The 288358-nt window shown below is 43.9% G+C and overlaps 1 pseudogene; it reads left to right on the top strand.

Moving 5' to 3' along the window:
* The first annotated feature begins 133958 nt into the window (after positions 1–133958).
* LOC147677684 (inhibitory synaptic factor 2A pseudogene) lies at positions 133959–138865 on the top strand (annotated as a pseudogene).
* The last annotated feature ends 149493 nt before the right edge of the window (positions 138866–288358 follow it).

Raw genomic sequence — 288358 nt, 5'->3', positions numbered from 1 at the left:
ATATAGGCTCCGCCCACTTCCCCTCGCGCGTTGTCTAAAGCCCTGTGGCAGAGGGCAGAGGGCTTCGCGCTGAGCGCTGGAAATTCACTTTCTGTTTTTAAAAACTTGCCTAACCTACTCTGCTGATCGCTAGCAGCTTCTTAGCTCATGCCTTCACCGTCCCACTGAGTACGAGCGGCGAACGGCAATCTTCTTTTTTAAATCACCATCCCTATCCCGCCCTCCTGACTCCTCCCACCACCGCGTCACAGCCTATATAGGCTCCGCCCACTTCCCCTCGCGCGTTGTCTAAAGCCCTGTGGCAGAGGGCAGAGGGCTTCGCGCTGAGCGCTGGAAATTCACTTTCTGTTTTTAAAAACTTGCCTAACCTACTCTGCTGATCGCTAGCAGCTTCTTAGCTCATGCCTTCACCGTCCCGCTGAGTACGAGCGGCGAACGGCAATCTTCTTTTTTAAATCACCATCCCTATCCCGCCCTCCTGACTCCTCCCACCACCGCGTCACAGCCTATATAGACGTCCCTCATGCGTCAGCGCAGCGGACGAGCGCAGCGGGCGCGACGTAGGCGCGCCAGAGTTAAGCCCGTCTGCGCCCGTCCGCGGCAGACCGGGGCTAGGGGCCATCACCCCTGGTCCTCTTACCCAATATTCTTCCGCTGACTTGACACTACTCCAAGGCCATTGGCCCCTTGATCCTCGTACTATTCATAGGATTACCCTTTTGGGCTGCAACTCTCCCTGTCATGCCTGCCCATCCGGTTGCCCTCCTCCTCTCACGTCTCCGTCGGCCCCCGTCTCATCTACCATTTCTGATTCTTATCCTCCCCCCTTATCTATCATTTTACTTAATACTAGGTCCGCCATTAAACACCACCAGGAACTTTTTATCCTTTTAGACACTGATAAACCCGATCTCCTGTTGCTGACGGAAACGTGGTTTTCGGAAGCCTCCCTTCCATCTCTATTGGCTGCCCTCCCCTCGTCTTACTACGCTATCCGTGCCGACCGTCCGGGCGGGAAAACGGGTGGAGGTGTTGCTCTCATTGCTCGTTCTGATCTCCAGTTCCAAGTCCTCCCCTCACCTTCCCTGGAAGGAATTGACTATTTGGTGGCTCGCTCTACCTCCCTTTCCCCTCACTTAGCCATTGTGCTTGTCTACCGCCCTCCCCAACCTACCCCATCTTTCCTCCCGGCCTTTCAAGATCTACTTGGCACCCTGGCGGTCAACTATGCCTCGGCTCTAGTCCTCGGGGACTTTAACTATTGGCCCTCGGACCCCAAGGAATGTGCCTCATCAAAGGAATTTTCAGAAACCCTTCTCTCTCTTAATTTTACCTCTCTTGTTCACACCCCTACCCACACTCATGGCCACACTCTAGATCAGGTCTGGTCTCTAAACTGCTCCCTGTCTGCACTGTCTGTTGTCCCTTGCACATGGTCTGATCACTTTTTAATTTCGTTTTCCCTTAGCCGCTGTCTGACTAATACCCCTATCCACACTAAAAACTCATGGGCCCGTAATTGGGGCAAGGTCAATCTGGCTGACCTCTCTGCCTCGCTCCTGGCCTCCTCTCCCCCTATATCGGGATTGGATTCCGCAGCCCAAGCCAAAGCCATTGACTCATGGCTCAAGGAAGGAAGCGATTGCTTGGCTCCTCTCCGACGTACCTCGATCAGACGCCCTAAAGACGCCAATCGGTGGTTCAACAACGAGCTGAAAGAACTGAAGCTTACGGTTCGCTGGGCAGAACGTAAATGGAGACTGGACTACTCCCCCGACTCCAGGACTCGCTACGTCCACCTTCTAGGGACCTATAAGCAAAACATCACTGAGGTCAAGAAAGCTTACTTCTCGGCCAAAATTTTGGCGGCCGAGAACCAACCTAAGGAGATCTTTGCCATTACTCACGATCTGGCTTTCTCCGATCGGACCTCAATTAAACCCCCTCCCTCACAGAAACTCTGTGATTCGCTGAATCTTTACTTTGTCGAAAAAATTTCGACAATCAAATCCAACATCCCCCCCCCTTCCTCTTTTTTTGTTGACCCCCTGCCTCCCCCCGCCCCAGCCTATTTCAATTCCTTTCCCCCCCTCTCTGAAGAACTTTTCCTGTCCCTCCTCCCCAAAATTAAATCCGGTTCCCCTGCTGATATATGCCCGGCACACATCTTACGGCAGATTTATACTGTCTGCCCTCTGCCTCCTCTGGGTTTCCTTAACGACTCACTGGTTCGAGGGGTTGTCACTCCATCGCTAAAAGCCGCTTCCATTGTCCCTATTTTGAAAAAGCCAGGAGCCGACCCCTCTGTGATGGCCAACTATCGCCCCATCTCCCTTCTCCCGTTTCTGGCGAAGGTGCTTGAGCGACATGTTACATCTGCGCTCAGCTCCTTTGCCGAGGAGAATGGGAGGCTGGCTCCGTGCCAGGCTGGGTTTCGGCCCAAGCACTCGACAGAGTCAGTGGTGGTGTCAGTACTAGACACCCTCAGAGAGGGTATGGACATGGGCAGATCTCAGGCGCTGGTCCTCCTTGACTTGTCCGCCGCTTTTGACACGGTGGATCATTCCATCTTGCTTTCCCGTGTCAAGGCGGCGGGCATAGGAGGCTCAGCCCTCATCTGGCTTTCATCCTTTTTGAGGGACCGGACCCAGGCGGTTCACCTTGGGGAGTTTTCAGCTACCCCCTGCCAGGTCCAGTGCGGTGTTCCTCAAGGCTCTTCTCTCTCTCCTTTACTATTTAATCTTTATATCGCCCCTCTCATCTTTGCCTTACAGCAGCTGGAGGTCACGGTATATAATTATGCCGACGACCTCCAGCTCATCTTCAATCTGTCTTCTACCCCTGACTCTATCTCTAACTTCCAATCTATCCTATCTTTCATCAGGGACTGGATGAATTTCAACCACCTGAAACTCAATCCCGATAAAACGGAACTTGTGGTGACGGGTGGTTGCTCCAGTCCCTGGAATTCTCTCTTTTGGCCCCCCTCCTTTGGTTCTCCTCCTACCCCTGTTCCCTCCGTTAAGACTCTTGGCATCAAGCTAAACGATAAACTCACTATGCACTCCCAGATTGGTTCGGTGGTTTCTTCTTGCTTCCTTACTCTCCGTACTATCCGCTCTATTTCTCGTTTCTTTTCTTTCTCTGCACTTAAACTAATTATGTCCGCACTGGTCCTGTCCCGCCTGGACTACGGGAACATCTTGTTCAATGGCATCCCTCAGTACAGCCTGCGTAAACTGCAACTAGTGCAGAACCAGGCTGCTCGCCTTGCCTTCGGTCTTCCCAAATTCCACCATACCTCCCCCCTCTTGAAAACCCTCCACTGGCTCCCTGTGCGGGAACGCGCCTTGTTCAAATTAGGCTGCATGGCGTTTCAGGCCAGGACTGGCCTGGCCCCCCTTTTTATATCCTCTGCCATCAAGGCCTATGTCCCTGGCAGAGACCTCCGCTCCTCGGCACATCTTCTTTTATCAGTCCCTCGCTACCGGAAAAAAAAACAGGGTGGCTCGAAATTTTCCACTCTTGCCCCCATGTTCTGGAACTCTCTCCCCTTCCATCTTAGGTCCCTCACCCAGTATTCTAGTTTCCGCAAAGCTCTGAAGACCTTTTTATTTTCTCAGGCTTTTCCACCGTAAGCCCTGCTTGCCTTTCCAGTCGACGCCTTAGCAACTGCTCTTGCCCAGCTGGCTGCCTGCTACTTTAGCGCCAAGAAACCGCCCAGGTGTACGTTGCGCTTAACAAATATTTTAAACTTAAACTTATGAGCCACTTATTTCTAAGTTTGTTTTCATTGTTTATATAGTAGTTTTTGTGGGAACCTGTATGAAGCAGCTGTTTTTTAAACACCAATGGATCAAGATCTCCATCATTTAAACCTCTGATCTTGTTCAGTGAACGCAGTCATACACCCCTGACACATGAGTTCACAAAACCCTTCCATCCCCCGATTCTATGCCATATAAAGTACAAATCCTCACCCTTAATGTTAAGGGTCTGAACAACCTAGTTAAACGCCAAACCATCTTGTCCTACTTAGAGAACTGTAATGCAAATATCTTCCTCCTCCAGGAAACACATCTAGTCACTAATGATTAGCATAGGATGCATTTGCGGGCATTTCTGCAAAAGTTCTCATGTAACCCGTCTAAGACAGCGGGAGTAGCGACTTTGTAGTCCCATACTTTTCTGGGCAAGATTGGTCCCAAGCAGGCTGAAATCAGGGAACGATTGCAAGCTTACTCTGCAACTTTGGGGGATTACACATTTATTCTGGGGACTTATATACTGTTAAAGAGAGACAGGCACATTTTTTGCAACGCATTGTGGCTGAGGTGACATTCACGAGGACCGTTTCATTCTTGTGGGAGGGGTTATGAATCTAGTATTTCACAATGATCTACATAGATCTGCTAAATGCCAGGGCCGAACATGCACCCTCTCTCATGAAGGAATACTTTGGCTGCGCGAGATGGGCCTGATGGATATTTGGCGCATGTTCCACCCACACATGAGTGACTATACCTTTTATTCACATGCTCATAAAACTTACGCCTGCATGGACCATTTCTTGGGCACGAAAGTTCTCCAACACCTGGTCACGCCCTAAGAGATAGAATCTCGATCCCTATCTGTCCATGCAGTGGTTTCCCTTACATTAACTCTACCACCACTACCACCCGAATCAAAAACCTGGCGTATGCGTGAAACCCTCCTACATAGACCTGCGGATATACAGCAACTTAATAAACTTTCTTAGCAATCAACAACACAACAAACCTTTCCATCTCCACACTCTGGGAAACAGTGAAGGTCCTGATTAGATGGAAATTAAGAGCCATATCAGCGTCAGCCATAGACAATAAGTTCCGTAGCGACAAGAGGGAACAATTGACTCAGCAGGTACAGGAACTCAAACTCATTCATGAACTCACTGGTGCCCCATGAATTTGGTGCCAATTGGAGACTGCTCTATCTCAGTTAGTGGGCATTCACCTTGACAGGGCTGAGTACACTGCTCTTGGACTCTGCCACTCTTTCTATGTTGGGGGAGATAAATGTGGGCGCCTTCTCACCAATAGATTGAGGGGGCAAAAACAAGCACCAGGTGTCCATACTATTCTAAAGGATGATGGTACTGAACTAATGGACGATATTGCAATCGCTTCCACCTTTCGAGACTTCTATAGAGATTTCTATGCAGAGCAAACTCTACGAGCAGAGAACCCAGACCGCTCCCTTCAAAATGCCTATACACCGAGATTGATGCCAGAACAGGCTTCTGAGTTAGATCACCCGATTCAGATAGAGGAGGTTATTTCATACATTGACCATCAGAAACTTATGAAGTCGCTGTGTCCAGATGGCTTCCCGGCATTCTTTTACAAAACATTCAGTACAATACTTGTTCAGTTTCTTCAAGGGCCCAGATTCAATTCCATCCTCCATGCTAAGAACCTCCATTGTGGTGAGCCCCAAGTCCGGCAAGGATAGGCGGCAATGTGTCTCTTATCTCAATTTCCCTCCTCAATGCGGATATAAAGCTCTTCACTGTTATACTAGCGGCATGTTGAAGCCCTCTCTTACCAGGACTCATTAGCCCAGACCAAGCAGGGTTTACACAGAATCATCAAAGTAGTAATAATACAAAACACATTCTACAATTAATGGGTTCTCAACACCTATGGCAACCCCACTGCGACCATTTGCGTAAATTGCACCATTCCCCAGCTGTAGAGGCACACGTCAGGGGTGTCCTCTATCACACCTTATATATGTACTCTATATGGAGCCCTATGCCTAGTGGTTCAGAGATAACCTTGATATAAAGGGGATCCTATTTGGTGAGCAGGGGAACAATCTTTATACAGACGATGTCTTGGCAGTCTTGGAGGAGCCATGCACATCACTGCTGGCTCTTCTTTGGGAACTCTAGGCCTTCGGACAAGCAGCGGGGTTCCAAGTAAATGTCTGCAAAGCATTGGTACTGAATCTCTCCCTCTCGTCTACCATGGAGACAAACCTTATGCATAGCTTTCCTATACAATGGATGTCTGCCTCCATCCCTACCTGGGTATTCAACTGGCCCATACAGAAAAAGCAACTGCTTCCCTTACCTATAAGGCCCTGCGTTAGCAGATTAAGGCTGATCTATCTAGGTGGACACCATACCACCTTTCTTGGCTCGGTTGAGTCGCTGCTCTGAAAATGTCAATATTGCCTAATATTCTGTTTCTGTTTCAGGTTGTACCTGTTAAACCATCTACTGGAACTATCCAAGCTTTGCAACAAGATATACACCAATGTGTATGGGCTGACAGTTGTTCCTGAATATGGAAGCAGCAGAGCTATAGATCCCCAAGCATCATGCAGTATTATGAAGCGGCACAGCTCCGATTCATGCTGGAACGGTCACAGGAGGAGTCTGATAAGCACTGGCTTTTCATGGACAGAGCGATTGCTGGACAAAACTTGTGGAGAATACCCTTCTTGCACAAACAGGCCCGACCAAGAATCATTCATTTATGTCTGCTCACTAAATCTACCCTAGAAGTATGGGACTGAGTAACTGTAGGGAAAGGCTTGACATCATTCCCATCCACATTGACACCAATTTTGGGTAATGTAGATTTGACCCATGGGCTAAACCAGATAGAGTTCCATTACTGGTAACGAGAAGGCTGACGATCTTTAGGCCACTTTTTCGATGAAGAAGGTCCATTGCCCTTTGCCCAGCTCCATATAGACTTAGCGCCCCTTGAATCTGATTGCTTATAGTACCTCTAAATTTGCCATTGGTTGATGGAGCCTTCGGTTCGTTCCAGTGTGCAGAGGCCACTTGCCTGGTGACCAAGGTGTCAGATAAGGGCCTAATCACTTAGTTACATGGCCTTTTATGCACTCCCCCCTTTGATTAAATCGACTGGCCAGACATGTTGGGTAGTGGAGCTGGGTCATTCACTGACTCGAAAGGAATGGGCCGAAATATACTACCAGGCACAACACACCACCCGCAACATGGCAAGTATAGAAATGGCCACTAAAATAACTACATACTGGTACCTCATGCCTGTACGCCTACATAGTAGCAATCCCGGGCACTCAGCAGATTGCTGGCACAATTGTGGATCCCCTGGGACCTTGCCCCATCTACTTTGGGAATGCCCATCACCTTCTGGCTATTAAACACAACTGCTAGACAACATAGACAAACATCTCCAACCCCAGCTACACTGATTTTACGGCCTACACAGTTCTGGGTCTGCCTAATGAGCTGACTTTACCCTTAAATGACACAGATGGCAGCAGATCGCATGCCTTTTGGGGTGGCTTTGCAGAATATACAGTCACATTGGGGACCAGCCCAGTTCCCTACACACTTAGGCTGTCTTCACAGCCTATAGTCTATATTGGGGATAGAGAGATTGACTCCAACTCTTACAGCACAAGGTTCCTCTTATGCCAAACTCTGGCAGCCCTTCATCACCTTACTTTGCATCAAATTCCTTGCAATAACCTGTCCCAAATATCTTTGCCTCCTTCGCTTAACAAACATTGAAACAAACACCAAGCATCCTCACAATAGCACTCCCTAGAAAGTAGAGTCTTGGTATAATAGGCTTTTACAACGATATAGTTCTATAATACTGCAGTTCAAGGGGTTGGGGAGGGGGGAGTTAAGGGATAATTGTGTGTTTGTATGCCTTTGCCAAGATGATTGAGCTGTCAAAGCTCCCAAAAATACCTTGTTTCTTTTTTATGTTTTTTTTTCTTTTTGAAACTTAATAAAGAAATTGAAACCATAAAGCCTGGATGTTATCAGTCTGCACCGAACAACATGATTGTGTCCCAGAGGTATCTGGGACATGACTGTTTTGGGAGAATGCCCCTTGCACTACAGTTAAATGTAGCAGACAGGAATAAATGTTCTCTTCCAAAATGGAAATCTCCTTGTTTAGTGCCCCCATAGCGCCAGTAATATAGTATAAAATTGAAGAATGGGTATTACTGGGAGACTTTCCCTTTCTCGTTGCTGGCTAGAGTTTCCTCTTCCCCATTCTTAGGAACAGTCAGTCATGGTGACTCAAATAATATGACTAAGAGGATTTGTCCAGCCCAGCCTCCTCCAGTCTCTGACGGGGTGGGACGACCGCACTTGGCCCTGGCTTTGAGGGCAAGTGAGCACAGCTGGGGATTGCAAAGGGATGCCTCTTTGTGTGACAGCCCGCAGGGCTACGCAGTCTGCTCCTCAAGCAGTGTTGCCATTTCCCACATGGTGGGACCCCCAGACCCGCTCTATTATGCTTGACATATGAGCACAGCTGGGGATCGCAAAGCTCTGCCTCAAGGCCCACTGGGCTATGTAGTCAGCTTCTCAAAAAGTGTTGCCACTTCTTCACAGCAGTCCATCTTCCTGCTAGAGTATCCACAGGTCCAGAAGTGTACTGAAGAGTTGGTGTCTGAGTTCCTTCTTTTATACCCAGTTGTCCTAGTTCTGTAAGGTGGGAGAAGCTTATAGACGTGGCTTTGAAGTGCATGCAATTTCTTGCCCCCCCCTGCCCTGTCTGCAAGATGGCTAACGTGACAATGCAGGGTCGTTAGGCCATTTGTGTGAAAGCAGAGCACAGGCTATTCAGGGGCATGTGGGGTTGTATTCAGATCTAGCCCCCTCCATCATGCCAGCAGATATCCTACTTAGGCTCACCTAATGCCACCATTGTGTGACTGTCTGGGAGGAACTTACAAAGTCTAACTATCAGTGACACCCAGTCATGTGATCTGAAAAAGTTAAGTCTCCTTGATCTACATGTAGGGGGTCATTATAATAGCGGATTTTCCGCATCCTCGGGCCGGCGGAAGCCACCGCCGGCCCCGAGGATGCGGAAAATCCGCAGCGGACTGACCAAAGACCCACCGCCAGATTAGGATGGCTGGTGGGTCATGGTTAGGTCCGCAGCTTTTCCGCCGTGGTCGGATTACAACCGCGGCGGAAAAGCTCTAATATGGTGACGGTGTCTTCCAGATTAGGATGTGCAGTAAAGTATGCTTTTCCGCGGCGGGTTTTCCGCCGCGGAAAAGCATACGGAACTTCACTGCGGGTGCCCGTTGCGGGCCCCCTAGGTGAAGGGGGGTAAGGGGTGCACATGGGGGGTACCTATGGTACCCCCCTGCATTTGCATGCAGAAAGCGGCAGGCACCGCGCGGTGCCTGCCTCTTTCTGCATGCAAATGCAATGCGTGCCTTTTTAAAATTGCAATGTTAAAAATAGAGGATGTGACCGCCAGGGTGGCGGTCACATCCTAATTGCACAGGAGGGAACTCCGCATGCCATGCGGAGGTTGCCTCCTGCTCTGGGGTCGCGGACGGACGCAAGTCCGTCCGCGATCGTAATCGACCCCTTATTCTAAAACCGTATGATCATCAATCATACAAATACAACTAAATATGTAAAAAGAACATCAGATTTATTCCATACATAATGAAAATATACAATCATTTAAAATACAATGATAAACACAGTACATAAAATCAATAGGAATCACTTTAAAAAATTCAACAGAATAATGCTATTCAAATACAGTTCAAAACCAGACGTTAACGATTATGACCCGCATAATCACATGGAAGGACAGAAACAAAGTAAGACATTAACAATTGTGCAGTACAGTTGGTTCACTCAGTGTCCTAGTGACACCCTAAATATCGCACACTGTAAAATTTGTGCTACTATTAGGGTACTGGCGTTTTGAGTTGTACGTAGAGGATGCGTCGACCCAGTCAAACTACAGTCACATACCGCTGAGGATAGGAAAATGGCAACCTCCTAAAAGTGGCATTTTCAAATTTGTAATAGGAAACCAACTTTATCATTAAATAGGGTTTATTGTTACAATTTCATAGAAACCAAACATGATATAGTCACCAGCCATCAATTGGGAATTACAGCTTATTGAATGTAACAAGGAATTTACAATGTGTTCCTAGGCTCACAGTCTTGAAAATCAAATTCAGGAGTTTTTCACCACTAGGACATGTAAAACTTAAAAGTACATGTCCAACCTTTTAATTACACAGCACCCTGCCCTTTGAGCTACTCAGGTCCTACCTCAGGGGTGACTTATATGCAATAAAAGGGGAGTTTAAGACTTGGCAAGGGGGTTCAAATACCAAGTCGACATGGCAGTTTAAAACTAGTTTCAGGCTCCAATGGCAGACCTGGGACATGTTTTACAGTGCTACTAAGTGGGTGGCACAATAGGTGCTGCAGACCAAAGGTATTCTTTAATTTACAGGTCCTGGGTAGATGGTATACCACACTACAAGGGATTTATAAGTAGATTAAATATGCCAATTAGGTATAAGCCAATGTAATTATGTTTTAGGGGTGGGAGCCAAAGCACTTCAGCCCTGGTTTAGCAGTGGTAAAATACCCAGAGTCCTAAGGCCAACAAAAATAGTTCAGCAACATGGAGGAGGAGAGGCAAAAAGTTTGGTTAAAGACCACTCTAAGGCTGACAGGTCAAACAAAGATGAATCTGGTGGTATGGTAATAACAGGTCTAGGGGTGATAAGGAACTGGCATATGACACATTGAATAACGTTTTCACCAAATTAGAAAGTGGAAATCAGTTCACCACTACCTCCCTATTCATCTCTGCCAAGTTTGCACACAATCTAATCTGTACGCTGGTGTTATGTGCCTCGGCCACTGGGTCAAGCCACTCAGTTGCCGAAACTGATACTATGCTGGCTCCTCACACAACCTTGAAAGATATTTTTTCTACAGCATCCTGAACCTTACATGGCATTCCCCTTACTCTGGCAACTGCAGATGTGGCACCTCCCTCAACTTGATTTTGTGAGCATAATTGCAAAGGCATCCTAATCTAGGGCTAAAAACCATGACATCCACTCTTGGAAAATCATCACAACCTTCAACCACCTGATTTACACATGCCTGTGAGTAGGCTTTGGGATCAAGATAAACCCCCAATATTCTGTAATGTGGCCAGTAAAAAATGTTATCCCACTTCATGGCCACATAAAGTTTGCCTTCAGAAAAGCTCCATTGGTACTCTATCAGAGCATGGATGTAACTGATCATTTTTATCTGTTGGCCTCCATAACTCCAAGAGGAATATCTTTTCTCTTCAATTTTATATTTCTCTGAAAGAACGTGTTATGAATCAGAGAAGATATAATAGTACATTTTAAATACACAGATCAAACATTAGGACTAAATTTGTGTTCTCACTTTTGGGATTGACTAATGGAATATCCTCTGAACTCTCTCTGATTTGAAACACAGGCTTTTCACTCGCTTCTCTAATGCCTTTCTGCTTTGCTCCAACAGTGCAACATTTCACAAAATGTCCACACTTCCCATACTTATTTTGAAAATCTTTCAAAAAGGACAATCTTCAATAGTGTCCATGTAATCCACAATATTTACAATATTTACAATTACATTTAATGGATTGTCTTCACGCGCCCACAACATTCACCTCTCCTTTTGCAATATTTAGTGAGTCAAATACCAATACATGTCAATCACCAACTTCTCAAGGAGAAAAATAATGCTAAAAGCAAAAATCTTTAAAGACTTAGTAAAATCTTTAGACATTGGTACCTGAAAAGTGTGGAAAAGGAAACCGGTACAAGGACATACCACACATATTTATATTTACCTAGAATGGTGCGAGGACCAACCCCTGGCCAAGGGCTGGAAAGAAAGGGCTCCCGACTAATCAGGAGCCAGCAGTTTAGGACAGGTGCAGGACAGGGCAGGTAACCTCTTCTATGTGCAAAGCCAGTGTTACACCCCTCTCTGGCTACTCTTTTTCTCCTTCTAGATGGATCAATTCTTCTTCATCAGCAGTCTCCCGATTCTTCTTTCAATGTGCTCGACCAGCACTCTGAGCTCTGTGGCATTTGCTGTCTTCTTCCTCAGTGTTGGGCCAGTGACAGGTCTATGACAAGTCGGACAATCTAACTTACTGAGCCTACCTTAGTTATACTATTCTTGGTGTATGTACCACCCCCTATGTTTCAAAATGTGTGTATTCCCTTCATTCGATTGGTCAATGGGATGGGGAGAAGTAATCACACCATACTAATGTGAAGTCATTTTCTTTGGTTTAATTGTTCTTTGGTCCCGCCCTTAATTTTATTTTCCCATGCTTTATTCCTCCCAGCAACATTCACATTACTTCATGTACAATGTATATAATATTGTCCAATTCTTCAACCCTGTACAAGTTAAGAGGTGAACTTCCCAGGCTCATCACTTGTTGTGAGACAGTCCTTGGCTGTGGTTCAATGTCATTGACACAGGAGTTTCATGATTCCAGTGCGCATGTGTAGAGTTCAGACAAGATGGAGAATTCAGTCACCCTTCAGGCCCAAATACGAACTAATCATAAAGTCAAAGAAGAACACATTAGAATAGAAAAATAAATGAATGCACTGCATACCACTTATTCCTACTCCAATCCCTTTAATATATTTTAACTATTGCATTAGCAGTTTAGCAGGATATAGGAAGTTTAGTTTGAGCATAGCCTTGTGCATTACCATGTGAGATTCAAAGCAGCCATTTAAATACTACTGCACAGCTGCAAAAAATTCCCTCAAAAAGTATAGGACGCCATAATACATAGATGCAGTAGATGAATGCGCAAAAGAGTTACCGCATTTTCTGCACCCATTTTTACGTCACCCGGGTTACTTGTTGTTAACGCACATTGGAAAGCTTCCCCTAGATGAAGAAAATGTTGTGTGGTGCACTTATTAGTATTCACAAAACATGTTTGTCAACTTATTACATGTTATTTCGAGAGGATTGAATCCGAGCACGTTTCTTTATGTATGAAACCTTGCTCCATCAATCCTCTCATTGAAGGTATTCTATGCCATCACTAATTTCTGAACCAGATGCCAACTTTAGCAACTTCCCATTTCTATTTCTTCAATCACTTTGGAATGTTCCTTTCCCTTTCTCTTGTGAAAAAAACCCTTCCTCCTTTCGTAAATGTCTCCTTTTATTTCTTCAAGCTTATTCATTTACTCCATACCATTTTCTTTTTCTTCAGCATTTGCACCAAATCATTATTGTTAAGACTAATAGGGTTATCCCCGTTATTGTCCTCAGTATTCGACCTATAATACTTCTTCCAACATTAGAAAACAAACTACCTAGAGAAGATATACTTTCAGCTAATTTCTTCCATGCACTGTCAACTTCCAGTGGGGTCAATTTGTCTTCCAAATTCGTGATATTTTTGACATATCTCTCAATTGCTATACTTTTGTCAGGTATGTAGGTGCAACAATGTTTCACCTTCAACATTTTAAAGACTCCGCCCTCTTTTGCCAATAATATGTCATGCGCAAGTCGATTTTGCAAAACCATAGATCTTACCGCAACCAATTTGGTATTGATCAATAAAAATCCTCCAGCAGTATCAGTTGATAAGCGATCAACCACTGTTGAAAATTTGCAAATTCTTTGGGTATTCAGAATTACTCCCACTGAAGGTATCAATGCACTGAATATGTCTCCTACGATTTCTGAGAAACTAGCTCTTTTCTTTCGTGTTAGTCCATTATTTTTTTCAATGCTTCCAGTGATTAATTTTGCATAATATACTTTTGGGAACACTATTCCAAAATAGCAACTCCCATACCAGTGATCAGTCAGCTTAAAGTAAGCTTTGTTTCCACAAACATAATAAACTCCAGAAAATACTGGATCAGTTCCCCCTTTTAGTCCCAACCCCCAAATATCAGAAAATTGTGTTCACATTCACTGGAACCAATGAATATATTATTATACTCTGTTTTTAACCTATGGAGACATATTTTCCCTTTCTTTTCAAGATCCAGGGACATAGCAGCATGAGTCTTGCCAGTTACAATAAAATCTTCTCTCTCAGCCCACTTAGGTATCGGAGGTTTCGGTTCAGTAGCCCTTCTATAGAAATCCTGTCTCCTTTTCCCTACTAAATTCAAAAATATATTTTCTTCTTCGTGTAACTTGCATGTTAGATTATCTTTATGTGCTTCAGCTAATGTTTTCATTGTTAGAAAATATTCACCCATGAATTGTGAATCTCTACTGCTAAGGACGAGGTTCATATTTTTACGCAGGGGAACTTCGGAAAAAAATACTTCTATGTTAGAATAATAATATTGTAACTTTCCAGTTTGATAAAATACATTAGCTAAAATACTACATGAAATACCATATGCCAATGGTAAATGATGATATGTTACTTCTCCTGCTACTGATGTTGGTAATTTAATACATACATTACAATCAATACCCTCATTCGTTTCTACATAGTGTACTAATAGATTAGCAAACATGCTTACATCTGTATTATTTTTATACACACTGTGATGTAATTCTGTCTCATCTGGTGCTTCTAATTCTACTCTGTCTTGCCTAATGTTAGCTACCTTTCCATGTACATTAGTGTCATTCTGTTTATTTGCAGTCATTAGATAGAGAATGGCTATTATCAATCTTACCCATACTATGAGCACTAAAAATAGGCTACATATTCATTTTCTACCGCATCTCTCTATACAATTTCGTTTTGGTTTTCCAGCAGCTCTATTGCCAGCCATTTTAGACTATGGAGATTTTCTCCCCTCCTTGTAACTTTTATACAGAATACAACCTGTGGATTTAATTTTTTTCAAGTTGGTCTCACTTATTCGTCAATTTGATCAGTATTCAATTCTTCATCACTGTCTTAACTTATTTCCAGATTCTCAAAATCCTCAAGAATCACATATGTCCATTCAGGACCCTTGAATTTAATATTCAGTCTTTTCAAACGTGGACTTCTCCTTTTTGGCTTTTCTGTTGACGGTCCAGATTGACTTGTTACTTCATCTACTTGTTCCAGTTCTTCATTTTTTGTCATAAGTCGATATTTCAGTCGTTTGATAATACTAGGCAAAGTATCACCTTTTCTGAGCCTTTTAACTGGCACTGTGCTTTCAGGTTCTTCAAGTGCTCACTTGTTTTCAATAATTTGTGGCACAACTTGTTTATTTCCGCCTTCTGAATTCCCATCTATCTGACCTTGTCCAGGGCTTATTCCCTTAGCCGTTTCTGCCTGGATGTGTTCTTCTATTCTATTCTGACTCTTTTCAGAAGTTTGTTTGATTTGACTTTGTTCCCCTTCTTCTTCCTGAACTTGTTTTTCTTCACCTAACTGGCCCTCCTCAGGTCTTAACATTTCTTGATTGTCTTCTGCCTGGGCATTTTCTCTAATACCTGTCTGTCCCTCCTCAGATGTTGTTTCTGCTGAGTATATTGCTCTTTTCTTATCTGGTCCTCCTCAAATTCTGTATTATCTTTGTCTGCTGCGATCTGAGTACGTTCTTCTATTAATGTCTCATCCTCACTCTCATCCTGGCTTTCTAATCAAGTTTGACTTCTTGTTCTCACAATTATTTCAGGTATGTCTACTATTGGGATCCATTCATCCTGATTAGTGCTAGGTTGTTCTTGTTCAGCTCCTTCAAGATCTGTTATCGGTGATCCTTCAGCTGTACAACCTTCTGCCTCTTCCACTATTTGAACTCGTTGTGGATCTACCTCGTCAGGTACTGGCACTTTTTTCGTATGGCTTGCATGAATCCAATTGGGCAAGCCTGCACACTTTACAGCTGTTGTGGTGACCAATATAACCTGATCTGGCTTTCCCCACCTGGGTACTAGGCACCGGGGTGCTAAGCACGATTCTTGAGTGTGATCTTTCGCTACCACCAAGTCACCGGGATTGTGATCATGCACTTGAGTCGACTGCCTGGCAACAGCGTCTTCCACAACCTGGTTAGAGATAGAACACACTTGGTCAGCCAACTCTTTGCAATACTCCAGTACGAAATCATCAGATATATTTAACAGCTTGTGTCCTGGAATACATGACTGCCTCATTGCCCTTCACAAGAGTATTTCATGGGGACTCATCCCTGTTATTTTGTCAGGAATACTTCTGAGTGCCATTAGGACAAGAGGTAAAGCAACAGGCCACTCCAGTGGGGTGGATGCAAACACTTCTCCCAGCCCAGTCTTGACTTGATTGTGCCATTCAATTGCTATACCACTCCAGAAGCCTTTGGGCGGTGTGCATAGTGCAGCTTTTGCTCAATTTTGAATGCTTCACAAATTAATCAAATTATTTCATTATTAAAATGAGACCCTCGGTCTGATTTAATAGTTACTGGAAAACCGAACCGAGGTATGAGTTCCCTTAATAGGAGTTTTGCCACAGTTAAACTGTCATTTTTTCTGGTCCGGTATGCTTCCACCCACTTTGAAAACAAACAAACAATGACAAGTACATATTTTAATCCTCGACAAGCAGGTACCTGAATGAAATCAATCTGGAGTCTTATAAATGGACCTTCAGCTTTCCCAATCTTCCCTGGGCAAACTACAGTTTTTCTGCCTGGGTTCATTTGTTGACAAATTAAGCATATCTGGCAAAGACTCTCTGCGACATTCCTGAACCTTGCATTGAACCAATCTTGTCGAAAAAGCCCAATCATTGCATTTTTCCCTATGTGTGCGTCTCCATGATACATCCTAGGCATTGGTGCAAGCAGACAGTCTGGCAACACTGGTCTTCCATCCAGGTAAACCCACACACCATCTTCAGCCCTTCTTTGACAACCCATTTTCTCCCATTCCTCCCTCTCCTTTGCCTCTACTTCGCCTTGTAGATCTTTTACTTCTTTCCATGTTCCTAAGCCCCCAAGTGCCATAATTTGGCAGCTGAGTCCACATGCATCAATTTTCTTGTTTACTGCTATTTTGTATTTAGCACAATGTTGGGCAACCTGGTCAGAATAACGATTACCAGCTGTCACTTTATCCTTTCCTGATTGGTGAGCAGCACATTTGACCACGGCCACTTCTTTTGGTAATTGAATTGCTTCAATTAATTCTTTTACAAAATGTCAATTTTTAATAGGGATTCCGGAAGAAGTCATGAAATCCCTTTGCATCCAGAGTTGGCCAAAGTCATGCACAACCCCGTAACCTTACTGACTATCAGTGTATATGGTCACTTTCCAATTTTTCCAGCTTTAATTAAAGCTACCAATTTGGCTACTTGTGCAGACGTGACTCCTTGTAAATAGGATGCATCAACTATTCCAGCCAATGTGCACACAGCGTAAGCAGCTCTTAATCCTCCTTCCTTGTGGCGCATACATGAGCCACCTACAAACAATTCATGTTCTGCATTTTCTAGAGGTTCTTCTTTTATGTCTGGACGAGGTTTGGTACTTAATTCAGTAACGTCAAGACATTCATGTTGCTGGATTTAAGACAGTACATCTGACTATCGTTACATTCTCAGCCCCTAATATGACTCGCTCATATTTTGTCAGCCGACTAGGAGTGAGGTACTGAGTTTGTGTTCTTGTTAGTAAAATCACTACTGCATGTGGGACATGTACCTTTACAGGGTGTCCCATTACAATGTATTCACTTTGTTCGAGTCTCATGAATGTTGCAGCTACAGCTTTTAAACATCCTGGTAATGCAGGTGCCACTGGGTCCTATGTAGCAGAAAAATATGCCACAGGACGCCGCATTAGGCCATATCTCTGGGTTAGGACTGAAAGTGCACAGCTATCTCCCTCATCACAGAATAATGCAAATTCCGTTGAATAGTTCGGCATACCCAGAGCAGGAGCTTTATATGGTTTCTTAATTTTTCAAAAGCTGTCATGCGTTCATCATCCCACTCTACTGGATCTTTTGCCTGTTTCTTGGTCATTTGTATCAAAGGTTTGGCCAGTACTGCAAATCCCAAAATCCACTGCCTGCAATAACCTACTATTCCAAGAAACATTCTTATTTCTTTTTGGGTTTGCGGTAACTGCATATGTCTATTATCTTTATTCTTTCTGAGGTCACTCTTCTGACTCCTCTTTCTATTTGGTGTCCCAAATATTTAACTGAAATTGTGCAAAATTGAATTTCTCTGGTGACACTTTATGTACCTTCAGCCAGGTGATTTAACAATGCAATTGAATCAGTAACACAATCACTTCGCGTTTTTGATGCGACTAATAAGTCATCAATGTATTGCACCAAGACTGATTGTCTGGGCAACACCAGAGATTCAAGATTTTTTTTTTAAATGTGGTTAAAAATGGAAGGACTTTCAGCGTACCCTTGTGGTACACGAGTCCAAACGTAAACATGCTCATCAAATTTGAACGAATATAAAAATTGGCTATCGGGATGCAATGGGATAGAGAAAAAGACATGGCATAAATTAATTACAGTAAACTATCCTGCATTCCACGGTAACTGATATAAAATTACTGCTGGATTTGGCACTATTGGACAACATGGTACAACAATTTTAATAATTTTCCTTAAATCTTGGACCACCCTATATTTTCCGTTAGGTTTCTTTATACCAATTATAGGCAAATTACAAGGGCTACTCATTATTTCTTTTAGAATGCCTTGCTCAACCAGCCGTCTAATTTCTACCTCAACACCTGCCTTTATTTCCGGTCTCATCATGTATTCCCGGGTATTTGGATAAACTGCACCTTCCTTTATAGTTACTTTTATCGGGTCTACATTTGCCATTAATCTTACTTCTTTTCCAGTAAAATCCCACACATTAGGATTTACTGTGGTTTGGACCTCTTCTGGTAACTCGTCTGGAGTCATCACAGTGAACATGTCAGTCACCTCTGTTCCCTGTTTAGCTAATATGATCTTGTATACTCCATCCTCATCAGGAGTCCGAATTGCAACACCATCCGGTGTACAACATTTTGTGCAGTTCATTTTGCACAACAAGTCCCTTCCTAATAAGTTCACAGGGCTCGAGTCACACGCCACAAACATGTGCATTTCTTTAAAATTGCCAATACATACCTCCATTGGTTTGGTAATTGGGGTCATAATTTGTTTATTAGAAACGCCCACTACTTGGATTGCTTCTCTTGAGAGGGGTAGGTTTGGTATGTCTGCTGTTCTCACAGTAGAACGGGTAGCGCTAGTATCCAACAAGAAGGTGATGTAATTTCCCTCAACCTTACCATCTATATATGGACCTGACTGATCTACCGGCAAGGATGCGCCAAGTACACACTCCTTTTCCTCCCCTCTCAGGCACCGTCATTGTAAGTCTTCATCAAAAAATGAATACTGCAAAAATAACTGGTGTTACAGAATTTGTCTTACCACTTCCCTCCTGGAATTCGGTGTCCACACTGTACTTGTCTTGACTCACAAAATTTGGCATAGGGGCTGCGATTGCCTCAATAACACCTCATTCTGCGTTTGTGGATTTAAATTTTGATTTTGAACATTATTATTATGTATAAGTTTACACTTGTTTTTCCAATGCCCGCAATTTAATGCACACGTGACAGGGAAACTTTTTCTTTGATTCTTCTCTGCTCATTCGTCCTCTTGGTTTACCACCACTTTTCTCTGCCTTGCCCTTTTCCTTGCTTATCTTCCTGATTACTTAGTTGAAGTTCTTGTTGCTCTGCTTATTTATCTTGAGCCCACATTACCTTTTCTTCTAATTTCTTTAAGCTATTGTCAATCTCATCCCCAGAGTACTTTGCATACTTAAGGATTTCATCTATGGGCTTTGCTTGCCAACACAACTTGTGTTCTTTAATCATTTGTGATATCTCTGTCCTTAGTCCTGTCACAAAATGATATACAAAATGTGTCATATCTTTATTCTCAATATTTTCAAATCCACTGTACTGCTTAAATACCTGTAAAAGACGCTCATAATATACATGTACTGACTCATCCTTTTCTTGGGTTGTCCTGTATATTTTTATTCAATCAGTTTCTTTTGGGGGAATTTTTCCCTTCATGTAAGTGATTACGTGATGATATGTTTTCATTACCTCATCTGACGGGGCTCCTGTCTTTGAATCTCTTGGGTACTTATCACTAGGCCAATCTATTGTAAATTTACATTCTGCCCATAAATCAGCAGGAACAACTATGTAAAAAAAAACATGTAAATCCTTCAATAAAACTTTCGAAACTTTCACAAACCTTTCAACTTGCCTGTACTAGTCTAGTGGTTTTTATCTAAGCTTTGGAAAATCATTTGTAAATGATCAAATATCCTGTCGGGCCATGGGACATGTACATAACCTCCTCCTGGAACTTCTCTCATTGAGCACAACCTGTCAACCTTTTCTGTTTCCTTCATTAAATACTCAGATGTCCTTCGATTTGCCTGTGCTTCTTCCTTTTTCTTTGTCCATCTAGTATTCCCCCTACCCAGATCTCCCCATTTTTGAAATAAAGTCAACAACTCTTTTATCTGTAATTTTCATCCTGACACATTCATGTTCTCTAGATCTTTGTCAGAAAATTCTGCTCTATATGGTTTCTGCAATATTTTAGATTTACCTATGTCAATTCCCATTTCTGAAGCCAAATTCATTAGTTTTTCATGAAATATTTTTGTATTTTGAGTGATGCTTCTGCATATAAATAATAGTTCTTCTTCGCTGAAAGTATTTAACCTCTATTCCTACATTTCCAGCCATCTTTTCTTCCAATTCTACTCTTAATTTAAAAATATCCAATACCTTTGGCTGTGATTTTGGCTTTTCTATTTCTCGTGTCCACCTTTCTATTTATTCTTCTACAGTGGCACTTTACATCCCTGTGGATATTTAAATCTGTATCTCTTTTGAGCATCCAGCTGTGACCTTTCTGAATGAAGCGCTTATTGGCTCTCTCATTGACAAATCCATTAAAGAAATTATCGACTCACACGCACTTGCCTGGTCATCAACTATTATATTTTCTTTGCTAGGTAGCATGTTTGGAGTAGTTAAAACTGGAGTTTTAGGACATGCTTGCTTATCCCCGTATAAGAGAACAACATGGTCTATGGTCACTGGTATCATTAGTGCTAAAGGACTGGCATTTAATTGGGTTATTTTCTGGATTAACTAACTTCTATTTTTATTTATTGCTTCTTTTTCCTTTTCTTGAAGGCCCCTTTCCAGTGTAGTCTCTGCAGAACAAGGGGGACTAGGGGTAATTCTATTTATTTCTTCCTGATAAGGTGGAGGATTTTTCATTAACAAATCTTCAAAATAACCATCTTCAGAATCCCCACTACCAGTCAGTAAATGTTTTGTTTTCTCTGTTCATTTACTTCCTGTTGGTTCTTCTGTGATCAATACAGGATATAATCCTTCCACTACCATAGCCTGTCTCCATTGCTTCATCTGTTTATCTCAAGTTTCTCAGGGAAATTTAAGATAAAATGTACTGAAGTTCCTGTCACATCGGGGTCTGTCTCATTCAAAAGCCTCAGTCTTCCATTCTTCTAATGCTTCATACTGAGTTAATCTAGGCCTTGGTTCTAACTCATTAAGGCAAGTTCTCAAATTATGTAGTATTCTCCCTATAAAAATCCCATGTTCAGAAAATGCTAATACTCCATCATCTTTTGTATATTCTATCCAGTTTTCTATTCAGACACAAGTATGGTAACCTCTCTCTATCATCATGTATGATGCAGGTGTTTGCGGGGGAGGAATAATGATGCCTTCTCTAGTCTTATTGGGTTTATCCTTTTTAAAATAATTTTTAATCTTCTGCATAAATGACATTTTCCTTTTTTCTCCAAACATGGTTCTTTATTTCCCTCTAATATACTGCTCATGGGCAAACCCTATAAATCTTCTATCTGGATGGGACCCTATTATAGTTGGATCAGGGTTCCACAAATAATTTCCACTGTCTAGTAATACTGAAAATTCTATTTATGCAATCTATCAATTGTTTACTCTACTTAATGCTTCTCAAGTACCAGGGCATCTTTTCTTCTAATAACCAATCAACATTTGGTTTACTGAACTACTTTAACCAATGCTTGCACAGCTTTCCTGTGGCATCAGTTTCGCTCTCTGTACTCACCCCTCCTTTACAAATTTACCTTGACTACACACCTGCTTCCTCAACCAATCCCAGCGCAGTTCTCAGCGACATCAGTGCAGCACCCACAACTGATCCCTTCTTTGCAAGGTTATACGAAACTTAATTTCTTTCAATTTTATTTACACATTTAATTAACTGACAACGTAGAAACATTCGCTACTGTGCCTGATGTACTAAATTCCAAGAAAAGTTATTTTCTCCTACTGCGAATAAAACGTTTCCGTTTACCCCTCACACACTACGAGTAAAACCTCTTCCGTTTACTCTTCCCTCAAGCATCAAAGAAGCTGCTACTCCCTCGGAATTACCCTTTCTAGGTGATATAAGACCAAAGTTTCACCAGCAAACTCCTTTGCTACCAGCCCCTCAAACTTTTATCCAAGAAGATACTCCCTAACTAGTGCTTCAAGTTTTACCTAATTTTCCACACTTACTTCATCAAGGCCAGTAACCTCACTACAGTGTGGCTTCCACTTACCACCCCCTTTTCAATATCCCCGGGGAATTCTGGACAACGTAAAACAACACAAACGGGTTTTTGGGTTAATACTTAAATCAATATTCCAATGCACAACTAACTACCTATCTTTAACTAAACCTAACCATGGCTCTTCTACCAAGAAATACTGATGGAGCGAGATTACCTGCTTGGGTTATTTCTAAAACATCATACTCACCTGGGCCCATAAAATTTTATACAATAAGCTGGCAACTCACTCCGCTGAAGTTCCGGACTTAGACCACCTTGAAATATATATTTACCTGTACACCTTTCTTACCAAACTTTAATACCTTAGTGCTTAATTTCCTCTGCTCGATAGATCAGATTGTTAGCATAATAGGTATAAATAACATTTACTCTTTTCTCTGAATGACCACAGACACAGGAGGGTTTTAGAATCTTTATCTAGGCAATATTTAGTGAGTCAAATACCAATACATGTCAATCACCAACTTCTCAAGGAGAAAAATAATGATAAAAGCAAAAATCTTTAAAGACTTGGTAAAATCGCTAGACATTGGTACCTTGGAAGGGTGGAAAAGGAAACCGGTACAAGGACATACCACACAGATTTATATTTACCTAGAATGGAGCGAGGACCAACCCCTGGCCAAGGGCTGGAAAGAAAGGGCTCCCGACTAATCAGGAGCCAGCAGTTCCGGACAGGTGCAGGACAGGACAGGTAACCTCTTCTAAGTGCATCGCCAGCGTTACACCTCTCCCTGGTGCTACTCTTTTTCCCCTTCTAGATGGATCGATTCTTCTTCATCTGCAATCTCCTGATTCTTCTTTCAGAGTTCTGAACCAGCCCTCTGAGCTCTGTGCATCTGCTATCTTCTTCCACAGTGTTGGGTCAGTGACAGGTCTATGACAAGTCAGACAATCTAACTGACTGAGTCTACCTTAATTATACTATTCTCGGTGTATGTACCACCCCCAATGTTTCAAAATGTGCGTATTCCCTTAATTCGATTGGTCAATGGGATGGGGAGAGGTCATCACACCATACTAATGCAAAGTCATCTTCTTTGGTTTAATTGTTCAGGGTTCCTGCCCTTAACTTTATTTTCCCATGCTTTATTCCTCCCAGCAACATTCACATTACTTCCTATACAATGTACATAATATTGTCCAATTCTTCTTCCCCTCTCCGGGTTAAGAGGTGAAGTTCCCAGGCACATCACTTGTGAGACAGTGCTTGGCTGTGATTCAATGTCATTGACACAGGAGTTTCATGATTCCAGAGGGCATGTGTAGAGCTCAGACAAGATGGAGAAATCAGTCACCCTTCAGGCCCAAATACAAAAAAATAATAAAGTCACAAGAACACATTAGAATACGAAAATAAATGAATGCACTGCATACCACTTATTCCTACTCTAATCCCTTTAATATAATGTAACTATTGTATTAGTAATTTAGCAGGACATAGGAAGTTTAGTTTGAGCATAGCCATGTGTATTACCATGTGAGATTCAAAGTGGCCATTTTAAAACTACTGCGCAGCTGCAAAGAATTCCCACCAAAGGCATAGAACGTCATACTATGTAAATGCAGTAGACGCATGCGCAAAAGAGTTACTGTGTTTTCGGCAGCCATTTTTACGTCACCTGGGTTTCTTGTTAGTAAAGCAAATCGGAGCGCTTCCCCTAGATGAAGAAAATGTTGTGTGGTGCATTTATAAGTATTCACAAAACATGTTGGTTAATTTTTTACATGTTATTTCGAGAGGATTGAATCCGAGCAAGTTTCTTTACGTATGAAACCTTGCTCCATCCCCTCCATACAGCTTAACATGTGCATCAAACTAGCTGATGCTCTACATCAAAAAAAGAGATTCACCCTTTATTGATAGCTAATCTCTGACCTTATCTGACTTGCAGTATAGAACAACTCATTACATTTCATTATACTATCACCTTTAACCCCGTAAGCGCTGCCGTTGGCCAACGGCCGACGGCAACGCTACCTCCCCAGTGCTGCCGTCGGCCATTGGCCTACGGCATTCCACCCGCGCACGAAAACGCCCGCACCGCGGCGGAATTACCGCCGCAGTTTAACAGGTTAAGAACACTAAGGGCCAGATGTATCAAGATACCGTTTTGCGAATCCTAAATAGAGAGTTTTTGTGATTCGCTATTTAGAATTTGCAAAACGGTATGTATGTACAAAATCGCTATTTTTTAGCGATTCCTTATTATTCTTTATCTGCGGTTTCGCCATTTGCGAATTCGCAAATAAAGAATATTTTCCAATGCATTCCTATGGGCCAGGAGGCCCATAGGAATGATAGTGCAATAATTCTCAAATTGCGAATTCGCAATTTGCTAATCACAATTTGAGAATTATTTCAAGGGTGCAGGGGTGTCTCAAAGACACCCTGCTGCACCCCTGAAATCTACATGTGTATGCATGTGGCACACATACATGCCCTATGGGCATGTATGTGTGTCACATGCCACCCTCTCAAATGCCAAATAGGGCATTTTTAGGAGAAATCGCAAATTACCACCAACTACAAGTTGGTGGTAAATTGCCATTTCTTAACACAATTTCGCAATTCAAAAATGTATCATACATATTTAAGGAATCGCAAAATTTGCGATTCCTCAAATGCTATGGCAAAATAAGGAATCGCAAATTATTGCGCTTCCTTAACCCCTTCGATGCTGGTGACAAAGCCAGCTCGTCATGGGCGTTACCTGCGCTGCCCGCATGACGAGCTGGCTTTGTCACGTAACGCGGGTTTTTTCACATTTCAGCGCGCAGCGGGAAAACCCGCTAGCGCGCATGCGGTTAAATTGCGATTTTTTTGATACATAGAAAAAAATGCAAAAAGGCCGTTTGCGAGTCGCAAAGGCCGAAATTCTGCGAATTCCGGCCTTTGCGAGTCTCAAAAGCCTTGATACATCTGGCCATAAATTTGCAAGTAGTAGAGTATCCTAAGCATGGTGTTATTCTCCTCTGCTGATGTCTCCTCATGTTTCTACTCTTCTCCTAAAAGAGCTACTTCAAATTCATTCAACCTTTGGCTTTCTTCTTGGTTTATATCCAGGAGATTTTCTCACACTATTTACCCTTCTGTCCATAAGTAGTGCTTAAGAAGGTCAGCTTCATTTCTGCTCCTAAATTTGCCCAACAAACATGTGCATAGGTCAGGACATTTTTTTCTACTTGCCCCAGCAATGCATCACAACAGTGGAGGGTCATATTCTGTATGTCGTCTTCCAGCCTGCCAAAGTCATAACCCTTGAAAAATGTAAATGATCTCCTTCTAGCCACATAATCGTGAGTCGCAGTCTATAGCCAGTGAGGTACTCCTCAATATGTAGAATTGTTATTCCCAAAAAATGAAGTGTTGACAACTTGTGAGCAAGAGAGACATTAGACAAGACAACACTTATATGAGGTGGTGATGTATGCTTTTTTGCTGGTTGTTTTACAAAATACACTTTCTGCAGTCTCTGGTAACTATACTGCAACAATCGTAGAGCTCTGAAATGGCCGATAGTATTAGGGAACGAAATGACTGTAAAAAAAATCTACGAGACATATGTAGTTAGTCTCTCCATATGTCAATCTCTCAGTAAAAGACATTCATATTATGCGGATTCATGATAATATGTTACAGGGACTTGTACAAATACTGACTAAAATCCCAAAGCCCTCAAAAAATGGACAATCAGAGTTACCACTTAAAGGTGACCCATGGATCAACAAGGAATGCCGCAATGCCAAAAAGGAACTTATAGAGGCAGCTAAAGGTAATGATGTTTTAGTGTTAAGGGAGAAAAGGAGGTGCTACAAGGGCGCAGTATTTAAGGCAAAGAAATGTTGGGATGAGCACATTTGGTCTGGGTTACTTCATACATGTAAAATAAATGACCAGGCCATGTTTTGGCGCTTGATCGCAAAGGGCAATAGAAGCGGAACTTGCAGAAGGGACCTGTATCCGATGCAAATACTTGGGTATCCCACTTCTCAGATTTATATGCTCCCATTAATAGTGAGGCTACCCTTGGTAATGGTGTTCTAATTTCCAACTTAAGTGAGACACCTTTGACTTTTAGCATGTTGGAAACCATGGAAGACATTAATGATATAAAACCAGGGAAGGCCCCTGGGCCGGACCGGATGCCTGGGGACTTATGGAAGCATGAGAATATGATATGGGCCCCGTACATTAATTGCCTGTCTAATGCCATCGCAAAGGGTGCTCCTATCCCTGATTCATGGTGGGGCGCAGAGATTGTAGCCATTTTTAGGAAGGGCGACCGTATGAATCTGGCCCATTATAGACCAATTAGTTTAATTGATGTCCTACAAAAGGTATTTGCGAGGCAAATTCTAATTAAATTGAGTTCATGGATTGGAGAAAACAGAGTTTTAATCAAGTACCAGGCAGGTTTTAGAGAAAAAATTAGCACAATCGACCAGGTGTTTAGGTTTCTTTGCATTATCAGGAAGTACATTAAAATAAAAAGGGCACACTTTTACATTGCATTTGTTGACCTCAGGGCAGCCTTCAATCTGGTCCCCAGGGGCGCACTTTGGACAAGATTAAGGGACCAGGGCGTCCCTGGGGAACTTCTGGCACAGATCGTTAGGCTCCACGAGGCCAACTATGCTTGGGTGAGATGGGGTCCAAATTGAGAATTGACAGACCGCATTAATGTGAACAGGGGTGTAAGGCAAGGATGCGTGTTGGCCCTAACATTGTGAACGATATACCAGACACCCTCATGGGCTGCGAACATGATTCTCCCAAGATGGGAGGGGCCCACGTACCTGCACTCCTGTTCACAGACGATACTATCTTAATATCACAGACACCCAAAGGCCTACAAAATTTACTTGATACTTTCAGATTTTATTGCAATACTAAAGGTCTGGAGATTAACTTGTCTAAAACCAAATATATGGCGGTCAATCCTCACAGAACTTTAAAAAAACCTTGACTGTGAACATGGAAAGGATTGAATATTTGCACAATTTTAATTATTTAGGCATTACTTTAGACACTAAATTAGATTGGAAATCGCAGCTAGATAAATGTAAAACTACCCTTTCTCAGGACTTAGTCCCAATAGCAAGGCGGCATAAGAGTAGCCAATCCAAGGCTGTGTCCCCAGCTTTAGAGTTATATAAATTTAAGGCACAATCTGCCTCTCTTTATGGGGCAGAACTATGGGGCTACGCGGTGAAAGATACTTTTAGGCTACAAGAGAATATCTTTTACAGGAAATTATTAGGTATTCCACGGCGTACACCTTTACTTCCCCTCATAATGGATCTAGATATTCATCGTACTGATGACCAAGCGGTCCTGAGGCCCCTACTGTACTGGGTTTGCGTGTGGTCAACAGACGAATTAGCCGACTACAGAGAAGCACTAAAAGAAATCTTGAAAATAAAAAATAACACAAGGTTGGCATGGCTGACCCACATTAAGGACTGGTTCATCAAGTTGGGGTTCAAACACTATTGGGAAGACCCTGAAAGTCTAACTTTGAGTTGTAAAAAGGTGTTAAAACTAAGTTACTGGGCGTTTGTTTTAAATTCCCACTCAAATAACCCCAAACTAGGCAATTTATCATTGAGGTATCTTTCGATTAAAACAGACAGTAGATTTGAGCCCTTTATGGATGAAATTTTACCAGGCCTCTCTAAATCCCTGTACCTAAACTTTCGTTATGGCATTTTGCAGATCAAAGTAAATACTACTAATTGGATGTGTAACGCAGGAAAGGACAACGTGGTTAGTTGCGAATTTTGTAACACTGGTGCAAAAGAGGATGAAGCCCACTTATTATTCTTTTGCCCTGCTTATATCCATCCTAGAAGAAAATGGATAAAACCTATCTGTCGTCTTCTGGGATTTAGACGTTTTAGTGAGGCGGAAAGAATATATAAAACTGAAACTACTCAAACGATTGTCTTTAGCATAAGCAGATACCTCTTCTCCATGGATTTAGTAAGGAGGAGAAGGGGCTCGAAGTTATAGGGACTTGCAGTATAATCCGTAGATGAGTTAATAAAAGTATTTAAAGGTATGATATGGACCTATGAATATAATGTCAGTAATGCAAAAACATGTTTTTATCTTTCTAAACAAAATGAAATACCATGATGTAATTATAGCTGGCTTAAATAATTGATAATACTGTAAGGTTATGACCATGATATTTCTGGATGTTTTATGATTTTAGATTCTAAAATTTTATTTATTCTTTTAAATACTTGCAATAACCTTTATTGGGCCCTCAATTAGTATACTAAAATCTCTGTTGGAAGAGATGGGCGCAGATTTTGAAACTTGACTGTTTTTATTGTATGTACATCTTTTATGGTTTTTAATAACCGAAATAAAGATTATTGAATTGAACTATCACAACTCAAAACATAAGAATATAATTATTACACATCCAAATCTTCATCATCACTGCAAGAGTTAATTAAAACTAATTCCACCCTGAATAAAATAGCTACTGTAGATGCCTGTAACATCCTACTTAAGGTTAAATGGAAATATCATGGAGACAAAACAAAGCGGGGAAAATGCTAGCAAATTATTTTAAAATCAAATCAGAACGTAAGGTAATTGGCCCTATCCATGCAGAAATAAATAACACACTCCTCTCTTCTGATTCAGATATCATCAGTACATTTCAATCATATTATAATCTTTTATACAAAGAAACTACTAAGCCTTCTGAAGAAGACTTTACCTCCTTTTTTCAAGATATACCTAAACCTAAGGTTCTCCCAGACATTTTCACACCACTTGAGGAGGATATTTCTCTTCAAGAATTATCTGATGTTTTAAAATCCTTGAAAAAATTGAAGGCTCCGTGCCCTGATGGATTTTCAGTTGAGTTATTTTTAGCCTTCTCATCAATTTTTGCTCCTAAATTATTAGAACATTTCAATTCCTTTATATCCAACTCTAAGGCCTGGGGCTCTTTTTTAGAAGCCCTTTTTATTGTTATCCCTAAGCCAGACAAAGACCCCTCCTATTGCAAAACTTTTCGTCCTATGTCACTAATCAATTATGATTGTACATTTTTTGCAAAGATCTTAGCTTCTCGTCTCGAAAAAGTTATCCGTTCTCTTATTAACCCTGACCAAGCTGGCTTCGTTAAAGGACGTTTAGCCTCTGACAATACCAGAATGTTTTCCAATATTCTTTCTCTGAGTAAGAAATATCCCTCTCCTTTAGCCACATTATCTTTGGATGCAGAAAAAGCCTTTGACCGAATTAATTGGGATTTCATGATACATACTTTACAATGGTTCGGTTTTGGCCCAAAGTTCATTTCATATGTTAAACTATTATATACAAATCCAAGAGCATGTGTTTTTGTTAATTATTTTCCCCTCCATATTTCTCTCTCCAAGGAGGTACTCATCAGGGTTTCCCACTCTCCCCACTTCTTTTCTTACTATGTATGGAACCCTTTCTTGAACGCATTAGAAACAACCCCCTTAAATACCGTTTTTTCTCTAAAATCTCACCAAATTAAACTTTCTGCATATGCAGATGATGTTCTTATTTGGATGTCAAATCCTACCTCTTCTTACCCCCAATTTTACAAGATATTATATTATTCTCTACCATCTCAGGTTATAAATTACATTTCTCCAAGACTGAGATTTTGCCCTTAAACCCCTCATGTTATAGACATATGTTTGATTCTACCAATTTTACATGGTGTCCTCAAAAAATTAAATATCTAGGCACATGGTTCTCTTCTAACATACGTGACACACTATCTCATAACTTTACTGCTTTAAAACTCAAAATTTCCAATTTGTTGAATTCTTTGTCTCCTTTATTTTTATCATGGTGGGGCAGATTAGATACAATTAAAATGATGATTGTTCCCCAAGTTTTGTTCACACTGTCAAATCCCCAAATATTATTTTACACAGGTTAATTCTTTATGTATTAAGTTTCTTTGGAATAATAAGCATGCACGTATTGCCTTGTCCAAATTACTTTGTTCCAAGACTGAGGGAGGTGTACGATTTCCTGATTTTAAATTGTATCACAGTGCTTTCCTGATCAGTCAATTTTATGCTTTGGCTAAAGATTATCAAGATTTCCCTAATCCTTCTTGGGTCAATGTTGAACGTTCATTGCTGAATGATTTCTCCATTAAGGATATTGTATAAATGGCTAATTGTACTTTTATCTCCGAATATCCAATTTTGAAATACTCTCATTATCTGCTTCACACACTTTTCTTTAAAAATGTTGATAAGGATCGTTTTTTCCTTGTCTCCTCAATATGGTTTAACAAACACATCAAATTCCGTCACAAATCATTTTATTACAAACACTGAATAGAAAAGGGTATTTTTATGTTAATCAAATGATTGTTATTAATGTGCTTTTATCTTTTTCGTCAACTGCAAGAGACCTTTAACCTTCCTGATTCATTTATTCAACAGTATAACATTTTAATACCAGTTCTTCAGGATTGTTTAAAGAATTTCAATTCTCATCCGGTTCCTACTTCCCTCATTCCTGATACTCTCTTCTACCAAATTTCATCGGACACTATTCCCAGTGCCTCCTTTGTTTATAAAACTTTATCTACTCCTAGCTGCATATAGGTTAAATCGAATATAGAACTAGAATGGGAAGAGGATCTTTCTCAAACACTATCTGTATCTCAGTGGGACAAATTTTGGCAAAAACTCTACAAAACATCCAAAGCTGCAAACATTACACAATCCCTATATTTTATTTATAATAGAGTTGTTATTACTCTCCTTCTTTTACATAAGTTTAACCAATAAATCTCTTCATCTTGTTGGTCATGTCTTACTGCTGAAGGTTCTTTAATGCATTTATTGTTCTATTGTCCTAAAGTGCATGAATTCTGGAAAGCTGTTTGGTCAAAATGTGTATCGATTTGTTCCTATAAAATTCAGTTTAACATTCACAATATATTTTTAGGTACTTTGTCCCCTGACTTTGATCAAATTATCTCTAAATCAATTTTATTTGATCTATTTATTGCTATAGCTTTTAAGGTTATATTAACATGCTGGAAAGACAACTCTAAATTATCATTTTTATTTTGGTGGAATCTAATATGTGATGAACATAGGATTGCATCGGTGCCCTATGCTTCAATTCATTTACAAATTAAATCTGATTTACTGTGGCTACCATTCACTACTTTTCTATCATCGGATTCACCTTCTTTATAGTTTTCTTTTTTATAATATTTTTTGCCTTCTTTTTCTCTCTCCTTCTATCTTATTTTCTTTCTATCTCCCTTTTCTCTCTTTTCTCTTCCCTTCTAGCCTTTTCTATATAAAAATGTGTCTTTTTATTTATTTTTTCTTGAATACTGTTTACCTTCTCTTATTTCACACAGGTTCTTAACTTACCATTACAGTTGTTTTATGCCCTTGTTCTATTCTTTTTATGGATTTTGCTTCATAGTCTTATGTTCAAGACTAACAGTATAGGAATTATATCATCTGTTATATAGCATTTATTCTACTGATGCTCTACTTGTATACCTGTATACGTTTTACTTCATAGGAACCAACTGATTTTATTTGTATTTCTGTGTTATTTATCCTCAATAAAAATATTTAACAAAACAAAAAAGGGCCCGTAGTCCTGTATTGATGTGTCGTAAGCAGTCATGGCGAGATTGTTGTTCTAAAAGGACAAGAAAGGCATGGCATGGTCAGGGAGGGTATCGTCCTCCAGTTCGTGTATAGAGGACTGGCTTGCGGTCCCGTGACAGTTAAATAGAGTGGAAAAAAGCCGGAATAGGTGAGAAAGCCAGGCAAGAGAGGGGAAATCATGTATTATAAGGAGATCAGTGAGAAAGACACAGTTAAGACAGACTGGAGGGGGTTGGACAAGAGTCAGCCACAGGTGAGAAAGACGTGACAGTTAATAGAAAAGTAAGACAGATCACAAACAGCTAAGGGGAGGATGACAGCATGCCAAATGTCACATGACATCACTTCCTGTGATGTCATTGGGGTAAAAAAATGTGATGTGCTTCTGCTACCCTAGGCATTTTGGTGAATTGACGCTCATATCACCACCCATCATTCGAACAGTGAAAAACCTTGGTGGATGGGTCTGTTGTAATGGGCAGGAATAGACCATAGGAAGTAAATGTGCTGTAAATGTGCTTTCCTCATTGTCAATTATGTTAGCTTATTCCTTTACCATGCAAGAGGCCCACACACACAAGTGAGGTACCATTTTTATCAGGACATTAGTAGAAAAGTTAAATGATGGGGCTTTAGTTATTTGCCATAAGTTCTTTGGAGTTCTGTTACAGGAAAGTGAAGACAATGTGATATTTTTTCCTATGCTTTGACATTTGCAGGGAATTCAGGACAATGATATGTGCTGGGGTTCATGTAAGCCCCATCACTTATGTAAGACCAATCACCCTACGTTCCAGTGGTTTTCTACTTTTTAGAAATGTCTGGGACTGGTGTCCGCTGACCCGGCACCCAAATACTGCAGTCATCCTGTCTAAAATATTTCTTATCAAAAGCATTCCCTGATGTCCAGTGTGTGGATCCCTCCTCAAACTCATTGCAAATACATGCAAGTCTGATCTCTTCACACTCAGGAGTTCGAAGGGAACACAGATTTAGGCCAAGCCATCACAGGGTTATATTTCTGCATGAGATAGAATGAAGGGACATTTCCCGTTTTAGAAAAAAAATTAAAATCTGACAAATGTCATGTCCATCACCTACTCCAGTGAATCAGGATGAAGATGGTCTGGCACACAATGATAGAAACCTTAGTGTGAATAGATGTAAAACTTATATGGTTGTGCTATGTTTTTAAAGAGCAATTGGGTAATAAATGACAAGTACTCAAACCAGCATTTTGCTCTCATTTCATTTCCAATTATCTCAGATGGACTACGTCAATTGTATTGCATTTGGCACCCTCAACCCCTAGAAAACCCATATGTCTGATACCTTGAAACAATTGAAAAAAAAAATCATAAATTGAGATAAAGCCTGAGCAAGGATATCCTCCTGCATGAGGGAGATCAAAGGAAATAACCATGTTTTGGAAAGATAACTAACCCTCTGATAAGGTTTGTGTTCAGCATATTTACTGGCTAACCAATCAATGTGGGGGAACTCTAGAAGATTTCTCACAAAGGAAGGGTTGAGGGTCAAAAACTAAACTCCACCACCCCGAACCCCCTAATGAACACATGTAAACACATAGAGGGGTGGAGAGGACTAAACCCCATACAAAATGAAGAAACAAGCTGTGGTGCAAATGTGTATTTTGAAAAACTGCCCTCACTCACACACAAATGTGTGTGACATGCTTCATCATCGGGTCTGCTTACAAAACGCCCCTGCGTAGCCACGCATGGGCGGAGCATGGGGGGGGGAAAACAAAACACGTAAACAAGGACAAACACAAATGTGACTAACAGTGATCACAACAAAAGTGTTACCCTTAAGACTGGGTATAGTGATAGACAAAAGTGCAGTTAGGTCGTGCTCATTAAAACTGGCTCATTGATACCTGTTAACACTTTATTCGTAGGTTCCAAGGTCAGGATTAAAATATGTGACAGATGGAAAGTGTTCAGGCAGGAAATCAGGTCCCTAAAACACTCCTCCTTAAACTGCGGTGGTCAACATGTTTTGACCGTATTAAGGTGCCCTCAGTTTAGTAGGTCACCATGGTCTTCGTCAGGACATCTATCTGTCCCAGTCTTACTTCCCCTCTTACCTCAATTTGGCAATATAGAGGATAACCACGTGGAGGGCAATTCCACCAACATGGAAAAACCATTACTGTAAAGCAAAAGAAAGAAGAAGGACCATTCTAGCAATATAGTGTGATATATCATATTGTTTGGATACTACTTCCCCACTCATACATTTCTTGATGTTCTTAGAACTTCTTACTCCCATAGTTTCAAACATACAAAATTCGTATTATAGGGCACTCCCTGAAACCATTTGTTTTTGTGTTAATGCCCCCCTGTCAAATTTTGACTTCTCCTATTAAAACCAGATACGTGTCGAAAGAATATCAAATGTGTAAAAGGTCATTAAAAATGCTGCCATATCCTACATGTTTAATAACACATGATTCCCTAAAGAGCATGTCAAAGTCATCATCCCGTGATGAGCGTTCCACCCTCACGTGTTTTTTCTAGTGCACGGGTAGCTTACCGAGTTCATTGTTTGATTAAGCTCGAACTAGCGTCAGGCGGGGGGAGCTCCCAGGAACACAGCCTGTGTTCAAAAAATGACATACTCAGCATAAATATTATATCCTATACCAAAAAATGGCCCTTCGCCATTCAGAAGCTTGCCTCTGTTCCAAGTGCTTAACCGGCATATGAAAAAGAGTCACTATTGGCGTCTCGCCTTCCACAGCCCCCCACCAGGGCCTTCCATCGAGGATAGCGTTAACTTGCATCAATCAGCCTGAGAGTAAATACCCCAAGGGTCCCCAATTCCCCTCTTACTGCTCCGAAGGTGTCTCCAGTACTACTCGTGCCCGTTTTCTGAACCGCCGTGAAGGTGCCGGCGTGAGGTTTCTTGCGCAGTTGAAGTATCTTGTTTGTTGTTCCCGGCCGGCTACCCGTCATTTGTGCACCCTTGTGACTATGTCAGTACGTGCCCGGGGCCGCCGGGATTTGCAGTTCCTCCCCTGGTGATTACCTAATACATATTGTAAGGAGGTAAACTGCCCCATATTGTCCTCTGCTTTAAAAGTTCCCCACACAGGTGTAGAGAAGTGTGGCTCAATGATTAGAGCGGCAGTCCCTGATGCAGAGGTCTAGCCCGGGACCAGGGTTCAATTCCCTGCGTCGGCGGGTCTTGAGCTGAAAAATTCCACGGAACTGATAATTCTCGCCTCGATGCCTATGCCAATCATGGAGTCCCACTCTGCAACTCTGGGCAATAGCTTGCTTAATCTCCACAAAGGCCCCCGCAACGCTAAGGATGCCTGGCCTCCACCTTGGGGGTGCCCAGGAGTGGACGCCTCACAGGGAAAGCCAGGATGGGTTCCACAGTGGTATTCGTACAAGCGCCTTGAGACCCTTGCGGGTGAGTAGTGCGCTATACAAGTATCAATTTACAATTCACTATTGCATAATGCGCGCCACACTATCGACTGCCACAATCACCCCCACGGGGCGTGCAAGTGCTGTCTCACTAGTCCCGATTACAATGTATCACGGCATGCGTACAGCACAGCAGCAGAGCTGCACAAATTGCTGGTACGGTCCTGCACTGAGTCCCCAGCTGGGTTGTCCTGTGTGGGTCCATTAAATTATATTCAACACTAGGGACATCTGTGACAGTGTCGGTAGACAATGTGTTATTTATTTATTAGAAACATTGACACGTCCTACAGGACTTGTTAGGAAAGACAAATTTATAAAATTGGGTGACTCTCGATGTTCTATGGTTAAAACAAAAATTTCTAATGATTGGAGACGCTTCCTTATTGGTTAATATGCTGGTTGCATAAGGCATTTAGGTTTTGACTATACACTGGCAAGGTGTACTAGGGAGACAAGGTATCTGTTCCATGAATGGACTGGTACGTACACTTGATTATTGTCCAAATAGAAGTGTGTATAAGCTAACCCATTCAAACTTATTCTCACTTGACTCAAACCAGGGTTTATATTGGTAGTTGTTTTATATTTCTCACTGGTTACGAATTGCTATACTTTGTTTAGATGTTCTATTTAGCAAAGGACACCATGAGCACCTGGATGAGGAGAATTCTAGAACCCAGCAACAAAACCCTTGTGTGTGTCAATGATGAAAATATATGGCAGTGTTATACTTCCAAACAACCCAAATGGTGATACCTGTGACCAAAAGATATGTACCGTAAGACTGTATTTCACTTTCAGTTGTGTTAAAATATCTTAATTGCACTGCACCCAGTATATTGCCTGTGGACACCCAGGGCCCCAAAAAACTCATACGATTGGTACATCCACACTCAGGAGGCCCAGAAAAACTACATACAGGGCCACGCCTTGCAGACATCTCTTAAGCATCATAGTCAATCTATTTTCTCAGCCTCTTGGCTAATCATTGCACTGTAAGTCTGGTACTGAGTGATAGAAACCTTAGGATGAGAAAATATTGGAAGCATATGGTTGTTGTATGTTTCCATTCTGCCCAAGGGTATTCCCCGTGGCCAAAATGCAGATACCTTAAGCAATTTTTCTGCTTTCAGTTGATTTCCAATTTTCCTATAGGCACCTCACCCCAGTTTACAGCCTGTGGATTCCCCGAACTCATAGAAAACCCATACATCTGGTACAGGAGACAGAAAGAAAATAGACTGGAGTCAAGCCTTGTCATTGAAAAGTGTCTTCATAATGGAGAATAAAGAAAACTTCCATGTTTTGTAAAATATGCTAATACCTGACAAATGCCATGTTCAACATCCTTTTCTGGCCAGACAGTCAGGGCAAAGGAGGCCTGACACTAAGTGATGGAATTATGAAAATGTATTTTTGTTGTATGTTTCTATACAATCCATGGGTGAATCCTCTGACCAACAGACAGGTACCCTACCCCAGCATTATAGTTCCTAAATGCACTGCCCTCAGTACCGCTGTACACCCAGAAACCGTAGAAAATACATTATGTGATACCTGCACAAAATTGGGTTACTAGTTGGGGGGTGAAACCCAACTTAAGGACAACCACAATCCTTGCCAGGGTATAATAACAAGCAAAACCCCAAAATAAACCTCACTGCTCTGCCCTTAGTAGACTTACACAGAGCAGTCAGGCTTAACTTTGAGGCAAGTTGTAAAGTATTTGTGCTCCAGTTTAAAAAGTACTAAAGTCAAAAACACAATACAAGAAAAATCCCACACCAGATCTGAAATATAAAGTACATTTCAATAAATAAAACTAGACCGAAGTAACAAAATTCTAATTAGAAGCCCTGGAGATATGCTGTTTTAAAGATTTCAGTGAATATAGTGCCAAAAAGCACAAAGCGCCAACTATGGTTATCTGGTCGCCCCTGACTGGAACAAAGCCACAAGTTCAGGCCAACAATGAAGGAGTGTAGACCAGTTACAGGGACCCACTAAGGCTTAAATACTGGTTGCCAAGATACAGCATTAAGGATGTATCACGCAGCGGAGGATATGCTCGGTACAGGACAGAGATGCTTTGTGCAGCATAGGTTCCAGGGAGTTTCAATGCAAAGACCTGCATCATCATCAAGGAGACCATTGACGAGGGGGGCTTGCAATGTGGAGTCCTGTGTTGAGGATGCACCGCCCACCAGCTGGTTCTGAAGAAGCTGTAGGGCTTTCAATGCTAAGTACTGTGTCATGCAGCAGCAGTTCCAATGAGGCTGCGAGCTGCGAAGCGATACAGAGTCCTTGCGCTGGAAGAGTCCACACAAAGGAGATGCTTCCGTTCTGCTTGCGGTTGTACTGCGTACCAGAGTAGGTGTTTCCATTCTGCTGAATCCACAGATGGGCTGGCAAAGCACCTTTTGGCATACTTCCAAGAGTCCAGGACTGGGGTGGCATCACTTGGAAGGGTAGGACTCACAGGTGAACCTCCAGGTGGCTCACCCAGACATTACACCTTGCTTCCACCCTTAAATAGGTGCATTAGTCTTTCTAAAATCCCCACCCCACAAAGGGTGTATATGTAGTATGTTTACCTAAAATCTTCTTCCAGGGACAGAAAGGACACTAGAAACCAGAGGACAAATATTCCCCAAAATGAAAAGAGGGGGTGGGGCAGTGCACCCAGGCACCATGCAGTGCTCTAACCCCAGAATCAGTGCATTAGTCTTTCTGAAATGCACCCCCCAATCTGGGTGTCGATTGATGATGTTTACTCAAAATCTGCCCCTGGAGTACAAAAAGGCCCCTAGACACCAGTGGAAAAATATTCCATAAAATATAAAAGGGGGGTGGGCAGCTCACCAGGCATTGTGCCATGATCCAACCCCAAACAGCTGCATCACTCTTTCTTCCCCCTGGGGGTGGATTGAAGGTGTTTACCCAAAGGGATACTGTTCCTGGTGTAGGGTGCGGTATGTCACCCAATCTGAAAGAGGAGGTAAAGACTAGAATAGAGGAGATGTAGAGAAAAGGGGGTGAAAAAGGGAGAGAGGCAGAGGTTCATCCCCAGTATCAAGGATCCAATCCTGAAGGGGAGGGCCAGGTCTTGCCTCTTAGTTGCCCTCACACACCCCGAAGGATGTCACGCTTCATCATCGGGCTTTTTTGCTTCTCGTCAGGCCGGCGCTGCAATGCCCGACGGGTCTCTTTTATGGAGATCTGTTAAAGAGAAAAGCCATTTTGTGAGTGTGGGTATGTGGGGGGGGACTAGTGAGAAGTGGTGGTGAGGTGCGTGCGGAGGTGGATAAAATTACCTAGGGGTTACCCCTAGAGGGTTATTTATTTTTGTGGTACCCCTAGTAGGTTAAAAAACCAAAGGGTTAGTTAGTCAGATCAGATCAGAACAGAAAATGTTAAATACTATATAAAACCATAAAAGCAACAAATACCATAAACAATTCATATATAAATGTTATCCTTTTTACAAAAAAATAGATTACATAGTACAGCTGCCCCCATAAATCACGGATTATAACAATTATTAAGACAAAAATGTATACTTCTCCTTTTTCGTAATATACATTTTAAAAACTGGTCATAATCCCTCTCTGTTTTATTTAAAGTAGGCTTTAAAGCAGAATATGCCTTGGTACAAGTTGTATCAAACCAGCCGTTCTTATTAATAGGTGACACCTTGTGGGGACACAAGGTGTACAATCTGCGAGTAAGCAGTCAGGATGTCCTTATACGCAAACCTTTCGCGTAAACACTCTAAAATGTGATCTTTTGCTTTGGACATAATCTTTAGATTCAGAACCTCTGCATTTTTTCTACCCCATCTCAGTGAATGTTCTTGTGTCCATGCCAAGCTCTCAACCACTGAACTGGTACTTTTATAAGGAAGAATAATCTTAATACTCAGCGGAAGGTGATTGCTTAACCTGTTGGGGTGAATAATAAAATTGTTGATCCAGGTTGCATACTGGTTTGAAATTATGATGAAATCTATTGTAGAGCTAAGGCCTCTGCCAATAAATGTGGGACCAAACTCTATTGGTGGGGAGCAAAGCTTATTAGCAAAACCGAAGTTGTGAGCGGCCATAACCTCGTTATAACTTTTGCCCCTATCGGAATGAACAAAGTGGGGTATATAGATGTTCTGACCATAACCCACAATGCACCTGTGAACAAATTCCAATATTAAAGTCCCCTCCCCAGATTGTAATAAAATCCTTCCCTGAAGGTGCAGATAAATTACTCATGTCCTCGTTGAGATTTTTTAGAACACTACTAAAGTTTCCCTTGTCTATATTGTTATAAAAATTAATAACCACTATCACGTTTGTTTAGAAAAATGAATATTAGTTATTTGGTAATAGGTAGATGACTTATAAATTTTAATCTTCATGACCCTTAGCATGTTTGAAATGTAGACACAAATCCCCCCTTTATTCCTACCATGAGCTGATCGCAGTGCTGATATGTGGAAGGTCTTAAAACCATCTATATGCAGTTTGGTCAACAGCCAAGTTTCCTGAAGGCAAAGAATATCGAAGTTCCTTATAAAATCAACCCATACCTGGTTGGTAACCTTTGATAGAAGCCCAGAAATATTCCAGGAAATTACTCTCACCATCCCTTGAGCTGATTCTCTTGGGAATTCTAGTGCCTGTTCCTGCTCTGTCTGTCTTGAGCTTGTCCATAGCTGTGTATCTACCACAGGGGAACCTACGAAAGTTACAGCCAAAGGTTCAACAATGGGTAATGCATCTCTTGACACAACATTAGGAACTTCATTTTCAGTTTCGGCTAGGGAGAGTAGTTCTGTTCTACCTGAATCCTTGCAGACATCATAATTTACATGTTTACAAAGTGTGAGGACAGAGCCACAATTTCCCTCCCCCCACATGTATCAATGTAATCATTCACAGCTGATTTTTCCAGTAATACCAAAGAGTTTCCTGTCCCATAAATTATGAAAGCCTTGTCAGCTATGTAGACTTGATTTCCATCACCATCAAGGAGTCAATCGACCTCCTCTGGAAAGTGTAGAGGCCCATACCTATTTGTTACTTCCAAGTTGTAGCTCCAGTTGGTATTCGGTTGTGAGCTACTATAACAACCAGAGTTTCTCCGTAGCGTATCCGGCCAGTAAAAATACCCCAGGGGAAGAACTTTTATACCCTCAGCCGTAGATTCATTTACACCTGATCGGGTTAATATTTCTAGAACTAGTACAGGTGATCCTAATGATAAAACAGGATAGTCCCCTTTGTATATTTTTCAGTGGGGGCCCACCCACGATGCGCGTCTCATCATTTTAAATGCTGCAAACACCTCCCTTGTTGACCCAGTTTTTACACCTAAGTAGTGAATTGTTCTGTTTCTCAAGGTGACCCAGGATTCATTATCGTCTCCATGGGACAATGGAACGTTTGTCAAAACTATGGTGTAAGGAACTGCAGCAGGTGGAAGATTTAGATTTGTGCAGTTGGACAAGCGTTCTTGGGCGTGAGCCACGTTGTTTCTTAACTTAGGGTCGTTATCAGCTGGAGGTGGAGGTAACCCACCCTTCTTCATATCACTAGCCACCTTATCTCCCCCATTCCTCTGAATGCCCTTATGGGAGGCTGTAGTAGGAGCAGTTTAATTGGTTGACATGAGATCTTGTAATGAGCTACCTCTCTCCCTATTAGTGGACTGCACTCTACGTGTGGTAGTATCAGTGCATGTTTTCTTTCTGCAAATGTCACCTAAACCTTCTATAAGGGACTTCGAGATTAATGCCACGTCTAACTCAATTTTATCTAATCTCGAAACCAGGGTACCAATGGACTCTTAGACCAAGGTAGTTAACTGGGTAAGCATATTTGTTATCGCTAGCACACTATTAAAGTTTTGACCTTTACTGCTCGAGCACCTGCATTTTATCTATTAGTGCTTCCTGTTGAAGCTAACTTAGTAACTATTTTAGAATGGTGCTGGCAGCTTGCTGGCGCCGTTCTAAAATAGTTACAAGCTTGAAGCTTGAACTTTTGCCCCCCGGATCCGTTCCGCTCGCGGATTTTTGGCAATTTCGCAGGAGTTCGCGGATCGCAAATTTGCCGACAATCCGCAAAATCCACGAGCGGAATGGATTTTGCGCCCATGCTTAACCACTAGGGAACCCCTTTTCTTTCTGACGTGAACTTTCACTTTCCTTTTTAGCGTGAAACATGTCGACCTTGTGTTTAGTTACACTGGCACATTATGCCTTATTGTGACTCACTAACCCTTTGGTTTTTTAACCTATCAAGGGTACCACACAAATTATTAACCCACTAGTGGAAACCCCTAGGTAGTTTTATCCACCTACGCATGCACCCCCTTTTCTCCACCTCTCCCGTATTCTAGTCTTTACCTCCTTTTTCAGATTGGGTGACATACCGCACCCTACACCAAGAGCAGCGTCCTTTATGATCTAACTAACATTAGAGGAGCACAGACACTGGATCATAACAAGCTCCTGGTCCCCCCCTTCCTTTTGTTGACTCTGTGTTTACCCAAAAACCTGGCCCTGTCAGACAGAAAGGCCACTAGACACCAGGGGAAAAATATTCCTAAAAATAAAAAAAGGGAAGAGACAGCACATTCAGGCATTGTGCTGTGCTCCCACCCCAGAACTGGTGCATCAGTATTTCTGCCCTCTGGGGATAGATTGAGAAGTTAACACCAAATCTGCCCCAGGAGGACAGAAAGTTCACTAGACGTCAATGCTTTCAATATGGCACCAAAGCAAATAAAAGGCTAGGGTGACCTACTCTGGCATCAAGCCAATATTTATAACACCGAATGGCCAATAAAGTCTTTCAGCCTCGCCAGGCACTAAAGCATACACATCTTCATGCCAAGAAGGGAATATTTTTTTTATTTTTTTACATATGAGTAACAGAGTTTGGCTAAGTACCAATATTGTCCTACTAGTATGAGAATGGCTGCACTTTTCTGGCTTGGGCCAGCTGCCACCTAGGGAAACCTACCAAAGCCAGGCATTTCTGAAAACTAAATGCCTGGGACGGGCCGACATGGTGTGCCTTGTGTGGATCCCATTGACACGTTCTTACACTCAATGCCCTGCATTGCCCTGCCTTCCACGCATACCATATGTCTTAAAATGATGGAATCATATTAGGTGAGTTTCTACGCCAGAGCTGACAACAAGAAAGCTGGCCTCTTTTTAAATGTCTTTTCATTTTTCCTGCTAGAGCTTTGTTTTTTGTTCACATGTAAAGGCTGATGATGGTCATGGAAAAGATTTTCTAAAAAAAATAAAACTAATAAGTTATATATATATATGGGGATGGGAACTGAGCAGGCTTTAATCGCCCTTCTTTGGCGGATGCTTTGGGACACTGTGGTTAGGATTAGATATGGGGCTGCAGGCAAACTTTCACCCACTATCAAATCCTTATCAGGGGTCTGCCAAGGTTGTGCAATGGCTCTCTTACTTTTTCCCACATATATGAATGGATTAGAAATCTTTGTGCAATATAGGAGAATACCTGCCTCAACTGAAATCATGCATGATACCAGTTTTACTTTACACAAATGACATTGTTTTAATCTCCAGTACACCAATTGGCCTACAACTCCTTCTTGATGCTTTCCATACTTTCATGGAGGAGTTGGACCTTGAAACTAATCTTGTTACATTTTTTCCATGATAATGTGCCCACTAAAACCCAGACATTTCATTTAGATGGGGTGGTAATTTCCAAAGTGACTTTTACATATTTGGGTTTTCCACTTGACTCAAATTTAACTTGGAATAGTTTGAATAAAACCATTGTAATACTGTGCTGGAGAGCCATTGAGTCAGCTTTTAGCTTTGAACACAGATTGGATCGCAAACCTGTGAAAGAGTTAGTGGATATTTACAAAAGTAAGAGGGTTAAATTCGCAATCTACGAAGCAGGAATCTGGGGGTATAATGGTGCTAAGCAGTTACAGTTCGCTGAAAACAAATTTTTGCGTAGACTTCTCTCTGTTCCTCTAATCTGAGGTGGGCCTGTATCCCATGGTGGATAGGATGAAAATGGGCCCTTTACTTCTTTTGCTAAGGATCTGGTGAATTCAGCAGCCGGCTTCACAAGGGAACTGTTGGCAAATTGTTTTCCTTTAGACAATGCTATGGCAATCCCCTGGATATACTATGTTAATAGTTGGTTTGTAGATTTGGGTGTGTAGGAGTTTCTCCTTAATTCAGAGAATATATAGGATCAAAGAAGCAGGTGAAGTACCTGTTTCTGGAGCGGCAAGCTAGGTTCCATTGGGTGGACTTTGAGAACTTACACCCTAGTATTAATTACCAGTAGTGGCTGCCACATACAAAAGGAAGTTGGGCGGGGGAAGGGAGGGGGTGCATGGGAGGGGGAGTGCAGAAGTGGCAAAAATATTTTTTTTAAAACTTACCTTAAGTTGATGGCTGCATACTGCGTCGCGCTGGGTGCTTCCTCTTCCGTGTCCCAGCAGGCATGGGACTGCATCATATCCCCTGTCCAATGCCTGTGCTGCCCTCCAGCGCGGGATTGGCCTGTGTGAACTAAAAAGAAGCTCCTCTCAGGTCAGAAAGTCTGTGGGGTTTCTCCAGCCTGGCTGCTTAATGCAGGCAGGCTGGAGAAACCTAATTGCCCATGTGTGTTTTGGTCGGCCTGAGATGGCCTGCCAAACACACATGAACATTTAGGGAGTGCACAAAGCACTCCTCCTCTCTCCTCCAATGCCTCGGGTCCGCCACTCCCTGCAAATGCTGGCTCAGCCAGCGGCTTATAAATAAAACAATAATCAAATATAGTTTTAATTTTTAGATGCTGGCTCTGTCAGTGGGGCGACACTTCTCCTCCATTGCTGAAGAGCTGCCCCCTTAATTACTGTCTGATCAAACCATCCCTGGGATGTGAGTTTTATTTGGAAGTGTTCTTAATATTGAGCATAGGTTTCATCTCACTAGATTCAGTTTTGATACTGTTCATCTTTCAGTGGCATTTCCAAAACAGGTTGTCTGGAAATTTCTGCTTCCAAATTATCCCTGTGACAATCCCAGTGGATGCTAGTACACAATAAACAAGCATTCGCATAGCCAATAGGTCTCGCCTTTGGGACCTTATAAGTATTTAGTTATGCAGCACAATATCCTTGGTGCAACAACATCAACTGTTGCATGGCTAAACACGTAGAAGGTCCCAAAGGCGGTAGAGAGGTAGAGAGAGGTAGAGAGAGAGCGGTGGAGAGTGAGGTAGAGAGGTAGAGATGGAGAGTGAGGTAGAGAGAGAGAGGTAAAGAGAGAGGTAGAGGTAGAGAGTTAGAGAGAGAGAGTTAGAGAGAGAGAGGGGGGCAGAGAGAGAGGGTTAGAGAGGTAGAGAAAGAGAGGTAGGGAGGTAGAAAGAGGTAGAGAGAGGTAGAGAGGTGGGTAGAGAGAGAGTTTTGAAAGGTAGAGAGAGAGGTAGAGAGAGATAGAGAGAGAGGTAGAGAGAGAGGTAGAGAGAGAGAGGTAGAGAGAGAGGTAGAGAGAGAGGTAGAGAGGTAGAAAGATAGAGAGAGAGGTAGAGAGGTAGAGAGAGAGGTAGAAAGAGAGAGGTAGAGAGAGAGAGAGGTAGGGAGAGAGGTAGAGACAGAGAGGTAGAGAGAGAGAGGTAGAGAGGTAGAGATAGAGAGGTAGAGAGAGGTATAGAGGTAGAGAGAGAGGTAGAGATAGATCAGTTGAGAGAAAGATAGAGAGGTAGCGAGAGAGGTAGAGAGGTAGAAAGATAGAGAGAGAGGTAGAGAGGTAGAGAGAGAGGTAGAAAGAGAGAGGTAGAGAGAGAGAGAGGTAGGGAGAGAGGTAGAGACAGAGAGGTAGAGAGAGAGAGGTAGAGAGGTAGAGATAGAGAGGTGGAGAGAGGTATAGAGGTAGAGAGAGAGGTAGAAATAGATCAGTCGAGAGAGAGGTAGAGAGGTAGAGAGAGAGAGGTAGAGAGAGAGGTAGAGAGGTAGAAAGATAGAGAGAGAGATAGAGAGGTAGAGAGAGAGGTAGAAAGAGAGAGGTAGAGAGAGGGAAGTAGGGAGAGAGGTAGAGACAGAGAGGTAGAGAGAGAGAGGTAGAGAGGTAGAGATAGAGAGGTATAGAGGTAGAGAGAGAGGTAGAGATAGATCAGTCGAGAGAGAGGTAGAGAGGTAGCGAGAGAGAGGTCGAGAGAGAGAGGTAGAGAGAGAGAGGTAAAGAGGTAGAGAGAGAGAGGTAGAGAGAGAGGGAGAGGTAGAGAGATAGAGGTAGAGAGAGAGAGGTAGAAACATGTTTATGTTCAAACAATCCTATCTGCAGCTCTTTTGTTCCTTGTCAGTCGAAATTAAAGCTCTGTTAAGCTTTCGTTTGAGGTAGTGCCCCGAGTTTCAAGCACCCCTTGTGACTTTGGTGCTATATAAGCAGGGTAGTAAGATATGAGCCTTTTAGCATGCATACTCACTCACAAACATTGCTGAAACCAGCACATACAGCAGTTGGCATCCTTACCATGCATTTATTCCAGCGCTGACGATCACAGGCTCGTAGTTGTTAACAATGAGTATATTGTCAGCAAAAAATTTGTTGGCAAAAAGCATTGTTCTGAAGGACCTCCAAACGGGAAGTAACCAGCTTGGCAAGACCCAGGGTGAGCTCCCAGGCAATTCCGCGCCACAGGGGGTGCCAGCAACCAAACAGATTCTTATTGTTTGGTTCATGAATGAAGTCATTAGCAGTGCGACTGTAAACGTAACACGGAATAGAGAAGGGTTTACTGATCAAAATTGGATCTGACGATCAGCAGATAGATTGATCTTCTGTAAAGAGGTTGGGGCAGTACCTAGCTTTGCAGATTTTTCACATTCATTCTTGTTTGCATCACTAAAAACTGTTTCTAAAGTGTATTTTGCTGACACCTTCAGTGTTGCCGCTCATCCCTCTATTTACTTAATAAATCAAATGCTGCCCCTCAGAGGCAGCTCTGCAAAACTCTTTTTGAGCGTGTAGGCCTGCGCTAGGGACATCCAGCCTGGGACACCTTCAGCTTCTGTCTGTCCGTGGAAACGTCCATTTGTCGTGCGTGCGAGACAAAATGATATTCGTGACTCACAACGGCATTTTTAAACCGTGTCTTTTTGTCCCACAGCACAGACATCGAAAGAGTAGAAACATGTTTAGAGACCAAACTGCACATCTCTTTGCCCCAGTGGGATCTGATCTGCATCATAGAGGCAACTCTCGTAACCTGTTTTGGGGGCAAAGGTCTCTCAGGAAGTTTCTTCAGTCTCGTGCAGGCCTGTCATAGAAACAAATATCCTGCTTTGTTATGAACTATGGACTCGGTTTATGAAGGTGGGTTGCAAATCTCCTTTAATGTTTTTGGCACAGGGACTGGTTTGTGGCCCCCACCTTAATTTCGCGATGCAACTAGTGCTCTAATGAGTTCCTTTGCAAAATGCACATTCAAGAGGCATTGCAAGAATGTTGCAAGAACGCATGCCTCATGAATGCGTATGTGGCACGTGCCATTGTACGACTCGGAGGCCGGCAAGTGACAACAGAACACATCTCTGAGGATGGTGCCTTTGAGGCCCTTGAAAACGACTTCCAAGATGTCCTCAATGAACTCGCTGGCAATAAAAGTTTGGAGAAGTTTAAAGCGGAATATGAAATGTTCCACCGAGTCTTGAAGAAGTCATTTGAGAATGAAAAGCGCCTTATGTTGAATTGCAGGGAGCTGAATGCCGAGATTGTGACAAATTCTACCAAAGTGGCCACTGCACTGAAGTTGTCTCAGGAAGCTCAAACAACAATCTGTTCACTGAAAAAGGTACGTGCTTTAGTTTCTCAATTAATGTCACTGGCATTTTCTGAAAAAATCTTCAGTTCTTTCTTTGTTCGTAATTTTATGTGTTCTATAGCGTTCACAGGTATTGTTCACCGCTCGGTTTTCCTTAGCATTTTAAGTTCTGAGTTAATGTATTACACAGTATGCACACGGAGGCGTTCTGTATGTGCAGGTAGTGAACGCCGGCTCCTATGTCTGTAAACTTGTTTCTCATCACTAAACTTTGACCCAATGAAAAGCAGAAAAGGAAGACAATACGAAGGCAAAGATAGAAAATGGTGCTGAAAAAAGACAAAAATATACAATGAATGTGGCCGCGAGACTTAACATTAAACGCGGCCGCAATTAAACATCAAATGCGGCCGCGAGTATACATCATAAGCAGCAGCAAATATGCTTCAAACGCGGCCACGAAACAAAAGCAAAAGATGCGGCAGCGAGTCAGCTGACGGCAAACAATACAAAAACAAACAAACAACAAACATTGACTAAAATAAAAAAAAGACGCAAGTGGTCCACAGGCGCGTGTCACCCCAGGTGCAACCTTGCCGGCCACCAGCTTGCTATTACGCGCATGCGTGCGTGCTCTTGTGCACGTTCTAGCAAGCTGATCGCCAGCAAAGTAGCATTTCTCAGAGCCCCAAAATGTCTCGGCCGAGAGCACCGCATGCGCTGGATCAGGCCGCGACCTAAAAATGACTATGAGCCAAAGCTCGTTTGACAACTCGCTGCTGTATTTTAGAAAACCAACTAACACTATGGGGACTATTTGGATGGCCTCCGACCAATCCGACCGCTGATAATGATGCAGCCGGTCGGAATTGAAACCGGCCGGTCATTCCGACTGGCTTCTGATGGGCTCAAGAAGACCCTCAGAACCGGCTCATAATCCCAATGGAGGGGCCTTTACACCTTTGGAATTATGATGTACGGTCAAGCTATCCTGGCTGAAGACGGCTGATAGCCAGAAACCTGCCCTAGGATGCTTGATTCCGGTCCAGGAAAGACATGGCTTTGCAGTTCGGGCTGGACTGTTCCCATGAGGCACAGGGTCAAGGCTGATTTGCTTTTGGCCATGTCTGAACTGGGGTGGTGTGGAGTGCAAAAAAACGATGGATTGAGGACCAGATCTCTGTACTGGGGTGAATGTGTGACATTGTTCTGCATTCTGTCCATCAATTGTTGTTTTTGCATTTGACATGGAAAAAATGTCAGAAAGCGTGTTTGGGGGGCCCCCAGAAGGGCCCTCTTGTGTGTGCAGCCTCCAATTGGAGGCCGAGGGGGATCCTGTGGGGCCCCTCGGTTGATCTCTGCACCCTGCTGCAGGCACCTTGAGGTGCTGATACAGGGTGCAGGGATGAACCAGAAATTAAATTTCCCTGTGGGAACATGTATTACTGCCAGTTTACAGCCGTAATGCATGCTCCCGATGGAATGTGACCGAACAGTGATCAGTCACATCCAAATGAGGTGGGCGGGACCGCCGACTGGGTGTCGGTCGGTTCTATTTATGGGTCAGTGTCAGGCAAAAGCAGTTCTGCCCAACATTGAAATCAGACCCTTTTTATATTTCTGAACCAGAAAAGTTTGATGGGGTAACTGCATATTAATTTACAAGATCAGCCTTTAGTGCAAAACCCTTCGGACGAAAACATTGTCATCTATTTTTCTTCTCTCCTACTTACTTTGACTTTTTTTTAGTTCATTGCTTAGCTTCTTTGGGAAAACTGTAGGCAATCTACAAAAATGACCACCCTCTGAATTCAGAATATTGTCTAGTTTTCAAAAATGTATAGCATTTCTGTTCTGGCTCACTCATTGATGTGTCACTCCCCCCCCCCCCCCCCCCAAAAAAAAAAAAAACAGCAGGTAGGTAGAAACAACAATATAGGAAATCATGCTCATTGCTTTGAAAACTGCAAAAACTGTATTGAAACAAACACTGCTTTCATATTCTTTCTCTTTTGAAAAGCTGGTACTATGATTGTCTTCACAAATAAAATCTTTGTTGGGGCAACTTTAAGGAAAACACACAACACAACATTTGTTCGCTTTTTTACAATAAAAATGCCACTTTTTGTCTAATTGCCTGGATGCTTTAAGGGAAACAACAAACCCTGTGACCCTTTACATTCTCCAGTATGTCAGAAATAAGTATGCAAATTTAACATGAACGTCTTTAGTGATAAGAGCTGTGGAAGATTAAGCGTGAGCTGTCCGAAATATCAATTACAGTCTCTTAAAATCGAGGAAAATATCAAACCACCGTTGCTCCCTGACAGAGTAGCCGAATGGTACAAAATAACTGCTTCACATCAGACCATTCACACATCGGTGCTCGTAAGCCAACATTTGATGCATGACTGTGGGCTGTGTCAAAATCAGGGAAACACTTAGGGGTCTATTGGCATGGTGAGCGGATTGCCACCGCCCGCCATTTCCGTCCGGAGGCGGATGGAAAAACCATCTGCCAGTTTTCCACCAGTAGGCAATCCGCCCGATTGCCTACCATGCCGAAAAGACATGCAATATGGTGACGATGCCAGGCACCGCCATCCATATTATGATGATGGCGGTCCCATGCCTTTCCATGGCGGAGACTCTGCCATGGAAAGGTATGCAGAGAATGCCTTTGGGGGCCCGTTGTGGGCCCTCAGGGTGTTAGGGAGTGGGTGGCTGCACTTGGGGGGGGGGGGGACCCATGGTACACCCCCGACATTTGCATGCGCAAGGTGGCAGGCACCATGTGGTGCCTGTCACGTTGTGCATGCAAATGCACAGCATGCCCTTTTAACATTGTGGCGGATGATGAATACAGCACCGCCCACCACAATGTTAAATATACAAGATGCGACTGCCATGGTGGCGGCCGCATCCTAATTGGTGGTGCGGGACCTCCGCTCCACTGGCAACCGGTCCAAGCACCTCTAGGGTGTCTGTCGGGCGGACTGGAGTCCGCCCGCCATCCTAATAGACCCCTTAGTAGTTATGTTTTATACCCAAATGGCCGCTCTTATTCTGCTACCATCCGAATGAAACAGAACAGAAAAAATCATAACTTTTGCAATACAGAGTGTAATTTGCTTATGTACATTCAGTTGTTCAATCTCCTTATATCATTACTCTGAAAGGAGTAGGAAGTTAATTAAACTAAAGATTTATTGATTAATGAATAAATTAATGCTATATTGATGAATGATCTACCATTCTAATTAAATTTTTTACGTATAAATATATGCTCAGCATAACAAATTCAAATATTACGCAGAAGCGCTAGATTCACATTGCGATTGATTTTAGTAATAAGAAAGTTCAACATACATGAGACAACATTTATTTCAATACATATTCAATAAATAATACACCAGGTTCTAAGTCATTTTCGATCCATCCTATATAAATACCTCTGTGTATTAATAAATAATTATAACAATATATACTAACATCATAGAATTGTGACACATCAATTGCATCTAATCACATTATTTAGGGCCTGGTGTACTAACATTAGGAATAGCGATTTATTAATTGCGATTATCTCTGAAACGCAATTAAGACATCGCTATTCCTAATCTATGAAACTTCTAATTTTATATTAGCAATTCCTAGTGGGGCGCAACTCGACTTACCTCATGAATATAAATGAGGTAGGACGTTGTTTGCGAATCTCTATGTATGATAGCTATCAAAGGGAAGGTGGCCTGTTGGGGTCAGCAGACCACCATATCTGTGATTGCTTTTAAATAAAGCAATCTTTTATTTTTTTAAATGCAGCCCATTTTCCTTAAAGTTAATGGGATGTGTTTCAAAAGAAAACATTTTAAGTTCCTTTTTTTAAGAGTAGGCAGTGGAACTTTTTTTAACATTCTCAAAGGGGAAGGGGTCCTATTCAAATTTTGCAGTGACATCACCTTTTGGCACCAAAAGAATATTTTGTGCAAAAGGTTGATCAATACTGCTATTTGGCCACTTAGCGCTGCATGACGGCCCCCACCAAAAGGTAATGAATATTGGCTCGCTTTGATTGAGACAGAAGCTGAATGGCTAGTAAAGAAAAAACTACAATTGAACCAAAAATCATCTAATCTTCCAAAATAGCTCTACCATTTCAGAGATATTTCATGGTTTTACGTTTGTTTTACCGGTGTAATGCAGTGGGTATCTACTCATTGCAAAAGCTCTGTGCAACTGTATGTGTTTGAAGGTGTTTCAGTGGCTTGTACAGTGTATAAGCAAAAGTAACAAGAGGAACAGAAAAAAAAAACATGGCCATTTTTCAACTGCTAAATCCTCGAATCTGCAAAATTTTAAATGTGGCTACCTACCTGACAAGAGTAGGAAGTTCACTGATAGCAGGAAGGCAGCAACTTCTTTGTCAGGCAGCAGCTCCCCCATTGCTTAGTCTCCTCTAAAGAAACAGCAAGAAAACAGCAAGCTAAGAAACAAAGGTTGCAGAAGGTCGTCAAGACTCATTTGGAGAGACTCTTGAAACCACAATCAGAGAGACGTGGCCAGCGAAGGTGCAAAACAGTTGCACAGAGCTGCTGACACTGGAGCCCAGCGGTGCTAATCAATTTTTCGCTATGGGGGTGCTGGTTAGGGGCATCAGTCACCAAAGATATGAGCGTGACTCATACAAATATGAGGATTCTAAACTAAATCCTTTTAATTCTTCTGTTTGCAGCAAAGGGCCAAAAGGTTTTAAATTGAGAGTCCAAGAACATTTTCAAAAAAATGTTCAATGGTGCATTATAATGCAATATGCTTGAATATATGATTGTATTGTAAATGTTTACTCCTAAAAGCTATTATTTAAAATATATGTAATCATTCAGTGCGCTTTAGCTTGTACACATGAATAAAGTACATGTGTATTGATATTTCTCACTGTTTTTCCAAACTTGCCTGTCACCACATTCCAGGGTAAAAGCCTCAAATGAAAATGAACCTAATTTTAAATGTTTGTAAACTTTAAAAGAATAAGCTATTTTAATAGTGATGCCTTTACTGTGCCTCATCCATGCATTCTACTTAAGCTTTACTCACAAAATTAATAAAAGTTAGCTCTCAAATGCCATTTCTTTGAAACCACATGGTGTAACCACAGATATATACATGCCAAACAAATGTGCAGTGGTTTGTTGTACAGTTTTTCTATGTGCTCTTTTTAATTACCATTGACTTTTCACTGCATCGGAGCAAACATTGAATGCTGCATGAAATAAAAACTGGCTGAAATGCCTCAATGTTTTCCATTATCTTTCTGATCTGCCTGCAGGTCTGAGGTTGCTACAGCACCTGCCACGTCCTAATTCCAGTGATCCGACTCGAGTCTCCAGCAAGCTCCAACCTCCACAGGGTGTGCTGTCTTTGTTTCCTGGCCAGGCACGAATTTTCTTCTCCTAAGCTTCCCACACTTCTCCTCAGGTGCACCTGGCATCCATTACCTTCTGGTAGCCAGGGTTGTCATAATGGAACACACTTCGGCCAGGTTTCCCTCTAACAAAATCCATTTGTATTGTGCTCATTTGTTTTAGGTAGTGCATTCTGTACAGAATTTGTGAACGGAAGGCTGGGGAAGCAATTAACAGTCATTGGTGTATCAAATCAAAAAAACACCACAACCGTATGCTGGCTTGTCCGTCTGGTTTGGTCTTGAGTATACAGCTAAACCTTATCACTCATTACACAAAGGCCCTAAAAGACGGTTAACCCAATAACAGAAGTACCGGCCCCATCAGTATTACCAGTTTTTGGTTTTCACACAGAGGTTTTGTCTGCTTTTGATCTCCATTCAACACGGAAACATAACAGGAGTTTTAGCTAGCTACTCGGAATGAGGGCCCATGTAATAGTTTCTTCTTTGAAAACTTCTGTAAGAGGCCCCCTCTATTTCCAACCCAATGTCTACTTCTTTTTGCAGAAAGACAATGTGCAACCAGGATATTACATTTCTATGATCTGATGACAACAAGCTACATGCCTAGAGTTCCTTGAATTTTGACTGGCGTGTTGGAAGTTATGGTGTTGAATACAATTGTTTAAATTTCACCTCTTTTATCCGACTTTTAGTCTGTCCTCGTGGAATTCATAGATGTTTCTGCTGCAAAGCAAAACCCTGAGAATAAATGTTCCGAGCCCAATCTGTAACTGCATCACTTGACAGGGTTTCAGTAATTACTTTTGTGTAGAGCTGGTCCTTGATTAGGCGTCAGAAAGAAGCACAGATGGAAACCTGGGCGTTCTTGCGGAGATAGGGAACGGGTGATGAGGTTGGCCAAGAGATACATTTATATTTGCTCCCTAAAATATTGATTTCTAAAGAAAATGTATCTGATTGTACCACAGAGTGTGTCAGCAGCAATAGCTTGCTGCTGGATAAGTTGCATTCTTTCTTCATTAAAGCCAATGCATTGATGTCATTTAGAGGTTTCCAGGGGTCGCAATTGTCTGCTATACATTCCCTATTCTGTATGCCTACGGTGTATGTATGTGTTCTGCCAGGAATACCCCATTGGATGATCCAACCCATTACCTGAAGGGAAAGAATGTAGGTCCCCGTCTTGGTCACGAGTTGGACATCCCTCACAGAGGGATCAGCAAGCAGGTTTCATGGTGTATCGACCTCGCAAAAGGCAGCATGTGCTTCTCTGCCTCAACCCATAAATGTTTGTTTATTTATAACCAAAAGTGTATTTGCTCTCGAGCCAAGACCTTAGTCAGGCCAACACTGTTATATCTATTGAGACCTCTGTCGCATTATGGAAGAAAACAAATAATGACATTTGCCCATTGGTTTCGAGGACTTTTACGTCGTGTTCAAGGTGTCGTGATAATGTTCATGCTAAGTGGAATCTGTAAGCAATGTAGTTTCAGAGAAACCAATCCTACATTGTCTCACACATAAATGTGTGTCAAAAGTAATTGTGTGAAAGAAAGGGCAACTTAGTAAATGTGTATATGGGAAAAAATGGCACAGTTCCTCCCCGGTCCTAACTAAGATACATGACATCCACTCCTAAGACATAAGTCGGCAAAGGAGATATCTAAAAAATCTAAAAGCCATAATAACTAGTCTTTCTGTATATGTATATTGAACTGATTCTAAAATGTATTCTTAAAAGGCAATTTAAAAAGGCAATCATACTGTATGAAAAAGCCAAAGCGTGCAGAAAGCCATTATCAAAATCTAAAAGTATAACAGCTAATAAAAACCAAATTTAAAATCAATTGAAGATGTTAAAAACAAGCGAATTATAAGTTGTCACTAAAGGGAATAGCCAATTTTGTATGTACTGCGAGTGGTAGAGAAAATATTTCTGTTCCCACCAAACATGGATGATGTTCCCAGAGGCACACCTCGTAGCATGTTTATGGAGCATATGTGTTCCCATCCAGCCCCCACAGCAGCCGCTGAGGGATTTACCACGGCCAGTAGAGGATCCACCTAACCAGGATCAAGATCCAATTCACTAGGAGCAGACACATCCCAGGAGGGCTCGTAAAATGCTGTCAGAGGTAATGGAATTCATGGTGGACAGTGATACAAATGGGCTGTTAAGGGATCCACTAGTATATTTTAATGCCTCAAAGTTAAACCAATTGTGTTCCTAGGCACAAGTCCAAGGTACCTTCAAAATAGCACAGCAGATAGCGGAATATGGGCTACTTGCAGAGTAGCCAACAGGCCGGAATGATGAGAACCAATGCCCATTCAGTTCCTGAAGCAAAGGGGCATTAAAGCATTGCACCATGCGTTCATGGCACAGCAGCACCTGTGGTAGTGCCTGTTCTATTTGTTCTTGAAATAGGACATCCATTGTGAAGCAGAAAAATTAAAAATCAGTCTCGGCAATCAGTAGCAGGACACACAGAAGAACTCCAAAAATGATTCAGAGCACGGAGTGTGTAAAAGATGGGATGACTCCGAAAACTGTCTAGGAGGTGCTAACCAACCCAGAGCCAATGTGTTTAAAAAAACTTTTGCTGGGAAGTATGTGTGGAGTAGCAACTGTTTCTCTAAAGAAGACCTTGCAACCTGAAGATCAAACATGCCTTTTGCAGATGTTATGGCCACATCTTTTTTAAACAAAAAGGCTTTCAATTTGCTCATGTCATCAAAGTGCATGTTTGAAAGATTAATTGAAGGCCAAAGCGTTGCCTCCCTAACTGTATAGGCAGGTGGAAACAGTAATTTGGTACATCAAATCCCTATGGAAGAAGCCGTTACCAGATAGGCGATTCCTGGTTTTATTCCACAGCAACCTTGATTGTTAAGGATAAAAATAACTCCCATTAAAGAGTAATCTGAAAGCCAGATGACAGCCGCTGGGGATCCTTTCAAGTAGCAAGAAAGATTTGTCACAGAAGTGCTACAAGCCCCGTAAAGCAAAACATCCTTGCACACTAAGGATCCACTTAAAGTATTCTCGCAGTTCCAACTGCAGAGAAAAACCTCAGTCTCCCTATTTCGACACCGAAATATGAAAGGGAGTTCCCAATACTTGAGTACAAACCCTTCCTGTAATGCTTCATGTCTGCCCACTTGGTGGTATTGTAGACAGTGTTTCAAAATTTGAGAGAGACCCCCTTACAACCAGGGGAATAGGGTACTTTTCAGTAAGGACAAAAGTTATTTCCCTTGGTGAACCAATTCTTACTCGGACAACCTGAAGTAGGTGTCTTAGCCGGCCTAGCTGTCAGATACCACTAAAGAATTTTCTAAACTAATACACTTAACCAGTAATGTAGTTCATTATTTATTAAAAAAACTTTTGTGTTCATACATATACATATGCAATTAAATCGTTAAAACCGCTCACGAGGAGCCAAGAATAAAAGTAAGCTAAAAAGCATTCAATACACATGAATTACACAAACAATATGAATTTTTAACAATTACAGTACTCAAAAAATATGAGAAAGAAAAAAGAGAGACATATACAAGACATGAAAATTGTCAATTGGTGTTGCACGTTTGGCGGGATTTCGATAGAGCACAAGCCTGTCAATATATGATTATTGGTCTACAGGCTAGGTCTTTTCCCTTGATCGTGCTGTGGGGCGTCGACGCGTTTCGATGGTCTTACTGATAGTTTACCATCTTTGTCAAGACTACAATGATAAGTCTCTCCCTCTTAAGTTGCACTGGTTGGTTGCCCGTAGTATAGAACTCCTTTTACATGTTATTCAATTGCATCGTTTTTCAGCTACAATGGTCAGATCCTCATCTCTTTTTTTTATATATGTATACCTTGTCGCTTCGTTCTTTATCCGCCTTCTAATCAGTTCGATTCGATCTCCTTTTTACACACATTGATAAAATGGACCCTATATGTCCGGTATTCTTGATACCGGAGGGTGCAGGGAGTAACCAGATACAAGTACCCGCCCCAAAGGAAAATAGAAGACTCAACATCTCTAACGTAGGGAGATTCAATATAACAGTTGAGTGGAAATAGAGACGACTAACTCGCAAGATAAACAGGGAAACGGACCATCTATTATCAATACCTTAAAACTAAGGACATATAGGGTCCATTTTATCAATGTGTGTAAAAAGGAGATCGAATCGAACTGATTAGAAGGCGGATAAAGAACAAAGCGACAAGGTATACATATATAAAAAAAAGAGATGAGGATCTGACCATTGTAGCTGAAAAACAATGCAATTGAATAACATGTAAAAGGAGTTCTATACTACGGGCAACCAACCAGTGCCACTTAAGAGGGAGAGACTTATCATTGTAGTCTTGACAAAGATGGTAAACTATCAGTAAGACCATCGAAACGCGTCGACGCCCCACAGCACGATCAAGGGAAAAGACCTAGCCTGTAGACCAATAATCATATATTGACAGGATTGTGTTCTATCGAAATCCCGCCAAACGTGCAACACCAATTGACAATTTTCATGTCTTGTATATGTCTCTCTTTTTTCTTTCTCATATTTTTTGAGTACTGTAATTGTTAAAAATTCATATTGTTTGTGTAATTCATGTGTATTGAATGTTTTTTAGCATACTTTTATTCTTGGCTCCTCGTGAGCGGTTTTAACGATTTAATTGCATATGTATATGTATGAACACAAAAGTTTTTTTAATAAATAATGAACTACATTACTGGTTAAGTGTATTAGTTTAGAAAATTCTTTAGTGGTATCTGACAGCTAGGCCGGCTAAGACACCTACTTCAGGTTGTCCGAGTAAGAATTGGTTCACCAAGGGAAATAACTTTTGTCCTTACCGGTATTGTAGACAGTACTGGAAATGGATTGTTGAAATTAGCAGAGTAACATACCCATGGATTGTCCAATCCATGGACAGAGTTTCTGCAATGGTGAAAGGCAACTTCTCTAGCATTTCTATGTGTAACATAGTGTACCTTGCATCTTTACGTGCCATGAGTATTTTCTGTTTTGTACGGTGGTAAGGGGATAACAGACTTGTGGCATTATTATATCACCACAGCACGTGGCCAGATTGTAGTGTTTGAAGTGTCCAGCCATCTCAACAGCAGACTAGACCTAAGCTATCACTGCATATGTTGCAATGCGGACATATCTTGTTGTATAATGTCTATTGCCAATGACACTAGATGCCCCCTAAGAGTATACTCTAGAGGTTAAGGAGGTCATACTGTTGGCAACTACTGCTAGAGCTTTTCTAAATTGGCCCTTTCAATTTCAAGCAGTCGTTCAGTAGCTTCCTGCTGAGAAACTCATTGTATTCTGTATAAAAGAAGCGTTTTTGACGTGGTCTTCGAGGACCTAATAAAAAGTCCCTGAGTTTCAGGTCATCAGATAAACGGGACAATTGTTGTTTCACCTGAGACAGTGTTGAGGTTTCTAGCCAATCAAGAATGAACTTCCTAACACTGTAAGTTGTCACCACCCCTGAGTGTGCAGACTGTACGTAATGCAGGTCAGGTCTACTGATCTTGAAACCCATGCTTTTGCCTAGGAATCGTGCCTGACATATTTTAGTGTCTAATGGCTAAACTAACCATCCCTTCCAAGTGAGGTCTGATGAAGGGTGGGAACCATTTCACCTTATGACGTCTAATGTTTCCTCTTTTTATGTCGTAAACCATTGCAACTTTTCAAAATGTGCGAATGTGGGAATGCATGAGAATTCAAATCTTTTATCTCTGCCATTTCAAGATATGATGTCTGTTGAACAGTTTTATTCAAGGAAAATCATTTGTTGTGGTATCAGGCATTCTCTAAGCAATGCAGAAGTTCCCTGAACCTGACAGTCTTTTGTTCCCCTACTTGATTTTACATCTATAGTATCCCTCCAGAAGTCGAAGCCCTGTACGGACAGGTGGGAAGGAAAAGAAGCAGAATATTTCACCTTCGTGTCTGTTAGCATATTTCTCTTTGCAGGGTATGGTGCAAGCCTATAATAATAAGAGGCTGGGTCAGATGTATTGTAACCAGAAAAATAAGCAAACTTCTGTACAAATATCTTTTAACTACCCAGTGGTGGTGCATTACAATGCTCCTATTGTGCAAAATTGAAAACAGCATGTGGTGTGCTTGCTTTATGCAAAAATGATGACCGTAATGTGGAAAAGAAACATTTAATCATAATTAGATGTGCCATCATACAATTCTTAAGATAAAAACACAGTAGAATTCTATTCTATAGATCACTTATACTAATTGAACGGACTGCAGACCACCTGCGACCCACCAGACCCTTTCATGTGGCCCTCCTGGTTAACAGCTGCATTTGGCTCAGAGATTAATGTGCACTGCTGTTTTACCCGAGGCCACGTTTCCATTGGAGCTGCAGCAGAATAGGTGAGTGTCAGATGAGCTTGAGTAATGTAGTGAGTGAAGGGCAAGCTAGCTGCCACTGGACAGTCCCTCAGTGATTTCCCTTCACTAGGAATGTAGGAAACTGCCTTTAAAAGTCAGCCGCTACACTGTGTGCATCTTAATTTCTACATCTCAATGGTTCCTGAGCTCATCTGGCCCTAGCTGTGCATGGTCCAAGTCAGCTTTACTTTCTTTCAGAAATGGAATCAGAGAAGTCTGCAGGCAAGGGTACCTAGGTACCTGATTTGATGGGTCTTGTGCTTGTTTTAAATTTGAACAGTTGTGTTGTGTATTGCTGTAACTGTACCATTTATACTTAAGTTCAAGCCACATGACTTTCTTTCTCACAATTTTCTCTATAGTCAGTTCGGTTTGTTTGATGAGCAGGGCTGGTCCAGATCAAACAGCAAGCTGCAATTGCGATAATTGGGATTCTCCTATTAACATGACCAGAGAATCTGGATTTCATTAAAGACACGGAGACTAACATTATGCATTATCCTTTTAATGCAGTCATAAGCAGCCGCACTACAACATAAATAAAACAATTCTAAAATGGAATTAACCTAAGCTATGAAAGGCATGTGCAACAAACAGACTGCCTCTTTTAAATGCTGAAGAATAAGCAAAGTTCCAAAAAAGTTTCCCAAGTTCGGGATAAAAAAGATGATGAGAAAAAATCCATAACGAAAAACACTGAAGTTGTTCTTGAGTGAAGAATCCCAAAGGGTCCGAAATGGAGCAGTCCATTAAGACGAATTATCTAAAAGGAATGGAGAAAGGGAGTGAAAAGAATGAAATAATATCAAATAAAACAAAGCATAGTAGAATAAATAACAATCAGAATGATAAAATCACAATCAATACTATGCAAAAAATAGTCCGTCCAAGGGAGGGACGGGAGGGATAATGTTAGCCTCTGTGTCTTTAATGAAATCCAGATTCTCTGGTCATGTTAATAGGAGAATTGCAATTTCATTACAAGATTGGTCGCTACATTATGCATGTTGGTAGCCATGAAGGACAACATCAGACATGTGCTCGATAGGTTTGCAATAATGTCGAGCAGATGTGAATGCGTTGGACCAATCTGCAGCTTTGAGGATATTGTCCAATTTAGCGCCAGACCAGAAGGATTTACTGGCCATAGCGCCTCTAATAGAGTGTGCTTGAAATTTTGATAAGGCAACACCAGCCAGGTTCATAGCACACTTAACTCATCTTGCAATAGAAGAAGAAGAAATGGGCTTGAAAGGTTTAACAAAAGAAATAAGCAGTTGATTAGCAACAGGAGGGCGAAGGTCTTTCATTCTATTATCGTATTCCAACATACAGTTCAAAACACAGAGCTTTTTACACATATCAAAGCAAGGATAGAAAATAAAATCTGACATAGTCTTGGTTCTTCTAACAATTTTGAATTTAACACCAAACACATCATAAGACCTATAAGAAATAGCAAGACATTTGATATCAGAGACTCTACGGCTAGAAATAAGGCATAAGAGAGATGCTAATTTAATAGAAAGACATTTCCTATTAGGAAGGGAATTATCCGGGCAAGAGATAAAAAGATCAAGAATAGTTTTAACATCCCACATGGACTAGGTGGTCTCTTTAGTCTAATGCTTTACATGACTCTACAAATAATAAAATTCTTACCTACCGTCTTACCGTTGACAAGGGAGTGACCAGCAGGAGTAGCTGATCTATAACAATTAATAGGTCTGTAAGAAAGGCCATTATCAAATTGTTCAGCGAGAAAATTAACTATATGTATGACAGGAGCCTACACAGGATCCAAGTTCCTCTCCACACAGCAACAAACCCATTTTGTCCAAATGTTGTTGTACCTATAATGTGTTCCTGGAGCCCATGATTCTCCGAGAAGAGTTGCAGCTGATGACGAAAGACCGGACAATTCATTGGATCTCCGGACACTTTCCAAGCAAGAAGGTTCAAATTCCCCGAAAGAATTAGATGGTGATCTTCCCCGTCTGCGTTTGTAACCAGACCTTGGACCGCATGAATTAAGAAAGGGATTTGGCAGGCCAGTTCCAGAGCTGTTGGGAACCAGACATGGGAAGGCCAAAATGGAGTTATCAGAAACAGGGAGCATTGGTCTTGTCTGACCTTCTGAAGAACTCTCTGGATCATTGCGAAGGGGGGAAAGGCATAACCCCGAAGGTCTGACCAGGATTGGAGAAAATCGTTCACTGCAAGAGTGCCCGGATCCAGCATCCAACTGAAGTATTTTTCTAAGTGGAAGGTTAATCTGCTCGCAAAAGATCCACATATAGAGGACCCCAAAGGAAATTTAGGGTGTTGAAAACACAAGGATTGAGTTTCCAATTGCTGTAATCGAAAAAAGAACCTTGACTTCCAATCTGCAGAAATATTGAAGATACTCCGCTTTCAGGGAGATCTTGTGTTCCAGCCAAAACATCCAAAGTTTTCTGGCTAAGTTGGAGAGGTCTGCTGATTTTGTTCCGCCAAGCCGATTGATGTAAGAGACGGCAGAGATGTTGTCCATCTTCAGGATAACAGATCTCCCTTGAAGAGAGTGTCTGAAGCTCATTACAGCATAGAGGCCTGCTGTGAGTTCTAAATAGTTTATATGATACAAGGTCTCTGAGAGAGACCACACGCCACCAGTGTTCTGGTTGAGAAAGCTGGTGCCCCAACCATGAAGGCTCGCATCTAATTCCAGAACAACCTCTGGAGTAGAGCCCAAAATTACTCTCCCATTCCAAGGGTCCAAATTATCCAGCCACCTGGATAGTTTCGACCTCGCTTCGTGATCCAATGTTACGAAATCTCCGTGCCAAAGGCCAGATCTGAGAGCTTTCCCTTTTATCCTCTGAAGAACTCTGTAATTGAGAGGAGCAGGGAAGATGGCTTGAATGGAGGAAGAGAGTAGGCCTAGGACTCAGGCTAACTCTCTCTGGGAAAGAGAATCTTGTTTTAAGACAAATCTTATCTCCTTCCGAATTTTCGCTATTTTCCTTGGGGGAAATAGAAGAAGACATTTTGAGGTATCTAAGGTAAAACCAAGGAATTCCATGGATCTGGAGGGGGTAAGGATAGAATTCTCCTGATTTATAATAAAACCTAGGCTCTCTATGAGGTCCATTGAGGTTTTCAGATGTAGCAAGATCTGTGAATGGTGTTGGGAAATAATGAGGATGTCCTCGAGATATACGATTAAGCGAATACCTCTTTCTCTCAGAAGAGAGGCGATAGTTCTCATAACCTTGGTGAAGCGCCAAGGGGCAGAGGAAAGTCCAAAAAGGAAGGGCTTGAAATTGAAAAAGACGTTTGTTCCAAGTGAACTGAGGAAAAGGTTGATGTTTCTTGGCCTTCGGAATGGTGAAGTAGGCGTCTTTCAGATCCAGTTTCACCAACCAGTCTCCTTCTAGAACAAGGTCTCTCAGGACTTGAATTCCCGCCATTCTGAAATGTCTGTAGACCAGGTATTTGTTTAATTCTCGTAGATTTATGACTGGTCTCCAACCTTTTTCCTTTTTTTGAACAAGAAAGAGTGTGCGTACAAACCTTCTTAAACTCCAGGGGACTTCTAAGATTGTACCTTTCTGGAGCATGGAGGAAATCTCTTCCTCTACAATTTTTTGTTGATCTTCTGAATGAGGTAGAGCTTTTGGAAGGGAAGTTTGTGTTGGAACATTGATAAAATCTATCTTGAAACCACGAACGGTTTCCAAAACCCAAGGATCTTGAGTTAGAGTTTCCGATACGTGATAAAAGAACTGTAGTATGCCCCCTACCTTTGGAGGGGAAGAAGAATAAGGGAGAGGAGTACTTACTTTCAGTATTGGTGGTGGTGTTGTTTGAGAATCCGCAGGATCTGGAACCTCTATAGCGTTAGCCTCTTCCTCTTTGAGGGTAAAGTTGGTTGGATGTGTAGAAGCCTCTTCCAGAGCCTCTGTATCTTAAAAAGGGCCTCTGATTGCTTGGCCGGAAGAAAGGCCCCTTCTTCCGGCCCGTCCAAAAAGTTTTGGGTTGAAAACTCGCTTCATAATAGATTGTGCCTTATCAAGGGCAGTGAAGGTAGAAACATATTTGCCAATACATTTTATCATGTCTTCACCGAAAGGTAGGCCTTTAGGGTTAATGGATGGTTCTCTCTCGGCCATGTCGCCCAATTTTGGAATAACTTTCATAAGGAGGGCCCTACCTCTTTCAATATTGAGGCTAGAATTAGCATTACCTAGGAGTACTGAGGCTCTTTGACTCCAGCCTCTGATAAGGTCAACATCAAGGGGAGTGTCATTGACATTCTTCGGACAAATCTAAGATTCTGCTTAAGGGACCCAGAACGTCCAGAAGGCAAACCTGGCAGCCCTTAAAAGCCCTCTTCAAACCTTTTCTCAGGTCTTTACCCAACTTAAACAGGAACTTGATCAAATCAGGGTCTAAGTTGGGGGTTTGACAGACTTTTTCTTGAATTGCCGGTCTAGGGCACTAGGACCTAAGGATACTATGAGTCTCTTTTTCCAGAGAATTTCTGAGCCATCTCTGAATAAACTTGGCCACATGTTCCTGTGGAAAACAATTTTGAGCTTCTGGGGTGGGAGATATTGAGGGGGGTAAACATCTCTTCACCCAGGGGGTTGAAAATAACATCTTTGGAGGAGCAAGCAGATTGTTCATCAGGTTGGCTATCAAAGTCTAGATCCTCATCGTCCAGGTCAAGGACAAACTCATCATTAGGGTTAGAAAAGTTCCCTTCATCTTCAGAATCGGTCTCTGGAGTATTATGAGCACTTTTAAAAATTGTGCCGCTAGGGACACCTGTCTTTTTTGCTCCGCGAAGGGCAGCCTTAATATTTGTGCCATGTGAGACACCAGAATAGATTGTGCCGCTAGGGACACCAATAGAAATTGAGGTGCGAGGACCTCCTTGAACACTTGAGGTGCTAATACCTCCCAATGCATTTGAGGTGCTAAGACCTCCAATAGTGCTCCTCAAAGGCTCAGAGTGATTAGATTTTTAGCTCTTTTCCCGTGAGAAATATTATGGGAAGTGAGCTTTTCACTGAGGTCGCCCTGATCAAGGGAGAGCAGTATTTTGGGGACATAACCTCTTTAAGTTTATCCATCATAACGGACCTCCATTCCTTCTGATTAAAATTGTTAAAAGATTCTTTACTGATATTGGGGGAGCTTTGAGCTGTGTCATCAGAGTCAAAATCTGACATGATTGCTCTGAAAATATGGTAATTAGTGGTGATAGCCAGAAAAAATAGTAATTAGTGGTGAAGGACAGACATTATGGAAATTAGGCTGGTCAAAACAGCAAACTTGCCAGGCCTAAAGTATCAGTATCAGGGTAGATATGACATAAATATGTTAGAGAATTTCTCCCCTCTTGTTTTTTGGGCAGTATTAAAATAAGCCACAATATAAATAAATTAGATTATCTCCCCGTTTTTTTTTTTGAGGCACTCGAAAGTATTAAATTAAATAAACCGGCAAAAGAGAAGAGAACAGTGAATACACAGCTTTAGTCAGCGCGGAGAAACTGACAAGAGTGCTCGAGTAGCTGATGCTGTGTTGAGTTAGAGGAATGCACCTTGGAAATGTGAGTGCGTGGCGTTGTCGTTGCCAAGGAACATTCCTCTGCTTCTGTGAGAGGTGACGAGGTCCGACGCTCGAGGTGGGAGCGATGCGGACATAAAGGCAATATAAGGTGTCCTCAGTCAGAAAAGAGAAAACGCAAACAGCGACTACGAAGCACTTTCAAATCCGGTTGAAGAGTGCTTGAATCTCACATTAAAGAGGATGGGAGGTGTGGGGATGCCGGCCCGCCTGAGATTTTGCAGATAAGGGTAAACCCCCGGGGGGGGGGGGGGGGGTTGGTGAGGCTGATGACCAAAGATTGGAAATCAGAGTGAGGGAGGGGGGAAGGGGGAGGTAAAACAATCCCCATAACAAGAAAACAAATAAAAGTACTAGATAGAGCCAACAGTCTGTAAGAAAACAAGTAATAAGGAAGTGGGCATCTCCACATAAAAAGCAGAGATATAAAACATTACATTTTGCCAAAATAACAGTGATTGTAAGAAAAGTAAGGAGAACTTATCTACTTGTGAGCTGCATTTAAATGAGGCAGTCTGTTTGTTGCACATGCCTTTCAAAGCTTATGTTCATTCCATTTTAGAATAGTTTTATTTATGATGTAGTGCGGCTGTTTGTGACTGCATTAAAAGGATAATGCATAATGTAGCCTCCGGTCTTGTAATGAAATTACTGTAGAAAAAAGCATATATCTATTAAAACACTGTGTCACTTAAACCTCATAAAGTGAAAACGTTAGAGTCGCAGCAATACGAAAACACACAATTTACATTTAAATAAATACAAGACTTCTTGCACAAGTTGTCTGCGCATCCCTACAGTTCAATCTTATCTTGTCTTACTTATCTGCTCACAAACACCTCCTCGCTTATACTGTGGTCATCTTTCTTTGAAAAACTGGTGAGGAAATGTAGCCCAATGAGCAGAACTGCCAGCTTTAGTACAGGGGAACTAGCTTGGCTTCGAGTTTAAGTGTCAGCCCAACATCCTGTGATTCTGGGCAAATCCCTTATTTTCCCCACAACACAGCACTAACATGAATTGTCACATAAGTTGAACTGCTTTGTATATTCTAAGAGTGATCACATTGTGTACTGCTCATTGTGTTTAAATACTTTTCCTGCTTTGATTTTCATAGCACTAGAAATATGTGCTAGGTATTCAAATGAATCAGTAGTGCAGTAATTGTTCCTGTGAGGAATTTAGCTTAATTATTTGGAAGATTTCCACTTTTTCCCACCTGTAAAGTCAGGTAGAAAAAGCACATTGGTTCTGCTTCACAAATCAAGCTTCAGCAAACTGAATACGTGCATGTCAAATGGCATCTATTTCATTTGACACTAAAGTAAAAATTAAGTTCACCACCTTAGTTATTTATCACACATACGTTCCTAAACAGCCTAAACAGAAACTGCACTTTTAGACATTTTAAAAATGAACACAGCATATCCATCTTGGATCACTGAACCTTCTATCAATGTGATGGGTGATTTGTATTTCAAATTGCACTATTTTCCACAAAATAATTAGGAAATATTATCGTGGATGTCCCGAACACCACCACATGCAGCTGTACTTTAAGCATATTCACATATTTCTTTCTTTCAAAATGCCACATTTTATTGTCCCTTTTTAAAAAGATTCTTGAAAGAAGCATGCACTGATGACTCCGATTTTGCATAGCAAAGGACACACACTGGCTGATGAGGGTTATGAACCCGTAACCTGTCCCAGGATGCTTGTTTCCGGTCCAGGGAAGACATGGCTTGGCAGTTCGGGCTGGACTGTTCCCATGAGGCACAGGGTCAGACTGATTTGCATATGGCCTTGTCTGAACTGGGGTGGTGGAGTGAGCTAAAGAATGATGATGGATTAAACCCAGATCAGTTGACTGGGGGTGAGTGTTTGATTTGCTCAAGCGCTCCGTCTATCATCCCCTTTGGTATCCTATTTTGAATAGTCTGAAGCCAGTCTTTGTGTTTTTATTCCATTGTATCCCTGACTTTTGGAAATGACCCCAAGCTCCTAGCCTGACCATCAGTGCCCCCCTTAGTCATACCTCAGACTGTACGTTTGGCCTCTGAAAAAATGCTTGTGAGTACCCCTGCTCTAGATCTTCTAGCATTTCATGCACTCTATCAATATACCCATCGTCAGAAACAGTACTGGGGATAATTTAAACAAATAAGGAATTTGTAAAAGTGTCCTGTCCCAAACAATCACATCAGGAACTGGAACAGCTGAATGTTCCCCAGGGAAAGGTCTCTTCATTCATTCACAGTTTGATGACGCATGGAACCAAGTTCACCAGTTGTACTGCTGAGCGTTCTGGGAGATAGTGTCCATTTAAAAGCAAGATAAAGACTGCCACCAACTAATTCAGAGGAATTGGAAAAGTAATTCAATTATTGTCCAAAGATGTAATGGAGAAACAAAGTATGTCTTTTTCAGCCAAAGATAGAAAAAACACAATTTCAGCCTGAATGGTAGAGGCAGCAGTGGTGGAGTATCCGAAGCATCAGAAGAGAAATCATCAAAGTAGATGAAGTAGGCAGAGGTTGTTCGGTCTATTTTTGCAGCTCAGCAGGTTTTGTAAAAATGAAAGATGACTTGATCTGAGAAGCATTTACATAGACTCTGTTTCTTCCTCTCCACAACTGAATTTCCCTGATTATGGTATGGGGAAGAGGAATGCAGGGTCACACACTAACTTCCATGGCCTCTCTGTAAGCTCTAGAGCTAAACGCCAGACCCTGGTCAGAATGCAATATGCCTACAGCATATGTCCCGATGAAGACTCACAGGTCCTTTATAATAGTTTGGGAGCCAGCTGACCACTATGGCCGTACCCATAGAAATTGAGAGAAGGAGTTCAGTGCTACCAAGATGTACTTGTAGGCCCCATCTGATGACAGAGGGCTGCAGTGGTCCAGGTAAACACAAGCCAGAGCCTTGTTTGAGATCAGTAGAAGTGTCTGCGGTATACGCACCACGTTGGACCCCTTCTTCTGCTGGCAGATGTTGCATTTAAGGTGAAAGTCCTTGGCCTGCTTGTAAAGACGGGCCACCAGTAATGTTGCTGCAATAACTAAATTGCAGCAGCCACCCCTGCATATGCAGATGTCAGACCTTCATGTGCAGTTAGTATTAAACCCATCCTGCGACCGGTGTTTAGTATTACTCTATTCCCCACTCCAGGAATGGTAGCATATGAAAAGTTCTGTGCATCTAACCTGTAGGAGTACTTGAATTGAAAGCCTTCCAGTAAATGGATGTCATTGCAAGCAGCATTGAGGCTACTATTATGTCTCTGTCTATCCTAATACTTGAATGAGTGATTGCAGCAACCACAGCAATGTGAACTGTTGCTTTTACGGCTTCATCAGCCGTTGAATTCTCTGCAATATGTATGGCAGGGTGTTGATGGCTCAATGTCTCTATTACATGAGTCCTTGACAAGCAATTTTTCAGCTCTGCCACCTGTTCCCAAAGCATCTTGTGGTTGGTTGTGCAGCCCTTTGTGTATCTGAATCCATTATGGATCCAATAATGTAGGTATTCATTTTAAGACTAGACTACGTTCGACCAGCTGTGCAGTGCAGTTACCAAGTGAATGAGTGTAGGTTTTCTCAGGGTGGAATTCTCCACCTTGCATGCACCCTTTTACAATAGCACTCGCTGCTAAGTATTGATGCTTTGTCCCTACATCAGGCAGGGCGGAACCCTCAGTATACCTGATGTAATCATAGCATTCTAGAGACATTATTACATTAGGCAGAGAATATTCTTGTTTGTTCTGCAGAAAGGCTTGTGATTGTAGTGTAAAATAAAAATGTAGACTACATCTGTTGTAGTGAGTGAGTTAGTCCATTGTATCCATCGTGGATGTAATGCTTTAGCAGTTGGAATGCTTGCTCTGGTGACTGCCTCTAAGGTTCGCACTGGAGTAACGACAATAATGTGTTTTTCCCGGTTTAGGGCCCACTCTTTCATCACAGCAGTTTGTTCCAGCTGGCAGTATTTTTACAGTAGGTGCAAACCCCATTTCAGCATTGCTGTATAAATTCAATTTATGTGTAATTTGTACTGTGTAACCTTAATTTAATGTTACATTCATGTACCCGGATGTTCCTGCAATGACACAGATCACCATGTTTATTTTGTTTACACCTGTGTGTACGTGTTTTGAAGCTATCATTTCAGCTTTTACGGAACATAAGATATTTGTTTGCTCCTGAGTCCAATGTGTACTGGAAAAGTCTTGATGTATTAGGTTGTAAAATGGTTTAACCCGCTCTGCGTAATATGGAATGTAAATTTTGCCAACATTTAGAAATCCCAATATGAATTGTAATCTTTTCAACATATTTGGAGGTTGAAGTAGCACACCCTCCTCTAAGAAGTGTGTCACAAGGCTTTGGCCTTCACTTGATAGCTTGTATCTCAGAAAAAGGACATTGAGATGGGGATTGTTGTATTTTTTTAAAATACATTTGTAGCTCATTTGAGCAAATCCCAAAATGATGCCGTCGATTCTCGTCAAGTGTTTTAGTGTTTCATAAGTTCATCATCCATCAAGTAGATGTCAGCACATAGGACAATACCTGGTCATCAATACTTTTATAGTAGCTCTGTTACTCTGGCTGAAAGAACAGCCTGGGGCTATTCTTATACCCTTGAGGTATTTGACAGAACTGCCTCTGAGAGTCAAGCACACTGAATGTGGCCAGATATCTGCTTCCAGGCGCTATATTTTGCCGAGATATCAAATGTGGGGGCATATTATCAAGGGGATTTATCTCCGCTTTTTTGGCTTTAAAAGCCAAGAAAGCGGAGATAAAATTATCTCCCTATTACCTAGCTGTCGCTAACACCAGTTAGCGACAGCTAGTAGGAGATAGCGACCATCTTGGGCCCCACTTTGCATGTCAGAGAAATTTATCACTAATGACATGCAAAGTGGGCGTGTCAAGATGTTAGCGACTGGAAACAGTCGCTAACATCGCTATCTCCTATTACCAACTTTTGGAGATATTCACGCTAAGCGCGAATATCTCCAAAAGCTAACACCTGCCCTGAGCAGTTCTTAGCCATGTTATCCAATGGGAGGTGGATAACATGGCTAAGAGCATTAGCTCGGTAATGCATGAATATCGCTGACTTTTCAGCGATATTCATGCATTGCGGCCGATTTTTATCGCATTTGCGATAAACCTTGGTAATACCAAGGTTTATCTGCGATAAAAATCGCCGCAGGTCGGCGATACACTTTTGTCTCTAACCAAGCAATAGCGATAATTATCGCTATTGCTTGTTAATATGCCCCCTGGTTTTGTATTTCTTCCATACTATGTTGTTCATTAGTTCAGCACTGTGTTTATTTTGTAATGCAAATGTGTGAGTAGCTGTATTCAGGTGTCTGTAGTCTAATACTAGACAATATGAATGATCAGGTTTCATTACAGGAAACAAGGGATTATTCATTGATGAGGTGCAACTTTCCATTACACCTTGGCAAATCATTGGAGTATTTCCCTAACTTGCTTCTTGCTACAAGCCTAAGTGGATATTTTATTTGAGGTTGTTCGGTTGTCCTCAGCAAAAATTCATAAGAGGAACCTTCATCCTAACCCACATGGTTGTGGTATGATCCAGGAGGTGGTTCTAGCACCCACTACTTGGAGTATGAGTGTTTTACTGATTCTAGAACAAGATTAGAGAAAGTAGGTAACATTTCTGTTTCCCTGTTTGAGCACTCCATTACAAAATCAGATGGTCAATCCTTTTCAGCCAAAAGAATATCATAACCTTGGGTTAAGTCCTTCAAAAAGAGAACATTGATATTTCTGGATATGTCCGCCTCCAACTGGAGTTGTATTTCATACATATGATGTGGAAAACTTACCCTGGTATCAGGTTTCCACACTGATATACTCACTCAGAGCTACTCCCACCAGACAATCCATCAGGTTCTGGTGAACTATTATGATGTCTGCTATGCTGTACAGCATTGACACCACCCATGTCCCACTCAGATGCAAAGTCCTCAATATCTGGGGCATGTCTAACCTTAAGTCCAGCTACCTTCTTCTTTTTGGATTGAGGCTTGGAAGGCTTCGGTTTATCTTATTTATTTATTTATTTATTTATTTATTTATTTATTTATTGAGTTTGTAAAGCGCGACAGCTACCCAAAAGGGTTTCCCGGCGCTAACTGACCAAAACAACCTGACCCAAGACAAGAAAACTACTGATCAAAGAGCCAGGTCTTCACTGCCCTACGAAAGCAAGCATGGCTATCCTCCATACGAATAGCCAAAGGGAGGGAGTTCCAAAGTTTGGGTCCTAGAGTATAAAAGGCACTACAACCCATTCTGGACAGCCTGAACTTGGGCACACAGAATAGGTGTTGAGAAAAGGAGCGAAGGGAGCGAGAAGGAATGTAGGGCTTAACAAGAGACTAAAGGTAAAGGTGAGCTACACCCGCCTTAATCTTGTGCATGTAGCTGAGAGCTTTAAACTTTACACGAATTTCTATGCGGAACCAATGGAGTTCCCTCAGATGCTCTGTGATATGGTCCGTTTTTCGACAACCACAAAGGAGCCGAGTAGCGGCATTCTGGAGCAGTTGGAGGCGGTGAGTAACCGCCTTGGTAGACCCCAGAGAGCACGTTGCCATAGTCCAATCTGGAAGTCACTAAGGCGTCCACCACCGATCTACGGGTGTCCGAGGGGAGTAGCCAGAAGATTTTTCTAAGCCACCGCAAGATGGTAAAGCAGGTGGCTGCAACCTTGTTGGCTTGGTCTTTCATGGCTAACCCCTTATCGATGGTCACTCCAAGGTTATGCACACGTTCAGACGGAACCGGCAGGGCACCCATGGCAGAGGGCCAATGCCTCGGACTCCAAAGATCTGGTTTGTTACCCAATACCAGGACCTCAGTTTTCCCGCCATTTAATTTCAGCAGGGTGCTGTTCATCCAGCAGGCTATGTCGCTGAGTTCTGTTTGCAGCTGCGATGGCGAAGTAGGGTCAGCGTGGGATAGGGAAAAAACAATTTGAGAATCGTCGGCATAGGTAAATAAATTCAGACCAGACCTTTGAGCAATATAAGCCAGAGGGGTAACATAAAGATTAAACAAAAGAGGACTCAGGATGGAACCCTGGGGTACACCATGTGAGAAAGAATATGTTTTAGAAGTGGATGAGTGAGAAAAAATTTGAAAAGTCTGATCCTTCAAAAAGGATGAGAGCCAATCCAAGGCTATACCCCCAATACTAATGTTCGCAAGAGCTCTGATGAGGATGTTGTGGGATACGGTATCAAATGCCGCACTGAGATTGAGCAATATCAGTGCGGCTGTTTCCCCTCGATCCAGAAGCAAGCGTAGATTTTCAGTCACGCCCAAGAGAGTAGTCTCGGTGGAAAATCTCGGGCGAGAACCGGACTGAGAGGGGTGTAATAAGTTGTTGAGCTCAACGTACTGAGACAGGTGTACGTGAATATGCCTCTCTAGGACTTTAGAAAAAATAGGCAATAAAGAAATGGGACGATAATTGGAAGAGACATTGGGATCGGCAGTGGATTGTTTCAAAAGTGGGGTGACCATAGCATGCTTCCAGCAACTGGGGACAGTAGCCAAATTTAAGGAGTGATTAAGCAACGTGCAGATGGTAGAAAGCTGGGGGGGTCCAAAGGAGCGGAGTATGGAGACAGGTACCGGATCCAAAGGCGAGCCAGACTTAACCTTGCTCAGGGTCTCCAAGGGGGTTGAAGGAAGAAGAATAGGCCAAGACAGGAGTGGAACCGATGATTGTATTCGGGAGACAGCGTTCCCACCAACGACATAAAGCCGGTTGACTGGACTATTACTAATATTACTAGCTCTATGAGCGGCAATGTCCTGATGTATGTTTTCTATCTTTGAGATAAAGTACTGTGCGAGCTCGTCGCATTTATTATTAGATAGGGAGGGAGGGCTGGCTGTAGTCCTGGAGCCAGCAAGTTCCTTGACCACGCTAAACAAAGTATTATGCATTCAGATGAGCATTGTGAGTCCTTCTTTGGTTTCACATGCTCTTCTGATCTACGCTATGACTGTCCACCTCTCTTTCCACATTTTTCAGATGAATCCTGAAAGAAACAAGACTAACGGTTATCAGTATCCTGAAATATGTTTGGGGGTCTAATATAATCACTGATTTGCAGATGATAGCATTTTTTTCCTACCCACCCCGTGACTTAGTCTTTTCTTTGTTTTCTTATTCTCCCTCTTCTTCTTTGTTGAGGAGCCGGGTGGTTGCTTAGGATTATTTTTTTCAGAATTACTCGTTAATTGTGGTTTTCCAGGTCTGGATCCCAAATTATCTCTACCCAGCATACCTTAGGTTTCTTTGATAATTTCAAGTAATATGCGATCCTGCTGTGCATGAGCCAACATTCTGTATATGCTGGCATTTAGCCAGCTCTGCTGCTTCCCCCTTTATGTTACTTACCATAATGGTGGATACTGAGGTAGAATTGGCCATCAGTTTCATTTTCAAGGCAAGGGCAGGTACTAACCCATACTCGCTCTGGATCTGTTTCAGCAATTCAGGCAAAACAGCCAATGAAGGGGTACCGAGTATTCTGGTATATACAGTGACAAACTCTGTCCCCCAAATTGTGCATAAGCCTGGGTGGAGTTCACGCACCTGTGGTATGCAGAACCCCACAAAGAGGTTAAAAATCTTTGCCACGCTACGTGGTGTTCCGCGAGTGGGGAGATTTTGCTTGTCCCACCCGTTTGTGTGACTTTTCCACTGCACGTCAATGCGGGTTGCTTGTTCTGGCAGAAATATTGCACAAACTGCGCAATGCAGTCATGCACGGCCGCGGCCATCATATTTCTTACTCTGTTTATGGTGCTGGGGCCTAAATTTTTAATCCTCCCTAAATCATTTAAATCTAAGCATGGGTGAATTTTGCGAATCTGGCGTTCGCGAATTTGCGTATTTGCGAACTCGCAATCCGCAAAATCCGCACATTCTCGCGAATTTGCGTATTTTTTTTTGTGTTTGCAAGGGTTTCTGCCAGTTCGCTAGGGTTTTGTACCAGTTCGCAATTGCGAACTTACTTGTCGGCTCGCAACAGTCGCGACTATGTTGTTTCTACGTCTGGTTCATCATCACAGGTTCCCAGCACCCTCTGTTTAACCACTGCCACCCTCTGTTTCACCCATTCCACCCTCTGGTACATCAATGCCACCCTCTGGTTCATCATCACTGTAGATTATGGGGGGAAAAGCAAGCACACCTGCCCTGCTTCAACTGACATGAATTAATTTGGGGTTGATTTATTAATGTGTCACTGTTTTAAAATTCCAGTCTGGCACCTGCTTCCTTATCTGTAATTTGCTTTCTGTTGCAGTGCAATTTTTTTTCCAGGACCTTTGTGGCCTACTTGTAGCTATTCTATGAGCCTGCTGTGAGGGTAAGAGCAGGGTCATACAATTGTTGCAACTAGCAACTGAACTCTGGAGGGGCCCCGGTCAGGAAGCACTACAGGGAATGGTTACTAATGATGAGTTTGAACTTTTGCACCTGCTGAGTGCTTTCAGTTTTGCAAAACTCGTTTTTCTGCAATTTTGCGGAATTCGCGGGGCGCGAACGTGCGCGAGATCGAATTCGGAAGCCGCGAATTCGTGCGAATATGTGATTTGTTTTTTTGCGGCTTGTTAGTTCGCAAGGTTTCGTGTGTTTTAGCGAGCCGCTTGTAGCGCAACGGCGCGAAGTTACCCTCACGGTCGTTCACGGGCGCGGCCATCTTGTTTGCATGACGTATTTCCGTTTCAGGGCGCGATGTGTAATCTCGCAAATTGTGCGGCTCGCTAGTACAATTTCGCGTGTGTTTGCGGGGAAAATCTCGCGCAAATTTACCCACGCGGTCGTGAACGGGCGCGGCCATCTTATTTCTCATTCATTGCTATGGTTCTGGGCATGCTTTTTGTATCCTCTCTGAATCTCTGCCATCCTTTGCTTGTTTGAAATTTTTTTTGATCTATTTTACTTATTATCTATCCCTCTATTTTTCTAGCTCTATATTTTTGTGTTTTCTGCTACTTTTGGTTAATTTGAAGCTACTTTTTTAAACTCTTTTCTTTTCTTTTTCCCTATTCTATTTTCTTTATTATTTAGCTTCCTTTCTGCCCAGACCATGGTAAAGGGAGCCGGGAAGCATCCCGAGAAGGGGAAGGGTCCCGCTCCCCGTGCCCGGCTCCCGTGCAGGCGTTTGAGGGGGGAGCAGGTCGCACCCCAGGAGATCTTCAGCCCGGAGGAGGTGGCCGCATTAGTTTATTATGTTCAGCGCCGCCTCCCCAGGACCATCATGGCAGGCGGCAAGATCGCTCGCGGGTACGGGATCCAGGAGCGCCGGAAGCGGTGGGATAAGGTGTGCCGGGCCATGTACCAACACTCTCGGGTCCGGCGCACCTACAACCAGGCCACCCACCGTTGGACGGATCTCCTGGACCGGGAACGCGATCTGCTCGACCTGCTCGGCCTTGAGATCCCCTGGCTTGGTGAGTAGTAGTAGCTATTTCTTTACTACTCTGTTTTCTCCTGCTGTGTGTGTTATTATATTGCAAATTTTTGTTTTTTACCAAGAGCATTAATGCTGCTGATTACATTGTAGGTAAATTATATTTCAAAATGTTCTGTGCATTTCAGGTGCACTGCTCTCCTTCTCAGTAGCGTTGCTACTATGCTTATTTGTTTTCGATTTTGTGTTCATTTCATTGGCCTGTGAAATTATGTATGAGTGTAGTTTAAAGAACTGCGTAATGCTAGACACTAAGGGTCCGATTTTTAATTACCGGCGCATCCCTGCAAAGTAGCAGGGATGCGCCAGTAATTGTGCGCCACGCCACCACCACCCATGGTGCGCCGTATTTACAATGCGGCGCACCATGGGCCCAAACCGTCACCAAAGCGTTACGCATCTGTGCCGTAAAGGCGGCGCATTGCTGGAGTTGCATCGCAACGATGGCGCAGCTCCAGCAATGCTCTAGGGTACCCTATCTCCCCAATGCTGCGTCAAGCCGTATGTCTGCTTCAAGCAGGCGCAGGGTTTGAGTAACGCATCATTGTCCTCAAAGTGACTGATTGAAATCTTGTAGATTTCCCTAAGCCACTTTAAGGATGCGTTCCTGCGCAGGAACGCCCTCCCTTGCGCCGGAACGCCCCCTGATGGTGCAGGGCTTTACAACGTGATGCATCTCCGATATGCGTCACGTTGTTATTATACGCCGCACCATGGCGCCTCTTTTGTTCTGCCGCTGCGTCACAAAAGTCACGCAACAATGGAGCAAAAGAGCCGCAAGGGGATTCTAAATCAGCCCCTACAGACTCAAGCCCAGTCCTTCCTTTGTACACATGGCGATAAGAAGAAATAGTGGTGGTGGATTGATAGTTTGAGTATTTTAATGACTGGTTAATGTAGTAGGAAACTTTTTTGTGTTGTCGCTGATCTGCAATCACGATGGACTTTGTCTGTCACTTCGCGCGCTGCGGACTGCTGCCTGCCAGTCCTAGGCGAACCTTTTTAGTATTTTGTCTAGTGAGTTACATAAGAACTTTCCAAGTCGACGGTCCACAAATCAAGCAATACTAATAACGTAGTAGACCACATGAGATCGGTCAATATATCCCGTGGAATAGTTGTCTATTTGCTATTTCACCAAAATATTTTGTTATTGTTCTTTTGAAATGTTTGATTTGGTTGACAAATATCGTCCATGTTTTCTGGTCTTTCTTTCTTTCATGTTGTACATCAGCTCCCCCCAGGGGCAAGAGGACACAGGAGGAGGAGGCTGCTGTTCAACAGGATGCAGGCCAGGATCGGGCAGGCGAGGGCTCCTTTGCTGGCCCCGGTAAGTTTTAATTTTAATATAGAGTACCTATTTTTTCCTAGCGTTCCTCATTCGATTTTTTCTAAATCGTCTTTGATCTTCTTGTAGACTGTATCTAAATTCTTATCCTGCCTCGACTATGACTCCCTGTGGTATTACTAGATTATTCTTATTAGTCTGTCTGTGTAGCTAACTAAAATTGCACATATGGCAATTCCATTGGACTCCCATTCTAGTCAGCAATAGCTCTATGCACTGAGTGCAGTCCTCTGGGATTGTCCATAATGTCTTTTCGAGCCTTCTAAATGTTTATGCTTTGACAATTGCCAACAATAAAAAGGTGAATGACCATCAAGAAAGAATAGGATACTACTTTACTTTTGGTTTGGATAGGAGGACAACCCATTCTACTAGGACAAATCTGCACAAACAGAACTATGGACACTAAATAATGCATTGCTTAGCTTATCAATTATAATAGGCGCTGTTAGACTTTCCACATACCTCAGTGATAACAGACTTTGTAGTTGAACCCCCAATCTCCTTACTGACTAGATAGTGTGGCAGAGTCATTTAGCTCCCAAAGTCACCGAAGATTGATCCCCAGTGATGATTATCCAACGCAGGACAAGAGTACGGAGTCAGAGTCAAGACGTGTCAGAGGCACGGACTCATGCTTGCAAAAATTGCAAAACCTTTAGCGCAGCCACTCTATTCTGGAGGACCAAAAACCACAGAGTCTATTTAAGTTTAAAAGCTTTAATAAAAGTAAACACATTTATTAAAATCAAGTTTGTCATAAAACTAAACGTTTAACTGAAAATGGAAAAGTGCTTAGTGCTGACGATTAATTGAACACATTTCTTGTGGTCGAGCCGAGCTCTCACCTGGTTTGAACTTGATCTTGCTCATGTTCTTAGAAGTCAAGCTTCTGTCTGTTAGGAGAAAAAGTGGTGCGCGTTAAAAATAAAAAGCAATCATTCATCAGTTGTGCCAAAAAGTGCAGCAACACAACAGCCTTCCCTGGAAAAGGGGACATTTTTACTTTAGAGTAGACAGTCACAAATTATTACATTGTTTTCTGTTTTTTTCACATTTCTTTATTCCTAAACCAAATATTATATAGTAGTGAGTGGTGTATTCTAATATTCTTAAATGTACTTTGTAGGTGGAACATCTGGTGGCGGGGCCAGCGCGGAGGTGGTGATGCTGGATGAGGGGAACACTTCTGGGGAGGATGCGGTGCAAGTGCCGGACGACACCAATGTGCCTGTGAGGGTTCACACGGTGGTGGCGGGCAGAGGTAAGCTATATATTCCTTACTTTTTGTTTGATTGAAGACTGCAGAGTGTGCTATCTGGGGCTCTGGGAGGGGAGGGGGAGGGGGCGCACCAGCAAGTGCAAGGAGCCTGCGCCCGCTATCTGCACGGGTGTATTATAAATCAACCAGGTAGTAGCCTCCTCTAAATGTACTTCGACTTAGCTGTGAAGTTTTTGGCGAGAAGAATCCCAATCAGATCTGAGATGAACTTGATGGATGGGATGAACGAAAAGCGAAAGAAGGGTGTAAGTAAGTGTGGAAGGACGAGAAATTTAATGATGACTGGCAAAGAAGAATGAGATGTGTTTGCTTGGCCCCCGAGGTGGCTGGGAAGGAAAGAATATGGTATGGTGCATGGCTGGGTGAATGATGAAGCAAGATTGGGTGGAAGGAGAACAGCCTGGGTGGGTGAAACAGAAACTGTATGTGTGCATATACTTTGAATGGATGGATGCCTGGATCATGGTACTATCTGACTCTTAGATAGCATATGTGTATCTAGAGAGAGTAGATGGTCACTGGATGAACTAAGTGATACTTTGAAGAGCATGTAACACCGCACCCGCACGTCCGTTCCAGTGTAGGAAAGGCAAGGAAAGAAGTTGTAATTTTGTCCAAATACTACCATGAATAGTAGCAACTGCAAGCACAGCATATATCCGGTTATTACGGTGGACACTCCCTACCTCTCTTAATAAGTTTAGTTTAGTAGTAGTACGTCATTCATGTGTGGGTGTATCACTGTTCACTCTATAAAAAGCAAAGCACCTAAAGTCATCCCATATGTAATCAAATACATCCTATGTGAAGTGATAGATAATCATATTATTTAGCTTCTTCATTTTCCTTTTCTAGTACTCATTTGCACTGTAGGGTGAAAGTTAAATTAATTAAGCAATAGCCAGTTTAACAGAGTATTCTCAGTGCCACCCGTAATAGAAAAGTAAGAGCTTCACCACCTGCATGTATTGGACCGGTACAGTAACGCAAGTCTGTCTCACTCATCATGGTGTGCGTCTGTTTTTCTCGGGTGCAAGTTCACTGCGCTGGCTTTATGCCGGCTTGCATAAGATAACGTACCAATTTTCCTAAACAAGAGAGAAGAAGAAGAATAAGACTGGTGTACTGTCATAGTCGACTGTAATGGAAGTCAATAGTGCTCGTAGAATTTGTTCCTTAAACTCCCACTAATGTTAGAGCAAGGATAAAGAAGTGGGAGGTTAGATAGATACTGGCCTCAATAGTTATGTACTGTGCTTTCAAGTTGCTAGTTGTACTGTGACACAACTTTCTGCTCAATCATTTTGTGTTAATCTTAAGGAGCATTGGTTACAGACTATGTCTTTCTTTCTTCATATAGTTGCTCCTTCCAAATCAACAACACCAACAAGGAAGGAGCGGGCTCGAATGGCCCGGCAACGGAGGCTGGATGCCACTGTCGCCGAATATCGGCGGCTGGTGGCCCTGGAGGCGGAGGACACGCAGTCTACTGGTACAGCATCCACTGGGACAGCTGCATCCTCCTCCGGGCCCCCACGGGCTGCCAGCCAGCGCAGTGCTCCAGCGGTACGGAGCCGGGCTACCAAAGCCAACCGCCACCGCCGAGCAGCAAAGACAGCAGCTGCCCCCCATAGGAGTTGCAAGGCACGCCAGCACCGCTTATGCCTCAGAGTGTCCTACCTGGAGCAGGAGGTCCTAACTTATAAGACCTTGGTGGAGGGCCTCCGCTCCGACCATGCCACCCTCCACAAGGAGTATGATGCCCTGGCCGCTAAAGTGAACAGCAGCCTGCCGTAGTGTCCCTTGCCCCTTTTTTAGAGACTTTTGGGGGGTGGGAATTGGGAGTTGGGTTGTTTTGGGGACTTTTGAAGGAAAATTGTTGGGGTTAGGGAGGATCTTGTGGGAGATTATTTTGTTAGGGCTACACAAATATACTTTTTGAAACTTTATCTGAGCATACCTGTTTTTTACTGCTTTTGAGTCTGGTGGGTGGGGGTTTAACAGTAAGTTTGTTTTCCTGAAACTTAAGTCTGTGTCATTTTCTTCCTTTAAGTGTAAATGGCTAAATGTTTTCAACACTAAGTGCCTCTCACAGAGTAAGTGAATTCAAGAGTCCTAGGACTTTAGTAGTACTACCGTCAATCTCTCGTCTCTCCTAATACTCCATTATACTACCTCCCACCAAACGCTTATCTTACCTGTAATTTGTGTTTGAAAGTAGGGCTAGGCCCAGGGCTGGCTCCACGGGAAATGGCGATTAAGGTTGGCAATCCTGGGCGGATGAAATGTCCTCATTGCGGTGGTACTAGTGGTGTGACACAGTGGCAGTTGCATGCCTATGGAAAAAAAGAAAATGAAACCTGGTTTGTTTCTTTACTGGAGCATTACAACGGTATGATAGAGAATGTAGCAGGTGACAGTACACTAGAACAGTTCCACAATGTAGCCTAACAAATGGTAAAGTATTGAAAGTATAACTAGTACTTGCGTTGAATTTCTTTGACATTGGCTACTACTACAAGAAATAGTACTGAAGCTGAGTAAGTCTAGAATATATCCTCGGATTCCTTCACCAGCCTGTTGCTATGACCTTATCCTCCCCAGCAAGTGTGTGGAATTATTGATGTCATTTAGTCACACATCAATCAAAACCACACAGCCCGGGGGAAGAGGGTTAGGGTTTGGAAAATGGATGGGAATGGGGGTTTCTTTTTGGGTAGGTTTTGTTGAGAGAAGAAAAAAAAAGCACAGCATGGACAAACAATAATTGAAGATAAAGAAATCTTTGGGTACAAAGCTAACCATAAATCTTTTAAGTGACATAAAGGAAGTGCATGCACTACTGCATGCATTGTTACTGAAAAGTAAGTAGTACTTTCGACAACCGTGAATGACGGAATGCGACAGTACAGGGCTGCAACGTTTTCACTTGCCTATCTCTGCACTCAGAGAAACACTTCTTACATTAAATTAGGTTTAAAAAATAGCTGAAGTAAAACCTATAGAATGGCTGTAGGGATCAATTTAGAAGCAGAGAGAGATCCAAGAAATGCAGAGTCACACTCATAGAAGTTCACAGCAATAACATTACTTAAAAAAACATTACAAAAGAATGGATACTGTATCTGTATGTTGTTGTAGTTGTCCTGTTGAATTTGGTAAGTAAGTTGCACGCATCAAACCATTCCTCTTATTAGCGGCACTCCTCCATTCCAGCTGAAGCTTCGTCCATCAATGATGGTGACCAGAACACACCCTGTCCACTGCCTGCCTGGCGGATGCTGAATTGCGGCTCGCTAATGTGAAGCCTGACTTCATCCTTTTTTTCCCATTGCACAGACTGAAACCCGGCCTGTAATTATTGATGGAAAAACAGGAAGTGATATTAGAACACCACTGACAAATAAATATAAGGTATGTACGCTGTATAGTGCAAAAAGTCACACTTTGAGTTTTTTAATAGACAGTACAATATTTTTGAAAGTGCTTACTCTGTCTGAGTCTCCTTTTGAAGGATAAATAAGTATGGGCAAATTAATTTAGCGGATCTTTCCCCTCAAGCTAGGTGTACTGTAAACTGTGTTTTAGAACAAAATTAGACCTTCCCAGCAGTGCTCCCACACAGACCCTTACTAAAGCCAGTCGCGGAAATGTAGAAGACCCCCAATCAGATCTCAATGAACGAAGCCTAGTAGAAAACTGGTGAGAAAACGTACTTTGAAAGTAAAAGTAGGCCCAAATACCCCCTTACCCACCGTGGATTGTATTCAAACCACTTGCAAGCAAGCAAAAGTATCCATACCCAGCATCGCTCCAAGACTCGCAAACCCCCCCACAAACAGCCCCCCACCCAAACACATGCAATGCAAATACTGCTAACCCTAACGAGCCCTAAGTTAAGAATAGTGGAAAACGCTTTCTTTAACTATGCCAAATCCCCCCTTTCCCACCATGGATTTTCTTCAAATCACTTGCAACCAAAATTACACATTCCCACGAGTGCTCTAAGAAGACCCCAGAACTCAGTTGCAAAAATCTAGAACACCCCAAAACACATGCAATCCTGCTGCTAGGGCTAAGCCCAACGAACCCTAAGTTACAAAAAGTGCCAAAAGGCTTTTCGGCATGGATTTTGTCCAAACCACTTCTATCCGGTATTAGACCTTCCCAGCAATGCCCCAAGACCCGCCAACCCACCCGCAAAAAAGCACAACACCCCCAAACAGCCAAAAAGGGACATCTCATACTTACAATATTTATCGGCCTTCGGTCCAAACGCGCTGTGCAGCTAGGTCATAACTCCTGTTTTCCACAACGGATTTCCTGAAAAGCAAATGCAATCAAAATTAGACTGTCCCAGCAGTGCTCCCAGACCCCAAAACTCACCCACAAACACCCGGAACCCCCCCCAAAGAGCACCTCAAAGAAAAGCAAGTCAGCAAAAACGCAAAAAAAATTTCGCCTCCGATTTGGTCCAAACCACTGTTATCCAGTATTAGAGCTTCCCAGCAATGGCCCCAGAGCCGTCAACCCAGGCGAAAACTAGTAGAAGACCCCCAAACAGCCAAAAAGCAAAAGTACAAAAATGGGGACTTAGTCATTTTCATGGCAATTTCCAAAATCACTCAGCGCGCGCTCTGCAGCTAGGCCCTAACTCCCCTCTGCCACCATGGATTTGCTTCAAGCCTCTTGCAATCAAAAGTATCTATAGCCAGCAGTGCTCCCAGACCCCGAAACCCACCCACAAACACCAGGAAGCCCCCCAAACAGGCCCCCGAAAATGATACATTGAGCGAAATGTCAGAAACAGCAAAAACTTTTCCCTCATGGATTTTGTCCAAACCACTTCTATCCGGTATTAGACCTTCCCAGCAATGCCCCAAGACCGGCCAAACCACCCGCAAAAAAGCACAACATCCCCCAGCAGCCAAAAAGGAAAATCTCATACTTACAATATTTATCGGCCTTCTGTCCAAACGCGCTGTGCAGCTAGGTCATAACTCTCGTTTTCCACCACAGATTTCCTGAAAAGCGAATGCAATCAAAATTAGACTGTCCCAGCAGTGCTCCCAGACCCCAAAACTCGACCACAAACATCCGGAACCCCCCCAAAGAGCACCTCAAAGGCAAGCAAGTCAACAAAAACGCAAAAACATTTTCGCCTCCGATTTGGTCCAAACCACTTTTATCCAGTATTAGAGCTTCCCAGCAATGGCCCCAGAGCCGTCAACCCAGGCAAAAACTAGTAGAAGACCCCCAAACAGCCAAAAAGCAAAAGTACAAAAATGGGGACTTAGTCATTTTCATGGCAATTTCCAAAATCACTCCGCGCGCGCTCTGCAGCTAGGCCCTAACTCCCCTCTGCCACCATGGATTTGCTTCAAACCTCTTGCAATCAAAAGTATCTATAGCCAGCAGTGCTCCCAGACCCCGAAACCCACCCACAAACACCAGGTAGCCCCCCAAACAGGCCCCCGAAAATGCTACATTGAGCGAAATGTCAGAAACAGCAGAAACGTTTCCCTCATGGATTTTGTCCAAACCACTTCTATCCGGTATTAGACCTTCCCAGTAATGCCCCAAGACCCGCCAACCCACCCGCAAAAAAGCACAACACCCCCAAACAGCCAAAAAGGAAAATCTCATACTTACAATATTTATTGGCCTTCGGTCCAAACGCGCTGTGCAGCTAGGCCATAACTCCCGTTTTCCACCACGGATTTCCTGAAAAGCAAATGCAATCAAAATGAGACTGTCCCAGCAGTGCTCCCAGACCCCAAAACTCACACACAAACACCCCGAACCCCCCCAAAGAGCACCTCAAAGGCAAGCAAGTCAGCAAAAACGCAAAAAAAATGTCGCCTCAGATTTGGTCCAAACCACTATTATCCGGTATTAGAGCTTCCCAGCAATGGCCCCAGAGCCGTCAACCCAGGCGAAAAGAAGTAGAACACCCCCACAAGTGCAGAGACTTTCTTCATTGGGCGTAATCCAGCCCTCTGCTTTGAGGGAAATAGGAGTCTGGAGGAGGAGGATAGAGGAGCATGTTCTTGTAAACTTGTGAACCTGAGGAATGCAGACTGCGGCACCTTCAAATCAATAAGCAAGCAAGTGAAGACAGTTCTGCTGATGGGCTTGTTTTTGTGATTAGGTGATTAAAGTTTTAATTATAATAACTGTGCAAAACAAAGAAAGACAGACACACAGGAATAAAAGTGAAAAAGGACGAAAAAGAAAGTTATTGATTCATTAGCTTATTTTCAGGGCTCGGTGTCAGGGAATAAGAATAAGAATTTGTCCTCATACTCTGCGAATTTAGGCAGGAGTAGGCCAGTGTCACCTAACAGAGAACAAATTCCCTCATCTAAGTTGCTGTCCTCCTCGTCTTCATCCGGCGTTTGTTCTCGTACGTTGTAATCTGGTGGTATGAGGTGCTGATTCATCTTGATCATTGTTAACCTCTCCACATTTTTGGGCGAGAGGCGGGCCCGTTTGGAAGTTACAATGCCACCAGAAGCACTGAAAACACGTTCAGAAGAAACTCTTGCGAGTGGGCAAGACAAGTAGTTTATTGCCAGGTTTGAGATCTGTGCCCACAATTCTTTTTTCCCATGCCAATACGCCAATGGGTCAGCATTAACATAGACCTCTGTTGAGTCATTCAGATAATCCTGCACCATCGACTCAAGGTCCTCCAAGGTTCCTCCACTTTGCTTACTTTTTGCTGTGACCTTTTGAGAACCAAACCCAAGCCGAGTTAGCCAATCCTCTTCTGCATCCAATGTTACTGTTGTGTCTGGTGCAGATGATCCGGTTGCCGGTGTCTTTAACGGCTGAGAGGTCACTTGTGCCACAGTCACAGGTGCAGAAGTGGATTCTTTTGACTGGGGATGGCCTGCTGATGCTGATTTACTGCCTTTTGCTTCAATTTGCTGCCGTTCTCTTTCAAACCTCTTGGCTGACAAGGCTAGCCAACTTTTGTACTTTGTAACATCTTCATCACCAAAAGGAAAGAATGCTCTGCCTGCCAGCGCCTTTTTGTAGCGTGGATCCAGAATAGTAGCACAAATGTAATGCTGTTCTGAGTGGATCATTTTAAGACGTTCATCACCAAGTAGGCGCTCTAATAATTTCTCAGCCAAAACAAAAGCGTCTTGCTTTTTTTCATCTTTTTGAAACATAGAAGACACCGCCTTCAGTTGGTGCTCCAGCATGCGCAACAATGGGATAGCTTTTCCCAAATTACAGTCCTCCTTGCTGACTGCACGCGTGAAGACCTCAAAAGGACGAAGCATGTCTGTCAGGCTTTTAACTAGGTTCCATTGTGCGGCATCTAGCCTCAGGTCCTTCTGAGCTGTACCCAGTGTTAAGAAATAGTGATCGAGTACCGTATACTGCTCATACAGATGCTCAAGCATGTAGAAGGTTGAGTTCCAACGTGTTGCCACCTCCTGGATGAGTGCTTTCACTGGCATTCGACGTTCATGTAGCAGGCTCCTCAGATGCTTCTGGGCCTTAAAAGAATGGCTGAAATGGTTGCACATTCTTCGGCAGGTGGCCACTAACTCGCACGCTGGACTGTCTTCATCACTCAAGAATTTTTAACAACCAGGTTTATACAGTGCGCCAAACACGGCACTCTGAAATATTGACCCAGCTCCATGGCCTTAACTACATTGGCGCCATTATCCGTGGAAACATAACCAATCTGGCGTTTTTTGGGGGGACAGCCAGTGAAAGACCTTTGTGTTAAACTCATTCAAAATGTTTTCTGCTGTGCGACGTTTCTCCAAGCCAAACATGGCTAGTGTTGCATGTTTCCGATGAGCTTTAAAAACTTGGTCCGGGTCAACACCTGCGTTTAGCTTTGCTTTAACCCCTGAAAAAGAGACCCAGTGTGCAGTGATGCACATGTAATCAGCGCCTGCGCCACTGGTCCACATGTCTGTTGTCAAATGTATAGTGTGAACTGCACTCTTCTGCAAAGCTGCCCCAATCACCTCCAGCACATCTTCATGTAGTGCTGGAACCGCAACTCTGGTAAAATAGAACCGGCTAGGAACCTTCCATTTAGGGCAGAGCGCTGCCACTAATTCTAGAAAACCAACCCCTTCTACAAAAGAAAAAGGGAGACGGTCCAGAGCTAGCATTTTAGCCAGCTTAGTGTTATACAGACGCGTCAGTGGGTGGTTGCGATCATATGGCGCTGTTGAAAACAACATGGTTCTAATGTTGCCCTGGACCATGCTTTTACAGGATGATGATGATGATGACTTCTTCGACCCAGTTACGCTCGCTGATGAACTTTTTCGCATTGGTGTCTCACTCTCTCCCACACTCTTAGTATGGCTCACATGGGGTGTGCTGCTGACAGGGGTACTGGGTGTAAGTGAAGTGTTTGACACTATTTCCTCCTCGTCATCATCAGATGAAACATCAACGTTTTCTTGACTTGCAATTCGGGCTTCCTTGATCTACTTTAGGTGCGCAAACCATTGGACAGCGTGCTGTCTCTCAAGATGACCTCTCTGGCCTCCGGTACCATAGTTGGTACCAAACTTACCACGAATAACTGCATGCTTACAAATGCTACAAATGGCGAAGTTTTCCTTTTTTGGGCAAACACTAAAGAAGTCCCAAACTGCGGACTTGAAATGTCTGTGGGGGCCGGAGGAGGCGGCGATACTGGTGGTGGTGGTCATGCTGCTAATGCCAGATGAAGTGGAGGATGCGGATTGCCGAACTTTAGTACGTTGTACACTTTCACCACCACTAATTGAGGTCGAGGTGGATGGAGGTCCCTTCTGGCGAGGAAGAAATATGGAAGTGGTACGTGTTGGTGTACTAGTTAACTCCAATGATTGTGGTGTTTCCATTGCCTCCTCGTCGACAACATCATCACGCTCAGCAGCTTCTCGGGCTAGGGTCAAAATGTCTGTTTGCTGCATGCCCGCTGGGGCTGCAGTGACCTTTATGATGACTGGGTCGTCGTCGTGAGAGTCTTCATCAGCAGCAGTATCCGCCACTTCTTGTTGAGCCTCATCACACTCCATAACTATGAGACTTTGGACGAGCTTCATTTTACGCTTAACTACCTTTGTCAGATCATGGTGTGCCTCACTGTCAGACGGCAGTGGTGCTGGTTCCCAATTTTTATCCGTATCATCAGAAGGAGGTGTGCTTGAAGAAGATGTAGACACCACCCTTGATCTCTTCCTTGCTAGGGATGTGGAAGACAATGAATGATCATCAGGAGGAGTGTCTTCCTCAAATGATACCTCGGCTTGATTGTCGATTTCCTGATGTGCCCCTACTTCTGGAGGAACAACAATTGGGGGCACTTGTGACCCTCCATGCACCTCTGCTTGCGCATCTCCTTGCGCTGCCTCTACTTCCACAAGTACTTGGGCTTGTACTTGCACATGTGGTTGTTGTTGCGGCTGTGGTTGTTCAACACTCGTCAGAAGAGTTACAACAACCTGTGTTGATTGAGGGACATTGCTGCTACTTTCTTGCGATGAGCCAACATCACTGGTCGATGGTGATTGAACAACTAGACTAAGTGCCTCTGCAGCACTCAAGGGCTTGGACTTAAGTTGGCGTGGTGGTGGTGGTGGCAGTGAGCCCAATGGAGCGGGGGTGCTGCTCCCAGCTTGGTCCCCAGCAGATCCCGCTGCTGCTGCAGGCGTACTTTTTTTTTTTACTCCCAAAAAATGTGGCGGGCGGCACACCAGTCTCCTTGGTAACTTGCTTCTTCTGCTCCTTACTGGCAACTTTCTTGCTAGAGGAGCTACAGGGAACTTTTTTTGGGGCCATCTTCTTCAGAGGTCAGCACAGCAGGCCGCAGTTGCACGAGTTGCAGAGTTGTCTGTGGCCAGACGTGACGTCGCGTGACGTTATGCTGCACACACACACCGCTGCAGGACTTCTTCCTGGCACTGGTGGTTCTCTTGAGTCTTGTGCACCTACAAGCAATGGAAGACAGAGGAACATCAGTTCAGTTATACACCCCAAAAAATCGAAAAACACAGAAAAATCAGCACAATCCCATGCCATCCATGCCCTCCATGATGTTTAAATTCAAGACACCCCACAGAAAGACTAGGCCCATGCACCACTCACTACCCCTGGTGAAAAGGCCACAACAACAGCCCAAAAAAACAAAAAACACAGAAAAATCTGCACAATCCCATGCCATCCATGATGTTTAAATTCAAGACACCCCACAGAAAGACCAGGGCCATGCACCACTCACTACCCCTGGCCATAATGGTTGAAACCTAGGCAAAATGGTTGCAGACCTAAGAACACTGCCTGCATTCAAAATGGCCCCCTGCCTCCCAGCACATGGCCTGCCTGTACCAGCACTCAAAATGGCCCCCAACCACATGGCCTGTCCCCATGAACACCCCGAAAAAATCGAACAACACAGAAAAATCAGCACAATCCCATGCCATCCATGCCCTCCATGATGTTTGAATTCAAGACACCCCACAGAAAGACTAGGCCCATGCACCACTCACTACCCCTGGTGAAAAGGCTACAACAACAGCCCAAAAAAACGAAAAACACAGAAAAATCAGCACAATCCCATGCCATCCATGATGTTTAAATTCAAGACACCCCACAAAAAGACTAGGGCCATGCACCACTCACTACCCCTGGCCATAATGGTTGAAACCTAGGCAAAATGGTTGCAGACCTAAGAACACTGCCTGCATTCAAAATGGCCCCCTGCCTCCCAGCACATGGCCTGCCTGTACCAGCACTCAAAATGGCCCCCACCCACATGGCCTGTCCCCATGAACACCCCAAAAAATCGAAAAACACAGAAAAATCAGCACAATCCCATGCCATCTATGCCCTCCATGATGTTTAAATTCAAGACACCCCACAGAAAGACTAGGCCCATGCACCACTCACTACCCCTGGTGAAAAGGCTACAACAATAGCCCAAAAAAACCAAAAAACACAGAAAAATCAGCACAATCCCATGCCATCCTTGATGTTTAAATTCAAGACACCCCACAGAAAGACTAGGGCCATGCACCACTCACTACCCCTGGCCATAATGGTTGAAACCTAGGCAAAATGGTTGCAGACCTAAGAACACTGCCTGCATTCAAAATGGCCCCCTGCCTCCCAGCACATGGCCTGCCTGTACAAGTAAACAAAATTGTCCCCACCCACATGGCCTGTCCCCATGAACACCCTAAAAAATCGAAAAACACAAAAAAATCAGCACAATTCCATGCCATCCATGCCCTCCATGATGTTTAAATTCAAGACACCCCACAGAAAGACTAGGCCCATGCACCACTCACTACCCCTGGTGAAAAGGCCACAACAACAGCCTAAAAAAACGAAAAACACAGAAAAATCAGCACAGTCCCATGCCATCCATGATGTTTAAATTCAAGACACCCCACAGAAAGACTAGGGCCATGCACCACTCACTACCCCTGGCCATAATGGTTGAAACCTAGGTAAAATGGTTGCAGACCTAAGAACACTGCCTGCATTCAAAATGGCCCCCTGCCTCCCAGCACATGGCCTGCCTGTACCAGCACTCAAAATGCCCCCCACCCACATGGCCTGTCCCCATGATCACCCCAAAAAATCGAAAAACACAGAAAAATCAGCACAATCCCATGCCATCCATGCCTTTCATGGTGTTTAAATTCAAGACACCCCACAGAAAGACTAGGCCCATGCACCACTCACTACCCCTGGTGAAAAGGCCACAACAACAGCCCAAAAAAACGAAAAACACAGAAAAATCAGCACAATCCCATGCCGTCCATGATGTTTAAATTCAAGACACCCCACAGAAAGACTAGGCCCATGCACCATTCACTACCCCTGGTGAAAAGGCCACAACAACAGCCCAAAAAAACGAAAAACACAGAAAAATCAGCACAATCCCATGCCATCCATGATGTTTAAATTCAAGACACCCCACAGAAACACTAGGCCCATGCACCACTCACTACCCCTGGTCAAAAGGCCACAACAACAGCCCAAAAATCGATAATTCCAAAATTGTAGTTGCAGCAACTGTAATGCCCCAAAAAAACTTACTTGTGAAATTTATAATCCAAAAGTGATCCAAAGAAAGTCAAAAAGGCCTCAAATCCAAATATCCAGCAGCATCCACAAAAAGTATCCTTCCAGGTCAAGAATCCGAATGAAAGTGACCAGCACATGAAGAAAGCACTGGGAGGAGCCTGCTGGACAGGAACAGGAAGTTGGAGACTGTGGGGCTTTTCCATCCTCCCACCGCCCCCCCCAAAACAAATTGACTCCTTGCAAAAAAAAGTGCAGGCAAATGTCAACCTGAGGAGTTATTCTGATAAAAATCATAATTTTCAGAAGGTTTATGCTGCTTGCTGGTGGATTTCTTGTGCAGAATTTTAAATTGTGTAATTTCGCGCGTGCAAGATTGTTGCTGCTCACCGTATCGACGTGTTCGCAATTGCGAACTCTCGCGATGCGTGCTGTGCAAGGTGGCAAGCCGCGATTACGTAATCGCGGTCGCTAAACTCCCGCGGGATCCCGCAGCAAGATCCAAAATGGCGCAGCACTTGCAAAATATCGAGAAAACAACTCGGCAAACGCTGAATGACAGTAAGTGAACGCCGCACGCCGCAAAATTGTATCACCAAGAAAAAAAAATCCGCTGCGTGCGAATTTGCGGATTTTCGGTAAATTTACCAAAAATCCGCAAAATCCGCGAGCGGAACAGATTTTCCGCCCATGCTTATTTAAATCATTCTTCCAAAAACTTTTTCCTGATCTTTTTTATTTATTAACTTACCCTATGTCTTTCGAAGTGAGTGTTTTGCGTTTTTTTTCTATTTGTTTGTGTGTTTTTACATTAGTTTTGCACTTTTTACTTTTTTAGCTATACTACTTCCTTATTACCCTCCTTCCTTCTTTTTTCCAGTTTTTTTCTCTCTTCCCCCAGCACCATGGCAGATAAGGGTGCACCAAGGCGCACAAGTAGCAGCCGCCTTCCTTGTTGAAAGCGGTGCTAGGCAGGGGTGCGGCCCGTGCCTTGTTTTCAGAGGTGGAGGTGGCAGCGCTGTTTTTTTTATATCCAGCGGCCACCTACCCTCTACCCTGGCAGCAGGTGGCAGAACTGGGTCCAGGTATGGGATGCAGGAGTGCCAGCAGCGCTGGGCGAGGGTGCGCCAGGCAGTATACCGCTGCTCTCAGGTCTGGTGCACCCATTATCAGTTGACTCATCACTGGTCCGACATCCTGGACCGAGAGCAGGACATGCTGGACCTGCTAGGGGTTGAGGTTGTGGGAGGTTGTGGGACTTTGTGAGTATATCGTTATTAAAATTCTTAATTTTTATTATTGCTGGTGTGTTCTATGCTATTGCTAATATTCTTTTCCCAAATACAAAGCATGCTGCTAACATGCAGGTAAGTTACGTTTTTAAATATTATGTTATCTTTATTCTAGACAGGTGCTTACTTGCCACTACCTAACCTAGTTATAGTGCTTGTTGACTCTCGCTTGGACTGATGATTAGTGATGATTATTTAAGAAGTTCTGTAATTAGTTATTTGTAATTGTAACCGTGGTGCATGGTGCATGGCATTTGGATGGTGCAGGGGTGTATTACACCCGCAGCACAAGCTTCTATTGACAAATGGAGGTGTGCGGCTGCTCTATGGTCTATGGGCGATTGCATCATAATAGTGCAGTCAGGTGGTTCCAGAACCGCAATAGTGTCCACCCGACATCATCGTAATAATAAGGCCCTTAGTGAATTGGCCCGTCAAAGGGGGTTGAGAGATTGAGAATGAGATTCGAGAAGAATCAAACATAATTTGCTGCAATTTATTATTAGTAATTCCAAAATTTAGTTTACTGAATTTGGAATAGGGCTAAGTAGGTAATTTTTGCAAATTTGGAATAGGATAGGACGGCCTTCGATATACTACTACTAGTCAATCTGATGTAGAAAAGTTCATTGTTATTGTGATTGCCATTTCCTGTCCAAAAGAATTTTCGGAGATTATTTATTTACCACTAATCTTTTTTTGTCTTTATGTCTTACATCAGCATCCAGGAGCAAGAAGAAGGCTGAGGTGAGTGAGGGAGCTGAAGGTGCCTCCCAGAGTTGCCAATGGCTCTGCTGGCCCCAGTCCTCCTGGTGTTAACATTAAGATATTTATTCCCCTAACTTTTACCACTTCTTTTTGAATTATGTCTACCCATTTTATATATTTTTTTTCTAAATCCCCTTCAATCTATCCATTTCTAAATTCTTGTTATCCCTGCATTATCCTTTTTACTCATTTTCTAAATTTCAAGTTTCTGTACTTTACTTCGAATTGTCCCTAGTCTGTAATTTCTAGCCTGTCTGTAGATTCCTTTCTTCTGCTTGGTCAGTCAGCTTTCCCTCTCCCGTTATATGTTGTGGATTGCCAGGTGGTGGTACTTTAAGACTCAGAGAACCCATTGTTCACATACTACCACTACTACCCTGCCTTGCGGATTGTATGCCCATTGCCCAAGCAAGGTATTCTATGCATGTTTGTTGAGATGAGAAGGCTCAGTCACTAAAACAAGAGAGTGGCCATGGCCATGTTGCACACCCCAAAGTTGTGTCTTCTTAGCTAAGCCTGGTATTATTAGCAGCAGTTGGCAAACTGATGACTGTGCACCATGGCTGGGAGGAAGTATGTGGAGGACAGCCCCATTGCATTTGCCAACCAAGACCATGTGATATATTTTCTCAAAACATCAGGTTTATCAATAGCTCCAGCCACTCCTTAACAGTTTGTCTTGAAGCTTCTTTAAAATTTCTACCAACAAAATGCCCAACCCGATTTGTTTGCTAGAAGAGACTGTCTGTAATGTATCCAAATTGTAGTGACTGATGTGTGTGGTGTATTTTGCTATAAAAAAAAATAATAGGGGGAGATATACATGGCATCTAAGAAATGTGTAATCTTTTTTCTAGCTGCACCGACAACCAGTGCTGGGGCCAGCAGTGATGGCGCCAGCCAGTCTGCAGATGCGGCAGCGGAAGGGGGTGAGCCGGTGGCAGTGACGGGCAGTGGTAGTAAATCATATTGCTTGTTTATTGACAAATAATTATATACTCACTGTAAGGGTGTAGTGTTGACTTGTTAACAACAGGTGTACACAGCAAGAGTTGAGCTGAGTAACTAATGGCCGCTCATATCTTTAACTCAGCAGAGAAAGTTTCATGAACCAGAAGACCTTTAACTAAGGGGTTGATGGAAAAGGGAAAGAAGGATCGAAGGAGAAAGGATGGGTGATATGTAATATATGACTCAAAGAGAAGGATGTATGTGTGAAAGCTGATGCATATACTATAGGTGGCTGATAGCTAGGATACATGGGTGGATCAAGAATGGATGAAAGGTATATGTTATGTTATAGCCATTTATAAAGCGTACAGCTACTCTGAGGAATCCCGGCGCTGGCTGTGGAGGAAAAAAGTCAGAGGAGAGTTACTAGTTGTTAAAGAGGTGGGTTTTCAGCTTCTTTTTGAACAGTTAGAGGCTGTCTATCAGCCTCAGGTAGATTGGGAGTCTGTTCCAAGAGGGGGTCTAAGACAGTAAAAGGATCTCCCACCCATTCTGAGACAATTTATTTGAGGTACCCTTGCCATGTGTGCCGAGGAAGAGCGGAGGGTAGGGGCGGCGGTGTGAGAAGTTGGCCTGGTATATAATGTTCACTATTCTAGTGAGCACTTTGTATCAGTCCAAACAACCCTTATTGATGATTGGTTGTAAGTCAACCGTAGACCAGCTATCCTAGTAGCATGGACAAGAGCAGTCTTTAGGCTAAACTCTAGAGGGAGTGTTAAGCCAGCTGTTATACCATCACATATACCCCTTGAACACCAAGTGAAAGGACACCACACAAGTTGTTATGAAAATAAAAGGATATTTATTTAGAACACAACAACCCTGGACTCTTTATGAGGACAGGGTGCTAAGCACAATACAAAGCTCTTAGGAAAATACGCAAAGTTGCACAATTTACACAAATGCCAGAGGGGCACGAAAAACGATATACTCTAAAAGTGGAATGCGAAATTACTAGCAGGTAAGTACTACTCTAATAGGCTTTGGGATCGCTAGGACTTGACTACTGAACCTTCAGATTACTAGCAGGAGGCCTAGGGAGATCGGGTGCAGAGTGTGCACTCTCACGCGGGATGCGGGACAAAGTCTATGGTTGCTAGGAATTACAAAGTTAGTGTTATCGGACAAATCCGACTAGGTAGAGCTGAAACGAAAAAGGATCTTGACCCTTGGATAGCAGAGCTATGCTGGAGCACCGAAATGCTGAGTTTACCTAGCCCAGGGGCTGCGGCTGCATAGGTCTGAAAAGACGTCGGAAATCCTCGTTGCAGTCTATGGAGCCTGAAAGAAGAAGTTGCTGGCAGGTGACCAGTGATGAAGTTCGAAGTGATCCAAGCCTGGATCGAAGATGGAAGACACCTGTAAGCAGAGGGGACCAAGTTCTGAATCACTAGCCAGTGATTAGATGGGCACCAGGATGGCACCGGATGGAGTCACCTCGACCAGGTGAGTGGGCGACGCTGGGCTCTGCAGTCTCACGGACCAGGAGGCGTTGTCGGCGACCAGGATGGAGGTGCGAGCTGTCCCACGATGGTATCTGCTGTCGACGTCGCTGGACCCAGGATTGGGGCAACAAGTCTTGGCAAATGCAAGCCCACGCGGTGGACTCAAAATGGCGTCTGGAGTGGACCAGGAGGGTCCAGGGTGCTCCTCTATTGGAGGGGAGCAAGGGCCAGTCTGGAGCAACCAGACCAGTGGTGTTGATGTCGTCGTTCGTTGTCGGGAAGGCCACAAGCCAGCGGGCTAGTAGCCAGACAACGCGGTGAGCAGCAAAGAGCAGAAGGGCCTCACGCAGATCTGGTGGATGCTGGGGGGCTGGACTTCGGTGCTGGAGCTGCTCAGGGTTGGGGCTTCTCGGACCCCAAAGCAATCACTCGAGGATCCCTCAGCGGTCGTGCTGGGCAAGCGTCGTGCAATCCTGAAGATGGCCGGTCCCTCGAGGTCTCGTCACACCCACGAATCTCAGCTGGGCTGATGATGCAGGTTGAGGTCAGAGGTGCCAGGGAAGCCGGTTCTCGTCAAGCTGGGCAGTCTTGATCCGGAGGAGAGACTTACAGCAGACCGCGATGCTTGGATGGTGCCTGCGGATGCAGGGTGACTACTCCTTAGTCACAAGGGAGAAATCTTGAGAAGAAGTCGAGAGTTCCTTTCGTAGAAAGGAGTTTCAGGATTCAAAGATGATCTGAGTTGCATTGGCACTGCTCCCACTCTTATTCCAATCTGAGGGGTGGATTTCCTGCTAGGTCCCTCCCTATGGGTGGGACCAGGAAGGGGGGCGGTTACACCCCCTTTCCTTTGTCCAGGTCGCCCTGGAGCTGGGGCTGGTGTGCCCCAGAACCGGTTTGACCGGATTATGCAAGCGGAAGCCTTGTGCTCCCCAGGCACTGTCTGGTTTCTTTCAAACCTCCCTGCTACAATCCACTATCTCCTGTCTGGGGTGGTGTGACACCTCCCTGCGACAGGAAAGCCTTTGTCGAGGCCTCCTCTGCTGAGTTTCGGTCAGCAGCAGGAGGTCAGACATGTGTCTGTGGCAGAAGCATCCATTTTGTGGATCTGAGGCTCTTTTAAAAATCAAAAGTAACATGTCGTCCCCTCTAGAGGGGTGGAATGCTACCCCCGTCGCCAGGACTGGCGAGGGGGTAGTATTCCAATTCGTATGACACCTTACACGACATGTTTTGATAAAGCCAAACCAAAGTTGACATATAACCGCGAGGATTATAATGCACTTAATAGTATATGGTTTGGCATTATCCCGGAACAGCTAAGGGAATTGGTCCCGACAGCTGCAGACAGGCTCAGCTCATTCTAGAGCACCATCTCACATTAAACCACGCACTCTGCCTTCAGGATTGTTAAGGCCTGCCATAGGAGTGGCTCACAGGTTTATATGTGTCTAGATAGGTTTAGATATAGGCATACTATATCTAAGCAAGGGGTGATTACACCACCTTGCCCCAGCTGAGTGATCAGCCAGTTGTGTCAATTTTAGATAGCCAGCCAGGGGTGGTAAAAGATATGCTGCAGCCCCTGGTAGGCCTTGGATGCACCTATGCCCTGGGCACCTATAGTGCTCTGTACAGGGGCTGATAAGGTGACCCAAGCCAATCTAGTTATGCACCTAGGGTACATGGAATCCATTTTACAGAGAGAGCAGATAGCCTGGGGCCCTGATTAGCAGGGAACCAGGCCAACTAAGTCAAAAACCAGCTAAACACAGGCAAAAAAATCTGGGGTAACCATAGTCAGGTAGCCACCTTCCTACAGGCGGCATATGAACTAATTCTCTCTTTGAGATATGATTGCCCTGTCCTGTTCAAGGACTTGTGCATGAGGACCATGGCTTTAAACTTCACCCTTTGTTTCATCGGTAGTCCATGGAGGGCCCTTAGGTGGGACGTTATGTGGGATCTGGGAGGGAGTCTGAGTAGCAGTCTTACTGCAGCGTTCTGTACCACTTGAAGTCTATTGAGGAGGTAGTCGGGGAGGCCCAAATACAGTGCATTCCCATATTCCAGTCTGGAGGTGATCAGGCCTGCACCACCTTTCTACACTCCTCCTCAAATAGGAGTGGTAGAAATATTTTCAGCACGTTAAAGCAGGAACCCGTCAAGGCTTGGATCTGCGGGAGGAAGGAGAGTAAGCAGTCAATTTTGATTCGAGATTCTTGACACAGTTTTACGAGGGGCCCAGATGTGGCCAATTACTTGGCCAGCAGTCTTCCAAAAAGTTGTGAGGGACAACTCCAAAGGTCACGAACTTTGTTTTATCCGGGTTGCATCTCAAATAATGCAACTGCAACCATTGAAAGACTTTGGTAAGACAACAAGTGGTCACCTTCTCATCTAAGTAGATGTCTTTATCACATGTGAACTGCAGCTGTGTGTCATCTGCACACAAGGTGACCTTAGCGCCAAGCGACTCTGTGAGTATGGCAAAGGGTGTCAGGTAAACGTTAAATAGTGTATGACTGAGAGCAGAACCCTGTGGGTTGGAAGCCTGCCTGGGTGGGTGCAACTATATGTGTAAAAGGATGCCTGCCTGGGAGGGTGATTGGAATCCTGTGGTGGTTTCTTTTGATTGAAACACAAGAAAGCATGGGTGTGTAAATGACATATGTATGTTGCTGAAAGGTTTGTTGAGAGTGAGACAGAGAGCCATGTTTGGACGGATGGCTATATGGATGGATGGTTTCAATGATGAAGACTGGATTGAGAGTATGTGTAACGGGGTGGGCTCGCCGACTCACCCCGATAACCATGATTACCATGATGAGACTGTGCGAATCGACAGGACTTTGAGGGACCTCACAATCACTCCACCACCCTCTTGTCATTTTCAGCAGGCAGACTACCGAGGGAAGGAATACGAGGTAGACACTCACATGGAGGAAGAGTGTGTATGGCCTTTTAATAAAAGAGCTGAGGACGAGTGGGCGGGCTTACAGGACGACGTGCTGATGACAAATACGGCGGAGCCGGGAGACACAGTGTGTTTGTACACCCGGAGGGAGAAGAGCGTGGAAGGTCGGAAGGAGGAAGAAAGCGAACGGAGAACTACGGAGCAGAAGCCCAGAAGATCGGAGGAAGGAGGAAAGTCCCCGGAGACGGAGGAAACGCCTGGAGGCCAACGTTCCCACGAGCCGCCCAGCCACTCACCGGGGGGAGGTGTGTGGCTACTCCAGGTGCGTGAGAAGATCAGGGGTTGGGTGGGACGTAAGGGCGGCGCCAGTGTAACATAGTGGTATTCCTTTGTCCCGGTTCCCTTTACCCGAGCACTACCTGTCCCAGCACTTGCACTTGTACATAGGAACCAAGTCACGGGTGGTTGTGCCTTCTCACTCCCTTCCCCTATCATGGTTACATGTGAGATATCGATCTCACCAGTTTCTTTCTTTTCTTTCGTTTATGGTCCCGAGTCTCGAAAGCAAAGACAGAAGCAGAGGACCGAAAGCCCCGATGGAGCCCGGACGGCTATCGGAGGATTGATCCAGACAAGCACAGACATCCGAGGCACTCCCGGAGTCGATCCCCAAGGAGGCCCATCCCTTTCAGAAAGACTTGTTCAGATTTACTTTTGGCATCAATAAAGCCTACAATAACAAAAACCTGTCTGTTGCCCTTCACTCCTGTAACGCTTCTGCCTGAACCCGCTACAGTATGTAAAATTTAAATGGTTGTTAGTAGCAAAGCCAAGGGTGAAGAATTAAAATAAAATACTAGAATAACAATGCAATGATGAATTGAAAAATAGTTGGGAAGGAGAATATACAAGGGAGTAGGGTATTCCACTTTAAATGTGTTCTTCTCACCTTTACTTGCTTGAGATGGTTTTTTAGAGGTTTCTTTGATTCAAGGGGTTGAAGTGGTATTTGACTCCTCCCTGGACACACAGTAGTTTTTAAGTGCAACATATTATGTATCCTTCCTACCCAACCATCATCAATCACCTACCCATGGCAGAATTGTATGTGTTTTGCTAAGAGCATTGTTTACAATTTGTCTTTTTTATTTCTTGATACATAGCTATTTCTGCTGGTCAGAAAGTACAACCTAACAGGCAGGAGATTGCAGCCTTGACATGTCAGCGGAAACTGGAGACCATCAGGGCCGAGTACCGGCAGCTGGTGTCCTTAGAGGATGAGGAGGCAGAAGCTGCTACAGATGCCCAACCCCAGGCCGGCTACAACGACAACACAGCATCACCGCGGTTCAATGCTAGGCGCCAGCCGCCATTCCACCATCACTGCTGCTCCTCTTTATTTCCACCAATTTGAGCACTGCATCATGCTGAGGCTGGCGAATATCTAAGCCAGGCAGGAACGGATGGACAGGCACCTGAAAAAGCTCCTAGCCTGCCATTAGTACCCATTTCAGATCCTTTTGAAATCTTTTTTTGGGTGGGACTTGTTGCTGGGATAGGGTGGTAATGTGGAGTTAGGGCATTGTTGGGTTATTCTTTATTTATGGACAATTTTGTTTATGAACTCTTGGATACTACTTGGAAATTGGTTGGGGTTAAGGAGAGGGGTGGGCCAGTTGTGGGTTTGGTAGTTTAGATTTGTTCAGGGCACAAAGTTTTCATAGTTTTACATTATGAATGATCAAAAAAGGTTTTGTAGAGTTATTGTTTTACTTCACAATGCTGCCTTGGCTGCAGCCAGTTTTTAAAATCTGATGATAGTGTAGACAAGAAAATAGTTATGTGATACCCTCCCATGTCCTACTACTCTCTCCTCCTAGTCTCTGTAGTCTACTCTGCTACTAAATCGTATTCGCCCCTAGGGACTCACAGAGGGGGGTGGATTTCCATTGTGTAGAATGATTGCTGAATCAATCAACCACAGTTCAATTCTCTTACCTGATTAGATTAAGCGAGGGCTGCATGGTTTCCCAAAGTCCAATGGTGGTGGTAGTAGTAGCAGCATGCATTGCTAGAATTTTAACATTGATGTTAAAGTCATCAGAACTGAAGCGAGGTCTTACTTCCTCCGAGTCCTAGGCAAACTCGAACAGTAGGATAAAGAGACTATTCATCTCAGGGAAGTTAACAAATTGAAATAAAAATTAGGTTTATGCCGTTATTATATGCAAGCTTAAAAAAACATTACAGTCACTAGAGACTAGACTACTATAACAGACTCAGACACAAGAAATAGAGACAATAGAAATATGATAAGCAATGACAAATGTAATTAATCGGACTAATGTTGAGCTAGTAAAAGTTACAAAATGAAATCGACTCGAGCTACTACGAAGTGGACAAGTTTAAGATTAGACGCAAATTAATACAATGCCTGAATGATGATGCTGGCAATGAGATGTTCCACTGAAAGAAAAATATCATACACTGTGTGGGGGTGGCTAATATAAATATATTGCCAGTGTGGGCTACATAAGCTGAAGAATAGCATCCTCCTTATCCTGCACTGAGTTGGTGTTGCTTTCATCGCATCCGCCCCACCAAGTGTGTGATAAATTAATGGTGTAAATTGAAACACCTTAATAAATCACACAGCCCGGGGAAGAGGGTTAGGGGTTTGATGAAGGGATGGGAAGGGGTATTTGGGGAAAAGTTAGACTGAGGCAAACACTACAAAAGGACAACATTCATTTTGGAAATGAGCAGCCGACCATCATGAATCTGTTACTGGAGGAAATGAAGGAACAAATGAGTACAGGTAAACCAAACCAAATTCTCAGTCTGCCCCCAGAGAGACCTAGTTACATTTTTATGATCTGTCTTACAGAGCTTTGAAAGATATTGAATATATTACAATATACATTTTCTGTAGGATTCAAGTAAACAACACAAACACATGAAGTTCAAATGATTACTAAAAGAAAAAATTATTCTGTATTCTCAAATTGGGACTGGGAGTTCAATCAATCAATCATGGCATTTGTATAGCGTGCTACTCACCCGGATGGGTCTCGAGACGCTGGGGGGGAGAGGGGTCTGTTACTGCCCCAAAAGCCAGGTCTTGAGTTGCTTCCTGAAGGAGAGATGGTCCTGGGTTAGCCGAAGGTGGATGGGGAGGGAGTTCCACGTCTTGGCTGCCAGGTAGGAGAAGGATCTTCCTCCGGCGGTGGCTCTGCGGATGCGTGGAACGGCAGCGTAGGCGAGGCTGGTCGACCGTAGCTGGCGGGTGGGCGTGTAGAAGGACAGGCGGTTGTTGAGGTACTTGGGGCCCAGGTCGCACCAGCCTTGTGTGCGTGGGTGAGGAGTCTGAACGTGATCCTCTTGCTGACGGGGAGCCAGTGCAGGTCTCTCAGGTGGCCGGAGATGTGGCTGTGTCGGGGGATGTCCAGGACGAGTCGTGCGGAGGCGTTCTGGATGCGTTGGAGTCTTTTCTGAAGTTTAGCTGTGGTTCCGGCGTAGAGGGTGTTTCCGTAGTCCAGTCGGCTGGTGACGAGTGCCTTGGTGACCGTCTTTCTGGTTTCGGCGGGGATCCATCGGAAGATCTTTCGGAGCATGCGCAGGGTGTTGAAGCACGATGATGAGACGGCGGTGACTTGTCTGGTCATCAAGAGGGAGGAGTCCAGGATGAAGCCCAACTTTCGTGCGTGGTCCGTTGGCTTGGGAGTGGTGCCCAGGGCAGGGCGCCACCAGGAGTCGTCCCAGGCGGAGGGCGATGACCCCAGGATGAGGACTTCCGTCTTGTCTGAGTTCAGTTTCAGGCGGCTGTTCTTCATCCACTCGGCGACGTCTTTCATCCCTTTGTGTAGGCTGGTTCTGGCGGTGGCTGGGTCGTTGGTGAGGGAGAGGATCAGATGGGTGTAGTCGGCGTAGGAGATGATGTTGAGGTTGTGCTGGCGTGCGATGGCTGCGAGGGGGCTCATGTAGACGTTGAAGAGGGTGGGGCTGAGCGATGATCCATGTGGTACGCCGCAGATGACTTTGGTGGCCTCGGATCTGAACGGGGGGAGGCGGACTCTCTGGGTTCTTCCGGTGAGGAACGAGATGATCCACTCCAGTGCCTTCTCTTGGATTCCGATGTTGCTGAGGCGCTGCACTAGGGTGCGGTGGCAGACAGTGTCGAACGCTGCGGAGAGGTCCAGGAGGATGAGGGCCGCTGTTTCCCCGTTGTCGAGCAGGGATCTGATGTCGTCAGTGACTGCGATGAGGGCGGTCTCGGTGCTGTGGTTGGCTCGGAAGCCGGACTGCGAGTAGTCGAGGGATTCATTCATCTCGAGGAAGGCAGCAAGCTGTCTGTTGACGGTCTTCTTGATGACTTTGGCAGGAAAAGGGAGGAGCAAGATGGAGCGGAAGTTGTTGAGGTCACTGGGGTCCACTGTTGGCTTCTTCAGGAGGGCGCTGAGCTCGGCGTGGTTCCAGCTTTCCGGGAAGGTGGCGGTGTTGAAGGAGGCATTGATGATGTCCATGAGTTGGGGTGCAATGATGGAGTCGGCCTTGTTGAAGACGTGGTGGGGGCAGGGGTCGGTTGGGGATCCGGAGTGGATGGTGTTCATCGTGCGGGTGGTGTCTTCGGTGCTGACCGGGGTCCAGGCGCAGAGGGTGGTGGTGGGGGGCGTTGGTTTGGTGGTTGGGTGCGTGGTTGGTTCGCCGAAGCTGTTGTGTATTTCGGCGATCTTGGGGTGGAAGAACGAGGCGAGTGAGTCGCAGAGGTCTTGCGAGGGAGTGATGTCGTTGTTTCCGGCGCTGGGGTTGGAGAGCTCTTTGACGATGCCGAAGAGTTCCTTGCTGTTGTGGGTGTTGTTGTCCAGACGTTCTTTGAATACTGTCTTCTTGGTGGTGCGGATCAGCTGGTGGTGTTTGCGGGTGGCGTGCTTGAGGGCGGTCATGTTTTCTGTGGTCTGGTCGTTGCGCCAGGCTTTCTCGAGGGTGCGGCAGTTCTTCTTGGAGTTCTTAAGTTCGTCGGTGAACCAAGAGGCTTTCTTGCTGCTGTGTCTGCTGGGAGGGGTCTTCAGTGGTGCGAGGTCGTCTGCGCAGTTGGTGATCCACTGTGTGAGGTTGCTGGCTGCTTTGTTGGGGTCCGTTGTGCTGGCGGGAGGGTTCTGGCTGAGGGAGGTGGTGAGCAGGTTGGCGGTGATCTTGTTCCAGTTCCTGCGAGGAACCTGCTGCGGGTGGTGGTGGGTCGTGGTTCTTCTGAAGCTGAAGTGGAGGCAGCTGTGGCCAGTCCAATGATGTCCGGTGGAGTGGCTGAAGGAGATGTACTTGCTGGAGGAGAAGACTGGGTCAAGCGTGTGGCCGGCGTAGTGGGTGGGGGTGTTCACCAGTTGCTTGAGACTGAGGTTGGCGAGGTTGTCCAGCAGGGTGGCGGTGTTGCTTTCCTTGTTGTTCTCCAGGTGGAAGTTGAGGTCCCCTAGGAGGATGTAGTCAGCGGAGGGGAGGGCTTGCGGGCTGATGAAGTCTGTGATGTATTCGCTGAATTGTGTGCATGGTCCCGGGGTCTGTAGATGAGGGTGCCTCTGAGTGTGGTCTTGGGGTCGGTGTGTATCTGGAAGTGGAGGTGTTCGGCGGTGGTGAAGGTGTCGTCGGAGCTGGTCGAGATGCGGATGGTCCTTGTGTACGATGGCGATGCCACCTCCAGTCTGGTTGACGCGGTCCCTCCGGGTGATCTTGTATCCGTCCGGGAATGGCGATGGCGATGTCGGGTGCTGAGGAGGCGTTCATCCAGGTTTCCGCGAGGAAGGCGACGTCTGGTGATGTTGTGTTGAGTAGGTTCCAGAGTTCGATGGCGTGTCTGTGGACAGAGCGGGTGTTGAGCCGGATGCACTTGAGGTGGTTGCTGCTGGTGCTCGGCTTGACGGGTGCGGTGCAGGTCCGGAGGCAGGTGAATTTGCAGGCTTGGCAGGTGAAGGGTCCGTGGGTGCGTTTCGGGGTGGCTCGGTGGTAGGGGGAGGTTCCTCCGGTGTTGATTGCTTTGAGGGTGGCGTCATTGAAGGTCCGTCGTGTGGTCTGGCATCAACGGGGGCCAGGGGTCCTGGCACAGGGCGCGGTCTGGTCGCGGACGGGCGCAGAAGGGCTTGCCTTTGGCGCGCCTTCGCCGCACAATCGGCGCACCCGCTGCGCACGTCCGCTGCGCCTCAGCCGTGCGGCCTCCATATGAGGGGCTGAGGGAAGGAGGAGCAGCTGGGAGGCGAGAGCGGGGTGGCGAATGAGAACGGCGGGGGGGGCGGGCCGCAGGGTGCAGCGGCGGGAAGCAGAGGGCGAGGCGGGAAGCGGGAGGGCACAGAAGGCAAAGGGGGACCGAGGGGCAGAATAACAATTAAGTTACAAAAGGCAAAGGGGAATGACGAATCACAGGCACAAGCACAAGGTTACAATGGGAAAAAACGCAAGAGTTACAAGAGGCAAAAGGGGAATGACGAATTTACAGGCACAAGCACAAGGATACAATGGGGATAAAAACGAAGAATTACAAAAGGGGAATGACGAATTTACAGGCACAAGTACAAGGATACAATGGGGAGAAAACGAAGAATTACAAAAGGCAAAAGGGGAATGACGAATTTACAGGCACAAGCACAAGGATACAATGGGGGAAAAAACGAAATCATTACAGAGGAAAAAGGGGGGAGTGACGAAATTACAGGCACAAGATCCGATGGAAAATGAAGGAAGTACAGCACCACAAGCTGGTCAGGGTGCAGCAGCACGGGAAGGACCACGCGGTGGCTAGGGGGTGCCCTACCTGGTGACAGGGTCAAGGGTCGCATTGCATTGATTCCTCTTGTACGGTCTGTCAATCTTGAGTGCCTGGCAAGTGTGGTCCGGTAAGGTAAGTGTTGGTTTTCTAGATTGATGCCATATAAAAGGGCCTGTAGATTGGAAAACAAAAATTATATTGAAGAATGAAGGACTATGAGAAAGAAAGAAGTTAAACTAAGGACTAGGAGTGCACCGTGAAGAGTCAGAGGAAGTGCAAGAGGAGAAAAGAATACTTCTTTAGCTTTTTCATTAATTAATGTCATGCCTGGTGTGTGAACAATTTGGTGAGGCCAATTTTACAACCACCAAAAATCCCACAAAATGGCTGCATGTAATGTAACTATCAGTATCGGGCTGATCAAACTGTCTGGTCATCATTCCATCATCATATAATCAATTACGAAATATGTAGCCTAAGGGCAGCACATGCATAATCTGATTTGCTATCTCTCATGACTATATGTCTCCAGTTACCTTCAAAAACTGGCCACCCACCCAACAACCACTTTGCTTCAAACTTGAGCAAGACAGCACTGAGCAGCACACACACCCCAGCAACATAGCATTGTCCCAATCAAGTACAAAACCCAATGCACTGCTGTCAGAGTAGAGTGCAGCAGAGAGCCGAACGCCGAAAATGCCGAAACGCCAAAGACGCCAGAGCCGCCATGCCGAGTAGCAGCAAGGTGGGAGAGCTACGGCGGCATCTCACCGCACCCGACCTGACCTTAACCGACTTGACCTGACCGCAGCGGATGCGGGAGAGGGATCGGGAGAGTGGGGGCTGAGCCTAGAGACAGTACAGCTCGGAAAGGAAAGGAGTAAGAGGTGAGAGGAGGCCTGAGGCACTTCAGGGGAAAATGCTCATAAGCGGATGGGCGGGGTGATAAGCGAAGCCACTGCCATACCGCAATATTGCTACCTCGGGTGGAGGGGTCAGCGACCCTGCATCGAGCATTTGAGCGCCACACCTCCATTGAGCAATGAACATCAAAAAAAAAAACTGTAAAACTCGTGGGTGCATGGTGCTCTGCATGAACTGTTTTAGTAGAGATTGTTGAAAATTCGGCAAGCTCTGTGCCGTAAAAGTACCCGGCTTCTGTAGCGTGTTGCTGCTGCAGGACCCTGCAGGGGTTATTAACTAACCACTAACCACTTAACAATTGCCTTAATCACCTTAATCCTTGTTTTAGGAGTCGAGATGTTGCCCTGAACTCTAGACATCCAAGCTACTGACTCACCCACTGCTGGTATCACTCTCTTCCCCAACAGCAGCTGCTCCTTGCTGCCTGTTAGTACCTGCCTACTGCCATTGCGTCCCGCGACCTAGCTGTGTTGTGTTGCGCTGAAAGGTTGCCAGTGCCCTTAGAGCTTGGTGGTATTTCTCTGGCGGTTGAGGCGGGGTGCACGGCAGCGAGCAGACGGGCCGGGGAGGTAGAACGGTCACCAGTGGGATTACGGGATTGCGAAGTCACAGAGGGATGCTGAGCATGCACAACATTTATTGGGTTGTCATACAACCAGGCCGAGAAGGCAGATTGATACACCCAGCATTTTAACAAGAGAGGAAGAAGCTATGGAATCTGTTGGTTGGTCGTGGAGATTGAGTGCACGAGACCAGGAACGAAGAAGGGGAGCAGGAAGCAGGAGATTAGTACTATCTTCCATGGATACCCTTTCTAGACACAGTACGCACCGCTAAACACAGCTAAACACCACTACAACACGGGTTACATAGATTGACAAAAGTGAGGTATCAATCAGAAATGCAATCAGGCAAAGAAAGATCTGTGGGTAGCCCAAAGAAATGTATCCGAAAAAACCAAGCGCCGAAGGTACTTAAGAAATCTAGAGCTAAAGCAGACCTAAGGGGGGTGACTCAGACGCTAATTTCACCTATAGCGAGAATGTTTGAAAGGTCTACAAAAATTCCTCAGAAATTTGACTTTATGGAAGACCCAGCAATGGCACTTATGTCAATACAATTAGACCCAGAACCAAATATGCTACAGTCCCCTATCAAACCATCAAACATACCGAAAAAGAACTTGGACCTATTTGATGAAGTTGGGACCGGTGACCACATTTCAAACCAACTACTAAACACTGGGAGTGGGCAAAGCGAAGGACAATTATAATGACTATACAGAGGAAAGATCAAAGGATTATAACGACCTTGATACCATCAAGAATGCAGTTAACGAAGGGGCTCCAATCCCGTTAGAGACCAAAGTGATCATTAGAAAACAACAGGATAATATATCAGAGGAATATCTTCTAGCTTTACCAGCAGGACACCGAGAGAACTGGGAGAAGGATAAAATTGAGTATGTACAAGGTAAACAACAAGCAGGCATTGAACTAATGAAACTGGAACACGGTCTAACCTCACAAATAAAAGCTGGCAGAGAAAACAATTTAACACAAAACCTTGGATCTAAAGAACAATTACAAGAGTTGAATCTTAATCAACTACAGATACCTCCCAACACTAACAATATATTAGGTAGTAACGATTTACTAGTATCTACAGATGACTTTGTATCTATAACCAAAAATCTCAATAACAAAACCAGGACTACACCGTCAAAATATGTACCAACATGTGCAGACAAAGAACTTCCAGGGAGACAAAATAATCACAAAAATATCAATAATACATCGGATCGCAAAGAAACAAATGGGATAAAAAAAACAAAAAAACAAGAAAAACTGGACGCAGGAACAATATGGGATATACACTATCAAACCTCAGTATTAACTCTTGAGGCACTATCAGGACAATCAAACAAAATGGACATTCAAATCAATATTTTGGGATTTATGGCCAACGCAGTTGCCGGAATTGAGACCAAACTAGCAGAACTAAATAATCTAATAATAAAAGCTCAAACAACATCAGCGCCAAATTACATCGAGTGCTCATGTTCCCCAATAATCAATAAGCTGGTAACTATACCGAAGGTCATGAAAACAATTCTGGAGGATGTCAAAGAAAGTGTCTGCATTAGAAGAAAAAAGGACATATGTAAGGAGGACGGTCTTCATGTAGTGTAGTTCCTATTTTCCCTATAGGCCCTGCGCATTGGAATAACATAAACAGCAGTATAGACGTAGAAGTGCGGTCTTCCAGGTCTCTACTGACTATGCTAAACTTAATTGGGTTTGTACCAACTAGCTCAGAGGTCACTGGAAACTTTCTTGACTGAAAAGGAAGTGATCAGCTTCCCTGGGACAGACAAGAAGGGATTCAGTTTTCCAACAACCGCATAAACATGACAACTTTGCTCCTTAGAATAAGAGTCAATCTCTAGAGTTGTGTGAAACAATAGACAGTTATTTTACTCAGTCAGTTGTGCAGATTGCTTTCACCAAGATGCAGAGAATAGAGAGACGGGCGTTTTCAATAAAAGGCATTATTTATTGAACAGTCTTTCGTCTCATGCAAGAGAAATGAATTGCCACAATTGCAAGACTTGTTATTATAAAAAGTGCGTACAGTAAAAGGAGGATTGAGAAATAATACTGTAAAAGCATTGATATGGTTTCTTAGCCATACAATGGTTAAAATGAATAAAATATATACATTCATATATACATTTAGCTAACGTGCTCAATTGGTGCTTCTAACTACGCCTACCCCAGTGTACCTACCTAAGCCTAATACTTGGGAGGGAGTAAGTAAGTAGCAGTTTAAGTTAAGTTGGTTTTGCCAAGGTTTGCTTCAAGAATTCTCTCTAAGGGTTTAGTCAACACCATACCTCTGGAATAGAATGTTGGAGGTCTTGTATCTCCTTTCAGGACTCGATATCCCAGTCACTCGCAAGAGTAGACTGGAAACGCCGGAGCTGGATTTTCTCGGCAAGAGAAAAGACAGCGTCTCCCTCAGCACGTCAAGGAGGAGGAGGGGCAGCGTCCGTGGGCTGCTTGCATCTGCTGGGCTCTGCAAGGGACAGCTGTTCTGCTCCTGTATTCACCACACCATCGTTATCGTCGTCGCATTTGCTTAAGGCAACGTTGGTAATATTATACCTGAAAGGTGCCTTGTTTGACGTAAGTTTTTGGACATAAGACGTCAATAAAGATGTCACTAGGAAGTGATCGTCCTTTCAATGCTCATTAGAGTTCTATTACTAATCAAAATATAGCAAGCGGGGCTTTCCCAGGTTGCTGAGTTTTATCTTGTTGAAGAACTCGGAGTGTAATCTAGGAATCTAAGATAGTGGCTTCTGCTGTGTCATCTACTGCAATGAGCTGCAGAGGCGAGTTTCAGAAATATGGCTGAAATATGGCTCTGATCGTTTATGCCATTATAGGGGTATAAATGGATTATAGCCGTATAGGGGCATACGGTCACAGTATTGATCGGGGTCCTAGATTAGAACGCGACATTCAAACTAACATTAGTGAAATTATATCCGTAGGAAAACAGGAGCAAGTGCAACAAAAACTGTGTACTGCTAACATATCCAATGGGATCATAAATCCGAATATAAACCAAGAAAAAATACTAGGGGAGATGACAAAAAACTGCTGAACTCACTTTATGAATTGAATAGAGAAGGAGAAAAAGAAGAGGATACGGTAGTCTTTGAACCAACAAAAAGACAGAGAAAAAAGTTGCGTAAAGTGAGAAACCAGGCAATAAAGTTAAACACTTTTCAATGGAAAACTGAAATGGTCACATCTAATAAAGAAAGAGGAACAACAATAGACACTAAATCTGACTCATTGCCAAGTAGGAGTGAAGCAGGAACAAAACATACATGAACAAAACTAATAGATGGTAATACTAATGGAATGAAGAAAAGAAAATATAACACCAACGGGAAAAACCCAACAAAAGGCTCAAATACTACTGAGGGAGATAATAAATACTATGATATCTTCTTAAAACCAACAGTTTCCAGTAATAAACATAATCTGGTACAAGTTAACATCAGTACACTAACTGACAACTCCGAGGAAAAAAATCAAAACATAGCTCAGGAAGATGGAGTAAAGCGAATAAATAATGGAAACGGATGTATAATAAAAGAGCCTATTTATTCCAATATCCAAAGCGACCCAACAAAATGTATGATCAAAGAAAAGGTGGCAGGGACTGGATCGGAACCCGGAATATCCTCACTAAACGAGAAGGACCAACACAATCATATAACTCCACTAACGCAAAGAGAAGGAGACAAAAACATCTGGTAAGCATCCTGAGGAACTGTAACCAAAAAACGGATCTGGAGGCAATGAACGAAACGGGAAATAAGAGATTACAACCAAAACCTTGGAATGAAAAAGAACCAACAGAGGATTTGATATACCCAAATATCCAAAATAACTTAGTAATTGTAAGAAAAGGTCAGAACAGGCAGATCACTTATACGGATTACAGAAGAAATGGAGACACCAATGGTGAAAAAAATAGGTCCACACAACTCGTTCTCAAACCACTTTATGAATCAAAAGGTCCACACGACGTACTAAATAGAGGAAATATCCTCCGACTGCTGGAATCGATAACCGCTTGAAATGATAACCACAAAAGATATTTCAGCCAAACCCTGAAGGAAGCCTTCCGCTAATGCTACTAACAGTGGCCATAGGATCATCAGCTGATTTAATCTTAAAAGAGCACAATACCTTTCTTGAATGGGGTATACTAATCAGTCACCCACTTCCAAAGGTCTATCCAATCCCACTCCTACACGTAGAACGTCAAACAAAAAAATTACAGCCTGAAAGAATCGAGAGTGTATTTTCTATCCTAAAAAATCCTCTTGGCAAAACAGTAATTGAAGATAAAAAATGTCCGAATAGCCCAAAGAAAGACGATACTAATGAGGTAAACAAAAAATGGATTACAGCAGCCTTGCATGGTAACAAGGAACATTGACAACACTCGCCACTAATACTACTACAAGAACAGAGCACGGCAACCTCTAAAACAAATATATGCTCATGGAACATCAAGGGGATTAGTAGCAAGTTAAAAGATGCCAAAATAGAAGGCCTCTCGGACCAAAGCCAATTAATATTATTACAGGAAACATGGGCAATAGATGCGCCCATGTTAAAAAATTACAAGGGGTATTTTGTACCAGCAATTAAATACAAGAAGTTTGGCCGCCGCTGCGGAGGCCTAGCAATATACGTTCCATTGGTATTAGACGCAAAACACAAGCAAATACAGACGAATAATCCAAATCTACTCGCAGTAAAATTACGATATAAAACTCTCAGAAGGGGGTCGTATAAAATCTTGATATTAGTTAACATCTACATACCTCCGAAACAGAAATCAAAGAAAGAGATGACTACCGCCATACATAATTTACTCCTGGAGCTAATCTTGGAAGAGCCGTTAGCGGACTATATCATAACAGGTGACTACAACACAAACTTGCTGACATCCTTTGTGCGGGACGACTTCGTCCAAACCCAAAACCAACAATGGGAAATCCCGGATCCAATAAAGGAACCTAGAACACCTAATAAACAAAATCGAACAGGGATAAATTTGGTAAAGGACTTGGAAGCACTTGGTCTCAGAGTACTAAATGGGAGATTCACAACGGACTCTCCACCGGCTTGCTCTTTTTACTAAACTAACGGTAATTCATGTATTGATTACACACTCACATCATTATGTACTTTCAACAGAGTGACATCCTACTGTCTAAAAAAAGTTTTGAGCAGCGATCACAATCAGCAAATCATTAAGATAAAGTTATTTTGCGCAGAATCTGAAAAGTACTCAACATTACAAGGTCAGATCCGTACCACCAATTACGAGAAACTTACTTGGAAATCCGAAAATATGGATGAGACTACTGCTATGGCAAAAAATCTAGTTGTGGAATGCTTTGACGAACAAACAAAGTCTACTGCCCTAGACCAATGGGCTGAATTTACACAGAAAGTGGTGACTTACAATTCAAAAATAATAGGTAAACAAAGGAAAAAAAAATTATGAATATAAGAGAAACCAAGATCTTTCTCCCATATGCTGTAAGGAAAACTAGAACCATGAGAAACAGGCTGAGGAAACAGCTAACCAAGACCCCTCTTAACGAGGAAATACTGGCATCATTAAAAACTACAATTTGCACCTTAAGGAAACTAATCTGGAATGAAAAAAATAAAAACAAACAAGAGCTCTTGACAAAAATCTATCATGCAAACACTTTAACATACTCGCGAGAATTCTGGAGACTAATTAATGGCCTAGCCAGACCAAATAAAGTTGCTATAGGATCTAGTTTATCTGAAGAAGAATGGGTGACGTTCCTTAAAAACACCTGGATTCCAAATCCACAGCTCATAAACAACCTGCAATCAATCCGATGTATACAAAAACTGATCAAGAAGGCGACTGTGATAGCTTAATAACCAAAACTATAGGATCTAGTTTATCTGAAGAAGAATGGGTGACGTTCCTTAAAAACACCTAGATTCCAAATCCACAGCACATAAACAACCTGCAATCAATCCGATGTATACAAAAACTGATCAAGAAGGCGACTGTGATAGCTTAATAACCAAAACTCAAGAGGCTGGTCTAATTAAAAGACAGAAGGATGGGGCCCCCGGTCCCAATGGTATCCCATTTGCACTATATAACGAAGCACCTAATTTCTGGTCTATTTATCTTACAGGTGTTTTTAGAGAAGTAGTCGAGAGCGGCCAAATCCCTAAATCATGGAAAGGATCGCAAATAACACTGATCCTAAAGAAAGGAAATTGGCAACTACTGGAAAACTATCGCCTAATTACATTGCAGGACACCGATGCAAAGTTGTTTGCTGGACTCCTACTGAAGAACTTAACGGAATGGGCAAAGGGGAAACAGGTATTGCCCGTGAATCAAACAGGCTTTGTTAAGGGACTTGGTACATCCACAAATATTTTAATACTATCAATACTAATAGACAAAGCAATTACATCTAAAGAACAGCTATACCTGTGTTTTGTAGACTTTAAGTCTGCTTTTGACTGTGTTGACAGAGAACTCCTTTGGGAAAAGCTTAACAAACAAGGAATTCCGTATAATCTCTTACAAATGATCCAGCTCCTGCACACAGAAACTTGGGTAAAGGTAAGGTTAGGTGAGGGAAATACACTAACCAAAAAAAATCCCTACTTTGAGTGGTTTGAAACAAGGGTGTGTTCTGGTCCCTTTACTTTTTAACTTATTTTTAGCAGACCTTTCTACAGACCTAAATGAAATCAATGCACATCCCCCAAGGTTAGTAAACAAACTGATATCTAACCTATTATATGCCGACGACGTTTTACTTTTAAGTCAAACCAAAGTTGGCATGCAACCATTAATCGATGGGATTTTTAGGTATTCACAGGAAAATGGCATGCAAATAAATGAAGCTAAGACCAAAGTAATGGTCATCTCAAAAAATGTGCATCTTAAATCCAAACATAAGTGGTTATCGAACGGAAAAGAATTGGAGCAAGTAGTTGATTATAAATACTTGGGAGTTACTTTTAATGACAAAGGCAACTTTCTGACACAAAAAACAGATATCATAAGGAAAGCAAACTCCATAGTAGGGGCAATTAAAATCATTCAGAAATCAACGGGAGATTTGTCTTATCACCCTATATTAAAAATAATTGCAGCAAATGTATTGCCTGCCCTAACCTATGGTAGTGAGGCACTCAATGGTAAAGATGCTGAGATTATTAATATAGCCGTAGCTAAAACGTACAGATCCTTATTCTCTCTCCCGAAGAATGCCTCACAAGCTCAGGTGAGACTTGAGTTTGGGCTAAACAATCAATGCTACGCAAGGAAAGGGCACATTCTAAAAGTATGGAACAGAATAAAAAACGACAAGGATAATGAAATGTCCCGCTTATTGTGGCAGGAAGTGAACAACAAAACTAACACAAATGTCAGCTCCTGCTTAAATAACGCTATTGCAGAATTTGGTATAACACCAATCTGGGAAACCACAATTACGTCGGAGAGCTTCAAAAAAAACAATAAATAAGCTCACTAACTACCTCTCCATGATTATGGACAAAGATACTCTGGTTCAACGTAGCCACGCATGGTCAATTGTCTCTGGATTTAAGAACAAAAAGGTTCAAACCTACCTGGAACCTCCATGATCTAAGAAAAATAAACAAATATTTATTAATGCTAGATTTGGCTTCTTTCCAGGCACATGCCACTTATCACTATAGAAAAGATCACAAGGAAATAACATATGCAGGCTTTGTAACCTAGGAGAAGAAAACATCTTACACTTATTGTGTCTATGCCCGGATCTGGAAATCGAAAGAAAAACTACGCTCAAAACAATGTTTAACATGCGTAGTGTAAGGACATGTAGACAGGCCCTGATCGCAAGTCTTAATCCAGACGATTTGCCGATGAGTACTGCACTTGTTAAATTCCTTTGTGCTGTACAGAAGAAATTGGAGGTTTTTGTTTGACCAAACAACAGACTATGTGAATATGGACTTTATACAATACAGCTTTTTTTCCTTTTTAATGTGTATGATATATATTTAACTCTTGAAAATTGATTGAAAATCCGATTGTTTTATCATTTTAAATTTGGTGAGGTTTTATCTGCCTTTTTGTAAGATTTTAATTAATCAAACAAATAAACATGAACTTGCTGTCAGTCACACCACTCACCACCACCACTACACAGACTTGTGTAGATCGGGTGTGTTGTTTACCTTTAGGTCACCTCAAAGTCATCATTAATCATCCAAATTGGTTGGTTTCAGTGATTTTTGAAAATGTCCATCTTCTTCTGTTGGCAGTTCTCGAAGTAGTCACTCTCTCAGCCACATCCTGAGTCATTGCATCATCACTGATCCTCCTTTGTCTGACTCCGCGTATGGTGTCCAACTCCGTACTAACAGTGTCCTGAGTCCTGACTCAAAAATTCAATAGATCAGCCTGTAGTAGTACAATTTTGTTTTTGAACAACAAGAAGGGAAAGATTGAGGCACTTTTTGTGTAGACCAGATTTATGTTTGAAAACATTGCATTATCTAAGGGACTGGTTGGGTAAGAGTCTTTTGGGAGTATGAAGCATCAAAAAAAAAAAAGCAAAGCAGTGTGGACTGTTTGGAGTGGACCCTGGATTGGAATCTTGCTATCCTATCTCTGAAAGAGTAAGGAAAAAAAATAACCTTCAGGAGCGAATGATTGATCAGCCGTCGGTACTTGGGCCACCAACATTGTGAATCTCATCACTAACACATTAAGCTTAACAAACAAACATCCATTCTCACACTGCCTGCTACCACATGAATCTTCTCTCCTCAATCTCAACACACATAATGATGTCATTTCATCACAACAAGTTCACATCACAACAAACAACAATCACCGTGTGCAATGCATGCCAGCATTTACATGTTCTTCCGGTGTGCTCACCATGATCGATTTATTGGTACATTGCAGAAGGCAAATCATCTATTTGTTTGTGAAGCACAGAATTGTCAGTGTAAATTGAATTATAATAATGTCACATGTGTGGCAGTCCCTCTAGAATGCGAAAGGATAGATAGTCATGGTTACAGCCCAGAGTTGGAGGCAGGCGCACATTTGTTAGTATTCTCCGCCCAATGCCTTGGTTGAGGGAAATTGCTTTGGAGAGCGAGTCGGGACTTCTTCACTGCACATAGTTGTGAGTCTGACTCCAATCACGCAATAAAATGTGTCTAAGAGTAAGATGGTAGGGATACATTGATCAACTAGACACACACAAATAATAAAGTAAATAATGTTCCCTAGATATATTTCTTTTTGGGAGAGTCATAGAAAAAAAGTATAGTAGTCAGGGAAGTAGAGCTCATCCTCAAACTATAGTGGCTCGCATAAAAGTAGATCATCTAACACACTACTTCCATGACCTGAGTCTCCATCATCCTTCCCCTGTGGAACTTAAAGTATGGTGTAATCTGGTGGTATAAAGTGCTGATTCATTTTGATCATGGTTAATCTCTCCACGTTTTGGGATGATGGACTGGTCACTGTGGCAATGGTACCAGCAGCACTGAAAACACGCTCCATGGAAACACTGGCTACAGGGTAGGGCAAATAGTATTTTGCCAGACTGCTGAGCACTGGCCTTTGGCACCTCTTCCCATACCAATGCACCAATGGATTTTGATCAAGGTAGACCTCTGCTGCATCAACCAGATAGGCCTGGATCATTCGCTCAATGTTCATTGCTGGTGCTATACTTTGCTTAACGTCTTTTGCCTTCTCCTCTGCACTGGACTTTAAGAGAATCCACTCAGTTGCAGATTTGGGGGCTGATGCTTCCAGTGTTGGTGTTGTTGATTGGTTCTGGCAGCTGTGAACCAACAATACTACCCTCAGGCTCTGAACTTGAAGGCTGCCTGACAGGACTTGTGCCATGGACCAGTGGGCATCTAATTCCCTGATGTTTTTTTCTAGTTTACTGCCTTGCTCAGCTGTCCATGTTTTGTATTTTCTAACATCTCCGTCTGAAAAAGGAATGAAAGTGGACAGTAATGGCATAGATTTAATGTTCGGAGGACCCAATGTTTCTTTGCACCCTTGTATTAGCAGACAAGAGAAGTATTAAGCTCTCCACCAAGTCCTACGCATCTTTTTAATCCTCCACACCTGCGTGCATTGCAGACACCTCCTTTAGCGGCTCCTGCTGCATGTGCAACAATGAGAAAGCTTGGCCCATTGTATTGTCCTCTATGCTGACTTCCCGTGTGAACACATCAAAAGGAAGCAACATCTCTGTCAGGCATTTGACTATGCCCATTGGTCCATTTGAATGATCATGCTTTTTACAGCGGCATCTCCTCTTTGCATGACATATTCATTGATAGGTCTGTACTGCGCAAACAGGCGTTCAAGTATGCAATAAGTGGAATTCGAGTGCGTTGGGCACCTCAGGTATGAGTGCTTTTAACAGGCATTCTATTATCACTCTGAATGACCCACAGCTGTTTCCTGGCATTAAATGAATAACTGGAATGAGTGCAGATGCTTCTGCAGGTAAACAGTAAGTTGCTTACTTGGTCTTCTTTTTTAAGAACGTCCTTTATAATGATGTTGATGCAGTGCGCCAAACACAGGATCCTGAAATAACCACCATCGGCCATGGCCTTAACTATTTTACTGCCATTGTCTGTGGCAAAAAATCCAATCTTAAGCCCTGTTGGTTGCAGCCATTCAAAGACCTTGTTGTTAAAGTCTTCCAAAATGTTTGCAGCTGTATGGGATTTTTCCATTGAGAACATTGCCACTTTCGCATGCTTCTGAGCAGCCTTAAAAATCTCAGCAGTGTCAATACTATCGGTGGGCGGAATTTGCGTAGTCGCGCTACGCAAAGCTCCATGAAACAGTAGAAAATCTCTGCGAGCCTGCAAAAGTTCTGCAAACACGTGGAATTGCTTGTTCCGCCTGTTCGCAATGCTTTTTTCCTGTTTACGAATGCTGTTTGCGTGCTCGGGGTGAAATATCTTGTGAATACGCATTTGGACAGCGCGAACAATTAAGAAATTCTGCGAAGCCGCAGTTCCTGGAATTTTTGCAATTCCACGTTCTCCGGGGAACACAAAATTACCCAAATTCCGCAAATTCCGCGAGCAAAACAGAATTTACAGCCCAGGCCTAGTCAATACCTGCAGAACTTTTTTCTACAGCCCCCACAAAAGAGATCTAGTGTGCAGTGATGCACATGTAATCAGTTGCTTGGCAACTAGCCCACATGTCTGTTCTCAGGTGGATACTGTGAACAGTACTTTACTGCAAAGCTTGTCCAAGCAATTCAAGCACATCATGATGTAGTGCTGGAAGAGTGACTCTGGCAATATAGGGCCAGCTGGGAACCTTCAATTTCAGGCATATGACTGCAACAAATTCAAGAAAATCCACCCCTTCAACAAAAGAAAAAGGAATGAGTTCCAGCGCTAACATTTTAGCTTGCTTTGTGTTCTATAAATGTGCCGTTGGGTGGTTGCGTTCATACTGCCCCTCTGGACTAAACATGGCAGGAACAGTAGCCTAAATATTTTTCTTTCCTGATGCCACTGATGCAGGTGATTTCTTGAGAGCAGGCAGTGGTAGGCTCAATGTGCTTTTCGGCAGGGCAGTCAGGGTCCTCTCTTGTCTTGATGTCTTGAGCTGAGTCTTGTGTCATTGCAATGTTGCTGATGTGGGTGATACTACTGCATTGCTGGGCAGAGGGCTCCTTTTTGTAATGATGATGTCTGCCTCTTCTTCACCTTCCACTGTGATTGGATCTGATTTAATTTCCCTGCTCAGCCGGCTTTCTCGCCCTTTAACAACAAAAATGGATTTTTTTTGCTGCTAAGGTGTGCCTCCCAACAGATAGGATGGGGTTTTCTCAAATGGGTTGTTTGGCCCCCGGTACCATAGTTTGTACCAAGGTTGCTGGAACCTTCCTTTAACCAAGCCACGTCTGAGTCAGACTGAGGCAGGATCCAAGTGGCATCGAGATCATCAGAAGGGGGACTTGAAGAAGAAGATGATGCACCACTAACCCTCCTTTTTCTAGCTGGAGATCTGGAAGATAATACGTCTTCTGGGGCAGATTGCTCTACTTCCTCAGCATGCAGCTCAATCTCTTGAACTGCTCCTACTTCGGGAGGAACTACTATTGGTGGTTGCGGCTGTTGTTCTTGTTGTCCACTTCTCATAGTTTCCTCCAACAATTGGGTACTACTTTGTGATAGAGATAAGTTAATTTAAACATCACTGCTCATTGGCATTGACATGATTAGACTGGCTGCCTCTGTGACAGACAAGGGCTTGGGCCTAGATTGGGGTGCGTCCATTGATTTGGGGATGCTGCTCCCAGCTTTCTACCTAGAAGCCGGTATGGTAGGCACAGTTTTTTGTTTTCCAAAAACCATCTGGGGCGACATACCAGTGCTGGTGGTGGTAAGCTCCTTCTTCTCACTGACCACTTTCTTCATAGAAGTTTTAGCACCTTTGTTTGGGACCATCTTGAAGCTGTAACCCTACCGGTCCATTTGCTGTTTCAGCCACACCCTAATCATATTCAACTATAGGTGTCATGGTAAAGGTGTGGGGCACGCTTCCTTCATAGTCACACTTTCATCAGAAGTATGAGTGTGGCACACCACCTATTCAGCACCCGCACACTACTGTAATGAGACTCACAGTTTATATCCCTATAGCATGGTCTGAATGTATCCCATAGCTTAATTACCCTGACAAAGACCCCAGACCTTGTTAGGCAGAGTAAGAGGTCAAAACATGTTGGTAACATAATCAGGTCAGCTGATCCATCATCAATTACCAGAGGACCATCACTTCCCCCACGTTTTTAAACATACCAGAGGTACTCACTAAATGAAGGAATCCCTTTGAGTATACTTCCAGGTATATTTTATGAAACACCTCCTTTTTTTTTGTCTTATGTACCAAAAAAACAGGACCAAGTGTTTTGTCCTGACGATAGATTTATAAGATCTCCCAGGGGGAAGACTAGCTTCCCTTGGTTAAGTCCGTTGGGTTAGCATTGTTCCTACCCAGGTGTGAGTCAAATAACTTTAGATGGCCCAGACTCCTACTTATACGTTTCCTCTAAATATTAGGTTTGTGATGACCTAATAAATCCCTCAAGTTACTTTGTGTGTTGCATAATTCTGGAGGAAACACTTGAGATGCTACCTCCTCTACTCTCCCCTTAGGGATCTGCTGTTTGAATATTTTACCAATTAAACTGGTGTGCAGGCCCTGTTCCAATTGTATACCCCACAGACTGTCAGTTCCCACTTAACTTGTGCTTCCGTGTACAAGACAGCACCCTCCAGTACTCTTCGCGGATCGATGTATGTTCAGCTGCAGCCCATTGCAGCAGTACCCTCTGCCATTTATCAATGGGCAGAGGCGCTGAACTTTTCCACATCTTGGTGACGGTATATGGGGCCGACAAGACAGCCAGATCAACCATTCGAAACTGCACCCTATCTGCCTTAGATCTTTTAAATTGGACAAGAAAGCACAATTCAGGTGTCAAAGAGGCAATTTGTTTCAAGTGCCACAAGGTAGGACATTACAAAAGAGATTGTCAAGAGTAGAAAATTGACATAGCAACATCCGTGATAGCAAGCATGTTACACATGAGTGAAGGAACCGAGAGTGACCAATATGATCAACCTCGTTGCCATGGACCTTTGGGAGAAGGGCCCAGATGCACATCCACCCTAATGCAATGGCATTTGTATAGGAGGTTAGTATCAATGGGAAGAAAGGGCCTGCCCTGAGGGATGTTGAAGCCTTCCACACTATGGTTGAGAGGAAGTACCTTAAGCTTGATGAGATACTTCCTGGGATCAAGGATACAGGATTGATGACCAGTGGAGAGGGCATGGAAGATCCCCTTGCAAGGGTTGAGATTGAGCTCAATGGCAAGGCGGCCATGACTGATGTCGAAATTAAGTGTGGGCAGAAAATTTGTTCCGCTCGCAGAATTTGCGGCTTTTCCGCGATTTCGCGATATGCGAATCTGGCGAAATCGCAGAAAATCCGCGAATTTGCGAGCGGGACGAATTTTCATGGAAGCACTTACAGGGTTACAGTAGCAGGTGCACAAGTTGAAGTTAATTTCTTTGTAACCATTTACAAAAGGGTTACAAAGAAATTAACTTCAACTTGGGGACCTGCTGCTGTAACCCTGTAAGTGCTTCCTGCCGCCTCGTTGCCTACTTGCAACTATTCTCTGACCCTGCTCTGATCCTCGAAGCAGGGTCAGAGAATAGTTACAAGTAGGCAACGAGGCGCCTGTTCCAAGAATTAAACCTCAACAGGAAGCACTGACAGATATAACAAGCAAAGAACTAAACATGATCCTACAGTGCTGCTAGAAAATGACATGACAGATGAGGTAGTACAGCTGATTGAGACGTCTATACATGTTGATGCCTATTAGCAGAACGATTGCATCTGTTGTTTCTAACAAAACATAAGAGAAGACGAGGCAAGCTCTGTCCAATGCCAGCTGATAAAGAACTTGCAACTTCAAATGTTCAGCTTGAAAACGTAAGCAAGAAAGAAAACGAGGTCTTCTGATCTATACATTTGTTCTGACTGCCAGTGGAATAATGCACAGAACAACATTAACTAGAAGTGCTGCAGTCATTCAAAAAGATTACTCAGTAGTAATATAGTCTGAGCTCGGTAAGGTAACGCTCGCTAATATTTATTGCTGATAATACTCTCTCGCAGTATCTCCCCAGACCTTTGATCTTATTGCTGATAAATGAAATGGACTTGGGAGGAGGGAGTTCGAAAACGTAAGCTGCAATGGGTAGCATTGCTGAAAAAAGCAAACACTAATGCCTTACAGGAAGGCGGCTGTGGCAGCTCGGCTGGACTGCCAATTAACACCAGGGCGCACATGTAGGACTCCGAGACACATGCACCCCGTCACTGTGACCCATAGATCAGCTGTGCTCTGAAAGGGAAGTCACCCGAGTGTTCGTTTAAAAGCCTGCGGCTTGCACCCGTCATCATCCCATTACAGCTCCTCAACTCCTACACCAGTTAAAAAAAGTGGCGTACAGCATCAGATAATATCAAAGCGGCGTGAAGCACTGAAGGCGGCATGCACCCGCTACATATAAAAACTTAACACAGCCAGCCCCGGGCGCTTTTACATGGAAACAAAACGCACAGGCCCCTGACTTTGGAGTTTGCGGTGCAAACCAGGCCCTTAAATGGTGAAAACGAATGCAGAATGAACAAAAACCCAGGAGAGTGCACGACGTCTCCCCCTGGGCAGAAAGGAAGGGCTTTTTATATCATTCGAGCATGTTACATCTCCTTTGCCATTGGATCCTCAAGTGCAGCAGTCCTACAAGAAAGCAGCATTTCTGCTACCCAGTATATGGATATATTTAATGTATAACAAGGCCTTCACATATTGATGTTAAGCGAATAATTGAGCTTTGTGAAAACAGGGATGGATGGTGAAAGATGACACGTGTTTATGTGCTAGCTTGACACCGAGCAAATGTTTAACAGATCGCCAACTATCTCTTTAGTAGACTCCCCCTCACTGGGCGCCTAACCGCCCCTGTTATGTGGTAGATTCTAGTCATCCATCCGGACCAGCCATCAGTAGTCTGTGCCCTGAGCTGTGGTCGCCGTGGAAATAAGACCTTATTCAAGGGGGGAGGGGAAGGGGGCAGTATATTGAGCTGGGCTAGTGTTTTACTTCAAAGGAACCTAAAGGCGTGTGGCTACCAGAGCAGGATGTCAGAGCTCTCTGGTTTCCAAGTTCTTTGCACAAATAGTTTATGCAGCCAAGCCCTGTCTGTGTACTATGGCACGGAACAGTATTTTGCCTTTTACACCAGTGACCAGGGGAATTCAACTGTGAACAAGGCTGTTCACGACACTGCCTTCACACTTCCCACTTTTACTAGCATTGCATACTTCAAGAGGTTTTGCACTGAGTAGCCCATCGTGACTACAAGTACCACAATGCAGCAGCTACTTCCTCGAGGCATAGGGACATGTGCTTTATTACTACATGAGGGGTAACAAGCACTACATAAATGCAAACCTTTCCCCCTCTTCTATCCCCCCTACCCTTCTCAATCCAAATAACTGACTAACAAATCTACCACTCAAATTACTTTCATATTTTACTATACTGATTCAACACTAATCCTTTATGGGTTCTGGAGTAGCGTGCTACTCGTCAAAGCTGAGCGCTGCCTGCCGTGAGGGAAACAGCACCAGCGCCAGGACCCAGCAGCACTATCCTGCACTATCCAGCATCCACGGACGCCGTGAGGGGAACGGCAGTAGTCACACCAGGACTACATTGCCCAGCAGCACTGGGGGCCGGTGCTGTCCTCTGACGCCACCAACGCGCCTGGAGGCGCCTTAAGTTCATCAAGCGCCGAGCGCTCCTGGGGCAAACTCGCAGAGCGCTGCCTGCCGTGAGGGAAATGGCACCAGCGCCAGGACCCAGCAGCACTATCCTGCACTATCCAGCATCCACGGACGCCGTGAGGGGAACGGCAGTAGTCACACCAGGACTACATTGCCCAGCAGCACTGGGGGCCTGTGCAGTACTCTGACGCCACCAACGCGCCTGGAGGCGATTCAAGTTCATCAAACGCCTCCCGCCTCGCGGGACGCGCGCGGGCTGAGCCCGGGCAGAGGGCGGGCCGTCTACAGCCGTCAGCAGCAGGAAGAGGCTGGGCTGGGCCCATTCCATTACGTCTGCGACAAAATCCCCTCTTCACAGCTCGGACATCAAAGCCTGTCTACAAGGTACACTGGAGTATTAGCTGGGGTACCTTAGTTGTAGCTGTGTGTCATTGATATTACATCGGCCAAACACCAGTGCAATGGGCAAACGTAAATCTATGGAGGGGGGTGTCCAGCAGCCGAAAACAAAGAAGGGGAAAAAGACAAAAAAGCTTAATGTCAATAGTGCTGAATTCACCCTGACACGTATTGAAAATCTTGTCGGTGATTTTGAGGAAATCTTAGCCGATAATACATCACAACTTGAGGTGATTACTACACTCAATATAGAAGAGCCAGGTATAGGTAGAGGGAAAGTGATCCAGGACATTTTTAAAAGAAAAATTAATACTCCTCAATCCTTACCTATCTGTTTAGTACATACCCGACCAGAGAATACCTCTGTGTTGGCTACAGTGGGTTTATCAGGCTCTATAGATGATGATGATGATCCTCTAATGGCTAAAATGTAAATGTGGGATACTTGTATAGCGCACAGTTACTCTACCCGAGTGTCCCGGCGCTGTAGACTGCTGGGGAACCCGTCCTGGTTTTCCCTGTGAGATGGTCCCTTTTTTGGGTATCTCCAGGGTGAAACCAGGCATCCCTGGCGTCTGTGGGGGCCGTTGTAGAGATGAGGCAAGCTAATGCCCAGAGTTGCCGAGTGTGCTCCCTGGTCGGAGTGGGCACCGATGCGAGAATTATCAGTCCGCTGATCCTGGTCCAAGACCCTGCCGCGTCGGGAATCGAACCCTGGTCCCGGGCCGTTCTCTGCACTCGGGTCTGCTGCCTCTAACCAGTGAGCCACACCTCTCTACGGCTAAAAGTTCTATCACTGACAATGGGTCTTTACAGTCAAGCCCCAGGGATATTACAATCCCATGTAGTAATAAATATGCTGTGTTGGAGGGGGAAACAGGTGATGCAGCAGATGTAATTGCCCAGGTGTCAAAACGGGGTGCTATTGATAATGTACTAGGCATTTGTGTTCCAAGATCTGAGGGTTGCCTGAATTGTTCTGGTTCAATTAAAGCTATCCTCTCTAAATTAGAGAAACTGGAACATGATATGGTGGATATTAAGAACATTCTGGCAACATTACACCATAAAGGGAATGCAGCCTTCCCCAATAAAACCCTGCCTCTAGCCACTCCTTCACCAATTCCAACCCCACCACAACAATTATTGCACCCCGCTTCTAGTTCCCCAGCTACTTGTAAGCGCCCAAAGAACACACCTTTAAGCACTAAGTCCTATCCAAAATCATATGCTGATACTATAAGACCTCAAGGGATAGATCTCCAAAGTAAGCCTGGTCCTTCGACTGCCCCATCATCTAGTAATATGAGGACGAAAAGAGATAGCTTGACCACGGGGAGCCAATCTTTTACACCTGGGCTTAACACCACAAGATCTGCTAATAAGATAGTTTATATGACCGGGGTCCCAAAATTAAACAATAAACAGGGCCATGAATCCAGGGATTCCTTACATAATAAAACCATACACTGGCTTAGACACGTCAGGGGCTGTAGATCCATCATTAGAGAAGACCTGATAAGTGTCAAGAGATTGTCCTTATTTAGTTCTAGTAGTGATTGCATCGAAATTCAATTTAATAACCATAGCATGGCGGATAATCTGGTGAATTTGGAGTTCCGGTCCTCTCCCCCTAGCCACTCTAACATCCAGATCAGACGCTTGCCCTCATGGTCTACTGAAGGGGCAGATGACGACTCAGGTCTTAATAGAATAGACTGACTAATTGGTATCAATTCTAGTTCACTTCAAGTTTCTGTTTTTGAGGGGAACCCAGTGGTAAACATCCCAAAGGCACTGAGTGTTCCCCCGATTCTTTCCAGCTTGGACCCTCCAAATCAGATCATGAGAGAGGCAGGTGGGGTAGGAGAGGGCAACCTTGGAATAATCCATATTTTGTCCTGGAACATTGCAGGTCTCAAAAAGAAACTGGCCATCCCGGATTGGCATGAATTTATTAATAAACATGAGATCTGCATGTTCCAGGAGACCTGGAGCTTGGAACCCTTGTATATCCCTGGTTACTCCACCTTTTACATACCGGCAGTAACCCAAGGTATGGGCCGACCCTCGGGGGGACTCCATATCTGGGTTAAAGTAACATTGAACTTGAATATTAAAATCCACAATGCTAACTGAGAAGACATCCTCCATTTATCCTTTAAAGGGCCATTGAATGGTAGCAGAATTGACCTTTTTAATGTATATGCAAGAGGAGGCCCACCTCACCAAAACTCGGTTACAATCTCCTGTTTGGAAATGGACTTGGCAGGTATCCCCCCACATTCTAACATCATTTTGGGAGGGGACCTAAATTGTACATATGAACCCCTAAGTGTTGAAGATCTTTTAGGGTCCCAGGAGGAAGATATTAGATATTCTGTACCCCCTCTAAATCTAACCCCCATTAAGAGGTGGGCGGTGAGGGCACTGCAAATCAATGCTCTGACTATGGAATTTAATTTACGGGCACTCAATGGGAGAACCATTTTGGACCCTAGCGGGGCAATGACTTTTAACAGATTGAATGGGCCTTCACGTATTGACTACATTATCCTAGATGTAAATTCATGGGGATATGTCGTTGACATGAAGGTCAAGCAGATGCCTGATAGTGATCATAATCCCCTCTGTGCAGATATTAGATGGGAAACTAGCGGAAACACCATCAATATTCCCTTAACTTCAAAAGCAGTGATCCCTACTAACTGCAATCGGAAGCTCAAATGGAATAAAGTAGCATGCCAAGAGGATACATTAGCCGGCATAGGACTTAAAGTGGCTTCAAAGGTGGTAGAATTTTCCCAGCTCAACTCCGCGCTTGATCCAGCAATCAGTGTAGACCTTAGAAAATCCTATAATGAATTTATAGAAAATATAGGTTCTTATTTTAAAATAAGAGGTTCCAAGGGGAGGGATAAAATGTGTACCTAAAAAAGGTAATCCATGGTTCACTAAAGAATGTAGAGTCCGAAGGAATGCAATTTCCTCAGCCTTACAGAAAAAAGATCCTGTAGCAGTAAGGCTGGCCAGACATGAATATAAAAAATCTACAGAATCTGCCAAACGGATTTGGGAGGAGGACCATTGGCAGGAATTAAAAAAGGCGGCTTACCTAAAAGATTCTACTACTTTTTGGGCCTTAATAAACCAACTAACTAGAAGGGGCTCAGATCCCATCCCTAATACCATAACTGAACAAAAATGGTTTACGCACTTTTCAAATCTTTATTGCAGCGAGGTAAGGTCAGAGCAATCCCTGATCATCCCCCCAGACCCTGAGATAGTCCCTATGCTACCTGAATCTGCTGACTATTTTATACTTTCGGAAGTCGAGTCAGCTATTAAAAGCATAACCCGTGGGAAGGCCGCAGGCCCAGATGGGCTCCCAGGCGATCTTATTCTTCATGACCCCCTCCTATGGGCCAACCTTATTCTTCATTTGATGAATTTATTGTTAAAAGGCTACCCAGTCCCAGATTCATGGAAGGGAGCGGAGGTGGTTGCAATTTATAAAAAGGGGGCGAAAGAGGACCCTGCCAACTACAGACCAATAAGCCTAATTGACGTCATTCAAAAGGTGGTTGGCAGGGTTCTTATCTCCAGAATGGGGATTTGGCTTGAAGAGGGGGACATTTTAACACATTTACAAGCGGGTTTTAGACGAAAAATAGGTACAATGGACCAAGTATTTAGATTCATAGCGACCTATTGGAAGACTGTTTCTATTGGTAAAGGGTCGTTATACCTGGCCTTCATTGACCTCAAGACCGCATTTGATTTGGTCCCCCGGGTCAAATTGTGGCAGGTACTGCACGAAATGGGCATCCCATGTTACCTCTTGGAACTAATCAAAAGATTGCATGATGGTACATACGCGAGAATCAGATGGGGGAACGAAGGTCAGCTGACAGCGAAAATACCTGTGCAGAGGGGGGTCCGCCAAGGGTGTGTGATGGCTCCGACTTTGTTCTCCCTCTTTATAAATGGGGTGGCAGGCCATTTGAGGGAGGACCCAGCGGATGCCCCCACCCTGGCTGGGGAAAAAACACCTACCCTCCTCTTTGCTGATGACACTCTCCTCATGTCTAAAACCCCCTCTGGTCTTCAGAAACTTCTAGACAGGTTTAGTGGCTTTTGTAAAGATCGTGGCCTCACAATCAACACCACCAAAACCAAATTGATGGTTTTGTCTAGAAATAAAAAATTGAAGAAAATTCATATTGCATTGGATGGTACCTTATTGGAGGAGGTTAATGCATTTGATTACCTTGGGGTCAGAATAAATCGTAAGATGAACTGGGATGCTCATATTGCCAAGATGCTGCTTAACTTTAAAAGGGTGACAGGAGCAATTGCTAGAGACCACCGTTTGACATCCAGCAAACCTATTAGCCCTGTCCTAGCAGTGTATGAGGGCAAGGCGCTGTCTGCTGCAACCTATGGCTCCGAACTTTGGGGGTTTGAAAGAATTACTGATTTAGCTACAGCTGAGCATAAATTTATGAGAGAGCTAGTGGGCCTCCCTGTCTCCACCCCTATTAAACCGCTACTCTATGACTTAGGACGTCGCTCTATTAAAGACATTGTCGGTCTCCGACCTTTATTATATTGGGTCCGCCTAAGAAGGACGCCGGATCTCAGCCACTATGCTGCAGTCCTCGACAAACTTATTGAGTTGAATGGTTTTGGGGTGATTCCGTGGCTGAAAAATTTAAGGGACTTGGGGCCAGATGTAGGTAGCCCTTTACCGATCGGAATCGGCCGAAAATACCGATTTTCGGCCGTTTCCGATCGGTAAAGGGCTATTGAGATGTAGGGGCACATTTTCGGTAATTTTACCGAATCGGTATCATTACCGAATCGGTAAATTTACCGATTCGGTAATATGTACCGAATCGGTAAAATAATTACCGATTCGGTAATATTTACCGATTCGGTAAAATTACCGAAAATGCAATGTAGGTAGGCAATGTACCTCCTGCACATGGCTTACAGAATCGGTATTTTACCATGGAAAACAAATCCATGGTAAAATACCGATTCCGGTGTGCATGCACATGTGTGCATGCACACCTATGCCATGTGACAGGCAGACCTGCCCTTAGGGCAGGTATGCCTGCCACATGGCACCCACGCCTGTTTAGGGGGTGCCAGGGGGTGTCAAAGTGACACCCCCTGCACCCTTGTGAAATTCGGTATTTACCGATTCGGTAAATACCGAATCGGTAAAGCCTATTGATTCCTATGGGCTTTGAAGCCCATAGGAATCAATAGGCTTTACCGATTCGGTATTTACCGAATCGCTAAATACCGAATTTTACCGATTCGGTAAAAGGGAACATCTGGATTCCCTACATACCAACCCCTCACATTTACCGAATCTTAATTACCGAATCGGTAAAATTCGGTAATTTTCGGTAATTAAGATTCGGTAAATGTTACTTACCTACATCTGGCCCTTGGTGTTTAACATGGGACTCAAAGAAGAATGGCTATCTCAGCAGCCCCCGCCGAAAGACATTGTTAAAAAGTTGTATTGGGTGAGGATTCAAGAAAGGGACTCGTCAAACCCAAAGTGGGGTGCTCTAACTGACCAATTTTTATTACATAAGCCTATCCCGAAGCTGGAGCCATTCCTTGATTTTATCACCTTACCAAGAGACAGATCTCTGTTCCTCAAAATGCGGCATGGCACCTTACCCCTGAATATCTTTACCAGCAGGTGGAAAAACTTCAAACATCACCAAATGGCATGTCCGGGGTGCCCTAATCCCACTGAAACGCTTGGGCACTTCCTGTTTGCCTGTAGGGCATACAAGGGGGCAAGGAAAAGATGGCTACGCCCAGTATGCAGAGAATTGGGGACACGGCAGTATTCAGTGGCTCTTCGCATTTTGACAACGGACACTTCCTCGATGTTGATAATTGCCGGGGTTGCAAAATTTCTGGGAAGTGCATGGCAAATACGATCCAAGCTGGTGCGATTGAGTACTGGGTAGTCGTTTAAATCCTGTTAAATTGTTCGAATTAGCACTTTACCTCCTAGCACCCTTTTTTTGCTGTGACATACTCATTGGGTTCCTCTCCTTTTTTACTAACCTGGAATTTTTAGAAAAACCCACTTTTTAAACAAAATTTATATTGAATACTTTTAGCAACTTTTATCCCTTTTATGATGTAATAGTTTTTAATTCAATTTATGATGTATTTACTTTTATGATACTTTGCTATCGAATAAAGTACTACAACAGCTACTCGTCAAAAATGCGTTTCAACACCCCATCAGGGTTAACAAGCGCTATAGAAATGCAAACCTTTTCCCCTCTTCTATCCCTCTGCTTTCCTTCTTAATCCAAATAACTGACTATAATATCCACCACTCAAATTACTTTCATATTTCACTATACTAACTCAACACTAATCCTTTATGGGTTTCGGAGTAGTGTGCCACTCGCCAAAAAAGTGCATCAAAACCCCACGAGGGGTAACAAGAGCTGTATAAATGCAAACCTTTTTTCCCTCTTCTATCCTTCCGCTATCCTTCTGAATCCAAATAACTAAACTATCCACCACTCAAATTACTTTCATACTTTACTATACTAATTCAACACTAATCCTTTAAGGGTTCCGGAGTAGCGTGCTACTTGCTGAAAAAGCACTATGACGCCTCACCAGGGGTAGTAAGTGCTATATAATTGCAATTACAATACAATACAATGCAATACAATTACAATGTAGGAGCATTGGGATATGAGATAAGGGCCCTGCTTCTAGGGTTACCGGGAAGTCACCTTGCTGCTAGTCCTGGGCTTACATTTATAGAATCAGTGCATTTTGGGAGTTGTAGTCCAAGTTCAGTCGAACAGCTTGGCCTAACTCATCAGAAAATAATGTCTTGTACGAGGAAAGCCCAGGACAAGAACAGCTATGCCTGGTGACAAGGAGTAATGTAGCCTTTTACTACACTGCAGCTGCATAAAGGGCCAGAAGATGTGTCTTCAGTGACCACGTCTGCCTGTAACAAACTGTGTGTTTGTTACAGGCACACATGGTCAATGGAGACACATCTTCTGGCCCTTTACGCAGCTGCAGTGTAGTAAAAGCACTATACATTTACCCAACGAGGGAGCACTTACTGGATCAGCCAGTAGAAAGTACTCCAGTGCAAATCGCAAAAAAATCTGCGATTTCGTGGGAAAATCCGCAAATTTTCTGATTTTATGGCGATTTCGCGCGAATTCGCGGACTGCGAATTTGCAAATTTCGACCATACTTAGTCAAAATAAGGGAAAACCAAGGAGCTATTTGTCTCTTGGGCAATGATTTGAATGCCCCTGGCTTGGTGTCAGGACCTGAAGCCTTTATGGCTTGTGACCACATAAGCTGTGTGGACTAGACCATAAGGCTCCCCCCAGACACATTTGTGCAATGCTGCATTCCTGTGAGCTAGGTGTTGGCACATTGGAGGCAAAAAGAAGAGACTCACTTTACACTTCAAAAGATCGCTCTTTGATTCAGTGATAGATGACAAGAAAGTGGCTTGGACACATCTCAGAAAGATAGAAGGGGCTGATAAAGGGCATCATAAAGAGTAGGACTGGGGATCGGGATTCATCTTTTGATGTACTTATCAATGTGGCTGCCACCCAGGGGTGAATCCTGTTCACTCCCATGAATTGTGTTGTGTACAATCAGCTTCAGAGTAAAACCCTGCTGTGGCAGACCTCTTTCATGAAGAAAGAATAAAAGGAGAAGTGCCCACTTCAAAGAAGCAGAACCCCAATATAAAACTTCAAAGACCCGGGTCATAAATCACATCTGGTGTCTGGAAAAAGACTATAAGAAGGGGAGGTTGAATTCCCCCCCAAAAAATGTCATCTGTCAAGCAGCCAGACAGGCCTTGCAAGAGAGGAAGATCTGCAGGACACTTCTGCCTGTTACCAGGACTGTGGGCCAAGGCCTAATAGTCTTTCTGCTGGGTGCGGAACATCCACTAGGTAAACAAGATCATCTGCCCTGCAGAACCAGTGCCTGCCTGCTTGCCAAGACCAGTGTGCTCTGTAAGGAATAGGAGCACGTTTGAGGGAGAAAGTTCCAGTGGGGAACCCTACCATGAGGATTCCCTGTACGAGGTGTGAGGATTTAGCTCTGCATCAATCAGGCCATAGCCTATGTGCTGGACTGTATACTAGGAGAGGGTCGCCATAACTGAGTTGTGTGTTGAGCACTATGTGGGTAGTGCTACACCCATACCATTGCACTATGGTGACCCTGAAAGCCATGGGGACCACTGGTAAAGTTACCACTTCAGGGAGGGCTAAGACTTCAAACAGTCTGGGCCGAGGTACATTGACTGGAAAAATCTGTGCCCATATAATCACGGACCCTGGAAACCTCAGGCAAATTTACAAGCCCCTTGTGACACTTTTATGCAGCCATCGCGTCACTTTTGTGACGCAGCTGCGTCATAAACAAGGCGCCATGTTGCGACACATTTAAAACGGGATGCATCTAGGGAGATGCGTCACGTTGTAAAGCCCTGCGTCACATTATACCTGCATCAGGTATAATGTATGCAGGGTGGCTGTTCCGATGCAAGAAAGCCTCATAAAAGTGATGCTGTGAAATCTAGATTTCACTGCGTCACTTCTATGACGCGACTCCATCAAAACCTTACGCCTGCTTGAAGTAAGCGTAAGGAGTGACGCAGCACAATAGGAATAGGAATTCCTGATCATTGCTGTAGTTGTGCCGTGCTTGCAACATGACTCCAGCAAAGTGTTACCTTTACACCAACAGATGCGTGACGCATCTGTCAATCCTTGCGCCATGGTGCACCGCATTGTAAATGCGATGCATCCATGATGGCGTAAGAGTTTTTTTGTGTGACGTAATTACACTGATGCATCTCTGCTAAAATGAAGAGATGCGTCAGTTTCTTGTAAATCTGCCCCCTGAATGAATGCATGAATGAGAGATTTATAAAGCGCTGGGCTCACCCCAGCAAGGGTATCTCCGCAGTAGCAGCAAAAAGAAACTAGTAAGTAGTTATGAAATCATACTTAAAAAGAGTTCTGTTTTCAGTAGTTTTCTGAATTCAAGCAAGTCAGGGCACATGCATAACGCACCAGAGACGCGGGGCTAACATAGGAAAACGATTTGCATCCCGCTCGAAGTCTGTTGACCCGAGGCACTACTAGCAGAGCCTTCCTACTTGAGCGCAGAGATCTACTGGGACGATAGGGGACAAGACGTTCAGTCATATTCTTGGGCCCCCTATTGTTGATGGTTTTGTGAATCAAACAAAAAATGTCAAACTTGATTCGGTCATGAATGGGAAGCCAGTGTAGACCTTTCAGAACCGACCGGGAGGGAGTCCTAGGTGGTTGATTAAAGCCAACTGAGGTGCCGTGTTCTGCACCACTTGCAACCTGTTTAGCACCCTCTCATTTGCCGCTCCCAGAAGTGCATTACAGTAGTCGAAACAACTAACTACCAGGGCTTCAAGCAGGGTCTTGCGCACTGATACCAAAGCAGCTGCCTGAGACGACAGACACCTGGTCCTTCATAGATAGGGAAAGGTCCAGGTACACTCCTTGGATTTTAGCCTTGATAGTGGGGATAGGAGCTGGGTCTAATTCTGCCGGCCACCAACTAGGGGACCAGAGAAATTGTGCATTGACAAACAGGAGGACTTGGGTTTTATTGGCATTCAGATGGAGGAAGTTCTTCGTCATCCAGTTAGAGAGTGTACGCATACCCTCTGTAACAAGTATTGGCATAGTCAATAGGTCTCGCCTTATAAATGCTTAGCCATGCAACAGTTGATGTTGTTGCACAAAGGATATTGTGCTGCATAACTAAATACTTATAAGGTCCCAATAGCGAGACCTATTGGCTAGGCCAATGCTTGTTGAAAGTAGGTTATCTGTTTGGGCCAGATGAATGATCAAACAGAGGTGATAGGCACACAACTGCAATGTTATATTTTAAAATAAACCATTTGATGGGGGGACAATGTCACTACCATTTGCAAAAATGTAAAAGCTGAGCTGAAATGTTCTACTTCATGCCACTAAAAAGACTAGTGGTATAAGAAAGCATTTTGTATCCTATTATTGATACTGATTACTTTAGTCATTGAGCATGTGAAATAGTTTAACCATCAGAAAGGCAAGCATGCACGCAGAGGTTTTAGATTTAGAGAGAGAGTAGGCCAAAAGAACTTGCGGAAAAGTTTAATTTCATGTTGGTTATTTGGAGACTTGTTTAAAAGACTGTAAGTAACTTTCCTTCACCTTAGATATGGTTATACAAGCAAAGTTGACATAATTTGTATCTGTACTCTCGATCTCCGTGAACTGGAGGCCATTATTTACAGATTTAAAGCTAATAATGATCCAGACAACACCAATCCAACCAAACCTCCTGCAAGCTGCCTGGAACTACAAGCATTAAGTTAACAGTACACCACAATAGTACTTAGCTTATCCGGATAGGTGAGCATGCATTTTACCAGTGCGTTAGCTAAGTCATTTCTTTGGAGCCTTTACCAGCAGCTGCTGTTATGTGTGCTTCTTCAGTATATTCAGTGATATTCACCTGCCCCAGGCCTCTATCCAAGCCCAGTGTAAATGAAATTCTGTACAACGATTCTTAACTAAGCACTAGATAGAATACAAGCTCTATGACATGGTGCACACTCTGCATTATTCCTTACCCTGCAGCATTCAGGGCAGAGCTGAAAGATTCTGTGTATAAGGGACATACCTACATTTGAGCCATCAGCAAAGCAAGGCCCATCGGGATAGGCCCATTATTCACATGGCAAAAATCTGTGCACAATTCTCTTTGTGCACACAAAGCATAGTTTGCACACATCCCTTTTGTGAATTTGCCTATGCCTGTTTTGGTACAATAAAAATGCAAAGGAACACTGTTAGCATGAATGAAATAATGATGAATCTTCCAATCCCATTAAAACCTCTTACACAATATGTATGTGGACCTGTTGAAGTCTGCGAGTAGAAGTCAATGGAGCAAAGAATAGATAGTATGTTAAAGTAACAGCATTTATTAAAATCTATATCTTGTTGAATCTGTTTACTGAGGAGATAAATGTTTGTAGCAAATACGCATTAAATAAAAAAGCCTGATCCGCCTCTCATATAAAGACTGCAGAACGTTTTTTTTATGTGCAGGAAACATGGTTAGTAAAGAAGGAGGCAAATGCTTATTAACAACCTCTGAAAGTGACGTTGAACCAGCTGTTTCACTAGCCTTGGAGATGAAATATGTTTTAGACCCCAACCGGCTTGTTAAAAAAAGGAATGAAGCCCTACAGGTGAGATTTAAAGACATCTCTGAGGCCCAGAATGAACAACTATCCACAATGCAGCAAACAGACAAACAAGATTCCAAGACCATAATTTACAAAACAGCTTTTTCGTAAATACATGACCGTAGAGGCGCGAAGGACAATCCCAAACGTTACCCAGATCACAGGAGTTCAAACTTTGCCGGACCGTAATAAAAGCTTTGACTTTTTCTCCGCACCGAAAGAAAGGGAATTTTATGAAAAAAGCCTCCGCTGTCGAAATATTTAAAAATCAGAACAATGGTTTTCTAATAGACATTAAAGATAAAAAAAGTGTGCGCTATCTCAGAGGAGACCTCTGAATTCAGAAAGGTGACTGATCAAAGGACTCACGGACTGGCTTCAAACATTAACGCATGCATGGATGTTGTGCATCAGCCTTCCACTGGCAATATTCAGAGGCAAGTAAAAGCATTGATTTGCAAAGTTGCACTGAAGAACCCCCTTCTCTTCAGAATTCGACAAGCTCTACTTCAGAGGGGGAAACGGCGACCACAACACGGCCGTTTCCACGAATACCTTAACCACTCATGCATTACAATGCATGCATGGTTACCACGAAAGCCTTTACCACGCATACCTTTACTACGAGGTATGTAGTAAAGGCATATGTGGTAAAGGTTAAAATTTAAAAAAGGGGGCTTGGGGGCGTCTCCCCCCCACACAAAAAATCTCACCTGAAGTCACGTCGGGATGTGCAGGCAATCGGCGTCGTTTAAGAGGAAACGGAAAGAAACGTCTGCTTCCTCTTAACGATGTACAACGTCACCACAGAAGAATTCGAGGAAAAGGTTATGCGTTGAAAAACCATTCCGTTGTAACGCATGGGTGGTAAAGGCATGAGTTGCAATGGAATGCGTTGTAGGAACATACAACCCTTCAGAGGAGCCTGATTGCCAGCTGCTGGAGAAAGCAAAACACGTCACAGGGCCACTGGGTAATGAGGGAGCCACTCAATCAGCACACTAGAGAGTCTTTCAGATGGAAGAAGCCACAGTTCATCTGCCTGCACTTGCCTCCCATGCCGCATACCCGGATTTGTCGGAAAATGAAACTGATGAACAGAGGGGGAGAAGGGAGGTGGGAGTGCAAGCAGAGGAGCATGATTCACAGCATCTAAAACAAACAAAAAATGAAGCTGATGAGAAGGGAGGGGGAGAAGGAAGGGGGTAGTGCAAGCGGAGGAGCCTGAATGAAGCTGATGAGAAGGGAGGGGAAGAAGGGAGGGGGTAGTGCAAACAGAGAAGCATGAATGAAGCTGACCAGGAGGGAGGGGGAGAAGGGAGTGGGTAGTGCGAGCAAAGGAGCCATTACAGAAACCCAGATGGCAGCTGTGCACCTGCACGCCATTGTGAACGCCAGCTGGAGGCCAGCAAAAGCCTGTGGGTAGCACTTTCAAAAGCCACTCACTAAATTTCTCGCAGAGCAGCGCATGCGCTAGCTCAGAGAGACCTAAAAATCTGTTTAGTTGCGGCAGAGTTATTACCAAATGAAAACAGGAGTTGCATATCGTCAGCATATGAAAAAGGGACAATGCTGTGTTCTATGATGATCTGCAAGGGGGGACATGTATATATTAAATAACGTGGGACTGAGGCATGGACCCTGAGAAACCCCCTTAATTAGAGATTTGGCTTCAGAGTGGAAAATACCCAGTTTCACTGTTTGGGTGCGCTGTGCCTGAAAGCTGGAAAACCACTGAAGGGCAGAACCTACTTTGCCAATTTCAGTCAGCGTTTGCAATAGTCTGTGATGAGCTACAGAGTCAAAGGCTGCGGACAAATCCAACAGCACTAAAGACACTACCTTGTCCTTATCCAGCGAAAGTTTCATAAAGTCTGTTACACCAAGCAGGGTAGTTTCGGTAGAATGTTTCAGTCTGAAACCAGATTGTGAGAGGTCCAGACATGTCTGCGATTCCATAAAGTCCAAGACGTGCGAGTTGCAATATCCCTCCAAGATTTTGCTCATGAGGAGAAGGAGCCAGATAGAACAATAGTTAGATAACTCGGTGGGTGGTAAGTTTGTTTTCTTGATAATCGGAAGGATTTGCACAGATTTCCAAGCCCTAGGCATTTTTCCCTCACTCAGCAAGAAGTTGAATAATGAACCGATAGAGGAAGCGAGATGCCGAGCCAATAAGGCAAACAATTTGGCAGGCATGATGTCAGTAGGGGATCCTGATTTCGCTGCTTTCAGCAACTCTTCTACTTTAGAGTCCTGCAAGGGAGGGAAGCGAGCCAGCACGTCATTCTCGCTAGACACTGTACGAGGCTGAATGAGAGTATCAACAACACTCACCACAATAGGGAAACCATCATAGATTTTTCAATCTTATCATCAAAGAAATTGGAGATATTATAACATAAGGTCTGAGAGGCAGGGATAGGATTTGTACAAGCCGTAGGAGATGTAAAAGATTTGAGAGTAATGTACAGTTCCTTCGCTGAGTTTCCTGCTTCACTTAATTGCCCAAGGAGGGGCTGCCGGTACCTACGTTGCCTGAGGATTTGGGCCGACACCCGAAGGAAAGACTGAGGCTAAGATCTGCAGGTTGGACCCGCAGTGCAAGGGAACTACCCCTGATTCACTACTAAGGACTGTTGAGATGCAGTAGAAGTCGTTGCACTTTCGGTGGCCCCAGCCGATAGCTAAAAAAGGATCCCGCCTTCTAGGATTGTGCCTCTTTTGACATGGTTAGCCTCAAATGTTTGAAGGATGTCTGATGTATTTTGAACTGCAAGTGCACTAGGCCCCTGCTAACCAGTTCCCCAGTGCCAAATCTCTTTCCCCAAAACTCAACTACAAATGGCACAACTTCAGTGGCCCCTGTAAGTCACTAATAGATAGTACCCCTGGTTCACAGGTCATGGGTATTGAGGAGGGTCCTCTGGGGCTGCGCCCCTCACCAAGGCTATACACACTGCCATTACAGGCTGCATTTCTTGCCACAGAGATATCCGAAAAGTCGACAAGGCATAAAGCCCTGTCTGCCTTCCCTCCTATACACTGGTGGATATAGGTAACCAACCTCTACTGCAGGTCTTTAACCATAAGGCAGGGTGCCCTATATCGTATGTGTGGGCATATCAGCATGAGCAGTTATGCCCCTAAAATATTCAGTCCATTCTGGGATGTTATAAGTGTCCAGGAAAGCCCTAAAGATTACATGGCCTGGATAATTGTCAACACGGGTTTCCTAGCTCCATGATGGCTTCACTGCTTTCTGAGATGTTTGGTACCGAACATCTTGTCTTAATAAATCTGCACTGATGCCGCTTATGGATTTATTAATAGATCCACACAGAAGAGCCCTTTAAAGGGTCCCCTGAATACCTACCAAGCAGTGGTGTAGTTCCTGACTTGTTTTCGCCAGCCTGCCACTACCAGACATGTTTCTGACCTCATGGGGTGAGAGCCCGCACTCTCAGAGGACAGAGAAAAAGCCTCCTCCAGTAAAGTATGGCATTCCTTGGCAGGAACTTTCAAAGGCAATTCTGCCTTTGAAATCCAACCCAGGAACCTCCAGAGAGTGGGGGAGACCAAGCCCCTTTCCTGCTCCATTTGTGGCAGGAGGAAAGGCTGGGGAATTGGTTGGAAGAGGAGGAGGGTGCCCACTCACCCTACATCACCCCAAGGGTGGCGAAGGTAATGTGAACCACTCTTCTGAAATTCCACCATCTTGAAATGGAGAAACCTCAAATCAGGGCTAGGGTAGTGCCTCTTCCCACAGGAAGCGGTCACGAGAGGGTGTGGATACCCTAAAGATAAGTAGCCCATTGGCTACTAACTATCTTCCCATGTAACACCCCTAAATTCAGTATTTAGGTGACACCCAAGACCTGAACATCAGATTCGATGGACAAGAGAAGACCAGGACAAAGAAGACCTTCTGCTCAAGAACTGAAGTCCTGCTGCAGAAGAAAAAGGTGACAACCCCTGCCTGCTTATCCAGCCACTCAACAATCACTGCTGCTGTATCATCCTGAAACCTGAAAGGACTTCAAGAACCCTTGATCACCTCCACCCTTCAAGAAATTGCCATGAAGCTCACCTGAAGTGAAGGTATCACTTCCCTGCACACCGCAGGCACCAATCCCATGAATACCGGTGTGTCAATGTGCGGCTCCCCAACGACCTCAGCACAGCATCAAACCAAGTAGAGGTACAAGAGCTCTGGAGGGTCAAATTTGCCTCCCCGTCATGTTTGGCGGCACCAGGACCTACAGAGCCAAAATGTGCCTGGTTTACCGGACCCCCACAGTAAACACCAAAAGTACACACCGAACTCCCGAAACACCAGAAGCAAGCACCCATCAAGGGACATTTAGACACCCGATACCCACTTCCTGAATGACTCAACTGTTCCGAGATCACCCCTCCAATTGTTCTGCTCCTGACCGCAAGGACCTCAAGATGCATGATGCCCTGCTGACCTGTTTGCTCTATCGCCTAGCCCCATCAGCCCCAGCACCAACCAACCAGCCCTGCTCCCCTGAGCCCCTGGCCCTTGTGACCTCCTCCCTCTAAGGAGACCCACCATACTTACATGTAAGTCCCTCTGTGAAGTGCTTTTTCAAGTGGCCCCCTCCGTCTTTATGTACCAGCTTCCAAGACCTCAGCATCTCTGCTCCCGGCAGATCCAGGATGCTCCTGAACTTCTCTTGCTGGAACTTTGGACCTGTCTCAACATCAACCTAAAACGAGAAGGTGAAATTCGTGAAAACATTGCCTGAACATTCCATGCATTTTTCAGCTTTTTCCACATTGTTTCCTACGATGTGTAATTTGCGACTAGAAGTGATATATTTTTCGAAGTTTGAAAAATCATAACTCCGAAAGTACTTACCTTAGAAATGTGTTTATGGTCCTAAAAATTCTGTGAACATCAATGTTATTTTTACAAATTGCTCTTGGATTTATTCTTGAGTGTGTGTCTCATTTATTGCCTCTGTGAGTACAACAAATGCTTAACACTACCCTCAGATAAGCCTAACTGCTCACCCACACTACCACAAAAAGAGAGTTAGTATTAGGCCCAGGCGGTAAATTCTGCTCCGCTCATGGAGTTTACGGAATTCGGGCACTCCACAGAGGAATGTGGAGTTCCAGAATTCCACCTTTCAGGCATGAAGCAGAGATTGTTTTCTGTTTGCACGCTCAAGTTCTGTTGGTACTCACTCGTGGGTGCCAAGATACTCTCAGGCCACATTCGAACGTGTGCTAGACTTCTCGCACCACTAGCGAGCTTCTGCGAGACTTTGAGCTCATTCACCCGGCTTCCGGCTGTAAAGGCACCAAACTAATGCCGAGCGCAATTGAAAATGGAGCACTCAAGCAGCTTTTGTGCTTGAGATGCAACTGAGAGGTTTACAGCTGCATGTTGCAGTTGTTTTTTTTGTGCGAGAAGCCATTTTTAAAAACTTTTTTTTCAACAGGAAGGAAGTCCCCCAGAGACTCCACTTCCTGTTCCTGTCCAGCAGGCTCATCCCAGTGCTTAGTCCCTCTCCTGGTCACTTTTAATTTGGATTTCGAGTTGGAAGGATCACTCTCCTTGTCTGCTGCGTATATACCATTGGATTTAAGGACTTTGTATTTGAGATTTCACAAGTAAGTTGAAAAACTGTTATTTGATTTCTTTAATTTATTCTAGTTGGTAACACTGCAATTTCAGTAGGGGCCTAGTTTTTTTTGCATGCAATTTTTCTTCTTTTGTAAAGCAAAACTGTTTCACAGTTCATTACATTTTCTCTATAATTTTTCATAAGTTTGCAATATTCATTTAATTCACTATGTGGCCTAGTCCGCCAATGGGCCTTTCAGCCAGTAATTCCATTACTAGCCATGAGTGAATGCAACAATAGTTTATGTTGTGTCTGTAGAATTGAACAATTGTTTAGGTGGGGTAATTATATTTGATGTCTTTGGTGGATATATGTTGTTTTTTAAATTTCCTAGCCCATTTAATTTTCGTTTTTGCCATTGTTGAATTAATGTTCTTTCTTCTGTGTTACCAATTCATACCTCCTTTGTCTGGCCAATGTGTGAGTGTGTTTGCCATAGGTCACCATTAGTCTTTTTTCGCCATGTCATATGGCCAGGGGCCATTTTGTACAATCAGTGCCCATAGGACTGCACGTGCTCTTTGTTGCCATGGCTCCTTGCTTGCTGTTTGATCGTGTGGTTGGTGGCTAATTTATGTAGGCAGCTAGTATAATTTGTCATAGTAGAATGTATGCATGTGTTCTTTGTTTGGTGGTCATTTTGTATAGCCAGCCTGTGTGCTTTTACCATAGGCCTGCATGTCTTCTTTGTTGTGGCCATGCCCCTTGCTTGCTGTCTGACCATGTGGTCGGTGCCCATTTTGTGTAGCCAGCCAGTGTGCTTTTGTAATAGGCCTTCATGTCTTTGTTGTGGCAATGCCTCCTTGCTTGCTGTTTGACCATGTGGTTGGTGGCCATTTTGTGTAGCCAGACAGTGTGCTTTTGCCATAGGCTTGTATTTTTTCTTTGTTCTCCATGCCTTCTTTATTGTTGCTGTGACCATATGGCTGGAGGTTATTTTGTGTAGCCAGCCAGTGTGATTTTGCCATAGGCCTGCATGTGTTCTTTGTTGTGACCATGCCTCCTTGCTTGCTGATTGACCATGTGGCAGTGGCCATTTTGTTTAGCCAGCCAGGGTGCTTTTGCCATAGACCTGCATGTCTATTTATGTTCCCCATGCCTTCTTGCTTGTTTTTGTTGTTGACCATGTGGCACTGACTGGCAGCCATTTTGTGCATCCAGCTAGTGTGCCACTTTGCTATAGGCTTGCATGGATGTTTGAGATAACAGTTTAATAAACTATGTGTTTGAGGATAATTTCACTTATATATAACAAAAAAATTTGATTTTGTATTTGAGGTTTTTCTCTCTAATTTGTCTTAAAAAAATGTCATTTAATGTTTTCGATTTCTTTTTTTCCCATTTTCCTAACATTTGGCATCAACCCAATGTCTTCTATGGATGCACAGCAGCATTCATTGTCTAAGGATTATTCCACTGTCACCTGCACCTCCCTGAGTGCCACATGCCAAATCGATAAATATAAAGGAAACAGTCAATCAATCAATCAGGGATTTGTGAAGCACACATTTTCTTATTTAGGAATTGTATTTGACAGGTCTGATTCTTGGTAAGAGGCAGTGAGGATTAGATGCCTACTGTTTGTTCAGTCACTAATGGCATTATCAAACTTTAGCTGTAAACTAGGCAGACATCCTGCGGGGAATTATTACACATCTATAGGGCCAAATGTGTGGCAATAGCCACCTATGGAGCGGGAATATGGGGCTACGCAGAGGCACACACATTGCAAATCGCGTAAAACACATTTTTGAAATGTCTTCTTTCCCTTCCCGATAGTACCTCAAACTACATCTGCAACCAGGAATTGGGTATGCCATATTGAGATCCAACCGTCCTTCTTTGGCATAAAATTTGGACATTGGATGAAACTGGTTTTAATCAGGATATATTAACAAATGTGCTGGGGATGGATGTGTGAAACAAATGAGATGGCTAGAATATGTGAAAACATTCCTTTTAAAGTTCGAACATCTGGAATATTTCACTGAGTCACATTAAATGTGCAGTGTCTCAAGAAAATCCCTGAAGGACAGTTGTATGAGTCTTTTGGGCGAATGTGGAGCGACTACTAAATTGAAGAAACCAACAGTACAAGCCCACCAGTTAACTCTGCTGTCCCCAAACAATACAGCCTTACTTATTAACCCCTTCGCTGCTCATGACGAGCTCAGCTTGTCATGCAGTACACTGGTCGTGTGCTCATGACGAGCTGAGCTCGTCATGAACCATGGGATATAACAATTTCCAGCACAGGAGAGGAATCAGCTTAGCATTCATGTGGTTAATAATAGTTGGTAGTTTTGATTGTCTTCTGTTGACACGTTTTAGGGTAAATATTTTACATAGATTCTTAAGTTTTCCCATGGTAAACGATTGGGCAGGAGTTTTGTGTAAGTGCCCATGTGATGACATCTGTACAATCTACTATTCACATTTTGCTATTCTGTAGGTATTATTATACACTAAGAAGGAGATGGATCATCCCCGGCCTAAAGAAATTGGGGCTGAAACAGTGGCGACCAGCATTTTCAGCAAGACAATACCTAGAGAATTAATATGTTATTGCATCAGTTATTGCGTTTAAATTTTTTTTTTTAATTTACGGAAATTATTACTATTGTAAATTGTGAATATGAATTCAAATTCCACTGAAACCTCCTCCTTTAATTAATTATATTGTGTTTATGATTATTACTTGCTACCATTAAGTATTTAAGTAGCAAAGTATTGAATGAATTTATTGTGCTTTTATGGTTGTTTGTATTATAACCAATTAAAGACATTTGAATTGAATTGTATTGAAAGTGAAGCACACTACTCACCCGCAAGGCACTCAAGGCGCTGGGGAGGGGTGGGGGGGGGGGTTCGCGCAGCTTAGTCTCACCCGAAAAGCCAGGTCTTGAGGCTCTTCCTGAAGGCTTGCAGAGTGGGGTCCTGAAGGCTTGCAGAGTGGGTTTACAGAGTGGGGTTACATCTGTTGTTGTTGGTGCTCATTCCTATTCTTTCTGAGTGTACACCATGAAAGTTTATGTTGGTGTGGTTTTACGAATGGATACACTATATTGAAAATTATTTACAATAACTTAAGTAACCACACTAACTGTTATTATTTGTTTCTACTACTAATTGAACATCACCAATGCCATGTTTCACTGATGTTCTTCTTGCTTGTTTGCTTTTAGGTGCACAAGAGAAGAGACATCACCCACAGTACTGCCAGACAGAAGGCCTGTGCATGACATGATGCGTGACTGACTACGCAATATGGAAATTTCTTCAGCTTGTGAAGCTAAGTCCCACTGCCAACTGACAGCTTGAGGATGGCCCTAAAGAAAGGTGATGCCTAGATAGTGGCCAGTAGTGAGGATAAAAAGCAGATTTCCACCACTTTCGTGCCAACCAGAACCTTTTCCAGCAAACTTGTGGCGTCCACAGGGGCCTCTGGCTAGCGAGCTGAGAGCAGCACTCTTGCATCAACAGCACCACCCCAACCTAAGTTCAGGATCATGTGTGTCAGTGAGGCAGCCACTGCAATCATGTCGACGCTGGCGAATAGTTACAATGAATTGGATTTGTCCCTTTCACAAATTAGTACACAATCGTTTCAGGAAACAGAGCAAAGTGGACAGCAGCTGCAGTTGGAGCAGAACAGAAGGTTGAGCTTTCTTCCGAGCAAGAACCTCCTCTTTAAGAATCATTGGCTCCCAGATATCTAGCAAGGAAAAGGAAGGGCACTACTCCATCACTTTCTCCAAGCACCACTTCTGATGATGATGATACGGATATGAACTATCCCCCCGGCAGAGTCCAGGGACAGCAGGTAAGGGGCAAGGGAAAAGAAAAGTTCCTCAAAGACTTAGACTTATGGAAGGCGATGATGAGGCAGTCATGGTGGAAGGTGACACAGAGGAGTCTGACAATGCTATTCAAGCATCTCTGAGGGATGTGACACAGGTAGCACCGCCACCATCTCCCATATCTGCTAAGCCCCAGCTGAGACCTTCACCAACCCCTACCTCAGGAGAAGCAAAGAGATAATCAATGACATGCCCACCTACCTCCAGTTCTTATTCAGGCATTGGCAGTGGCATTGTAAAAAGTACTCCTCTCCAGTTTGGGACTTTTTAAGGTTAGCAAAGAGTCGGAACACATTGCTGTGTGCACCATTTGTCACACGAATGTTCATCGAGGTAAGCCTGGTACACATTATGGTACTCTAGGCCAAGTGACTCATATGAAAAAACACCACACAGTCAAGTGGTAGGAGCACCTTAAAACAGTTGCTGACCATGGTCATGATGGTGAGGAGAGCCAGGGAATACCAGCTACAAGTCCAATCACGGTGGAAGGTGATGATGAGAAAGATGAGGGTGACATCTTTCGTAAAGCAGCCCTGTCCCCAGCAGTGCATCGGCAGATTCACTCACCTGTGCAACTTCAAAATGGCACAAGATTCAAAGTTAGATGGAGACACCACAGCATAAAGTGACTTCCCACCATGACGCACATTGAGTGTACCACCACCATCTACTTCCCAAAAGAAGCCTGTGTCAGTGGCTCCAAATAAGTAGAAAATCAAGGCTACAATTACAGGCATGTTTAGGCAGGAGGGGCCCTAAAAGCACAACCGCACAACCATTTTTCCACAATTGGAAGCTGGCAAACATTTTAGTGCTGGACCTCCTACTTTTTTCGTTTGTGGAAGGTGAAGGATTCTTTGAATTTGTGGCAGCAATCTACCTGAATTGGAAGGTATCAAGTCAGACCTATTTTGCCAGAGTTGCTGTTCCAGCGCTGCATCACAATGTGCTGCAGTTGGTTGGACAAGTTCTGCAGCAAAGATGTGTGCACACCATTCACCTGATGACAGACATGTGGACCAAAATTGTACATATGTTTGCTACTTGTCCCTTAATTCTGACATTCTGGGAGGGAGTCAGATATGTCTGGAAAGCTAGATTTGGCTTGGAATTAACTTTCACTGTACAGGAGATTATGATGGGATACAAGGCTGACCATAGCCCTGCACGCCAAGCATTTTTCACCATCATATTAGTCACTGATATGTTTGCCATTGCAAGGGTCTGGATTTTGCCCAAAACCAGTAGCACGGTAGAGTAGTGGGCAATATTGGTTGAGATTTTTGAGAGAGAAAAAGCTTTGAATAAAACCGGAGGTGTACGCTCAATGTGGAAATTCGCAGCTGTTTGGCACAATTAATTTATGGATGAATAATATAATCTTAAATTCCTGTTTCTTTTTTTGGGGGAGCGGCCCATGTAAAGTATATGATTGTGAAGCTACCCTGTCTTACCATTGCTGAATTGTTGTATGTACTTTAATGATCTCCTTTGTATAAAAAAAAATCATTAAAAAAACCAAAAAGACAGACATGCGGACCAATTGTCAGGCAACTGATTACATGTGCATCACTGCACACTGGATCTCTTTTGAAGGGGTAAAGCAAAATATATCTGCAGGTCTTGGCACTGAAGAAAGTTTTAAGAGCATTCAGGGGCATGCAACAGTGGCAATGATTGCCATATAGAATTCAATACAGCTGTAAACATGTTGGAGGAATTCAACAGCAAGGTGTATGAGTTGCTGTGACTCAGAGGTCTCAGAATTGGATTTGTTGCCAAAGACAATGGCAGTAACATAGTCAAGCCGGTCAAGAAATGAATTCCCTTGAGAGTATCACAGGAATTAGCTAACACATAGCCTAAAAATTCACAGTAACATTAATTCTATTACAAACACAAATGTATAGAGTACAAATCATTTATTATACATGAATAATTAAAAACAGTTAATAACAATGCTAGACATATTATAGTTCCTGAATAAATGGTTAAAAAGCAATACAAATTACACAGTCAACTATGACCTGCACAGTTGAAAAGACAGACATAAACTGTAAAACATAAAAATTGTAAAATACAATTTGTACATTTGTGGCTCCCAGATACTAGCACCTATGTTTTATCGCTACAACATTTGTATATAAACATAAGTGGTGGAGACTTGAATTGTACTGGAGGTGCGTCAACGCGTTTCGGTGGTAAGAACTGATAAATTCCACCCTTTTCAAGACCTTTCTTAGTCGTCTGTCATTACAGGGGGTCTGATATAACACCCTACAATAAACATACATGAGATTACAATATTGCATATGATCTTTCATTTTCATAATTGCAAGAACAACATATCACTTTATGCCTCAGCATAGTATAGAATAATAGGCCTAAGGCATGCCACGTATAAAAGCTGTAAACTTCTCTTCATGCTTTCTAATATACACATGATAGGCTTGACTGAACAACTTTGATTTAAGAAAGTGCAACCAATAACTGTATGGTCCTATAGCTAAATGACTGCATTAGCTGTTTGAATATTTGGACGGGTCCAGGGTGTACGTGCCTCTGTCGGAACTAATTGGCTTTTTTCAGACACACTTGTTGATTATATAATAGATCCATTAAAATCTACACTGTGTGTCTTACCCTTAGATTAGAATGAAGGTGAATGGGTCTCTGCGGTTCATAATTATGTTCTAAGTTCGTCCGGAAGGTAATGTATCTATGTTCTGTGAGAGACCCAGGAGGTGAAAGAAGGGAAAAAAAATTATGAGTCAAATTAAAATCAAATTCCTATTTAGCCATCTTGTTAGGCTCACTCTCCTTAATTGATTAGAAAAAGGGTTGTTGTTTCTGAATTTACCTGATGTTGTTTGGCAAGGCAACACGGGACGAGGTGCTAAAATACATGTCCTGTCTTTATAGCTGCAGTTTCCTAAGTTTCCGCGTGAAAAGCTTTTAGCCCTAATTAAAGCAAAAGGGGGCAGATTAGAAAAATGAAGAGGCATAAATTTAAGATAAGGCCTCACTATTGTCCTAATAGGCATACCTGCAATGACAGAGGCTTGGCTGAGTTGTCCGCCCTGTACTTGTCTTGTGCAGAAATGAATCGATGTTACATGTTTAGGTTGTGACCTGAAGGTTTAAAGAATAGAGTGGCACAGATTTAGTCATATGAAAACGCCGCATAAACTTGCGCGTTATTTCATGAGGGTGTTCCTATAGAGCATACGATCTACATACCTGGAGAGGGAGAAGCATCAATGTTTTCTCCCAAATTGCTCTGTCGATATGCAGAAAATTGCCGCGATCTCTTCCAGGTCTTAAGGCCTGGTAAATACATAAAAGAGGAAACACAGCGCACTATTGAGTCTCAAGGAAAATGGGGCCAGCGTGCCTAAATTCTCTCTTCTGACGTCAGTTTCTTACCTCCAGTACGAGTTGTGTCTCACGTCAGCTGGGGTTCCGTAGCCAATACACGGAACACCTGTACGGCCATGCTTAAGTATCCGCTCCATGCTCGTGATTGGTTTAGGGAAAGAATTCACCAAGCCAATCCTATAATGTGAACGCGAAGCGGGATAATTAGAATAGTGCTACTGGTAAGGGATGGAGGCGATAGGTCAGTAGGAGATACCACTTGACTCCACCTACTGTTGGGAAAGGTTCCCTCTCTGGTCCACTACTGTGTTACCATAAGCTTCCGGTTATCGGTGGAAAAGTATTATAAAAGCTAACCCTATTAGTTCAAGGGTAGAAAAGGAGGGAATGCACGTTTGAAAAGTGTTGGAGGTTTGTATTGGCGAGGTGACTGGCCAATCTGTATGTGCCACTTGTTGTCTACGCAAAATGCGTATTAAGCAAGCTGGCTATCTCCGATATATCTACCACACCAAGGTTTCGTGAATATACATTGGGCGGGAAGGGGGAATGCACCCTCGATAGGAAGGCACATGCTAAACTCTTTAAATACATGGTGGTAAATTATGGCATAGTGGCAGTTGTGCTATTGCGAATCCAAATATCCTGCTTTAGCCTGAATAGAAAAATAATTTAAAAAAATGTCAAAGAATTTCAATACAGCTGTAAACATGTTGGAGGAATTCAACAGCAAGGTGTATGAGTTGCTGTGACTCAGAGGTCTCAGAATTGGATTTGTGCCAAAGACAATGGCAGTAACATAGTCAAGGCCATGGCAGACGGAGGTTATTCCAGCGTCCTGAGTTTCGCCCATTGCATCAACCTGGTGGTAAAAAACTTCCTCAAAAAAGAAGACATAGTCAGCAACATACTGACCACTTACAGAAGAATTTGCACTCAATTTAGCCATTGTTTGAAAGCCTGGAAGTAGTTGCACATTATTCAGCTGGTGGGGCAGTTGTGGTGAAAGCAATACCAACTTACTGCAGGATCTTCCAAGCAATAGCCCACACTGGTCCCATTTACCCACGCACACATGAAAAGTGACCCATATTTTACATATCGAATAAAGAACATCAGTCGTCAGCATCATAATTTCAGGCCTCCTTCTGTTATTTAACTGTAAATGCCTAACCTAAGCGTGTCCACTCCAGACTTTGAGTCCATTTTTTATGACTCGAGGATTTCGTAACTAAGTTAATACTAGCTCCCCATTAGTCAAATTATATTTTTTATTTTATCACTATCAGGAATTCTTGTTGTGTCATCAATTTGTAGTATTCTGGTGTCAATTCTTTGTAAAACTTTTATATACAACCCACAAACTCAGTCTTTTTATTTCCATTCAGTTGCCTACGATGGATAATCTTTCCGTTGAATAATCCTACAGTTTGAGCTCATCTGGGTGGAACTGGAAGTGGGATCTTGCTTGTGATGTTGTGATACCTTCCCTGGTATTGCTTTGTCTATATTTAGATAAGACTACTGAACCAGTTAACTTAGTGAGTGCATAACTAACTGCTACCATCGTTTATCTAGGTTGTTGTAGAAAATGTAGGTCATGGCAGCATTTTACCCTAATGCTTAAGATAGTTAAAGAGGTATAACTCTATAACTAAGTGGTATACTCTCCCTTACTAACACATAAACAGGCAGCGTAAATACTGAAGGCAGCAGTGCAAAGTCAAAGTAAAACAAACTGCTTCAGGCATACATTTAGATAAACTATAAATTACCCTTTATTTCTTTACAAAGATACCCACTCTCTCGACCCACACAACATGCCCACCCCTCTCCTCAAACAAATTAGACTGACCCATGCCCCAATGCCCCAAATGTTCATAGAAAGTCAAACCCAGTCCACTCCCAACTCCCTTACCACTTAGCCACAACAACAAGTCCCGCCCACAAAAATTAAAAGATTTTAAAAAAGAGCTATAAGAGGGTATTATGGATATTGGCCCGGAGCTGGTACAGGCTCTGCTTCATCGTGGTGAGCCGGCCCTTGATGGTGTCCAGCCACTGCATGATGAGGCATAGCAATGCCCTGCTGTCAGTGTGGGAGGGGGTAGCGCAGTTGCCTGGCGATAGCGCCGGTGATGGGATGGCTGGGAGGCTTGAGACTGAGGGGGACTGGGTGCACTGGGGCTCAACAGAGAGGCATTTATTTCTTCCTCCTCTTCCAGGACCACCAGACGTCATTATTCTAGCTGGATACGCTACGGCCTCTGCCATAACAGATGGGCCACTATCTCCTGCCTGTAGGTTCTTACGGGTGAGCCATCAGGAGTAGCTATATTGAAAAAAGCAAAAATAAAGAAGACAAATTGAAAAAAAATGCTCTGTGCAATAAATTGTTTTAAATTAGAGGATGGTACAGTAGCAGTACATTGCTGTCACCTAGGGCCATTGGAATGTGATTATGATTAGGAGAATCACAAGGCCAATTATGTTTTACTCACACATGCCTTTCATAAAAAAGCATTGACTGTGTGGTAGAAGAGTGTTAAGGCAGAATAACACAGCATTAAGCAAAGAGTGATTTGAAATTTGTTTCTTCTAAATGCTTTTTAAGTAACTATAAATCAACACTTTGAGTGGAAAAATAAATTAATGAGTAAAGCATTATGCACTATAGAGTACAAGTTGCGTGTTGAGCTAACAAAAATAGAGACATGCTCATTACTAGCCAGAGTATCGGGTATTCTATTTTGTTACTGTCTGCAGCTGGGACAGCTGTAGTTGCCAATTATCTTTTTTTAATTCCAATGGCCCTGCTATTCTCCAAATGCAATTCTCTTTCTACCCTGACTCCAAAGAGGCAGATCAATAATAAATAAGATACTACGCCACACATCTCATGTATAACATAAGTATATTCATATTATTCTGTCTGCTGTAAGTAGACATTGGGGAAACTGATGGACTGCACTGTAGGGAAGGAACGGGCAATAAAGATTATATTTGGCACATTCTTCACAGTGTACCCCATAAGCCAAGCTTCACATCAAATCATGCACTTACTCCCACTTTACTCCGTGGCCTTGCCCACCACCACATACTATTTCCAACAAATTCATTCACTGGGCAGTAAGCAAGGCAAAGGAAACTTGACTTACTCTCCTGCAGAGTGGGGTAGATGGATAAGACAGGTAGGGTAGAGCTTTTTTATATAGACTAGAGAGCTACTACACTGATCCTCAATTTACCATCTTTTCCTTATGCAATCACTGTACAAGTCGAAAGGGAATAATCTGAACAGGTGTAAAATAAATCTGTTATGAGAAACTATGAAATATTTATGTTCTGTAATCACTGCACTTCACGTGGTTATAAAATGAAATGTGGCACATGCCCAGAATGGATGTTCCAATTTTGTAGGCTGGGTCAGAAGAACGTAGAAAAAAATAAGGGGTTGAAGTCCTAAGAGGTGACTGAATGGGCAAAGGGAATCAACACACTTTGTGTGAGGTTTGCAATACATAGAAAACATTGTAAACGCTGCTTTTACTTTACTGAAGCAGATGCACATTGCACAGCCAACCCTGCAGGAGCGAATTGACCCATACTGCACTTCAGACATAGGTGACAAAAAAATGCCATAGGCGGGGAAGGGGGTGATGAATGATGCAAAGGATAAATCTGGCTCACTTAACAAATGCAAAAAACCACCACTGGGTACGGGTTCCCAACAGCAAGGCAGAGCCACCGATTATTTTCAAACAAAGAAAGTGCCAATACTGTTCTCCTTATTCATAAACAAAATTACGAGCACATACGAATTAAACAATATGTGTCATAACAACTTATATCCAGAATGAATTTTTATTGTTTTATCTTCTCAATTTTTTGTTCATTATTTTGGTTAATTTTTCACCAATTTCATGTTTCAAAAGACCACTGTACAAAACAAACAATAACATTAATCAAACATTTTAAAACATTTCCCTCCCATCATTCATAATCATACTCACACTAGCTTCTTCCCTCAGTCGTAGTATCATTCACCTACACACACCACAAAACTTTTACACTTCAATTGTATTTTTTCACAACATGCCATAGACCATTTGGTTTCCCATATTTTACAAATTCTGAAAGATCATTTAGAAGATCTTATGGCTCTATATAACAGTCTACGCGTTTCGAACTCGTAATTGATTCTGGAGTTCTCATCAGGACCTCCGGCTGTAAAAAGAAGGGGGGTAGACCTTTCTTTAGTACTTAATTTTCTCTCACATAATCAAAAAACTAGCTCAACCACCTTGTGCCACAACTTCTTACCTTTTTATAAACTAGGCTTGTCTCTTAGCCATGTCAACCACTACGCTGAACACTCTGTAAAGAAACGTGCCATATGGTCACCTCAGTATCAATCTTGTTAACACCTACACATTCTTAAAATCAGTATTTCCACTTACTAGTTTTCAGAAATGCGCAGTCATACACTGTTGTATTTCATCTCATGCCTGGCCTTGCAGGAAAGGAAATACAGGAGGGTGGGGGCATGTTACTTGACTTTCTACTGCCGTTTCGTGAAACATATAATTGTGAAACCATGAATGAAAAGGGAGGCTTACTTTGTTTTGAAATAGCTGCACCGTGTACAGGGTTGTAAAGATGGTAGTAAGCAGCCTAGACAAAAAACTGAACTTATTAGTATTTAAATCTACAAGTGTCTTCTGTCTGGCATTGCATGCAGTTTAGGAAAGATACTCACCTAGTCAGGGCGCCTACGTTGTCGGAAAGTGAATTCACGAGCAGCAATCTTTCCAAGTGGTTGAGAACACGATTGATAAACTCGAACCGCTTCCTGGTGCGAAAAGCTTCATGGGAAATGTAGTTTAGTATTCATCCATGGGTATGCATTATTTCGTCCGCCATATTATAATGTCTAAGGCTCGTGTGTTATAGATATAGGGTTACATTCAATTGCCTTATTTACCTTACTCAGACTTCGAGATTGTCAAAAAAAAAAGATTCATAATCTGCACTGTTAATGTTTTTAGGCCGCATACCACGTTTTGGTCTGTGGTGCATCATTCTAAATGTCCCACCGTGATTTGTTCACTTTCTCGTCAGCCATCTTTCTTATCATATGTTTCTACCATCAACATGTGGGCTACAACCAGTACGCTGTATTTTCTTTTGAAAAATGAGTTAATGCATGCAGGCATGGTCTGCGTTAATCTGCAGGATATTACTTTATCATATATATATCTCCCTCGCAGTTCCTTAATGGTGATGTAGACCATAATATCAATTGCTGCAATGATCATCTGTTAAAAAATATCAATATATGGACTGCATCCGAAGGCCTCTATATTCCGGACAACATAAGTGCAATTGTTTGCTCGCTTAGGGAATCGGCATGTTTTCTTTACCATTTTTTTCAAAATTGTTCAGCGATGGGGCCATGGCACATCTAGTATTCACTTTATCATGTGTGAACATGCCTCGCAATGGTTGCACACTCAATTAATTATGTTTTTTTGGAAAACTCACATTACCCAGCGTTTCCTTAATGGTAATGTGAGCCATTAATGGTTATTATATGTGTGGTCATCTTTATCCAGATTCAATGTACTGAATCAGACAGGTGCATTGCCTTCCGAGATTTACCAACTTCACAAGGTTCAGTTTAATTTATAAATCTCCGTTAGTTCATTCAAGCCATTGACTGCTGAATTGAACTTGACAATCAGCATTGCCTCTCTTCTTGAAAGTTTTGCCTCCAGGTCCCCACCTCTCATGTCTAATTCTACCTTTGAGATCACTGTCCACCGCAAAAAGGTTTCCAAATCGTTATTCAGATGCCAGTGATTGACCAAGGGGGCAGTTTGTACGTTTTTTTTTTTATTCTGGATTTGTGTTGTTGGATTCTTGTTCACACTTCCTGATTTGTCTTGCCGATGTAAAGCATGTAGCATGGGCATTTTATCCAATAAATAACGTAACGTAATTTGCAATCAGTGAATGCCTCGTGTTTCCACACAATGTCTTTATGTTCAAAAATCGTGCCTTCCTCTGTGGTTGCACAACAAGTGCAAACTCCGCACGTGCGATGCCCTTGTACTGAAGGCAAACCAATCATTGTCCTCAAAGAAGTGTGCTCTTTTTGTGGCAAGGCTGTCCTAACCAACCGATTTGCTATACTGGAATCTTTCTTAAACGCGAACAGTGGAGAGTTGTTGAATGATTCATTTAAATTCTTTATCAGATGCCAATTGCTATTGATCACTTTCTTTAACATGTTAGAATTTGGGCAATATGTTGATACCAGCATGACTCTGTCCAGTTCTTTTTTAGTTTTCTTCTCTAAAAGACACTCCGCGGTGTCCACCACGCTCTTTTCATTGATCTTTTTAGGAGTTTTTTAGGATAGCCACATTGTAATAGATTCTCAGTAAGTTTCATTGCATGCTCTTTATAATCTTCTTTGTATTGGCAATTTCTACGAACTCGAAGGTATTGTCCATACGGTAGATTTTCTTTGAGACTGCGAGGATGATTGCTTGTGAAATGAAGTGACTTGTTTCGATCAGTTGGTTTTTTAAAAAGAGTTGTGGCAAGTCCTCCTTCTGAGGGATATATCTCCACGTCCAGGAACGGCATTCTTCTCTTCGAGTAGTTAAGGCTGAACTTAATTGCTTGTATCCTGTTGTTCAGCCATTCATGAAATTTTAATAGTTCTTCCTCTGTTCCTATCCAAACGAAGAATATGTCGTCTATGTAACGACTCCAAATTTGTATCCATCTTTCGTAAGGATTGTTTTGATAGACAAAAGTGTCTTCATAACTTAACATGAATAATATCACCAATTCTGGAGTGAAGGGGCATCCCATAGCGACTTCACGAATTTGAAAGTAAAAGTTGCCATCAAAGTTGAAGTAATTTCTTTTTAACGCAAACTCGGCAAGTCTGAGAATAAATTCAGTTGGTATCTTTTGTGGTTTTTCTCTCGTTTCTAGAACTGCTTCCAATTAGGCATGGGCGGAAAATCCGTTCCGCTCGCGGATTTTGCGGATTTTCGGGAAATCCGCAATCCGCGAGATTTGCGAATTTCCTGCAAAATCCGCAAATCCGCGAGCAGCGGATTTTGCTCGCACTGCTCGCACTGTTCGCGTGAGTTCGCGCCCCGCGAATAAGTGCGAAATTGCAGAAATACGATCTAAGCAAAACTGAAAGTAACTACTTACCAGGTTCAAAAGTTCAGGCACATCATTAGTAGCCATTTCCTGTAGTGCTTCCTGAGGGGCCCCTCCAGAGTTCAGTTGCCAGTTGCAACTATTATGTGACCCTGCTCTGAACCTCAGAATAGTTACACATATGCCACAAAGGTCCTGAATTACAGCTAAGGGAGACAAGCAGGAGCCAGGCTGGAAGTTAAAATCCATTAATCAGCCCCTAATTCATTATTGTCAGTTGGGGCAGGGCAGGTGTTGTAACTAATTTTGCAACAATGAAAGCACTTAGCAAGTGCAAAAGATCACTAATCAGGGCGCACTAAGGAAGCAGGTGCCAGCTAAAAAAATATTCTGTGACACATTAATCAGCCCCAAATTAATTCAGGTCACTTGAGGCAGGGAAGGTGTGCTTTGCTTTGCCGAAAATAATGTACACTGGACAACCAGAGGGTGTGGTGATGAAACAGAGGGTGGCATGGGTGGGCCAGAGGGTGGCATGAGTAGTCAGAGAGTGGCAGTGGTGACAGAGAGTGGCAGTGATGAAGAAGAGTGTCCCAAACAGGTTGGACACGTAGAAACAACAAGTTCGCAAAACTTGCGACCCGACAGGTAAGTTCGCAAATTGCGAAATTGTAAAAACCCTCGCGAAATGGCAGAAACACGGGCGAACACAAAAAAAAAAAAAATCCGCAAATTCGCGGGAATTCGCGGATTTTGCGGATTGCGAGTTTGCAAATCCGCAAATTCGCGGATTGCCAATCCGCAAAATCCGCTCATGCCTACTTCCAATACGTGGAGACCTTCGTCCTGGGGAATTTGTGTATATAAGGACGTTATGTCCATTGTCACTAGCCAATGATTGTTTTCCTCAAATTCAATGGATTCAAGTTTACTAATAAAATCCGATGTATCTCGAAAATTTGAATGAATCATTCAACAACCCTCCACTGTTTGCGTTTAAGAAAGATTCCAGTATAGCAAATCGGGTGGTTAGGGCAGCCTTGCCACAAAAAGAGCCAACTACTTTGAGGACAATGATTAGTTTACCTCCCGTACAAGGACATCGCAAGTGCGGAGTTTGCACTTGTTGTGCAACCACGGAGGAAGGCATGATTTTTAAACATAACGACATTGTGTGGAACCACGAGGCATTCACTAATTGCAAATCCCGTTACGTTATTTATGGGATAAAATGCCCATGCAACATACTTTACACCGGCAAGACAAATCAGGAAGTGCGAACAAGAATCCAACAACACAAATCCAGAATAAAAAAAACATACAAACTGCCCCCTTGGTCAATCCCTGGCATCTGAATAACCATTTGGAAACTGATTTGCGGTGTACAGTGCTCTCAAATGTAGAATTAGACATGAGAGGTGGGGACCTGGAGGCAAAACTTTCAAGAAGAGAGGCAATGCTGATTGTCAAGTTCAATTCAGCAGTCAATGGCTTGAATGAACTAACAGAGATTTATAAATTAAACTGAATCTTGTGAAGTTGGTAAATCTCGGAAGGCAATGCACCTGTCTGAATCAGAACATTGAATCTGGATAAAAGTGAACCACACATATAATAACCATTAATGGCCCTTACCATTAAGGAAACGCTGGGTAATGTGAGTTTTCCAACAAACCATAAATAATTGAGTGTGCAACCATTGCGAGGCATGTTCACACATGATAAAGTGAATACTAGATGTTCCATGGCCACATCGCTGAACAATTTTGAAAAAAATGGCAAAGAAAACATGCGGATACCCTAAGCGAGCCAACAATTGCACTTCTGTTGTCTGGAATATAGAGGCCTTCGGATGCAGTCCATATATTGATATTTTTTAACAGATGATCACTGCAGCAATTGATATTATGGCCTACATCACCATTAAGGAATGCATGGGAGATATATCCATACTAATATAATAAAGATAGAGCCCAAACCTTTGAGTCGGGTAATCTCAGGAACCACAGCACCAATCAAAACACCCAATACAGCATTGGAAAGGGCAGTTGCTGCAGAAGGACATAGGCTATGCAGACGCCCACCATATACATTTAAAAGGTAAAAGAACCATGCCAGCAAAGTAGTCCCTTGTGGGCGTGTCTGCGTTGTGCTGTGGGCGTGTGCTGGGGGCGTGACAAACGCTGGGGGCGTGTGGTACGTTCCGCCCTTCATGCCATGTCTCCTATCGTGTGCTAATTCCACCCTGGTCCCTTTAAATACCCCTGCACCCCATAATCATAACCCACCCTTACTCTTTAAAATACCCCAAAATCCTAAACACTAACCCATCTTATCCCTATAAATATACCCTGTACCCCAAAACCTAAATCTATCCCTAAACCCTCAAAATACCCCTGTACCCCAAAACCCAAACCTAGCCATGAACCCTATAAATACCCCTGTACCTCAAAACCCAAACCTACCCCTGAACCCTAAAAATACCCCTGTACCCCAAAACCCAAACCTAGCCCTGAACCCTAAAAATACCACTGTACCCCAAAACCCAAACCTACCCCTGAAGCCTAAAATACCTCTGTACCCCAAAACCCAAACCTACCCCTGAACCCTAAAATACCCCTGTACCCCAAAACCCAAACCTGCCCCTGAACCCAAAAAATACCCCTGTACTCCAAAACCAAAACCTAGCCATGAACCCTAAAAATAACCCTGTACCCCAAAACCCAAACCTAGCCCTTAACCCTAAAAATACCACTGTACCCCAAAACCCAAACCAAACCCTGAACCCTTAAAATACCCCTGTACCCCAAAACCCAAACCTACCCCTGAACCCTAAAAATACCCCTATACCCCAAACCCCAAACCTAGCCCTGAACCCTAAAAATACCCCTGTACCCCAAAACCCATACCTATCTCTAAACCCTAAAACTACCCCTGTACCCCATAACCCAAGACTATATCTGAACCCTTAAAATACCCAAGCACCCCAAAACATATACCTCAGTACCCAAAAACATATACCCCTATACCCATACTTACCTTATCCAAACATTAAAAAAACATGCTTTTACCATTCATGCATTTACAACGAATTTCGTTGTAAATGTATGCATGGTAAAAGCATATAAAATGTAATACCATGCGTTATAATGGCATTGCGGAGTCATGGTACTTTCCTAATGAAAGTATGCGGAGTGATGGTATGTGGAAAGAAAGTTGCGGAATAATGGGTGTTTACCCTCCCCCGGTAAGTACATTGTTGGGACGGCGGCCCACATCTCCAGCAACATACTCATATTTTTTAACCACCCATTTGAAAAATGCACAGGTCTCTCTCATTGATGGCCAGCACCAACATATACTTTTAGACACACCTCCCGCCACAAGTTCTAGAATTGCAAACTTTAGAGCTGGGGAGCTACGTTTGAATCTCGGCATCAGCTCAACATCCTGTGATTCCAGGCAAATCGCTTTGTCTCCCCGTGCCTACCACAAATTAATGTGTTCTTCTGTAATGTAAATGGTGCTCATGCCATGTTGTCGAGTTTGCGCTATATAATATTGCAAGGAAAAATAAAGTGGGAAACTTGAGTTCACACACTACTGAACGCGCACTCTTAAGTGCATCAGCAGTGCACTGTGAATCGGAGCATTTCACAGGCCTGCCACAGATATGAAATGCTATCAAAACGAAATCCTACAAAACAATATACTACTGGCCGGCAGCAATTCATACCCGGACAACGTCGGGACGGGCTGCTAGTATATGATAAAGTGATATCCTGCAGATTAACGCAGACCATGCCTGCATGCATTAACTCATTTTTCAAAAGAAAATACAGCGTCCTGGTTGTAGCCCACATGTTGATGGTATAAACATATGATATTTAAAGATGGCTGACGAGAAAGTGAACAAATCACGGTGGGACATTTAGAATGATGCACCACAGACCAAAACGTGGTTCGCGGCCTAAAAACATTAACAGTGCTGATTATGAATCTTTTTTGATTGACAATGTGGAAGCCTGAGTAAGGTAAATAAGGCAACTGAGTGTAACCCTATATATGTAACACACAAGCCTTAGACATTATAAGATGGTGGACGAAATAATGCATACCCATGGTTGAATACTAAACTACATTTCCCATGAAACTTTGCACACCAGGAAGCGGTTCGAGTTTTTCAAACGTGTTCTCGAACAATTGGAAAGGTTGCTGCTCGTGAGTTCACTTTCCGACAATGTAGGCGCCCTGACTAGGTGAGTTTCTTTCCTAAACTGCATGCAATGCCAGACAGAAGACACTTGCAGATTTAAATATTAATAAGTTCAGTTTTTTGTCTAGGCTGCTTACTAGCATCTTTACAACCCTGTACACGGTGCCGGCTATTTCAAAACAAAGTAAGCCTCCGTTTTCATTCATTGTTTCACAATTATATGTTTCACGAAACGCAGTAGAAAGTCAAGTAACGTGCCCCCGCCCTCCTGTATTTCCTTTCCTGCAGGGCCAGGCACGAAATGCAACAGTGTATGAATGCGCATTTCTGAAAACTAGTAAGTGGAAATACTGATTGTAAGAATGTGTGGGTGTAACCACGATTGATACTGAGGTGACCATATGGCACGTTTCTTTACAGAGTGTTCAATGTCGCGGTTGACATGGTGTGGCGGGGTAGGGGTTGGAGAAATAGGCCGGAGACTTGATCGCGGGAGATAAGGCTTTACTTTAATAAAGGACTTCTTTTTCTTTGTTAACTGTCTCTACCGAGTGGGGGCAGCCGGATCCGTGATGGCGTTTGAGCTCAGGGGTTAATCTTTTTTGTAGGGTCTATTCTCCTGTGGCCTGTTGTTTCTTCCAGACTTTTACGGCAGTCAAGCGGTATACCCCAAAAAAATTAGAACAAAGGTGTAATCAGATCACCGTCTGAGTACCATAGAGTAGGGAATCCAGGGAGTGAGGGAAAAACACACCGGTGCCAAACACTAGACTTGTGCCTAAATGCACTATGTGAGGGTAGGTGTGTAGGACGGGGATTTAGGGGTGTCTAGGATAGAAAGGGAGAGCGCTCCAATCTGTGAACAGCAACCCCCTAACTTCGTTCAGAGACGCCCCGCCTCCCGACCCAGTTCGACACCCGTTGTCGTACCTGGGATAGCCACACTCCTCCGTGAGTGTGGCTGGGCGACACGTGGAAACATTGGCCTCCTGGCTTCTCCTCTCCTTTTCCATCTTTTCGTCTTTCCTCAGCTTCGTGTCCTTCTTCCTCTTGTCTTCCTCCCGACACCTCCGCTCTCGCTCCTCTCTCGGTGACGTCACCCGCCGAGACTAGAACTTCCTTGTTTTTTACCACTCCGCTGTCTCCTACGTCATTCCAGGGAAGCCCCTCTGTCTCGCTACACGCCGCCTTAAAGGAACACTTGTCGTCTGTGTCCGGACGGCCCCACAGCTGTTCACCGTCGCTGCTCCAGTCATTCTGGGAGGTATGAAGAGAAGGAGAGGGGTCAGCGATCCACCATTCGGTAACGGGAGCATTATCTGTGGGCAGCGAGGGCTCCCGTTTACACATGGCTAAGAGACAAGCCTAGTTTATAAAAAGTAAGAAGTGGTAGCACAAGGTGGTTGAGCTAGTTTTTTGATTATGTGAGAGAAAATTAAGTATTAAAGAAAGATCTCCCCCCTTCTTTTTACAGCCGGAGGTCCTGATGAGAACTCCAGAATCAAATACGAGTTCGAAACGATTAGACCATTATATAGAGCCATAAGATCTTCTAAATGCTCTTTCAGAATATGTAAAACATGGGAAACCAAATGGTCTATGGCATGTTATGAATAATACAATTTTTTTATTTTTTTTTTGTCCTCATATATGCCACCAGATTTTGTATGCTCTAGATGGGTCTCGCTGTTGCCTCTTATACTGACATTTTCGAGTCCGCCCTGGAGACAGTATCATAGCAGACAGGGATGTCCCAGAGGTAGGTTGTTTTCCTTATCCAACTCCCCCTAGCCGATGATGGAAAGCTTTAAGCCAGGGGGAGGACAGGACCGACACAACCTCTGGCATAATCATTAGACCATTTACTTGTTTAACCAGACCTCAAGTTTAGACCAGACATTCTCAGTATTCTCGTTGCATCCAACCATGTCCATCTTACATACTTCCATTATATATTTTAAACATTCTGCAAATCTGGGGGGAGCTGTTGACTTCCACTCCTTGCAAATTTGTCTCCTAGCAATAACTACTACATAAAAAATAAACTGAGTATCCAGACTATTAATGTTATAGTCTTCCAGCAAACCGAAAAATACAAGTCTAAGTGAACATGTAATAGTTGTTGACAATACCTCACCTAAAAAACCTACTATCGCTCTCCAATAGTCCTGAATTACCGGACACTCCAAAAAGATATGGACATCATCTGCTGCGTTATGGTTACACCGGGGACAGTAATAATTATTTTGCGTTATCTTGTGCAGTTTGGCCGGGGTCCAATATACTCTATATATAGACTGTAAACAAATGATTACGTCTTAAATTGGCTGGTTTGATTAACCTCCGGGAAAGGGAAAAGGAATCTGACCATATTTTACTGCCTTCTTCGGAAAGTTCCGCTATACTGTTTTCCCATAAGTTTATCACCTCCGAGTGATCTTTAATTATCAACTTATACCAAAACGGTACTTCTTTTATCTATTTCCCCCCTCTACAAATTGCGTCAAGAATAGCTGGATCTTTTTCCCGCTGCAGATTCTGACTTGACCACCAGGCAGATAGTTGGTAATATTTAAACCTAGTCAGTTGTCCATTTGTGAGTTGTGTTAAAGAGTTCCAATCCATTAGGCCTGAATCTACCCATAGATCTCCCCACTTTTGTAGTCCAGCTATTTTCAAGGGTTGTGAGAGCTGATCTTGGAGACATATGGGCGTTCCCGGGGAATCCCAAATTAGAGTGTATGTATGATAATAAGGAATGTTAAAAACCTTCCTAATAAACCCCCAGTTTTTAAGTGCAGTCTGAAGTATCTTAAGGCGAATTTTTAAAAAAAAATTCTGGTCTCCGAACTTGAATAAAAAATAATCGTGGTCATAAGGTAGATCATATAGTAGAGCCTTAAACAAGCGGCCCTGTGATGATGCGTCTAACGTATTCGCAAGTAGCCTAAAGTTTTTAAAGTGAAAGGCATAACAATATGATAATAGGTCTGGAAGGGCTAAATCTCCGATTTTTAAACCCCTTCTCAATTTTTTCCAGGCTATCCTGGATGACTTACAAGCCCATATAAATGATCCAATCTTACCCTGGAGAATATTAATATCTTTCAGAGAAAATGATAAAGGGATACAATTATATAGAAAAGTCAATTTGGGAAGGATAGTCATTTTGATGAGGTTAACTCGGCCATAGATATTTAGTGGCAGATTCCCCCATCTTGTTAAAGTTTTATTAATGTCTTTGACCACCGTCTGCCAACTAAATAATGGTATGTTCTTTAATTCTTGAGTTAAATAAATTCCCAAGTATCGCATTTTTTGTTTCACGCCCTGTATAGGTATGTTGTTATTCCAACCCATTATCTCTGTTTTCTCCTTATTAATCTGGTAGCCTGATAATTTTCCAAATTCTTCTGATAGATAAAATAGCCTGGGTATTGCTACTGAGTGATTAGAAGTATACAAAAGGAGGTCATCTGCATACAGGGCAGTTTTTAATGACATATTACCAAGCAAGGTGGAATTATATTGTCGTCTCTAATTCCACAAACAAAAGGCTCCATGTAGACATCAAACAAAAGAGGGGATAAAGGGCAACCCTGTCTGGTGCCTCGAGATACGTCAAACCAATCAGATAACATTCCATTTACCAAAACTTTTGCCTTTGGGTTATGATACAATGATTTGACAGCCTTAATAAAAGTTAGAGGGAACCCAAATGCCATCATTGTAGCCCATAAATACTTCCAGTTGACCTGATCAAAGGCCTTAGCCGCATCTATCGCAACCAAGGCCAACAGGAGGTCTTTATCGTTAGCATAATCTATAGCCCCTATCACTTGGAATGTTAATTTGTTTAGCTGTCTCCCTGGAATAAAACCTCTTTGATCAGGGTGTGTTATAGATTTTATGATCTTCGATAGTCTTGTGGCTAAGATTCTGGAGTAGATTTTCATATCTGTATTTAAAAGTGAAATTGGTCTGTACGACTCTATTCTCTTAGGGTCTTTATTAGGTTTTACTATGAGCGTTATGGTGGCTTCGGCCCAAGAAGGGGGAACAGAGTAGCCGTGGATTAATAAGAGGTTAAAAAGTGCGCTGAATGTAGGTAATAACTGATCTTTATTGTCCATGTAGATCTCAACGGGCAGCCCATCTGAGCCTGCAGCTTTTCCCCGTTTCATTTTCTTTAGTTGGTTTAATATTTCCCCTTCTGTTATCTCACTTTCCAGGTATGTTTTATCCAGTTCTGAAATTTGAGGTAAATTTTTCAATAGCAACCAGGTTTCTATATCATCCCCATTGGGGTCTTTATCTTCCGTGTAGAGGCTTCTCATGATGCACCTTGCTTCCTCTCTAATCTCGGCATCTGCCTCTATCAGGTCTCCTGTCTGTCTTTGTAGTAAGGCTTTAATACTGTTCCTCGTTCTCTCTTCTCTAGATTTCCAGGCTAGGAGGGCTCCACATTTTTCTCCGTATTCGAAATTCTTTAATCTACTGGTCTCCCACTTTTCTTTAAGAATTTTCTCGTCCCAGACTTTAAGCAGGAGTTGTAGCTCAGTAAGTTCCTTCTCTATCAAATGAACTCTCTTGGAGTTAGTTAAGATTGCATTTTGTAACTCAAAATCCTTTCTTGTTATTGCCGCCAGGTCTTCCTTTCTTTTTACTTTCATACTCTTTCTTTTATAAATCATTAGAGAGCCTAAAACCCCTCTCAGAAAGGCCTTATAGGCCTCCCACACTACCTGGGGGGTGGAGGTGCCTGAGTTTATTATAAAAAATTCTGCAGTTTTATCTTTGACTTCTCTTTTTACTTGGTCATCTAATAAGAGTGATCTTTCCAGGGTCCATCTTATTTTTAAAGGACTTAAATTCAATACAATTACCATTTCCAGTACTGCATGATCTGACATCCCTATCGGTATGAAGGAAAGGTAATTGATATCTGTGAGGAAATTCTGATCAACTAAAAAGTGGTCAATCCTAGAATAATTCTTATATTTCTTGCTATAGAAAGTAAACCCTGGTAAAGTTCTGTATTTTTTCCTCCATACATCAAGAAGACTAAAGTCCTTCATTATGGCATCTAAGGTTGTGAGTGATTTTGAGGGAGCATGATATTTAGCTTTAGAGGTTCTATCTAGCTTCTGGTCAAAGACCAGATTAAAATCGCCTCCCAAAATTACTGGCCAGTTGACCCTAATAATGCTTTTGCTAGCTTAGATAGTGGGCCTGGGTTATCATCATTCGGACCATAGTACACAGCCAGTGTGTACGGGATGTTTTGAATATGTATTGCTGCTACCAACCATCTTCCTGACTCGTCTGTCTCATATTTTTTCAAACTCATCCCACTATTTGCTCGAATTATGATAGAGACTCCCCTTGTGGTGCCAGATTGCCTGGAGCAAATTATTTCCTGGACCCACCTTAAATTCTTAAAAAGAGAACTACAAATATCTGCCTCTAGATGGGTTTCTTGTAGCATTATAAGATGTGCATCTGAGTTTTTTAAGAATTCACAAATTCTATTCTGTTTCTTTTTTTCCCCCAAGCCATTAATGTTCCATGACAGGACTTTAAGCTTATATGAATTACTCATATCCCTACTATCATCTCGTATCCATCCATAGCTATATACAAAATATGTTTACCTATATATGAGGATTTTTTATTTTTTATCTTTTTCCCTTTGCTCCCTCCACCCAGTGAACACCCTCCCCCCTGAGGAACCCCCCCCGACATACCAGACGATGGCTTCGCCTTTCGGAACACCTAGGCGGATCCCCTGACCGAATCAACTTATTATAGCGAGTGAAAAGTGTAGCGTTAAATAAGTCGTGTTCCCTTTGCTGTGATTTAGTGTTTCAGTGCTTCAATTTATTCTTTATTTAATCCCTAATATATATATATATATATTTTTGTATTATTTTTAAGAGTAGTCACAAAATCTGCCCTTTATTGATCTTCCTGATCATTTCTCATACGGCCTAAAAGATTATCAACCTCTTCAGGCTGTGAAAAACTATAGGTCTTATTTTTCCACATGATTCTGAGCAAGGCAGGAAACCTCATCTGCACGTGCGCTCCCAATGACCTCAAGTCTGGCATTCTGGTGCCCAGCTCCCATTGTCTCTGTGCAGTTCTTGCTCCTATATCAGACCTGATAAGATAAGGACTGGACCGATAACGAAGGTCTGTTTTCGACAGGCATCTCCCTACAATGAGCTCCTTAACACTAAATTTGTGAAAATTTACCAATATTTTCCTTGGTGCTTTCCTGTCCGTGCGTCTCTTATAAGGGTCTCTATGCACTCTTTGGATTTCGGCTTCCAGGTCTATATCTGGGCGATCTTTTAAAACGCCTTCTCTCAGGAGCTTGCAAACAAATCCCTTTATATCCTCCAGCTCTTCCCCCTCTGGTATTTTCAAAATCCTTAGGTTGTTCCTACGTGCCTGGGTCTCCAATCTCTCAACATCCATGGCCAATGTTCTGTTTTGGGCTTTCAAAGTATCTATGTCTTTTAGGTTTCCATGTACGGTTTTGTTCAATGCTGTTACTTCTGTTTCCAGATTACCCGTGCGAAGAATAACATCATCTAACTTAGATTCCAAAAGGTTGAATCTGTCATGTACTGTTTTTTGATTAGTCTTTGATACCTCAAATTTTGACATCATATCACTTCTCAATGATCGAAAGAGATCCCCCAAGCGATCATTCTCTTGTTCACATAATTCTTCAGAACCTCTTCTCGTTCTAGTAAGGGGTGAAACTGAGTCTGATTGATTGTCCTTAGTAAGATCCTGCCTCCTGTTTCCCTCACCAACCCCCTTAGAGCTATTTTGTACAGGTTTAGCTGTTACCGGCTGACACTTAGGTCTGGTATCCTGCTTTCCTTGCGTTTTATCGCCAGAAGGTGCTTTATTTAAATTAGCAGAAGTAGACGATGCAGGGGGTATACCTGGATTTTTAGACTCAGGAGGATTCGGCTGAACCTGTTGCTGCTCTGAACCAGCCAATATCAGGGTCTCTGCACCCCCCACTTCCTCACATATCACTCCCCCATTCAAGGGGACCGATGACCCAGCACTTTCCATGTTGCCCAAGCTCTCCAAAGGCCCAAAACGATTTTTTAGGGATATAGTGCTAGTACTACCTTCCATTTGCGTGTCGAAACTCATAGCCTGATCTAAGACTTTAAAGTAAGATTTGAGTGAAGGGGTACTCTTCACCACCTGATTATCGGGAATAACTCCTTTAGATTTTTTTACTAAAGTAGTCTTTTTGTTTTTCCTTTTACAGGGGGTTAATGGCATAGGTCTTTCCCTCTCTTCAAATTCCAACGCACCCCTTTCCTTTAGCTCTACCCTGGATCTCAACTGATACCTGTTCCTTCTTATTGGGGGGGTATTTCTTTTTCTCACCGCACTCAAGTTTATATCTACTGTGGCAGGCTCGGCTGCAACAATTAAAGCAGCTACTATTGGCTTCTTTGCTAACTCAACAGGTTTCACTAAAGCCTGCTCCTGCACCGGTACTACGTTTAAATGTGCAGAGTTATTTTTAACAGCTGGAGCCTCAATCTGCACTTGCTCCATACAATCCTGCCTCCCAGGTAAAAGCGGGTGATTTGCTGCTAAATCCCCCTTCTCTCCCCACCTTACCGCAAATAAGTAGAGCTGCTTCCCTGCCACAGCCTTGCAGGGTTGTTTGTAAACGTTAAACGCTGGTCCTCTTAGTCTAAGTTGAAATAGAGCGGAGCGAGATCTGCTCCACAGACACCGCCGGCGTTCTTCCAGCGTGAGCAGCGTGAGCAGTGACACAGGTGGGCGCAGGTCCTAGCGCCGGCCTCTTCTTAGCGTATCTAAGCCGACCGTCACCTCGTAAGAAAGAAAGCAAATGAAACCAACTTAGAAGGTGCGCGGGATCCTTTCATGGCGCAATAATCACATCTCACCTCAATGCGGGGGACAGAAGACTACGAAAATCTCTCTCGTGAAAAAACTCGGTCTTTTCCCATTTTGTCAACAGGGATTCCTAGGTGCGTCCGCGACCGGCTCTCAGCCTGCCGCCATGTTCCTCGTGGGCGTGGCCATGCCCCCTTGCTCCGGTAGCAGGAATGGACCATGAATAATACAATTGAAGTGTAAACATTTTTGTGGTGTGTGTGTAGGTGAATGATAGTACGACTGAAAGATAAAGCTAGTGTGAGTATGACTATGAATGATGAGGGAGAAATGTTTTTAAATGTTTGATTAATGTTATTGTTTGTTTTGTACAGTGGTCTTTTGAAACATGAAATTGGTGAAAAATTAACCAAAATATTAAACTAAAAATTAAGAAGATAAAACAATAAAGATACATTCTGGATATAAGTTGTTATGACACATATTGTTTAATTTGTATGTGCTCGTAATTTTGTTTATGAATAAGGAGAACAGTATTGGCACTTTCTTTGTTTGATAACACTTAACAAATGCAGCAATCCAAGGGAGTAGAACAAAACAAATACCCCCCACTTTAAACCGTAGTTTTAATAACCCTACATAAACAAAGTAAGCAAAGTAGGTGAGCAGCATGTTCCTCATGAGAAGAGCTGCCTTGCTAATTTAGCCAAACAATTCAAATATTCATTCATCCTTTCATTCTAATTCAGCCATAGTCACCATGATTAAGCTTTACTTTCTCTCATCCAGTCTTTCACCATAATTTCCAATCCATTTTCCATCCATTCAATTATGCACCCTTTCTTTTAACCATATTTTCGCCCATCCATCCAAAATGAAAGCCATATAATATTAGAGGAAAAAAGATAATGCAGGGATAACAGAAATTAAACAAAAATTAAATCCAATGTTTTTTGCACAAGTGGGTTCCTATTCCATCCTCATTGCCACATGGAAGGAAGAAGCAAGGGTGTCAGAGAAACTTTATTTCTCACCAGCAACACCAGTCTCCAGGCAGCATCTCCCATCCTGGAAGGCAGCACCAACATTCCAATACCCCACGATACTACCCTAAGCCCACAATAATCCTAAAACCCAACAATAGGGAAATATTAAATAGGACTTACTGGGATCAGCAGAGCCCTCGCCAGCTGTGCTGGTGCTCGGTGCCTCCTGACCAGCTTTTCCTGGACCCTCAACAAAGTCCCTCTACTTGCCCTTGGGTGCTAATGTAAGAAATGAAGAAGATAATAAAAATAGATTAGTGATTCCGTTAATTTCGGCAAATTTTGTATTAGAAGCAAATGCACTCACATTGTGCTTCCCTAAAAGAGATACCCTATAGTACTAGTTTCGAGCCTATCAACTAGTGTTGAGATGCCCATACTAATCCTGAAATCCCTATTCCAAATTTCCTAAACAAAAACTACATTCGGAACTAGTGCATAGCAGTGAATGATCGTTGATTCTATTCCCATTTCTCAACACCCTTCATGGGCCAAATCAATCTCCCTATATTGCAATGCATAGATGCATACATATTGCTGTGAAATAATTAGGAAATGTACGAGTTACATAAATAAGTCACAAGGAGAATGTCCTACTTAGTGATACACTATAGTGACAGGAGAACAGTCTGCAATGGCTTCTTAATTAATCAGTGAAAGCAAGCGCCAATGATGAGTACGATTAGGTAGCTATGAGCACCTGCCTATCACAATCTAAAAACTAGATCACACTGTAATATTCCAAAGTAAACAAAGCGTAACTTACCTCTGAGTGTGAGCAACATGCTATTTGGAAACAAAATGTTAGCATTGTAGAACACAAACACAACAAATAAATTATTATTACTCACTGAGCCATGGATGCGTAGCAAATCGAGCAGGTCCTCTTCCTGGCCCAGGGTATCCTCCTAGTGGTGAGTCCCTGCTGGGCGGAGTGCAGATCCTTACTAGTGCACTGCATGCACCAGCGCACCGTCTCCTAGTACCCCCAAAACTCCTGCAGGGGGTATCCACTATGAGCCTGCCCCCTGCCACCTGCCACCTGCTGCCAGTATGGAGGGAAGGTGGCATTGCACAAAAATACCCACTACTGCCTCCTCCTCCTCACTAAAGATCGCCCAAGGCTGCATACCGCAACGTAGCCGCAGTCCTTCTTTCATGGCACTGGCTGGGTTCTAAAAAAGGGAAAGGAAGGGAAAGGAAAGAAATGAAGACAGAAATAAGAAAGTTCAAGTAAGGGCAAATAAAAAGTTACAAAAAAACAAGAAAGACAAACACACACACTAATATAAACAAAATAGGGGTAGATTAGTTTTAAAAGGTTAGGATTACACAGATCAAAGAGAGATTAAGGTTTAGGCCCAACACCATAACAGAGAGCAGAAAAAGGGTTGCGTCCACGTGGACCGTGTCATGTCATTCTAGCATCATTTGGAATACAAGTATGAACATGAGAACCACGTTGTGATGTCTGTACGTGATTTGGAACGCGATACTGCACTTTGCATTCCCATTGCAATGCAAACGGGTGCCCAGCAAACTCCACCTGCCAGCGAAACTCTGCGTAACATGGCAGAGTTTTTTTGAGACTTCACCCTTCCCTTCACTCAGGCTTAGCTAGTATTATCTTCTTTTGCCTCTACTTGCCTTTTGAGGATCTCTCACACTATCTACCCAGTGTACTTCATTTTAGTAGACTGTACAGAGAGACGGTTTCCTATACTGGTGGATCAGCAGTGCGGTACACAACTTTGCATTAGCTGGACCACTTGGACAAAAAATTACCACATGAATAAATCCAAAAAATATCTCGAGACAGTCGAATTTTTGATTGGTCTAATTTTTTATACATTTCTAAAACTAACTACTAGGGCTTTGATTACGTCCCTGAAACCAAGTAGTTTGAAATGTAAAAGTCTTTGTTTTAGCTAGAACAAAGTATTCAGTGATAGTTATTTTTTAAACTTCCTAAAAAGGTCCCAATTTTATTAAAGCAATGCCTGATTCCTATAGCCGGGTTCAGGTGCTCGACCTGATCCCTTACATTGATCTAAGCCATGCTCATCAGAGAAGCCTTTGTAAAAGTTATGGAATCAAACCAGGTAAAAGTCCTAAAAAGGAATTTGTCAGAGAAATGATAGCTCAGTTTAAAAAAGATCAGCCAGAACTGGTAGCCCAGTCTGAGGATGAAGATAATACCAACGAAAATGGTGAATGGGAAGGGGTTGCTGGAAAAAAGGAAGTAGCAGTCACTTCATTCATACCACCAGTTGATTGCATGCTTGGCAATGATGTGGAGTGCTTGGCCTGAGGCAGAACTGAGAATTTGTGCAGAAATTATTGGAATCTCACACCAGGAGGTGTATGTAAAAACCAGAGCACAGAGCAAAGTCAGGGTGAAAATATGTTCTGGAGTCTGGAAGAATGACCCAGCCCTCGAAGAGAAAAGGCAAGCAGGCTGAGGAACCAGCTGCAAATCAGACACCAGCCCCTTCTTCTAACTGGAAGGAAGAGTCAGCCCCAGAGGGAACTGAGCTTCAAGAGCTAGAACATTACCAGACTGAGCTTTTGGACCCAGGGGTACCCTCCAGGGAAGAGCTGTACCAGGGACAGAGGACCAGCCCACTCTTAAAAACCTGTGACAGCAAGCTGCTGCACAGGAAGGTGGTCAAGTAGCCAGTGGTTCCCACAGGGCCTTTTGTGAAGAGCAAATGCTTTACACTGAGGACAGAAACCCGAAACCTGGTGCCACTAGGAGAGTGGTAGTGCAACAGGCGTTTAGAGCATTCCTCCTTACTTTGGACCATGACATCCACTTAGCTGGACACCCTGGTCAGACCAATACTTGGAACAGGCTTGTCAGCCACTTCTACTGTCCAGGGAGGCACCAGAAGGTGAAGGAGTTTTGCAACTCGTTCCCTACCTGTCAAGACAGTAGCAAGACAGGTGGGCACCCAAAGGTTGCCTTAATTCTACTTCCAGTGATTGGGTTCCCTTTGGAAGGGTGTGGGATTGACATTGTTAGCCCCCCTTGACCCTCCTACAGCCTCAAGGAACAGATATATTCTGGTGGTAGGGGATCATGCCACCAAGTAGCCTGAAGCTATTCCCCCCTAAGGAGTACCACTGCCCCTCCAGTGGCTAGGGCCCTCATTGGTATCTTGACTAGAGTAGGCTTCCCTGAGGAGAAGGTATCATATAGAGGTACAAACTTCATGTCTGGTTACCTGAAACACGTGTGGAAGGAGTTTTAAGTGACCTACAGGTTTACTACCCCCACCACCTACAGTGTAATTGCCTTGTTGAAAGATTAGATGGACTCCCTGAAAAACTCAGAAGTAGATGGGATGTCTTACTGCCATGCCTGCTATTTGCCTACTGGGAACTGCCACAAAAAGGAGTGGGGTTTTCCCCATTTGAACTTTTGTTTAGCCATCATCATCATCATATTTACTATATTTGCATTTGATGGATGCATAAAAGTTCTGAGAAATTTCATAGCGCAAAATGTGCAAATAGATATTAATGACAACATACTTGTTAAAATACTGATGTATTGTATCTTAGCTGTACATTAGAAACCAAAAGCAAAGCATAAAACGATGTATTAAAGTTATTACAGCGCTTCTTTAACAACTGTAAAAATTTATAAGCAAATTGTTAGGGCTGACTGAGTAAGGCATCACCTCTCGTACACAAATTCTTACAAACCCAAAACATGCATTAGATAATTAATAATATCCTTATAACAATTCATTAACAGCAATTAAGATGGTAAGAGCAAATTACTAAAACAGGCCAAGTAAGACAACACCATACGTAGGATAAATAATAAGAACCTTTTAGCGATTCATTAGTAGCAGTTAAAACGCTATGAGAAAATTACTACGACTGGCCAAGTAAGACAACGCCTCTGTCAGGTGAGTTTTTTCTAGTCCATAAGACTGAATATAGGAAGTTTGCATTCATAAAATAAACAAAGGGGGTTTCAAACGTAGGCAAAGGCTGAGGAGTATGATGTTAAACTCAATTTCTTAGCATTGGTATTATACATTCTTCCTCTCCGCTTTATATAGTGAACAGAAAAAAAGATGTGCAACATAGTTTGCGACGATCGATCATCACAGGGGCATAGAGACAAACGATTGATTGAACGTACTTGAGCTGGGAAACCAACCATTAAAGGAAATAAATTCAATCTCATCCTAGTCAGTAAGTAGCAGTGCGTATTATTGGAGGCAAAGGAGAGATAGGAAGCATGACCAATGGCCACACTAGGCAAGATCTGGTAGGTTAAAACCACAATTTTACATTGGCTGTGTTGCTCTCTTTCAAGATCACATTTAGTGAAGAAAGCTTCTCTTAGCTTGAATTTGGGGAACAAGAAGCAGTTAGAGGGTGATTCATACAAAAATTTCCTGGACCTGATCTGAAAATTCCTGGTTAACATAAGCTATCCACTGAATGCTGTTAGCTCGGTCAAGATTAATTATATCTTTTATCGCTACTTCATTTACTGTGACCGAATCCCTTTTCCAGATTCTGAGCCATAGAAGAAGGGAAGCCAGTTAAATAGAGTCGGTTAGAAAGGAAAGACCAAGTTCTTTGTGGGCAACCAGATTTGAGCAACCAGTTGGTATTGACAGCCGTTTTTTAACAAAATTGTCCTTGACAGTCTGCAAAGCAGCCAATTGGGATGTGCCCCATGTTTCGGCGCCATATGTGGCTAGAGCTACAGATTTTGCCACGTAGATTCCTACCATTTCCATGCTTAGCTTTTTGCCCAATTTGGAGGCAAATTTATACAGACCTGCTAGGCTCTTTTCAGCATGTTTGTTCTGTTTTCTATCATCCCATTCCAATTTAATTTGGAGTAAAGAAGGATACCCAGATACATAAAACTCTCTACGCACTCAAGGGAGCCCCTGTCTGCGTGAAGAAATGTTTTTTTTTCTACCTGACCCAGCTGCCATAACAAATGTTCTCGATTTATTGAAACACAATCCCAGATGTGCCATGTAGTTCTTGTATGAATCAATCAGGTGCTGTAATGCCATAGGTGTTCTGGCCATCAGGACCACATCGTCTGCGTAGAGCAGAATTGGGAGGCATTAACCACCTACAGAAGGAACGACTCTACATTCTGCGTTCAAGTCTTAATTAAGGCTATTGGTGTAAAGTGAAAAAAGGAAGGGGGCTAGGATTCTCCCCTGTCGCACCCCTTTTTCAATACTAAACGATTTCATGCATACCCCCTTTTTACCAAACTTGACAACAGCCCCTACTTCTCTATAGATTTCTCCGATAAAAGAATTATGGGCTTGTCCACGCTCATAGACTCTATGAGGGCCCACAATTTGGTGTGATTCACGCAGTCAAAGGCTGAGGACAAGCCCACAAGGCCAGATAGAGCTGACCTTTTTATCACATATTTAGCAGCAATCAAGGCTCAATTTAGGCCTTGGTTAACCATGCTCCTCCTCTTTCTAAGACCATATTTAATCTCAGCTAATTCATTAATTTGGATGCCCAGCCCTCTAATCTATTTAGAAGCAGTCTCCTCATTAACTTGGCAGTGCTATCCAATAGGGCTGGACAATAATTTGCGAGGATCGATGGGTCTCCCTTCTAGTATATAGAAATAATCAATAATTGCTTCCAGGATGCTGGGGGGCCCACTTTGATAACAGCATTAAAAGCATTGTTCAGGAGAGGGGCCCTTTGGGTCTTTTGTGCAAGAAAAATGTCCAGCGGACCCCATCAAGACCCGCTGCCTTTAAGGAAAGGGATTGGGACAGTGCAAGCTTGATTTCCTGCAAGAATTACAACACTAGTTGGACCAGCGATGAATACTCAGAGTCATTACTATTCCTGTCTTCCTGTGAATTAAAAATGTTCTGGAAGTGAGTCAACCAAGTGGGTTCGTCTATATGGAGATCTAAAGAAGGGCTTCCCTCCTCCTGCGAAATCAGGGCATTTGCCACCTTCCAACAGGCCTTGCTTTTCTTGCTCCTGGAGGCCTCCCGCAAATTTTCCCAAGCTTCCTCTCTCAACTGTTTCTTTCTCAGCTCCCTTGCGGACTTATAGTCAGCTTGTAACTTATAAGATCTTTGCCTCTAGGAATATTTTTAAGAGCAATTTGGAGTTGTTTAGATGCCTTCAAGCAATTTTTCTTAAACCATCTAGACGATAGTCAGATTTTAGGTGTTGCTGTGCCTGTGAGATTAGATGTAATAGTCATTAGAATTTTAGTAAACACAGCTACGACTTGGGAGCCATTGGTTTGGATATCTAAACAGGAATTAATCTTGGGGAGCCTTTCACTTACAACATTTGGGAGGAAGGTAGTGGAATCTAATTTCTCCCACTTTTATATGTAACCATGTTTTCTAGTGAGGATAGGTTTTGGAACAAAAAGAGGATATGACTTTACAGAGAAACGCCAAACAAAGGTGAAGCAAAGAAAAGCGTGATCACTGAATTCAGTCATCTGGGTTAATGGGGGCTTAATGCATCTCTTAAAGTTTGTATGAATAATAATAAAATCAATCAAAGAGGTGACCCGTTTCTTTGGAAAGAAATTGACCGTTAGAGGATGAGGACGGGTTTAATATAATTAGGTCCCAAGTTAATAAAAAACTGTTTCAAGCCTTTTCATAAGTATGATGACTAAAATGGACTAACGGCGAATTGTTAACATCCGTTACCGCGAAGATGTGTAGGTCAGATTTGGTACAACAATGCACCAACCCAAATAATAAAAATTGAGCGTGGGTGGTGAGACAGCAGAGCTTCCATTATTCCCCCCAACTAATCTGTCACATGTGAGGGTTTTTAAAAGTTATTTTATACAGGTTAATCAGTAAAAGATCCAATTTCCCCATCCCTTCAGCTGAGAAAATGTAAACATAGGGCGAGTTATTTGTGAAAGTCACTGTATCTAAATGGATTGTATTTGCTATAAGGGTCAGCAAGCCCCCTTTTGCTCTGCCTGAGGGTGAAGGGAGAGCTGGAGTAACAAAAGACCTGTAACCATTAACATAGATAGACTGCCCTGCCCAAGTTTCCTGAAAACAGATCATATCTGCGATCAGAAACTCATTAAACCAGTATTGGTTGTCTTTTTATTCTCAAAAACAGCTATGTTCCATCAAAGGAACATTGTGTCCCTTAAAGATTCATGTAGGGCTGACTTCACTGACTCCGGTAGAGGAGATATAGTTGGGATTAGTAGAAATGTGTCAGTACCTTATGAATCCAAACCAGGGGTCTGTATCCTCACAGGGGTCATCTGAAGAGGGTAGGTTTGATTTTCTTGATCCGAGTCAATCCGAAGAAACGGTTGGTTCAGAGGGTTAATGAGTTGATTGCAAGCCTCCATATCTTCAAGTGGAGAATACCTATTTGGTGTATAGGAGGTATGAATGGCCAACTGACAACTTAATCGATAGTTCAACCCGCATTGGATTGAATACCCCTGTGCACAATCTTGACCTCTATGTAATAGAGGGTTTGAAATTTGTATGATCTTTTGAAGAAAACAGTAGTCAATGTTTTTAATCTAATCAATTTTATATAATGAACTTCAATTCAATCCATTAATATGTGATATTCAAAGGCCATCATCATGGTCCTTTTAAATTTCTGAAATCCAATGTGTTTCCGGCGGGTGCCCTTCTTCAAGGATCACTATAAAGTTAAACAAAAATGCCAGGAAGTATAGAAACCATAATGCCATTAACTATTGTAATCATGACTTGTCAGTTCATGATTACGATAGTTAATAAAGCGTTCTTTTAATTATATAGTGTTTTACTTTTCGTCTTGCTATGTGCCCAGTATATTTATCAGACTTTGAACAAGATAGTATGTTTTGATTAGCTAGTTAATCTCACATTTCATGAATGGCATTATGGTTTCTTCATACTTCATGCATTTTTGTTTAACTTTAGAGTGATCTCTGATGAAGGGCACCCGCCCAAAATGCATTGGATTTCGGAAATTTAAAAGGATCATGATGGTGGCCTTTGACTATCACATATTAATGGATTGAATTGAAGTTCATTATATAAAAATGATTGTATTAAAAACATCAACTACAGTTTTCTACAAAAGATCATACAAATGTCAAAACATCTATTATAAAGAGGTCAAGATTGTGCACAGGGGGATTCAACCCAATGCAGGTTGAACTATCGATTTAGTTTCATTACGCTCTGGATCAATGAGCGATACCCCAGGAGCACATCAAGCTATAACTACCCTTATTTAACGCAGTTAAAACCAGAGGCTTTGCACAAGCACATATTCGCAGCTGACAACTTAGTCATACTGTTAGGGGAACATTGTGCCTTGTAAAGGAGAGACCTCTTGTTGAACTTATACAGGACTATCTACTTGGCCTTCACTCCAAGACGTCTAAATACATGGAGAAAGCAAACCAAAACCTTAAGGCCTGCCAAGAGATCCAAAAGCAATGTCATGACCAAAAGGCTGCTATGGTGGAGGTCAGAAGGTATGGGTTTTGGAGCCTGTGGCCCCTACGGCACTCCAAGATAAGTAAAGTGGGGCCTATCCCAACTTAGAAAGAAAAGGGGTAGTCACCTACCTGATGAACCTTGGCTCTTGCAGGAACCCCAAGAGGGTCATCCATGTGAATCACCTTAAACGCTATTATGACAGGGCAGATGTGACCATGCTCATAGTTACAGATGGAGATCAGGAAGCAGAGAGTGAACCTCTCTCTGATATCCTAGCTATCATCCCAAAAGATGGGTCAGTGGAAGGACTGGCCTTATCAGACACCCTCACTACCCAACAGCAGGCTGATTGCAGGCATGTTCTAAATCAGTTTGCTGAGCTCTTCTCTTTGGCTCCCGGTTAGAGTAGATGGTGTACCCATTATGTAGACACTGGTGAAAGCCTATCTATCAAAAACAAATTCTACAGGCAGTCTGTTCATGTGAAAGAGAACATCAAAGTTGATGTAAGCAAGATGTTGGAATTGGGAGTCATAGAGCCATCTAAGCCACTGGGCCAGTCCAGTAGTGCTAGTCCCCAAGCCTCATACCCACGGTGGCAAAAAAGAGATGAGGCTCTGTGTGGACTATTGGAGCGTCAATGCACTGCCCAAAACAGATGCACACCCAATTCCAAGGGTAGATGATTTAATTGACAGGTTAGGAGCAGACCAATATCTGAGTAGTTTTGATCTCACATCTGGGTACTGGCAGATAGGTATGACTCCAGAAGCAAAAGAAAGATCTGCATTTTTAACCTCAGAGTGGTATTATCAGCTTACTGTGATGTCTTTTATGCTGAAATATGCACCTGCCAATGTTCAAAGGTTGATGAACAAAGTCCTTGCTGGTTTGGAATCCTACAGTACAGCGTATCTAGATGATATTGCTGACTTTAGCTCAACCTGACAGCAACACCTGATCCACCTTGGGAAAGTGTTGGAAGCTCTGAGAAGTTACGGCCTCATTATCAAGGCAAGGAAGCGCCAGATAAAGCAGGGGAAGGGTGTAAATCTGGATCACCTTATAGGTCGTGGCCAGGTTCAACCATTACCACCCAAGATCCAGACCATTCTGGACTGGGTGGTTCCAACTACCTAGACTCAAGTCAGGGCCTTTCTTGGCTTGACTGGGTACTATAAGAGATCCATGAAGGATTATGGCACCATTGTTACACAATTGTGACACCTCTCACAGATTAACCTCCAAAAGAATGCTCAAAAAGGTGAACTGGACAGTGAGCTGTCAAAAGGCTGTTTACACTCTGAAGGAAGTAATGTGCTCTGCTCTGGTTCTGAATGCTCCAGAGTATGCCAAGCAATTAATTGTGCGGACAAATGCCTCTGAACAATGGATGGGAGCGGTCCTAGCCCAAATAAATGACCAAGGTCAAGACCAGCCTGTGGCTTTCATGAGTAGAAGGTTACTCCCACTCCCCAGGGACAACGTTGGAGTGCCATTGAGAGGGAAACCTTTGCTGTGGTCTGGTACCTGAAAAAGCTGAGGCCATACCTGTAAGGCTCTCATTTCAATGTTCAAATCGACCGTAGACTTCTCAGATGGTTAACGCAGATGAAAGGTGAAAATCCCAAACTGCTCAGGTGTTCGGCATCCCTACAGGGAATGGACTTTGAAGTGGAACACAGACATGGGACTTCCCATGCCAATGCAGATGGACTTTCCAGGTACTTCCACTTAGACGATGAAGACTCACTAGTTGAAGGTTAGTCTCATACATTTTCGTTTGGGTGGTCATGTAGGAAAGTGCCTCTTTTGACATGTGCATTTTAAGATATGGCGTACTATGTACTGTTATTACACTATATATATATTTTTTAATTTAAATCTTTTTTATTGAAAAAGAGAGAAAAGAAGACAATACAGTAAGGTTCTCACACAAAGATGGGATCAAGATAGCTGATCTGCAACAATACAAAACTAGAAACAAATATGAAAATACATATTAATGCTTGATATCAGGACTACATATGCAGAAATAAATAAATAACCAATCAAATAAAATAAAAGAAGTAACTTATAATTGTGCAGTTACATGCAAATCCAAACTGTCTGTAGGTAAGTCAAGTTCATGAGGTCGCAAAAACACAATAGTGCCCCAAAGATATACATCAGTGCCTTGAGGATATGCATCAGTACCTTGAGGATATGCATCAGTAGGAGCTACATCACGGTGGATCGAATTGAAATGAAGACCTATCGAGTAATTTCCAGAGATTCTTGTCAGAGGTTCGCCAGGTGGAGGAGTGCAGTGCCGGGTTATCCGCTCCTCTCAGAAAGGAAAGCCAGTCCTGCCAAATCTTAAAATTAACCTCTGTGGTATTTTTCAATTTACATAAAACCACCTTACACGCTAGAGTGAGCATCAAGTCTAAGAGCTGGCGATCCTACGCATTGTGTAATTTTGGCTCAAGAGCCCCCAGTATGACATATATGAATTCCCTCACAGGTTGTAGTTTGAAAACATGTTGAATGCAGTCAAAGATTTTCCCCCAATAGGTTTGTAGGGTGGGGCAGTGAGAGAGCATATGGGCTAGATCACCAGTCCCAGACAGGCAGTTCCAGCACAAGGGGGTGTCTCTCAGTTGGCACTTAAAGAGTCTATCCGGGGTCCAGAATGTTCTATTCAGTAACATGTATTTTGTCTGGGCAAGGATAGGCAATATTTTGTTGGAGAAAGCAGTTCTGTGAATTGTATCCCAGTCAATCGCAATACCCGTAGAGTTGGGTTCTGACTCCCATTTGAGTTCTACCTGCCTGTGTGTTTTCCTGGGCATAGGAAGGAGTAATTTGTACACTTTGGAGACAAAGTGGCCAGCCGCTAGGAGACGTGGTAGATCGGACACGAGGCAGGGTGTGTGGGGATTGAGGTCACGCATCTAAATAATGGCTTTCACTTTCAGGTAGATCATGTGATTTTTGCAGTGAGGAGAAAGGAAGGGGTTGTATCCCTTCATAAAGGTCAGTCACCATATTAATGCCCTTCTTGGACCAGGATTCCAGGTAAAGGGATTTCCCTTCATGTTTAAAGTAAGGGTTCCTCCATAAGGCCATGAACGTGGATTTCCTAATTTTTAAGTTAGATTCGTTAGTTTGGTCTAATCTTAATAGAGCACGCCTTGTGCTCAGTCAAATGTATTTGGAGTGGGGCAAGTGAGATAGGTTCATGGTGAGTAGGGTCGGCAAAGGTGAGCGTTTGATAATAGATTTTTCAATATTTATCCACATTGGGACGTAAGCTGGGGTGTCAATCAGCCATTGTGCCCCCTGTTTGCAGAGAAAAACTGCTTGGTAGTTCCTGAAAGAGGGAAGACCCAGGCCGCCCTTTTCTTTTGCTAGTTGTAGCTTTTTCAGTGATATCCTGGCTTTCTTGCCATGCCAAAGAAAGCCACCGAACAGCTTGTCCACTCTGGAGATGAAGTCATCGGTGAATGTCATAGGCAACATGCTGGCCAAGTAATTTACCAACGGGGTGATCATCATCTTAAGCGTTTCTGCCCTGCCCCACCAGGACAGAAACTAGGGTGACCATCCATCCAGTAAAGTGGAGATCTTCTTTAGGGTTGATGCTTCATTGGCCTTTAGTGTGGATATTAGATCTTTATCAAAATCTAAGCCTAGATATTTAAAGCAGTGTGGCTGCCAAGTAAGACCCGAACTACCAAGGATATCTTTACCACCTATGTTATTGAGTAATTTGACCTCCGTTTTATCCTTATTTAATTTGTAACCCGATACCCGGGAAAACTCTTCGATGGATGTCATAAGCGCTGGTATGGCTTCACCTGCCCTTTCTGACAAGACAAGTACATCATCCACGTAAGCGGTGAGCTTTATATTGCAATCCTGAAATGGAATGCCGGCAATAGCATCGTTAATTCTTATGTGGTAAAGGAATGGCTCGATCACCAGCAGAAACAGAGAAGGAGATAGCGGTCACCCCTGCCGTGTTCCTGTTGCAGCCGTAACGAGGAGGAGAAAGATCCACTCGCCCTAACCTTCGCCGTGGGGCAAGAATTAAGGGACATTACTAGTTTCGTGAATGTTGCCCCCATATGAAATTGTAAGAACGTAGGTCCACACCAGATGAGGAGAAAGAAGATTTTATTCAATTTATTTAGGACTGCTTCCAGGAAGGTCCAGCCGACTTTGTCAAAAGCCTTTTCGGCATCCAGGGTTATTGCAGCTGTAGGTGTGTCAAGGAGCTTCGCCTTTTCCAGAACATGCGCCAATACCCTAGTGTTGTCACTGGACAGTCTATGCTTTAGGAAGCCTGCCTGTGAGGGGTGGATCAGTTTGGGGAGGACTCGTTGGAGGCGAGCAGAGAGGATCATGGCTAGAAGCTTACAGTCAAGATTAATGAGGGAAATGGGCCTATAGTTTTTTGGGAGAGAGTGGCCTTTACCATCCTTTGGAAGCACCGCGATTATGGCCTCAGCCAGTGTCCCTTTGACTTCTCCTTTATCTTCTATCTCTTGAAAGAGGTGGAGCAGAGGTTCAACCAGAAGAGAGGGAAAAGCTTTATAAAATGTAGCTGTGAACCCATCAGGTCCGGGTGCCTTCCCGCACTTCAATGATTTAATTGCTATCTCAATCTCCTTGGCCTCAATCGGTGCATTGAGATTTAGTTGCTCTTCCGACGAGAGCGTTGGAAGGTCACATTCGTTTAAATAATCTTTAATTTTGTCCCCTTCTACCGATTCATTCTTAGCATATAGAGTTGCATAAAAATCTTTAAACACTTCATCTATCTTATCCGGTTCCGAATGGGCAACCCCCAGTGCATCTTTAATGACACTAATTGAGTTCTTCTGCAGCCAAGCTCTTGCCTGCTTTATTTGACTCACAGAGTTTAAACCTCTTTATTCTATCCAACCACACCCCAGTTCTTTCGCTCACTATCCTATTATATTCATATTTTTTGCTAGCCTGTGCATTCAGCGTTGTGCCTGCCCTGTTTGTCTGATGTTTGTGTTCTAGGACCAAAATTTCCTTTTCCAGGGTCTCCAATTTCACGTTATGCTCTTTATTCATTGCTGACCTAACTTAATGCACACTCCCCTAATAGTGCTTTTTAATGCCTCCCAACGAATGAGTTCAGAAGTATCACCTTGCCTATTATGCTCCAAGTATGCCTCAATGGCAGACTGGATAGTAGTTCGATGCTGCTCATTGTCTTGTACTTCGTCATTCAACCGCCAGGATGTTTGTCGGGAAGAGGGTTTCACATTATTGATGGACAGGGAAATGCATGAATGGTCAGACATAACTCTTGGTTCTATTGATGTGTCTTCTATTCTAGGGACACCATTCTGTGTTATAAGGAGGTAATCGATACAGGAGTAAGAGTCATGTGGGGATGAGTAGAATGTGTAGTCCCTGCCCGTGGGATTTTGCAGTCTCCACGAGTCAACAAGGTGAAAACGGTTGCATAGATTAGGAAGGGCCTTGTGTGATTTGCTGGGCCTAAAGGTACATTTGGAGTCTCTATCAAGAGTAGGATCAATGGGGAGGTTAAAGTCACCAGCTAGTATGTGTAAGGCTGAATCTGGGATGGTTTCAAGTTGTTTAGCTAGGTTCAACCAGAATCGTAGATCGGTTGTATTTGGGACATAAATGTTTGTGACAAAGAATTCTGTGTTATCTTTGGATAGCCTAGCTGTAACCACCTCACCTTGTTGTCTGCTGTGGATGAGAGTATTTCCACCTTTGATTTTTTCGCTATTAACAACAGTACTCCATTCTTTTTACCCACCGCTTCAGCCCCCACAAATTCAGAGTAGTATTTATTCCTCAGTGTATAAAACTGTTTAGCATCAATTTTAGTCTCTTGCAGGAGTACAATATCCCCCTTCTGTCTTGCGTAGATAGTCTAGTATTTTTTGTCTCTTGATAGGCTGGTTCAGGCCTTTTATGTTCAAGGAGAGTATTTTCAGATTGTCCATAGTGGACACACCAAGAGGTGTATTAATTGCTGTTTGCACCATTTAAAAATAACATACTCGACACATAATCCACATATCCCATAGTTAAGTAGACGTGCTCAGTAAGTTTCAATGACCCAAACCAGTGATCATACCCATGATAGACTTCTAGGATCCTTGTCAATGTTGGCCTCAGCCACTCTATGCGTACGTCATTTCGTGTTTTTGCAGTTACGTTCTTTGGACTTTTGTCCAGTATCACAACAGATCCTCCTAAACAGCAAGTACTAGCAGCAGTTTGTAGATTCGACATGTAACAGTCAGACAGTATCAGGGTAAAAAATGAAAGAATAAAAAGAAACATAACACACAAACCTCGACCCCCTTCCCTCAACCCCCCCACCCAATCCTCCCCCAAAGTACCTTGTAGGCATGGCGATTGGAGAAAAATCTCAGCATTCTCCTGTGGTTACACCAAAGTCATAGTAAACATTGGAACTGCAATGCCAAGTGACCATTATGTCAACAATAACAAGAGATGTGTTCTAACATCTAACATCTAACATCATAACTTCTAGCATACAAATTTAGAGGTAGAAGCCATTTCGTATAAAGAACAGGTATTGATCTCAGAGCAATGTACCTGCTTAGTCCAACAGTCTTGTACTCTGAAATACAACTAGAGAGATGCATAACTTTCATTCCGCAAGTAAGTGCATGGAATGCGGCATTAACTGTTATCGCCTTCAGATTCAGAGCATTTTACAACATTTTTTAATTTCGGTCTGCAACATAGCATATGAAGGCCGTTATAGTATTAAGCACACCCATTTGAATAGGTAAACACCAAGAATAAACGTTATATGACCTAAGACACCTCAAGAGGGCGTGTCGGTATAGTAAACCATAGTTATCCTAACACATAGCTTGTGTAGGCATCATCATGACTCTAGCTTATGACCTGAGACGCGTAACTACATCGCCATGTGGCCCAACTATAGGGTGAGGTCAAGGCACCAATAGTGACCCAGAGAGGATAACACCACTTTCCAAATTCCTTCCACATACGAGGTCAAGTAGTGGCATATAGCGCAACACCCCGAGTACCTAAAATCCAGAGAAAGTGTCCTTAAACAAGTATATCAAGCACAGGATACTTATTCACCAGCGCGCGTTGAAGCATTGACGTTGTTTGGGCTGTTGGTGTCCATGTCTTGCTCTTCCTTACCATCCAACAGTCTTTTGAGCCTTGTGGGGTCCGTAAATATATGCGGGGATCCTTGTATGATCACTCTGGACTTTGCTGGCCCTATAAAACCAAACTGGTACCCCATTGATTTAACGAATCAATGGACGAAGCGCTAGGAATGCCTTCCTTACATCCACCGTTTCCTTGCTGTAGTCCTGTGAGATATATATTTTGAGTTCTTCCATAATATATGGTTGTGCTTCCGGACGAAGGCTAGAATCTGCTCCACGTGCTGGTAGCGCAATGGTTTGCAGACGATGGCTCTGGGGCCTTTCTGATTTTTGGGGATCCTGCCTGGGACTCTATGAGCCCTATCAAACTCCAAAGGTTGATGGAAGGTCATGCTGGTGGCTTGTTATGTTATGTTATGTTATGTTAAAAAAAATTTGTACCGCGCACGTACACCGAGATGGTTTCTTGGCGCTCATAACAGACATAACAAACTGAGGCAGGGAGCATTACTCAAAGGCCAACTTAAAAAGGTGAGTTTTCAGGGTTTTTCGGAACGAATCATAAGTAGGGCAGTGACGAAAGGACACAGGGAGGGAATTCCAAAAAGTGGGGCCTAGAAAGGAAAACCGGAGGCCACCGTGTTTTTTTTCGGCGAATCGATGGAATGCAGAGAAGATTGTCGGCAGAGGATCGAAGGTTGCGGGATGGGAGATATCGCCTGAGTTTGGAGGAAATGAACTCGGGGGCGTGGTTGTGAAGGGACTTGAATACGGTGCAACCGAGTTTAAAGGAGCAGCGTTTGGCCACAGGGAGCCAATGAAGGCTCTTCAGGAGAGGGGAGACCTGCTGATGTTTGGGTTGACGAAACACCAGGCGGGCCGCCTGGTTCTGGATTAGCTGGAGTTTTTGAAGCTGGTAGGCGGGAATCCCCGCATACAATATGTTGGAAAAGTCAACCCTGGAAATGACCAAGGCCAAGATGGTAAGAATAAGTGCCTCTCTGGTTAAGAATCTGCAGATCTTGCGAATCCTGCGCAGCTGGAAGAAGCAGGATGATGTGACTGCAGAGATCTGAGATTTCATAGATAGATCCTCCGAGATGATCACTCCTAGACTTTTCACGGTACTGACTGGACGAGGAGGGGCGCCAAGGGAAGATGGCCAAAAGTTGTCATTCCAGGGGTTAGTGGAACCGCCCACCAGGACGAGTTCCGTTTTGGACGGATTCAACTTGAGTTGGCTATGAGCCATCCAGTCAGAAATACGTAGCATTGTGGTTTGGATGTTAAGACGGGAGGTAGGGGAAGTGTCCAGGGGAAAAATCAGTTGCAGATCATCTGCATAGTTGTATATGGTGGCTGGGGAGTGACGAAGGGATGCCAGAAGTGGTTGCATATATAAATTGAAGAGGAGCGGGGAGAGGGCTGAGCCTTGGGGAACACCACAGGTGAGGGGGGAGAAAGGGGCGGAGAAAGTGGAGAGGTGGACAGCCTGGGAGCGGCCGTGTAAGAGGGAGCGAACCCACTCAAGGGCGGTCCCACGGATCCCGGCGTTGTTGACACGGTCGATCAAGATGGTGTGATCGACCGTGTCAAAAGCCGCCGACAGATCTAACAAGACAAGAGCCTGGGGGATGTTATTGTCGGCGCCGGTTCTAAGAGTGTCCATCACTGCAGCAATCACCATCTCTGTGGAATGTAGTGGGCGAAAGCCAGCCTGATGAGGGTCCAAGAAGGAGGAAGTTTCCATAAAGGAGCTGAGGCACTTGGTTACATATGTCTCCAAGATCTTTCCCAGAAAGGGGAGGAGAGAGATGGGTCGGTAATTACTCATCACAAGAGGGTCTGCGCTAGGCTTCTTCAGGATAGGTAACACAATGGCCTGCTTAAAAGCCTCAGGAACAACCCCAGATGTCAACGAAGAGTTGAGAAGGGCCAGGGCAGGATCAGGGCAGAGCCTAAAGATTTCTTTAAAGATGTGAGGAGGGCAGCAGTCCCTGGGGGAGCCAGAGCTAACTTTGTGGAGGAGGCTGTGAAATTCCGTGATAGAAATAGGAGGGAAGGTATGGAAGTTCTGGCCATTTTCAGAAGGGAGAGGGAAAGAATTGGAGGGAGAGGGCGGGGGAATGTTGTTTTTGATTGTGGAAATCTTGTCTAGGAAAAAGGAGTTGAGCTCATCACACAGAGCCTGGGTGGGAGCAGGCGGGAGGGTGATACGGTCAGGGAGGGAGAGCTCATTGACGATAGAAAAGATGTCCTTAGCTTTTGAAGCCGACTCCAGGATCCTGCATGAAAAGTAGGAGGTCTTGGCCTCAAGAATAGAAGATTTGTATTTATTTAGTAGAGTAGTGAATTCCGTCTTGAGTACACCATGACTCCACCATGACTCCAAAAACGTTACACAGGAGCCCTGTGAATCTTCGGATCCCTCCGGAATGCCAAAAATGCGAAGGTTTTCCCTCCGATTTCTGTCCTCCAATTCGGACAGCCTCCTTGTTATTTGATCCGATGCTATGTTCAGGCGTTTGAGCGCTTCACAGGTTTTGCTTTCTGAGTCTTCCAGTCGACTGATCTTTGACTCCGTCTCCGTCAGTCTTGCATTGGTGTCGCGTATATCCTGCCTGATTGCTATCACCTCTTCTTTGGTAGATTTGGCCAAGTCTCTTACTTCATCCAATCTGCTTAGGATCATGTCTATGGCTTCACTATTGTCCTTTCCCTTGACGGGCGACCCTGGATTTGAATGTTCAGATTTGAGCCTTTTCAGGTTTTTTCATCATTGCGCTCCATAATTACTGCTTCCTAGCCTTTATTGTCTAAAAGCGCCGCAGATTGGTAACCGTGGTAGTGGATCGTGGTGCAACGTGAGCAGGCGTGTGGGCCCTCTTTTTGCTAGTGCAGAGATGTGCGTAGATATGCCCTAGTATGGATGTCTGGTCACCAATGTCTTAGATAGTGGTTGTTGAGCCTCAGAAAGCGTTCACAGTGATTTAATCAAGTCTGAGGTGTCTGGTTAGTATAGAGTTGTGTTAAACAAAGAGGGGGGACCAAGGAGCTATAAAGGTCCAGTGTCCATGCTTCTAATATAAATCTATTTATCAACAGGAGGACAAAGTTCCTAGATCAGGGTGCAAAAGTCACCCATAGATCAAGGTGCAAAATGTCACCAAAAAGGGTGCAAAAGTCACCCATGTATCGGGGTGCTAACAGTCACCCATATTTTAGAACAAAGAAAAATTAAGAAAGAAGGTAGACTAAAGTAATCCTAGGTTTGAAAATGTCCTAATGTGAGAGGGAAAATAATTCTACATCCTCTGCTGCCCTCACACACCCCGGGGGGTGTCATGCTTCATCATCGGGCTTTTGCTCCTCGTAGGGCCGGTGCTGCAATTCCCTACGGGTCCCCCGAAGGGTCACTTTATCGGAGATCTTTTTTGAGGATTGCCGGATGTTGCATGCGGGTGTGTGGGGATTGGGTAAAAGGAGGGTAAATCAATTTATGTGCACGTGATAGTGTAAAAAATGACTGACCCAAAAAGGGCCCATTTGGCCTAGGTGTCAATAGTCAAGGCCAACATGTTTCGCGTCTCTGTTGCCCGAAGGTCAATGGCGCTACTTCAGTACCACAATAATAAACAGTGTAGTGCACGTGCTATAATAGGTAAAGATTAAAATGAGAACCCTCTTAACTCAGCCAGGGCGGGTCTGTATACCCTCAAAGTGGTTACAGCTTCTACATGGAAGCCGCTCCTGGGTAACACCTAGGAAAAGGAAAAACATAGTAAACCACAAGTGCGCATCAATGACATCTTAAGCTTAACAGAGTGCCATTTTTATGCACACATCCTTCCAAACAGAAACTGTAAGCAGACACACGGGACCAGTCCAACAAGGGGTGGGGGCCGCTGTTCACAAGGGCCCTAGGCTGGATTAACATTTTTAGTGGTAAAGTGCGGCACCTAGACTGAGCTTAGGGTTTTGTATAGCGGATGGCAGCAATGTAACAATAATGTAACGTACTCAAGTCGGCAGCACTATCTACATGTAGAGTTGGTAGTTAACCATCAGCATGCTTACCAAGGGCTCGTTACAAGTGCTTCTCTGATCGTTAAGTCAAAAGGACACCCACGTATGGTCGGGCTATGGAAACAAGCCAGGACATATAGCAGGACATAAAACACAAGGGCCCCATATAGTCAATAGGTAAAGGTTGTTGGCTTTAAACAAGTATCTAAAATGTACTTACAATTTTATGTGGGTGCTGCCTCTTGTGCACCTACACCTGACTCGACCAGACGCTTGCCGAAAGATAATACAGGCGGAAAACCGCAGCAATTAAAAGTTCGGGTCAGGTGAAAATATCAGTTGAAACCTTACAGCGTTATAACTCAATGCGCATGTGCTTTAGAGTTGTGGCCACTATCACCAATCCTTGTTATTTAGGCTATCTCTGTTGGAGTAATAATCCGCTTCACAACATCGGCATTGGCGGTTTTGCAGAACGTATTTGGATACCCCTGATTGTTGCTGGCACACTCACCCCCATCTTCAGTTATTATTATGAGAACTCGCCCCTGCCATTAGTGTGGACGTTCCCTCCAGCCACTACATTCGAGATCTGATAGCAATGTGTCACGCATGAAAGAGAAGCTGTGCAGTGGATAGACAGACCCAATCCTTGGCAGCTCGGTCTTATAATAGGGAAGCTATGATTTTAGTGGTGACGAGCCCTGATGTGGCGTGGTGGCATTGATATGATATGGCGTTCAAATATACGCGACCCAAATGCTCATCAGGAGCCGTTAGCCCTTCGTCTACATCAGTCGACAAGAGTGTTGTACGAGGCCAGGTGCGTTCATGTGTTTTAGGCGTTAATCAAGTCCAACCACCAGCTGTGATGCAGACACACTGCAAAACATCGCAAAACCAACCATTTGTTCACTATTGTACACTTTTGTGTGCTTTGATCGCTGTGTGAGATCCCATTTTCCAAATGTAGAAAGTTGCGTCCGCCATTTTGAAATGTCCCGTGCGCGTTATGAGTTCCACGCACATCAGCCTAATGGTGGCGGTTACAAGGGTAGATGGTACTCACACGTAGGCCACGGAAGCCCAGACGCTTTCCACAGACGCCGATGATCCCCAGCATGCGAGGGCCAAGCACATGGATAGATCACTCGAGCCCCGCAGGACCCGGCTGAGGCCGCCGCGTAATCGCGTTCCCGCCGATGTCAGGCACGGGAACGCTTGGGGTTATTCACAATTCGCGTCGCTTCTTGGCTGCCTCCAAGCCTGTGAGACCGCTCAAAATGTTCTTCTCACATTCCGATCCACGAATTTAGTGGCAGTGTTGGTATCGGACCGACGTAAGGTGTTCCAATCCAGTTAGTAAGCCTTCGTCACGGGAGGAGGAAAGCTCTAAGCCGCCATTTCTCTCTGTGTCAAAACTACGCCCCCTTATTATTACACTATATTTATATATTCCTGAATTATCATTATTGAAGTGTTATGTATCCATAATTCGGTTGGGCATTGACAGCTTTAATGGAACTTGGATAATCGTGTTGTACTGTACACATGATCACCTATGAGTTGGACCATGACTACTCATCCTGGGTGGCTTATCAAGGCAGACCTTGCAATGGTGGCACAGCGCCTACCTGCAGCATAGGTCAGCAAGATCCACCCCCCAAGCCATGAATGGAATCTGCTTGTGTAGTCAGCAGCATAAGATAGAGCACAACAACTAATGAATCTTACCAAAGCTTAGAGTGACTGAACATAGACATTAAAGAATATTAGGGATTATGAGGAGCCTTACTGACACTGCCAGACACCGCTGACATATCCAAACATAGGCCCCCATTAGGATAGCGGGCGGAAAATCACCCGGACCACCATGGAGACGGGAAACAACCGCCCGCCAGGACCGCGGAAAAACCGGCGTCCAAATTAGGATCAACCACCACAAAAGACTGACCGCGGTGGTAGCGGGCCTACCAAAACCGCCCGACGCGGGCGGTGACGGCAAAAAAGCTACCGCAGCGGTCAGAAAAGCAGCAGAAAAGCAATAACCCACCGCAAGTATAGCAGATACACTGCACGGGAAATTAGGATATCCCCGAGGGTCCCGCTGGTTCCGACCGCTGCGGTCGCACACAGGAGGGAATAGGAGAGATAGCGGAAGAGCTGCAGCATAGCCACTGCTGCGGAAGGTAGAATAAAAAAATGGCGGACGAAGCAAAAACACTGCAGTGATGTCAAACATTGCACAAATCAAAGTAACCATGCCCCCCCAAATACATTTTAAAAATACAAAGAAAATAAATACATTTAAAAAAAACACAGGACAACTCCCACAACACACCTGACAGCCAAATTCCACTTGGACACACCCACATAGCTGAGTATAAAACCAGGCCCTTCACTGACCACAATCCTTTGCAACACTCCAGAAGAGAAGCCATACACCACATATGACAGGAGAGGCAAAAGAACACAGCACACACACACAACCACCACCACCATCACTACCACCATTACAGCAGCACAAACAATCCCCCAGCACACAACACACCTCACACACCAAAACCACACCCGCCACCCACACAACTGCACCCACAAGCACTTCAACCACCACACACCATGACCTCACAGAAGATGCCCAAATTCAAAGAAGGTGAGTTGACAGTCTTGGTCAATGAGATTGTCAGAGTAGAGCCACAACTGTTTGGTAGCCTGGTCCAACAGACCCCATTAGCCACAAGGACACAAATGTGGGAAAGGATAGTACAAAGGGTCAATGCAGTAGGGACCACCCCAAGATCCAAGAAGGAGATCAGGAAGCGGTGGCATGATCTCAAGAGGGTTGTCAAGGAGAAGAGGAGCAAGAACTGGGAGCTGGCGAACGTGACTGGCAGTGGCCCTCCCATCCCACCTAAAACATTCACACCATGGGAGGAGAAGGTGCTTGCCATACTGCATCCTGAGAGTCTCACAGGAGTAGCCGGGGGAACGGAGGTTGGTAAGTACAAACAAATGCCAAACAACACACTGATAAGTACTTCCTTTCACAACCCAAACACCATTGCGCTGTACACCCTCACCTAACAGGTAGACAGCCATCTTCACTGTGAGGCCTGTTTGGGGGAGGGAGGCCTGTATCACTACTCCCAGCATGCCCCCTGTCCCACACTCCAGCAGCATGGAGGCCTCACCTACCCAGGAGCATGTGTCAGCCATTGCACTGTCCACCCTCACCTAACAGGTAGGTAGCCATCTTGTATTGGAGGACTGTTTGGGGGTGGGAGGTCTGTATCACTACTCCCAGCATGCCCCCTGTCCCACACTCCAGCTGCATGGAGGCCTCACCCACCCAAGAGCATGTGTCAGCCATTGCCCTGTCCACCCACAGCTAACAGGTAGGTAGCCATCTGCACTCTTCCTGATGTGTGTGTGGGACCTGCATCCCTACATACAGCAACAATTGCATGCAATGCATTGACACCTGACATGTATGAGTAAATGATGTTGCTTTGCACCATGAAATTACACAGTGTTGCAATGAATAATACTAGTGTTGACTTCACAATTGTGTAGTGTACAGACAGTTGATGACATGCAATTGATACAATACTTGCACAGTGCCCAAAACTGACCATTACCCATCTAATCCACAGGTGATGAAGAAGTCACTGCTGAGGACCAGAACATTGACCAGTAAAGCCAGTCTCCACCCCCGGTACATGGACTCTCGGATTTTGACTCCCAGGACAGTTTGGATGATGAGCTCCAGGCCGGCCCATCTGGTGTGCCACAGACCCGAAGGTTCCAAGACCCCATCCTCCCCACCACCATGTCTGCTGCAACAACAACAGCACAGCAGACCCCTGCAGTCATGGCCTCTGCCTCCACCGCTGCCGCCACCACCACCACCACCAGTACCACCTGCAGCACCCTCCCTGTCCCAGGGGATGACCAGGCCACACCAACAACTGTGGAGGGCAGGGAGAGTGTGCGTGTACCCAGAGTGGCGAGGCAACAGGTCAGTGGCAGCACAGCAGGTGGGAAGGCCAGGGTCACCGCCAGACCTCAGGAGGAGTGGACACCATCCCTGGATCACTTCACCAGAGTGGTGGAGGCATACAAACAGGTCCAGGGACAAAGGGGCCGGTCTGATGAACTATTACGGGAGCTCATCCTGCTGATGAGGTCCATCAACAACCGCCTAGGTTGGTGGACCTCATGGGCCAGCAAGTGGCGTTACTGAGGGACAGGCCAACATCCCAAACAACACCTCCACCCCCCTCTTTTGTGCCACAGGACGACAGTGTACCATCCTCCCCTGCGGCCACAGAGAGGTGTGAGTCCTAAGATGCTGCAGGCCAAGCAGCAGCCCCCCCCAAAGATCAAGGGGGCATCCAAAGAAGAGCCTGGGAGTCTCTGGAGACAAAGCAACAGCCACATGCCAGTCACGGAGCCAGCCCTGATGGCAACCCTCTTCCCCACTGCATTGACTCTTTGAACTGTCCTTCCCTGCACTGTCTTGTGAATGGCACATGTCTGTTGGACTGGGTCCCACACCCATGTGGTCTCTACTCTTGCATCTCATGTACCATGACTGTCAACTCACTGCTCCATCACCAGCTACATGTGAAAATGCCCGCACCCCTCACATGTCAACTTTGTAAATAAAACAACTTACACACTACAATTTGTGCAGTCTTGTCTTTAGTGCTATTTTGACTGTTTCCAAAATGTCCATGATGCATACAAAAGATGTACATTATGTAGGCCAGGATGATTCATTAGCACCTAGGGAGACACAACAGACCAACAGTCACTGGTGTCAGACATAACACAACACCAAACATCAACATAACTGTACAGGCAGACAACACAATGTGCAGCAAGTGTCAACTAACAGAGTCCGGCATATGGTCACATGTGAAATGTCACTGACACATTTTCGCATACAGGTCACTCCACATGTGCCTGTCTGTTACATCCACGCATAGCCCTTCACAACAACAGCAACCACACCAGAGAATGTACAAGTCGTACCTCGTCACCCACCTTCAAGTGAAGTAGCGGTCGATGAGCTGTTGGCGCAGGTCAACTCCTTCCTCCTCTCCACTGTCCTCATCACAGGACTCAGGTCCTTGAGCAGGTGGTGGCCTTGGTTCCTCACCATTGTCCATGTGCAGGGGGGTCCCTTAGTGGATGGCCAGGTTATGCTGCATACAGCACCCCACAACGATCGTGCAGACCTTCCCAGGCGAGTATGCCAGTGCACCTCTTGTCCTGTCAAGGCAGCGGAATCTTGACTTCAGCACCCCAAAAGTCCACTTGATTACATGTCAGGTCTGCCATGGGCCTCATTGTACCGGACGTCACCCAGGTTCCTGGGATTCCTTAGCGGGCTCAACAGCCATGGCCGACTGGGATATGCCGAGTCACCTGTGAATCACAAACACCCATTGCAATGTTGCACAGCCAGAGTGCAGCAGGTAACACACAGCACGCCATATCAGTAGGCATACTCACCCGCAATCCAAGCACGCTTGGGATGCAGATTTTTCATCATCCATGGCACCATGCTGTTCCTCATGACGTACGAATCATGTGCAGAGCCAGGAAATCTTGCACACACATGGGAAATGGTCATGTCCGCAAGGCACACCACCTGCACATTGATAGAATGATAATGTTTACGATTTCTAAAAATGTGCTCAGTTGCCTGTGGTGGCAACAGACCTACATGGGTGCAATCGATGGCACCAATACCATGGGGGATGCGCCCAAGGAGATAGAAGTCACCCTTCACACCGGCCAATTCTGCTCTCCTAGGGAAATGAATGTAGCGATTCTTGTATAGCATCATGGCTGCAAGAACATCCCTCAGCACCTGGCTGAACATGAGCTGCCACATCCCTCCAGCGCTGGCCACAGTTTCCTGGAAGGAACCAGTTGCAAAAAAGGGGAGGGCTGCCATCACCTTGTATATGGGTGTGAATGCTATTGGATAGTGGTGGCGAGGCTGCAGGTGGTGCTCCAAAAGATCACACAGGGTCTTCAGTGTTGGTCGGTCGAGGCGGAATTTCCAAATGATTGCAACATTCTCCATGTCCTCCAGCACTGTCAGGTGACGTAGGAGATTTGGCCTCCTCCTAGTTGATATGTAAATGTGCAAATGTCAGTGACAACCATCATGGGATGGCCACAGCACACACCATCAACGATGTCATTGCAAAACAAAGACTGCCCTGATAGTTGCATGGCACACCAGGTTACATGGGTGGCCAGTTGAGACACACAAGGGGCCCACCTCTCCACTCAGAATACACAAGTGCCGCAAACAACACATAGGTCAATGTGAATGCACACATACTGAACCACACATTTCACATGTGCACACCTGGTGCTGTACCATCCGCCAATGTGTCTAAAATGATCATGACTGTATCATACCCATCTGCTGTACCTGTCACACCTCAATGCATCATGTAAACTCTGCACACATCCACAACACAATGATCACAGTAGACGGCAACATTTCAGTTGTGTGCATGAGCTGATGTGAAAGCACCAGACTGGTACGATACCATACAGTGAGACAAGCCTTGACAAGCTCAGCACTGACCCACTACACATTGATTACTTCAACATCATTGACACCAGCTTAAGAGTGTCAAGCATCATCAACCATCAAATGCATAATTGGCATGGCAGGGATCACAGACCGAAGTGCGTCAGACAGAACGTGCGTCCACATGTGGATGATATGGAAGAATGGCATTGTGTTTACAAGGATGTGCCCTTCACCATGTTGCTGCTGGGTACTGATGCAGTGTTCACGATGTACATAGCCAGTAAATGTTAATAAAATGTTGGTAGCTACCACCTGGCCTCGGCGGTGTGACACCAGCACCACCCCCTTCACAAGTGCGGTAGCCATTGGCATGGAGACATGTGTAGATGGCTGTGGGCATGATCCGCCACCCAAATGGCGGTAGCTACAGCCTGGCCCCGGTGGTGCATCACCACCATGGAGCCTTGCCTACAGCCAATGACAGCGATGATCGCGGTGGCATGATGCATATTTGAAAATCGAGGAAGGTGTGCACCGCCACTGCGGAGGCGGTCATTGGATGCTTTTGAATGATGCACCATCGCGGTAGCGCATCCCGGGCCCCCGCGGTGCATCCCCGCCATGGAGCCTTGCTTACAGCCAATGGCAGCAATGATCGCGGTGGCATGATGCAGATTTGAAAATCGCGGAAGGTGTGCGGTCATTTGATGCTTTTGAAAGAGGCAGACCTTGATGACAACCAATTGTAGCAGCTTTTCAGCTTACAAACGAGCGCAGGGGGCTTTAAATCTGTGGGAGTGAGCCTCACATTTCCACTGCTCACAGAGCCTTCTGCCTGGGACCCTCTCCTGCTGCTGCCTCAAGAGCCTTCTGCCTGAGACCCTCTTCTGCTGCTGCCTTAAGAGCCTGCTGCCTGTTGTGGTCTATGTTGTGTGTTGCTGCACAGTGATTGCAGGGTGTGCTGGTTACCATGTAGATTTTGGCCTCTCCTGTACTGCTTTGATTTGAATTTGTGTGACCAGATGATGACACTTACACAACCCTGTATCTCTCTCTCATGCAGATTCGCAAGAGAACATGGAGGAACATGAGCCAGAAATCAGTGGTGGCAAGAGTAGCACAACAGCTGCAGCGGAGGCCAGTGACACAGAGCCCACCAGCGCATCTGAGGGGGACCGAAGTATGCAAGAGGAATCTGTGGCTGAGACACAGAGTAGCACATCATATGATGCCAACGGGGATGCATCCATGTTGGCAGGCACAGGGGATGGGGAGTCTGCATCATCCTCCACCACCTAGCGGCCAGTACCCAGCCTCCCATCCACTTCCTCTGGTGCTGGCTGTATCCGTGTCACTAAGAGGGGACGAGTCACATTCACAACTGGCGCCGCTGCCCCTGCACCTGTCCCCCCTGCTGCCCTCAGTGCAGAGTGTGTAGAGCTCCTGCGCCAGCTTTGTGTGGGCCAGACCGCCCTGCTCAATGCCTTCAGTGACGATGACAATAAATTAGGTCAGGTGGTTGCATACATGAAGGGCATACACTCTGACGTGGGTGGGCACCGTACAGTCCAGGCGTTGTCATCCACAGGGACGTCTGCCCTTCAACAGGCACATGCTCCCATTTCAGCTCAGGTGCCTTTGTCCACCCCCCAGTCAGTGGCCACATCAGATGACAGTGACCACGGTTCGCCAGCGTCACCAAAACGATACAGCACAAGGAGCACAACAGACACAACCCAAGCACAGCCGCCCACAGACACCATCCCCACTGAGGAGCAGGGCCACCCCAGAATGCACAGACAAGAGCCAGTCAGGGAAGAGCAATGACAAAAGAGCAAAGAGGCAGACATCAGGCTCAGATGCCGGAGAGGCGTCACCAGCCAAATAGTCTTCTGTCACTGAAAAAACACACAGACCTACCCATGCAGTGTCTGTGCCCACTGAGGAGGTGTGGCATATCAGGGGTACACCTAGGAAGAGCACAGGGACACATCCACCCACCACATCAACCCCAATTCCAAGACCATTGAAGCAGGTGGAGGAGGGCACTGTAGAGACCACCCCTGGCAAAAAGGGAAAGGAGGGCACTGGAGTGACCACCCCTGGCAAAAAGGGAAAGGAGGGCACTGTAGAGACCACCCCTGGAAAAAAGGGTAAGGAGGGCACTGTAGTGACCACCCCTGGCAAAAAGGGAAAGGAGGGCACTGTAGGGACCACCCCTGGCAAAAAGGAAAGGAGGGCACTGTAGTGACCACCCCTGGCAAAAAGGGAAAGGAGGGCACTGTAGAGACCACCCCTAGCAAAAAGGGAAAGGAGGGCACTGTAGGGGGTACACCTGGCAAAGAGGGTAAAGTGGTCCAGAGGCGTAGCCAGACCAAGCGTTCGGCAGGATCCAGCACATCACCAGAGGTAGTGCCAGTGTCTGCACCTGATGTGGGTCAGTTGGTGTGTGTGCCTGTTGTGTCATCACCACTTCCCATCAACCCCAAGACAGGGAAGCCATTTCATATTCCCAAGAAGTGGAAGGGCACCCCTCAACCTCTCCCACCCACACTGTGTCGGAGGTCTGCATGACTCCACCTCCACGTGCCACTATGCCACCTGGTCCTCACAGCCCTCCAGCCTACCATGCCACTGTTAGCCCCACATCACCTGGGGCTCTGTCACCTCAGTCAAGTGGTCCTGCTGTCCCGGACACACAGCCAGGTCCAAGTCCGCATGACAGGCAGGAGTGAGTTCACATCCCCCTCATATGCCTGTGCCTCATACAGGTGTGCTACTCTTGACCATTGTTTACAACCTGGGTGTGTTGCTGGCCCTGTTGCTCTGCTGTGCTGTACTCTCCCCTATGCAGCCTATCATGTACTTGCTGTCTCACCTGTGCCATGGACACTGGCCCTGTTGCTCTGCTGTGTTGGGCTCTCCCCTTGTGCTATGGACACTGGCCCTGTTGCTCTGCTGTGTTGGGCTCTCCCCTTATGCTATGGATACTGGCCCTGTTGCTCTGCTGTGTTGGGCTCTCCCCTTGTGCTATGGACACTGGCACTGTTGCTCTGCTGTGTTGGGCTCTCCCCTTGTGCTATGGATACTGGCCCTGTTGCTCTGCTGTGTTGGGCTCTCCCTTGTGCTATGGACACTGGCCCTGTTGCTCTGCTGTGTTGGGCTCTCCACTTGTGCTATGGACACTTACCTCCCTGTTTGTATTTAACCTGTGCATGGTATATTGCATATGATGATCATTTTGTGCCCTGCTGTTGTCTACTATTGTTCTACTGCTACAGCTGTGCAATATGTGAATAAATAGAGTTACTCATGTTGTGTGTTTTGTCAGTGTCCTCGCTGATTAAAGTTATTTTTGTGTTTGCATTTGATTGTTTGTGCCCCATGCTCTATGTATCACTTCAACATTGCAAACCTCTTTGCACGCATCAGATTTTTAAACAGAGGTGACAGGGTCTTCTGTCCATTCTGAACCTGATAATAGTGTAATTTGTGATGGCTATTTTACCTGCCATGTGGTTTTCTTCTTGGTGATTTGCTATTGTTGGCTATAATGTTCACATGGAAGGTTAAGGGACACTGCCAGCACAGGGTGTGATGCTGTACATAGGTTTGGAAGCAGGCTGGGATATGTAATGAGGTATGTGTGTGGATCCTTTATGTGTGCCCAGCCATGTATGTGTATGGTCATCTTGTGTTGGCCCTTAGTCCTGGTACCATGGCCTACATGAGATGCGTGGTCTTGGGTGTAGCAGAAGTGTGCAGTGTGAAGGGTGTAAGTTTGTAGTGGATTTGTGTGTACCCCTGGATTGTGAGAGACACACATGTGTCACCAGGATTTGTGTGTCTGTTGTTTGTTTTGTCTTGCCCTGTGTATGAGATAGTATGCAATTGTGTGAGCTGTTTGTTGTGCACTGTGCTGTGTGTTGGTGTCTCCATGCTGTTGTGTGTGACTCCTCTTGTTGTGTTGGTAAGTTAGAAGTGTGCAACGTGTGTGAGTTGCACATCATTGTTGTGATTGTTTGATCCTCTATGTGTCTTGGGTGTGTTTGTGTAGACCAGAGGTCTTCAAACTTTTGTAGGTTGAGCCCCCCCAGCAGAATTGTTTTTGATGTTGGGCCCCCCCACCACCTGACAGAAATTTCTGGAATCTAGTACACTACATAATCGACCGCCGCGTACATATCACGGGCCATATCTATTAACTAAACTATAGTTATCAATTACATCTTTTTAAACACTTATCCGCTGCTGCCGTGAATAGATTGCTGTTACAGTTTTTTTTAGCTATGTGTCTAGGTTAGTGTAGTACTAGTAGTAGGGCAGAAAAGTACCACGCCACAGCCGAGCACTACCACAGCATGGGGGATTTTAGTTTAGGATGGGCTCACCACCTTCGCTTTGGGAGGCCTACAGTCAGGAGCCACAAGTGATGACAAGAACACCATGCTGGCATGGCTGACCTGCAGGCATGATGTATTGTTTAGACAAAGAAGGGGGTTCCCCGTGGGTAGCTTTAGGATATGGCAGGAAATAGGGGGGAGAAACCAATTGAATAGAAAAGGAGAGTACCCTGCCTCAGGATATGAAGGCCCTAGCTAAAGGGTCCAGTAGATATATATAGAGGGGTGGTTAACCTAGGGGTTGACACTAGACATTACAATCACATGGTCAAATCAAATAGACTATACAGTTCATGTTAGAAAATATATAATTTTTTATTTTTTGTTTTCTGATGACAAAGATATAAAAAGATTCTTATTATACTATAGAAATATATTTTTTTTGGTATATCATTAGTACATATAAGTCATAAATAAGACAGACATAGATATAGAGACAATAACATCAAGGAAGTTTGTCCTACCCAGTAACGGCCAATCTTTACACACACAGTATCATTCACTTCTCACTCTTACTAATCTAATACCATACACCATTCATTCTACCATTCATTCTTCTACTCCTTACAAGTACAACACAAAGGTGGTTCATGTGTTGTATATATCGGGGTGTTAATCCAGGTAGATGGTTTTAACTACGGGTCCTGATGTAGTAAGGACAATAACCGTATTTCTGGAGACATACGCCGACGCGCGTTTCGGTGACAGGCCAATTAGGCCGCACCTTCGTCAGGGCAGGGGGCAGTGTACTGGGACGGGCACAAAGATAAAATTCTGATAGTATGTTTAACTTTATTATTCCAGTATATCAGGCTTCAGGTGGCGTCATGAGAATACAGGGGCGCTGATGCTGCTGGTAAATCAAAAGCCAGACTTCAGGCAGTTCAAATCCAGTGTAGGGAAAATTCCATCCCTACGAGCCAGCTTCCCCGGCTCCTTTGTTGCCTACTACTATTTAGACCCGAGATGACCGCCTAAACGTGAAGGGGGAATAAAAATACTACGCTAAGGTGCCGACCAACACTGGATTTGAACTGCCTGAAGTCTGGCTTTTGATTTACCAGCAGCATCAGCGCCCCTGTATTCTCATGACGCCACCTGAAGCCTGATATACTGGAATAATAAAGTTAAACATACTATCAGAATTTTATCTTTGTGCCCGTCCCAGTACACTGCCCCCTGCCCTGACGAAGGTGCGGCCTAATTGGCCTGTCACCGAAACGCGCGTCGGCGTATGTCTCCAGAAATACGGTTATTGTCCTTACTACATCAGGACCCGTAGTTAAAACCATCTACCTGGATTAACACCCCGATATATACAACACATGAACCACCTTTGTGTTGTACTTGTAAGGAGTAGAAGAATGAATGGTAGAATGAATGGTGTATGGTATTAGATTAGTAAGAGTGAGAAGTGAATGATACTGTGTGTGTAAAGATTGGCCGTTACTGGGTAGGACAAACTTCCTTGATGTTATTGTCTCTATATCTATGTCTGTCTTATTTATGACTTATATGTACTAATGATATACCAAAAAAAATATATTTCTATAGTATAATAAGAATCTTTTTATATCTTTGTCATCAGAAAACAAAAAATAAAAAATTATATATTTTCTAACATGAACTGTATAGTCTATTTGATTTGACCATGTGATTGTAATGTCTAGTGTCAACCCCTAGGTTAACCACCCCTCTATATATATCTACTGGACCCTTTAGCTAGGGCCTTCATATCCTGAGGCAGGGTACTCTCCTTTTCTATTCAAATGATGTATTGTTTACTCATGTATGTATGTGTCTGTTTAACAGAAGAAAACTGTAGATTTGGCGGCCCAGCTACCGCCGGCATGGTAGAGACACTGCGTCTGCTACAGTGGCGACGAGGCAGAAAATAACTTTACAAGGCCCACAGTCTTTACTATCCAATCGGCATACAGAGGCGTTAGGCCTTTTCCACCGGCGATCCAGTGGCAGTGAGCAGGATGGCACAGAAGTTTACCTGAGTGAGGTGACAGGAAGGAGGACTGTGCATGGGGGTAAAAAGAACTGTGAATTAAATACGCCACGATCATACAAAGCATTTGAATTTCGGAAAATATAATCAAATAGGAATGCTGGTGGCAGCATGGCAATCGTAAACAATATGTTACATTTAAAAGCCATTCAATATTCTGAAGCTCTCAGGTAGCTTGTTTGTAAATATATTTAGCCAATTATGACTTTCAAGACAATGTATGATTCATTAAATAACCAAGTTATCCTATGGAATAAAAAGACAAGCAACACAATGCAAATTTTGATATTAGAGAAATTGTTTTTAAAGAACTGATAACTCACATAAACTCTGCAGCCAAGGCGGTCTAGAATTTATACAAGTGAATACATTGAATTATTGCTCCGATATGTGTGTCATTTCTAATGTTTATATACATTTCCCTCGTCATTACTGCTTGATTTTGCTCGCAAGAAAAGTGTCACTCAGTGGTTGAAATGTAACTCATAATTACACTGAAATTATAAAATGTCACACAAAGCAATCTTAAACCTTGGCAGCTATGGAACATTAATTTCAGCTACAGTGGGAGGCGAGGAGCCTCCTCTGCTTTGAAATCGAATGCAAAGGAACAGGACTGTGTCTTCCTTTGCTTTCGGTTTTAGCTGAGGAGACGTCCTGCCTCCCACTGCAGCTGAAGCATTTTAGCGCAGGCCTGCCAAGCATCACGCATCAGGTGTGACGCTAACGCATTTCATCAGGGTGCCAGAGCGCGCCGTCAGCGCCTGCCAGCTGCTCCCTGCAGACTTGCTGCAGGCACTGGGCAGTAAGGTAATAGTTAATTTTGTCTGCTCTCAGCTCAGGAGTGGCTGAGAGTGTTACAATATATGGCTACAAATTAAATCCGACAGCTGACTCATGCTGGCCACATTTATAATTCCCGCGCCGCGCGGCTTTTAGACACACCAGACGCATCAGACACACTGAGTGACATTGACACTCTGGCAATTACCAAGAGCGGGTGCGAGGCCTGCCCAGGCTGGCTCAGCAGTGGTTGCTAACGCTGTGGCACACCAGGGGGCCCAATCTCCGTCATGTCCTGGACCGGAGGAAGAGAGTTCAGTAGTGGTGGGGAACTCAAACTGAGATTCGAGTCCTCCGTACGCTGCCACTGCTGACTGTGACGCAAAATTAATAAAACCCAGCAGCGTTGCCAGACTGAGCAGTAAGTGAGTGACCAATTTAGTCACTCCCGCTACACTACAATGACTGACAGGACACATGGCCGCCCGTGCCGCTGCGCATCAGAGGCATCGCAGACATCGCGGGCGCAAAGTGCGGATGGGCGGGGGACTTGTAAGTGAGTCACTCTGCTGGGAGAAGAAGAGTGCATGATGCAGTGTGCTGTGCGGCCGCGGGTCCCTGTGTGGTTCACGCCGCAGCCACCGGACGGACCGGAACGCAGAGACAGTAGCAGTCTGAAGCAACTCCAGTTGCTTCAGACTGCTTCAGACTTAACTCCATTAATTAATTGTTTACGCGCCAGGCAGACTTAGTGTACGCAGTTTAATTAGTGCTTGTGTGACATTAGCGCTGCCTCGGAGACGCACACACAGTCTGATCCTCTCTGGTAAATTATTTCAGTCTGACTCACACAATCAATTTAGTTTCAAATCTGCAGGCCTGGCCCCAGGGCTCCTCTGTCTCCTCATCCTTATAATGGCCGCCCTGACTAACTTGATTTATCTTCACAGACTACGGTTGACAATTTTACCAGCACGCTCTCCCTGCTCTCTCGGCACTGGGGCCCGGCTGGGGGAGGGGGAGGAAAGGAAGGGGGTCCATTATGGCTCACGTCATCATCATCATTCTTCAGATGACCACTGTCCGCTCTCATATGTTGTAACATCATTACTTCACAGCGTGGAGCGCACCACGCATTGCAAATGATTGAGATGAGATGAGATAAGATGATAATTAACTGAGATACAGATATCTGCAGGCGCAGGGCCGCTCGTCATCCTTCAGGTTTACATCTGCAAGAGATCTCAGATTTCATTTAATTCTGCAGACAGTAATCTCAGCAGGCCGTCATCCTTCTTGGGTACTTCACTTGAGACTCAGGTATTTTCTTTATGCTACGGGTGCCGGTGTGTGATTTGCCACTAGTGTCCTTCCATTTCTGGTGCTCTACAGCAGTTGCAAGTTTTTGGAGTTTTTTGTTGTTCAAATGGCTGAAATTTCTGATATTTGGAAGTTTCCTTTGTGTTCATTTAATGATTTTTGTTCGTGAGAAAGTGTCACTCTTAGAAGTTGGAATGTCACACATAGCAATCTGAAACCTTGGCAGCTATGTCAGCGCTACCTATTAACCCCCTACTAGGATGGTGAACAGTTAGCACTTCACAAACAAAAGCATGGGCGCGTCATGCCCAATGATTTCCCCTCCCTCCCCCCTCCAACCCTCTGTCACTGGGAGTTCTTTAATGAAAGAAATTCCCATTTGAATGGGTGAAGACTTGGGACGCCGAGGACAACAAAGGTAAGATTTTAGTGTCGAGTGCGCGCCCCCCCTGGGATGGTGTCGCGCCCCCCTGAGGGGGGGCGCACCCCACAGTTTGCAGAACTCTGGTGTAGATTGTGTGGCCCTGCTGCTCCACACTGGCATTGTGTTTGTGTTTGTCATGCATTGCAGGCACATGGTGGGGCTTCTACTCCTGTATGGTATGTGTGTTGTTCATCCATCTCCTATGTGTGCCACTTGTGCCTGGCCATTGTGGGTCTTCCCTCCCTCTATTTGTGTGTGGTGCACTCCTTACACATCTGCTACTGATATGCAGGGTATTTCACTTTGATGTCAGCTGTCCCCTTCATTACCATGTGTGTGTGCCTCCCCATCACTTCATTAGGGAGCTTGTGCTTTGTGGTGCAGTTCTTGGGCCATGAGTGTTGTTCCCCTCTGGACATTGCCTCAATGGTGTATGTGTGCTGTCCTTGTGCTATTGGTCATTCTGTGGTGGTCATGTGCACTTCAGCTGTGTGTGCTGCCCAGTGCTCTGCTGGAGATGGCTTGGCACTTGTATCCCAGAGTGGTGCATGCGTAGTTGTTGTGTTGGATGTGTGTGTGTTGGCTGTGGTATTGCTTCACTTCCTGGGTGTGGTGTTGTATTTGTGCTGTGCTGGTTTGTGGTGTGTGTGTGATGAGGTTGTGTCAATCATGTCTGTGTGGGGCTGTTGTACGTGTTATGCACACACTGCTTGTTGTGCAAGCAGTGCTGTGTGTATGTGGTCTTGGCATTGCCTGATGTGCATCCCCTGATGTCCTGTGGTGTTTGTTGATTACTGTTTGATGTGCATCTGTGGTTGGTTTGATGTGGCAGTGTGGGTTTGTCCTGATGCACTTCTTGTGTGATATGTGTTATGGTGTGTGTGTTTTGTTCCTGAATGATGATATTGTGAACTTCTTTTGGGTCTGTGCTCCCATTGCCTTTCCCCAGTTTGGCTTGACAATGTATGTCTGTTTCTGTTGGGGTTCAATATTTTTTCCTGTGGTGTTTGTGTGTTGTTCTTGTGCAGGCATCTGTTGAGGCATCCCTGTGTGTGTGTTGTGTTTGTGGCTACATCCAGTGTGTGTTTTTGTTTGTGTGTGTATGTACTGGCAAGGATTGTGGGCCTTCAGTGTGTGTGGCACTGGTGTTGTTTGTTCCTTGTCAGCCACTCCTGCAATGGTTGTCTCCCTGGTTGTGTGTTGTGTGGTGCAGGGTGTGTATTGTACTTGCTTGTTGCTGTGCTTGTTGCTTGTTGGTGTGCATGGGGGTGCACAGGATGTGACTTGATGGGCTGTGTTGCTCTGTGGTTTGGGGTGGTGTGGCCCTGCCTTCTGTATAGTGCGCATGTGTTGACCGCGGCGGTGACGTGACCGGGAGCGGGACGTTGCTGTTGGTTGGCAGTCGATGTGTGTCCCGGATGTTGAGGGGTGCCTTGTTGTCAGGTGGGTCATGTGTGGATGCCCTTGTGGATGTGTTGTGACCTCCAGCAGGGTGTCTGTGTGATGATTGTACCCTGTGTCGGCCTGTGTGTTGTGTGTTGTATTTGTGTAGTTGCGTACCTGCGGCGGCGTTCGCGGTGGACAATCTGAAGGTAGTGTTGTAGGAGGTACATCACCGGATGCATATGGAGGGCTGGGTCCATGGCGTTCATGACCGAGTCTCGGCTATCTTGCTCCGCTGTCGAGTTTCCGCCTGCTCAGGTTGGGCGGTGTCTCCGCTGCGGTGCGTCTGCTTGTTTGGGCCACCCTAATTTGTTGAGCGGACGGACGTCATTCCGCATGGCGGAGAGTCTCGATTGGCTCACACCGCCGCGGTTGCGGGCGCACTTTGATGACGGTGCGCGGTGCTCCGTGTCGGACGGGAAATGACCTATGTTTTGCTATCCTAATGTGGCAGACGTGAGTTACGCTGCTCTCGGGCGGAAAAAGGTGTTTTTCAGCCCCGCCACCACCGCGGTGGTGCCACCCCCCCGACATCCTAATGGGCCCCATAATGTGGAGAAATATCAGGAACTAATATCTTCTCAGAAATGTGGGGAACCATTCCAACACATTGTAGGCATAGATCATGTAGATGGGCCAGAAGTATTCCATGCTCTACCTTGTTGAATGAGGTGTGAGACCCAACAAGGTAAGTCATACCGCATCCCCATTATTTAGTATTATCCTGATTTCATCGAGGGCTGTGGCCACGGAGGTTGTGATACCATGACTTGGGTGAAACTCAGTCTGTGAGGGATCAAGAATGTTGCCCTTCTCCTGACAGTCAGACAGCTCCCAGGCTATTAACTTCTTTAGTAGCTTTTTTTTAAAAGTGGACAGAAGGTATTCATGTCACTTGGCCCAGGTCTAGGGTTTTCATCAAGAGGGACTTTCCCCTACTACCAATCATCTGGCACCACTCCAGTAACCAAAATGGTATTAAGCTTACCAACCACCATGTGAGTAATGTGTGGACAATACCCAATACTGACACTGGTCAAATGTCATCAGCACAAAATCCCTTCTCCTACGTTAAGTTCAAAGCACATTGTTTCGGTCAAAGACCTTAAAAGCAACATAATTCAAACAATCTCTTTTATGGAGTTACAAAAAACAAAATAAAGAGTATTTTGTTTGATTGAAACATAATTAATTACAATAAAAGATTCAATCATAAAGGATAGAATGTCCATTCAATATTAAAATTCCATAAAAAGTTAAAGTATTATACAATTGTAATAAGGTACTCTGTTAGAAAGAAATTATAAAATAGGTACATCATGTCGTCTAAGTGCAAATTGGCTGCACTACGTCAAAGGCTCACCTTGATATCCTATAAGAGCCAGCCATCAAGGTATTACATCAGAAATACTAAGACGTAGCCAGATCATAATCGATTTTTGATAGGGCCGACCAGATAGATTCTAGGTATTTTGCGCCAGAAAATACAATAAACTGTAGTGTCTGACGTGTATATTCTAACTACTACCTTATATTGCCGAGTGTCCAGGTTTCCACAAAGAGGTGTTATCCATCATTTTTGTTACCTGAAAACAGCGAGGCTGAAAAACAGGAGATGGGCATCAGTCTCTTCTGAACTCCTGCAGGCTTCGCAGACTTTACTGCCTACACTGGAACCCCTCCAGTTGCAGGTGACCAAAGTTAGTGGTAGGGTTCCCAGCCTAAACCCTTTGTATAAAAACTTTGTTGAGGGAGGGTCTACCTCATTAAGTAAGGACTTAAACCTTGGGGCTGAAATAAACTCTAGGAATTTATTTGATAGTGCACTTCACTTTGATAATTGGATACGTTTATTCTCTTCTTCCTTCGAGAAGGCTGCCTTTGCCAACTTGGTGGAGAAAGAAGTGATGAGAGATGGCTTACTCCGAAGATTAGTCAGACCAAATGCAGTTAATTGTCTGTTTTATATATTCAGTCATGGGGACAGTGCCACTACTCTTAGTATACCCAGAATTTTCTTTAATCCAGCCCTGTAGAGTTCCAGTCCTTCAATCGACCAGATCCTTACCCAATAAAGAATTGGCTTGAGTTTAACTGTCGTAGCTATAGGTAGTCCTGTCCATGAAATTCCACTCCGGTCGTTTGGTCTGTGGATTTTTTGCCACTTTGTGTTTCCAAAAAACTCCATGTAGTGGCACGGAGTGGAGCTTTTTCTCTTCTGCAGCTTGCCAACATTAAGTTGGTCAGACAGAGCAAGGAAAATCTTACTCCAGAGTGCAGACCACCTCCCAGCGAGATTTCTCAATGTGGGGGCCAAGGCTGGTCGCTACAATTCACGTTGAGAAACCTTCTGCTCACGTTGAGGAAGCTGCTGCTTGAGTACAACATCTACTCGAGCGGCAGAAAGAAGCAGGGCCCTCTTGAGCTGTGCGTGGTGCTGTTAGCGCTGATTTCACAGCACGGGATAAACACCTGGCGCAAAAAATCAGAGCAAGCAGCGCAACGTATTTCACTCTGCCGCTTGCAGAAGTCCACGTAGTACGGTGGAGTTTTTTTTGGTCACTACGCAGAGTTCCGCATAGCTCCAACTAGACCTAGTTATAGGGTGCATAATTAAATCCACCTTAAAATAAGGGGGGCCCATTAGGGGAGTGTAAGTGCTGCCCTCAAGAATATATTTTCTCTGACCCCCAGTGGGTTAACATTGCTGTGACCCCAGAGGTCAATGCCACAGCTTGTGGCAGCCACTGCTTTCAAGTAGTGGAGATACTGTGTGAGAAGATGTTTTTTTGGGCAAAGCTTAAAAGTGCCGCCACCCTGTGGTTGAGAAGGAGGGAGCTCTTCACAATCTGGCTAGCCCACAGGTTTTTGCTAGATAGGCAGATTCCCAGGTAGTCAAATTCTGGCACTCTTTCAAGATTTACTCCCTCCATACTAACAACCCCTCTAAAGTGTCTGTGCGGATGAATGGACATATATTTGGACTTGCTACTATTGGACTTGCTACTATTAATTGCCAGGCCATGGTTAATGCAAAAAATATATAATCTAGCGAGTAAGTTATCAATGCCCTTGGGGTTTTGGATACTAGTAAAGCGTCATCTGCAAAAATTAAAGCTGGTGTTTTTATACCCCCCAACACTGGTGAATGGTTTTCGCAACCCATAAGGGGCATTAATATACAGCAGAAATAGAGTTGGGACAAAGACACAGCCTTGCTGCACCTCTTTGTCTACCCTTATAGTATCCCATAATTGTCAGTGCGGAGGAGCACAACTATATGCAGTGGAGGAAGTGGTATGCCCATACTTCTTAAGGTCCCTAGATTTTGTTTCTAGGGACCATGTAAAATGTTGCCTTGAAGTTGCCAAATACAACGTAAAGACTGCACTAATCGATATCCACTGTTTTCCACCTTAAAAAGTTGAAATCTAAAAACCTGGACCATAGTACTTGTCTTGGGTCAAAACCTTGCTTAAAACTGGGAGAGGAGCTTACTATCCTTAATCCATATCAGTAGGTGGTCCAATATTTGTCTACAGAATATTTTTTGATCAATGTCAATCAAACTGAGTGTACAATAATTGGTTGGGTAGTATTTAGAACCCTTTTGAAAAATTGGAACTATCTCTGCTCCTGACAAGGTAGAAGTTATTTGGGCACCTGCCATTATGCCATTAAATATACGATTTAGATATAGGCTGTATTAAATAAAGTGCCCCAGGGGTGCAGTGGGCACTTTGATATTACAGAACAGGCCGCAGATACTTGTGTGGCCCCTTCTGTAATACCAATAGCACTAGTGCACACAATGGGGGCCTAATATGGCACCCACACCATATTAGAGACGTGGGCGCAGAGGCAAAGAAGCTGTCAGGGGGTGTACATCTGAAAGCGTAATTGTTACCTGAGACTTAGTCTATGGTGCCCATAAGCCCCCAAAAAGATATGGCATAGTTTTGTTAGACTTCGCATGAGCAGACCAGAAGCTCAGGGTATACATTTCCCAACCCAAACTTGTTTAGCATGCAAGGGATTTTTTCTATAGAATATCACCACGCCATCGCAGTGCTTAATTTGAGCAGGTGGTTCCCAGTGTGTAGCACTGGCACTTAATTGTCAACACCAGCGCTTGTGACAGCCTGCCACAAGATGGAACTGTCTGGCTAATTCAGAGATGATGACAACAACAGTTCATTATTAATTCAATATGCATTAAAATTACTTTTATCTGCTGCCCAAGCCATTTTTATAGCTTTGAGGGGCTAAAATAGTCCCAATTATCACAATTGTGGGTGTGATGGTTAGTAGTTGTTACTATCATTGGCAACATGGCTGGGGCAATGTGTGGTGCAAGCCACAGTGGCTTACTGACGAGAGCCCTGGCACTTGTGTTTTTTTACAAATTAGCCACTGCCGCATCTCCTGACTAGATTATTTTGTTATGAAAGAGGATTTTAAATGCCTCTGATATGCAAAAGCCAGGCCGTGAGTGAGTTGTCTTGAAACCAGGTCTATTTAAGTTATAGGACATTCCACTGCTTGATGAGAAGTAGTACGAATAGATCACATCTCCAGAGAGTGACTACTAAGTAGAGAAAAGGAGAAAACCTGCTAGTCTGCAAAGGTGTACCCTAGCCCAGGCACGTATGCAGTTGCGGTACTCACCGATGGCAATGATGTGGATGGGGAGATTTGGTCAAGCCTACATATCCCTTCACTTGCAATACTGCCAGCAGCCCCAGGGGGGCGCTGTGTCCTGAATGCTTACAAAGTTGCATAACTGTCTACAATAATGATGAATTCTCTGGGCTTCCATGATATCTTAAAAAGGAAGGTCAGCGTCACCTGTTGCCACACGGACTTAACGTGGTGGGTTGCAGAGATGCTTGCCTGTGGAGGGAAATATCTAGAACTTATCACACTGGTCTCTATCTGTGGTGCAGAGACATGGAACCCACAATCGAGCCAACCTGTCACAGTGATCAATGGAATGAGTAGCAGAAAAGAGAAACAAACATTTGCAAAGCCAATACGTCTTGCCCCTTTGGGACATATTGGTTTTGCCAATATTTTTTAGCGATGTTATACAGCTTCGCCGATGCTGTGCATCTTGGCTAAAGGAAGAAAAAAGAAAAAAAAGTGTGATGACTCAGCTGCTGCATCCATGACATTTTGTAGGCATGTGCATGTGTGCACCTAAAAAATGACGTGGGCAGCTGTTTTTATTTTTATTAATTAATCTCAGATGGATAGGTGAATAAAAAAAGATGAATAGTACAAAAGTGTTTTTATAAATCATTTAACAGAGGAGATAGCTAGGGCAGTTGGTCAGGGGAAGCAACTCGGAGGGTGGTGAAAGTAACTTGGCGGGTGAGGGCAGAATAACAACACGAGGGAGAACGAGACAAGGGCGAACGAAGAAGCACATGGGCAAGGGGCAAGAGAGAGCAACACAATGAGCATAGGGTATAGAAATGCACAGGCAAAACACAGCATCTTGGACTGTAGGGGAGAGAATCACACATGTGAGAAAGAGCAATACAGCAATGGGGGAGAGAAATACAGGAGGGTGACCGCGGAAAAACACATGCATTCACATGGAGTTCTTACCGAAAAGAAAAAAATAGTTAGCTAAAATTCAGCAGTGGGCGGTATAAAAGCCCCCTAAACAGAAAGATGTGAAAGAAGCTGAGCTCCAGGGAACAGACAAACACAAGATTGACAAGCTGGAACAAGGAAAGCCATTGAATCAGGGCCGGCGCTAGGCATGGGCAGCATGGGCGACTGCCCAGGGCCCCGAGCTCAGCCCATCAATAGGGGGCCTCGCAAAAGTGTTTCCCCACCAGCCTCGCGCCTGTGGTGAGCACTGCGTGGCCCAGGGAAGGGCTGCCTCTCCTCTGGGCTTCGCAACCATGTGTAAGAATAGGAGAAGAGGCCCCCCTCCCCTGTGCCTCGCAGCACTAGTTAATGGCTGTTAACCCCCAGGGAGGGGGCCCCTTTCCCCAGGGCCGTGCAGCCCACATGTAGTGCGAGGCCCGTCTGCATTTGCACCTTTGACCTGTAATTGGGGACAGGGTCGGATTGCAAAGGCAGGCAGTAGAGCATTGGCCGATGGGCCGGTGCTGAAAGGTGTGACATGGGGCGAAGGTGTTAAGTGTGGCAATCAGCCTTAATTGTGGCCAGGTGTTGCTCTAAGTGTTGTGTCATTCTCCCCTCAGCCCCCCATTGGGGCCGCAAAGAAGTGTCTTGACGCAGACCGCTCCCCTGCCAGGCAATGGTGGGTGGGGGCAGGTGGGAGTATGTCGGGCCGTCACTGAGGGAGCCGGATTTTGGCTATGGGCAATTGACACCTTAGCCTCCATGGTAGCAGCAGTAGCTGTGTCCTTTTTCTTGACCCCCCTCCCCTGCAAGGTCATCACCCTGAAGAAATGGAGGGCTGGGGAAGGAGTGAACTATGATAGCCTTCCTGGAGGGTGTGGGTGTATTTACATGGGCCTCACAGTGAGATAACCTTTGTTAGGCTTTTATTAAAACTAGAGAGGATGTGGCGTTGTGTCCTAAGCTGCCTACATTGGCAGTCTGAGACCAGGTTCTAGTCCCAGCATCAGCTCAACATCCTGTCATTCTGGGCAAATCACTTAATCTCACCAAAGATTAAAGTAAAAATACATTTGATCTTGTGCAGTGTAACTGTTGCCCATGTAAATCACCCCAATGCCCTAGCAACGAGTTCACCTTATGTAAACTATAAAAATCACGGACCGATCGCAAAAAGCCATTTTTCTTTTACTTAATTCCAGCTATTTTAATGCACACTAACTGTCTGATTGGCTCACACTGCAACAACAAGGAGTTTAATCCCCAAGCCATGGTTTCCACTTGCCTTGAGTTTGCTTGAGTTTGTTTTGTGCTCAATGTGTCGATGTATGCATATAGCACCATATGTAGATTTGCATATACACCTGGCACATAGCACTCCATGCATTATCCTCACTGGCTTTTGCAGTTCTCCAACTATGCATTTTAACAAAAATAAAACGTGAACAAAAAGTCGGAATGCTTGTTCTTTACTTTGCATGTTTGTTGCGTATGAGTAAAATAAACGGTTGTTTTTGCGTGAGACAGTGTAGGAACAGAAACGGTCTATGAAGAGAATGCTGCAAAGCGTTCAAAGCAAAGAGAAAATAAAACAGCAACTTATTTATGTTATAAGATTCTGCAACTGCCAGAGCATGATAATTAGAGAGCACTATTTATATATAAATATCCATATTATTTCTAACATGTCCTATCTGTCTTTCTTTAGTTTAACTATTAGTCATAATTATGTAAAGCGGCTTAGGAACATATTTTAAAGTGCATTCAACTTACGTTGACTGTTTACATACTGATCTGCGAAAAAAATAGAGACTTCCGCATTTTTCTTAATTTTCACACCGGCCAGGATATTAAAATACAGGTCATGTCAGTAAAAAAATCAGCCAGGTGGCAACCCTAGCCAAATCAGGTATTGTGGCCCTTGTGCCATTTTATTTCACCTAGCCAGCCGATACCGCCCCTCATTACCTTACAGGATTGCCCCTCTTTATGAGGCAGGACTGGAAATTGTATCATGCACTCATCTGGAAACAATCAGTTAACATGGAGTAAATAATGTACATCTTTTTGAGACCTGCACCTAGCTTTTCCATCCAATGTGACAAATGTAATCTATTTAATACAGTTTTAAAATATATGGACTTATTTCATTTGTATATTTATTTTTTTGTCCATGTTACTGCTATCCATGTTAGGTCTCTTCAGAGATGCCAAATAAGATCAATAGTCCTGCGGTGTAACTTTCTGTTATGCCACTTCTTGTGATGTTACCAAAGGCGGCTCCTCCACTAGCGCGGAGGAGCGTCACCCCACTGCTTTCTCGCAGAGCGAGAAGTAGAAATATAAAATGCAAAAACTACCATTTTATGTTTTTGCTAGAAATATAAAATGCAAAAACTACCATTTTATGTTTTTGCTACTCACACTGCGAGAAAGCAGAAGTGTTTGGTTGGGGGCAGGCGGGTCTGCTTTAGGGCAAGGGAGGAGTGCCTTGCCCCGTGCTAAGGGCCCTGACTGTTTGGACGGCCCTCCGGGACCGACCTAACCAGTCATGCACACTCTGCCCTTTCTCCATGTAGGCACCAATGCACCCAACATGGAGAAAACGGCATCCCCATAGGCGCATGGCTGGTCGGAGTCCCAACCAATCACAATGCTGCCATTGGAGAGGGAGGCTGCCTGCTTCCTGTTCCTGCCGGAGGCAGGAAAGAAAGAGAGCAGGTCAGGAGCAGAGATGACGTGAGACCTGGGAAGGTAAGTTTATTTTATTTTTTGAATAACACCTGCAAGACCTCCCACCCGCGAGTCATGCTAGCCGCGACTGGATTTTACATGCAAATTAGAGGGGCCTCACATCTTCCCTTTCGCCCGGGGCCCCAGAAGTTCTAGGACCGGCCCTGCATTGAATACAAACCAAGGAAATGAGAGCGACAATAAAGCCAACAAATGGTAAGCAATAATAGGCCTGTAAACCTACGTAAGCCCTCAGTAAGCCCACAATAGGTCTTTTACAACCAGACACCTGTGCTGCCTGGTAGGCTCGACCTAAAAAAAAGAAAATAAATCCTCACAGAACTGGTTACAAGTCCACAAACAATCCAGGTAAATTATCTGTCTTGCCAAGACAAGGAAGGGGGACTCTGCAGCAGCCCAGGGAGATGGAGTGATAATAACCTATATCCCGGGGGCTGCAGCCTTGGGGGATTTTCAGACTAACCACTAGCAACGTAAATAAGTCTCATGTTAATTGTACCAAAATGTACACTGTGTGAACATTTTGAAAATCTAGGATGGCTTCGTCGCTCCTGAAACACCAATGGACAAACTGGTTTTAAATAATTAAAAGATTGTTGTGTATGGCGAAGCCGCTTTAACGCATTGCCACTTGCAATCTTCATCTCAACGTACGACTTGCATATTAATCTCAGAAGCAGGTTTGTAACAGTTCAGTACAGATTGTTTCAGTCTTACAATTCCTTCAACTGATTGACGCTAATTCAGTTCAGCTCACAGACTCGTAGACATTGGTCTTCAGAGGCCTGCAGGTTCAGACCACAACGCTGAGGAGAAGCCTTCTCTCAACAGGCACTGTTGTGCTGTGGTTGAAACTGGCTCTGGTCAAAGCGACTTCAATTGGTCACTTCTCAGAAGCAGGCTGCATGCTCTCACTCTTGCGGCTTTCTGTGGCGCGTATGACTATTTTAAAAAGCACCAACCACATACACGAATAAACAGTTTTTTTTCCCACTGGCCTTTAATGCTAAGGGAGGTACGTTTAAGTACAGAATCGACCTGTTCAATTTATCAAATAAACAAGTATTTGATAATTATCACGAATAAAAGAAGTATGAATTGTTTCTAGAAACTTTCAAATAATTGCCTTTTTTGTACACAGCCTATGTTCTTTAGTTAACTTGCTCACGCTATAGCCAAAATGTTCACAATTATACACCACAGATAGCATTTCTCCGGATCTTAACTGTCCCTCGTATGACGCAAATATGTTATCATCAAATCCATAAGTCTTTTAAAAAATGTATTCCGAAAAGTCGTATATTTGGTTTGGGAATGTGGGTTCCAGGGGAAGCGAAGGCGCAGCCCGGTCTTCCTCTGGAAGGGTTCAGGTTAAGTGACACAGCAGGACAGGATTGGCGGATTGCGGGAAGGGTGGAGTTTGGGGGTGCAGAAATAACGAGAGAGAGGCACAGCTCCAAGGCTTTGGTGATGATGGCATCGTGCAGCTCTGTGGGGGCTTTCATTCAAACTGAGGGGGAGGTCACTAGCACGCCAGGTCTCCAAGTGAGCTGGGGGCAGGGAGAAGGCTATAAGGGTGCAAAGACCCACGTGAGGGCCAGGGCGGCTCGTGGGCCCTGGTGGTGCGGGAAGACCGCCTGGTTGGGACAGCCAGGTGGTGGATGGAAGGGACAATGCCCACAGAAGAGGCAGGAAGGTGGCTGGGGTCAGCTGGGGTGCATGACGGCTCCAGGTTCGTGGTCAAAAGAAGTAGGGGCATCTATGAGAGCATTCCCTACATCTTGGGATTGTCCACGCAGTACTGGAAAAAAGAGGGTGGGGGGGTCAACTGGGGAAAGTTTAATGACCACGGTAACTCAAACCCCTTTCATCAACTCAATCAACAAACAAGAGGTACCTGGTCAGATTGCTAAACTAAGAGTTGTGTTGTGCCAAAGAGACCACTACACCAAACTGACCTCCCAATGACAATACTAGGTTAGAAAAAGTCCCATCAGCCCACCCTTATTGGTGGAATGTCGTCATATGGGATATGGACCATGAACCAAGATTTTCTCCTGATGCATCTAGTAATGATGCAGAGATAGGTTCTGGAAGGTGGTCTTCTTAACCCAAGTATTGCAGAGGTAGGACCAATGGGGTGCAGTGCTAGTGAAAACAAAAGATAAGGGTGATGTTAAAATTGGCTCCTGTGACAAAAAATATGTTTATTCAGCATTGTCCAGGGTCAAGGGTAAAAACAACGCCTATAGTTTTTAAAAAATGACTATATCACGGCGTAGTGCGTAGTGGTCAACATGTTTCAGCTCGTAGGACAAGTGGTCCGAGCTTTCTTCAGGACCTAGAGATGTTTATGCATCTGCACTATTAAAGACAAACGGTGTGATTAACATATTGGATTAGTCCTACCGGATCTTTGAGCCCAAAGTTTTCCTTGGTAGTCATCCAATTAGTCCGGATTTTCCTAAATGAAAAGTGAGAGGCAATTGGTGAAGAAGTGGCACTTCAAAAAGACACAACACAACTAAGAATAAGCAATGGCTGCAGAAGACTTTTCTCAGCCCTTCAGAAACTGCATATGTCTTCTGATTTATAAACAAATTAGCTACACATAGCTCGTAGATTTATGTTCTACCCACCCAGCAATCTCTGGGAAAGCGCCTCACCTCACCCGGCACCCACTCGGGAAAGAAGGAGGCCCCGCTCTGTTAGGGATGGAAAAGTATAATGACCTCTAATGAACTAATCTATTGAGGTACAGAGTATATGTACTCAACTTGTCCATATATATGTATTTAAACACTAACTAATAACTAGTTGACTAAAAAGAGACTCAACCCAGACAAAGACACATGGTAGGTGACTAGGCTAGGGAATAGAACTTAATGTAAAACGTGGGTTCTATGGATGGGCTATAGATGTAAGCTGAACCCTCATGCAGAGAAATAGGAGGGAGCAAAAAAGCTAATTTGATGGCAGTAAGACTAACAGACTAGCATACAGTCAACTGCACACTTTCAAGTTAATGTAGATAATGACATAGCTTGATACTACAAGTTACAGAATATCATGGTCAGCTAGATCCATACCTGTCCGTCGGTACCCCTATGGCCAGCGTCCGAGTAGGAGTGGAGGTGATATCAACTGTGAGATGCTGGGTTAAATACACCCTCTAATTGGTTAATTCTGTCAAAAACGCGCGAAAAACAGCGTTTTTTTTATGGAAATGACCGCCCCATTGGTCTTCACTAACCGGCCAGTGCTAAGGGTGGAAGCTGGGGTAAGCCGCGCATGTGCTAAGGTTTAGCGCTATTACGAGATGCTGGAAAGTAAGCGCGCATGCGCTGAAGATTAGTGCTCTAGAGGGATGTTCCTGCGCATGCGCTAAAAGTATAGCGCTATGTCAGGACATGTACAGGCGCATGCGCGTGGGCAGAGAGAGTTTAGAATCTGCACGCGCGAGCGCCGTGTATCAATTTGGACGCTCTGCGCATGCGCAGGTAACTTACACCGATCGTGTGTTTACTGTTGCAGCAGCGCCAAACTTGAATACACAATGTGCTTGCAAACATCACGCTAGCGTTATGACGCGCATTTGAGATGAAAGAGTGCGTGTCTGGCACTGTTTTCTCTGTAGTACAATAAACGTTAGATGTAAAGAGGATATTGATCCTACTGAGATGTTATCACAGATGGGATTATACAAACAAAGCTTCACCTAATATTATTAACACTACATGGCCAGATAGTTACACAAATGGGCACCATGGACATAAACTAGATATACTTGTACAGACAAAAAAGGGGTTGCTATGTAAGGTAATCCTGAATAGGGAAAGTACCAGTACAGAGAGGTGGAGAAGGTCCTTACACACATTGGCTCAACGGTAGGTCATGTATTGTGAACATAGCCATGGTTTACTATAAAGATGACCATGGGATGTCGTCGTTGAGCCCCTTGGAATCGCTTTGTAGCTGAAATACCCATTTCTGCTCCTTTTTGAAAAGGAATTTGGAGATGTCATTTATGTGAGTGGGAATGTATGGGTGTTCTAAGACCACCCATCTCATGTCTTCTGCTGTGTGTTTGGTGCTTAAGAAGTGGTTGGTCAGTTTGGTTGCCTGCTTGTGTCGCCTGATAGTACTCTTATGCTCACCAATCCTGATTTTGATTTTCCGGGTTGTATAGCCAATATACCTGAGGGAACAAGGGCAGGTGATCATATAGATCACATTCTCTGTGTTGCAGTTAGTGTGTTTTTTGAGTACCCAGGTCCTCCCCGAACCCAAATCGATGGTGTTGTTTTGCTAGTCTGGGGACAGACACTACAAGAGCCACATGGGTGATGCCCCGTGACAGGTGGAAGGTTCCATAAGGTGGTTGGTACTGCAGTGGTTTGTAACCTTGGTCTTGTATGGACCAATGTGTCACGTAAGCTTTGGGCTCTTTTAAATGAAAAGAGTGGTAAGGGGATGTTGGCATTGGTGGTATTGAGAATCCCCCAGTGTTTACGCACTGCTTTCTGAAGTCTGTTGGATTGTGTGTTGAAGGTACTCACAAATGTGAGTCTCTCAAGAGGTGGTTTAGGAGGACGTCTATCCAACAGTGCCTCTCGGTTGTTGTTGGAGGCCCTTTTCCAAGCCCTTTTTACCAGGTGTTTAGGATATTCTCGTTCCTTTAGTTGTTTTGAAAGGGTCTCTGCATGTTGGTTAAATAGTACTAGGGATGAACAATTTCTTCTCACTCTGAGAAATTGACCCACGGGAAGGTTTTCTTTCAACGAGCGTGGATGGTGGCTGTTGAAAAGAAGCAGAGAATTTCTCGCCATTGGCTTGGTATATAGTTCACTTTGTAGGCTACCAGCCTCAGGAAAAATAGATAGGTCCACGCAGTACCTCAACTGCACTACCCACCTCAGCCGAGGGGTGGTGCATGGTGTAACAAAGGATGTTATGTCCATGCCAGTGGAGAAGTGTGGCTCACTGGTTAGAGGAGGCAGACCTGGAAGCAGAGATCAGCCCGGGACCAGGGTTCAATTCCCGGCTCGGCAGGTCTTGAGTCCTAAAATGTCCATGAACTCGACAATTCTCGCTCCGGTGCCTACTCGATTCACGGGTTCACACTCTGCGACTCTGGGCAATAGCTTGCTTAATCTCCACAACGGCCCCTCGCGGTGGGATGCCTGGCTTTCACCTTGCGGATACCCTGCCGGGGTTATCTCTCAGGGGAATACCAGGACGGGTTCCCTAAGCAAGCGCTTAGAGACCGGTTGGTGATTTGCGCTATATAAATACCTGTACATTTACATTTACATGCCATAGATGTTTGCTGTGAATGCTGGGGTGCATGGGTAGGATTGCATGTCAAGGGATGGAATAAGTGAGGTGGTGAAGGGCATGGGGATGTGATTGTGGGGCTGTCTGAGGTGCGAGGCCCTGCAGGAGGCAGGGCAATTCAACATGTCTTTTGGTGTCTTTACAGAAAGCAAAGGCAGGCAGAGGGGACAATACCGGGCAGCGGAAGGAGGATCGCAGTGGAAGTCACAAGCAAAATGGACATTAGAGTTTTGTATCGGAGGTGAGCTAGGCTGGTGGTCAATGTGATATGCACAGGAGGTGGGGCCTGTTGGGTGTGCAGTTAACTCAATTGGGATTGACCAGGTAATTGAAAGTGTGGAAGAGGAAATGGAATGGTGGAAAGGAGGGAGGCCAGAAGCAAGTCTCCCTCACATTGGGCCGGGCGAGGCCCTGGGGTCTCCTGCACAGGTTTTGGTACGGAACTAACTGTGGAATCAGGAATGCAAAAATGGTGGTTTTCAATACCTTACATGGACGTCGTTGCTGACTTGTTGTGAGCCTGGTAGCAAGCTACGGCCTCGGTTGAGATGGCGAGTGCCTTTATATTACAGGTATGGCCTGTCAACCCCGGCCTGTGCAATGAGGGCCAAGTATAATGTTGGTAATTCAAGGGCATTTCAAGGACCATGTTTGGCTCGGGTAGAGAGGGACGTGGGTACAGGGTAAACATGAACAGAGACACTTTGGGAAGACATATTTATGAGGAGTTATGAATCAGTGGATGGCCACGAGACAATCTTCAGCCTCAACCAGGGTGGGAAGGCCTTGTCTATTATAGTTATGACAGTCAAGACTGGTCTGCCCAATGAGGACAGCCCCTAAGAAACTATGTATGTTACTGGACCCGCAGGATTAGGCACGTGGGCAATTAGTGCAGCCCGAGGAATGTACTTACTTCGAAATGGGTCTCAGGTTTTTTTGATCATGTTCACCTCACCAGAATGGGAGAGTGGGCCTCTGTATAGTTTGACCTGATGAACGCTGATTTGCCACCGTGGGTGGACGGTTTTCATGCCATTTCTTGACTGCAAATCACTTCAGATATATGCAGCAACCGCAGCTTTATGGTTTTTGGGAGGATGCTGGTCTTCGATTCTCTCCCCTACACGCACAACGAGGGGCAGGTGCAAAGAGATAAATATGCATTTCAGGGGCTATGCGTGGCTCAGGTGTTGGGGAATGTGGGCCAGGGTATGTGTGTCCACATACATTGAAAGGGACTGCCTAGAAGAAAACTAGTCCCATGCTCCATTCAGCAAGGGTTTTTGCTTTTACGGATGGTCATTTCAGCACTGGAAACAGAAACTATAAAAACGTCTAGAAAAAAGTACTTTCAAAGAGGCTATCCTAAAGAAATCATTGCAGAATCAATGAAGTCAGTGAACACCATGAATAGCGAAAAGCTACTCACAGGATCAAGAAATATTAAAAAGAATTCAAGAATTTGTACACTAAAATACACGACACAAGCAAATAAGATAAAAAGTATTATGAACAAACACTGGATTTTAATACGCAATGAACCTGAATTACAAAATTTGTACGACGAGAAAATTACATTTCTTTTAAACGTGCAAAAAATATTAAAGAATTTTTGTCGCAAAGGTCAGATCTAAATTCAAAACATAAGTTTAAGGGCATGCAAAGATGTGAGAACTGCACACACTGCAATAACATCATGGTGGGAAATGAATTTGCACATCCGACGAAAGGCACGAAAATTGCGTTAAGACACACGAGTGCATGTGACACCAAGAATGTCATTTATGTGATTAAATGCCCCTGTGGCAAAACATATGTAGCTCTTACAGAACGAAAAGTGAAAGTTCATATAACAGAACACAAAACTAATATTCGACTGAAAAATCTAAAGTCTACAGTGGCAGCACATTGGCAAGAAGCAAATCATCAAATGTCTCAATTGAGATTTATGATTTTGGAGGTAATACAGTTACATTCAGACATGGACCCACAAAAACAAATATTGCGAGCAGAATTTCGATGGATTAAAAAATTCAATTCAATGCAACCAACAGGAATGAATGATCGAATTGAACTGTCATGTTTGCTATAAATGTTTATGAGGACATGTTATTTACACATATTGTTCAAATTTCTACTGTTCATAATATTGTGAATTGTACACCTTCTCTCTCTAGATGGTGAATGTTTCACATTAAGCAGTGATTGTTTTACGCTGAGCATATTGATGATTTTCAATTCATGAGTTATGTTTTAGACGTGAGATCAAGAAACAGAATTTCACTTTAGAACATATATAGAGACATTTGATGATCGGAATTTTTAGAATCGCCACTCAATTGAGACATCACACTTAAAGTGTGATGTGACGAGAGTAATTGTTACGATGAACCGCAAGCCTAATTCTTATGGAGAGCATAGTTAAACTTTTGCACACCACCATGGCACTAGAATAGAGACTTATGGTTATAGTGGTATCTGCATTCACTAATAATGAGATAGTGCTGCGGACACTTTAAGAATCGACATACATGCAAGATGCAACTAATGTAACACGTCAGGATATTGCAAGAGTAGCCGAGAATGCGAAAGGCTGCTCGCTCGTCTCTAGAGAAAATTACAGCACTCTTTTAAGTAAGTGTTTTATTATGATTTAAAAACAATGTAACCAGGAAGTTTTAAACTTTAAATTCTGATGTAAAAGATTCTTTGTGCATTCTCCGCAAAAGTAACAATGGTTGTTTAAAACAATGTAACCCTGAAAATCTTCTCGCGTTTTTTTTTCCGCGTTAGTTTTACCCGCGTTCAGTAAGCGCATTTACAAATCTTCAAACACTGATTGTTGAACATAGTCGAACCATGAAATGCCAGATTAGTAATGTGAACTCTTTGAAATTCATTAACGAATGACATTCTCAACTAAACTACGGTGTGAGATGAATATTTTTAAACATAGAAAGATTGCTTTGAATTGTTCAACTAGCTAGTTCAATCTGAAACGTTAACCACTTCAATTTACTGATCAAACACAGAGAATGTTAAATACTGTGCCATATTGATTATCATTACAAAGGATTTGATTTTTCTCATTTTTTTTCTCATTACAATAGTTAAGATTACAATTAGTTTTTTTTATATATTATGACTGATCTGTACTGTTCTTGTATTTATTTTCGGACCCTGAAGAAGGGTCAAATACGACCCGAAATGCATTGGGTGCAAAAGAAACTGCAATTGAATGCGTTTGCATCTTAAAATATAAGATGCTAGAAACGAAAATGTTTCCTATATAAGAAAGAAATTGAAGAATAAAATAAATGATGAAATATCTATAAAATGCATTAAAGACTCGTATTGAAGTTATTTGATTAATAACAAGAGGAGAAACATCTCGTTTCTTTTTAAATGTGCACACATCTAAGGGAAAGGAGTTCCTGCCCCACATAGTTTTGGATATTTAAAGGCACTGTTAGACACAGTGCAACAGATGTTATAGTACACCACAAACTATTTCAAAAATAGAAAACACAAATGAATAATTGAGTGCACTGAGACACTTTGTTCATAATCCCTATTACACTACCATTTTGGAAAGTATGGAGTCCCGCTTTCTATCCATTCAGAACCATTATCCTATTATTGCCACCATCAAGTTCATCATTAACTTATCATGGTCAAGTTCCTTAACATGCTTACACCAACTATGACTACCAATTAGATCTAGATATGTGCCTTTTGTAAGTACTGCAGTCTGACCAGCTTTATTCACACACTCCATTTTCCACCATCTTCAATTCGCCCCCTGGGCAGCCTTCCCTCTGCTCTCACCCATCCAACCTAAGTGAGAGCATACAACTTTCAGCTATAGCATTCACTTTTCCAAGCTTAGAATATATACACATTACCAAAAATTCACATTCATTGTTTATTTCCTTATCTTAGGGTCAAAATACCCTCTACACAAGTGCTTTCAATTCTAACCGGGTTCCGGTTGGAATGATGCCTTCTGGTGTGACTAGCCGAACAAGTTGGGCATAGCTTTCTCAAGTGAGCGAGAGCGAGGAGCGGATGGTGGTGCCGAGAGGTCGGTTTACCAGGAGTTCGGCACAAGTTGGTGGGTTGTCCTGGTGCTTCTAGGCAGCCCCCGGTCATTTGTGCTTGACAGCACTCCTGTGCCTCTGTGCCCTGTTTCACATCAGGATGGCATGTCACCGATTTCCTCCCCTGAGCGTAGCAGCTGAAGTAGTAGAGGTCGAGCGCGCCAAGCTGCTCTCTGGTACTGGACATGGGGAGCCCCATGGAACACTGTCGGATAGGGGGCCACATTGAGGTCTGTGTGTGCACAGGCCTTAGCCGGCGGCCCTCTTGACGGGGGTGTGGAAGCAGTCAGCACTAGGCTGGTGTGGTGTTTGCCCTGCCGAGGATCCTATGCGCCAACGTGCGCGCCTCCCCTGTGCCCCCTACAACCTTAACACTTAAATAACTTGCACAGCCGTGACCAAATCACTCTGCCTTTAGCCCGCCCCAGTCTGTTACTCCCGCTGCAGTGCTCACCAAGCCCCCAACAACCCTTAATAAGCAGCCGACCTCACTACTCTGCCATTTAGCCGACTCCAGCCTGATACTGCCTGCTTCTGTGCTTCCAAGCCCCCAGCCTCCCTACAGGAAGCTGGAGACTGACAGCAGAGCAGCAGAGCTGGGCAGGCGCAGGAGTTGATGCACTGCGCCCTTGCTCCTACGCCCCCTGCATTTTCATGGAGCAGCATCAGAGTAGGAGAACAGGAAAGGAGCATTGAAGACATCGAGGGGCAACAGCATCTAGAGGCGAGTCCAAAACTCCAGCCCAAGCCCCCATCCTCATGCTTCTATAGCATGTAAAGATCTGTCTGGAGATGTGGGGTGGAGGTCAGGAGGACACCACTGGGGTGCTCCTGCCTCCGCAGGAAGACTGCTCTGTATAAGGCCTACCTGGCTCTACAGGCATTTCCTAGGTAGAAGGCGGCCCCAGGACTAAACAGCCCCCTCTGTGTTGCGTAGTCCTTGCCATCTGCAAGGCTAGGTCCTCAAGCCCGGCCATTTGGTAAATTGGCCAAGAGAGCCCTCATATTGAGTGCGACACCCTGTAAGGAGCCCAAACAGGAAGCCAGCAACGAATTCGATGCAGTTGGGTAAAAAAAGGGGACGCTGGCCAGGGGAATAAAAGGCATCTAAGAGAACCAGGACAAGAATGCCTGACCAGGTTTCAGTGCATTGCCCAGAGGACCCAGAAGCCATAATTTTGAACTCCCCTCCACAAAAACAGACAAAAAAAGGAAAAAATAACAACTTCTCCAATAAAGAGGGGTCCAAAGTAACAGTTTCTAACTGAAAAAAATTCCAGTGCAATAGAGCATTGCATCAGCTAGCTGACCTAAAGTGCCAGCCATCCAAGTAAAGACACAAATCTATCAATTTTAGCTCTGGCAAAATCCTTTATTATCCTGGTGGACATGCATGAAACCGGCTGTACTGCATTATTCTTGTCCCTGAATCTTTTTGCTCTCAGCAACTGGGTTTCTCTTAGTGAACGATATGCCTGGACGGAGCATGGAGAGTGGTCCAAAAACACAGCAAGATTATGTGTAGTTCCATGAGCAGGCAGTGCTGCACAACGCGTTCCTTCTCACTATGTTTTTCACGTTTGGCAAATGCTTGACGATACAGCCGTGGTCACTGGCACTTTCTCACGCTCGCTATCTTCACAAAAAAGGCAGCAGAAGTCACAGGCATGGCATATAGCTGCACTAGCAGCCAGCAAGTTGTGCAAACATTTATGGGTAGTCAACAAGTCTCACTGGTGCTAGCGGGCAGCAGGCAAATCTCGGCGGGCACTTGCAGGCAGCTACCAAATATCACTGACACTCATGGGTGGTGGAAAAATCTCAAAGGTGCTCGCGAGCGCTCACAAAAACCCCTCTTGAGCGTGCCAACTGAAAATAAATTCCACTAGGAGGCAGAATTTATCGGGAACTCCGCGTCCTAAGCAGAGCTCCAGGATTCCGCAAATTCTGTGACCAGAGCAGAATTTTACGCCCAGGCCTAGTCAAGGGTCCACCTCAGTCAACCCTGTGGGCTACACGAATGAACCCGAACAGCAGGACTAACCCTTCATTGAACTCGCAGATATCGTATCAACTTAGCATGAGAGCACTGTAATGCAAATTATAAACTCTCTAGCAGCCCCTTTGGACGGGGCGGGTGACAAATGGATGTAACAATTATCTGTTTAAGCCCATGTGCAGTTTACAGCAGTAGTTCATATTTGACACTAAGCTTTCCTTAAATTTGATTAAAAGGTCACAACATTTTGCTGCCACCACTTCTAGACCTGTGGCAGCAGAAAGCATGCCTCCGGTTATAAATATAAAAACTTCAGGGGAAGGGGCAGTGGAATTAGTCAACACTGAGGTCTCAGCTGGTACATGGGAGGTTCTTCAATCGACAATGGATGCAATGTTGTCAGCAATCCATCGTCAAGCAGGTAAACAGGACTTTAGTGGACCTCCTTAACATCATGGAACTCCACATTGTGGGCATTGACAAGAAACTGCAAGCCCTCAACGAGCTGATACCGAGAGTCCAAAATCACAACTACACTCAGCATTTACATGTCAGTTTGCAAACGTAGGGGAAAAACTCCAGATTCTCCCATCAATTCCTAACAACATATTGCTCGAAGGAAGGTCTCAAGTAAAATCGTTTGAAAGAATGAGGGTTTTAGAAGATGATGTCAATAGTCCGTAAACAATAGGGCACTTCATGGAGCTGGCCATTGCCATCAGTCGTGAACCCCAAGGGCGGCAAAGGTTTATTAGCGACAAAAGTCCCCCACAGCCAGTCACAGCAGGAAGAGTCCAGTTTCCGAAGCATCAGAATCTGTAGTTCCAGTAATCACGAATGAAGAAAAAGGGAGAAAAGATTAGGATCCAACAAAAAGGGAAAAGAAAAGACAAAGAAAATCCTGCAAGAAAAGCAAAATGATGCCACAAAACAGTATCTTTCAGCTCTTTGCTAAACATAGACCAGCAGTCATGACCAAAGCTATGGAAGAAAAACATGAAGAAATTACATGTATTGTTATTGCCCCGGTGAACTCTCAATGGCCAGTAGTCGTTAAAAGCCCCTCAAATTCCCAGAATAGTGAAGATAAAAATCCAGCCACTTCGATCATCGGGCAAAACTCACCACTAAGTTTATTAAATAGCCATGTCAAAACACACCACCAAGTTTATTAACTTGCCATGCGGGTCACTCTCACAACAGGAGGCAAAAAATACAAGGCCTTCTCTTCAAGCCTGGCCAACACAGGGAAGCCTTTATCTCTCAGAATCCCTGACAAGAGGAGCAATATTCCTGGCATGGACATCATGAAATCTTTAATATGGGAAAGAGGTGGGGATTCATCCACTCACAACAAAATGCACGGTCATCATCGGCCCGAGATCTGGGGCTGTATACTCGCCTAGATGAGAGCCAACAAGGCCAAGTACAGGTTAATCCAGCTACAAAACTGCTGTTCATACCTAACTATATATCAATTTGGGTGTGTGGCACTTTTAACCAAGGAGCAATTATAAAGTTAGTAAAGGAAATAGGGAGCTGGAGCACATCACCTCATCTGACCTCCTGTCAATAGAATTTGTACTGCACCAGAGCAGAAGGGACAGAGAGGCAACACAAACATCTTGGGTCACCCCTGACACAGCTCAGTAACTGATGTCCCAGCAGGAAACCTTCAAATCATGGGGATAGAGCTACAATTATTCAAACTTCCTGGATACCCAGGAACGTTGCTCCCCGCAAATGAAAGAAGCCTCAACCCACCATTAAGCACAGGAGGAAGCTCGGTCCTCAGGGGCACAATGGGGGCAGGTTGAGATCCGTCACATTTTGAAAACCTAAGAATAGTATAGTATCCAACATAAGCCTACCAGAACAAGGACCACCAGTTTCACTATAACACTACGTCACTTAAAAATCAGGCCCAGCCAGGGTCCTCCAACGCTCAAGAGACATACCGGTCCTGACAGCAGCAGCAAAGACGAAGAGTCGGATCCGGAGTGCATCAACAAATCCTCTTGGAACACCAATGGTTTAGATAATATGCTACTTGATGGAGAAGCACTGTCACTTCTCCAGTCATTTGACATTTTCTTATTACAGGAAGCCTGGAGACAAAATCCAACTCCCATAGTCGGCTACATAGAGCATTGTCTCCCAGCTGAAAGGACTTCAAATTGTGGCCACCCCGAGGAGGACTATCCACTTTCTGCTCCACAAAATTAAATTGGGTCACAGAAGAAATCAAGCAACCAAGCTGGCACCTAAAAAGGATAGCTCCACTCAAACATCATTGCTCATTTTTCAATGTATACATTCATCCTACACAGCAAGGACCATGGAAAGCAGAGCAGTCTTGCTTAAACTAACAAAAACATTACAGAATCTTCCCAAGCAAACTATATAAATCATTCCAGGGATTTAAACATAGATCTAAGATATTGTAGTAAAAAAAGGGGCAACTACCCATGTTGTATTGGTCTTCGGAAGCAGCTAAAAATGTGGTCTATCGCTATTGACTGCCAAAAGAAAGGTGGACAACCCAGTAACTATCAGCTACCTAAGTGGTAGGAAAAGTTCAACAATAGATCACATGCTGGTAAGCTGAGCTCGCGGAGCACAGAAAACTCAGCTCTGCATGGTGCAGCGGAGTTTTTTCCCCGCTCACAAATAGCAAGTTGGCAAGCGTGAGCTTCCACTTGGTTAAAATTTCTACCCGAGCGGCAGGAAGATCAGCCTTAATGGCAGATTGCACTGCACTCTGCCACTTGCAGAATTCCACTGAGTTTTTTTGTCACTTCGTAGACTTTCCCGTAGCGACACTTCGTGAAGTACACCCAGGCCTGCTTAACACCTATTTTCAACTGCTTGTATCACACTAATGTTATTCCAGATTCATGGAAAGGCAATATATTTCAACATATCTACAAGAGCGGAAACCCAGCATTTCCAAGCATCTATAGGCTTATTGCCTTAATTTATACAGAAGCACAGCCATGCACACCATGTTTACTTCAAAATCTACAAGAATTAGTACAGAAGAAAACCTTGATATCACAAATCCAAAGATGTTTCAGACCAGGCATGGGGACACAAACAAATGTGACAGCCTTAAGCATCCCTGTTAAGAAAGCAAAAGCAAAGGGAAACTCAGTTGTTTGCCTGCTTTGTAGACCTCAAGTCTGCTTTCAATCGGATCCCCCTAGATTGCCCCTGGTTGAAATTGATGAAATGGGGCATCCCAAGAGACCTGCTGAGGGCAATCGTCATGCTGCACACAGAAATCTGCAGTATAGAAGATAGACCGTCCCAGTAGGACAATTTAGAAAAACACAAATATTGATGCGGCAGCTTCCAATAAATTACATCAACTATGAAATTCTAGTCAAATATTATTTATTCGTATTGAACATCAATCAGAATGCTCAAAATCCAGCACAATCTCTGGACCATATGTACCCAAATATGCCCGGGATGGGTATAGGGGAGAAAAGAAGGACTTGTGTGCAAAGTGAGGGTAAAATTAGTGCAGAAGGGAGTGACAGTACTTACAAAAACAATATTATTCTAAAAAAAAGGTTTGTCCAACAAGACAATTAAATGCAAAAAAAAAAAATAATAGTTATTATGTCGCTAAATCGGCACAATGAAAAAGCACTGTTGCCTATACTGGCATGTATACAACAAAACGTTGACGTTTCGGTCCCCGACAGACGCAGGTGACCTTTGATCCTTACAATGGGCTCTTACTCAGGACTGAAAAGGTGCACCTGAGAATTTAACAAATGTAATACTTAGAGCTTATAGTGATTTATAGAGCAAACTCTCGTTGTGACGGGAAACTAAATTACCGTGAACCACCATTGGCTAGGTGGTTTGAATGATTGTAGTGGGCCTGTAGGCTCCCCGGTCAAAGAGCGGACAGATGGCAACCTAGAAAGATGGGAGGGTTGGACGCCATCAGTTAATTGCAAAAGGATTAAGCTCTAGGATTTATTATGATGTATGCAAGACGTCTCGCAGAATTATTCTGGGCTTACTTATTAGGTAATTAGACATTTCCTCATGTTCCTTAGAAATTGTTTTAAAAAAACGTTCACTTGAAAATAGATGGGCCGAGATTAAATCCAAAGGTTCCCAATCACTGAAAAGTAACAAACAGAGGACTAAAGATAATTCACCACTCCTAACATAGATGTGAGGCTTTAAAAGGTTAAAAAGAACTGTTGAAAAGAACGTGGTTGTGAAAGAAGATCACATTACCTCACAGATTAAAGATGACATCAATAAGTTGTAGTCAGAATTCACATCGGCTGCTGAGGTACCAAGGGGCATATTACCAAGCAATAGCGATAATTATCGCTATTGCTTGGTTAGAGACAATAAATTACTGCTGAGCTGCGGCGATTTTTATCGCAGATAAACCTTGGTATTACCAAGGTTTATGGCAAATGCGATAAAAATCGGCCGCAATGCATGAATATCACTGAAAAGTCAGCAATATTCATGCATTACCGAGCTAATGCTCTTAGCCATGTTATCCACCTCCCGTTGGATAACATGGCTAAGAACTGCTCAGGGCAGGTGTTAGCTTTTGGAGATATTCGCGCTTAGCGCGAATATCTCCATAAGTTGGTAATAGGAGATAGCGATGTTAGCGACTGTTTCCAGTAGCTAACATCTTGGCACGCCCACTTTGCATGTCATTAGTGATAAATATCACTGACATGCAAAGTGGGGCCCAAGATGGTCGCTATCTCCTACTAGCTGTCGCTAACTGGTGTTAGCGACAGCTAGGTAATAGGGAGATAATTTTATCTCCGCTTTCTTGACTTTTAAAGCCAAAAAAGCGGAGATAAACCCCCTTGATAATATGCCCCCAAGATTCTTAACAAAGAAAGGATAATTATTAATTAGCCCTCTCTTCAAGGTTTCACTCGGTGGGGACTAAAAATTGGTTTGGGGAGTAAAAACGGGTGAAATGATATTACCTCTAAGTAAAGTGCATCCGTTCACTGCGTCGGAACTGGAGCACTGAAAGGAAGAGGCCTTATGTACTGAGTCATCAGGACTCACATTCAAATCATGAGACGTGACAGATGCTCGATGCTGTTGGGGTGGGGGGAGTCCAGTCACCTGGATGATGAGGCTTTTAGCAACGATGAGGAAAGACTACTCAAGTGGCAGTAGTTCCTTGGATATCGGAGGAAGCCTTGGAAGTTTACAATGGAGGAAACCTTAGAAGTTTACAATTTTAACAATCCCCAAAGGACCGATTGCAATAGAAAAACCTGTTTCAGCACAAGGAAAGCAAGGTTTACATTTTATGTGTAACAAATAAAATTACCCATGGGCTTACATTATGGCATTTACCAATAAACAGTAGAAGTCAAGTCAAGTCAAGTCAAAGAATTTATATAGCGCACTACATACCCAGAGGGTCTCAAGGCGCTTAAGGAGGGGTGGGGAATCACTTGTCAAATATCCACGTTTTAAGTTGCTTTCTGAATGCTAGGTGGTTCTGGGTAAGGCGTTCAATAGTAATATCTTCGCCTGTGCAAAAAAATGTAATCATTGTAACTGGTAACCCGTATTATGGTTGTAATTAACATGTACTGTGTTACAAATTCATAAGCGTTTGCACTAGGCAGGTGGTAAATGCTCACGTGTTTTATGGGACATCTCAAAAACATATAAATAGATAAATGCACACTGTTCTCGCGCTATGTTTACATAGTGTATAGATGGTCACACAGCGTATGTTGCTGACATAAATCACAGGTATATAAAGAGGCATTCTTGCATTCTGTTACTAGTCCCTGGTGCAAAATAGAAAGTCAATTGAAAAGTAGTAACAGACTGTAAATCATATAATATGTTGGTATAGTACATAACACGTTTATATCATAGGAAGTGCATGGTAAAGCTCATTGGAATGGAAGGAAATGTGGAGACAGTATGCACAGAGGATGTTCAACTTAAAGAAAACCACAATTATTATGAAGTTAGGTAAGATAGCTGTGCGCTGCTTGCATCTAAATCGTTCAGTCCATTCTGGATTGTATCCATAAGATACATCCACTTACATTCTCGGACGTTCAAGATAGACTGAATGTTCCCTCCTCTGACTCCAAGTGTGACCATCTCTAAGATTAGCCACTTTAAACTTTCAGATTTGTGTTGGACGTTCTGAAATGGTCGACCAGAGGTGCTCCTGGTACACTACAGCGGACCCTGCTGCAATGCTGGAGTATATGTACTTTCATCTTTTGTTGAGTTTGGCCCACGTATACTTTCTCACAGGGGCAGATGATGGCATAAATCACGTTTGATGAATTGCAATCGGTGAAAGATTTTAAGTTTATTACATGCTGTTTGTTAATGAATTGTTTTGTTTGGATAGCCATTTTACAAGCCTTGCAATGACCACACTTATGGCGGCCCAGCGGTGCTGGGTGATCCCACATAGATTGAATGGATGGTTCATGCGGAGGATCCAAAAGAGACTGTACCACATGGTCTCGCAAACTCTTGCCTTTTCTGAAAGAGTGCATCGATGGATCATAAAGTTCCAAATCATCCAAGATTATGCCCCAATGTCCGTTAATGATCCTAATTGCGTGACATTGGGTAAAAAATGTAGTGACACATATCATCCTCTGTGGTAGGTAATTTTCTCGTGTTTTAGCAGTCAACAATGTTTCTCTGGGATTGAATTATGCTCTTTTGCGAGCCCGTTTAACCAATCTCTTTGGGTAGCCCCTCACAACTAGGCGGTCGCTGAGTTCTTCGGATTCCTAACATATAGTCTTCTTTTTTGGAACAGTTCCAGCGTATCCTCAAGAACTGTCTGATGGGCAGATTGTCCCGTAGACCCCTTGGATTTAATGGCTATTGTACAGAAGTAATGAGTTTCATTCTGCTGGCTTTCTGTAAAGAGTAGTATATGGTTGGGTATTCTCAGTTTTGATGTTAATGTCCAGAAAATCTATTCTATGGGGATCAGAATTGATGGTAAACTTGATGTCATTGCCCCTTTGATTTAGCCATATGTGGAAGTCACTCAGTGATCCGGCATCGCCAGTCCAGATAAACAGATTATCGTCTATGTAGCGCCTTCATAAAGTCACTTGCGCAATGTAAGGGTTGTTGGTATCGAACAAGGGGTGTTTTCAAAGTAATCCATGTAAATGATGGCTAGGTCTGGAGCAAAACTGGTGCCCATTGCTACACCTTTGGTTTGTAAGTAGAAATCACCTTGAAAATAGAAGAAATTGTGCATCATCGCGATCTTGAGGAGTCTAATGATGAATTCAGTGGGCACCGCCATTGGTGCTAGTCTCCTGTTGAGGGCTGACTCCATAACCTCAAGAGCAGGTGCTTGTGCTATGCACGTGTAAAATGACAATGTTTTTGAGATGTCCCATGAAACACGCATGGATTTACCACCTATTTAGTGCAAACACTTATGAATTTGTAATACAGTACATGTTCATTAAGACCATATAACGGGTTACCAGTTACAATTATTATTTTTTTTGTACATGTGACGATATTACTATTGAAACCATTTCTCCTTACACTGTTTACATGTAAATGTCATAATGTAAGCCCATGAGTAATTTTATTTGTCATGCATAAAATGTAAACCTTGCTTTCCTCGTGCTGAAACAGGTTGTCCTATTGCAATCTGTCCTTTGGGTAAAATTTTAAGGCTTCCGCCGTTTTCCAAGGAACCACAGTCACTGGAGTAATCTTTCCTCATGTTGCTAAAAGCCACATCACCCAGGCGACTGGGCTCACTCCCCCCCCCCCCCCCCCCACCCTCACTACCGCATTGAGCGTCTATCACGGAGCGTGCCTAGACCTCTTCCTTTCAGTGCTCCAGTTCCGAGTCAGTGAACGGATGCACTTTACTTCTAGGTAATATCATTTCACCCGTTTTTACTCTCCAAACCAGTTTTTATTCTCCACCGAGTGAAACCTTGAAGAGAGGGCTAATTAATATTTATCCTTTCTTTGTTTAGAAACTTGGTACCTCAGCGGCCCATGTGCATTCTAACTACAACTTAATGATGTCAGCTTTAATTTGCGAGGTAATGTGATCTTCTTTCACAACCACGTTCCTTTCAACAGTTATTTTTAACCTTTTAAAGTCTCACAACTCTGTTAAGAGTGGTTAGTTATCTTTGGTCTCTGTTTGTTACTTTTCACAGTAATTGGGAACCTTTGGATTTAATCTCAGCCCATCTATTTTGAAGTGAACGTTTTTTAAAACAATTTCTAAGTAACATCATGGAAATGTCTAATTACCTAATAAGTAAGTCCAGAATAATTCTGCGAGATGTCTTGCAATCATCATACTAAATGATAGACTTCATCCTTTTGCAATTAACTGATGGCGCCAACCCTCCACACTTTTTAGGTTGTCATCTGTCCGCTCTTTGACCTGGGAGCCTACAGGCCCACTACAATAATTCTAACCACCCAGCCAATGGTGGTTAATGGTAATTTAGTTTCCCATTGCATCTAGAGTTTGCATATTAAATCCCCATAAGTTCCAAGTATTTCCTTTGTTAAATTCTCAGGTGCCCCTTTTTAGTCCTGAAGAAGACCCCATTGTAAGGATCAAAGGTCACCTTTGTCTATCAGGGGTCGAAACATCGACATTTTGTTGTACACATGCCAGTGTGGGAAACAGTGTTTTTCCACTGTGTCGATTTAGCGACATAATGGCTATTATTTATTTTGTTTGTATTTAATTGTCTAGTTGGACATACCTTTTCTTTGAGATTAATATTGTCAATGTCACTCCCTTCCGCACTCATTTTACCCTCACTTTGCACACAAGTCCTTCCTTTCTCCCCTCTACACATCTGTGGCACTTTTGGGTACATATGGTTAAGATGTTGTGCTGAATTTTGAACATTCTGATTGATGTTCAATACGAATAAATAATATTTGACAAGAATTTCACAGTTCAAGTAATTTACTGAATGCTGCAGCATCAATTTTTGTGTTTTTCTAAATTGTCCCACCCCACTGGGACCATCTATCTTCTGTACTGCTAGTTACTCAGGTCCCTGTGGCTTAGCTGGGTCATACCCTTTTTTTGTAAATGCACACAGAAACCTGGGAACAGGTCAAAATAGGAGACAGCAGCTGAGTTACAAATAAAAACGTCATAATGAATGGCCTTAAACACGGCTGTGTGCTTGCCTCAAGCCTCCTTAACCAAAATCTAGCAGACCTTATAAGCTCTCTCCCACACGAAAACAGCCTCCCTTCCAATCTTGGCATCAGAGAATATAGGTTGCCTGCAGTACGTAGATGAGATTGTGCTTCTGAGCAAAACCCCAATAGGCCTGCTACAAAGCGTGAATACTTTAAACAATTACTTGGACACTCGAGGGCTAGAGCCTAACCTAAATAAAAAGAAAACCAAACCAAATTCAAGACCTTTTCCTGGTTCATAGTAGTCACGAAGGTTGTAGTCTATACCAAATACAACTATTAGGCATCCACTTGGAGTAGCATATGACCTTCAAGCTTCATGTTGCAGCCGTACAGGCTTAAGCGCAGTCGTTAACCTTTAGATTCAAAACACTGAAAAAGAAATTAAACTGTCCAGTATTTAGCCATTTACTCACAGTAATGTCAACAAAGCTAATGCCAACAGTGACCTATGGGATGGACATTTTGCATGGATGGGAAATTCTACAAGATCCAAACGAAAGTGTATAAAATAGTGCTTTTCATACCAAAAAGTGTCTCACCAGTAAGACGTGGAGTCTGGTTTAAAAAAATCAACCAATTCAAAGTAAGAGTGCTTTCCCCAGACTCTGCTGGAGACTCAGTGCATCTGAGAAAGGCGCCATCAAAAATTATGCTGGCTTGAAATTGAGGAACAAGAGTGCTGCAGACAAAAAAGTTCTTAAGTAGACTGCTTAAGCCAGGTCATCGAGGAGTTAGGCAGCTAAGAACTTAAGCTGCCAGCATAGAAAAATCAGCCTTTAATTGAGCACCAAACTCCTCAACATGATTCCTGTCTCCGCTAACAGACAAAAATGCTCTTGCAAGAAGAAGACATGCCTGTTTAGAGAGCCACCCGGGCTCTTCTATACTAAGTTGAACTTTTACATGCATCCACACACCCCTCGGGCGGGCTTGACCAGAGAGGATAAATAAACGGCTGGCTGCGCTACATTGGCGACGAGGCCGGCCGTGCTCTACGCGTGCTCGCCTCATGGTCATCAATCGAAGGAGCGCCACTGGAGCCCACCCACGATGCTCCGCATCTTGCCTCCAGTGAATCTGCCTGCTCCGCTGCACGTCGCTGCGGGAGGTCCAGGCTCGCTTCCTCGCCCTGCCGCTGCTCCCGTTGACGAAGACACAGGCTGCTCTGCGGTCTCTGCCGCTGCTCTCGCACCTGCTCACATGCATTCCCAGAGCGGTGGAAGGGTGTTCAGCTGGAGGTGTGCACTGCTGATGTCATCGCAGGTTAGTGCCAGGCCCGTAAATAGGGTTTCCCCCGGATGTGATTCCACGCGGCTCTGCGGCCCTCATTTCCGCCTACACGCAGTGCATTGGCACCTGCCTGCTCAGGACTTCCCGTTGAAGCTCTTCCAGTGCTGAAGCAGTCTGGAGGCCCAGGGCCTCTGTACAGGCCCGTGAACACATCTGGCCCCAGGCCCCCTTGCAAACATAGCTGCCCGCATACTGCCTGCATTGCAGTAAAGGAGAGAGGGAGAGGAATAGTGTGCACACACAAAGGAGGATAAGGAAGAGTGTGCACACACAAAGTAGGATAACCAGACACATTAGAGGTCACGCCCTCCCCCACGGCCGATACCTGGACTCTCACCTTCAGCACACAAGCAGGGCGTCAGCAGCCTGTGCCCCATTGGAAGACCAAGCCACCTCGCCCATAGCCTCTCGAGGTACCGAAGCCATCTTGCCTACACTCACTGGGCCCATAGGTCAGTGACAGCCATCTGCACTTGGCTACGCCCCAGGGCACATGCTCCCCACAGGCTCCTTGCGCCAGGACTGCGCCACCACACCGGCAGGCAGGCACCATGAGCAACCAGGCTCCAGGTGGTGCCGCAGCTCAGCCGGATGGAGGGAACAATCCAGTCAGGGGTGCCAATACACCACCCCCAGGCCACAGTCACATGGCCGTCACCCCACTGCCACCTTTCAGTGATATGGCAGATCCTGCCACGGCGGCCCCACGATGGAAAGCGAGGGTCGGTTGCCTTAATCACTATTTCAAGGGCACCAGGGAGACCGATGGCACAGTGAAGAGATCGGTGCTCATCTACTAACGAGGCTCGGAGATCTATGACCTCTTCGAAACGCTCCCCAACACGGGTGACGCCGACGACTATGAAGCGGCGGTCGCCACTCTCAACAGGCATTTTGACCCTCAACTCAACCCCGACTTCAAAAAGTTCAAGTTCAGACAGGCGACGCAGTCAGACACGGAGTCGTTCGACATGTTTTACGCACGGCTGCGCCAGCTGGCCAGCACGTGCACCTTCACGGATCAGAGGGAAGACATGCGGGACTAAATAATCCTCGGATGCCGTTCTAAACTCCTGTGGAAGCTGATCCTTGGTCATCCAGGAATCTCGCTGGACGAGATACTTGTTTTGGCTCAGTCGCACAAACTATCACATGTGAGGGCTGAAGAAATGGAGGTTGCCCTTCACACGCTCGTCGCTGCACCGCATAAGTCCAGGCACATGTCCATCAAGGAAGGGAAGGTCGAGGCTATCCACCGGTGCCCCAACGCGACTTGCCAAGCACCAAGGATGCAGCCTGGAGGGCAATGTGATTACTGTGGAGAGGAAACCCAGCGACGGCTGTCTGTGGGGCGAAAGGGAAGACGTGCTCTTGCTGTGGCAAGATCAATCACTTTGCCAAGGTGTGCCGCAGTGATCAGTCTAAACAAGCCAAGTCGAGGCTGCGGGCATGTCACAACGCCTTCGCCAGGTATCCATCGATGACCCGCCATCGGCTAGTGAAACACAACAGCAGGAACGCTGCCTTGCACTCGAGGATGATGACGACTACAAAGTGTTTGTTGCATTGTATGTCAGCAGGACCGGTAATCGCCAAAGGCCACCACCCCTGTGCTCCATCTTGGTGGAAGGGATGGCTGTCCAGGCCCTCATCGACACAGGTGCATCTGTCAATGTGATGGACTCGGAGCATTATGACTGCCTGTCACCTTGGCTCCCACACGCACCCTCGAAGGCTCGGATCTACACCTACGGAGGGACGTATCTACTCCACCTCTGAGGAGTCATTTACGCCAAAGTTGTCAGTGGAAAGCACATCACAGAGACCAGGTTCCTCATCACAGAAGGAAGGAAAGGCATGCTGCTCAGCTGTCATACCGCCGAAGACCTGGGGTTAGTCTTCTTCGCCCACCAGATCCATGACTCCCATGCCAAAGCAATTCTGAGGTAGTTTCCGGTACTGTTCACTGGACTAAGAAAACTCAAGGGGAAGAGGTTCAAACTCCACATCGACCCCATGGTGAGACCGGTTGCCCTAAGGCACAGGAGAGTGCCGTTCAATCTCCGCACGCAGGTGGAGGAGGAGCTGAAGTAGCTTGAGGACCTTGACGTGATTGAGAAGGTCTCTGGCCCCACCCTGTGGGTGTCCCCAATGGTCGTCACTCCCAAACCCAAGCAGCCTGGAGCCATCTGACTCTGTGTGGATATGAGGCATTACTTAATGTGGCAGTCAAGAGAGACTGGGTGTGAGTGTTTGATTGGTTCAGATGCTCCGTCCATTACTACCCCCTTTCGTACCGCTTTTGGCCGCCATAAGTGTGGCAGGGTATGCTCAGACGTGAGTCGTTGGCTCACTTTGCCACTGGATTCAAGCAAGACGGGCTGAAGACGGCTGGAATGCCAGAAACCGGTCCTCGGAAGCTTGTTTCCGGTCCAGGGAAGGCATGGCTTGGCAGTTCGGGCTGGACTGTTCCCATGAGGCACAGGGTCAGACTGATTTGCAAAAAGCCATGTCTGAACTGGGGTGGCAGAGTGGGCTAAAGAACGGTAATGGATTAAATCCAGATCCTTTGACTGGGTGTGAGTGTTTGATTGGTTCAGGTGCTCCGTCCATTACCACCCCCTTTTGTACCGCTTTTGGCCGCCATAAGTGTGGCAGGGTATGCTCAGACGTGAGTCCCTTGCACACTTTGCCACTGGATTCAAGCAAGATGGGCTGAAGACGGCTGGAATGCCAGAAACCGGTCCTCGGAAGCTTGTTTCCGGTCCAGGGAAGGCATGGCTTGGCAGTTTGGGCCGGACTGTTCCCATGAGGCACAGGGTCAGACTGATTTGCATATAGCCATGTCTGAACTGGTGTGGCAGAGTGGGCTAAAGAACCGTGATGGATTAAACCGAGATCTTTTGACTGGGTGTGAGTGTTTGATTGGTTCAGATGCTCCGTCCATTACCACCCCCTATTGTACCGCTTTTGGCCGCCATAAGTGTGGCAGGGTATGCTCAGACGTGAGTCCCTTGCTCACTTTGCCACTAGATTCAAGCAAGCCGGGCTGAAGACGGCTGGAATGCCAGGAACCGGTCCTCGGAAGCTTGTTTCCGGCCCAGGGAAGGCATGGCTTGGCAGTTCGGGCTGGACTGTTCCCATGAGGCACAGGGTCAGACTGATTTGCATATAGCCATGTCTGAACTGAGGTGGCAGAGTGGGCTAAAGAACGGTGATGGATTAAACCCAGATCTTTTGACTGGATGTGAGTGTTTGATTCGTTCAGATGCTCCGTCCATTACCACCCCCTTTTGTACCGCTTTTGGCCGCCATAAGTGTGGCAGGGTATGCTCAGACGTGAGTCCCTTGCTCACTTTGCCACTGGATTTAAGCAAGCCGGGCTGAAGACGGCTGGAATGCCAGAAACCGGTCCTCGGAAGCTTGTTTCCATGGCAGGAAAGGCATGGCTTGGCAGTTCGGGCTGGAGTGTTCCCATGAGGCACAGGGTCAGACTGATTTGCATATAGCCATGTCTGAACTGGGGTGGCAGAGTGGGCTAAAGAACGGTGATGGATTAAACCCAGATCTTTTGACTGGGTGTGAGTGTTTGATTGGTTCAGATGCTCCGTCCATTACCACCCCCTTTTGTACCGTTTTTGGCCGCCATAAGTGTGGCAGGGTATGCTCAGAGGTGAATCCCTTGCTCACTTTGCCACTGGATTCAAGCAAGCCGGGCTGAAGACGGCTGGAATGTCAGAAACCGGTCCTCGGAAGCTTGTTTCCGGTCCAGGGAAGGCATGGCTTGGCAGTTCGGGCTGGACTGTTCCCATGAGGCACAGGGTCAGACTGATTTGCATATAGCCATGTCTGAACTGGGATGGCAGAGTGGGCTAAAGAACGGTGATGGATTAAACCCAGATCTTTTGGCTGGGTGTGAGTGTTTGATTGGTTCAGATGCTCCGTCCATTACCACCCCCTTTTGTACCGATTTTGGCCGCCATAAGTGTGGCAGGGTATGCTCAGACGTGAGTCCCTTGCTCACTTTGCCACTGGATTTAAGCAAGCCGGGCTGAAGACGGCTGGAATGCCAGAAACCGGTCCTCGGAAGCTTGTTTCCATGTCAGGAAAGGCATGGCTTGGCAGTTCGGGCTGGACTGTTCCCATGAGGCACAGGGTCAGACTGATTTGCATATAGCCATGTCTGAACTGGGGTGGCAGAGTGGGCTAAAGAACGGTGATGGATTAAAACCAGATCTTTTGACTGGGTGTGAGTGTTTGATTGGTTCAGATGCTCCGTCCATTACCACCCCCTTTTGTACCGTTTTTGTCCGCCATAAGTGTGGCAGGGTATGCTCAGACGTGAATCCCTTGCTCACTTTGCCACTGGATTCAAGCAAGCCGGGCTGAAGACGGCTGGAATGTCAGAAACCGGTCCTCGGAAGCTTGTTTCCGGTCCAGGGAAGGCATGGCTTGGCAGTTCGGGCTGGACTGTTCCCATGAGGCACAGGGTCAGACTGATTTGCATATAGCCATGTCTGAACTGGGATGGCAGAGTGGGCTAAAGAACGGTGATGGATTAAACCCAGATCTTTTGGCTGGGTGTGAGTGTTTGATTGATTCCGATGCTCCGTCCATTACCACCCCCTTTTGTACCGCTTTTGTCCGCCATAAGTGTGGCAGGGTATGCTCAGACGTGAGTCCCTTGCTCACTTTGCCACTGGATTCAAGCAAGCCGGGCTGAAGACGGCTGGAATGCCAGAAACCGGTCCTTGGAAGCTTGTTTCCGGTCCAGGGAAGGCATGGCTTTGCAGTTCGGGCTGGACTGTTCCCATGAGGCACAGGGTCATACTGATTTGCATATAGCCATGTCTGAACTGGGGTGGCAGAGTGGGCTAAAGAACGGTGATGGATTAAACCCAGATCTTTTGACTAGGTGTGAGTGTTTGATTGGTTCAGATGCTCCGTCCATTACCACCCCCCATTTTGTACTGAGTCAAGAGAGAGCGCCACATCACCCCCACCATGCACAACATAGTGGCGGACCTAAACGGAGCCAAGTGGTTCTCGAAACTAGATTTAAATGCGGGATACCACCAGCTGAAACTTGAACCAGAGAGTAGATACACCACTACATTCTCAAAGCATGTTGGCCTCCGGAGGTACAAGAGACTCAGCTTTGGGGTGTCGTTGGCAACCGAAGTCTTCCAAAATGCCATCAGGGAAGCACTGTTGGGTCTGCAGGGTGAGATTAACCTCAGTGATGGCATCCTGGTCTTTCTCGGACACCCTGGAAGATCACCACACTCACCTACGGGCCACCCTGAAAAGAAACTGGAAGACAGCAGGCTGACTCCTCACAAGGTGAAGTGTCTGTTCTACCAGGAGTCTGTTGATTTCTTCGGGTACACTTTCACCAGAGAAGGACTCCAAGTGGACCCCAAGAAGGCTGCAGCCATCCAAGCAGCCAGCACCCCAAATAAACCCACAGAAGTGAGAAGCTTTCTTGGCATGGCCACATACTATGGACGCTTCATTCCGAACCTTGCTGCCCTGTCGGAGCCACTCTGTGCCCTCACCTGCAGTGACCACCACTGAGAATGGACTGTGAACTCCAATGCGGCGTTCAACAACATCAAGGCAGCGCTGCTGGACAAGATGGTGATGGCTTACTTCCATCCAGGGCAGCACACTGAACTGATCGTCGAGGCCAGCCCAGTTGGTCTTGGATTGGAACTTTTTCAAGAGCATAGCCCAGAGGCCTAGAGGCCGATAGCATGAGCCAGCAAGACCCTTAAAGACACAGAAATGAGGTATGGACAAATCGAGAGGGAGACCCTGGCAATGAAATGGGCATGTCAACATTTCCACCTATACCTGTGCGGCCACGAGTTCCAAGTTGTAACTGACCACAAGCCCTTACTACCACTATTTGCAGGGTCTTCCAGGCTAGTACCCTGAGGTAATATGAATTTTATGGTCAATTGTGTCCCCTAACGTAGACCCCAACGGCTCCATGTACGTGCTTCAAGTACATGTATGTTCCCTCCACAACCAGCTATGAAGACGCAAATACATTTGCGTCCAATGTTAACATGTCCTCTTCCAGATCCACCATGAATGGATCGATTATTCCGTTCCTAAGTATGCCGTGCCACCGTCTTTACATGGTGCACTTTCACGTTTTCCTGGCTCTGGCGAGCTAGGCCCTGATTTCTGCCATCGAGCCCCTTCTGCCTTCTGCCTCTGAAAGCTGCAGCCTGGATCTGCATCCATGACCCTTGCCTTACTTCCTGTGCGGCGAGCGGTGCCCGGCTCGGCCTGCTTGCCTGCCAAGACAATTCAGCCTTCAAGTTATCTGCTCCGCTCCTCGAAAATACATTCCTGTCTAGATATTTAGGTAAACACCTCCCCAGCTGCAGAGCAAAGGGCCCGGCCTTTCTGTCTCCGTGCAAGTAATTCATAGCTCCCGTTACCATGGTAGGCCCATGGCCCCTCGCATTACACGTAGACACTAGTCACATATGCACGCACTAGCAGTCAGTATAGAATAGCCTCTGCCTGAGAGACCTTTCCTTCTAGATAATACAGTTCCTCAAACACAAGATATCAGATATGATTTGGGTTTAGGTTGTTCTGACACGCCAGACTTCTGTCTCCTCTTTTGGAGCTAAATGTCAAGTCCCCGTCACCCTCCAGTTCCACGTCAATCGCACGTCATGCTGCTGCGCGCGCATCTCTGCCAATATTTCTGCTGACACTGCAGGATTCTTCTATGGATCCACCCACCTGTTACACTTTTCTGTGACGTTTCTAGCACACACCTCCGTGTACGCCCTCATGCACGCCTTCTGTTACGCACATGTGTTCTTATCTCGTTTCTCTCAGCTGTTACGCCTTCTGTATCCATCACCACTGTATGCATTGACTATATATATTGTACTCTGTTAATAAAGCATTGTCTATCCCTTCCTGAACCCTCGTGGTGATGGAACACGATACCTGGTTCGAACCAATTCCATTTTATGGAATAAAACCCTTAGAAACTCAGACGCCACAGACTCTGCCTCTTATTTCTGATTGAGTTATTCTTATTAAACTTTACCGCATAGAAATTCCGCATAGGTAAACTTTATTTACCACATAATTTGGCGCCCGAACAGGGACCCCTCCCCCACCTTACGCGCCGGCGGTGCGTTGCAGGCCTAGCCCCCTGCCACAGCCGTGACGGACGTTTACGCGTACCCGCAGGATTTCCTGTATCTCCCTCAGGCCAACGGAGGTGACTGAGGCTGCGATCGACACCCAGACGAGGCGGTGAGGAGTGCGGAGGATCCCGACCAGAGCCCAGCCGAGAGAGCAAGGTCCGAGGTGTTCAGAGGCCCACCAGTTCCGAAGTACCTACGTCACGAGTCGAGTCGAGTCCAGTCCGGTCCAGTCCAGTGTCGAGTCCAGTCCAGTGTCGAGTTTCTGAGGCCTTCCGTTCCGTGCTTCCCGGTGAGTACCGTTGCTGGGGACGCATCTAGATGGGTGCATTAATTTGTGTCCGGTCAAGACGGGTTTGGGTACACAGACCCGGTCTGCACTGTTTAGCAGTGTATCTGTACTGTTTAGCAGTATATCAAGTATCAAGTTATCAAGTTATTGTCCGTTCCGAAATGTTTTAATGTGTTTTAATGTCGTGGTATGAGTGATTGTTTGATCTTCATTACTGTGTTTACTGTATTAGTTGTGTTCAAGTCCGAGTAAGTATCAAGTATCAAGTATCAAGGTTCAGAATGCCGTTATTCTCTAAATTAAGACAGATAGGAACTAGAAAAGGGATACTCGAGGAAGCTGTTCCCATCCCACCCAGGGACACTCCCGGCTATTTTATGTACCACAAGCACGGCCTAGATGCCGTATTATATCTCGACTTGTGGGTGGATTACACTAAGGATTTAGCAGAGAATCAGAGATGGCCCGTTACAGGGACATGGGATGCCGAGTGCATCATGAGAGTAAAAGAAGCATTATGGAAAAAGAAAGCCAGACAGTCACAGAAAGATGCCATTGAACTATGGCGTAAAGAATCGCATAGACGCACAGAGAAAGCACTCAGAAAAGCAGAGAAAAGTAGAGAGGATTCTGAAAAAGCTAAAGAAAAGGAACTACTAGAAGAAGGAGAACGAGTTAGAATGGAACAACACGATAGACGTAGTAATGCTATTATGACAGGATTGTATCCAGTCCTGGCCGAGGGCCTGCCCAAGGCTACCCCGGAAACACCGAAAAATCTGCCCCCTCCATTGGTTCCGACTAAATTACGTCACAAGACCGCAGCAGAGATTTTCCTTTCTTCCTATTTAGACGATGTAGCCCCCGCATACACCAATGTACATGCCCGTGTACCACCTGCTGACGGTAACCCGCCCCCTGATGATCAGCCTCCAGGTCCACAACAGCTTACCCCTCCCGGTCCGCTTCCTGCACCCTTACCTGTTATTCCCCCCGGTAATCCCTTTGGGCCTGGCGCGGTCCAGGCCCCAACCCAGTTACAGCAAGTACCGACCCTACAGCCAGTTTATGCTCAGGCCTCCAGTACAGGAGGTGCTACAGGAGGTTACCGTACCCCGCCACCAGTACAGCGATTAACTGTCAGAGAACTAGCAATGCAACGTACTCCGAAAGCAGTCACAACTGAAAAACTTAAAGAATATCTTACAGACTGTAGATATGATCCAATACCAGGCCAAGACGGTTGCATGATACTAGCCTCAATACGTATAAGACGTGCTGCAAACTTTTTAGTTCTATTTCCAGGAATGGCAGACTATCTAGACAGGATATATCATTTTGTTCAGACTGGGGAGGGTCAGGAATGTATTCAAGAGGCCATGGCACACCAGAAAGTAGACACTCAAGGTTTAATATTAAGATTCCTCATAAACTGTTTCATAAGAGAACAAGACCAGCCTGGTGTAAATAAAGACGAGATGGAGGTACTAACTACATGGGGTCAGAATATTGCAGACGGAAAACATGATAGACAGAAAAGTATAGAGCACATGTACAGAAAAATCCGTAAGGAAATAACAGTATTTCATGAAAGACAGAAAGTTGTAGGTGAAGAAAATGCTGACAAGAACGAATCCTCAGAGGAGGATGAGCCAGAACATACAAGAACAATAGCATATGTAGGAAAGGGTAGACCCTTTAATAAAACGTTACGCCCGGAAAGCAAGAGACTTTTTCACTCTGCTCTGTCAAACCCGAGGAGTCCTGAACATCTATTTCAGGCTACCGATAAAATACTTCAAGAACGAATGGGGTACCATGTACTCAATTCCATGGATGAACAAGAATTAGCCAGGTCAGCAGTACAATGGGCTGACAATTCCGATAAATATAATGATGACGCATTAGCACAAACCTTTTTAAATCTTTCCCCAGACGAACAGCGACTAGCTGGTATGTACATGATACAACACCTCCTTACGTTGTATAAAAGCCAACATTCTGATCCAGGTCCCCTACATGATGTACTAATAGAGTTACTCATGAATAAATGGAGAGGCCTAGGTACCGATTTAATTAAAGTAATTTTGGAACATCGGCACAGATATAGTGCTTTCCTGAATCCACAGTTTGTTTCAGCTCCACCCCCAGAAAGGAAAATGTTTTACATAGACAGAAAGAATCCCTTACGAGAAGTACATCCAGTCAGGAATGATGATAACACCCTTACACGTGTGTATGTATACACGCCTATAACTAAAATGGAATTATTGGAAATGAAGAAAATAGTGCCCAGTCATGATAAAGACCCTGCAGGTTTCCACCGTGAAATCAAAGACATGTTACTCATGGGAGATTATACCTATCCCGACATTATGAAAATACTGAAAGTGTTATTGCCTGCCGGTATTTACGAGAAACTCAAAGAAAAAGAATGGGAGGTAGGAGACACAAAGATTGATTGGGCTGCATTAGAAAATGAAGAAACGACCCGTACCCCAGGTTTAGGGCTTGGGGATAAAACTAAAGCATTACCAGGATTGTTAGTACAGGTTTTACCACGTTTGTTAGCAACTAAAAAGGAGGACTGGGATGCAATCTCAGCCTGCAAACAGAAACCCGATGAAGACACTAGTGATTTTTATTCCCGATTTGAGAAATGTTTTATTATTAATAGTGGCCTGAAAGCAAGTAGCGAGTCATACCCACACCTTTTTGTATCTAAATTGGTCGAGAATTCCCTGCCACAAGTTAAGAACCGTGTACTGAAAGTCGAGAGCACATGGCAAGCAAACACGCCTTCCCAAATGTTACAGATGTTACAGTACCACCAGAACAGAATCAGGGAAGAACATGATCACGAACAAAGACGTATGAAAGACACGAAAATGAAAATGTTAGTTGCTCAGTCAGTTCCAGCTGACGGTCAGAAAAAGGGTATGACACAGTCCAATAATTCAGCAGCTCCTGTTAAAGGGACATGCAACTATTGTAAACAGCCAGGTCACTATGTAAACGATTGTGCAGTTTTGAAACATAATATATCCACAGGTAAAACTAAAGAGAGACCGCGTCAACCTAGACAGGACCAGGCCCAACAACATGTTCCACAGAATGTACAGCCTATGCATGCTCCACAACAGACAGTACAGACCGTAGCAGTACCACAGCCACAACCGATTGCCGCAACGCAACATGCAACGCAGCAGATGTACCAATATGCACAAACTGATTATCCCGATTATCAGCGATACACATGAAACAGCCTAGAGAGGGAGGTTGGCTTGCCTCTTATTGAGGTTCCTGTAGATCAAGAGGGTCCTTATGTACATAGTCAGGTATTAGGGAAAGATAGAAAGTTTTTGATTGACACAGGGGCAAGCAGAACGACAATCAGTCACGACGAGGTTCCAGGGGCACCCCTCTCAGGCTCACAGAATGTTTCCCTTGGATTTTCAGGAAAACCTATTGTTAATGAAGTATCGAAACCAGTCCCCCTTGCAGTTGGTCCATTGTCACGTACTACAGATTTGTTGCTCACGAAATCATGTCCAGAAAACTTGTTAGGTATCAAGACACTGAAAGCTCTAGGAGCTGTAATTTGCTGTTCTCTGGAAGGAGTCAGACTGTTTCTACGTGACTTTAAGGGTCACTATGTGTTGAGAGATATTGATCCTAGATTACAGAATGTTCCTGCACATTTATGGGCACAAGGCCCCACTGATGTAGGTTGTATGCATATTACACCATATCGAGTTACACTCAAACCAGGTGTTGTTTTGCCACGAATCCGACAATACAAGTTACCTCCAGATGCTGTAGTGGCTTTACTGAAAATCATTGACGAGCTCATTGCACAAGGAGTGGTTGTAGAAACCGACTCAAATCTATGTAATTCCCCTATCATTCCAATTCTTAAACGCACTGATCCAAATGCACCTCCAGTTTATCGATTAGTGATCGATTTACGAGAATTGAATAAATGCATTGTACCACAATATCCCGTGGTCCCAGATATTTCGTCCCTATTGACAGCTATTGATTCTGAAGCAACGTTCTTTACTGTAATTGATCTAAAGAACGCCTTCTTTAGCGTCCCTATTGATCCGGAAAGCCAATACCTTTTCGGATTCTGTTTAAATGGCCGTAGCTTCAAATTTGCACGCGCACCTCAAGGATTCACAGAAAGCCCCAGCATCTATAGCCAAGCATTGAAAAGACAACTTGACAGTATTCACTTGCCTGCTAACACTGCCCTACTTCAGTATGTCGATGATCTATTGATCACCGCCCGAAGTGAACAAGAATGTGAACAAGCATCACTGACAGTTTTGTATTTCTTGGCTGACAAGGGACACAAGGTGTCTCCTTCGAAGCTGCAATTCTGTGCCCAGCAAGTGGTGTACCTTGGGCACTTGCTGTCCAAGAGGGGGAGACAGCTAACACCTGACCGCATCCAGTTAATTGTAAACATGACACAACCCAAGACACAAAAGGAGATACGGGCCTTTATAGGCCTCACTTCTTACTGCAGACAATGGATCCCTCAGTATGCATTTTTAGCCAAGCCACTCATACAGTTGACAACTCAGGAGGCAGCGACATCGACTGTCCTCCCTTGGACTCAGGAACATACACAAGCTTTTGACGACTTAAAGAAAGCCTTATGTCAAGCACCAGTTTTAGCAACGCCATGTTACAGCAAACCTTTTACACTCTTTGTCACAGAACGCGAAGGTACTGCATTGTCAGTACTCACCCAGGATCAAGCAGGTTCACACAAACCGTGTGCTTATTTTTCTAGTACATTAGATCCAGTTGCCCAGGCTCTGCCTGCGTGCTTGAAATCAGTAGCAGCGACAGCTCTAGCAATCAGACAAAGCGATTCCATAGTGTTAGGACATCAATTGACAGTACAAGTTCCACATTCTGTGGAAGTTCTTTTAAACCGTACACAGACTCAGCACTTGACTATAGCACGACTGACAGGTTATGAATTGACATTGTTCCAGCCACACATAGAAATCAGACGTTGCAATACATTGAATCCAGCTACACTTTTGCCACTAAGTGAGACAGACCCTTTGGCACATGATTGTGTTGAAGTCATTACCATTACGACGAAACCCAGACAAGACTTGACAGACACCGCATTACCAGATTCAGACCTGACACTTTATGTGGATGGTTCATGTATGAGAACAAGCACAGGAGAGTTAGTGGCCGCATATGCAGTAACAACAGAAACTGAAGTCATAGAAACACATCGTATTGACACCCTGTCAGCCCAAGCAGCAGAGCTCATCGCTCTGACTCAAGCCTGTATTCGAGCCGAGAATAAGAAGGTCAACATATACACAGATTCCCGTTATGCCTTCGGAGTTGTACACGACTTCGGAGTCCTCTGGCAAGAAAGAGGTTTTTTAACTTCTCACGGTGCCAAGATCCAGCACGGTCCCCTCATTCAAGCTCTGTTAGAAGCAATACATTTGCCTACAGCCATAGCTATCATGAAATGCAAAGCACATACGAAAGTCACAGATACCATTTCCCAGGGTAACGACCTGGCAGACCAAACAGCCAAGCATACAGCTCAGACTCAGACTCACACAACTGACATGACAAAGACAATAGTCCCGACACTAACACATTGCATGACAGTTAAGGATCCTGCCCTAGATGTAATTGACATACAGACACATGCTACACAAGACGAAATCAGGAAATGGACTGAACTAGGAGGGATCCAGACAGAACAGGGATGGATGACGAAGGGAAAATCCACATGGTTTCTCCCCGACTCTATGGTTCAAGTTATCATTAACACAGTACATAGTCCTGCACATTTAGGAGAAAAAGCCATGTTAGACAGTATTCAAAACCTTTGGTTCAATAAACATTTACGAGCAGCAGCAAAACAGAAAGTGCGTACTTGCATGATCTGTTGTCAGTTCAACCCAGGTAAAGGCATTCCCGTAGAGCAAGGTGGATTTCATCCTCCCGATCACCCTTTTGAAGTCCTCCAGATGGATTATATCCAGATGGAACGTTGTCGAGGATTCAAATATGTCCTCGTAGTTGTATGTACACTTTCCCGTTGGACAGAAGCATATCCAGTCCCAGATTACACTGCTCCGACCACTGCCAAGCAGCTGGTACGTGAATTTTTTCCCAGGTATGGTTTGCCTCGTGTCGTGTACTCAGATAATGGTCAGCCATTCTCGTCCGAGCTCATGAAGCAGGTATCACTCCTGCTAGGTTATCAGTGGAAGTTCCACTGTGTCCGACATCCCGAAGCAGCAGGTCTCGTAGCGAGACATAATCAGACCCTGAAAATACGTCTCGCCAAGATATGTAGAGAGAAAGGCGTAGACTGGATAGTAGCTTTACCAGTTGCACTCTTTTACATGAGAATGATAGCACACTCTCGAACAGGGCTATCCCCGTACGAGGTGGTCTTTAGCAGGCCACCGAATATGTGGGGGACGCCTCTTCCTCGTAAAATTACAGATGTTGACTGTAATATGCTGACAGATTACCTTGCTTCCTTGATGTCTGCACTACAATCATGTCGTTCACAGGTCGCTGCAGCCTTTCCCGACAACACCGAGGTGAAGCCACACGAGATCGTCCCTGGGGATCTGGTATATATCAGGAACTTCGACAGGAGAAGTCCGCTGGAGACCCGCTGGCAGGAGCCGAAGCTTGTTTTACTAACCACAAGGACAGCAATCAAGGTGGAGGGCCATAAGGGCTGGTTCCACTCGAGTCATGTAAAAAGACACTATGGACTGCCGCCAAAGCCAGACTCCCAGCCCTGCCCCCTTCCAGAGACTGATACTAAACTCCCCCTGGTAGAGAAAACTCCTTCTCAAAAATTTCGCATGAAGTTGAGGTCTAGCAAGTCAGACAGTTTAATTGTTTAAGTCCTCCCCTAGGTGAATCGGTTAGACAAGTTCCTGACATGTACCCGTTAGACCCCAATAGAGAGAGAGATAGACAGAAACAGCTCAAGAAACGTGAATATTGTAAATCTCTCCGTAGTCACTGCATTGTGACATTATTGATTATGTTTTTTCTGAGTCTTATGATTATTGCTGCAAGTATATTGCTACACATATACTTTCCTATTTTCACACGTGCACATTCTTCTTCAAATGACACTGTCGAGCACACTTTCAGTGAATTACCCCCGCACGAGTTATCTTACCGACTTGCGCTGCGCAACAATACCTTTATCAGTATGTTACATCATTCCCATCAGACCAGTAATGCTACCAATTGTTGGATATGTGGCCGACTCCCTCCCTATCAGAAATACAAGGGAGTTCTGCCCCTCTTCCCGTATCCGTTCACACACAATGGTTCCTGTGGTGCATGGTTTAGTTTAATGAATTCTTTAGATTCTGATTCCATAGTTTACCAGGGCAATTGGGTATGGGGAAACCTGAACACAGTTTTGCATAAAGTATGTTTCCCTGACAAGGAGGGTCTTCCCCAAAGGACAGGGAACGATATAGAAAACGAAGTATATGGATTAGGTAATTTTACACTTAACCTCATGATTCTGAATGTCCAGTCCGATACAAAACCAGACTTACCCGTTATGTCAGTATTACCAGTCAAAGGTGAATTATGTGTCAGAAAGAATGGTTCAGTACACCTAGGTCATAGTAAGTGTACTACTGTGATCAAATTCAGTGATAAAGGCAAATCTACATTCCTATTTCATTTGTGGTCACACAGCATATATACGCTTACCTCTAGATTGGGATGGTACTTGTTACATTGCATTCCTTCTGCCACCCGTTTTCCTAGCCCCCCTGATTATCATAGGGACTCCCATCTAGTACACAGTAGATTCAAGAGAGATCTCCCGATTGTCGACTATACTGAAACAGCATGGGAGCAATACACAGACTTTAATAAAGGTTTCTTTCCCTATTTAGGTACTGTCTTTAATAGTAAACTGATACATAAATTGACCAGAACCCTTGAAGCAGTAGTGAATGAAACTACTTCCGCCCTAGGCAACTTAACAGAGGAACAGTCTGCTATGAGACTTGTCGTTCTTCAAAATCGTCTCGTTCTTGACGTCATCCTGGCCGATAGGGGCGGAGCTTGTAGAGTCATCGGATCGAGTTGCTGTGTTTTCATTCCAGAAAACGCACCATCAGTATATAGAGCCATAACCCGTCTCCACAAGATTGCAAGTCAGATACACCAGAATCCAGGCACCTGGACTTGGTCCGGTTGGCTCTGGAGCGTGTTATCAGCCTGGGGATGGAAAGTCCTATCCTTCCTCGGAATAGCCCTTCTCATAGTATTCAGTTGTTGTCTATGTCTGCAATGTGGGCCAGCGATTTGCGGCTTGTGCGCCACATCATGCATTCCCCATCCAAGTTCACGTTCTAAATCCCGGCAGAAAAAGGAAGAGCAAATGATGCTATATGAACAACTTGATGAACTAATGAAGATTGATATATCATGAAGGGTCCGTAGGGGACAAGGAGGGAATGAGGTAATATGAATTTTATGGTCAATTGTGTCCCCTAACGTAGACCCCAACGGCTCCATGTACGTGCTTCAAGTACATGTATGTTCCCTCCACAACCAGCTATGAAGACGCAAATACATTTGCGTCCAACGTTAACATGTCCTCTTCCAGATCCACCATGAATGGATCGATTATTCCGTTCCTAAGTATGCCGTGCCACCGTCTTTACATGGTGCACTTTCACGTTTTCCTGGCTCTGGCGAGCTAGGCCCTGATTTCTGCCATCGAGCCCCTTCTGCCTTCTGCCTCTGAAAGCTGCAGCCTGGATCTGCATCCATGACCCTTGCCTTACTTCCTGTGCGGCGAGCGGTGCCCGGCTCGGCCTGCTTGCCTGCCAAGACAATTCAGCCTTCAAGTTATCTGCTCCGCTCCTCGAAAATACATTCCTGTCTAGATATTTAGGTAAACACCTCCCCAGCTGCAGAGCAAAGGGCCCGGCCTTTCTGTCTCCGTGCAAGTAATTCATAGCTCCCGTTACCATGGTAGGCCCATGGCCCCTCGCATTACACGTAGACACGTAGTCACATATGCACGCACTAGCAGTCAGTATAGAATAGCCTCTGCCCGAGAGACCTTTCCTTCTAGATAATACAGTTCCTCAAACACAAGATATCAGATATGATTTGGGTTTAGGTTGTTCTGACACGCCAGACTTCTGTCTCCTCTTTTGGAGCTAAATGTCAAGTCCCCGTCACCCTCCAGTTCCACGTCAATCGCATGTCATGCTGCTGTGCGCGCATCTCTGCCAATATTTCTGCTGACACTGCAGGATTCTTCTATGGATCCACCCACCTGTTACACTTTTCTGTGACGTTTCTAGCACACACCTCCGTGTACGCCCTCATGCACGCCTTCTGTTACGCACATGTGTTCTTATCTCGTTTCTCTCAGCTGTTACGCCTTCTGTATCCATCACCACTGTATGCATTGACTATATATATTGTACTCTGTTAATAAAGCATTGTCTATCCCTTCCTGAACCCTCGTGGTGATGGAACACGATACCTGGTTCGAACCAATTCCATTTTATGGAATAAAACCCTTAGAAACTCAGACGCCACGGACTCTGCCTCTTATTTCTGATTGAGTTATTCTTATTAAACTTTACCGCATAGAAATTCCGCATAGGTAAACTTTATTTACCACAACCCGCAAGGATAGAGCACTGGGCGGTGCAGCTGCAGTCATACAACTTCAAGGTTATCTTTTGTCCTGTGGCTCACAACCTGGCAGACTACCTATCACGCCACTCGGACGCCACATCGCCTCAAGAGTCGTCAACTGATGTGTCACATTCTGAGGCGTTTGTGAAGATGGTATCGTAGGGAGCTTGCCCCACAGCCATGACTCTGGAGGAAATTAGCCAAGCCACCACTGAAGATGAAACACTGTCCAGAGTAAAGGTGGCGCTGGTGGGCAACGGCTGGATGCATTTCCTGGACGGAGCACAAACTCTCAGAGCAGAGGTTAGCCACACTAGAAAACAACTCTGGCAGGTGCTTCATGAACTTAGCGTGGGAGAGCAGGGAGTCATCCTGCAAGGACATGTGATTGTGATTCCGGAGAAGCTGCAGAGTTGGATACTCCTATTGGCGCAGGAGGGACACGAGGGGATGGCCAAGACAAAATCCAGGCTGAGGAACAAGGTCCGGTTTCCGGCAATGGACTCCATGGTGGAAGAAATGGTAAGACAGTGCCCTGCCTGCACCATCACAGGAAGAGATCAGGCGCCGGTGATCACCGAAGAATCCAGTGGCACACCATGGAGAAGGGTTAGTCTCGATTTTGGAAGCTTCCCAGATGGACTGAACATGTAGGTGATGGTCGACTCCTTCTCAAAGTTCCCCATTGTGGAAATAGTGGCATCAATGGCCTTCACGCATGTTCACAGGGTCCTCAACAAGACATTTGCACTAATGGGCCTACCAGAAGAAATTCGGACAGACAATGGGCCACCATTCCAAAGCCGGGAATTTCAAGAGTACCTAGAATGCAAAGCAATCTATCACCGGAAGGTCACCCCGTTATGGCCTCAAGCCAATGGTGAGGTTGAGCGTCTTATGCGAACACTCAATCGAGTGCTGCACATCGCAGTAGACCAAGGAGAATATATGGAAGTCGGGCTAGATCAATTCCTTGATGCCTACCGACAGACGCCACACAGCATGACCACGTGTGCTCATTTGCACCTGATCTTCAAGAAATCAACTCGTGATAGCATACCGACAGATCCCTCATGCTGTCCAAGTGAGAAGAGCCATGACAAACCAAAAGGCGAGCGAAGCCTGTCGAGCCAGGGAGCCACAGCTGAGAGTGGGAGATCGTGTAGTGGTCAAAGAGAGGCACCCCGGCTAGAAGTTCAGAACACCCTATGAACCGGAAGAGTGGACCGTGGTAAACATCCAAGGAACCATGGTCACTGCCCAACGTGACCAGCAATCAGTCACAAGGAATGTGTCTAACTTCAAGAAGATCGACAGTCAAGGTTGGGCCAAGAAGAGACTGATGATCCCGAAGACACTTCAAGTCTCACCCCGCCTTGTTAAGATGTGACGACAAGGTCAACACCAAGCACGGCAGCTGACGTAGTGGTTAGTTCCAGCTCCCGGAGCCAGAGGTATGGTCTCCGGCCAAACACTGCGCCTAGCCAAAGACTGAAGGACTTTGTATGTACCTCTCCCTGAGCCTGAAATGTCTAAGGCTACATCACTGAAAGAAAGGAGGGATAGAGAGCCACCTGGGCTCTTCGATACTATGTTGCACTTTTACATGCATCCACACCCCCCTCGGGGCGGGCTCGACCCGAGGGGATAAATAAACGGCCGGAGACCGCTCGTGGTCTTCCAGCCAACCTATAATTAAAGTGTGCGACATACCTTATTTGAAGCGCTGCCAAGGCCTTCTCCCATATGGCCCCGGCGCGCTACAGCCTGAACAGTGAATAACTCATAAAAAATCCTGAGGCCCCAGAACAATCTTTTAGCACATTTTCCCTGTCCATGAAAATGCAATTTATGTTATATCAACTAGGAATTATTGACGCCTAGACCTTATTCCATCAGAGAAAAAACTGCAGCAAAAACCAAGGCTGCCGCTTATGCAGAAATAACCAAGAGATGCTAGAACACATCTTCTGTTTATGCCGCCCCCTCCCCACTGCCCAAAAAAAAAAGTATATTGAAACCAATCTTTAGAAAGCTACTGATTCGCTTCTGCTTGCAAGTCGTAATCTCCTGTCTAAACTGCAACTCAATCCCCCTGGCCTGCAAGGGAGTAACATTTATAAAACCTCTCCTAAAAGAACTGGACCAGTGAAGGCGTGGGGTCATGAAGGGACAAGGCCAGGTCACCTATTCAGATCCCTTTTGTACATGATTTTCACACTTTTCAATCTGGGTTAAGGAGCATATTGGGCCTGTACTTGTCTTTTTGAAATAGCCTGTAAACTTTTTGCGGGACCATGATGGGGTAAGCCAATAGGAAATGGGGTAACCCTGTGTCCCTCAGAACCTGGGTATCACGTTTATAGAAAGTAGTGGTTCTGTTGGGTTTCAAGTTATTTCATCAGTGCATTACTTGTCATACAGCCCAAACACTAGTGGGGCGTGGGAATCCCACAAGCCTACAACTGTAAAGGAGTTTATCATAGAAACATCATGATAACACAGTATGAATGTATCCAGTACACAATTTTATTGTAATTAAATCATTCAAATACTCAATTTTCAGAGGTACAATGGCTGTTTACAATGGGTGAGACATAAACAGTGATCATGTGACATATGTGCTCAGTGAAAGACAATATGTTCAGTATATACAGGTGATTCAGGGTTTTTTACAAGGGATAAGGAGAAAAAATTATTTTTGAGGCCAGACAAGCGACCAGAGACCCTATTGGCTATTAATGCTCCTATTGGTGTGCAGGGCCTTGGTAGATCTGAACCTTATTCTGTCGTCGATGTTTCAACCCATGGCGTGCTCCCTTCGGTAGCCGCTACAGGTCTTCATCATAACATAGTGTGAGGGGAGGGGACAATAAATACAGCCTAAAGCAGCAGACTGAACCGCGAGAGGATGTGACACCGAGACGTATACGTGCACTAAGGTAGATCCTGTGAAAACCGTCAAGCAGGGCCGGTTTTTGAAAAGAGGGAGATAAAAATAAAATCCCAGAAAACGACCAGGGCTGCGAAAAGACGTAAAGATAAAGCCGGATGAGCTTAAGTCACACTCAGTATTAAGGCCTTCAAGTGATGGAGGTAATGCCACGATTTTAACCAGTGCACAATATACGCATATGAAAGCGGGAGAACTGTAGAACCAAGTTTAAAGGTGATACAGATGGGTATGATCACAACATCAATAGTGAAGCACCGTAGTGGAGATAATTGAATTATACCCACGTAGAGGACCTTGATAAATAAACTGTTGGTCCAGTACCCCATGAAAAAAATAGACAACAAGCAATAAAAAAAGAAGATATCTGGTTTTTAAAAAAGTTCAGTCCTCAGGAAGGTGTTTATTCGAATCAAACCCAAGCACCGAAACGCGTCGACAAAAGGACTTCATGTGATTTTAATAATTTTTAATTGTAAAGATTGTTTAAGTGTATCTATTGCCATGTTTCATGCCAAATGTTTGTAATACATGTAAACTAGACTCATGAATTAAGTTAGGAATGTGTAGAAATGAATAGGATTGACTTGAGCAACTGATGATATATTGTTTTTAATTGCGTAAATTGTAATCAAATTATTTCCTAAAAATAAACCTGAGTGAAATGAGGAACCTATAGAGTTTTTGTTTTTACATCCTTACATGTCATGTTAAAAGTGGATTGGGAATATCTGTGTTGTGCCAAATGGTCAATAACTAACTGAATAACACAGAAAGGAAACCCCCCTTTTTTTGTTTGTCTTGGTAGATCTGAACCTTTTTCTGTTGTCGATGTTTCAACCCATGGCGTGCTCCCTTCGGTAGTCGCTACGGGTCTTCATCAGGACATAGTGTGGGGGGAGGGGACATTAAAATACAGCCTAATGCAATTCAGACAGAGTTCTGGCTGCGTTGGCCGCTTAGTGGTGCCCGGCAAAATACTCCGTAAGGCCCCTTGCATGTGATGCTAAAGGCGTTAATGGACGGGTCGATCAATCTCCAACGGGACGTCAGGCATCAGTCCTGCTTGAAGATCAAGGAAATGCCTGCCGCCCCGTTGGAGAGCCGTCAATTAGTGTTCCGTCAATTAGTGTTCTTGTGTGCTACATGTGATTGGATTGTACGTTTGGTTTGCAGACAATTTAAAACCATCAGAGTTGGAGCTTGCACTTCCTGGTATTTCACAAATAACTAGCAATTAAACCCTGTTAATTTTAGTCTGTTTTATTTTTGCAAGTAGGTGGCAGCTTGCAGAGGAGTTTGCAGAAGATCACTCAGGGTTTTTGGATCTCAGTTTGTTTTTAATTTCACCCTCTAACTTGTTTTTAACACCCTGTTACCCCAAACACGCCCCCAAACACGCCGGATGCCGGCCTTGAAATTGAACAAATCAGTGCATTCGTGCAGCCTCATTGTTGAAGATGAACCTTGTGTCCCTATATGAGTTCCTTAGATGCAGTTTTGGAGGTGCCTGGCTTCCACAGTGCTTTAGCAGCACTGTCTGTTAAGGGCTGCAAATCCATATCCCTGTTTTGTTATGTTTATGTGTTTTCTTAAAACCCGATTTGAAACCAGTTGGAGCTTGCACTTCCTGGTATTTCCCAAATAACTAGCAATTAAACCCTGTTAGTTTTAGCATGTTTTTTTTCCGCCAGTATTTGGCTACTTATAGGGGAGCTTGCAGCAGATCACGTGGGGTTGCTAGACCCCCCAGTTTGATTTTAATTTCACACTCTCACTCACTTCTCGCGCACCATAACCCTATCCACACCCCCAGACATACACACCACCAGATGGTAGCCTTGCAATTGAACAAACCAGCGCGTCCGGGCACCCTCAACTAACCTTGACTACTCGTTTGACTTCCTTGTATGCATATCTAAGTGCAGTTTTGGAGTTGCGGTTCCCACAGCACTTTATCAGAGACATCTTTTAAGTGCTCTAAACCCAAATGCCTGTTATTTTAAGTTTATGTGTTTTCAGCCACTATGCCCGTGCTCCTCCACAGCCGAATCCCAGGCTATGCTACACTAAAGTTTGGCTGCTTAGCCTAAATATCAGAGATAAGTGTTGCCATGGCCACATTTTAGGCCCACTTAATAACATCCTTTTTTGTCCAACCTGCAAACTTTTCCTTTCTAATTTTCCCATCAGAGCTTTGACCACTCCTGCCATCAACCTTGATCACCCAGCTGGGATTGTTAATTGTACATTGATTAATGCTTGCTTAATTATAAAACATTCACTTGAGTTTGCAGACTTTTTTCAAACTCACGCATTAGACATTGCGTATATAACAGAATCTTGTGCAGAGGCAGTGTCTGGCCGATACCAAATTACAGTAAAAGGGACAAATTATGGACGGAATGCTGACCAATGCAAACATTCACCCCCCCAGTCACAAAGATCTGGGTTTAATCCATTGTTCTTTTTCTCACAATGCCACCCCAGTTTAGACCCTGCCATATGCAAATTAGTTTTGACCCTCTTCCTCATGGGAACAGTCCATCCTGAACTGCCGAGCCAGGTTCTCCCTGTACCGGAAAAAAGCATCCTGGGACCAGTTTCAAGGCATCACCCCTCATCAGCTAGGCTAGTTTGAATCCAGTGGTGCAGTAATTACAACACCCATGTCTGGGCATACCCTTCCCACTTAGAGCAACAAAAGCAAAAGGAACAAATTATGGACGGAATGCAGAACAATGCAAGCATTCACCCCCCAGTCACAAAGATCTCGGTTTAATCTATTGTTCTTTTGCTCACCACACCACCCCAGTTTAGACCCCGCCATATGCAAATCCGTCTTGACCCTGTTCCTCATGGGAACATTCAAGCCCGAACTGCCAAGCCAAGTCCTACTCGGACTGGAAACACGCATCCTGGGATTGGTTTTGGAGCATCACCCCTCATCAGCCAGGCTAGCTTTTATCCAGTGGTGCATACCCTTCCCACTTAGGGCGACAAAAGCAAAAGGAACAAAAGATGGACAAAATGCTGAACAATGCAAACAGTAAACTCCAGTCACATATGCAAATCAGTAATGACCTGTTCCTCATGGGAATAGTCCAGCCTGAACTGCCAAGCCAGGTCCTCCCTGGAAACAAGCATCCTGGGACCCACGAGACCAAATTAGGCAGTCCCTACAGGCTTCTTGATCTTCAGGCATGACCACACAGAGAAAATAGGTGGAGGCCTTTCTGTTATCTATCAAAATCATCTTGTGAGAGCTGGAAGCATTATCTTTTCAAATTGTACTTGCTAACCATCACTCCTTTAATGCCTACTTATCTATATACCCCACCGAATCCAAGGGCAACTTTGTCCATACATTATGACAACTTTTTGACCAGACAGTCAGTTGTCTGGCTTTACCATTTTAAGAGATTTCAATCTCCATCTCAAAAATACCTCTAATAAAAATGTGACTCAACTGATTGACACATTGGACAGTATGGGCCTAGCTCAATTAATTAAAGGAGCCACACATTCTGCCAGTCATTGGTTAGACAATTTTTTTTCAGACAATCCTGTCCTTCAAACTCTACCATCTGTCACTCTTCAGGCATGTTCAGGCTAACCTTTGATAGAAATATTTCCACCCTTTTCCAGTCTAAGTGTAGCAAACTCTCTCATCTATGGCATACTATTTCAGCTGACTCTTTCAAAGCATCTTTAGCACTAAATCCTCCCCAGTACCATCAGGATCAAGATAGAGTGGCAGATTCTTACCACCAATGGATCGATAAATCTCTTAATTATAGTGCCCCAGTCAAAAAGCAAAAAAAAATAGAAATTCTCTTTCTGAGCCTTGGTTCTCTGAAAACCTCAGACTCCAGAAGCCGACCAGCCATAGACTAGAAAGAAAATGGAGGATTAACTACACCCCGCAGAGAGAGAATTTTACAAATGCTCCTTGACTACCTATAAAGAGCTTATCAAGAAAGAAAAGACTCTTTTTCACCAACAAAATTGAAACTTCAAAAAACTCTTCTAAAGAACTACTTGAAACAATTAACAAATGTTCTAAACCCCAAGAAAACAAAAACACTAATATCAGTTAGGCCTTTTGTAATCGCTTAGCTCCATTCTTTCAGGAGAAGGTAAAAGCAGTATACAACCATTTCGCCCTCAGTTATCCTGCCACTAATATAAGAGATGTGAATAGCCCTTTTGGACTTCCACATCAAAACTCTGCATATGGCTTTTTTTGCGCCTACCGTTGATCCCATAGGAAACACCATCAATACAACTGACAATGATTCAAGTTTCTTTCCATCTTTTTTTACCATTTCTCTAGAACAAGTCCAGAGCTTGCTCATTTCAACAAAATCGGGTTTCCCCCTTGACTAGTTCCCTTCCTAAAATAATGCACCTAGTGTCTGAAACTATTTCAGAACATCTAACTATAATTTGTTATCGGATATTCTGTACAGGCCATTTTCCTGCTAATGGAAACTTGCCTCTGGCTTCCCTCTCCTGAAAAATCCAAATTGGACAATGCAGAGCTTAACAACAATAGGCCAATATGGAGACTTCCCATTCCTGCAAAAATCATGGAAAAAGCCATGAATGCAAAACTCACTTCTTACACCGAGAACTATGGACATCTCAATTCCACCCATTTTGACTTCAGGAGTCACCATAGCATGGAGCTTGCTCTTTTACGGGATCAGAGCAAATGAGACAGACCTTAGATACAGGTGGCAGAGCAGAATTAATTTTATTAGACCTGTCGCAGACATCGACATGGTCAACCACAACATTCTTATTGACTGCCTTGTAGCTATCGGGATTAGGGTTTAAGCACCTACTGTCATGAATCTGTATGAAGCCACACTTATGCGTGGCTCCATTACTTTTAGAGATTATTTACTGTCAAAAAACCCACCCCTTTCCCGTGCACCAGCACTCCATTGTAAGTGTATGCCTATTTTAAAGTGTGTTCAGTGTAATACTTAAAGTGTAAACATTGTGACATTTTCGTGTGACATTTTGCTTTGTAAAACCTTTAATTGCCGTTTTCATTTTATGCCTCTGAATCACAATAGTGCCTTTGTTTGCCAGTGTTGCTTTAAACTTTACAAAGTTCTCACGGGAGAAATCATGCAGTTGTTCTCTCGCGTGTGCCGGCCTGATTCTGATCGAGCGCACGCATCAAGGCCGAGCGCACGCAAACGTGGGGTGCGGTCCGGTATTTAAACCGCACCCAGCCTTCTGCAAAGCGCTTGCCTCCCGCCTGTTCAGCAAGAGGACGTGAGAGCCCCCGCTCCTTGGGATAACGTCGCTTTCTGGAAAAAACAACTTTGAAAGCCTGAACCCATCTTAGAAAGTCAAGACCTGGCATTCTTCAGTCAAGACTTCAGGAAAAGCAGAAAAAGAGATAAGTGAACAGCTTTTCTTTAAACTAAGGCGCCCCTCGCAAGAAAGGTCGCCGGAACAATTCACGAACACTTCTTTCAAGAAGTAATCTCGGAAACTTTGAAATTTAGAGTTATTTGTCAAGAATTAAGGAGGGTAAAAAACGTGAACTCTGCACTTTGGAAAGACATTATTTCCGAATGTGAATTTTTTGATTCTTAAGTTGTATATGTGTTCTCCTTGTTATAAAGACCTTGCTTTTTAGATTTGAGAATCCAAGAACATAAAAGGCACAGAAAAACATTCAGTAAGTCTAAGGTTGTGATAGGTCCTAGTTATTAAGGTTTCAAAAGGGGGGGTTACAAGTCAGGAAAAGGAATTAAAAGGTTTAATCATTTCTATTTGTTTATTGCAGAATTTACTTAAAAAAGAAAGGTTTAAATTCACGACAGGACTACACAACAAGACGAGACGATCGAATCTCATCTGACCAGTTCGCCCAACAAGACAACAAAGAAATACTGGATGAAAGACTGACAACAGCTGTTCGCAGGTAGGCGAGAGGTTGAAGTAATAAGGAGAGAGGGATACAGTTGTCACTGAGGTTGTTTCAAGTAAAGAGTAGGACTTGAGAAGTAAATCGAATTCTTGTTGTTTCGCAGGTCGACAGCAAGAACATTTACGTCCAGTACCGGCCCTCCTCCCCTTTGTCTAACTCAAATCTTGTAGTGTTCAATACTTCCTCCAGGAAGGGGTTAGTCTTTAGGGAGGTTGGTCCCTTGCGTCCCTGCAAATTCTCTACGCGTCTCATATCAAGACAAGGTAAGGGACGACGTGAAGACCTTGACAGAAGGCAAAGCCCAAGTAGAATAAAATTTGCCTGAACGCAATGGACCAAGTCACCCTTCAAGATATAGCTGCTATGCTATCAGAATTAAAACAGGAGAATGTAGATTTACGTAGAGACATGGTTGCACTTCACAACACAGTGCAACAACAAAAGCCAGTTTTAAAAGCAGCCACCTTCTCGGGTGGAGCTTCTTCTTCTTCTTCGGAAAATCAAACTCAGATCCAGGTAATAACGCCAGTCCCAACACCTCTAGCCCAACCTGAGAGGTTTTATGGTGACCCTAATAAATTTACCATTTTTCTTAATCAGTGCCATTTACACTTTTTGGCTAAAGTTACAGCTTTCCCAGATGATTCCTCCAAAGTGGCTTTTATGTTGTCCTATTTAGGTGGGGATGCTGCTTTGTGGTCTGTCCCTCTAGTAGAAAGAGATGACCCTGTTTTGTATAACTTTAGAGCCTTTGAACGCTCTTTAAAAAAGATTTTTGCTAAGCACGTCTTTGTTCAATCAGCTGACAGTGAGCTCCTAAATTTAAAACAGGGTTCGTCTGATCTATTACATTATATATCAGTATTCAATCGCTTGGTTCTAGAAGCTGATTGGCCACATCAAAAAAGGGTATCCCTATTCTATAGAGGTCTGAAGGACGAACTCAAGGATATGGTAACTCAAATCTTAGAACCTCCCGAGGAGATCAGTGAATTCATAGATTTAGTGGTAAAATTAAATCATAGGTTGATAGAAAGAAAAGGGGAAAGAGGAAAAGTAGACCATAAGATAATGTTTCAAAAAGATAAAATTTCCTTTCCTAAAGAAACAACCCAAAGATTAGACACTGTTGAACCCATGCAAATAGGTTCAATTCGTGGACCCCTGACAAAGGAGGAAAAAGAGAAGAGACGAAAGTTAAATCAGTGTCTTTATTGCGGGAAGACAGGACACTTCGTTAAAGAATGTCCTTCCAAACCAAATAAAGGGAAAACCAAGTCTGTGAATTTAGCTGTAACATCTGAGGAAACGGAAAACTAATGCACTCGGTAAAGGATGAGGTCAGTTTATCGAGTGTGTGTTCCAGTTCGGCCTCAACGATCCCACCTAAGGGGTGTCGACATTTTTGTGTCATTGTTGAATTGAAAAGTTTAGTCACTTCAGGAAGTTCAAAGAAGGTAGAAGTAATCATTGATTCGGGAGCTACTGGAAATTTTATTGACACTCAGTTTTTAAAGATTTTAGGATTCAGCTCCGTTCAAAAGACTTACCCAGAGACAGTCAGAGCAGTTGACGGAAAGGAATTGACTTCAGGACCGATCAAGAAGCAAACTGAAGTTTTAGTTATGGACTGTTCCCCTATCCACAGAGAAAGAATAGTCTTTGATGTCATCGACGCTCCACAATTCAAATTAATCTTGGGGCTTCCCTGGCTAGTTTTACACAACCCAATGATTGATTGGCAGGCGCGAACAGTGACCTTTGAATCTCACCATTGTCAGAGTCAATGTTTCCTTTTAGACAGGACTGGAGACACAATTCAAGGCTTTGAATTACCCGTAGAATCTTCTAGTATCCTTCTTCTAGAAGGAGTGCCTGCAGTGTACTCAGACCTAAAGGATGTGTTTGACAAAAAGAAGGCTAATTCCGTTCCCCCTCAAAGGGATTTTGACTGCAGAATTGATCTTGTGCCTGGGGCAACCCTGCCATGCAGCAGAATCTACGCTCTGACAGAAAAAGAGAATGAACACTTACGAGAATACTTAGACGAATACCTTGCAAACGGTTTCATTAGGCACTCTAAGTCTCCTGTTTCATCTGCACTTTTTTTTATTCCAAAACGTGGGGGGGAATTGAGAGCGTGCATTGATTATAGAGCCTTAAACAATGTCACAATAAAGAATAGATATCCTTTGCCTCTCATTCCAACTCTTTTAGATCAGGTTAAGAACGCAACCATTTATACTAAATTGGATTTGCGCGGAGCTTACCATCTTGTTAGAGTCCGGAAAGGCGATGAGTGGAAGACAACATTCCGTACCAAATTTGGCCTTTATGAATATCAAGTCATGCCTTTCAGACTCTGTAACGCTCCTGCAGCCTTCCAATTTTTTATAAATGAGGTTTTGCATGAATTTATTGACATTTGTTGTGTGGTCTACATAGACGACATTTTAATCTAATCACACTCAGAAGACGAACATGTACAACAAGTTCGCGCCATTCTTCAAAAACTGCTTTCCAATTCATTATATGTGAAATTAGAAAAGAGTTTATTTCATGTGTCAAAAGTAGATTTCTTGGGATACATTATTAGTCCCGCTGGCATATAAATGGACCCTAAAAAAGTGGAAGCTGTTACTTCTTGGCCCCAACCTTCATCAGTGAAACAAATACAAAGTTTTCTGGGGTTTGCAAACTTCTACCGAAGATTCATCCAGAATTTTTCACAAATTATAACTCTCATTACCAAACTACTACGAAAAGGAGTAAAATTTGATTGGACCGAAGCAGCTGATAAGGCCTTTCAAGATTTAAAGGAAAAGTTTACATCAGCTCCCATTTTGAGTCACCCAGATCCTAAACTCCCATTTATTGTCGAGGCAGATGCATCTCAGTTTGCTTTAGGAGGAATCTTGTCTCAACAAAATTTTGAAACTGGTCAAATGCATCCCATTGCCTACTATTCAAGAAAATTGTACCCTGCAGAAATAAATTATGCAATAGCTGATAAAGAATTATTAGCTATAAAAGCAGTTTTCGAGGAGTGGCGACACTACTTGTTAGGGGCTCGTCACCCCATCACCATTTATACTGACCATAGGAACTTACAAGCCTTACAAAAGGTAAAAGCTTTATCAGCTAGACAGTTATGTTGGTCTTTGTTCTTCAATGATTACAATTTTGTGATAACTTACCGACCTGGGAAAGAGAATCTAAAAGCTGATGCATTATCTCGATTAGGAGAAAATAGTTTGGATCATGAATCTGTTGTTCTTCCTGTTTTATCACCTACCTGCTTTCAAGCTTGTTTATCGGTCAAAAGTATTTCTGACGAAATTCAAAGGGAGTTAAAGACTAAAAGTCTTGAAGAATGGAGAAAAGATTACCCAAATCTTCAAGAAAAAGATAAGTTTCTTTACATGCATGACTTAATTATGGTTCCCACTAAATCCCTTCAGGAGTCCATTATCCATCTTTTTCATGATTCACCTCTCTCGGCTCATCCGGGAATCGCCAAGACATACGAACTAATTAAGAGACAATTTTGGTGGCCAACAATGTTCAAAAATGTTCAAGGTTATGTAACCACTTGTAGTGTGTGTATCCAAAATAAACCTTCTCATCAGTCTCCTAGTGGGCTTTTAACACCTCTTCCCATACCTCCCCAACCATGGCATTCTATTTCTTTGGATTTTATTGTAGAACTTCCTTTAACTCAAAAAGGACATACTACAATTTTAACTGTTGTAGATCAGTTTTCACGAATGGCTCATTTCATTCCATTGAAAAGACTTCCTACTACTATGGAATTAGCTAAGATTTTGATTACTCATGTCATTCCCTTACATGGAATTCGATCAGTAGTGATTTCTGACAGGGGGTCTCAATTTATTTCGCATGTTTGGAAGAATTTAAGTTCTCTTCCCCAAATGGAAATTCGTTTATCATCCAGTTATCACCCCCAAACGGATGGTTTAACAGAACGCACAAATCAAACCATAGAACAATACTTACGGTGCATGTTAACCACTGTCTCAGGAGATTGGTCTGACCTCTTAAGTACTTTGGAATTCGCATACAATAATGCTGAACATTCTTCCACTGATATGTCTCCTTTTTTCTGTAATTACGGCTTCCATCCAAAAAGCTTTCCGGAAGACATTAAAAGTAATACTTCAGTTCCAGCAATTCATGACTATATCTCGGAGTTGTCTTCTATTCATAAGGAAGCTAGGTATAATTTAGCTCATGCTAAGGAATGCCAAAAAAGATCGGCTGACAAACACAGAAGAGAACAACCTCTATATAGCCCTGGAGACAAGGTTTGGTTGAGCACAAAAAACTTGACCATAAAAGGAAACAAGACATTTAACCCCAGATTTATAGGTCCATTTCCCATCGAAAAGATTATTAACCCTGTTTGTGTAAAGCTACTTCTTCCTCAGAAATATCGCATTCATCCAGTATTCCATGTGTCCTTAGTCAAACCTTTTGACCCCCAAACTAGGTTAATTCGACCTCCATCTTCCATTTTAATTGATGGCCACTCAGAATTTGAAGTCAAGAAGGTTTTAGATTCCAAGAGGGTTCACGGAAAATTGTTTTATTTGGTGGATTGGAAGGGGTATGGTCCTGAGGAAAGATCATGGGAACCCATCACTCATCTACAAAATGCTCCGAAAGTACTGAGAAAATTCCATATGCAAAACTCCTCGAAACCTAAGCCTATAGCAACAGTTGTAGGGGGGATCTTGAGGAGGGAGTACTGTCATGAATCTGTATGAAGCCACACTTATGCGTGGCTCCATTACTTTTAGAGATTATTTACTGTCAAAAAACTCACCCCTTTCCCGTGCACCAGCACTCCATTGTAAGTGTATGCCTATTTTAAAGTGTGTTCAGTGTAATAATTAAAGTGTAAACATTGTGACATTTTCGTGTGACATTTTGCTTTGTAAAACCTTTAATTGCCGTTTTCATTTTATGCCTCTGAATCACAATAGTGCCTTTGTTTGCCAGTGTTGCTTTAAACTTTACAAAGTTCTCACGGGAGAAATCATGCAGTTGTTCTCTCGCGTGTGCCGGCCTGATTCTGATCGAGCGCACGCATCAAGGCCGAGCGCACGCAAACGTGGGGTGCGGCTGGGTGCGGTCCGTTATTTAAACCGCACCCAGCCTTCTGCAAAGCGCTTTGCCTCCCGCCTGTTCAGCAAGAGGACGTGAGAGCCCCCGCTCCGTGGGATAACGTCGCTTGCTGGAAAAAACGACTTTGAAAGCCTGAACCCATCTTAGAAAGTCAAGACCTGGCATTCTTCAGTCAAGACTTCAGGAAAAGCAGAAAAAGAGATAAGTGAACAGCTTTTCTTTAAACTACGGCGCCCCTCGCAAGAAAGGTCGCCGGAACAATTCACGAACACTTCTTTCAAGAAGTAATCTCGGAAACTTTGAAATTTAGAGTTATTTGTCAAGAATTAAGGAGGGGAAAAAACGTGAACTCTGCACTTTGGAAAGACATTATTTCCGAATGTGAATTTTTTGATTCTTTAGTTGTATATGTGTTCTCCTTGTTATAAAGACCTTGCTTTTTAGATTTGAGAATCCAAGAACATAAAAGGCACAGAAAAACATTCAGTAAGTCTAAGGTTGTGATAGGTCCTAGTTATTAAGGTTGCAAAAGGGGGGGTTACAAGTCAGGAAAAGGAATTAAAAGGTTTAATCATTTCTATTTGTTTATTGCAGAATTTACTTAAAAAAGAAAGGTTTAAATTCACGACAGGACTACACAACAAGACGAGACGATCGAATCTCATCTGACCAGTTCGCCCAACAAGACAACAAAGAAATACTGGACGAAAGACTGACAACAGCTGTTCGCAGGTAGGCGAGAGGTTGAAGTAATAAGGAGAGAGGGATACAGTTGTCACTGAGGTTGTTTCAAGTAAAGAGTAGGACTTGAAAAGTAAATAGAATTATTGTTGTTTCGCAGATCGACAGCAAGAACATTTACGTCCAGTACCGGCCCTCCTCCCCTTTGTCTAACTCAAATCTTGTAGTGTTCAATACTTCCTCCAGGAAGGGGTTAGTCTTTAGGGGGGTTGGTCCCTTGCGTCCCTGCAAATTCTCTACGCGTCTCATATCAAGACAAGGTAAGGGACGACGTGAAGACCTTGACACCTACCCTAATAAAATCTTTTCTCTCAGACAAAGAATAATTCATAGCTCTTGAAGATTTTAACTAACCTAGTTTTTTACTTCCCTGCGGTGTTTTACAGGGCTTTTTTTAATCTCTACTCTTTGTAACGTTTTTGTTACTCCCCTTGCCAATCTCATAAGTCTTTTGGGTTCTCTGTCTTATTTTACACTGACGACTCTAAAATCATCATAACTATAGCTTGCGATCCGGAGGAAACAGCTGCCTGGTTCCACGATTGTTTAATTCAAGTTGAGAAGTTAATACCCTCAAATTGCCTAAAGCTCAACTCTAGTAAGACGAAAGTCCTACTTTTTGGCAAAGATACTTCTGTTTGGTCCCAAGCCTGGTGCCCACAGGGTCTGGGCCCTCTATCTTCATTTGTGTCCACAAGTAAAAAATCTAGACGTTGACTTTGGTAACTTTCCTTCGAGGGCCATATTAACACCTTGACTTTGGCCACTTTTTTAGTTCTTAAAATCTTGAGGAAAGATTCCCCATTTATACACCCGGACTTACAATAAAAATGTCACTGCTGCACTTGCAATGCCCAAAGTCGACTATAGCAATGCTATCTTTCTCAATATCCAGAAAAAATCGCTCAACAAAATTCAGATTCTACAGAAAGCCGTGGCTTGTCTACTGTTGGGCATTCCCAAATATGAGTCAATCTCCTATACATTGGATCTACTTCACTGGCTTCCGGCGAAAAAAACGATTGACTTCAAAGCCCTATGCATTGCCTTTAAGGTACTCAATGACACTGGAGATGAACACTTTCAAAAAACCTTTCGATGGTACATTCCATCTAGAACATTAAGCTCAGCATTAGCTTACAATTTAGTAGTCCCTAAATGTAAAAAGTCTTGCTGGGGAGGCAGAAGCTTTGTTGCGACCACCGCAAGCCTATGGAACACTATCCCCTTAGAACTAAAGAGCAAGAAAGATCACCTGCCATTCAGAAAGGCCCTTAAACCCCTACTTTTCAACCATCAAGGCATATTTTCCCTCTCTCAGTAGATCTGCAGCTCTTCTATCACTGAGGCATTGCCTTGACACCCTCGAGTAAATGTGCACTATATCAATTCTATTTTCATTTCATTTGATAACAATTCAGTGTGGTATGCGCTCAATTTCCTAAACATTTATTTGACCCGTCTTTTGCTTCTAATTATTATGAAGCTGTAAACATACTCCATTTGTTTAAGACTGTTATGTGATTTTCTGAATACATTTTGCCACTGTGTGACAATTACTTAATTCTTGGTTACCCCTTTTATCATTTAGAGGATGTTTTACTTATCAACAAATGTGAGCCAATTGTAAAAGGTTTATGTTTGATATATATCTCTACCCCAACCCCTAAAATCACCCTTGCCTTCCTTACCTCTAACCAACTCCAAACTCTAAAATACGCTTTACCTCCCTTAACTCCCTTTCCCTCTACCAATGCCCAAACCCTCAAGTCACCCTTACCTCCCATTTTCGTCTACCTACCTGAGCTCTTAAGTAGCCGTCAACTCCCTTTTCCTCTACCCACCTTCGAGCCCTCAAGTCACCCTCACTAACCTTCACCTCTACTAAACCCCAAACCCTTAAGTTGCACTCACCTCCCTTTGCCTCTCTTCACCCCACACATTCAAGTCACCCTCAACTCCATTTACTCCTACCCACCTCCAAACCTTCAAGTCAACCTCAGCTCTCTTTAACTCACTAGAGCCGCAAGTCACCCTCACCTCCCTTCACCTCATCCAACTCTGAACCCTCAAGTTACCCTCGCCTCTCTTTACCTCTATCTTCTCCTCAACCCTCAATCCACTCTCCTCTTCCTTTACCTAACCCCACCCTAGAGCCCTCATGTCACTCTCACCTCCTTTTACCTCTAGCCACCCCTGAGCCCTCAAGTCTCCCTCAGGTTAGGGGTAGGTGATAAATTCTGCTCCGCTGGCAGAGTTCCCAGAGTTTTGCCCACTCTGCGTTACCCTTGTAACATGGAGTTCAGGTAAAACTCTGCCAACAGGCCAGTGGCTGAATTTTTCTCACATATGACTCTCCAACGATAAGTTGTTAAGTGCGAGAGAGGAGTGGCATCTTCTAGCAACATTTTCTCCGCTAAGACAGGTGCGGGTGGTTGCAACCGTTCTTGGTGAGAAAGCTGCAGCTCAAGTAGACAATCAAAAAAGCAGCACCATCCAGCACGCTGTATTGTGCCATTTACCCTGATTTTGTACCGCAGTACAAGCTCCCGGTACTAAAAATCAGTGTGATGTTGTGCCTATTCCACCCCTCGCAAAATCTGGAGAATCTAGCAGAGTTTTCATGCAACTCTGCGGAATGATATGGAGTGACATTTTGGGAGCTCTGCCCACCCCTAGCTCAGATCTTTACCCACCAGTAGGCCATAACGTCTCCTTCTCTTCCCTATGCCTCTACCCACCCCTGAATCCTCAAGTCACCCTCACCTCCCTTTACCTCCATCCATCCATAAACCATAAAATTATTTGTTTAAATAACATACACATTATGATATTATTCTTTTTTTTATCAGTGTGGTTAAATACTGTGTATTAAAAATACAAATCCTTGCATGTGTGATACTTTACTGCATGGTAAATATTGTGTGGCAAAGGTCCTGTATGGTAAAGGTCCTGCATGTAAGAGGCTATTTACCCACAGGCAGGATACATCCTCACTCCTCTTCCTTGAATATATGTTGGAACGACACATGCCTTTACCATGCATGCCTTTACAACACAGTCTTTACAACAGCATCAACGCCTACCACGCTAATGTTTACCATGCATTTTTATTCTTTATAGGTAAAAGGTAAATACATTTAAAATAAATAGAAATCAATGAAAATTCATATAAATATAAAATGCGAGGTACAACTGCGTTAATCATAACAGATTACCATGCAATGTGCAGAAAAAGCACGCAATAGAACATATTTTTGCCACATATTTATTCAGAATTCTTATCAGTTTTTCAGATATTGTGAACGCTATCTACAGCCCTCAATTTCAGTTCATTTTCTAGTTTTACACCAACAAGAGTCAAAAAATCATCCTCATTTATAAGAAAATTATGGAAATGTTATTTAATAAAAATAAAACATGTCACCTACTCATATTGGGCACTAGACAATAACTGAGGGGCAAAATTAATATTCTAACTCTGTCTGGTACTTTTTAACATGTAAGGTGCTGGACAGTGACTGGGGGCAAAAATACTTTTCAGACTGCACCAGACTCCATCAAGTACTTACTTTAGGAAAGGTGCTGGACAGTGACTGGTGACAAAATTACTATTCTGACTCTGCCAAGTGCTTACCTCAATGAAGGTGCAGGACAGTGAATGGAGGGTGGATTACTATTCTATCTCTGCAGGATACTTGCCTCAAGGAAGATGCTGGACAGTGACTAGGAGGCAAAAATACTATTCTAACTCTGCCAAGTACTTACCTTAGGGAAGGTGCTGGACAGTGACTGAGGGGCAAAATGACTATTCTAACTCGACCATGTACTTACGTCAGGGAAGGTGCTGAACAGTGACACAAGGGCAAAATGACTATTCTAACTCCACCAAGTACTTACTGTATGGAAGGTGCTGGAGAGTGTTGGTGAGAAAATTACTATTCTACCTCTGCTAAGTACTTACCTCAGGGAAGGTGTTAGACAATGACTCGTGGCAAAATTGCTATGCTATGTCTGCGGAGTACTCATCTCTTTTTCTTTCCCACAGACTTTAAAAGCAAAGAAAGTAAGCACAGAAAAGAAAAAAAAGTACACAATCAATGTCCATCCTTGGAAGACAATCTGCAGTACACAGGTAAGTTATCCTCTAAAAAACGCAAAATGCAAAGAAAGCAGTACCAAAACAAAATAGCAATTATAACACCTGGATTTTCTTCTAAATTTAAATAGAAAACACAGGAAGAAGCACTACAACACACAGAAAACCAAAAGAATTTACAACAAAGTTTGCAAAACCACATTGGAAAAGAGAAAAACACACCAGCTAATCCTTAAAAAAAAACATATAAACTGCCAAGCTAGCAACTTTCCTTCTCACAGAATACAACCAATAGCACTGAGCTTTCTCTCTTTTTCTACAGGAAAACAAACCTTTTTTAAATTTCTTTAACAAACTGCCTTAAATAATCATGCAAATATTTTTCCACAGTAGACAGATTGTTCACAATGAAAACAAATCATAATTTTAGACCATTGCATTCACAAAGGATGTGGCTTAGTGGTTGGAGCAGCCGCCTTTGAAGCCGGGGAACCAGGTTTGAGTTTTGCCGGAGGCTTAAGCATCCTGTGATTCTGGGGAAATCATTTAATCTACCCATGCCTGAAAGGAATGTGTCCATTTGTAATGCAACTGGTGCTCATATAAAGTGCTCTGATACCTTCAGGTCAAGTTTGCGCTATATAAAACTACAAAAAAAATCACAGCGTTTTTTAAATAAAACATCTCCTACAATCCATTAATTGCAAATCCCCAAAAGAAATTCCCGAGTATAAGTCAGTTATTAAAAAATCACAAATAATAACTAATCCAGGGTGTAAAACTCTGCTCGCAGAGTTTGCAGATTTTTGGTAATGCGTGTTCCACGTAGAACACGTAGTTGCTGGAAAACTTTCATAAAAGGGTTTTAATATAGTTGTACTAGACGTCTGATAAGAATCTTGGAGGCTATTGTGATAATGTGATGATTGACACACAGAAGCCATGTTTGGTGACAATTGTTTGCACTCATTTTGTTATTTAGACGATTTACCTGGTAACAAGACGTGGAAGTTAAACATCCAGGATAAATTATATATTTCGAGGTGAATATACCTTACTAATTTTACGTTGATTTCTACTGGGTTATAAGGTACTCACATATACTTTGAGTGCAACCTTCAAACCCTAATTGGGTTATAAATTTACTTTCTTTCTCACGGGAAGTGCCTACACGATAATATGTTCTGCACAATATCTTTTCTAGGTGAAGGGTACTAATTTATCTTCCTTTCTTGCCATGTAGAGAATTTATTTTAATTATGGGCAATGTTTATTTGGTTGCAGCCCTGAGGAAGTCTATGTGTTGTATTAATACACGACGAAACACGTGTTGGCTGATGTACCATCTATACACAGAGACTGATGTACCGAATATACAGAAAAATCTGACTGGAATAAACTTTTGAAGATTTAAAGTGACTACAATCACTTGATGAATGGACTTGAATCATTTTGATACATTGTGGCTTGCCAGTTAATCTTTTGTGTAACTACGATACAGTTGAGATAAATACTGGCTATTGTATCTGTGTGCTCAGGGGGTGGTAACATATCTTGGTTTCTGTAATTACAGAAGTTTTGGGTGTTGGATGCGCACCCTCCCTCTAGAGGCACCAATTTTTGATTTATATTGAAGTACACTATTCCTTGATATCTAATGTGGAGCGCCTGATAGGCTGTAAGTATCCCTATTCAGTTTTTGCGGTAAAACTCCTCGCACCGCAACTGAGCAGAGTTTTTTGGTTTCACATGCCCAAAATGGGTTTTCACACACGCAGGAGCAACTTACCGGGTGCCTGCGATCGCGGATGAGATTTCCCATCCGTTCGCAAGCACCATAAGATTTGCTAGTCGGCCGCATGGTCCTGCAAGAGTTTTACAATCGCTAACACTTCATAAGGGCACAAGATGCGACTTACGGTGGACGTTTAGTGAAGAAATCGAACACGCAGAATCTGCAATCTGGAGAAGCTTCTCTCCCGAGCAGAATCAAAACCTTCTCTAAATTACGATTTGGATAAAAAAAACTCCTCAGATTGACATTTGGCTGTACTTTTTTATGCAAAGAGTCCTTTTTCTCTGTTTACCTTTTTTTTAAGAGGAAGTAAGTGCCCCAGATTCTCCAACTTCCTGTTCCTGTCCAGCAGGTTCCTCCCAGTGCTTTGTCCATCTCCTGTTCACTTTTCCTTTGGATTTGAGCTGAAAGGATCACTCTTTGTGTCTGCTGCATCATATATCATTGGATTTGAGGACTTTTGAATTTGAGATTTCACAAGTAAGTTTGAACATTGGTGTGGTTTGTTTGCTTAGGGCATTGCACCTACATTTCTTTGTACTTTTCATTGTTTTTTAAAATGTATTGTGGTGGTTGGCCTGTAGTTTCAGTAGGGGCCAAGTTGTTTATAAGTAATATTTCTTCTTTTAACGAAAAAAAGCACAGGTGCACCATAAATTGGAATTGTTCAAAAGTAACAATGTTCATATCATGGAACAAATAGTAAGGTCCAGAGGTCTTGTTTGTTTGATTCTTTATTTTTCAACAGTAGAAAACGAACAGCCGACGCGTTTCGTCCCAAGACGGGACTTCTTCAGGGCTGTGTTTGCAAAGAAAAAGACATATAAAACATACAATTAAAATCATGAACTATGGTAAAGCTCAGCCGAGCCACAATAGTCATAATGTTAAAAAACATTATTATACAAATGTTGCGGACAACAAGGTCCTGTTTGCTAGAAAATTTGAGCTAGTTCATATAAGGTCCAACCTAGATCAGTTAAAAGCAAACCATGAGGACTAAATATACAGTCTAAATCTTGAGAGGGTTACAGGGAATTTAAACAGTGAAAAAGGGGGGGGGGGACATATGTCAATAAGAGGGGATTCTCACAGAATATTAAAACATATATCAAATGCCAAATCGACAGTCTGAATTGATGTAGAGAACATTGTGCACATACAATCTGAACATGGGAGGATAGATTTTTAGAGAGTGATACTATAAGGTTTTAACAACGGTTTTTTAGACATGTGAAAAGTACTATGGTCGCCATCTAGTATAGAGAGGTTGAAGATATACACACACCTACCAAGGGTATAAGAGGATAAATCCCTGGCAATGGAAACGATCGTGTGGCGGAGCACCGAAGGCGGAGGTCTATTTCGTGTGTGTGGTTGTTATGTAACTTGCAAACCTTTTTTAGCATAATAGATTTTTGTTTTTGACATTGTTGCATTAAAGCGGTGTTGATTAACATGCCTCATTTGTCTGACCAGTGTGTGAGTGTGTTAGTAATAGTGGGCCAGCATTTGCCTTGCCTTAGCCTCCCCATGTGGCCAGGGACCATTCTGTAAAGTCTGTGTACCTATATATACCTGGTTGAGTTCATTGATTTCCATACCTCCTACTTGTAGTTGTTGTGAGAGACCATGTGGCTGGTGGCCATTTTGTGGTTGTAGTTAGTGTGCTTTTTCCAAAGGCCTGCCTGTCTTCTTTCCTTATTCCCTCTTGCTTACTGCTTCTTGTTGTGGTAGCCTGGCCATGTGGCTGGTGGCCGTTTTGTGAAGGCAGCCAGTGTGCTTTTGCCACCATGGGCCTGCATTGTCTGTCTTCCCTTTCTTGTTGTTGTGGCCTGGCCATGTGGCTGGCAGCCTTTTTGGAAAGGCAGCCAGTGTGCCTTTGCCATAGACCTGCATTGTCTGTCCTCACTTTCTTGCTGTAACCTGGCCATGTGGCTGGCATCCATTTTGTGAAGGGGCAGCCAGTGTGCTTCTGCATTAGGTCTGCAAGCCTTCTTTGTAGTGAGCATGACTTCTTGCTGGTTGTTGTTTTACATGCAATTTTTTCTTTTATGCATCAAAAAATGGTAGCACATTTCACTACATTTTCTAATAAATTTGCAATATTATTGATTTGAATTGATTCACTATGTGGTCTAGTCTGCCAATGGGTTTTCAAACCAATAGGCCCAGAACTACATATGGGTTCATGAAACAGCGGTTTGGATGGCATGGATGGCATTGGATTGAAAAGTAAAATTTGGTTAATTTTGGTATTTCACTTTTTGATGCATGGTAAATAAATGCCTCTGTTAGATATGTATGGTTGTAACTTTCAACCAGTTTTTAGCCCTGTGGATTTTCTTTTTTGACATTGTTGTATTAAAGCTGTGTTGTTTAGCATGCCTCCTTTGTCTGGCCAGTGTGTGATTGTGTGTGTAATAGTGGAGCAGTATTTGTCTCCCCATGTGGCCAGGGGTAATTTTGTGAAGTCCATATAGGCCTGATTAAGTTAATTGTTTTCAAGGTCTCCTGCTTGTTTTTGTTGTGACTTGTGAGTGAAAATGTGGCTGGTGGCCATTTTGTGGTGGTAGTTAGTGTACTTTACTGCTTTTGCCATAGGCCTGCATGTCTTTCCTTTGCCCTTCTTGGCTTATTGCTTCTATCCATTGTCAGCTGCAGCTCCCTGAATGCTGCATCCCACGTGATACACAGTGCCAAACCGGGTCCGTTACATTTGTATTTTTGTTGTTTTTCTTCTTCTTGCCTATCGTTCCTGAGTGTACTGTACAGTACACCAACCATGAAAGCCCTTGTTTTTGTCAAAGTCAAACAAATGGCTACACTGTATTGTTATGTTTTTTTAATAACTGTGGTAATAAAGTTAATAATATTAATAACACTAACAAGGGTGACCACACACTAAGTTATATATTATATCTGTTGATTTGTACTAGTAGTAATTGAACCACAACAACGAATGCCACATTTCACTGATATTCTTCTTGCTTCTTTCCTGTTTAGGTGCACAAAAGAGGAGAAGACAATATCCCCAATTGTACTGCCAAACAGAAGTCCTGCTACGCACAAAGTCAGGTGATGTGTGACCACAGACAACTCTTCAACTAGTGCCACTGTGTGCTGCTGGCATCTTCAAGATGGCCCCAAAGAAAGGTACGAGGTCCAGTGCCAAGAAAGTTTCCAGTGAGAAGAAGGCACTGATACTTACCAAGACCGGTATGTCTCCCAAGACCTTTTTTGGGAAACCAAAAAGTGTGCCTAAAGCAGCGGTGTCCGGGGAGCAAGCTGGGAGCAGCACCCCCACATCAGTGGACCCACCCCACCAACTTAGGCCCAAGCCTATGTCTGTCGCAGAGGCAGCCAGTCTAATCACGAGTCCATCGCAGATGAGCAGTGATATTGAAATTAACTTATCGTTATCGCAAAGTAGTACCCAATCAATTTAGGAAACCCAGATAATTGGCTAACAACAGCCACAACCACTCCCAATAGTAGTTGTTCCTCCGGAAGTAGGGGAAGTTCAGGAGATTGAGCTTCCTGCAGAGGAAGAAGTAAAGCATACCATTCTTTCAGAAGATTCATTGTCTTCCAGTTCCCCAGCAAGGAAAAGGAGGGTTAGTCCATCAACTTCTTCTGCAAGCCCCCTTCTCATGATCTAGATGCCACTCGGAATCAACCCCAGCCTGAGAGTGAGATATGCCACAAGACAAGGCTAAGGAAAAGGAAGGTTCCAGAAAGCCTTATAGTTATGGAGGTAGATGTAGAAGAGGAGGATGATGAGGAGCCAGTCATAATGGACAGTAGTCTAGCCCAAGTGGATACCAACATTACCCCATCCCAAATTGCTGTGAGGGATGTGTCATGGATACCACCAACACAGATACCACCAACACCCCACCAACACCACCTCCAGCTTCCATATTTACAAAGGCCTGGCAGCGACCTACATACACCACTGCCACCTCAGTAGAAGTAGGTACTACATAGAGTCAAACGTCACACCCACCTACCAGTTTATCCGACATTGCAAGTGGCACCAGCAGCGCCAGAAAATTGACCTCCCCAGTTTGGGACTTCTTTTTGGTTAGCAGGAAGGAGTTGAACCTTGCTGTATGTTCTATTGGTGGACAAGGTGTTAGTGGGGGTAAGCTTGGTACAAACTATGGTACCAGAGGCCAAACAACCAATCTGAGAAAACACCACTTGATCCAGTGGGAGGCGCACCCTAGCAGCCAAAAACTCCACGTGTTGTTAGTGGAGGGGAAGAAGAAGAAGATCTGATCACGGTGGAAGGTGAACAAGAGGGAGACATTTTCTCTGTTACACACAGCAGCCCTTTCCCCAGCACTGCAGTGGTACCACCCACATCATCATCAGCAACATCGCAATAGCACAAGAGTAGGCTGAGACACCAAGGGGTCCAAGGAAAGAGAGTACTGCAACAAAAAAAACGTGCATTGAGACTAACATCTGGCATCAAGAAGTCACCTGCATCAGTGCCCATAGAAAAAAAAAAAATCCAGGCTACCATTCTCAGCATGTTCAGGTTGGAGGGGCAGTATGAACGCAACCACCCAACAGCACGTTTGTAGAACACAAAGATGGCTGAATTGTTAGTGCTGGACCTCCTCTCTTTTTCTTTTGTGGAAGGGGTGGGTTTTCTTGAATTTGTGGAAGCCATCTGCCTGAAATGGAAGGTTCCCAGCATGGCCTATTTCACCAGAGTTGCTGTTCCAGCACTACATCACAACGTGCTGGAATTGCTTGGACAAGCTTTGCAGCAGAGTGCTGTTCACACAATCCACCTGACAACAGACATGTGGACCAGCTGCAATGCCACTGATTACCAATGCATCACTGCACACTGGATCTCTTTTGGGGGGGTTAGAGAAAAGATATCTGCAGGTGTTGACACTGCTGAGATGTTTAATGCTGCTCGGAAACATGCTGTAGCCATGTTTGCCATGGAGAAATTTCATACTGCTGCAAACATTGTGGAAGACTTTGACAGCAAGGTCTTTGAATGGCTGCTACCATGAGGGCTTAACATTGGTTTTGTTGCAACAGACAATGGCAGTGATATAGTTAAGGCCATGGCTGATGGTGGCTATTTCAGGGTCCTGTGTTTGGCGCACTGTATTAACATCATTGTTCAAGACTTTCTGAAAAAAAAGACAGAGTCAGCAACTTACTGACCACCTGCAGAAGAATCTGCACACATTTCAGCCATTCTTTTAAAGCCCCGAAGCAGCTGAGGAGCTTTCAACATGATAATAGAATGCCATTTAAAGCACTCATCCAGGAGGTGCCAACACGTTGGACCTCAACTTATTACATGCTTGAACATCTGTTTAGCAGTACAGACCAATCAATGAATATGTCATGCAAAGAGGGGATGCTACTATGAAAGGCATGATCAATGGGGCCTGGTTAAATGCCTGACAGAGATGCTACTTCCTTTGGAGATCTTCCCACATGAAGTCAGCAAGGAGAACTGTATTATGGGCAAAACTATCCCATTGTTGAACATGCCACAGGAGCAGCTGAAGGGGTGTCTGCAATGTATGCAGGTGTGGAGGGAAATAAAGAAGCATATGAGTTGGTAGAGAGCTTAACACTTCGCTTATCTGGAAATACAAGGGTGCAAAGAGGCATTGTGTCAGCCAACCATTACATTTCATTTCAAAATTACTTTATTCGTTTTTTTTCAATAAAAAACCATAAAAGTACATAGAACAAGATACATTTCAAGCATTAGGTTAAAAAAAGGAGAAAACATGTTAAATTACGATAGATGAGACAATTATTTCATAGCTTTAAAATCCATCTATCACATATTAAAAAAAAATGTCTTACAGAGGTTTACTTGTGTAACTTTAAGTATCCAAACATTTTCTGTACTTCATTGAGCTTTTTAAAAAACCAATCACATGGGGTATACATTCCGGTTTTAACAGCTGTAGGTATAATAGGGCAGGGCGGGCTTGTACAAATTGCAATCTTTTCAAAATAGGTTTAAGATAAAAAGCCCTAGGGTATTCATAATATGTACAGAAAAACGTGAAGTGTAGCAGATCCTGTGGAGACAGATTGTCGCAGCCACAGGGTGCTAACACCGTCCCTCTGTAACTCCCCTTCGGGACTGCGATTACATTTGTGCCACAATTCTTGAGCCACGGTAGAAACCATTACTGCACACTTGAATTCCTTTTTCAGAGGGGGATGTTGCCAGCTACAAAACTTAGATAGATGTGCAAGCCAGTCTGCTAGAAAAAGAACATCCGGGAATTGAAGGACTACTCCTGCAGGGCACAAGTACTGTAGGTCAGCCTTCAAGCTCAACTTTAGAGCCTGATGGCAGTGCAGGTGGCTCACAGCAGCCAACGCCACCAACAACACCAGGAACAACATCAACAACAACAACAACAAAAGGAGCATCAGCCCCAAAATTGGCACAGAATTGGTTTCTACAGACAGGGCTTAAGTCCAGTGCTGAGGCAAAGGCAAAAGAGGCAGAGAAAAGTGAGCACCCATGAGCATTGTGCAGATGGTCCAGGCCTATCTAGATGACCCAACAGAGGTCTACTTTGATCAAAACCCATTGCTGTATTGGTATTGGAAAAGGCGCCAATGGCCAGTTCTCAGCAGGCCAGTGATAAACTATCTGGCTTGCCCTGTCGCAAATGTCTCTTCTGAGAGTGTTTTCAGTGCTGCTGGGGCAGTTCTAACAGTGGGAGTGACCAGTCTCTTGTCCCAAAACGTTGCGAGGTTAACCATGATCAAAAGGAATCAGCACTTTATACCACCGGATTACACCATACCTGAAGTACCACAGCAGGAAGATGATGATGGTGACTCAGTTCATGGAAGTAGTGTGTTAGGTGACCTACTTCTGGGTGAACCACCGGAGTTTGAGGATGAGCTCTCCTTCCTTGACCGCTAGGCATTCAAATTACTTTCTTTCTTCCTTTGATGTTAAAAAAAGGCCCCCCAAAAAGATATAGCTAACTTATATTATTTACTTTAATATTTTTGTGTGTCACTGTCTTTCTGGTTTGAATCACAACAAATCCATCACCACTGTCTTACTCTTGTATTGCTGGATTGGAGTTGCAACTGTGTACAGTCAATGAAGAAGTCACTGACTCACCCTAACTCTATTTCCCTCAACCCAGACATTGGATGGAGAATAGTACAACACATGTGAAATGTGTGCCTGCCTCGAGTCCCTCCAAACCTGCCTATATATCAATCCTCCTTTCAGAGCCTAGAGGGACTGCCCCGGAAGAACAGTTAAATGATAGCATGCATTGCACACTGACTCTGAGTGATTGGTGTTTGTGTTGTGCATGATGTCTACTAGTATTTAATCTACACACAAAAAAGTGACTCAAGTCAATGTTTCCCTTCTTGTTGTTCAATAGCAAAATTGTACTACTGCAGTGTGTTGTGCGTGATGTCTACTAGTATTTAATCTACACACAAAGAAAGTGACTCAAGTCAATGTTTCCCTTCTTGTTGTTCAATAGCAAAATTGTACTACTGCAGGCTGAGCCACTGCATTTTTAATTCTGGACCCATTCTGGACATTACAGATTTGGACAACATGACCATACCATACTCGCAGTCAGTCAGTAAGGTCGGAGATGATTGATGGAATAACACGGGGAATTTCATGAAGTAGCCTAAAAGGTAAACAACAATTCCAGACCTACATGGCTGTGTAGTGGTGGAGGTGAGTGTGGTGGTGTGACTGACAGCAGTTCATTGATTTTGTTACTTAATTTGGAAAATGCTATGTTGCTGCGTGTGTGTGTATGTGTGATCAGTGCTATCTGGCTCAAATTCTAAGCTGAGTGGAGGTTGGGTGGGCAGGCCTGCTCCTGTTGTTGGAGGTAAATACTGAAAACAGACATGATTTAGCCATGCCGCCTCTGAAAGTCTTCTTGTTGCACTCCCCTTAATTTATGCAGTTTAACTTTTCTCCTTGATTTTTTAATATCCTTTTTGTTTTTTCATCTACAGGCGATCCTTTACCCTGCTCTATACTGGGGAAAACAACTCGTACTTACCTTACCAAACCGCATCCGCCAGGCAGGCACCCAAGATTGCCGGGGACAGTCCAAGGAAGGACCAAGAGGAATGTGGCGATGCAGCTCCCAATTTGGCAATAATTATAGTATCATTTTCATTTGATTCATTTTTTATCTTCAATCATTATGACTGTGTGTATTGTTATTTATGTTTGCTTATATATTTGCCTCCCACAGATATTTTTTAATTTTCTTTGCTATCGTTCAAAGGAAGCCCGGTACAACAACTAAACATAAAATGTATGTAACTTGGGTCTCTCTGGAACAGACTGGCAAGGCAATTGTATAATATTTAATAATATACTGCCCTGTACTAGTCTAGTGCCACACTCATCACGTCATCATCATGCATGCAGTTCCTTTTTCTCCTTCAACAGATTTATGATGGTCGGCTGCCAAGATTTTGTGCGTTGTCCATGTGTAGTATTTGTCTTTGTCAAACCTTTCCCTCAAATCCCTCTTCCCAACCATTCATCAAACCCTAATCCTCTGTTCCCAAGCTGGGTGATTTATATAGAGGTGTGAGTAAATTAAATTTACACCAATTATTGATCACACACTTGCTGGGGTGGATGTGATGAAAGCAACACTATCCCAATGCAGGGTGACGATCATCTGCTCTAAGTATATATACTATAGCCCACATTGGCAATATTAGATTGCCCACCCATGCACAGTACTCAATATTAAAAAAAAAATAATTCCCAGAGGAACATAATCCATCATAATATAATTGATTGACAGCATCGAATCATCAATCATCCTAGTTCCAGCAATAAAGGTTACTAAGCCGCTTGTCTGCTTCATAGCTCGAGTCGTCTTCAGTTTGTAACTTGTACTAGGCTAGCCCTCTAGGCATTCTGGTTTATTTTACTTTAGCATTTCTTATCCTTATCATGGTTTCTTGTTTGGCAGTCTTCTTGTGCACTGTAACTGACTGTCTCATTTTCTTTTTTTGCAAATGCTATTGTCAGTGCCTACTACTACTACTACCACCATGGCACCTTGGGAAACCAAACCAACACCAAGCAGCCATTGTTTCGCCTAAGTATAAACATAATTCACAGGTAACCGAAGAAGTTTAGGGGAGGCAAAATGTATATATTATGGAAATTAATTATTTCACATACCCACACCCTTCCGAGCCCATGGGGTTTTAGTAGCAGACTGCATAGACTAGGAGGAGAGACTAACAGTACCAGTAGGACAAGTGAGGGTATTGCATCTATCTGTTTGTGTGTTACACTATCAGCAGAAAACTATCAGCAGATTTCAATCAAAAGCTGTCTGTGGCTCTGCAGCAAAGGAAACAGTGTGAAGTTAAAGAGTAACCCCCCACAAAAGATTTACATCATATGTACACTATAAATAATGTATTCCTCCAACAAATAAACTAACTAGAAAAAAATCCACAACACCTGACCCACCCCTCTCCCTAACCCCAACCAATGTCCGTCATTACGAGTCCAATGTCCATAAATTAAAATGCCTATAATATAAAACACGTTTTCCCCAACACCCAATTTCATTAAAAGAACGGAGGCTACATTTTGCAATGACTTTTAATTGCAGATCCAAGCAGCCGCATCACAATACAAAGTTTCCAATAAGAACACTGAGATAAACTAAGACATAAAGCATAGCAACCATCTGCCTCTTTTAAATGCGGTTCCAAGCAGATAAGTAGCTTATTATCTTCTCTCTTTAATTTCACTAATATTGTCTTTTAGTCAATAATAGATTGATATTGGGGGGTTTGCGCGAAAGGGTGGCTTTATCCCTACCTCCTCCCTCTCCCTCCCCCCCTCCCCATGGTCTGCAATTTATGGAGATCATCCTCTCCCCTCTGTTATATACCCTCTTCTTTCAGGTTGTCTTTTATGCGCTTTATCTTACAGTTATATCGCTCATATTCAAATCTGCCTTGTGCGCTTTAGCTTTCAGGCATTTTGCTCTATATGCTCTCATAATCGCCGTTTTTTCCCCTCTACCTCGCGCTGTTACCCTTAGCGCTTATGTGAAAAACAAGTGGTGAGCCAGCGAGTGCATCTCTTAAGTTTTTAACACCCAGCGAGTGCATCTCTTAGTTTTTAACACCCAGCGAGTGCATCTCTTAGTTTTTAACACCAAAATGAATTGTGCACGCGCTGTACACAAATGAATTGGGCGAGCGCTGTACTTGCCACGAGTTCATAGAATGAGCACTCTATTTCGGCCGCTCTCCTCCCTCACTACGATCGTGTATGTAATCTCCGATCACCGCAGCGGACCCGTTGGAGCAAGAAGCGCATTAGAGGAAAGTTCCCTGGCGAGAGTCATGCTTCGTGAGTGTCTCGTCTTGGAACTTTCCTCATTCACACCGACAGTTGGAAAATCAGCTGCTCGACCGCGATTCACAACAAAGGCTCATCGATTCGGCATTTAACCCCTTGAGTTAATGAGAAATCCCAACTTAAATTAACCATTTGTATTGGAAAATTGCAAAGGGGGGCTCTTGCCATTACATAGACTTTATATAAAATACATTGGCTATTGTTATTAGAATCCTTGATTATAATCAGCCATATATGCTCTTTAAAAAGATTTCATTTATATTGATAAAAAAAAGGGTGAATAATTATTATTTAATACATAAAAAAAAGTGAAAGAATTTTAAGATGGAAAATGTAACTGATTCTGAATCGGAATTTAATAATACTGCATTCCCTAATTTTAATAGTCAATAAATTCGACTTCTAATCCAAAGAGAAATGAAGTCTTATATGCTGGAGACCCTTGCCCACGTAGCCCCTTATAAAAGACCCTTTCCCTCCCAGGAAGATGTCTCTGATGACACTCCCTGCGATGGCTTAATTGTGAGTGGGAAACGTACAAAGAAGTCTAATCTAATTATACAACTCCTCAGGTCCCAGCGAGCACAAGGGGTCCTAGCCCCTCTAGCGATATTGGTGGTCTTAGCACCTCAAAGCAACCTGGAGGTCAACTAAAAAGACTGTCCCTAGCGACACGTTACCTTTGAGTGCCCTTTGTGGCCCAAACATCTCAGATGCCCTCAGCGCTCTATATCTCATGGTGCTCAGAACTATACAAGGAACTCGAATGATGACAATTCTGATGATCCAGACGAGTATGTTCTGGACCTTGATGATGAGGATGTTGGCCTATTCGACAAGGAGGATGAACCCCCTATCTCCTCGAAAGACAGTATTCTAGACCCATTAGGGGAAGAAATTTTCTCCCCTCTGAATTTAAAACACCCTCGTTCATCGCAATGGTCTCCCCAAGAACATGTCATAAAGTTCATTAAGAAATGGATACGTTACCCTCTTGAAAGGGAGACGAGAAATATACTAAGGGCGGAGTGTTCTAGACCCTCCATTGATGAAAAGGCATGCTATACCCCTAATCTAGATCCGGAACTGATTAAGTTCCTCTTCAGGCTTGGGCGCGATCCCAGGAAAGGACTAGAAAAATCATTTAAAGGCTGCCAGGACCACCTATTGGATGTCCTTGGCCCCCTTACAAGGATACTTGATTCCGCAGAGGAGTGCCACCTTCACGGTACTCCCCTCAATACAGATTTGATCAGGGGTTGGAGTCAAAGAGCACACATTCTTCTAGGCAACGTCAACGCGAGTATTAATGCAGAAAGGCATAGACTGATTCTTTATAAACTCGACCCTAAACTTTCTGATATGGTGGAGAAAAAGCCATCCTCAAACCCGAAAGACCTTCTCTTTGGGGAAGAGCTTATAAAATCACTTGGAAAGTACGTGTCACCTTTCACAGCACTCGATAAGGCCCAACATAACATAAGGAGAGTGTTTAGCAATAATGTTTTTGGGAGGGCCGGAAGAAGGGGCCTTTATTCCGGCCGATTTACCCAGAGGCCCTACCAGAGATCACGCACCTTCGGAAGAGGCTATCAACAATATAACTATTGTGGAAGAGGAAACTGAGGCAGAGGAGCAAGATCACGAGCTTCATTCACCTTGAATCCTCAAAGTAAGTCCTGCTCCTTTACTTTCTCCTTCTATCCCCTTAAAGGTGGGAGGCAGACTCAAGCTTTTTCGAAAAGATGGGAGGAAATAACCCGGGATCCTTGGGTTCGGTACACAGTGAATGGCTTTATGATAGATTTTGTTCAAACTCCGTTTCAAGCTTCCTTACCAAGTGACATCCCTGTTTCAATAGAAAAAGAGAAAATAGTAGAGGAAGAGATCACCTCTATGCTTCAGAAAGGGGTGATAATAGAAGTTCCTTTGGATTCTTTAACTTTCGTAAGCACATTGTTCCTCGTGGAGAAAAAAGGAAAAGGTTGGAGACCGGTTATAAATCTGAAAGGCCTCAACAAATTTCTTGTTTACAGGCACTTCAAAATGGAAGGAATACATCGCCTGAGAGATCTTCTCCACAATGAAGACTGGTTAGTCAAACTAGATTTGAAGGACGCCTACTTCACGATTCCGATGGCGGTTATGCATCAACCATTCCTACAATTACTATGGAAAAATCATCTTTATCAGTTCCAGGTTCTCCCCTTTGGGCTTTCTTCCGCGCCTTGGTGCTTTACCAAGGTCATGAGAGCAGTAGCCTCCTTCCTGAGAGAAGGAGGCATCCGTCTTATTATTTATCTCGACGACATCTTGTCTCAAGACCTCCATCAAATTCTCCTAGACCTGGAAACGGTTATGAATCTGCTAGAAAGTCTAGGATTCATTATCAACAAAGAGAAGTCCATTCTAACCCTCTCAAAATCCCTGGAGTTTCTGGGTTTCACTCTGGAAACTTCCAGGTGTCTTCTTCTCTTACCTCCTTCAAAGATCTCGAAGACAAGGAAAGAGATTCGTCTAGGTCTCTTATCTTCCTTCATCCAGGCGATCTTTCCAGGCCCTCTGAATTACCGGGCCTTACAAAGGATAAAAGGAAGGGCCTTGAGGTCCGGTCTCTGGTACGAGGACCAAATCACCATTGATTTGGAGGCCAAAGCAGAACTGAACTGGTGGTTGGAAAATCTGGAGGCTTGGAATAGGAAAGACATTTTTGGTTCAGAACCAGATTTTGTATTGGAATCGGACCCTTCCCTTCATCGTGGCCTACATCAATCGGTTGGGAGGTACGAAATCTGCCGACCTTTCCAACCTAGCAAGGAAAATCTGGATTTTCTGCTTAGAACACAAAATTGCCCTCAAAGCGGAATACTACCCAGGGATATCGAACGTTTCTGCCAATTGGAATTCCAGATTCCTTTCGGACTTCATCGACTGGAAACTCAACGTCGCTGTCTTCGACTCACTAAATTCTTGCTGGGGTCCATTAGAAATAGACCTCTTTGCGAGCCGTCTCACCTCTCAACTAGAGCATTACTTCAGCTGGATGCCGGATCCTGGTGCCCTAGCAGTGAACGCATTTCTCCAACCCTGGTCAGGGATCAATGCATATGCCTTTCCCCCATTTGCAATGATCCAGAAAGTCTTGCAGAAAGTGAGGCAAGACCGATAGTCCTGATAACACCCTTCTGGTCGTCTCAAGCGTGGTTCCCCACAGTTCTGGAACTAACTTACGAACTTCCCATTCTGATACCTTCTCTGGAAGATCTCCTTACAGACGTAAACGGAGATCCTCAACTCCTGACCCTATCCGGGAGTTTGAACCTTCTTGCTTGGAGAGTGTCTGGAGATCCAACGAAGTCTCAGGACTTTCGACATCACTTGAAATTGTGGTTTCGCTGGTGCCTGGAAAGGAATTTGGATCCCATACATGGACCAATTGTTGATGTAGTGAACTTCCTAGCTGAACTTTTTGACAAAGGATTGAGTTATAGATAGATCAATTGTTATAGATCCGCGATCTCTGCGGGTCATGTTCTTGTTAATGGAAAAACTGTCCGTAAAAACATCATTGTTTGTAGAGTTATGAAGAGTATTCGTCTCAAAAGACCCCCGAAGCCGAAATATGATACACTCTGGGATGTGAATTTGATTCTGGATCTTTTTACTTCCTGGTCAGAAAATTTTCTTTAAAGTAGAACATTTCTGTCTGCGACCTCTTGCTGAGAATCAGCTTCTCATTTCCTTTGTTAAACCTCATAAGGCCATTTCTTCCACTTCAATTGCTAGATGGGTCAAGTCAGCTATGTCTTTAGCAGGTGTCGATATAACCAAATTTCAAGCTCATTCTCTCAGAGGTGCTATGGCGAGTAAGTCACTTTGGTCCGGAGGTAAGTTGGATGATATCTATAAAGCTGCCGACTGGTCTAATGCTAGTACCTTCGCAAGACACTATTGTAAACCAATTGAACACATGTCTAATGTAGTTTCACATGGCTACCAGCATACATAATGTAGCCTCCTTTCTTGTAATGAAATTGCGATTCTCCTATTAGCATGCCTAGAGAATCTAGATTTCAATAAAGACACGGAGGCTCACATTATCCCGCCCATCCCATTCCCTGTTTGGTTTTGGGTGTCTCACGTATATCCTGATTGCTCATGTTTTTTCATTGAGATGTTATTTCTAATATATTTGCATTGACATGTTATCTAAAGTTGTTCAATTCATTTCTCTTGACATGTTTTGTGGCTACCTTGTCCCTTTGGATACAATTTTCATTGCCTCCTTTCTTTTCAGGTACCCCTACTACTTGAGCTACGTTGGATGATTTCTCACTGGCTGGTTGCCTTCTTCAACTCTTGTTTGGATTTCATTTCAAATTCTCTCCTTTCTACTGGATCTTCTTTTCGCCTGATTTAAAAGAGGCAGATGGTTGCTATGCTTTATGTCTTAGTTTATCTCAGTGTTCTTATTGGAACCTTTGTATTGTGATGCTGCTGCTTGGATCTGCAATCAAAAGTCATTGCATAATGTGAGCCTCCGTGTCTTTAATGAAATCTAGATTCTCTAGGCATGTTAATAGGAAAATCGCAATTCCCACCCACTAAAATAAGGATTTAAAAAGGGGCAAGGTGAAGGAGGTCTAGCGGCGGGCTCACCGGATCTTCCTCTCCAGGGTGTTTATCCGCTCCTCTAGGCGTGCCATCCCGAGTAGCATGCAGCGCTGAAATGCCTTGCAGTTGCGTGAACAGGGTTTGGCAGCAATGTTAAAGAAGTGCAGCGGGCAGCTGCCAGACCACAGTGCCATACCACTGGAGGCACTGGGAGGGACTTGCTGGGGCCCAAGGCATTGGAGGAGGCTGCAGCTGCTGCCGCTGCCTCCTCCTCCGCCAGAACCGCCAGCTGCTGATATTCATCACGGATGATCTCCAGCTTCCGTTGCCGGGCCATGGCTGCTAACTCCTTCCTGTTGGGTTGTTTCGGTTGGGAAGGAGTAGCTATATCAAGAAAGAGAAAAGACAATTGTAACCAATACTCTTAGCAAAACAGTAACACAAAATTAATTATATACATACAATTATAGTGGCACAATAGCATTAGCAGTAGCAAGCACAGAACATAACATTTGTGGTATCCCCCCACTTACTCTGCCTCTAACATTTGTGGGAGTTTCAGGCATTACCATGGCAATATGGAGTAGACAAGTCTTCTTATCTCTCTTGTTTAGCTAAATTAACCTTGTAGGCATGCAAGCTCAGTCAGCTTGCACCTTTTACAGTCATACTTGTGATGCAATCGCAGACTCAAGTTACTTTACTATTGTCTGCAGGTAGGGCTGCTGTAGTCTAAAACTACACTATTATCTATTTTCTATTATAGCCATAATCTGTTAAATCAAAGACAACTGCTAAATTTCACCTTCACCCTGACTACTACAAGAAGGCAAATGATATCTGATATGAATGAATATATATATGGGATGATGTGACTGAGGTACTACTATTGTTTGATTGTGCAACCAATGGAGCTGATAGGCTACCCATGGCTGACATGGTAGAAATGACATAGGTAGGGAGTGGGCCTAGGAGTCGGAGGGAGGCGATTGATAATGGGTGGATATGGGTACATACATATATAATAAATATGTCATGCTTACAAACTACTGTGAGTTAAGGGAGTATTCGATATACAACCTTGAAAAAAATAATCCTTGTTTCTTCCCAGC

Source organism: Lissotriton vulgaris, chromosome 12 (genome assembly GCF_964263255.1).
Source record: "Lissotriton vulgaris chromosome 12, aLisVul1.2, whole genome shotgun sequence".
Lineage (NCBI taxonomy): Eukaryota > Metazoa > Chordata > Amphibia > Caudata > Salamandridae > Lissotriton > Lissotriton vulgaris.
The sequence above is the reverse complement of the archived record's forward strand: the minus strand, read 5'-3'. Positions and strand labels throughout refer to the sequence as shown.